Source organism: Ascaphus truei, chromosome 1 (genome assembly GCF_040206685.1).
Source record: "Ascaphus truei isolate aAscTru1 chromosome 1, aAscTru1.hap1, whole genome shotgun sequence".
In the NCBI taxonomy this organism is placed as follows: Eukaryota; Metazoa; Chordata; class Amphibia; order Anura; family Ascaphidae; genus Ascaphus; species Ascaphus truei.
Window position 1 is genome coordinate 539,179,425 of NC_134483.1, and position 288,358 is coordinate 539,467,782.

A 288,358-nucleotide genomic window follows, 5' to 3' on the forward strand; every position below is an offset into this window, starting at 1 on the left:
TTATTGCTTTATATCAATACATCAGACTTTATTTAATCAATGTAGAGTACTGGACCTCAAATGGATTATTTTATAAGCACAGTCTGTGTTAACCATTCTCATGCTTGGAATGCAATAACCTTACATTAACAAGTTCAAATATAAATTAAAAAAACTAACTGTTTCATATCAATCTATAAGCTATCAAGTTAAACAAGTAAAACAGCAACATGCTATAGCTACAGCAAATGTGCTGTAATTAATCACACGTCAATTCAACATGCACCGCTTTGAATGTTCAGAATTAGACAGGTCATAGAAAGAGAAAAAAATATATAGAAATTTAGTGAAATCATATACTTTGGAAAGTGGAGGAAAAATGATACATACTGTAGAAAAAGGCATACTGTAACCGTTCTATAAAAGAGAAAAGGGCCCTCTGTGTGCACCACTCATCTGGTGCAAGGGTATTTGTCACCCTTGGTGAACCTTCAGCCGTGCGCCCCTCCCACCCACCCCAAAAAGAAGAAAATCCCCCAAAATGTCGGAATCTGTTGTATGTTGGCCCAAATCTTCTCTCTATCCCACACCTCCCCATTCATTTCCCCCACTCCCCCCATTGTCATTCACCCACCCCATTTTCATCCCTTCCCCCCCATTCATCTCCTCTTCATCCTCTATTACCCTCCCACCCCCCAACCCTAACTCCCCCTCCAGTTAAAACTCCTTACTTGGCTGTGGAGGTTCTCCCTGGCACCGGAAGTTCTCAGGCATAAACCAAACACAGCATACCAGCACAAACACCTCATACTAACTGTCAGCATGGAGGTGGAGGGGTGATGATTTGGGCTTGTTTTGCAGCCACAGGACCTGGGAACCTTGCAGTCATTGAGTCGACCATGAACTCCTCTGTATACCAAAGTATTCTACAGTCAAATGTGAGGCCATCTGTCCGACAGCTAAAGCTTGGCTGAAATTGGGTCATGCAACAGGACAATGATCCCAAGCACACCAGCAAATCTACAACAGAATGGCTGAAAAAGAAAAGAATCAAGATGTTGCAATGGCCCAGTCAAAGTTCAGACCTCAACCCGATTGAAATGCTGTAGCGGGACCTTAAGAGAGCTGTGCATAAACAAATGCCCACAAACCTCAATGAACTGAAGCAACGTTGTAAAGAAGAGTGGGCCAAAATTCCTCCACAACGATGTGAGAGACTGATAGTCATACAGAAAACGATTACTTCAAGTTATTTCTGCTAAAGCTGGTTCTACAAGCTATTGAATCAAAAGGTATACTTAGTTTTTCACACATGGTTTCTCCATTTTTACTTTATTTTTGTTAAATAAATCATGACACTGTGTTATATGTCATGTGTTGTTGTTCTTCCGGAGGTTGTATTGACCTAATTTTAAGACCTGCTAAGGAACAGATGATTGTTATTATGTCATATGTAAAACCATAGAATTCAATGAGGGTGTACTTTCTTTTTCACACAACTGTATATGTTGGTTGTACCGTAGCCCTCTTCCATTGTTTTAAATACACCACTAGTAAAGGTTACGTTTAAAATTTTGAACGGAGGTTCCTTATTTCGTTTCACTACAAACATGTAGTGAGTGCAGTACACGGAGGGTTATTTTCTTATCCCTTCATTGGCACCATTCCTTATCCTATCCCTAGACTGCAGCAAGCGTTATCTCCCTCCTGTTTATAATAACCATTCTATGGCACACAAGTGAAATTAAAGAGAAAAAGATTATTTAAAGAGATGTTTGGAATTGAGGATCAGACGTGTTGAAAGCTTTTGACGTGTTTAGAATTCTGCACTATTTAGAAGAAAGGAGCTTTGATGCATTGATGGAACAAGAGGAATTTCACCAGTAAAGATAACATGACTTCTAACAGTGTAACATAAATATAACAGTGACATAAGCAGACATGTTACTTTTAATGTACTTTTGCATTATCAACCATTTTTTATTTTAAAGTTGGTTTTTATAAAGCCTTTTTTATCAGCAAAAAAGGACTATCTGTATCCATTTCTGGAAGTCTTATCTTCAGGGGTACAAGCAAAGTTGAGCCAGTCAAAGAAGAGACAACAGTGAGTGGCTAACACCGCGGGCCATATTTATTATGGGTGCAATGCTTCAGCAACAGAAGATACCGACATTACAGCATGGCCCTTATTAATGAATAATGGCCCATAAGACTGATGGAAAAACATAAGGGCTGAAACATGTACACTCTAGATTAAAATGTAGGGAGGTACAGTAGTTATGATTGATTCGAATTTCAAAGGCTTTGGGACTCGAATATAAGACATAACATTGTTAAATTATTCTGAGTAAAATTAATACTAAAATAGTTTAGGGGTGGTTGACACTAGTCAAATACCAGTCCAACCCCAATAGTCATCAGAACTAAAACACATGTGCACCCTCCATGTGCTTTATTAAATCTAAAACCAGAGACAGAACCTGAAACACAGACAGAGCTCAGTACTACATCCTATGACACAAATACACAGTACAGTGCCTAAATATATATATATATAAGCTTAAGCCTATAGGGAACCATGTTAAAAATGGTTTTTGAGGCAAAAAGTGACACTGTGTGCTCATTTGCATGTCATTTCCCAGAATCCCTTGCTGCAGTGGAAGTGCTGTATGCTGGGTGATAATGGGGAAAGGCGGGGTTGCAGACCTGCCTAAGACATGCAGATGAGCATACAGTTGTATTTGCATATATATATATATATAAAAGTATATTTTGAATAAAATGGTCTTTTAGTTTAACTCTTTGGCCAAAGTGTTGTAAGCCCCTGAGCCCCTCCAAGGCAGACCACGTCTCAAGGGTCCTAACACTAAAATAAATTCTTAATAACCTGTACATTACCAGGAAGAATGATTTATAATAAATCTGTCAAAATTAGTTGCATAGTTCTAAGTCTGATTGAAGCTCTTATTAACCTGTATAATACCAGGAAAAGCACTCTGTATTAGATTTGTCGCAATAAAACTGCCTGCAAGTTCCCATGAGTGTGGAAGGTGAAATGGAGTGAGCTTTTAACCATTTCAAACATATGAGCTTGTAGGGGTTCTGTGTGTTTTGCTTTATTAAATCTTCATAAAAATAGTCATTTGTTCACAAATTATTAAAATACATACAGATGTCCATATTTTGTACATGGTTCAACTCTATAAGACATCTTCCAGTGCGTGAAAGTCAACTTTTACTTAAATAGGTGGTAAGGTGCTCGGTGGAGTACCACTACTTACTTATCAATTGTGCGGATAACATTCTGTACAAAACCCACATACAGTAGGCATAGGCTGGAATAATCATACCATCTAACATGGGTAGTGAAAACATACTTACTCTAAATAGCCTAAACAGTGCAAATTTTCTGAGATAGCCTATGTAGCTGTATGTAATTAAACCCAGAGTAACATAATGGCTGCCACACAACCCATTCCAGAATTAATTGAATATATCCCAATAATTTGTATGTTTTATTTCACTACATTTTAGATCAAACTGACAATTTGATGAAGAAGCATTTATAATGAAAATAAAACCAAGAAATGCTTAATGTTACCATACCACTGAATGAAGAAGTAGAACTGTAGCAGACATTATTACTTCCGTTAACCAGATGCAATGCAAGCACCTCTGCCTCTACCCAGTCCCCCCACTCATAATCCAGGAGATCCCCGACTCTGGTCACTCGCGCAAGGATTAGTCAGCTGCGGATATAGTGCGACTCCAACATCTAAGCCCCCACTGCCGGATTAAACAGCAGGGACTAATCGAGGAAATAAACCCCCACCACCGCCTTTGCTTTCCTGGTCGCAGAGACCTGGCTCTAGGCCCTTAGCAGGTCCCTGTAATATGCTGGCTTCACCTAACCACTCAGGCTTGATTATAAATGGTTGCAGGTCAAACCCCATGTCACGCAGTTGGCAAAATAAACTGGTCGCCAGCTGCCACCACTGTGGAGATGGATCTGCAAAATAGAAATCTGTGGAGGAATTGGAGGTGGAAAGTGTTTATCTGGGAGCGGACAAACACCACCTCCCTGTGCGTCCTCTCACAGAGGGAAGCACGCAACACCCGCAGAGACCCAATGCTTCCCCATCCAGAGGAAGTGCAGCAATTTTCTCTGGGTCTTACTGAAAAATTCAGGGGTCGGACTCATGGCTATCAGCTGGTGCCACAGCTGACTAGCAACCAGCTGGTTGATCATCAGAGTTCTTCCCCTGCGTGAAAGCATTTTCGACAGATACGCTCATGACCCCGATGAGCGATGACTTATTCTTCAAGATCACAAAAGTGTTCTGTGGCCATGTTCTCCACAGTGGACAGGTACACTGCCGACACACTTAATTGCAGTGCGGCCAGATCCGCAAGCCGGGAGATTTCCCGGCTTGCTAGTGGCCGCCCCTCGGCATGCCGCGCGTCATAGACGCGCGGTCACGCGTCTTCGGGAGCCTGCGCCCCCTGCACGCGCGTCCAGGGCTCCCCGAGGGAGCCCTGGTGTCCCGCGATGTGGGGGACGGCGGCAGGGGGTTCCAGGGGACCCGGCGGACCCGGCAGTGGTAGGGAGAGCGCCCCGATCGGAGGGCGCTCTTCCGCTGCTTCGGCGCGCGCCCGTCACCCTCGGGCGCGCGCCAGGCTACTGCTGCGGCCAAGAACGGGCAAATGCTCGAATAAACTTGGCCGCAGCAGTAGATTCCCAAATACTTTAGAATATTGCTTACAGTATTCACAAGATATTACAAAATTTAGGGGGCAAGGAGTCTACCCGTAATGGACCTACCAAAACGACAGAACACTTGGACCAGTTGATCCGAGCTGCTGTACAGACTTCATGGCATACTTGTGCTCACTCCAGATAAACTAGGTCTTGGGTCATGATGAGTTCGTCATCAGATTAGGCTGACAAAACTACCCACATGATGGGCTCCTGCAGCACCAGCCCGGTGAGCCTCTTCCTCAGTAGGCAGATGAAGGGCTCGATGGACAGTATGTACAGTTACCCAAATTTGGAGCATCCTTGATGTACTCGCCAAATATCATAGGTTTTGTCAGTGACCAATTCATCTTCACCAGACACTCTGCAGAGGAGTACAGTGTCTGTAGAAGGCACACAAATTGTGGGCCAAAGCCAAACTCCGGCAGGGTCTGTATGAAGTGTCAGTGATCCGCCCTGTCAAATGTCTTCTCCTGATATAAGGACAGGAAGGCGAGTGACAGACCAGTTCTCGGTGCATAGTCCAGCAGGTCGCGGACCAGGAAGATTTCATGAATGGTCCTATCTGGGACAGTGTAGGACTGGTCTGGGTAAATCACCTCTGCCAGCATGGACTTGGGCATCAGAGAGCGCTTTGGCTACAATCTTATTGTCCGTGGCGAGTAGCGAGACTGGACGCCAGTTATAGATTTGGCAGCGATTCAGCCTTCTTCAGCAGCAGAGAAAGTACTGTACACAAAAGGGGCACCTTACTGGTCTTGAGGGCTTCTCACTACCCTACCTTAGTGATATCCGGTTCCAGCATCTCCGAGAAAAATTGAAAGAACTCCACAGTCAGCCCGTCTAGCCCTGGCACTTTTCTGTGGGACATAAGGTGGAGGGCTTCAGATAGCTCATCCAGAGACAATGCTGCTCCCGTCCTCTATCGTTGACCATGGAAAACCCGTCCCATAAGACCCTGCATGAGTTAGGCTGGATGGACTTTGAAGAGAAAAGATCTACGTGGAATCTCCGTCTCTATCCCAGATGCTCCCCCAGTCCATCAGAGGGGAACCAGACACTGACATTGAGCAGGTGTTATGCTTATGGTTTCCCCTCTTTGTCTTCAGTGCGTAGAAGAGGCCCAACCCCTGACTCATCTCCCAAAGGAACTGGATGCTGGAACCCACGTACGTCCCCCAAGCTTGCTGATCTTCCAAGTCTCGGAGAGTGCACTTCCTCTCTACGTACCTAGTCTCTAGGTATTGGGCCTCTGACATAGACAGCTGCTTCATGAGATCAAGCAATTCCCCTCTAAGGGCCTCAATCCCAGCATCGCACTGCTAGCACTTTTGACGTATTGCTGACACATGAGGTGCCGGTGAATCTTGCTCACATTCCACCACTGCTCTAATGTGGCAAACTCCCTACTGCAACCTCTCCAGGTCATCAAAAACTCAGAGACCAACATCGCAAACCCCTTGTACTCCAAAAACATATTGTTGAAGTGCCAATAGGTGGCCAAGGGTGCTGCTGGTAGTACTGCCACCGTTATGCACGTACAATTGTAGTGCGAGAACAGTGCCAGCCTAATAGCACTGGGTTGGGCTTGCGAAAGGCTATGGCTTGATAGATACAGCCTGTCAATTCTGGACCAGGACATCCATTCATCCCACACCCTAATGTAGATGAACTCAGTGGATTCCCTGGGATGTTGTTCTCGCCAGCCGTCTACCAAGGAGTTGTGGGTGATAATCTCCCACAGGGTAGGTACAGAGTATGGGCGGGACTCTGTACAGGCTGAAATCACCTCTGAGTACCCCGATCTCATCCATGTCCACAGTCTCTAGGTATTCAGACAGTTTGGCGAAGAATTGCATTCTCAAGAAACGGTGACAGGAGGATACACGTTCAAGAAATTGAAAGTACAGTCCTAGTGACAGACCCTGACATTCAATAGATGGCCTAGAACAACAGATTTGGCATGCAGCAGTGCTGGCTTAAAGGACTCAGAGAACAGGTTTACCACCCCACTAGATGATGCTGTGAGGTGTTTGAAGAAGACCCTGCCTAGCCACTCCAGATAACAGCTGGCTTCAGCCTATGGAGTGATATGTTTTTTTTGCAGGAATTTCACAGAATACCTTCCCTTCCCTAAAAAGGAGAGCACCTGGAACCTGCAAACCCTGTCCCTACAGCAGTTGACATTAAGCGTATCTATGCGCAAAGCCATTGATAGTCAGGAGTTTATCTTTTGCTTCCCACATGCGCTAAGTTTGCTGAACCCTAAGTAAACTTGTGGTAGAACCCTAAGTAAAAGCAACAAGTGGTAAAACGTCCAGGTGCATTTATGGAGTTTCTAGCCCTGTGGTTGGCCCACAAATATTCCATGAGAGAGTGTAGTATGAGTGAGGCATACTTCCACCTCTCATTGGCCAACTGCATCTTCATATTTCTTTGACCGTAGAGGGTACTTTCCAGGAACTCAGCTATTTCCTGGTTGTGGATAATAAAGGTTAAGAGGTCCACAAACTCTGCTGTGCGTGAGGACTCTCCCCCACTAAGCCCCCACTCCCCAGGCTCTTCTTGGTTGAGGATATCAAAACTCCCACCCTTCCCTGCGGGAGTTAATCTCCTCAGCTTTATGATGGGCCCCACCTTTGGTGTTTTTAGGGGGGACCCTTCATACACTCTATTTGTGACCCTGGGGAAGAATGTTCAGGAGTAGCTAGTGGCAGTTAGGTGGAGGCAGTGGCTGAGTGACTTTGGGGGTCACAGAGGCACAGCAGTGCCTTTACTGCTACTTCCACTGGCACCTGGGCAGATGGAATATTACAGGAATCTGCAGAAGTCTTTGGAGGATTCTCCTCAGTGAGCACCCCATGGGAAGGTTCCAGCCTGATAGGCACCACCTGCAGAGAGCCTAACTTGTACTCACCACAGAGAGGACCAATCTGAGATGCCTCCCTGATAAAAATGTGGGGTCATCGTCACAAAACCCTCCCTCATATCTGCTTCCCCCTCTCCATCCCCCATGCCCTCAACCACCCCCTTAATCCCATTCCCAGAGTCCTCCATGGGATAAGCCCAATCTCATCCTGCTTTTCCGGTGACACAAGTTGAGGTATCACCCCAGGTGTGCCACCTACAGGTGGCACCACCGGAGGGGGATCTTGACTCCGTGAGTCCACGAGGACAGCTGTGTCTGGTGTGGTAGATGCACCAAAACACAAGTCCCCAGGGACTATTTTCCAGTTGAGAGAGGTAATGGCAGCACCCCAAATCAATGTCCAGGGTCAGGGCCTCATGTTTTGTAGCACTCTGGCCCCTTACCCCTGACATCTGGGGAACCTACCTTTCGCCTCCCACTAGTTCCATTTTTTTCCCAAGAATTGCTCTTTCACGAGTAAGTCAAAAAGGCTCTTTAAAGTGACCACCACTCACCCAGATACCCACCACTTGGCGTTGTCAGCTAGCTGGGATAAAAATTCCATGAGAGTTCTGCAATCCCTTGTTAAAGGTTCGGAAAAGGATCCTGTAGATCGCAGGGCTATTCTCTCACCGGGTGGTGCTAAACAGTGAAAATAATGGCTGTTAACTATTTAGGTAACATCGCGTTATTTGCACCGATTTACCGGAGCTCCGTGGATGTGTCCCTCAGTTTTACATTGTAACCCTCTGTCATTACGAAGAGCAAAACACGATAAGCTTATACCAATCATATACAGTACACCACTATTTAAAGAAAGTATTTTACTGTAAATTGAGTTTGGACTTTAATAAGCTGTATTTAAGGGTATTTCCAAACAAAGAGCTAAAATATGCCAAAACCATGGATAATAGATACAGATAAAGTAACATTTTTATTTAAGGGAAAAATCTTAAACTATCCCCAAACCAGATGTTTGTTTGAAAATATTTATATATTCAATCTGTTTGATTCATCTAGTTCATCCAATCATTTATACATTATTATGACATATTTTATGACAGACCTGGCTACCTTATGCCCATACATGTTATAACAGAAAGAAGACACAACTTCACATCATGTACTGCGTGTCTAGCAACACTAGTAGAGAATGCCTTAAGATACAGTTAACAATACCTTAACATGAAAATAATGACATAGTGTTCCATGAACATTAAAATTAATCAACTTGTTCCGATTTAATTTTCAGGTACTAAGCATTTGATGAACACTAATCGCTAATGCAAATTAAGTGATGTGAACTAGGTTGTATTCCTGTAAAAAGTGCATATTCCAAACGACATCCAAATGAGCTCATTACATGATACTAATCCCAGATTCACTTAGGGTCGGTGCATTAAGGTTAACGGAATTAAACTGTTTAAAATTAAGTTTTAGCACAGAAAAGAAGGAACTAGCAAATAAGACTGTAAGGTCAACAGGGCAGGGACTCCTTCTCAATGTAGTAGTATCATCTCAAACAAATTAGGGAGGCATGACTGTGCCGAAAAAAGGAGCACACACGAGGTACTGACTGGGAGATATGCAAAGTGTATTTAAATAAGTTGCATCCTATACTTCCTAAAATGATTTCTATGCCAACTTTATATAGTTAATAAGCCTAAAACACCAATCTAACAAGTGGAATTGTGTACTGGTGTTTGAGCCAACAGGACTAGAATCCACAAGCACAGATTTTCTAAGCTGCAGCTCTACCAGTGTGTGCTAAACCAGCTGATGGCCAGCAATGCACCACTGTCTACTACTGACATACCTCCAAGCAATTTCTATTTCCTTGATTCTGACTTTGAAAGGAGTGCAATCACGGATAATATGTACTGAGGGCAATGAGTTAATGGGGCCAGGTGAGATTAAATAAAACACATGTTTTCTGATACACAAGTAAAAACAAGTTGAAGCACAGCAAATAAAACAGATGCAGAGAGAAAGAAATATAACAAAGTGACCTGGTGACTTAAGTAAGTACGTTTAATCTTATAGAGGATAAATACAGTGGGCCATATTTACTAAGCACTGTTCTTCCATAATGTATATATGTATGTATGTCTTTATTTATATAGCGCCATTAATATATATAGCGCTTCATAGTAGTAATACACGTAACAATCATATAAATAACAAATAATACAAATAACAGAACATGGGAATAAGTGCTTCAGACATAAAAATTTACATTTAGGAAGAGGAGTCTCTGCTCCGAATACCTTACAATCTAATTGGTATGTAGGAAGAACAGAAAGATACAGTAGGATGGCATTCTGGTAAGTGCGTCTGCAAGGGACCAAGCTTTATGTATCAAGTGTATAGTATTAGCCACGGTGCTACTCATATGCTACGTTAAGCAGGTGTGTCTTAAGGTGGGTCTTAAATGTGGGTAGAGAGGGTGCTAGTTGGGTATTGAGGGGAAGGGCATTCCAGAGGTGTGGTGCAATCAGTGAGAAAGGTTTAAGGCGGGAGAGGGTTTTAGATACCAAGGGGGTAGAGAGAAGACATCATTGAGCAGAACGCAAGAGTCAGGATGGGTCATAGCGAGATATAATAGGGCTGAGATGTGAGGAGGGGCAGAAGAGTGTAAAGCTTTAAAAGTGAGAAGGAGAATTGAGTGTGAGATGCGGGATTTGATAGGAAGCCAGGAGAGGGATTTCAGCAGGGGAGACACGGAGACAGATTCAGGAAATAGCAGAGTGATTCTGGCAGCAGTAGTTAGGGTAGATTGTAGGGGTGACAGGTGCGAGGCAGGAAGGCCGGACAGCAGGAGGTTACAGTAATCGAGACAGAAGAAAATGAGGGCCTGTGTCAGAGTTTTTGCATTCGAGCAGCAAAGGATAGGGTGTGGAAAGTGTCACAGGGAGTAGCACTGCTTTGTAAATATGGGACATTACTGTATGTGGCAAAGAATTAGGGCTCTGTTATCACTCTTTGTGGTGACATAAATATGTATTTACACTGGTTACCCCAAAGATTCAGGCGACGGAATTCACCCTCCTTATTCCGGGGTTTTGTGGAGCAGTCACCAGGTGGTGATATTGTCTGATACAGTAAGTAGACCTTGGGTACTTGGTTAATTACACGTTAATAAGAGAAATCTTGGAAACCTGGCTGTTGATAACGATTGAGGATTCATTTTAGAGCAGCGTGTGTCAGAGAAACACCCGGAGACGCTTTCAAAATAATCTGCCAGGAAATCAATTATTTCAACAATCATACCTTGTTTACTGACAAAGTCTAGAAAAGTACATCATTTTGCAATAATAGTCATTAAAATCTAACTCTCCGTCCCACAATTGTAAACAGCACATGTATATACGTGTACGTACACTGCATTTTTAACTCTTAACACCAGAGTCATCCTTTGACCTGTATGCATCCTACTAAAAAGATCATTTCCTATGCTGTTAACCTTGCACTGCAGATGAAGTAATCAGCTGACACTGGTAATATCCTTGTCATGTCCTAACTGGGTGTTCTGGCAGCTCTGTTTGTGAGCAACATTAACATTGCATACCACGGTATCCTCCGTTGCAGATAACAGAATGAGTCACTGTACAGAAGCTGAGGACCAAGTGATTTATGGGATGAAGCACTCGAGTTGTTTAACATTTCTTTGACTTGTTATTTGTGGTTATGTCTTAAGGCTTAAAGGAGACCAGGAGCTAAAAATAAAGCAGGACATATTACATCTAGTGGAAGGATTCTGGAAACAAAAGACCTCTGGCAATCAGACTGGGCCTGTGCCCGCTGACGTATCTGTGACATATCTCTGAGAAAGCCATCTATAGATGTAATAATTATTTTCTGCAGTAATAATCATGGCACTCTCTGAAAGAATGGGAGTTAGTCTTCTCCCTGTCCATGCATTATCTCATGAGCCTGATATCCGTATCGGCACAATAATGCAATATGTAAAAAATGTCACTTACATGACAACGACTTAATATGCCTCACGTGTGCCACATCCATAGAAGAAGACTGAGGAACAAGCCCCATTTCAACACCACACAACTTCATGATTCAAATAAGCATTTTGTTATTTAAGTCTTGCGTTGACTTAATATCTGTTCATCGCTGGGACTAGTTATTGAAGCACCAGGAGCAAGTAGCCAGCAAAGAAATGGATAATAGAAACGTTGAGAAGCCCAAACTTTTCTCAAGGATTGACCAAGTACTAATATCGTACTGTAAATGACAGGGACAGATGTGTATTTACACCACAAGATGTTTGGGACACAGGGATTTCTCTAGCTCCTCCCCTTCCCCCTTTTTCATTGCATTCGCATCCTTGATACAATATTAATAATACCATATTATTATTATTATTATTATGAATATTACACACAGGTTCGTGTTTGCAACTTTTTTCTCCCAGATGCAGAAACAATGAGGTTCCTTCATTAGCACATCATAGATCTCTCCAAAGAGTATAATGCTAATTTGTAAACAACATACCACCAACAAGTTAAGATTGCCCCCATCTTAACTTATTATGATGGTGTTGGGGGGGAGAGGGAGGGAGGTGCAACATATCTTGAGATAATAACCACTTTAGATTAAAAAAAAAATTATATTGCAGAAGGTATATTGAAGATCTTCGACTGTATTTATATAAATTAGATCACAAATGATGCTTTTGGATTTTAAGTAGTTAACAAGAAATACACAAGTTGTAGTTGAACCACTCGAAGACGCTAGGATAACGTGATGGTGTGAGTTACAAATATATTAATGTGATTAAGATGGGGGTGCAGTACTGGGATTAGATGCAAACAGAGAAAAAAGTGATGGACTACAGTTCTCCAGAAGACAACCACTTTAATGCACACCACAGTTGTGCTTTGGTAGTAGGTTACCTGCAGTGTCTTACTCATACATAAATCTCTCCAATTATTGGGAATACCCCTACCTCTCCTTTTAGTTTACTGTGATACATGTTTTATTCAGGTTTCTATTAAATGTTATATTTTATTAACTTTAGTTAGTAAACATCAATTATTTACATCTGTATTGTATTATCAGTTATCCTCATGAGAGAATAGAGTTTCCTTATCTTATTTTTTCCGCTAGTGATGGCAGAGTCCACACTGATATTTCCAGGACAACAGTGGTAACCCACATTTCGAGATTCAAGGTATCCCCATCGGACAGTTTCTGAGGTTCTTCTGAGTTTGTAACTAAAACCCCAACTTAAAAAAAATATTATTGATTGTTCAAGATGTGCAGGCTTTTATGCACCATAAAATAAATAATACAAGGAGGTACATACTGTAATGATGACATTTTGGGTTTTAGTGTATTTAGAATTGATCCTGTATTGTTTTACTTTAGGCTTTTTGGTAACTCTCCAACATCCCTCTGGTTTATTTGCATCTCATCCCAGCCTCTGTCTAAAAGCTGTGTTTAAAACAGCATGCATTGGCTTGAGGATTGGCTTGTGTAATACGAGCTTGAGACAAAAGGTGGCACTGAGTGCTCATTTGCATGTCATTTCCCAGAATCCCTTGCTGCAGTGGAAGCGCTGTAAGCTGGGTGACAATGGGGAAAGACAAGGTTGCAGACCTGTCTAAGACATGCAAATGAACATACAGTAATATTTACAGTTGCTATATATATATATATATATATACATGCAAATGAACATACAGTAATATTTACAGTTGCTATATATATATATATATATATATATATATATATATATATAGCAACTGTAAATATTACTGTATGTTCATTTGCATGTCTTAGACAGGTCTGCAACCCTGTCTTTCCCCATTGTCACCCAGCATACAGCGCTTCCACTGCAGCAAGGGATTCTGGGAAATGACATGCAAATGAGCACTCAGTGCCACCTTTTGTCTCAAGCTCGTATTACACAAGCCAATCCTCAAGCCACTGCATGCTGTTTTAAACACAGCTTTTAGACAGAGGCTGGGATGAGATGCAAAGCCATTAGACCTACTCACATACATGTTTCAACCTTGATGGGTATCATCAGTGTGAGGCTGGTCTTAATGGCTTGCAGGTTTGAGACTAGACTAGGTAATCACCACTGTCATTAAGGTTATGGTGGGTAAATATATATACATATACATATACATATACATATACATATACATACAGGCATACCCCTGTTTAAGGACACTCACTTTAAGTACACTCACGAGTAAGTACATATCGCTCAATAGGCAAATGGCAGCTCACGCATGCGCCTGCCAGCACGTCCTGAACAGTAATACCGGCTCCCTACCTGTACTGAAGCTGTGTGCAAGTGGGGAGACAATAGAGCCTGTTACAAATGCGTTATTTACATCAGTTATGCATGTATATGACGATTGCAGTACAGTACAGGCATCGATAAGTGGGGAAAAGGTAGTGCTTCACTTTAAGTACATTTTCACTTTACATACATGCTCCGGTCCCATTGCGTACGTAAATGCGGGGTATGCCTGTATATATATATATATAAAATCAAAAAATAAATAGACGATACCGTTCTGTGGCTAACGAAATGCTTTTATTTGTGCGAGCTTTCGAGATACACTGATCTCTTCTTCCGGCAATGTTACAATGAATGAAGCAAGCAAAGGGTATACTTAAAAACAGTGTCTCTTGGAATGTTATCTGTGCTTGTTTCTCCCCCCCCCCCCCCCTGTGTGGATGTGATTTATGGCTGGAGGGGTTAAATGGTTCCTGAAAGTTAGTGATGTAAGAGTGTGTGTGTGTAGCTGTGTGAATTTAAATGAATGGAGAGCCCACAGTGTATACAGTGCTTTACAAAAGGTGTGTGTGGAGTGGGAGTTAATATAAATGGTGTGGGTAGGTGTGGAAATGTGAGAGATTGTAGCAAAACTAAAATTGTGTGTAGATACTATGTGGTCCCTATTGGTGTATATGGATGGAAAAACAAGGAGTATATGTATGTGTAAGAGACAGGGGAGAGGGGGGGGGATCAGTCAGGAGAGAGGGGGAGATCAGTCAGGAGAGAGGGGGGGAGTCAGTCAGGAGAGAGGGGGGGGGAGTCCGTCTGGAGAGAGGGGGGGAGTCAGGAGAGAGGGTGGGGGAGACAGGAGAGAGGGTGTGGGAGTCAGGAGAGAGGGTGGGCGAGAGGGAGTCAGGAGAGAGGGGGGCGAGAGAGGGAGTCAGGAGAGAGGGGGAGAGAGGGAGTCGGGAGAGATCGGGGAGAGAGGGAGTCAGGAGAGGGGGGGGGAAGCCTGAACAGCTGTGAAGAGGGGGGGAAGGGAGTTGAGAGGGAGGATGGGGGAGCCAGAACATTACATCACGGGCAACGCCGGGTATATCAGCTAGTATATGTATATATGTATATATGTATATATGTATATATGTATATATCAGCTAATATGTGTGTGTGTATATGTGTGTGTATATGTGTGTGTATATGTGTGTGTATATGTGTGTGTATATGTGTGTGTATATGTGTGTGTATATGTGTGTGTATATGTGTGTGTATATGTGTGTGTATATGTGTGTGTATATGTGTGTGTATATGTGTGTGTATATGTGTGTGTATATGTGTGTGTATATGTGTGTGTATATGTGTGTGTATATGTGTGTGTATATGTGTGTGTATATGTGTATATAATACTGAGTTAAGTTATGGTGAGTAAAAAAAAGTGACAAAAACCCTCCACAGGAAAGCAAATATGCAAATACAGCTGTATGCTCATCTGCATGTCTTAGGCAGGTCTGCAACCCCGCCTTTCCCCATTATCACCCAGCATACAGCACTTCCACTGCAGCAAGGGATTCTGGGAAATGACATGCAAACGAGCACACAGTGTCACTTTTTGCCTCAAAAACCATTTTTAACATGGTTCCCTATAGGTTTAAGCTTGCTGCATGGTCACAGCCTCGAGCACAGCCAGGGTTAAGGTGCATACCCAGAAAACCACCCACAGACAGCTGTTTCGACCTTGATGGGTCTCATCAGTGTGGGGTTGATTTTAACTGGATATGCATAAGACCTGCCTAAGACATGCAGATGAGCATACAGCTGTATTTGCATATTTGCTTTCCTGTGGAGGGTTTTTGTCACTTTTTTTACTCACCATAACTTAACTCAGTATTATGGTATAGCCTATCCCATAGCCTCTTATGCATATCCAGTTAAAATCAACCCCACACTGATGAGACCCATCAAGGTCGAAACAGCTGTCTGTGGGTGGTTTTCTGTGTATGCACCTTAACCCTGGCTGTGCTCGAGGCTGTGACCATGCAGCAAGCTTAAGCCTATAAGGAACCATGTTAAAAATGGTTTTTGAGGCAAAAAGTGACACTGTGTGCTCGTTTGCATGTCATTTCCCAGAATCCCTTGCTGCAGTGGAAGTGCTGTATGCTGGGTGATAATGGGGAAAGGTGGGGTTGCAGACCTGCCTAAGACATGCAGATGAGCATACAGCTGTATTTGCATATATATATATATATATATATATATATATATATATATATATATATATATATATATATATATATATATTCCAAGTACTATATATGCTGGTTGAGCTTACTATAACACATGGAACTGGGTTTGTATTTATGAAAGAACTGTTACCACTTTCTTATGGTATAAGATCCCCCACCCAAGTACACCAAGGTGATCTAATAATAGCAAGGTATGAAATATATTTGCGTTTGTAAGTCAAAGATTCTTTCTCCAAGTATTCAAGTAAAGAGAGAAGCAGGAGGAGGTCAGCTCAAAGGACATGGTTAAGAATCCTTAAATTAGAAGTTAAGACTTGCCTGATTTGGTGTTACCTTGGCATGGTGGGCAAGCTTTTCATACTTTGACTAAACATGTCATTAAAACCCCAATGTAAATGACAATATTAGAAAGAGTTAAATATGTAGTATGGTATAAGTAATATGAATTGAATAGTAAAGATGAAATGTTGGGTAGTACTGTTACAATTGCTACATGTTATAATAGTCAGACCATTTATACATCTTTTCCTAGAGAGATATTGTACGGACGAAATGCATCTGGATCTGTTGGCTAAGTAGTGGGGTAAATACAGTAGGCTTACAAATAAGACATGTTCAATGTAAATATGCTTTTTGGAAGGGCCTTATGTTTGGATTAGAGTATAATTGCTAAAGACTCCCAGATGAGTCACCAAGACCCTTCTCACACATATAATGAACTTTATCTGTAAAAGGAAGATTGTCTAAGTGGGTTCAACTCCACACTCTGTACTAGATCTGTGCCCTGATCCAGAAAAGAGTGCTGAGATTTAGCACACCTTTAGTCCCCATTGTGGCGTCAAGACGTGCTAAAGTTTAGCCTGCTTTTTTGGATCTGGGCCTTAGATTTTCTCCATGGCGGAAGATGCAATACAAGCAGAAATTGAACCTTTCATCATTTCATTCTTAATTTAGAGATCACAGGTTTTCTTAATGCATTGAGCACATACTTCTGATTTTGGACAGACTATAAAAAGACATCAGAAACATTACATGCTATAGGTAGGAGTAACATACTTAAGCACCTAACTTGAATTAGTGTGACCTCATCTGAGGAGTTACGACCTCAACTGCTGCATAAAAGAAAGAAGGAAAAAAACCACTACTTGTGACTACTACAGTACTATTATTACTGTAACTACAGGTCACAGATCTGTAGTGAATCTTTAATGTCTTGAGTAGATATGTGCGAATACCTCCTAGTTTGGTCACATTTGTATGCACTTTTCGGTACTTTTCCATGCGCCGGATTTTACAGAAGAAAATATTTTCAGGGAAAAATATTTTGACCTTTTTTTGGCAAAAGTCAAAAGAAAAACATTTACGTCAAAATGTCCATTTTTAACCCCGATGCTATTCTCTGCAGTAAGCGAAATTCAAGCACATTTTAAGAGAGCAGCGATTCTTCTGCCAAAGCTCTAATGCAGGGTTTCCCAACCCCTGCCCTCAAGAACCCCTAACAGGTCAGATATTTAGGATATCCCTGTTTGCTCACAGGGGATTCAGTCTCATTACTGAGCCACTGATTGAGCCACCTGTGTTCTCATGCAGCCACCAGATGCATAAACCAGATGCCAATGCTAGGGTGAATACTATGTGCTAGGAAATAGAATGGCCATCAATAGCACTTAATGGACTATGTTGTATACGCCCGGGTCAAAGCATCCACAATGTGAAAAGTATGTAAGGAGGGAAAATGAGTCAAACACTCAGTAAAAGTAGTAAGAAGTAACAGATAAGGTAGGTAGAGAAAACAAAAACAAATATGCAGAAGCGGATGAAAACAGGAGGAACGAGAGAATGTGGGATGAACAGAAAATGGGAGAAGCAGAACAAAAAGAGAAACATTGGCTGTGACGGGGAGGAAGGGGTTAATACCTGATTTGCTATGTATTACTGTGGTTGCCCTGTCCCAGCCATTTTTATTCCCCATTTGCAGATTCCCTTCCTGCGAGGGTAAAAGACAAGATGCATTGCTTGCCATACCCTCTAACCGACACATGATAGCAGTATAGAAATCGGCATTTCAATGAGCTGTAGGTATTTTTATGACGAAGCTTCAAAGGGGTCTCAATGAGCTGTAGGTATTTTTATGACGGAGCCTCAAAAGGGGTCTCACAGATTTAGAGTCTCCCTGTCTAAAAGGGTGTAAGTTATGAAAAGACCCAGATACCCATAAGTTATACACGGCCGGCATTCTGAGCTATCAGAGATGCCAGTGTATTGACATTTTTTGGTCAAAAATCAGACGGAGCAGCACCAAGTTATGGGTGTAGCCCAGGTATGCTAAGTGGCATGGGCGTCAACCTTACCCATGCGCCTGCCCACCAGACAGCCCTTTTGGCCGGTCTTATGAACTGTGGGTAACTTGGCTATTCGTGGTTTGTTTTGTTCCCACGAGGGGGATTGGATCCACATGTTAAAGATAGCTTTGGCTAGTCTATAACTGTGGCTCCCCAGGTATCCCCAGGGTGATTCCTGAATTTGAATCCATGATGTAAAGATGCAAAACTTTGTTCCAGCCCAGCAGCAACCAGTCCAGGAGTGAAGGGGTTAATAACAACATAACCACAGGACTTTTAAAACCAAGGTTTAATTTCTGGCTCTTGCAAGCAAAGGACAATTTCTTTCGTTCCAAAGACAATTTCTTTCGTTCCCTTATCCAAGTAAGTGTTGTTTTAAGTGTATTCTGCATATGTCTATTAAGGAAATAAATCACAATTTATATTGCAACTTGTTCTGTTAAATCAAGTACCCAGAAATATAAATGTGTTGATAAAAGTTGGTGTCATCGTGACATTGGCTTCTTCAAGGTCGTCTATAGATTTATATGCAGCGATAGAAATCTCACAGTATGAGGTTATTGCACAGAGAACTCATTTTTTGGTCTTATGTGTATAGTACATTTTTATGGTACAAAAGTGTCCCCTGACAAATGAATTTTTCAATTGATATTTGTACATGAATTATTTCTACTGAATACAACCATAACTCTAAAAAAAACAAAATAGGATTGATCACTCCTTGGCCTCAAGGGTTCAAATCATTGGCTGGCTTATTCGATTGTATTCAGTAGTGCTCAGCGATTCTGCAGGATATGCCTATGATTGTGAATCAAATATTTATTTAGAAAGATACACTGAATGTCATTTATCAAAGCAAGAGTTAACAAGCGATTTAAACGTTTTTCTTCCTTTATGGGTAATAACAAGCTATGGCATTCATGTACAGTATATCTTTTTAAATAAAATCTTTAATATTCTGACTTTTAAAAAAACCTCATAATGTGAACAGGATGTGTGAGGAGTAAAGTGTGTCATTTTACAGTAAAGTTAAAATGTGTAGAATCAGCTGTTTTTTTTTTTCCTGTTTCGTTAAGAATTATAACATTTTTTCCCCCGACCCTAGATGAATGGTCTTTCAACAGCTCAGAATGCATACATTTGCATATGTGATGTTATTTGAACCTTTGAGGAAGGTAAGGGTGAAAAATATAATTCCTCACTGTGGGTTTGGAGAATATGATGTCTATCTGTTCAAGTTCAATGCACATTCAGCGAGAACAATTCCTGCTTTATGACTCGGTCGTACTGTATGGAGGGTAAAGATAACTTTGCAGAACTTGAAGTGTCTGCCTCACTGGCTCCTCTGTGTCTTTTGAAGTTTTGTATCAATATCATATGTACAGGGCTTATTGCAAACATGGTTTTATACTTATGTGATTGGATCATCAAAGACCACAATCCAAATTCTGACCTGCATAATATGTATAGACTATTCTCACCTTGTACAATACACATATGTATAAAAACGAAATATTTACAGTATATTGAAGGAGTCGCTCAGTGAGTAAAGACGCTGACTCTGAAACCCATGACGCTGTGACTTTGAAGCAGCGGAGCTTGGTTATGCAGTAACTGACATTTTTATCTCCTTGTGACCCTGGACAAGTCACATTACATCCCTGTGCCTCAGGGAACAAACACAGTTTGGGAGCTTGTCAGGGCATGAATTATGTCTGTAAAATGTTATGTACATTGCAGTGTACCGCATATTATATTTTAATTGTGAAAATAGGAAATTAAATAATAATAATAATTATTAGTATTATTATTAAAATTGTACCTTATTTAGAGTCCTGTAGGGTGATTCACGGGTGCTATACCCATTGCTGAATCCGTTTGCACATCTTATAGCCATTGCATAGATTCTCAACAGAAATTCCGTATCATATTCTTTTGTGCCTTTCCATCATATTTCTGCATAACATTAAAGAAAATTGAAGTCGACTGTTGTTGGGTTTATGGGCAAAACAAAAGGCTTGTTCTGGGGAACATCTAGAATCAAGACATTTTTTACATTCCTGCATGGAATAATCAAATATGGGTGCACAAAGAATAATGCCATTAAAGTGAAATTTATACCCCATCTGGTGTTTCTCAGAAATAGCAGCAAACAGCCATTCCAGTTACCAATGTCATGAAGAAGTCAGCTTCTCCACTGAGTGAATTGCCTGCAATACACACACACACATGTATACATGTACATGTATACACACACACAGACACACACACATATTTATACATGTACATGTATACACACACACAGACACACACACATATTTATACATGTACATGTATATACACACACACACACATATTTATACATGTATATTGAATATGAACTATACATTGAGGAACGGAACTTTACAGAGATGTTGATAACACTTTACTATTAATTGCTGAATGATATTGATTGACAATACTAGCTACATTATTTTTCTAAATGTAATATTGAATCCCTTCCATCAACTTTATATAGTATTTTTCTCAGTTGACTTTAAACCTGCATTGGTGCCATTCCTTGAGGGAAACTTCTGAACTCATCAAAGGACTTGATTCTGAAGTTACTGAAGATCAGTTCATACTGTTCCTCCTCAAACGGCATTGAGAACTGTTGTACAATACCTATCTACAAGGCAAAGTAAAGGATGTTAAACAAAGTCTACAAATGTACTTATCCTTTAATCAGTTATATTTGACAGTACACCTGCTTGTACCTCCGGAAGCAGGGGTCCCAAGACCTGAAATTAATGCAGTTCAGCTATGGAGACCCCCCCCCCCCACTTCAATCCTATGTAAGAACTGTGCAGGGAGACACAGAGAGAGGGACCGCTTCTCTCTGATCTCTCTGCTGTAAGAGCTGTGCGGGGAGACACAGAGACATGAACCGCTTCTCTCTTATCTCTCTGCTGTAAGAGCTGTGCGGGGAGACACAGAGAGAGGGACTGCTTCTCTCTGCTGTAAGAGCTGTGTGGGGAGACACAGAGAGAGGGACCGCCTCTCTCTGATATCTCTGCTGTAAGAGCTGTGCAGGGAGACACAGAGAGAGGGACCGCTTCTCCCTGATCTCTGCTGTAAGAGCTGTGCGGGGAGACACAGAGAGAGGGACCGCTTCTCTATGATCTCTGCTGTAAGAGCTGTGCGGGGAGACACAGAGAGAGGAACCGCTTCTCTCTGATCTCTCTGCTGTAAGAGCTGTGCGGGGAGACATAGAGAGAGGGACCGCTTCTCTCTGATCTCTCTGCTGTAAGAGCTGTGCGGGGAGACACAGAGAGAGGGACCGCTTCTCCCTGATCTCTCTGCTGTAAGAGCTGTGCGGGGATACACAGAGGGAGGGACCGCTTCTCTCTTATCTCTCTGCTGTAAGAGCTGTGCGGGGAGACAGAGAGAGGGACCGCTTCTCTCTGATCTCTCTGCTGTAAGAGCTGTGCGGGGAGCCACAGAGAGAGGGACCGCTTCTCTCTGATCTCTGCTGTAAGAGCTGTGCGGGGAGACACAGAGAGAGGGACCGCTTCTCTATGATCTCTGCTGTAAGAGCTGTGCGGGGAGACACAGAGAGAGGAACCGCTTCTCTCTGATCTCTCTGCTGTAAGAGCTGTGCGGGGAGACATAGAGAGAGGGACCGCTTCTCTCTGATCTCTCTGCTGTAAGAGCTGTGCGGGGAGACACAGAGAGAGGGACCGCTTCTCCCTGATCTCTCTGCTGTAAGAGCTGTGCGGGGATACACAGAGGGAGGGACCGCTTCTCTCTTATCTCTCTGCTGTAAGAGCTGTGCGGGGAGACAGAGAGAAGGACCGCTTCTCTCTGATCTCTCTGCTGTAAGAGCTGTGCGGGGAGCCACAGAGAGAGGGGCCGCTTCTCTCTGATCTCTCTGCTGTAAGAGCTGTGCGGGGAGCCACAGAGAGAGGGACTGCATCTCTCTGCTCTCTTTGCTGTAAGAGCTGGGCATACATCTCTATGCATTATTTGATCTGTTAGGCTTTTGTCCTGGAGAACGACGGCATGATACGGGCAGCTCCGACTGGAGGATCATCCACTGTAGTAATGATAGTTTGGAGATCATTGCCTTGGGCACTAGAAGCATATTGGCATGCTGAATAAAACGAGTCATATCATGGGATTGACACTGAAGACTCTCATTGTATACAGTACCCTTAAATGTGACTAAATCTGGCAACATATTGGTGTGGCCACTGGTGACACTGGCCACTGGTGACATAAAACTGGTCACTATAACCTATTTTTTTATTTTTAAACACTTCAAATGTATGCCGTTAAAGAGAGGAGTAATTGTATACGTATATTTTAGCAGAGATGTTTTGTTGGTGGAGTCATAATTAAGTACAGTATTATTGACAGCTAATGTATTTTTCATTCGGACTCAAGTGAGCACTTTTATGGACTTCAGTGTTATCTTCCAGGGTAATAGCTTTCAATCTAAAAAGTATCACGAACACAACAATTAAAGGTAAGGCGTTGGTGAAGAATAACCATTTGTTTCAGTGAAATCACCATGTACTGTATGATTTACAGTATATTCCTAATTTTTAGGACATCTGTGAGATTCTCCCACTACACTGTATTATACTATAGGCATCCCAAAAACATTCTCTCCTTATATATACTGTATATATAAATAGATGTATCTAAAGACACACGTTTTCTTAACAAATGGTGTTTATTGAAGCATACAGTAAAAGCAAAATCTTTCTATTTTTATTGCTTAAAAATAATGTTTTACCAGTATTTAAATAACCTTCCTAAAGAATGAAACTGAAATGGATGGTACAGTACGTGTGTGTGTGTGTGTGTGGTACAGTACGTGTGTGTGTGTGTGTGTGTGTGTGTGCGCGCACACACGCTGTATTTATTGTTAATCTATGGGAACTGGTGAAATACTGCAAACTCATAAAACCATCATTCCAATATGTTTCAAAGCCAACTAGCCATCCTTGGGGTGTTAACTGTAAACATGTAGGACCATGTGGTCTAAGCCTGTCTGCATTTTGGCTTGATGAGCTCCTGCTGTGTAAGAATGTCCTAAACTTGAAGAACATGCCTGGACGTCAAACACGTACCTTCAGTGAAAACTCACTTGGCACAAAAGATTTCCATGAGGATATTCCTCAACTTAAATATTCCCAATAAATAATTATGGCTAGAAAGAAGTAACTGAATGAAATATGCAAAGAAAACGATTTATGATCTGCGTTTACTGCACATATTTCATTATTTCTACTGAAAATTATTAAAAAGGGAATACAACGTGGATTAAATAATGTCAAGGAATTTTAATTAACCAATGGGCAAAGAAACAAGAATTTATGAAATTATCCAATTTTGGTTTCCATTTTTTTTCTTCATAGCAACTATATCAAGTTAAATTTGAATGTAACATGAAGGATATATCAGTACTCAGAAGTAGTACAACATACAATCTCAGTAGATCTTTGTGTACAAGTTTAGGCAAGCATTTTATTGCTAATCATGAAGATATTCGGTCATCAAAGGTCTTTCTTTTGTGGGTGCAGAGGGAGAAAGGGTTTACTAAGTTCACATATGTTATTTCTAGGTTACAAACTAATAATTGCTTATACTGTAGAGCAGGAGTGGGCCACTAAAGTCCTTAAGGGCCACCAACAGATCAAGTCATCCCTGCATCAGCACAGGATCAGATATCAGTCTAAGACTGAGCCACTGATTGAGCCACATGTGCTGAAGCAGGGATATCCCCAACACCTGGACTGTTGGTGGCCCTTGAGGACAGAGTTGCCCACCGTTGCTGTAGAGTAACGTAAATAAGTAAGTACAGACGCAGCGTGGCTCACTGTTCCTGGAGATGCGCCACAGCAAGTGAAAAGCAGTGCAATACAATTTTACTGCAGAGGATGTTCTTGGTGTAGACCCAGGACTTGAAGTCACACCGCTCCGGAGTGTAGCCATGACAAAAGCTAGATGAGTCAAGGAGGGAATAAATTAAGTTACATAACCTCAACGTGCACAATTTTTACTGGAGCATGTACACACCTCCCTAGATGTCAACTGTGTTTTATCCCTACGAAATGTGCTTGGCCTGGTAACAGGGATACCGTAACTCGACTATAAGGGAGGAGGAGCTGTTTGAACAGTTGGAAGAGACTCATTTTGTAGGCTTAGGTGGTAAAGTTAAATGAGTTCCCCGCTGAGTAATCATTTCCCTTAACACTGACATGGAGATTTGTCAGCCCCCTCATCCTTTTTAAGCAGTTATATTTTACCTAAAATTTATAGTTTTGTATAGAAGGATAATAATGATAATTAATAATAATAATAATAATAATAATAATAAATAATAATGGCAAAATGTAAGTGAAACAAAAATCTAATAACTTACAAAAACAAGCAAAAAAAAAAAGAACATATGAGTGTTAGTGAGCTCAACGGGGTAAAGATATTGATCCTGGAATGGTGAGCTGGTAATGTCCTGTTTTCTAGGAAGTTCAGATGCTGGCATAAGTCTTTGCTGGATTGATGAGGCTGTAAACACCATGCTACATAGTTGGGATGGTAGAATATATATATTGTATATAGTGCTGACAATGAACATAGAATTCTGCCGGTACAATGAGTTCCGGCCTCAAGAGCTTACATGGCATTTTTGGCGCCTAAAGGAGAGAAGGCCCATATTTACCAAGAGGTGACATAAGGCCCCTTCTTTCACCAGAAGATGCCTTATGGCCCATTTAAGTGTATTGATTGAAAGGTCTACACTAGCACCGCAAGGTGTCTTACGGAGAGCACCGTTTAGTGAATATTTTTATTCTTTTAATAAAATATTCAACCAGGAAAAAAAAATACATTGAGCCTCTAATTTTTACGTATGTCCCGGGCACGAAGTGAAGTTGACAACATTACATTGTACAATTGCAAACATGTTTAAAATGGGGAAACAGTCGAAACCTTGTAGGAACTTAGACCAGAAGTGAAGGTACATTGTTCCAGGAGATCGGTACGAGAAGGAAGAGCGACCGGATTCTTTATTGAACCTTGGGACTATAAGCAGGTTTCTGGAGCTCGATCTAAGGAGATAAGTACTGTGTACAGTGAGGGCAAGAAGGCTGCTCATATCATTGGGTATTTGAAGGTAAGATAGGAAAGATGAACGTTGTGTCTGATCTCAAGGGATAGCCAACCTAGTTCAGTTAACATGTCCAAATGGGACTATAAGCAGGTTTCTGGAGCTCGATCTAAGGAGATAAATGCTGTGTACAGTGAGGGCAAGAAGGCTGCTCATATCATTGGGTATTTGAAGGTAAGATAGGAAAGATGAACGTTGTGTCTGATCTCAAGGGATAGCCAACCTAGTTCAGTTAACATATCCCAATGGTGGCTGTTGATGTTACTGTACATAATAAGAAAAAACAGCAGATTGAGTTGTAAATAATGTCAAATTTTCACATTTACTTATGTATGTATGTATGTATGTATGTACAGTATATCTTTAAATGGACAATACACAAATAGTAGCGCTAAACCAGTGTACAACTAATATGTATTAGCACTGTGAACATGTAGTGTAAGTGATCTATCAAAAATTAGTGATCAGTGATAACAGTGTAACTCAATAAAATATGAACAAATATTAAAATTAAAAGTGCCTCAAACCAGTTCCAATAAAGTTCTGTGAACAAGAAATTCAAATCTAGATGAATATCCTTATGGAGACCACTGCAGCTTCTGAGTGATGTAGCCCAGGGGAACGCAAACGTTTGCCGCTGCGCCTCCCTGCTGTTCCTCCGCTGGAGCTCGCTCCCCCTCCCTTACCTTGATGCAGCACCAAATGATGCCGTAGGGTCATGTCACGTGACCCGCAGAGTCATTTGACGTTGTGTGACATCACATGGCCCATGGTGATTTGACGTCGCGTTGCCATGGACACGAGTGATGCCGGCAGAGTCAATGTAAATATAGTGTTGCAGAGGCCTCACGCGATCCCCCGGCATTTAATTTAAATACCTCGGGGAAGAGTGTGGGTCCTCTGCAACCGCCCACGCTTACCCAGAAAGATCTCCCTCCCCCCATGGGGGCGCACCCCCCACTTTGCACCCCTCTGATGTAGCTACACCACATAAATACCTAAAAAAAAAAAACAGAAGTGCAAGTTCCATAGAGTAAGTCTGTAACAATTTAATGGTTAGTAAAAGAGAAACCGTCTTAAGGACCAGCACTCATAAGGGAAGATACAAATCAGGCAATTTAGAGAGAAAATCTCTGCACGTGTGACATCACCAGAATGGAGCCAAGACGGTCAGCTGGATCCACGGTCAGTCATCCGGATCCCACGGAGACCCCCTCCCGTCTCATCCAGTCAGGAGGAAGCCAGGCCCGAAGGTAAACTGACATCCACACTGTTTTCTGTCATGTTGTTGGTAAGGGGCTTAGCCCTCCGACCCATAGATAGGGTGTAAGCTGGTGTGCACTCAGAGCTCTCTATTGGAGCTAAGCCTGATTTGTTTTTCTTAACCCTGTTCTGCCAATCACAAGGCGATGTTTAATGATGTCAAAGTTGCGACTAATAAACACCTCTATGATTCTCTCCTAAAAACATCTCTTGTTCTAAAACCTCTGCACGCATCTGCTGCAGGTACCCTCAAAATGTCGTCACAATAGGTCAAGGCGTTTGCCCTGTGGAGAGAGAACACACGAACAAAAACACAAACACACAACCAAAGAGGTCACACAGTCTAGTCGAAGTTTTCATTTTGTTCATTCATCCAATAATACTCAAATCATGCAAATAAATTATACAAACGTTAACATAAAGTTCACAGAACATGTGTCCGTGCATGCATGTTTTTCTTCTTTAAACACGTGCTTCAAAACAACAGAAGGAACATCAAGACCACATTCTCATAATGTGCAACGAAAACTGTATATTTTACCCAGTTGCACAATAAATGGTAACATTTGGTCCATCACATGGAATACAGATGTAGCAGGACTGACTGTCTCCAGAGCTGCGTCTAAAAAAAACTTAAAGTCGCGGCTAAAGAGACAGCGCTGCCATGGTCACGCGGCGTGGGGAGGAGGGTGGCATGCTTCCGTATCGCCCCACACCCCCAGAACAATAATCCTCTGGCAGTGGGGCAGTCAAGCTCTCCCCCCGGCGCCAAAAACAATGTCTTGCTACTGTACATCTGTATCTTCCCCTGACATAAAGCTGTCCATTTATCAAAGCAAAACTAGTGCAATTCCTGGGACCAAAAACTTGTACCAGATGCTCAAAGAAAAAAGGATATAGAAAGCAATTTAGTTCTGTTTGTATATACAGTATGTTTTATATACTGGATTGTATCAATTTACCAAGAATCTCACATGAATGTTGCTGTGTTACTGTTATAGTTGAATAAGACAAATGCTGTATGTATCTGGATTTGACAGCCTCGCTATTTAGGAATGTTCAGAAATACTATATCAAAATGAAATCTATATACACTGTAATTTGATCTAGAAGTGAGTTTAGTACTGCAGTATCCTGGACTGGAGTGCTCCTCTAAAGGTACAGAAAAGGAAGGAAAGGCCCCAGTGGGTGGTATTTGCTGCTGTGGATTTGCCGGTGCTGTTTGGGTTCGCAGAGCAGGAAAAGTGTTGTCTTTGCAGCGTTATAGCTTTAGCAACAATAAACCAACTGCTTACAAGCCTCATAGAGCTAAACCACTTAGATATTTGTTGGGGCAAATTATGGTCAATCTTTAGTGGAGAAGAATTATAAATTAGAAGTGGGACAGCACTATGAAAATGGAGAACACTTTTGGATACCTTAAAAAAAAAAAGAGAACATCTTATCTGCCATCTTAGAGATACAGCGACCATGGTCTGCTTCAAGATCGCGGCCACGCAGCCACGAGTTGCGCTTTTCAGTGACGCACAGCACACTCTAGGAATACAACCAACTAAGCTGAGAAGTCTGAAAGATGCACAATGAGCATGCTGGGGGAGTAGTAGAACATATGTAAGTGTACTTTTCAAGTTATTATTCACTGCCAAACAAGCTCTCAGCTTAAAAATCAAGGAAGATTTACGGAGTCAAGCAGTTGGCTGCAGCAAGTGTTTCATACAGATTTTATTAGCTGTCTCCTAAATTTTGGATCATCTCATACAATAAAGTAAAAATATCATGTAAGTTGTTATTAGTTGCTTATTGTGTAGAATTTGATATTTGTGGTAACAAAAAAGACGGTAGTGGTCTTGAAAGCTTTTGTCTAAGGGAATCAAGTGATATTGGTCATACAGAATCAATAAAAAGACTATTTAACATTGCAGAGATTGTACACTAAATGACTTACACTTCTTCAGATTGTCTGTAGTCTGGTTCCCCTCTGCTGTGGGGAAGATCGAGATCATTATTAACTCCTGATGCAATGAACTGAACTGATTTTGCAGAGACTGAAAGTTCCAAAGCAGGAATTAGCAATAGTGCCCAATGTCAGGCAGTTGCTGCAAAAGCAAATAAGATCTTATCCTGCATTAAACGGGGTGTGGATGGAAGAGAAGTAAACATAATGATGCCACTGTATAATGCATTAGTAAGACCAAACCATGGTTATGGAGTACAGTTTTGGTCACCACTCCATAAAAAAAAGACATAATGGAACTAGAAAAAGTGCAGAGAAGAGCCACCAAATTAATAAAGGGAATTTTGAACACACATGTTCTGTGAAGATTACTTAAATTAACCAAACGTTTGTCTCCAGGACTTGGATGACAACTAAGACATAATTGTGAGCATAATATACATGTATTCTTGCTTACACGGTTTGTTTGTTTGGCAGATTTCCGAGGAGAATGTGTAACACCCCTATATATACACAAAAGTATAATGAAGGACTTGCCCTCTAACCAATGACTATGAACGATGGAAAGGACAGATATGATAAGATAACCTAGAAGGATGACATAATGGAAGGAGGGGCTAATAGAGAGATAGCAAGAGAGGAGCACATGAGTGGAAGGACAGATGCAGAGAGAGAGAAAAGAAAGAAACTGTTCCGAGGAGCCTGTCGAGAGGTACAATGCGGTAGCATAGCTTTCCCAGACCACGTACCGGAGGCAGCGGATATGAGCGAGTGGAGGGTACATTGTCAAGTAAAGGGGACACATGTAAAATGGGGGTCTTGAAGTGTAAGTAGATCAAGTGGCAACACATCCAGGGATTGGCACTACAGCATTTTGGTATCCTTTTCATCATACATATCTACCACCATTCTGCACCAAATGAACACACCTATATTTCACATGAGCTCCAACGCTGTGCTGACACCAACAGTGGCCCATTATCTAGCATCTGGGGCACCGGGACTGAGTAAGAGACACTGAGGGACTATTGCGCAGCGGGTTACACTTGGATCTTCTCTATACACTTCTCTTAAGTATTGTATGTGGGCCTCTGATTCTGAGGGTCCTCCGATTCTGTGACCACTGCACTTCTCTCTATCTCTCTGCATTATATGACCCCAGCCTGGTCCCATGCTGGCTGAGTAGATTACCTTACACACAGGTGATGCGAACTCAGACCCCTGCCCTAGTATCCAAACCTTAATACTGTACATCTAGGGAAATAAGGAGGGGTTAAATATGTTATAAGAAACAATACAGTAAGTAAATACCTGAGATCAGAAAATTAGAATGTAAGCTCTTTGGGACAAGGATTAATTGTGCCTGTAAAATCTGGTGTATAGCCCTGAGTACATAAAACAATATTTCAAAAACATTTTACAATTTTTTTACTGTTTTCCTATTCATCTGAAAAAAAGTGGCTGAATACATTTTGATGAAGTGTCAGAGCTTTACATTTTGTCTGTGTAATGCATTGTGCCAGAAACAGCTTTCCAATGCTTTCAAACTTTTTAACCCCAAATAATCAGTGTATGTGCACGTGCAATGGAATTTCCCACAAAAGCTGCGAGTTGCCTTGAGTTGCCAGGGGATTGTGCAAATGCCGTTGTATAGTAGATTTAAAACTACATGTCACAAACTGTATGAATGTACAGTATTTAGCAGCACACAATACTATCTCAAACTCATAGAATTAAAATGAGGAATTAACGATATTACATCATTTCAGTGCAAAGTTCTGATACCATTTGAAATTTAATAATAAAATCATTGGGAAGCTGGATTATGAGTCACTTTTTAAGGAGACAAATAACATGCGTTTAAGGTTTTCATTTTTGCTGGCACCTACCATATAAAAATTTCCCATGCAGTAAATCGCCTTCATGGTGACGGAAGTACGGCGAAGCCACCGAAGTGACGTCACTGCTGGCAGAAGAGGCCATCAGCGACGTCAGTGTTGCCAGCTCGCAACAGCGCATGTGCAAACACCAGCAGTTACCGGAAAGTCTCTCCCCGCACCGAACACAGGCACATGGCTTAGCCGTCACCCACCTGCCTTCCTCACAGTATCTCCGTGACCGAGTCCCCTGTGGCATCCCCGGAGGAAGAACACAAACCCCGGTCCCGTGCTTCTGTGCCCCGGCTCCCTCCTCGGCTGGGAGATGTGATATTCTGTGTCCCCGCAGCTCCGCCGGGGGGGCTGCTCCGGGGCGGGGTGTGGGACTCGGACAGCTTGTCCTCTGTGTCCAGTAATGAGAAGGAGGAAGGCGGCGGGTCGGTGTCCGGTGGGTCGGCAGTGCTGGATCCCGTGGAGCACGCCTGTTTGCTGAGCTCATGACACGCCACTTGGAGAGCCAGTCCCACAGGGACTTCATCACTGGCATCTGTTGCACTGGGCTGCTGGGAGAGCCTGCAAGAGATGCTGAGCTCAGACCCCGGCCTCATCCCCCGCAGGGACTTCATCACCGGCTTCTGCCTGCACTTGGGCCTCTGGGAGAGCTTGCAAGAGATGCTGAGCTCTCACCACGGCCTCATCCCCCGCAGGGACTTCATCACCGGCTTCTGCCTGCACTTGGGCCGCTGGGAGAGCCTGCAAGAGATGCTGAGCTCAGACCCCAGCCTCATCCCCCACAGGGACTTCATCACCGGCTTCTGCCTGCACTTGGGCCTCTGGGAGAGCCTGCAAGAGATGCCTCAGACCCCAGCCTCATTCCCCGCAGGGACTTCATCACCGGCTTCTGCCTGCACTTGGGCCTCTGGGAGAGCCTGCAAGAGATGCTGAGCGCAGACCCCGGCCTGAGTGACACACGCACTGATTGAATGACACACACACACACTGACTGAATGACACACACACACACTGACTGAATGACACACACACACACTGACTGAATGACACACACACACCAATGATTAGCAAAGACTTGTAATCCTCACTACCACACAAAAAATATATTGCAGTTTTCCCAGTATGACTGTGGATCCTTCTGACACGGAGGATTATTATACAGATGGGGATTGAAAAGTTGGTCGCTGCAATTATGTTTGGAACGAAAGGTATCGGGTTAGAAATCTAACAGGGATAAAAAATGTCAAATAAAGTCAGTTAAAGCAGATTGTTTAAAATCACTGAAGTCTTTCTAGCAATGAAATGCTAAACGGACTTCCCTCATGTGTCACTTTATGCCGTTATGTATTTAACACAGAGACACACACACACACAAAAACAGAGATAGACACACACACACACAAAAACAGAGATAGACACACACACACACACACACACACACACACACACACACAAAAACAGAGATAGACACACACACACACACATACACACACACGCAAAGACACACACACATACAGAGACACACACACATACAGAGACACACACACAAACAGAGATACACACGCAAAAGAGAGACACACACAAGGAATTAACAGTTACTATAAATATAGAAGTGCAAATAGCTAAACCCCGTTCTAAGTCAAACTTCTTTGCGTTTTGGCGCTAAAATTGTGTTTTGATTTTTAATTAAAAACCTCACCATGACAAATACAATTTCTGTGACAAAACAGTGACAAAATACAATGAAGTTTCACTTAAAATGTGCGTGCTCGGCACACACACTTTTTGTTTAATTCTCACAATGATATCTAACACTGGGAGCAAATAGTTTTTAGATACTACTTAAATTCCCATTATTTTAAAGGCAAGTTCTAAAATATCCTGAACAGACAAATTACTGTCATAATAAACCATACATTTCCAAAGATATTTATGACAGCTGCTGTTGCCTACAAAGCTGTGGTTTCAAATATGCTCTATGATCTTAACTGTGAAATATGCTCAAGGTCAGAACAGGTTACAGGTTGTAACAAATGTGTTGGATAGAACAACCACAATTGTGCAATTGTCTAGAAAGGAAAATGTGCAGAACCTTAACTCATCTGGAATATAGCTGCTTTTAATTACCTCCAGCACACTTTTTCCTTAGGGATGGCGGTTTACCATGCTTGCTGGGAAGAAAGCAGAAACATGTACAAGGTACTAAAACCCAAAAGGTGTGATTTATATAAAAATGTAAAAATCAATATAGCCGTTTTCCCAATGCTAATAAAGTCAGTGGCTTTGTTAATTCAGCATTTGAGGTGAGAGTCTTTCTCAATGTAATTTAAAGGTGACACAAGAAATAGGAACTTCCAAGCACACATGTTAGGTCTAACATTCTTATATCTGTGATATCTCCACATTTCAGTAATCATCATCATCATCATCATCATCATCATCATCCTCCTCATCATCATCCTCATCATCATCATTCTCATCCTCATCCTCATTCCTCATCATCCTCATCATCATTCCTCATCATCATAATTCCTCATCATCCTCATCATCATCATCCTCATCCTCATCAACATCATCATCCTCATCATCATCCTCATCATCATCATTCCTCCCCATCCTCATCATCACCATTCCTCCTCCTCATCATCATCACTCCTCCTCATCATCATCATTCCTCCTCATCATGATCATCATCATTCCTCCTCCTCATTATCGTCATTCCTCCTCCTCATCATCATCATCATTCCTCCTCATCATCATCATTCCTCCTCCTTCTCATCATCATCATCCCTCCTCCTCATAATCATCATCATTCCTCCTCCTCATCATCATCATCATTCTTCCTCCTCCTCCTCATCATCATCATCATCATCATCATTCCTCCTCCTCCTCCTCCTTCTCCTCCTCCTCCTCGTCATCATCATCATCATCATCATCCTCATCATCATCATTCCTCCCCATCCTCATCATCACCATTCCTCCTCCTCATCATCATCATCATCACTCCTCCTCATCATCATCATTCCTCCTCATCATGATCATCATCATTCCTCCTCCTCATTATCGTCATTCCTCCTCCTCATCATCATCATCATTCCTCCTCATCATCATCATTCCTCCTCCTTCTCATCATCATCATCCGTCCTCCTCATAATCATCATCATTCCTCCTCCTCATCATCATCATCATTCTTCCTCCTCCTCCTCATCAACTTCATCATCATCATCATCATCATCATCATCATCATCATCATCATCATCATCATCATCATCATTCCTCCTCCTCCTCCTCCTCCTTCTCCTCCTCCTCATCATCATCATCATCATCATCATCATCATCATCATCATCATCATCATCATCATCATCATCATCACCATCATCATCATTCCTCCTCATCATCATCATCATCATTCCTCCTCCTCCTCCTCCACATCATCATCATCATCATTCCTCCTCCTCCTCCTCCGCATCATCATCATCATCATCATCATCATCATTCCTCCTCCTCCTCCTCCTCCTCCTCCTTCTCCTCCTCCTCCTCATCATCATCATCATCATCACCATCATCATCATCATCATCATCATCATCATCATCATCATCATCATCATCATCATCATCATCATCATCATCATCATCATCATCATCATCATCATCATCATCATCATCATTCCTCCTCCTCCTCATCATCATCATCATTCCTCCTCCTCATCATCATTCCTCCTCATCATCATCATCATTCCTCCTCCTCCTGCTCCTCCTCCTCCTCATCATCATCATCATCATCGTCATCGTCATCGTCATCGTCATCAATCATCATTCATCATCATTCATCATCATTCATCATCATTCATCATCATTCATCATCATTCATCATCATTCATCATTCTTCATCATCCACTAACTAGAGCTGTGTTAATCTGTCCCAGTTTGGTTTGTGAAAATTCCTTTCAATCTTTTATGAAATCTGAGATGAGCTAAAAGTATTTTTAACGCCATATGGTGATTTCCAAGGCAAAAAGTGCATACTGTAATTCCTAGTTGTGTACATCAATATTTACAATATTAACCATTGTCAATTTTTGCACAAAAAAAAACACTTTTTTTTTTACCAGCATTCAAGTTAAAGTTGTTCGTTTAATAAGATGTTAACGTTTTAGTTCATATTCAAAGAGCTCCGGTAACTCTCAAAATTTCTTATCAAAATCAGTAATGAATGTTATGCTCCCTGAGGTTAACGCAAAACCACAAATCTAATTATATGCAAAAACAATGTCCGCTAGTTATCCATTAGCATACTGTAGACTTAACGCAATATTTAGGTAACACTACTTTTCTTCCAATATTAGCATGCCAAACATTAAGCCTGTCTTAAGGAGGCTCCTCTCCAGACCATGAAATATATGTTTTGTTGGAGAGGAGAGAGACAGAAACCTATGAACCTATATTTCAGGGTCTGGATGGGAGTAGCGCCCCCTGTAGGTATGACCTAACTAACATCTCATTAAATCTCTGGGACAACGATATCACAGCTCTGTGGATAGGCTTTGTTAGAGGGAACACATCTTTTGGATATCATTAGTACTAATGTATTAATGATACGACTCGTTATGGCAGAAAATACAATTTAACACAGCGTTAGTGAGTTTTGAAGATACCGGTTAGCTCTAACGAGGTGTTAATTTAGGTTAATGCTTGGTGAAGTCAATAAAAGACCTCTGTAAATCCGGGCTTTTGTGTTTACACACATTTTTGACAGTCGATAATGCCCACAATTGGCTGTGTGTAATTTGCTACTCTCTTCTTCAATAACTAACGGATTTGAGACCAGAGACCTATGAACAGAAATAAGAGAGCCTGCCACAGAATGTGATTAAAAGCCCTTCGACCAGAGAGCTTCACACACTGATTAGGAAGCTGGACTCCACCTGAGCTTGGCTCCCAGGTAAACCCAACGCTCTGGAACCCCAGTCCTGGAGTATGTAATAGCCCCGTAATCCAGTGTAACCAGACTAGAGATGAGCAAACCAGGCAAACGTGGCCCTTTTTTTCAGTCGCCATGCATAAAATCAGTGTGCATCGCAATTTCATTTCATCTGCCACATTTACAGTATGACATTCTCAAACATTCGCTAGACACAGTATGCTGAGACAATACATAGGGCACACGCCACATGTTTCGCTCACTGGGGATTATTCTGCCATCTGCGAGATCGCGGTTTCTTCCATCTCGCACGGAAAGCCCCATTGACATTAATGGGGCTTTCCACGGAAGACCGCCAGAATCGCGATCTCGCAGTTTACAGAATAAGTTCCACGGAAATATTTTGCTGAAAGCGCACTAATTTGGCGCCATTTGTTGCAAATTTGGGGCTCAGGAATTTTTTTAGCAGGGAATGAAATTTTGGGGGGAAAAAAACACTATCTCTCGAATGCATATTGTACCATTTTGCACAAACAGGACATTCCCTGATAGAGACATCATGACATATTTTAAATGTAACAACAAGAAAATGAAGTTAAAAATTAATAATAATAACAGTGCACACATAATCATGGCATATTGTTTTTAATTCATTTTTTGCATCAGCAATGTCATTTACAGTCATGTGAAAAGTATAATAAACACTGCTCACTAATCTACCAGCAACATTGTTTCATTTAAACAATTTCCAGCATCATTCTGCTCTATTCAGTATAACAAATAAATGTCCCATTCCTTCTTCCCATTGCAAGGTCCTTTTGCTGCTATATTTAACAATCCTATCCTTATTAAATTCTGTACTTGAATTCTGGAGATATCAGTTGCTGAACCTGTGCCTGTTTTTGGGGGGCTGGGAATGTTCCTGCTTTAACAGCTTTGCTTACCACACATTTGTCAGCAATGGATATTGCAGACCTGTCAAAGGAGATTAGCACCTACTGTAACAAAAATACCCTCAATTATACTAATATTAAACCATTCTTCGAACTAACCAGTTAGACAGTGCTGACTGTTTCTAGCCACATTTACCATTCATTTATCACAAACGGATGAGTTCTCAAAGTATTCTTTAGCGCAGACTACGTAAATGCTAATTATCATTAGGAGGACCACGGTCCTTATACCTACCTCTGCTTTGAAGGGGACCGCTGGGGTGCGGACACTAGACAGAATACCTGGACCTCTCTCTGTGAACTGAGAAGAGCCATGCAAGGAAGTAATGCAAAGCAAAGTCCAAATTATAGAACCAAGGGGTTTATTGAAGAAACAACTTCAAACGTCTCCTGGTAAGCCCAGTCCTGGGTTGGGCAAACCAGGGGTACAGTTTTTAAAAGAGTTGGGGCCTACCAGGATGTGGCTTACACATGTGGCTGGGTCAGGGTTGTCCCTTACGATTAAAACCATATACAGTAGGGGCCTATCTTCCTCAGGCCCCCACTATTCACTGCCTGTAGATTCCCCACTCCCAGTTATTGCACAGTCCTTGGGACTGACCACTGGTTGCCCCTGCTGCTGTTTCACCCTCAGTTGTGCCTAACAACCCCACCGGGGGGGCTTCCTCTTCTAACCTCAGCACTGGACACTCCCCCTTGCTAGACTCCTACATTGGGTATAGGAGATTAACCCTTATGGTTCCACATGAATTCTATACCTGGATATACAGATGAACTTTCTGTGGTGAAAGAGAAGTTACAGATTACAGGAAATACTGTAGCTACTGTAACTAAAGTGGATTTGGATGGATTTTGAGGACTACACCTCAAGTCTTGGATGACCACCTTAAGGATGGTTCAAGGATCACCCTGTGGAAAACCTTGAAATAGGAGACATAGTTAACAATTTGAGTGACTCCATGCCATTCTGGGAATGATACAGTGACTAGCACCTACATGGTCCTTGTGCTGTACGCAGAACAATCCAGACATTTATGGCATGGCGGCAGTTTATCACGTCTGGAACTCTAAAAGAGCCCGGGCATGGTCAGAAAGGAAGATGAGGACTCTCCCCTCTGTTTCTGATATTGGGATTAAAGGCTGCCTATGTGATTGCTACACAAGATATTACATGGCCAGGGATTTAGAATATTCCTGCCATGGCAATTACTAGGTCCTCAGAAAGTAAAGCAGTTACCAATATATTGTGCATCCGTATTTCCAACACCGTGCTTCAAACAAATTATACTGCCAAGGCCTTTTCCAGCTACAACTCTGTTTTCCAGGTAGGTATCCTTTAGGTTGTTCCGAGGCACCCTAGGTTGTTCCGGGGCAAACCCAGGCTAAGAAACATTGACTTCGACAACTGAGCCACTGATTGAGCCACCTGTGCTGAAGCAGGGATATCCTAAAACCTTATTTGTTGGTGGACCTTGAAAACCAGAGATGGCCACCCCTGGCTTAGACCCTCCCAGATGCTGGGTTTGTATAAAACATGAATGAACAATGAATATACATTTTATCTAAAGATTGAAGCTACTGGGACATGTCTTCACTGCTAATTTTATACTTTAACATTACAATACATAATTCTGGAAGTATCCAAAGTAAGAGAAGAAGCATGTGTGTCCTCAATACTGTATGAATTGATTTCAACATTCCTAGAAAACGTCATTATTTATGACCAGTAAAGACATCTCCCATGACGATGCTTCATTTCCTCACCATGCAGGTCAACCTAAATGAAATAGCTAACTTCTCTCTCTCAAATCAGATTTTGCTGAACTTCAAAGAGCACTGAAAAAAGATCATACTGAGCTGTAGGTATATTGTAGGATTTAAATATCTAATTAAACCTCTGCCTTTGTATAGTTCTGTATACTCCTCACATCTGCCAGCTACAGTAGATGTGAATAGAAGCATTGACGTGTAAATGGCACTTAAAACCTACCAAAAACGGATGGTGTTTAGTACCTGAGTCTTTCATTTGGCAACTGAAAGCCCAGGGGCGCTAGCTGTTTCCTGCAGGAGGTTACTGTATTTCCCCATTTTTTACAGACAGGGTAAAGTGGTCGGTAATAAGTATTCACATCACTCTACAGCACATATAATCAAAATGTAATTAACTCCTGCAGAGACACCCCGAGCTCTCCAGGGTGACATATTATTGTACCCTTGTCTCATGATTTCTTCAGATCAATTACAACAGCATACTGTATGTCATCAAGAATATAAGGAGCTCCACCAAAACGTTAGGAAATGGTTCTCATCTGGGCCAACTTGTCAAATAAGCCATACATATGTTGAAACAACCTAAATCTGTTGGATACAGACATACCACAACATAGCTCTGAAACCCTTTGAACCTCAAAATGGGAAACACATTGATATTCAGTTGTATCAGTGAAATAGCACCAAAAAAAAAAAAGGCCATACTTTGCATAATATATTTATCTTGGAAATCGTCGTTTTATTCAAGCTCTCCAAAAATTCAAGTGCTGAAAGTAACACTAAATCAACAGCACTTTTAGTAATGAAATAAATTCTTTATAAGAGTCAAGCAGAAGGGGTTGACAAGGGTTTTGAATGGCTTGTTTTTATTAAAATTCTTTCATTCTGCAAAACCAGTATTGTCTGTGATTCTTGGATATGATTAGGATGTGGAATAGTGAGCAGTCTGTGTCGGTATTTATTTAGTCTGTCTGCCTGCAGCGAAGAAAAACAGAATGCTTAATAAAAGATTTCCTTTTGTGGGTGACCTAGCAAATTTTCAGATTGTAACATAATGAGACGGGGAGCTTTTTTAGAAGAAGGTGCATATTATCTTTGACTGAGTGGGGATGGTATATCTAGCGTAAACTATTAGGACCACGTCTTTAATATTTGGTTAACCATGGATTCGAAAAGCAGCCACTGGAATCTAAAGCAAAAATTATTTTAACAGGTCTGGCAGACATAAATAATATGTGAGCTCTCGTCATTTAAACTGGGACTTCAATTTTTTTAGCCACTGTCACAGGTAAAGCTAATCAAAGCTACCCCCGTGTTCATTCATTGACATCTTACCAATTGTTACTTAATGTACATTTTAACCAAAAAGAAAAGCAAATATTTATCTGTAACCAGCACCATTGTTTTTGAAGTGAAACTTCTTTAGTGGCACCTCATTCGTAATGGGACAAAATGCTTTGTAGAGACAGAAAATGAAACGGATGCGACGTCATGAAGTAAGTGCTGGCAGTTGAGGCCGGGCAGTGTTCTGGCTCAGCCCGACCCCAACACTGACATGCTCCACCCGTCCTGCTAACCTAAAAATCACACGCGGCGGCGATATCCACCGGCGCCGTTCCTAACGGCCGCCACTCCCCCCACATGCCCTCTGTCACATGCGGCGGCGATAGCCGCAGGCGGCGCTCGTCCGCGGCCGCATAACTGTCTGGCGCTGTTCGCATATGCCACGCATGCGCGCACAGGCACGTTATCATGCCCTGTCACCTCTCACGGCTCCTGCTCCGGTAACGCGGGATGCGGGGGGTTTGAGCGTGCCGCTTCCCACGCAGCACTGCCAGAGGGGGGGGAGGAGGAAGGAAGAGCGCTGAGTTACTGTGCCCTGTCGCCTCCTGCTCCGGTAACGGGAAGTGGGGGGGTTTGAGCGCACTGCGTCCCCCACAGCACCATCAGAGGGGGGGAGGAAGAGCGCAGAGCGCCCCACACGCGTTACCGTGCCCTTCTGTACCCCCTCGTGGCCCAGTACCTCCGCCGGGGAGCTGGCTGCAGCAGTTCACACAGTCGTGTCCGCAGCTCTGCCGGGGGTAGAGAATGGGGGCTGCTCCGGTCCTGTACCTCCCGGGGGAGGCTGCTCAGGAGACACAGACAGAGCCTCCCGGGTCCACAGCTCCGCCGGGGGTGGGGGGAGTCAGGAGAGAGGGGGCAGGACACAGACAGAGAGACATACACACCACACACACAGAGACACACATACACTGACAGACAGACACACACACACTGACTGACATACACACACACTGACTGACACACACACACACTAACTGACACACACAAACACACACACACACACACACACATTGACTGACACACATACACACACTGACTGACACACATACACAAACTGACTGACACACATACACACACACACACACACTGACTGACACACATACACACACACTGACTGACACACATACACACACACTGACTGACACATATAAACACACATGCACACACTGACACACGTGCAAACTTTGACACGCACACTCTGACACGCACTCTCTGACACACGCACACTCTGACGCACACACGCTCTGATGCACGCACACTCTGACACATGCACGCACACTCTGACACACGCACGCACACTCTGACACACACACACACACTGACACACACACTGACTGACACACACACCCCAGTCATGCGCCGAAAACCGCCCCCGACAGTCATGCGCCGAAAACCGCCCCAGAATGATGTGCCTATTCCCACCCCCCTCCCCCCCTGTGAGCTCCCTCACCCGCTCAACATCCATGATGCCGGTACTGCTGCCACTGCACTGCTGCCAATAAACATGACCCCGCCAATCAAATTTACTCATGCTCTAATCAGTAATAATTTTATTGTTACTTTATATGTTGCTGACAACACACAAAGAAGTTTCACTTACTATGCACAGCACACACAGCTTTTTTTGTATTTACAATGTAGTATTTACACGTTTATAAAGAAAGCCCCTGAGGAAGTGGAGTAACAGCCACGAAACCTGTAGGGCAGGTGACACAGTCACTTTGAGCTTGGTATTGGACTTTTTGGGACACTTGGTCACATTTGAGCCCCCTTGCAACCGTTAGTTCTTGGAATACAGGACACTTGTACTGTCCCTTTAAGTGCACGGGCACTCTCTGAGACAGCCTGCGTAACCGGAGGAGGAAGTGAGGAGAGCAGCCTCACGTGGAGTAGAGCTGTGAGCCCCACGAGCGGGCCTCCGACACTGCCACTGTTCCTGTTAACCCCTGGAGGGAGAGTCAGCACGAGAGTCGCAGTGCAGCAGGAATCACATCTTTGCAAAGACATCAGCAGCACCTGGAGGACTCTTTGTTGCATTGCCTGTATTTGCCTTGCTGCTTGTAAGTAGGGCTCTGATTTTTTCCATCTGGATGACCAGCGGTGTTCTCATTTGTCCATACCATTTTATGGCATAGTTCTTTTTATTTAATAAATAGTTTTTATAGTCACTAGGAGTCTCTATGTTATATGTGCAGTGTGTGTATTAGTGTAGACCTGTTTTAACCCTACAGTGTTGCACTGTGATCTGTGTCTGTTTGTGTTTTTTCCCCTACATGGCCTGTCAAGCAAGTGTGCTGATCCCCTGAGGAGTACAGGATTATCCAATGAACTTTTGGCGCCAGGTTTTTCCTTGTTTTCACTTTTTCTGTTAGTAATGACAGTATTACTAGGCAGCCTTTATATATATATATTTTGTACTTGTCACACTGGTGTTTTTGTCTTTAGCGCTTGTTCACATTTTTTCTTTTTCACATTTACACGTTTATACAATCATAATAAATAGCTTTACATAAATTAACGAAAGAACTACTAATAATCCCATATGCTCATTGCTATAGGGGATAATTTATCAAGATCCAGAAATCCTTTTTTTTTACATTAAATATGCATACGTGAAATGAATTGTGAACATACCTATTGATTAAACTGAAATAAGATCAGTGACAAATTGCCCAATAAAGGCAAAGGGGCCTATTCTATAAGGCTTTATAAAAAAATAGCTGCGTCGTTTACGGCGCCAATTTTTTTAGCGTTGCTATCACGGTATTTAGAAAGTCTCGATTCCCTGTGATAGCAAAATTCCCAAAACAGGTGAGTAGTCGGCAGCGTGATGATCGCCTCCCTCAAAAGGGCTCACCCGACGATTTGTTATTGCTGCAGAGAGAGCTGCACAGAGCTGCCTCTACCTGCATATATCTCGACAGCGATCGCAAGATTTTAATATACATTTTAATACTCTTGTACGTGAGCAGGGGGTCTCTGGAGCAGAACCGTATTGATTTCAGTTCCAGGGACCCCTTAATTCCTGAGATACAAGCCCTGTTATGGGGTGCCGGTATCTCCTACATATTTAAATGTCTCATGTCCCATGACCGTTGGAATAAAATGCATAGGCGATACCGGCACCCCATAACAGGGCCTGTATCTCGGGAAACAAGGGGTCCCCGGACCTCAAATCAATGCGGTTCTGCTCCAGAGACCCCCTGCTCATCTACACCTGTATTAAAATGTATACAGGCATACCCCGGTTTAAGGACACTCACTTTAAGTACACTCGCGAGTAAGTACATATCGCTCAATAGGCAAACGGCAGCTTACGCATGCGCCTGTCAGCACGTCCTGAACAGCAATACCAGCTCCCTACCTGTACCGAAGCTGTGTGCAAGCGGGGAGACTATAGAGCCTGTTACACATGCGTTATTTACATCAGTTATGCACGTATATGATGATTGCAGTACAGTACATGCATCGATAAGTGGGAAAAAGGGAGTGCTTCACTTTAAGTACATTTTCGCTTTACATACATGCTCCGGTCCCCATTGCGTACGTTAATGCGGGGTATGCCTGTATTGCTATGTACATGCTACGGGCGTCTATATCACTAATACATAAACCTGGCAAGGATCCGCTCAATTGTAAAAGCTATAGACCAATTTCTCTAATCAATACCGATATAAAAATATATGCCAAACTTCTGGCCAATAGATTGAGTCTAATCCTACCCAGACTAATACATCCAGATCAAGTTGGGTTTGTTAAGGGGAGGCAGGCAGTGGATAACACCCGACGATTCATTGATCTGTTAGAATTGGCAAACAAAAATAACACAAAAAGCATGTTATTAAGTCTGGATGCAGAAAAAGCTTTTGATAGGATAGACTGGCCATATCTACGAGAGACGCTCACGGCATTTGGCTTCGGGGGTGGGGTGAGTGGAGCAATTATGTCGCTGTACTCAGGCCCATCTGCCAGAGTCATACATCAGGGCTTCCCCTCAGACTCTTTCCCTATCCAAAGTGGCACGAGACAGGGGTGCCCATTATCTCCCCTCCTGTTTGCCCTATGTATCGAACCTCTGGCGGCACGTATTCGAGAAAACCCGGATATCTCAGGGTTAAACGCATACTCCCAAACACACAAAGCGGCCCTGTATGCAGATGATATCCTATTAATCATCTCAAAACCCCTCACATCATTACCTAATCTATTTGACCTTTTGGATAAATTCTCTAAGGTCTCTGGATTTAAGATAAACCAATCCAAATCTGAGGCTCTGAATATCAATCTCCCCGGACATATAGAGAAACTACTGAAATTGAATTTTAATTTTAATTGGCAAAAGAATTCACTAAAATATTTAGGGATTCATATCACCAAAGATGCAAAAAACATCTATAAAGCAAATTATCCCAAACTAATTCGGACTCTAAAACAAGACCTAATCAGATAGTCCTCCAAGAAGATTTCTTGGATAGGAAGGATACACAGCGTGAAGATGAATTTACTTCCACGTATCCTATACCTCTTCCAGACATTGCCTGTGCCACTCAAACTGAAGGATATACTCTCACTTCAGTCTGAAATATCTAACTTTATCTGGGGAGGTAAAAAACCGAGAGTAAATAAATTAAACATGAAGAGACCTACTTTAGCAGGGGGCTTAGCGGTACCCTGACTGTTGTCATATTTTAAAGCAGCTCAATTAAGCCAGATCATTCAATGGCATTCCGACCCTAAATTAAAAAGATGGGTAGAGCTAGAAACTGCTGCTTGCTCCCCATTAGAGCTTAATAATTTGATTTGGCTACCTAAATCGTTAAGAAAAAACACTTTGTTCCCACTCACCTCTACGACTAACTCTTTATCTGTCTGGGAAATATCAAAACTGAAAAACTCACTCACATCAGCAAACTCGCTGATGACACCTATTTGGAACAATCCTAAATTTGCGCCGGGGGTTATTGGTCATAATCACTCAATCTGGAGACACAAAGGATATGATAAACTCAAAGATCTGGAGGGCTTCGATCTAAAAATTAAATCATTTGACCAACTCAGATCAGAAAATGATATTCCTCATGCTGAATTCTACAAATTCCTTCAGATCAGAGCATTTTATAATAAATTCGCCCCATACCCCCCATTGACGAATTTCGAAAAGCTCTATCGAGCAGAAACCGACACAAAGGGACTCATATCTACAATATACGGAGAGGTAGTCGAGCCTGCAACTTCAAAACAACAAATACCCTCATTCCGTACCCAATGGGAGAGAGACCTTGGGGAGACCTTAGAGGACGAGGAATGGAATACTATATATATAGGAGCTGCAAAAAGCTCGATGTGCACCACACTGAAGGAGAACGCATATAAAGTCCTCATGAGATGGTACCTCACCCCACTCAAATTATCTAAGTTCATACCAGGGTCCTCTCCATTGTGCCCTAAGCAATGTGGAGGAACAGCTGACCTGTTACATATGCTGTGGTCCTGCCCGCGGATATCCCCGATATGGGAAAAGATCAGAAATTGGATCCAGAGAATATTTGATCTCACAATCCCCCCAGACCCGTGGTTGTTTCTCCTAAACAGACCTCTAAAGGGCCTATCAAAATCCAACAACAAACTAATTGCACACTTTGCAATCGCCATGCGGTGCGAGATCGCAGCATTATGGAAACGCCCCGAAATTCCAATTATCCCAAAGATTCGGAACCGTATTTGGTATATTTGCCAGATGGAAAAACTAACAAGCCTAGTTAATGATACTGGTGATAACTACTTAAAAGTTTGGGCCCCATGGCTAGCTCAGACAGACATCCCAGGGGTAGAGCGTGACACAATTTGGCTATAATAGTAATAGATGCGTTCTCCTTGGGTGTTGGCTATAATAGTAATAGATGCGTTCTCCTTGGGTGGAGTGGAAATTATGTTTACAGCTGGATCACCAGTCCCACTCATTATTGACTACTTATACGGTCACACGATCTTCTATGAGGTTCTATAGTATATGAGCCGTCTTAGTAAACTCCTGAAACCACTACATCCTCACCCTAAACGCTCCCTTTCCTCCTTCCACCCCCCTCTAACCTACCTCCTCCCCTTTTTTTTTATTTTATTTTTTTTATATTATTTATTTATTTTTCCTTGTTTATAACAAATATTATTTTACCATAGATACACATCACCTAAAATAAGATCTTTACCTATGCGGCAGAGTAGGGCTCGAAAAACCACGTGGGCTCATTAAATATGTAATATATGCTACCCTGTTTACCATGTATTGGATATGTTTTTCATGTATATCATGTATTTACACACCAATAAAATACAAGTTATAAAAATAAAATAAAAAAAATGTATATTAAAACAGCTTCATTGCCTTAGCGGCTAGCCGCAAAGGCAATGAAGGGGTTAAACCTCAAAAGCCTGTTTCTTGGGGCAGAGGGGGTGGATGAAGGAGGTAGTAGTCCCAGAGTGGGTGCTTAGGCCTGCCTGGAAGTTTGCAGGAGGGAAACGCTATGGTAATGTTACGGGTTAACCAGTCCCGCTACCCACCGGAAGGACTCAACACCCACCCTTGGGGCTACTACCCCCTTCACCCAATCCCTATACCCCCAAGAAGCAAAAATAAACACAACAACCCTACTACCCACCTCCTCTATCCCCAACAACCCCCCACAACACATACAGTACATTAATGGACAACATAACTATTATCCAGATATGGATAATAGCTCATTTGCCCATTCTAAAATCATACATTTGCCAGCCAGCATAAATAAAGTAAATAAAACTTTCTACTTACCCCTGCCATCATGAAGGGCATCCTCGTCAGCATACTCCAGGTCCATGTCCTCCATTGCCAGCAAGAGTACATGAAAATATACAACCTAATGGTCCCTAACCCCTTAATCACCTTAGCGATTAATAACCACTATAGTAATTAAAGGGTTAACACCCATCCCCCGCTACCCACCCGGGAGGCCTAACCACCCACCCGGACCCACTATACCCACCCTGTACCCATTGATTGGCACAGTGGTATATCATACCCATTTAATATGGGCATGATAAGCCACTATAGCACTGAATAGTCAACCTAATAAATATCATTAAGGCCAAAAAAACAATTGTCACGTACGACCCCCTGCTAGCACGTGACCTGCATACGGGACAAGGGTTAATACCGACGCTCGCAAGCGTACCCACTCTTCACCCACTCAGGGGTCCCTCAAATGGGTTGTATCTCTCCTCATGCCGTCCCAATATACCACCGCCACGAACAGCACACAAGTGAGCATGTGACTTTAGATATGCAACCAGGGTTAATACACAAAGGCTTCTCTAGCAACCTCCCTTTCTCCTCGGCAAGGAACCAGCGAGTTAGCATTAACCCCCTACTCAATTGCACATCATAACCATCCACTGCCACCACCTGAGGTTATGCAGATATGATAAAAGATCTTAGACTAAAATATCCGCCAGGGCCTCCGGTCCCTGTTTATTATAGAAAAAAACGATGCACTCTAACACACAATCAGTTGTAGTAACATGTGCCTGAATTTAGCAAGTTATTCTTTCCAGCGTGCACAAAGTTCATTCAGAGCCCAACGCATTACTTATTAAATGGTTTAATATATATAAAAATACAGTGCTTGAATTACAGAAAAGTTATTACAAAATAAACATACAATTACAATATAAGGCATACAATACTTTCTTATGATGCTGCCTTAAGCCCAACCCTTTCTACAGAATACTTTGAAACTGCTCTTCTTTGATTAAAACAATTGACACCTTGAGTGGGCTATCCAGGATGGACCCCCACCCCAAGTAAGTTCCTTTGAAATTCAGTGCAGACAAACAGTCCTGACCAGTTTCAAACCCAGCATTTGGTATTTTGTTACACAAGTGTAGCTCATTAACCCCTCAAGCACCAAAGGGATTAAAAATATCCAATATCTCATGACATTATCATGACAACAATAATAAAAGAAATACACAAGCAACTAAACACCCCACCAATAACATAATTAAAAAGCCTAATAGTACACATGAATAACATTAATCTATCACCAAAACAGCAAAAGAATAAAAATGATGTTATTCCAAAACATAAGAATAAAATTAAATAAACACCTATCAAACCAATTCAAGAAATAAAAGCACTAGCCAACAAATCAATTAAATAAATAAAAGCACCAGCCAACAAATCAATGAAACAAATAAAAGCACTAGCCTAAAGAACAATAAATTAATTTAAACTGCTAGCCAATCCACAAATGTACTAAAAATAAGCCATCCTATTTCAAAACAATTTTATCAAAATAATAAACAGAAATAGAAAAAAAAACAATCAATGCAAAACAAGCATTTGCCAAAAAATCATTGCCTGTCATTGTATTTATCTGTACCCTTAAGGGGCACAGATTAATACATTAGCAGTCAATGGGAAATCACAAACATAAAAATAAATAAATACAATCAAAAAGCTGAAAAAAGACATTTGCATACTGTGGTAAACGGCTCCCTTTATGTATCGCTGCCGCTTGCCCAGGCTCTTCGCGACACAGTCTTCTAGGGTTTAATTTGTAGAAAAGGGGGACAAGCACTCAGCGCTCAACCTTCAGCGGTTTATTTCTCCATTAGTGACACAAAACATTTTAAACACCGTCACTTTAAGAACAAAAGAAATCATAAAAGGAAACATCTACTCCTGTCAGGAGTCTAACTCGCATGCATATCCCTATCTGCAATATTGGCTGGCTAATACAGTTACCAACTTTAATTAACACACAGAGATAACATTGAGTCCTTAACTGTCAGATGGGGACAGCGTCCCAATAGATCCCCATTTGCTGCAGCATGTGGGGGGGGGTCCGTTTACACCGAACTGGATCCTGGGGAGTAGCGTCCTCCCAGCCTCCAGGCTCTAAGAGAGAGACTGGAGCAGCAAACCTCACTGCAATATATTCCTGTTCCTTAATTAGGTGAGCAGGTGATTGAAAGCAGAACCATTGTAAAGTCTAGTATAGATTTCCTATCCATCATCCTTAGTGACTGTGAATCTGTGGAGCGGATCACTTCCATGCTAAGTCTGCACTTTCTTCTATAAATCAGACAGAAAGCTGCCCACTATCCCGGGACTATGGACCTCATGCAGTAAGCGCCGCTAAGGCTTTTATTGGCATTTTCCCGCCAAAATTGCCTTTGCGATTCAGTAAGCGCCGATAAGTGGCCAAAATCGGCATTTTGTCTTCCCGAAAAATTTTTATCGGCAGGCGGCTGCCGATAACCCACTTTCCAGCACGTTTCGCCACTTTTTGAAATCGGCTGTATTCTTGTAGCCCCGATCAGCTTATCGGTGCTGATCGGCACTCTAAAATTGAGATTTCTACGGCAATTTGTCCCGCCAACTAAAGTTGGCAAGTTGGAGGGGAGAAGGATCGGCAAGGTTGCCGGGACGGCACTTAGAAAAAATAGCTCATCTCTAAATCAATGGAGCCAATGGAGCGGGGACTTATAACTTTATAGGAGTGTTTACGTTCTATTGCTCATAATAAAAATGTGCTTGGCATTACAGTGTCGATGTGATTCACTTCATCGTGTCACCGCTTACGTTTATTATTAGCAGAACATTGTACTTGTCTATGTTATGATGTTTTGCGTGTCACATTAGTCTTAATGTTATGATGTGTCAAGGGAAACTCCTTTAGTAAACTCTTAAAGGAAGAGGTCACATCATATGAAACATGTTACTTAAGTGTGCTTCAATTTATTATATGATGTAACAGATTTCACACATCTAACAGATTCAGCGTATAGTAATGTTGGTATACATTATAGAATGCTTTGAATGTGTAACACATGATCAAATGTAAATGTAGCTGTTTTTGTTCATGTTTACATGTAGTTTCTGACCTCCCTCTTTTTATGACGTCCGCAATTGGACACTCAATCACATTGCATGTTTACATTGTACAGGATGCATTATAATCAGTTCATGCTAAGTTATACACAAATCTATAATAGTTACTCATTTGTAGACGATTGAAACATAATCAATAACAAGTATCCTGAGGACCTTAAATTATGCATATGCACCCTATAATTAGTTCATGTGAACATGTGACAATAACATGCTAAATTATACATGTTGCAACGTAGTTTTTCAACGTCAATGTCATGGTTGTATCCTAATGAGATGACTGAGTGTTGCGTTCATAAGTGGTACATGCATTACACATTCCATAAATACTTGCGAATAAATTGTTGTACAAAGCTTAATGTAACATCATAGTCAAATATCATGATTGCCTGGTGAACACACATAAATAAACCGTATAATTCGTACTGTATACCCGTTTGGAGTTCACAACTTGGATATGTTTATTTAACACCTTGCACTTCATCAAGTCACGTGACATCATCACATAGGTATTTAAAGGAGGACAATTACCTACGCATTGACAGCTACAGACCTGAAGATGATACGATTGTTCATGAGACGGAGGAAGATTCTATTGGAGGAGAGGCTAGCTGAGGGACAGGATGTCACAGGGCAAGGAAGGGACAGGGACGGGGACATGGAGTGGAGAGGGCAAGGAGATGAGAGGAGAAGAGAGAGGAGAGAAGTTGTGCCTCGTCCACATTTGTACAGGGAGAGAAACATGTTAGATGGGATGAGTGAGGAGGGGATCATAAGTCGGTATCGTTTGAGTTCAGCAGCAATCTTATCTCTTTATGAAGAGATACTGGTAGATTTAGATTTTGTGACAGCCAGAGGTCGTGCAGTCCCTGGGCTTGTTAAAATGCTATGCTCATTACATTATCTTGCTTCCGCATCATTCCAGACAACTGTGGGCATAGTGGGCGGGGTCTCGCAATCTACATTCTCGCTGGCCTTTACCCAGTTTCTATGTGCACTGAATAGACGCGCTAGGAATTATATTCATTTTCCTACAGAGCACACAGAGTGGCTGGAAGTCAGGAATGGCTTTTATACCATAGACGGGATACCATGTGTGATGGGTGCAATAGATTGCACACATGTTGCCTTGATCCCGCCTAGTCAGAGTGAGCATGCTTACCGCAATCGTAAGCATTACCATTCCCTGAATGTACAAGTGGTATGTGATGACACGATGAAGATTATTCATGTGGTAGCCAAATTCCCTGGTTCCAGCCAGGATTCCTCTATCCTGAGAAACTCATCAGTCTTCCATGCAATTGAACAAGGCTATTTTGGACCTGGTTGGCTGGTGGGTGAGTACATATTATGATGTGTTCACAAACAACTCTTGTTTTTCTATGAAATGTTGTATGTAATAATGTTTATACAATTTTTTTCATATTTGTGCACGATGGATTATAGGTGACTCAGGATACAGAATTAGGCTGTAGCTTCTGACCCCGGTGCCAAACCCTCAATCTGAAGCAGAGGAGATGTAAAATGTTGCACATATATCTACAAGATCTGTCATCGAGAGGACATTTGGGCTGCTTAAAACAATATTCCGGTGTTTAGATCGAACTGGTTGGGCACTTCAATATAAGCCTGCTAAAGTGTCAGATATTGTAATTGCTTGTTGCATTTTGCACAATCTGGCACTCCGCCATAATTTAGAAACCGACATACGTCAGGGCTTGGAGGAGGAGCATCCCGCACATTTAGCAGCTGACACTGAGCAAACAGCCTGTGGTGTGGAGATTGGCTGTTTCTTGGTAGAATGGATATTTGTTTTGGATCAAGTCATAGATTTCCCCCACGGTAGCCTTATTCTGTGGCGTTAACTCGATTGCTTCATAAATCAAAAATTTGTATGATTTACGTGGATGGCTGTGCAATGTGGAAGCTCCTGCCATTTCTTCTCTCTTCAAGTGTACAGTGTCTAAGTTGAACGCATACGGATGTCTGATGAATGTGTGAATAGTTACATGTTACACTACCGACACACTTTATTAAAGTGTGGCCGGTACCGCAAGCCGGGATATTTCCCGGCTTGCTTGTGGCTGCCCCTCGGCGTGCCGCGCGTCATAGACGCGCGGTCACGCGTCTTCGGGAGCCTGCGCCCCCTGCACGCGCGGCGGGACGGCGGCAGGGGGTTCCGGGGGACCCGGCGGACCCGGTAGCGGTAGGGAGAGCGCCCCGATCGGAGGGCGCTCTTCCGCTGCTTCGGCGTGCGCCCGTCACACTCGGGCGCACGCCAGGCTACTGCTGCGGCCAAGAACGGGCAAATGCTCGAATAAACTTGGCCGCAGCAGTATCTTTGCGGTATTTTCCAACGTTAGAATAAACCGAACATTTATACGCCTAGTTTATCTCCCACAAGAAATTTGTTACAATAATTGACTGAGATTCTTTGTCTAAGATACCCTCTTTTCACAGGAATCGAAACTTTACTTTCTGCTTAGGCAATCAAAATGTGGAAAAAAGTTTACTCTTTTAATTACTATAACAATGTGTGTGAAATCATCAACTGTGCTATTATGAACAAATTTCTATATACATCTCTCTCTCTCTCCCTTTATCTCTCTCTTTCTCTCTCTCTCTCTCTTTCTTTCTCTCTTTCTCTATCTCTTTCTCTCTCTCTCTCTCTCTCTCTCTCTCTCTCTCTCTTTCTTTCTCTCTATCTCTCTCTCTCTCTCTCTCTCTCTTTATCGCTCTCTCTCTTGTATCTCTCTTTTTCTCTCTCTCTTTTTCTCTCTCTCTCTCTCTATATATATATATATATATATATTCAAATAACGGGGGAAAAAACTGGGGGGAGGGATGGGAAAAGAAAACCTCGCATCTACTTTTTACATGAATAATGCCACCATAGGCCAAAGAAGTATCCTGTTGTCGCACTGACACGCAGATATCTAAGTCTATCAGCAATCCAATCTAAGTACCTGCAGCTGCTGCCACCCTCATCCGCTTTTGGCGCGAAAAACCCCTATATAAACAGTATTTAGCCCTAGTTCCCTCACCACTCCTTGTTAAAGTCTCTGGACGAAACGCGTCGGAGTGGGGGTGCTAGGCAGGACCCCTGACCCACTGGCTCACGTAATTATGCTACCCAGCACTTATGCTATCTATCTATCTTTCTGGACTGTGACCTTCATCATTTTCTTTCATTAGGGGCACTGACTATCAACACAGGGTTATGTAATAGGCGTCCATCAGGTATTTTCCTATACATGCTATGTTACCAACTCTACCATTCCACACACCCAGGGACCATACTCTTTTTCACTACCTTTCCTATATAGGAATTATGCTGAAGGTACTGGTCAAATTTTTGTACACTCATGCAGATGTGTGATGCCTCTTGACTGTCATTTATATTTTGATCAGTCCACCTTTTTGCGTATAGTGTGAATCATTCTTAGCTCTGTATAGGTACCTTTTGAACCCAATAACCCACTGTGATTTATTTTGATTTACCCTAGTGTTTTTTGAGTCACTATTCTACTTATGCTTTAGGTCGACAATGAATGTCGTTCCCTAGTGTTGCTTATCAGTGTTTTAGGGTAGCAACCGTGACAGGGGTCCATGCCTCTTTTTTAAGTGTTTTTAATCATGTACTGTTTATTCATTTCCTTTTTTTGCATTGTGTCAAATAAATAAAGTAATTAATATTTTGCATACCTGAGTGCTCCCATACGGGTTACTTTTTTCTCCTTCTTTCAATATATATATATATATATATATATATATACATATATATATATATATATATATATATATACAGTGTCTGTAAGTGTGTGTGTGTGTATATATATGTATATATATATATATATATATATAATATATATATACATACACAGTGTCTGTAAGTGTGTATGTATATATATATATATATAAAAACAAACATCCCCTTGAGAAAGGCCTATTCCAGGACCGAAACGTCGGATTGGGTGACTTATCTTTTTTATTCAGATGCCCAATACAGTTTTTCATGATTACTGAACCGAGTGCAGTCTTTCTTTACCGGACGAGAGAATGGTAATGTTGTTTTTTTATTTATATATATATATATATATATATATATATGTAGCTAAATTCGAGGCCTTGATGTGTGCAAACAGGCCTTGTTGTAAATATATTCAAAGTTCATTAAAGTTTATAACATTACTGGGTCAGTATGCTTGAGGGCCTAATTCAGTCAGCTGTGTAGAAGTTGTATTTAACAGCAAACAAGGCCTCTTTGCAGCCATTAAGGCCTGTAATGTTGTTCTTATTATATATATATATATATATATATATATATATATATATATATATATATATATATATATATCATATTGAACTTTTAATATGATTACAACAAGGCCTGCTTACACCCATCAATGCCTTTAGTTTTGCACTCTATATATAATACATGTCCAGGTTCCACAGAGCATCCCTCTAGGAGATGGGTGGTCTTGTGTTGCCTGGGTTCCAGCTGGTAGAGTCTTGAGATGCGTGGGGATCAGCAAATGACAGGGAAAGTCTCCACAAGCCCATGCATGAACTGGGTCCTTCTCTGTCTGCTTCTCTCTTGCACACTTCTTTCACAGCTCCCGTTCCGTCGCGCATGCACATGCGCTCCAGGCGAGATGTTTGCCAAGCTGGAAAAACTTCACTTCCTCACTACGGTGGCCTGTGATGACCAAAAACCGTCATGTTAGCCATTGTTTGTAAAAAGATTACAACATACATTCACCTTTCAACTATAGGGGAAAGATGTTGAATGCTTTGTAAAGTAGAAGGTTGCAGTGTCTGTTATTTGGAAGATCATTACACAGAATCCCTTCATGCAGGTCAAGTGGTGTATGTTGACTCATAATGATGTATTCCACGATAGCTGGACCAATACAGGTTTACAAACACACATACATATTATATATATATATATATATATATATATATATATATATATATATATATATATATATATATACAGTGCTTGACAAATCACCCAAAAATCTACTCGCCGAACCAAAAAATCTACTCGCCACCTAGTCCCGCCCCAACCCCACCTCTAGTCCCGCCCCTAGTCCCGCCCCCAACCCCACCTCTAATCCCACCCCCAGCCCCGCATTTAAAAAAAACTATAAATGAAATAAATGTAATAAATTCCTAGTAAGAACATTCATTTTTGACATAAGTTTATTTATTGTATTACATTATACTACAATTAGTCCGTGTGTGTGTGTGTGTGTGTGTGTGTATAAATGTTGAATCTAGAAAAAAAAACCCAGATGTGAATGACTAGTTTCCTGCACCCCTTAACTAGTGCCTGGATGCCCCGCTTCACAATATTTAAAGCAGCAATCCCGCCTGGGATCTTACCTGATCCGCAGACCCTCAATGTCCAGATACCTCATTCCCGCAATGTTATGCATTGGAGGGGAGGTGTTCCCTACCTGTCTTCTGGGTTACAGGGGATTCCGATGTCTTCTGTGTGAAGCTTGAGTCAGATCTGGAAGAAAGCAGTATAAGTTATTTCGGTGTAGTATAGGGCAGTTAAGATATACAGGGTAAATAAAATATCCAGATCCAAAATTGTGAGACAGAGAGAGGGTGAGATAGAGAGAGGGTGAGACAGAGAGAGGGTGAGACAGAGAGAGGGTGAGACAGAGAGAGGGTGAGACAGAGAGAGGGTGAGACAGAGAGAGGGTGAGACAGAGAGAGGGTGAGACACAGAAAGGGTGAGATAGAGAGAGGGTGAGACAGAGAGAGGGTGAGACAGAGAGAGGGTGAGACAGAGAGAGGGTGAGACAGAGAGAGGGTGAGACAGAGAGAGGGTGAGACAGAGAGAGGTTGAGACAGAGAGAGGGTGGGACAGAGAGAGGGTGAGACAGAGAGAGGGTGAGACAGGGAGAGGGTGAGACAGGAAGATGGTGAGACAGGGAGAGGGTGAGACAGGGAAAGGGTGAGACAGGGAGAGGGTGAGACAGGGAGAGGGTGAGACAGGGAGAGTGTGAGACAGGGAGAGGGTGAGACAGGGAGAGGGTGAGACAGGGAGAGGGTGAGACAGGGAGAGAGTGAGAGGGAGAGGGTGAGACAGGGAGAGGGTGAGAAAGACAGAGAGGGAGGGTGAGAGAGACGGAGAGAGAGACGGAGAGAGAGGGTGAGAGAGACGGAAAGTGAGAGGGTGAGAGAGACGGAGAGAGAGAGGGTGAGAGAGACGGAGAGAGAGAGACAGGAGAGAGGGTGAGAGATGGAGAGAGAGAGGGTGAGAGAAACGGAGAGAGAGATGGGAGAGAGGGTGAGAGAGACGGAGAGAGGGTGAGAGAGATGGAGAGAGACAGAGAGATGGAGATAGACAGAGAGAGGGTGTGACAGGGAGAGGGTGAGACAGGGAGAGGGTGAGACAGGGAGAGAGAGACGGAGAGTCAGGGTGAGAGAGACGGAGAGAGAGGGTGAGAGACAGAGAGAGAGACGGAGAGAGAGACGAGAGAGAGACGGGAGAGAGGGTGAGAGAGACGGGAGAGAGGGTGAGAGACAGAGAGAGGGTGAGAGACGGAGAGAGGGTGAGAGATGGAGAGAGGGTGAGAATCGGAGAGAGAGTAACTGTGGGGGGATGGGTTGACTGGGTGGGGTGATTGGGGGTGTGGGGTGACTGACTGGGTGATTGGGTGGGGTGACGGGGTGTCTGACTGGGTGGGGATTACTGACTGTCTGACTGGGTGGGGTGACTGAGTGACTTGACGACGGGTGGGATGACTGACTTTTGACTGACTGGGTGGGGGGGAGGGTATGACTGACTTTATGACTGATTAGGTGGGGGGGTGACTGACTGACAGGGTGGGTGGGTGACTTGGGTAGGTGAGTGACTGGGAGGGTGACTGACTGACTGGGTGGGTGACTGACTGACTGACTGACTGGGTGGGTGACTGACTGATGACTGTCTGACCTTTGACTGAGAGGGTGGGTGGGTGACTGACTGACTGGGTGACTGACTGACTGGGTGGGTGACTGGGTGGGTGACTGACTGGGTGGGTGGGTGACTGACTGGGTGGGTGGGTGACTGGGTGGGTGACTGGGTTTGTGACTGGGTGGGTGACTGGGTGGGTGACTGGGTGGGTGACTGGGTGGGTGACTGGGTGGGTGACTGGGTGGGTGACTTTGACTGGGTGGATGACTGACTTGACTGACTGGGTGGGTGGGTGACTGACTGGGTGGGTGGGTGACTGACTGGGTGGGTGACTGACTGGGTGGGTGGGTGACTGACTGGGTGGGTGGGTGACTGACTGACTGACTGACTGGGTGGGTGACTGGGTGGGTGGGTGACTGACTGACTGGGTGGATGACTGACTGACTGGGTGGATGTGTGGGTGACTGACTGGGTGGGAAGGTGACTGGGTGGGTAGGTGACTGGGTGGGTAGGTGACTGACTGGGTAGGTGACTGACTGGGTGGGTAGGTGACTGGGTGTGTTGGTAGGTGGGTGACTGACTGGGTGGGGCACTGGGTGGGCGACTGACTGCCTGTGAGCATTTAGACCCCCCCCAGCCTGTCTCTCTCCTCTCCCCCCCAGTCTCTCTCTCAGTCCTCTCCCTACTCCAGCCTGTCTCTCTCTCTGCTCTCTCCCCAGTCCAGCCTGTCTCCCCCTTGCATCTTTGTCCCCCCACACACTCCCCCTCCATTCACAACCCCTCCCCCCTACCTCTGTTCACCGCCCCCCATTACCTCCGTTCACTCCCCCTGCACGTCGACAGCCCCACGCGGCCTAAGTGGGAGGCCGCAGCAAGAGTGGAGCGAGGCGCCTGCTGCAGGGGGGAATAGATCTGGGACCCGGCAGCCGACATGGTGCTTGCGGCGCCGGGTTCAGTCCACTGCAGCCTCCCGCTCCAGCTCTGCAGTGGGTAGTGTGAGTCCCCGTCCCACAACCCCCCGGTACTTGCTCGGGCCCGGCCCACTGCAGCCTCCTGCCCCAGCTCTGCAGTGGGTAGTGTGAGTCCCCATACACCCCGTTACCTGCTCGGGCCCGGCCCACTGCAGCCTCCCGCCCCAGCTCTGCAGTGGGTAGTGTGAGTCGTCTTGTTGTTGTCCCCCCGGTATCTGCTCGGGCCCGGCCCACTGCAGCCTCCCGGAATAGCGGCCCCAGCTCTGCAGGGTATGGTGTGAGTGTGCGTGAGCATCCCCCCTTCCCCCGGTACCTGATCAGCCTCCCGTGGAATTGCAGCCCCCGCTCACTAACACACACACACACACACACACACTACAAGGAACAGAACGAACACACACACACACACACTATAAGGAACGGAACGAACACACACACACACACACACTACAACGAACGGAACGAACACACACACACACACACACACTACAAGGAACGGAACGAACACACACACACACACACACACACACACTACAAGAAACGGAGCCGTGAGTCCCACTCACCAGAGGTATGTGGGTATCTGGGGCCTGCGGGCGACATCGAGGTCTGCGGGTGACATTGGGGGGCCTGCAGGGAACATCGGGGGGCCTGCGGGGGCATTGGGGGGGAAATTGAGTATGTGGGGGCATGCGGGGGACATCCTCCCTGATGGGAAACGTGGCCGGACGGGGACGCGCTGGATCCAACAGCTAACTTTGCTAGCGTGCGCGCCCCCACCCCACCGGCTGCATCCATGGGGACGGAAGTCAGAGCCCCTGCAGCAAGCGGGGATCGGGGGCAGGGGATGGGGGAGAGAGAGGCTGACCCAGAGCTGCCAGTCGGCCCACTTCCTCGCGTCAGACCAATCAGGGAGAGGATTTATTTATTAAAAAAATTTTTTTGAAAATTTTGGCGCGAGCAGGGGAATTAATAGAGCTGCAGCACGGCTCGCCAGCGGCCTAAATCCACTCACCACGGGCGAGTGGTTATTATTATTTGTCGAGCACTGTATATACATATAAATATATACATATATATATATACATATTATATATATATATAATTTTACTTTTTTTACTTTTTTGGACAACTATATATAAATATATATATATATATATATATATATATATATATATATATATATATATATATATCTATATATATACATACATAGATATATATATATATATATATATATATATATATATACAGAGAGAGAGAGACATATATACAGATATATATGTAGGTATGCTTATATTTGGAACAAACTATTACTTGCAGCGCAAATACAGATAAGAACTGTAACAAACGACACGCGTAGTACAGTAACATTTGTCACCTGGTGGAAATTCAGATGAATAAATTCCGATATCTCTGTCCCCCGGCAAACCCTCCACGATGACAGGAAGAATTTTTTCACGCATCTGCTCCTCCAATGGAGTTAAGATTAGAGCTTGTGCTGGCGGCCCACCTCCAGTGGCAGAAGCATGGATCCGTTGTGCTTGGATTTTTTTCTTTAAATTCGCCTTGATATCATCAAATCTCTTCCGACAATTCGTGCGGTCCCTGACATGATTCCCACACGCAGACACAGACAATCTTATTTGATCCCACATTTCTTTGTTGGAGGCTGAACTTGTCCGCCCTTGAAATACATACAAAATATATGCCGTTACTAATTAATAGAAAGACGAACATGTTACAAAACTGCTACCTGTTCCAAGAGATACCAAACATGCTGGTTTAGGTTGAATATGCGTAGCACATGAGCATTTACATGGAAACATACAAATATAAGGAAGCTTGCATGAATATTGTATGAACTTTGGCAAACTTTTTTGACTGATTGTTATGGTCGTTATAAAGCACGAAAGATTATGTGTGTAACAATTAACTTTAATTGATAGATATTAGAGATTAATAGTTTGATATTAACACATGTCACATGAGATAGGATAAAATGTCTTTGAACAATCAATGCAAAGATAGACTTACCTAGTAAATGCCCATACAGAGAGTCATAGTGCTCCAAAATCCCTGTGACAAGAACTCTGTTTTCCTCATCATTGAAACTAGGATTACGTGCCCACTCCACACGTTTCTTCCGACCACGTGCAGCCACAGAGCTTGGCTGCTGCTGACTGGACTCTCCTTCTTCAAATGGAAGAGACTCCAAAAGCGAGCCACCACCAACCACCCCACCATCAGACACCCCAGCAGCACCAGCAACAGACACCCCAGCAGCACCAGCAACAGACACCCCAGCAGCACCAGCAACAGACACCCCAGCAGCACCAGCAACAGACACCCCAGAAGCACCAGCAACAGACACCCCAGCAGCACCAGCAGCACCAGCAGCAGAGCCACCACCAGCACTCACACTCCCAGCAACACCAGTCACACCCGCAGCAACAGCACTCCCCTGAATCCTACGTTCACTCAGACGCGTACTCACACGACTACCAGTACCACTCACACCAGCATCACTCCTCCCACGCCTTTCGGCCATACCTATATCACTCACAAAGAACAGAAAAGAAATTTAAACACAATCGCACTGAACACTTACAAACAGAAAACAAGACAAAGATGTTAACAAAACAACACAGGACAAACCTATCACAATACATAGCTACTCTCTCTGTCAATATTAAATATGAAAATCGCCCAGCTCTGTGTGTCTCTCTCTCTCAGAGAATGAATAAAAATACACGCTGCCTTTAAATGGGCCGCTCAATCAAAAACATGCTTGCTTCGACAGATTCAGCAAGAAGTTTCATTGGCGAACCTAACACCACCTCGCCATGCACGCCGATTCACCTGTGTGTGATCAGAAAATCATCGCCAGAGTGGTAACAAATGTTTTCGGCTTGATTTGGAAGGGATTCGGCACTTATTGCATACGGCGAGGGAAAATCGGCAACATCATGCCGATAAGGAACACTTGGCGAGAGGACTTTTTCGGCGCTTACTGCATAGAGCCCTATGTCACATATCCTCCCCCCTAGCTTACACCCTTTGGGGTGAACGACCATGGATATATTTTACAAAAAGGCCACTGCCTAACTTTCTGTACCATAGTGTAACCTACCAATACTTTTAGAAGACACAAATCGTGTTATCTTATTAAGGGCCATCAACCCTGTATACCAATTTGGGATCCTACCTACATTTACAAAGAAGAGAAAATACAATATTGCAATATTAATGCACTGCATACTTTAGAGGAAATATATACAATATAATTGCACTAGCGAATTATGTTATAATGCTAACCTGTCCGTGACATAGTCCGCACGTGTAACCAAATGGTTAGTTCCCACACATTTTGTTCTTGATTTCCAGTCCATTACACCCTCAGACTTCATTTCAACCCCCGCTGCATCCTGCACATGATTGGACTGTTTCTTCAGCCTCTGACGAGACACCCTGACCGGATTCTCCTTGGCTACACACTGTGGTCCAGAGTGGGGAGATCTGAAACTATTCAAGCCCAGCTTTGCCCTTCGTCGCCTCTGTTTTCAAATCTTTGAACCTTCTAGGCTCCTCTTACTGAAATGTTTCTTCACAGCAGCCGCCCTCATAGCAAGGAATCTACTTTGGGTCCCATGGGCACTGCAGTCACGCATCACTTGCTCAGGCGGTTCAAACTTTGTAATCTCATTTTACAGTTGAGCAATGTCCCCAGCTCTCACTGTACCCTTATCTTCATGGGCATTCGTTTCTGTAGGATACAGACGCTTGGACTGGGCCAATACATTTTCTTGTAGTGGAGACCCCTATGCATTACTGTTCCGCATAGCTTCTTTTTGTCTTAAATCTACCGCTATCTTTTCTATGTACTGCTTCTGTGACCCAAATTACTGTTTTACGTGTGTAACCTTTTTCTCCAATTTCATCTGAGGAACCTCCTGCTGGGCAGCAGTAGAGTCCAACGTAGTGTCCCGCTCAGTCTTCAGAGCCTCAAGCAACTCGTCCAGGTCACGCCTTTGTTTCTCTGCCATTTTGTGGCTCAGACTCCATGTCCTACTTCAGGTCTTGAACCTATCCTTCTGTATTTCTTTTTCCGCTCAGTGCAGCTGCTAGTTCAGCTTCTTTGGAGTTGAGTCGTGATTCCACATCTGTCAGCTGATTCAGAGCAAGGTTTAACTCTATTTCCTTTTCTTAATTCTTGACCTGCAGCTGCCGGTACTACTCCCGGACCTTGTCCAGTTGCAGCTGCAGCCGAGCCCTCTCATTGGCCGTGTGATCCAGCAGCTTGCGGGTATCAGCCATCTCGGTTTAATAGCACGATGTCAGGCCGGCCACCTGATGGACAGACACCTCCTCCATCTCGGCGAGCTGTATCTTGCGCTCAGCAATCTGCAGCTCTTCAATTTTATCTTGCAAGTCCCCTCTCAGGGCCTTCACCTCTTCCCTGTGTTTGCTCTGGGTTTGCTTCAGAGCCTCCTTCATATTTTGGAGCTCGGCAGTTTTTGTCGCTAGGATTGCTGCTTCTTCTGTCTGCCGTGCCTCTTTCTCCTAAGTGTAATGACTTTTGGGGATGGAGCAGCCTATCTGCTTCTCCATCTCTTGCTCTAGTTTCTTGACCTTCTCATGCTCTTTCTCATACAGAGTCACCTGGCCTTTATGCAAAGTTCTGCAACCAGCAACTCATGAATAAACTTGTATGGCGTCGTCTTCGTCGCTGTTTCACACACCTGTAAATAAAAGAAAATTCATCCAGAAATCTGAAAAAATGATGTGTTAGGATGAAGAGTATACTTTCAATAATAAATTCCTTATGAAATTCCTGTAATGTTACATCATTTTCCAAGAAGCTTTTTGCTGCTTCTATGCTGTATGTACATATACCAAAATTGTATGTCTTCTGAAGCCCACCGGAAATCATCTGACCATTTAAAATCCTCAATACGAGTCAAAATGAATGTAGAATCTCTTACATATGATTCCAAATTAATAACATATTTTTTAAGGTGGAGATTGAAACAAATGAAATAATGGAGACAAGTTGATGTTAGAGCATTTATCCCTGAGATTATAGGCCTTCCAGGAGGGTTTTCTAGGGACTTATGCACCTTTGGTCAGTGGTAGAAAATTGGGACATGAGGAGAGTTGATATATTAAAAATCATACTCATTTTGGTTTAGAATTTTTTCATTCAAAGCTTTATCCAAAGGGCCTTAAAATCGCTTGAGAGACTCTTTAAAACTTTTTTCCCCCTTTTTTTTTTTATTAAGGTTCCGTTTAAAAATAAAATGACCTTTTTGGAGCATAAAGCTCCAACATCTTTTTTCAGAAACGCATCTATATTTTTATATATTCTATATATTTATATTTCACGTTATGAGACATCATTGGATAATGTGTCACTGGGGTTTTTTGTTTGCCTTCCTTTGGATACAAATACTGCAAATACAAATATAGGATAAAGAATCTGTCGTCTAAATTTTAGCGCAAGTTGGATGGACGAACGTCTTTTTTCAACCTTATCTGCTATGGCATTATGTAACTATGTAACTGTAACTATGTAACTACTTTATAACTATGTAGCTATGTAACTATTTAACTAATATAACTAATATTACTAATATATATTTTGCTTGATAGAATTGGATAGTACTGTAAGTAGACTTAAATTTTTAATCGGTTTAGCAATGGGTTGCATCAAGATTATAATCAATTGGATTATAAATAAGTAGAGAGGCATTTATTTTATGATCTAATCTGGCAAAATGTATTTTCAGTGTTAGAATTCTTGTGAATTTATTCAAATCGATATAAAAATGAGAAAACATTGCTGGCGCAGAAGGAAGGCCTTCACGAAGTATCCTCTTCTGGTTCAGAGGTGTCTCCTTGGAGCATAGATTGTAAAATGCTCTCCTCATTTATCTGTTCAGATGCACTCTTTTGTTGTTGAACCTTTCTTCTCTCTTTCCTCGCTTATAGGGGGAAGCCGTGTGTATATTTTCTCTCACACATCTCCACTCCGATAAAGCATTCCCCAAGCCCCAAACAATTCTGATTAGAATCTTAATTTCGTCTCACTGGATAATTAGGTGTACTTAACTTACAACTTATTTTTTAAATTATATCAATACAAAACAATTTACTTTTTGCATTTCCAGTACATTTAGAGGTAAAACTTAAAGGGACAATTATCACCAAAACATATTTCACGGAAGTTGGAGATAACAGCTACTTGGCGGATAATATTGGACATTATAACGACTGGAAGTTATAACGATTGGAAGAAGAGTATACCTTCTTGTCGGTTCCAAAGGTTGAGGATGAAAGCTAATTCTATTAATAATATAAACTCTCCTAGTAAGACAAAATTAGAGAATATGAAGGCATGACGGCTGAAGAAAAAGCCACAGCGTTTTGTTTTTTTAAGTCTGCCAATTGCTCCGTTTTCCACTTTGCAGATGTTTACATCATTGAATGCCGCCCATGTTGCCACCAGTATATTGGTCGGACCAAGAGGATGCTAAAACAGAAAATGGAGGAACATGTCTGTAATATAAAAAAGGGTCTCCTCTTTCCCCACATTCTTTCAAGGCATTGCAATGAAGCTCATGCATAGAATCCCTGTGGCATGATGTTCAAAGGGGTTGAACATATCATTATGAATGAAAGAGGAGGTGGCAGAGTGAGTAAGCTGTCAGAAAGGGAAGCACACTGGATCTTCACATCGGGCACACTCTCACCAGCTGGCCTTAATGAGGATCTTGATCTGGTTATCTTTATACAGCAATATATAGAGTGTACTTTCCAAATTTTGTCCCATCATTCTGATTTCCTCACCTTAGGTTTTAAGGGTTACATTTGGATATATTATTGAGAGATCTCACATTCATTCGTCTCATAATTTGTTTTGAGGTTTTGAAAGAAGCTTTGAAGTTTGTATGATTATTATTCACTGTGTTTAGGAAAAAAGGGACCTTTCATAATATTTGATCTATTTCTCGCTCAATCCCCATGAAAATGTGCTCAATTGTAGGTGTGTTAGGTAGATTAACACTATATAGGAAGCATAATGTAGACAACCAACTGGTGTTACTGTATTATGCCAACATGTACCAGATACACTGCGAGAGGTTCATGTTCATTAAACGAGAAATAGAGGAGTTTTTCCTTCATAGCTCATAAATGTGTTAAACTGTTGTAATCTAATCTGAGGCACAGAGATTACTATAAAGTTTTAGTTCAAAGTGTGTGTTTAAGATGTCCTCCTTCTGCTGAAATGCGCGCCTGAAGACAATAGCGCCACAGTCTGATTGCATCATCGATAACACGTTGATCCAGCTGCTCCCACTACCAATTCACTTTATCAATTCTCCTAGCAACCATCCTTTACCAGGAGTCATTTTACTGTATGTACGAGTTTTGGACCATAATTGTTTCTCTGTCTCAAGCACTTTATAACGTGCTTATCTTCTTCGCTGAACACCATGTTGTAATTATGCAGTTGATGAGTTCATCATAACGCTGAGGGGAGGTCCCATTCAGAAGCATGGACGCCAAGCAGCACAATCGTGGCAGACACGGTCTCAAGCGCTTTGGGCTTTTGTTTTAGTAAAAGTAGGGCAAAAAACCCCAACCCATGCAGAATACAGTATAACGGCGCATTTATCAAAGACAAATTCCCATTGAAAGCTATGGAGAGTTTTTTCTTTGATAGTACTCTTTTTTTATACACCAGTTTTGGAGTTGGGCGACTTTAGGCACATGTACCAAATGACCTAATAAGAGCACAGCTCCAAAAATGTTGCAGATTGCACCATTTAGATGTGCATCATATGTTTTTGTCAATGTATCAAAGGGGCTTTGGGCCGTTCTGTCTCCACTTGTATGAATAATTTGGGGATTAGCGTTGAAGCAGTTAGGGGAGAAGTTGCTCAATCCGCCATGTTTCAGATGGTGTTAACCTCTTTGTTCAGTGCAAAATAAGCCTCATACATGTTGAACAGGAGAAAGTGTGCTCAAATTAATACATTCAGTATAGAAGGAAGCACTGGGGCATTCACAGTCAAAGAAAAATACATATTTATTGGACAAAAATATAAAAACTAGTATAAAACAAAAAGGAAATGCAAGTGTTTTCTTTACGATGGCCACTCACCATGTACTTGTAACGATGCGCTCACCACAAATAAGGTGTGACCATGAGGTCGAGGCGAGGAACACCAACCCACAGCCGTGTGGGCGCGCCTGGAGTGTAGATTGGTTGAGGTAGCCGGGTCAGGGTAGGAGAAGTCAGAATGGTCAATGATACTTGCCAAAGTCTGGATTGGAGAAGTACGGATCGTTGCAGGTACTTAGCCAAGGTCGGGATTGGAGAGGTGCAGATCGTCATGGGTAAGCCGGGGTCAGGAGCGGAGAGGTACGGATCATCGTTGGTAAGCCGGGTCAGGAGTGGAGAGTTACGGAATCCAAAAGCAAGCAAGGTCAAGAACACTGGACAAGTCAAGACAGGCAAGGCACAGACAGCAGGCAGGACTGTAGTGAACATAGCGCACATACACAAGGTTATGCTCAGCCAATGTGCCAGAGGGCAAGCTGAGCATATATAGGAAGGAGGGTACAATGAGTGGAGACCTTACTCCCAAGTATACCAGACTATGGTTGGCTGCTGGAAACATAACAGGTGAATCCTATAGAGCAGCGGAGTGAATGAGTCTCAGCGCGCGTGCGTGGGTGCCGTGCATAGCGGGTGCACGCTGCGCTACAGTGACGTCACTGCACGGGCGAAGCCTGGAGGCGGAACCAGAGAGACTCCCTTCCTTAACTCGGCTGGGTGCCCAAGGTTCCTGGTGTAGCCTCAGGGGCCTGGCACCTTTCTCTTGCTGCATGCTGCTTTCTGCACTTAAAAGCCTGTCCTGTCCATCTCAGCAGCGCCTCCAAATGTAACACGGTTTCCCCCCCCCCTGCAAACCTCAATTAGGGACCCAGGCTGGGGAATAGGCGTATTACCATGTGTATGTGGTGTATGAGTTGTCTGCCAGATGGTAAGGAGATAGGAACAGGACTGGCTCGAACAGGTCTCTGGTTTCTTCTGTATAGGTGTCAGCGACTCCAGCTGTGATGGAACCCACGGGGTGTGGGTGTCAGCCCTCATCACTGCACGGTCATCCCCCTCCTGCCCAGGAACTGACACCAGAGGCAGAGGTATCTTTGTACGGATTTTATTGTAGGGCATGCTGCAGAAGTGCTTCCTTGCAGCACATCATCTTCTCCACTAGCCCCAGGAATTCTAGAAGGTGCATACCCGTCAGTAGGGCTCTGATCCGGGTGGTCTCTAGGCCAGCCGGCCTAGAGTGAGCATGCTTGCCCCGCAATGGGGAAGTCTGACAGCTTCGTCCTCACTCCTTGAGGAGCCACAGCCAAAGTCTGCAAACCTTTAGCTATTCCCCTAGAAAACTCTGGAAGGGGCGGGTTCATGGACTGTACCCACCTACAAGGGGTTGTACACAGGCCATGAGTCACCACATACCTTCCTTCACTTTCAAGGGATCAGAAGGGGGGGTCACTGGCCCATAGATTATCCTGCTAATGCCTGGAACTTAACAGGACTTACATAGAAGATACACTATGAGGAGAGAAACAGGTACTTATGGAACATACCCTGTTATATAGGTTTAGCTTCTTTAAAGATGCAGTAACAGAATCCGCACCGTGATTATTCGCCGTATCAGCATCTTTCGGACGTTCATCTTGAATGTTGATATAATGCCTTGATCCAGCGGCTCCATTTTTGGTGTGGTGTTTTTGGGCAAGTAGCTGACTCGTATTTTGCCATCTCTGCTTATCAGGTCATCGGCAGACAGATGGCAAGGGCAGTTATCTAGCAGCAATAGAGCTTTGGTATCCAACCTTTTTTGCCGTAAGTGTTTACATACCTCAGGTACGAACTGCTGATGAAACCAGTTTTCGAAAATGCTGGAAGTCCTTACTAAAGTCATACAGGTGCGCCGACGAGTATTCTAAAACTTGCCTTAAACTTGCCTTTGAAAATCTGGGGCTATCACCAACAAGATCCAGGTACATGCTGTGTACATGCTGCAAACATTTCAGTAACATTTCTGCAGAGACTAATGGCCTATCGGATTAACACAGCAGGGATCCCCGGCAGTCCCATTCAGTTTGAATGGTACTGCCAGGGACCCCTGCTGTTAATCCGATGGGCCATTATTCTGTCTACAGAAATGTTGCAGCATGTACCCAGCATGTACCCAGCATGTACCAGGGTCTTGTTGGTGATTGCCCCAGATTTGTTTTAGAATGCTCGTCGGCACTACAGTAGAAAACAGGCATAGAGGCCATACTCACATGGTGGAAGCACCGTGGTGATTTAAACTTGCCTATACAAAGCGGCTTCCGTTTGTGACTTCCTGTTTGGTTAACACAAAAAAGTATGGTCACTCTGTCTTACATTTGTTAAAAGCCTTGTTTTCGCTGATCATCATTCTTACAAGCCAGAGTGGTATTCGGTAACATTTTGTAACACAGTCAGGTCTCATCGCAGGCTTCCTGCCACTGGGCACATGACAAGCCCTGGTCAACAGGAGAGGATAGAAAACAGCATGGTAGGGGCATGGTAGGAGATCTGCTGCATATTATTGGGAGCCACGCTCACAACGCGCTATAAGCGGATTCGCGTTGTAACAGATCATGCTATAATGGGGTTGAGCTGTATATATATACACACACATAAAAAAGTCTTATTCGTCTCATTTACATAGACTAACACAGATTTTACCACTCAATAACTACTACTTGCTGCGCTACATTACCATCAAGGTTATGTAATCCCTGCACACATACAGTACTGTTATTATCAGAGATACGATCAACCCTTTCACCTCCTTATGCCTTGACAAAGCACCTGCTTGCCGCCTGTCGGTGTGTGGGATGGGCTGCGTGGTGTGGTGACGCCGTGGTGTAGTATCTGAGGAAGTGACATCGTAAAAGAAAACACTGTCACCTTTCCATTTTGCTTCATACCAGTTTTAATCTTTTTGTCGCCAGCCTTTCCCTCTATATTGAATACATTCTGTCTTATCCTCGGAACGGTGCACTGGACCGAAACTAAACTCCACGGACTCTATCGTGATGTTACATGCTTTTAATTTTTTGATCCTTTGAATACCAAGAAAACATTTCCACATGTGCAGTGTCCTACGTTTCCGTATTGGACTGAAATTAATACGTTTGTTCCGTCACGGTAGAAAAAATGGCTTCATATTTAAGTAGATGTTGCAGCTATTATTGCGTTGCAGTGGGATACACACAACACGCAAGCGGGAGCAGACACCCATTGAACGTAATTAGCCGCACGTGGAAAAGGGGGCAGGGCTAACGTGTTATTGTACCTACTGGTGGGTGCTATAATGCCTGCTACATCTCTAAATATCCACCTGTGACACGTAATTAGCGATGAGTGAATCTGCCGAAACCCGTTTCCCCGATTTTCTCAGATTTCCCCCCGCAAAATCCGTTTCGCGGTGTAAAATCTGCAAACTGATTTGGGCGGTTGCGATCTGCGCGGATTCATCAAAAACCGCCATTGGATTCTTAAGAAGCCGCCAGCAGATTGCTGAATCCGTGGATTGGATCCCACAAATCCGTCCACGGGAGTGTATTGGTAATAATAACAAATCATAAAAATGCAAATCGCCTTTTTTGACATTGATCCGCTGAAATCCGCGATCTAAATGAACTGGCCAATCTGCTGTGGATCCAAATACGCAAAAAAAAACGCCCATCTCTATACAAAACCCACCTAACGTTCTGAGGAGCTTCCTGAATAAGTCACCTTTTTTTTTTTTACTTTTATTATTATTACATTTTTAAATGTAACCATTGGATGGAATAAAGTTGTAATCCCTACCAAACTATTACTGCTGATGTGACAATTATGTTGTTCTGCCTCCCCAAAATATATAAAGATTACAGTCACCCCCCCCCCCCCTCTGAAGAGGAACATCAGAAAAAGATAAGAGATCCTTTACAAACCTTTAATGGCATATGACAACAAAAATCGTGTTTGTAAAATTGAAGATGAGGGATTGCGCTTTTAAGACAGAAAAAGTATAATTGTTGGGCCTTGCCAACATAACCTGAACTGTAAGGTCAAAAGTTCTGTAAGTCCCTTGTAATTGGCAGCTCGTGATCGCTGAGCATTGCTCTTGGAGGCTGTAAGAAGAATGTGTTGGATGGTATTTATTTTGAAGGAAAGGTATTGCCAGCTAACTGTAGCCAAATAAATAAAGTTCACTTGTTGCTTCTTCCCGGTTTCCAGTATTCTCTGCCATTTCTCCTTTCTCACCCCCGCCCCCCTCCCCCGCCGCCTGTAGTGCAGAATGACTGCCTCTTCATCATTCGACGCACATGTTCATTCATACGTTAACATGAGAAGTTCATGGGAAAAAAAAAAAACAAATGTAATTTCCTATTCGTTTTGTTAAATCCTTTAGCATTTTTTATTTGTAACACAGATTAATGCTACCGCCCATGTTTAATAAAGCGCAGAGCCGTCTTCTGTTTGCTCATGAAGATTTAAACCTAAAGTACTTTAAATAAAAAGGCACCTAGTTAACTAAACAGTGCTAAGCTACAATGCACATTGTGGCCCATAACACAGCAGAAGACCTATTATGACAGATTAAAGGACCATAACATGAACATTTTAGAGAATAGAATATTTTAAATCAATAAAGGGTTTCAACAAAGTACAGAAGTAACAAGACTTAGGGGCATATCCTAGTAGCTGCACGTTGTGCATATCCATGTGGGCAGAACCCTTTCCGACGGGAAAGCCCATTTCTCGCATGTCCATACTGGTCTTCTTTTTTAGAAGCGGTTTCATTCCTGCTGGGAAAAATCCAACCAAAGGGACCAAAATCGCATTTTTTGCAAACTCGCTCCTATTCTAATATTTTCGGTAGGTGCAAAATGCTAAACCGCTTCAAGCAACTCACATGTTTTTTATCTCGCCATGTCATGGTGGTGTTGCGAGTTCCGAAGTGTTCTGAGGTCTACTGCTGACACCTGTATCCCCTCCTCCCGTCTTCCTATAAAAGTAGACCACTTCCTAGTTGCCAGTTCAATGTCCTTGTGCACAAAAAGGAGCACAACTGAGATACATGAGAGATACCTTGGAGATATGTGACAGTGGAACTTCCCAGTATCTGGTTTAGTTCAATGCTAGAGTGGCTGCCCAGAATAGCAGAGGTTTGGGACTTTGATGCTTTTGGGACTGATACCAATACCCCCTTCATCATAAAGGGCCTTCGACTTGTCACTCTCCCTTAAATGGAAATATTTGTGTTGGGTGTGACTCATTTAAATATACTACAAATCTCATTAGAATATCTGCCATGTACCCTCCGGTGTGCTTCTTTTTGAACACATTTTTCTCCCTATGTTATTTGGAGGGAGGTTTGAGGGGATTGCTCACATACTGTAGTTGAGAAACTTTTTCCAGGGGAGGTTTGGTTCCTTTACATATCATGGAGTATAATAATCTATATATCTCAGATCTATTTCATCCTCATGATTGTCCACCAGGTTTAAGACTAAGAAGAAACCTACAACTCCCAGAGGCATTGCAACGCAGGACCCTTCCACTTCGTGGTTAAGCTCTAGTTAAAGGTTAGGAACTCCTACAGTATACTCCTAGTATTACAAATTTATTACTGAACAATTCACGTCTATTGTTTTACCTGTCAAGCTAAGTGCTTTGCCTGTGCTCTATTGTGTTTTGACCTCGGACTTCCTTTTGACTTTGCTCTGCCTAAACTTGCTGCCAGATTGTCTATGTCAAAACTGATTGTCAAAACTGTACTGGGCTTTGCTTTCCCTAACCCCTCAAGTACCTTGCTGCCAGATCATGTATGACCTGAAAACTGTACGGAAATGTGCTTGCCTGATCGTTTCCCTTTGATATTTCCTTCCTGAGTTCTGTTCTCCTCAGTGTTCTTAGAGTTTGCAACGCCAGTTTTTCCTCCCGAAGGAAAATGGATCTTCAAATTTGACAGATTATCTTCAGGCTGACGCAATGCAAGCATTGCAGATGAAGGTTGGTGCCCTGAATACTGAAAACACCAATACCCGTGTGGACCTGCAGGCTGCTCTGCAACCAGTTACCCCAGCTACAGTCGCTATCGTGGCATTGGATGAAAATACCATGTATTTACCCTTATGTGAACGATTCAATGGGAAACCTAAAAAGTTCCAATTTGTTTTTTACGCAGTGCCAAGCACAATTTCTCTTTAAGTCTAAGATTTATTCTACTGATAGGGGTAAAATTGCCTATATTATTGGAAACTATACAGGAGATGCCATGCTCTGGGCTTCACCACTATTGTTTACAAACAGTCACTTTATTGACAATTATAGAGACTTTGAAAAAGAATTAATGGTGACCTTTGAAGGACGGACCCAAGCTCAAAGCAGAGATAATGCTGTGTTAGGCATGAAACAAGGTCTGGGAATCTTATCACTTGTATCGCCAAGATCCGTAATCTTGCAGCCAATACGAATTGGATGGTAGTTTATCCACATTGTTTCGTCGGTGACTAGAAGTTGAATTAAAGGATGAAATGGCTTGGGTTGCACTTTCTTCCACGTTAAACAATCTCATGATATGTCTTTGTAAATAGACCAATGGCTATCCGAACCGTGAGCTAAACACAGATGGACTAGCAAAGACCCCTCAAGAACATTCTTAGGTGCAGACCCTGATTTTTCCCATGTAAATACCCCTCAATCCATGCAGATTCGTATTGACGTACCAATCCAACATGTGCTTTTATTGTTGGCTAGAAGGGTATTTTGTAAACATTTGCCCAACTCACCCATCACGGGATAACATTTATGCCCGATGATAAAAAGTGGGTTTTCATTAAGCAAAAGAAAGATGGGGGAACCCTCAATGAATCTTCAGGTGGGGCTACCCTGGATATTACACCATGGCCCGCAATCTGAGCTAAAGAAGTGTCTGTCCACAGCAATTGTTAAGTGTGAGCATGGTACCGTTGATGCTTCAGAGCTTATCAAGGTAAAGAGGAAGAAAAAGAAGAAGAAAGGAGGTTCTCAGTTTACTGTGGGAAGTGCAGAAAGAATTAAAGATGACCTTGCAATATCAGGAAAGTATGCGTTAGAAAACAGCCGACATATGCTGCAGACTAGAGCAACTAGTAGAATCATCCCTGTAGTGGTGGCAAAGGAGAAGGCTGAAGGTGATACAGACGATAAATTGAGTAACATTGTGCCTGCCTGTTCTATTTATTAGCACCAGGTGGTGAGTATTCTAACGTACCTCCTACAGTGAAAACTCATCTGACTATGACGACATAGAAACAGAGGGAGGAACTGACCATGACCTGGATTTCATGCTGGACAATGAGACTGGGACTCCACCAGGAGTGCCTTCCACTAGTTGATATTAAAGTACCACCCACATTTCCCTTGACCTGGTCCTCGGCCATTGGGAGCCATCCCAAGTAGGGGGAATACCTGTTCACTGGCACCTGGCAAGTCTCTAGTTCGGTCCTCATATTGCAGTTGTCCACCAGGTTTAAGACTAAGAAGAAAACTATAACTCCCAGAGGCAATGCAGGACCCTTCCACTTCCCGGTTAATCCCTATTCAAAATAGTCTGGATGGTTTATACCGAGAAATTATTGCTGGGATGTAAATAGGAGCAGAAGGGTGTATAGCCTTAAAAGTGATGAGGAGAATTTTTGTAAGTAATACGGGATTTGATAGGAAGCCAGGAGAGGGATTTCAGCAGGAGAGTTGCTGACAGATTAAGAAGACAGTAAATTGATTCTAGCTGCAGCGTTTAAGATAGATTGGAGGAGCGATAGCGAGAGGTAGGAAGGCCGGACAGCAGAAGAATACAAGAGTCGAGACAGGAGAGAATGAGAGCCTGAGTTAGAGTTTTAGCAGCTGAGCAACAGAGGAAAGGGCATATCTTTGCAGTGTAGCAGAGGGAAAAAAACGACAGATTTTAGCTACATTTTGAATGTGAGGGAGGAGTTTAATATGATCGCTAGGTAGTGTACTTGGGATACTGGGTGTATGATAGTGATAACAACAGTAATTTAGAAGGGGGCCGTAGGGCCAGGCTTAAGAGGAAATATGAGGAGCTTCGTTGTTGACATGCTACGTTTGAGTCGGTCGAGGGACATCCAGGATGATATAGCGTAGAAACATTCAGAGACTTTGTCTGTACAGTGGTTGTAAAGTTAGGTGTTGAAAAATAAATGTTTGTGTCATCAGCATAGAGGTGATATTTGCACCTAATAGAAGTGATACAGTCACTTAGGGAGAGTGTGTAAAGAGAAAAGAGCCCTGGGGTACCTCCACAGAGAGATCGATAGCAGAGGAAGTGGTGTTAGCACATGAGACACTGAAAGTATGATGGTAGAGGTAAGAGGAAATCAAGGATAGAGATTTGTTATAGATACCAAGCGTATGGAGAATGTGAAGAAGAAGAGGGTGGTCCACGTTATAAAAGGCTGCAGAGAGGTCGAGCAATACAGTATCAGCAGAGTGTAGTGACCTTATTCCTTGGCAGCATGGAGGTTATTAGTTATTTTGGTGAGGGCAGTTTCAGTGGAGTGAGCAGTGTTGAAGCCAGATTGAATATGATTTAGGAGAGAATAATAAATCAGAAAATGGAGCAAGCGAGAGAATACAAGGCGTTCAAGGAGTTTAGAGGTAAAAGGCAGGAGGGACACAGCACGATGGAGACACAGGTAAGGTCAAGCTTGCTGTATTTGAGTATGTATGTGTGTATGTACTGTATTACTTTATTTACTGTACAGATGCAGCGGCCGTTATTCGAACATTTTACGCGTTGTCTACCTCGGAACACCCATGTCATGGCGCGTCATTACCGGATGTTGACTCGTATTTTATCGAGTGCAGAATATGGCATTTTAGTGTTCTGGTTTTTAAACACCTGCAAATTGAAAAAGTACTTGTACTGTACACATTACAAATCATTCATTTCTGCCACGGAAACGCGAAGAATTGCAATCAAAGAAATCGGGACCCATGGAATTCAAACAAATCAACCGCGTGATTGGCCGCGTGGAGTACAGCAGCGCAAACGAAAATGGCTCCGTGATATGTTCGAATAATGGCTGCTGCATCTGTATATAGCGCCATTACTGTTCGTAGCGCTTCACAGCAGTAATACACGTGACATAATGATATAAATAACAAATAATACAAACAACACAAGGGAGAAAGAGAGCTAACTACAAGATGGATAAATACCCTATGAGATCTAAAACACAAAAAACACTGCAGTGGGGATCCACACTAATCTGCATAGCCCCTTAGATGACAAAAGAGAAATGCACCCGCTCAACCTAGTGTGACCACTTGGGTCACTAGTACAGACTGGTGCAAAAGGGCAGGGAAGATAATCACAAAACAGAGAACACTGTATGACGTAAGACACTGTACATACAGATAAGGCCCTATAGATGCACTCAAAATCTGAGGAGGGAGAGCACCCTGAAAAATAAGCAACACAACAGAAGAAATCTGGACCAAACCTGAGATTTGATGTATAAATATGCTTTATTATTGATAATAAAATGGTTGGTACCGAAACATATAGTGAATGAGGTGAACTGAATGCAAGAAATAATGATGATTATTGTGGGGCTGTGTATTGTTTTTATTGTGGGTACTGGGGGTGGGGGTAGGGGGTATTGGCCCCAAGGGTTTTTGGGTAGGCCTCCCAGCTGGGTATTGGGTGAGTGAGGGTGGTTAGGCCTCACGGGTTGGGGGGGGGCAGTGGGGGAGGGTATTTAGGCCTCCCGAGTGGTGAGGGTGGGTTAACCCCTTAATGACTGTAGCGGTTAATAACCGCTATGGTGATTAAGGGGTTAGGGGAAATTACATTGGCTGTTTTTATTCTTGTACATGTTTTGCAGCATCGGAGGGGGCATGGGCGAAGATGAGGATGGCCTTCATCATGGCAGCCGGACATGTTTGAGTGCTATATGTATTTATTGTATTTATTGTTCTTTATGTACAGGCATACCCCGCATTAACGTACACAATGGGACCGGAGCATGTATGTAAAGTGAAAATGTACTTAAAGTGAAGCACTACCCTTTTCCCACTTACCGATGCAAGTACTGTACTGCAATCGTCATATACGTGTATAACTGATGTAAATAACGCATTTGTAACAGCTCTATAGTCTCCCTGCTTGCGCACAGCTTCGGTACAGGTAGGGAGCCGGTATTGCTGTTCAGGACGTGCTGACAGGCGCATGCGCGAGCTGCCGTTTGCCTATTGAGCGAGATGTCCTTACTCACGAGTGTACTTAAAGTGAGTGTCCTTAAACCGGGGTATGCCTGTATTTTAAATGGGCAAATTCACTATTATCCATATGTGGATAATATTAATTTTGCACATTACTAAACTGTATGTGTTAAGGGTGGTGTATTTATGTGTTGTAATTTTTTTAGGGGTGCACTGAATTGGTACTGCAGGCCTGTGGGGAACACCCGAGGGCCACCACCAGCCTATAGGATCATTGCTGTGCATCCCAAAAATGTTATATATGTAATGGGGGTATAGGGCTTGTTGGGGGCCCAGGGGGTGTATGTTGTTTATTGCAATGTTTATTTGTGGCAATTGTCCCCAATAAACATGCTATTATGCCTTAACCCCTTCAATGGCTTAGCGGCTATCCGCTATGGTAATGAAGCAGCATTAATGTATTTTCATAATATTGTGCGGGAGCAGGAGGTCCCCTGAGCTGAACCGCATTGATTTGTGGCTCAGGGACCCCCTGCTTCCCGAGTTACAGGCCCCGGTTTGGGGCATCGGTGCCAGTGTCGCCGCCATCTTTATAGCGAGCACGTCGCGTATGGGACGCTATAAAGATGGCGACAACGACCGCTTTGGTTTTAGGTCCGGGGACACCCTGCTTCCCGAGATACAGGCCCCTTTCGGTATCCCTCTGCTTTGTTTACATTCCGCGGTCACGTGATCGGGGCAATTAAATGCAGAGGGATCCCGGCACCTCATAACGGGGCCTGTATCTCGGGAAGCAGGGGGTCCCCGCACCTGAAACCAATGCGGTTCAGCTCCGGAGACCCCATGCACATGTACACTATGAATAAAATTGTATTTAAACGATTTTTTAATGTGCCGATGTTTGCGCAGAGAGAGCGGCGGATCTCTCTCTGCTGCAGACACATCTCGGCAGGGGACAGCTTCTCGGCAGCTTCTCGCCAGGCAGACTGTCTCGCCACCGGTTACTCGCTATGTTTGGCAATGTTGCTCTCGCTGTGATTCGCCAGGGATTCGGCTCTTCCTGCATACAGCGAGGGCAACACGCCAAAAACATGGCGAATTCAAACCCCTGGCGAATGCAAATTTCCGTTGGTTAGTGCATGACCCCCTAAGTCACAAATTAAGTACTACTAATTAAAGCATAGCCATTCCTAACAGTATAGGTACTTCTACCTCTGTCAGAATTACCTAGCAGCCACCTCTAGTTTCTACTTATTCTATTACCCCAATTCCCAAATATCCCTTCTTTTGCACTTCTCTTTTGCATTGTTCTACAACTACAGGACTAAACAGTGTAGAGGGATTTTTTGATATACCACCATCAAGTGGATCAGATTATTTAACCTAATACTAAGAAATTCAGGGTAAGGAGGAGATCATTTAACATTTTCCAATGAGATCAGCAGCTAATTTCAGAATAGAGATTATTATTGGGTTATCTTTGAAGCAGCTTTATTTTTAATTTATGTTTAATTTGATGTGGGGCTATGTAAGATGGTTTATATTAAGGCAGTTATATGTGATTTGTTATTGATTATGCATGTTCTTTGCACATAATTACAGTATGAATAGAGCACTAAAAAAGTATATTCCTTTAATCCAATATTTTTATTTGACTATAATTTAGGAGTAAAATGCATGGATATCTTTATTTATATAGCACCATTACTGTACGTAGCGCTCCACAGCAGTAATACACGTGACATAATAATATAAATAACAAATAATACAAATAACACATAATGGGAATAAGCGCTTTAGACATAAAAGTAATATTTAGGAAAAGGAGTCCCTGCCCCGAAGAGCTTACAATTTAATTGGTTGGTAGGAAGAACGTACAGAGACAGTAGGAGGGTGTTCTAGTAAGTGCGTCTGCAAGGAGTCAAGGTCAATACAGTATATGAGGTGCATAGTATCAACCACGGAGCTACTGTACTTGTATGCTTCGTTACAGAGGTGGGTTTAAAGATGGGTCTTAAAGGTGGATAGAGAAAAAGTTACGTTTTATTTACTATATATAGTATATGCTATTTTGGAAGTGTGTGCTGCTGTGGTTATTTTCTGTTTGTGCTCACACAATTTAGTCAGTTTGGTGTGTATTTGGCCTTCTAATTCTAGGACACACCTTCAACAACACTACCCCTTTGGTGTGAGCAAGATTTCTTCCCACTTTGCGCTCTCATGTTAACTGTTTGGAATATCAGTGTTACAGTCGGTAAGGACTTACAAGCTGGTTTGTTTACGATCTTCAGTATTTCTCCATTCCATTTAGAATTTCCCATTGCCAGAACTGCACTTTACAAGAATTGGAAGAGGCTGCCTGTTAAGCACTAAATGTCTCATTCTAATGGGATGGAAAAAGAGAGGCATGTAATCGAGCTGAATTTTGTAGCACAAATATGGGTGATGCAATTTACATACCCTGTGCCTTCAATATAAAGAACTGGACGTTGTTGCTTTTTCTTGGTCTGGTGTTGAACCAAAAAGTAGGAAATGTCTTGCGTGAGAAGTAAGAAGAAGTTGGCTAGAAATATCAATGAAACCTGTTGCTATTGAATAAGATCCATAGTGATATTTTTATCATCATAAATACAATGTCAGGCTCCTTCCTAGCATGCAACTTTATTAAGAAGACTTGTCATCATTTGAGCTTGCATAGAAACCAGAACCAATAAACCCTGAAAAAAAAAATGAAAGATAAAACAAACTTTAAAAACACTAAAACTCCAAAGCTTTTGCAGATGTGAAATCACGTGCTGGGGATTAAAAAGAATGTTAGCCCTTCTCAAATCAAATAATACAAAAAAAAAAAATAGAAAAAAAAATATTGTTCCCCTCTTTTGTTTTAGTCAGACCTAGGGTAGCCAATGGAGAATAACAGTTTGTTTTAATTTAATTTGAGATCTTTATAAAAAGCTCAAGCATCAGACGGGTACAGTAGTAAATCTTGAGAAAGACTATAAATTCCAGCGAGTTTGGGTTTCTACAGTCTTCCAGGATGTAGCACAGACCACAATATTATAGTGAGATTATGGCTTTTAGACATGTATCCTTTGACCTGAAGAGCTAGGTTAAAGTAGAAATCAACCTGTCGGGGGCAACTCAATTTCATATTGCCATTACAGACACATAAAAGGTATTGGATATACAGTATCTATGATATAAGTGACTTTAGACAATGTGCTTCCATTGTCTTCAAAACAAGAAGGCTAACTTCTAGAATTGCATCTCAGTACATTCATTATTTCTTATGTGGAATAATTCCAAAAGTACGGGGAAACAGCCTGGGGCGAGGAGAAACCTGCTTGTGCAGCCAACACAACGCAGACAAACAATTTATTCGAAGTGCAGGTCTCCTCCAAGATAGAGATACAAAGTACAGCTCTGCTCACACATTCATAATGAACTTCTCCTTTAATTTGACAGCCAAGAACAGTGGAAAGACAATGTTTTAGGTCCCATGTGGACCTATCATCATGGACCTTTCACCTGATGAAAGGTCAATATCGGACCTGTAATGTTGACTTTCCACTCTTCTTGGCTATCACATTAAAGGAGAATTTCATTATGAACTTGTGAGTAGAGCTCTTTTTTGTATCTCTATCTTTGAGTAGGCCTGCATTCTGTTGAATAATGAACGGTAAACCAGTGAAAATAATGATTGACCTCCAGTAAAGCTTCAGTACTTCTCAATTCACCAAAGTATTCAATGTCCATCATGTCTCCCACACAAACAATGCTCCACATTCTCTTAAATACTGTTTTGTTAGTTAGGACACCCGACATATTACAGATCTGAGGATGGAATATGTATCCCCCTTAAATACAGTATTTTGTAAAATCAGCTACCCATTTATGAGGCTATTCTTTAATGTTTCCAATCTTAGATACAGTTCTAGTTCCTCCTGTCCTGCTTTCTGTTTACTTGAAGTGGCATGTACAGCATATTTGCAGGTGATATTGAATTAAATCTAAATAGTCATGTTAGTCATATTAGTCCAGTTGCGATAGTGCAGAGTAAATGAGGACTTCAGCATTAGGTGATACCTTTTATTATTTGGGCTAACAATAAATATAATAAGACAAGCATTCGAGCATTCTCTCTCTCCTTCAGGATGAGCAATACTGATTTACACAATATTCCATGCATTTAACACAGGTGTAAAAACCAAGATAGCAATCTAAGGCAAATGAGGCAGAGATGGACTGGCAGAGAGAATACTAAATAAACATACTGGGCAATAAATGGATAAACGGGGCAGTGAGAAATCACTGTGAAATGATCAAAGAACTAGATTGGTCATCACTTGAGTCTAGGTACAAAGTTTATCTTTCCTGACTTGCCTTCAAATACTTTCTGGGCAAGCTACCCATCTAACTGAACAAGCTCCTCACCCCTACCACATGCAGCACTTATCATCTGAGATCGGACTCCAAAAGACTGTTCATAGTCCCAAGATTCAACAAAGTATCCGCCCGCTCCTCCTTCTCTTACCGTCCACCCAACAACTGGAACAATCTACCGAAGACTCTCACTGCCACCACCTGTCTAAATTCTTTCAAAACTAAAGCTGTCTCACATTTTAATCTGGTCTGTAACTGTTACATATGCCTATAATATATATTATCTGTATCCATTCATGCAATGTCTTGTATATTATGTATAAACCTGTTCACTTAATGTAACTGTAACGGTGTTTGCCCCACCCAATAGCAGATAGGGGCCATTACAGAGTATATGGTGCTTATACCTGCTGGCAACCGGAGGGCTGAGTCATCCACTGATGGAAGTGGGGACACAGAAACAGGCTTCTGGGGTTCATACCCCACATATTTTCTTAGCAGTGCAGCGCTTCCATCTGCCGTGGACTCCAGGAACTGAAGGTGATCTTCCACGGTAGGACTTATTACCTCTCCCCCCCAGTAAGGTCACGCACCAGGCAGGAGGTATATTGCAAACAGGAACGGTTTATTACTACTCTCTGCAGTAACAGTTACTCAGCAGTCTTCTGCCGGATACAGTCTGTCAGTATTCACTGGATGATGGTCCCTGGACCATCACTACAGGCCAAGGGCACCCGCAGCCATCCTAGCTCTTCCCACCTCCCTAGTGGAGGCAGAAGTATGGTCCACACTCACTCTCCCCGGCAGGGAAGGTCACATGGGAAGGCCCCAATCTCAGGCTCCCAATTGTGTGACCTTCCTTCCTCAAGGGAAAGGAACAGCCTCCTAACTTTTGTGCGGTCCTGCCCTTAAGTACAGCCAGAAGGTGGGCACCCCATTGTCCCAGCTACAACAGGATGTACCACCCCCTGCTGCCACTCAAGTGCAGTACCAAAGGTGAGGGGGAAAACCCCATACCAACTACTGGCAACCTGATAGTACCAGGGTTTACTGCTAGCCCATAGGGTAGAATAGTAGCCAGGGGGCACCCTGCTACACTCTCCCTCTGGTGGATTCCCAACGGCCCCGCTTGGGTCCTAACAAAACAAAATAAAATTTCACATGAATATCACATTAGGATGCATGATATACATTGTCTATGAATACAATACATTACATTTTATTTGCAGGAGATTTAAATGACTTCCCTGTGGAACATAGGTTCCTCCCTACCTGGAGAACCCTGTTATAATAATGCTCCGGTTTTAATAGCTATCTAATGCTCTGTACTGTTACTGAAAATACCCTATTATGGTGGTCTGCGTACGGCATGATCTACTGGATTTAAAGCAAACGCTGAACAAGATTCCTGGTAACATAAGGGGCACACAACCCGGCAAGGTGTTAGGCATGGAATTTAAGTACGCAGAAATATCCCTCCTGGATAACTCCTGAGCGCTTATGTCAGAACTAGACATTTGAGAGGGTACACCCCTTCCCCCTGCTGATAGATGTACTGTATGGTCCTATTTCTCACTGTCCCTTTTGTTGATATAGAAAACTTGCTATACACACAAAATCCATCTTTGCTGTTTTTTTAGCATTCTAGTGTAACCCTTTAGTGAACTCTTCCAAAAGGTCAAATATTTGGAGAATGCATTAATGCAATAACATACAGTACTTTGTACTGAATTTGTTCAAATTTCATTAGCAAGAAACTCTGGGATGTGTTATTTTGAGCACATTAAAGAGTGTGTGAGATGTTGCTTTCCTCATGACTCAATTTATATGAGACTTGCCATCACGTTCCTCGATATTTTGTGGTGAGATTACATTTCCGACATTAATCATGAGCACCTAAATACTTGTGGAATTTGCATCCAACCTGATCAAAATGTCCTTACATTTAACGCTAGCATACATGAACAGACTCTAAAGCATGTGGCACATCGCTCTGGACAACAAACACCCTAATGAGTCCAGAGTCCAATATTTACTGTGTCTTCTGATCCTTTCCAATAAGGTCACATTTCCACCACTGCATCAGTTTTGATAAACCAACAACACTGTGTTTCCTGCATGTTAACTTGTACAGCTCTAGCAAGCGTTACTACTCCTGGTGACACAGAATAATGCAAGACATAACACAAACATTTAGGAGATGGCGCAAGCGTTACCATTGTTTCCAATGGTGCCATGTTAAATCTCGAATTATGTCATGCAGATGCGTTACAGGAGTGGTACCATCTGCTACATATGTGCATTTCACTTGGCCCCTCTATCTACTCCATGCATACACTCTCTTGTTAAATGTTCACATATTTTCCTATACTACATTGCTAATAACAACTTCTGTTACTTCCCAAATAATATTCCAAGGCTTCATGCCTTAATTATTCGTCTTTTTATACAGCTTTCTACAGTACCTGGCAGTGTACAGTATACGCAATGCTGATGCTATCATCTTACTCTCAGCTAAAGCAGCCTTTGTTTCTCTTCTCTCTTAATCCCTTTGCTGGCAATTCTTTTACAGTACTGTTTCTTAAAGGATAATCTTCACATTACCACCTGCACAGTTTAATAAACATGTCCCTGGGTGGATGTTTCTCTGGTGGTATGTGGTGTGCTTAGTGTGTTGAGGTTGCAGTGTACACTTGTAGTAGATTAATTTGTTTGGGAGAAATATGCCTCCTTATATTATTGCAAATGTACATGTGGAATTTATTTATTTGTTTTTATTTTTCATTTCAGTTCATCGCAAACAGCTTGTACATTAATTTAGACCTCCATAGTTTATCCTGCCTTTTAAATACCATTTTCTTGGGTGCTGTAACAAGCACTTATCACGGTTTGAGAGAAATTGACACTAAATCCAGCAGCGAGCTGGTTAAAGGCACACAGGCAATCAACCAGACTCCACCTGGCTGATTAGGACTCTGAGTAAAGCCTAATGTGAGTATAGCCTGGGTCACCCTGATCCCCCATATGTCCCTTACCTCCCGGCGCAGTCGTGCCTGACAGCGGAGGCAGGGACAGGTGCGAGCGGCACTGTGGGGGGGGTGGGTGGGGGGTGTAGCGGCGATCAGCTCGCCAGAGACTTCGGAGGATCCCTCTGCAGAGCGCCGCCATATTCAGTGCAGTCATGCATGCGCAGTGCAGGTAGCTAGGTTGTGGCAGCCATCTTGGTGAACCTTGTGCAGACTCAGATAGGTACACAGGTGTCCATTACACCCAAAAGCCCCGCAGGGAGACTATAACTATATGGGGGCTGCCAATTCACATGGCGCGGAACAGCCATTCAGGCTGCAGCAATCTTCTGTGGCCAGATAGATACTTTTGGGGCATCTGGGACCACGCCAGTCGGAGCTGGGACGACATTAGGGTAAGAGGTATGTGCAGGTATCTGTGGCACCTGCACTAGGCCAGGTCCTGCAAGGTCCCAGCTAGGCCCCGACTCCCCTGTGTAGCTTGTTGTTTGCTGCAGGGACAGGCCCATAGATAGGAACACTGCCTATGTAGAACCAAACATAGGGACCAAGTCAGGATGCAACTGCATCCTTCCCCACGGTGATCTGGGATCAGATCATCCATCTGTGACCACAGAGACTTTTAAAAAGTGGTACCATCCACGCGGGACCCACCCAACGTAGAGGCGGATGCTTCGCGGAGGACATCCTTGGATCCATGTATCCCATCATTGTGACATCAGCGCGCCCGGGTGTGGGATCACCCGGCAGGTGCCCAACTCTTCACGTGCACCAACAAACACTTTAGTTGGCAGCGCTGTACCACACATTGGGTGGGGTATTACTTTGTGGACACCGGGATGGTTGGTTGCTCAAGGGCCCCCCCAGTACTTTGGGGACAGTGACTCCAGGGAGGGAACGGAGTATTGGAGGGTACGGCCGTGCGTGGCCTGGTTGGTGGGACTGTATATGTATATTCTTTATGTTGCCTGTAGTAAAACTGTTAGCTGTTCACTAGTGTGTGTTTTATTGCATGTGGGTCCTGTAACGGGGTTATTCTACATAATGGAATCCCATGCAGGTGGAGGCACTACCGAGCATAGATCCAGGTACACCCCAGGTTCCTAGTAGCGGAGACTCAGGCCTCCTGTGAGCCACAGGTATTGCCCCCTACACACACAACCCGTAGCCACACATCTCCCAGGGGGTGGGGGAAAATGCGCTATATGAAAAACAAGAGAGAGATTCCTTAGCTCACATTTGGGCTGACATAAGCAGAAGGAGGACTGTAGAGATTTTCCTCAGCACACAAGGTGCTGGAATGAGGAGAGAGTCTTGAAGCACATGTAGCAGGCTTCCCCCTAGCCCCCTTACCAACACGGTAGCCATTACAGGATCGCGCGTGCGCAGTAAAGATAGTGCACGCGGTTCCAATGCTACAGAGGTCCTGAGTGGACTACAATTCCCAGCAGCCTCGGGGGACTGCCCTTTCACCCACATCACGTGCAGCCAGCCAGCAAATAGGGTTTTGCAGCTTCTCCTGTGGAGGAAGGATACAATGTTGCGGGGACCCCGTTGTCAGTTGGAGCTGGAAGCAGGAAGGGGGAGGCAGGGTGTAGGGAGCAAGTGGCTCCTACACCAATTAAGGTATCCCCAGGTCTCAGGCAGGCCCCAATCCCTGTTAGGGTAGTGGGTAGGTACTGAGGGATGGCCCCTAAGGTAGGAACCCTGCCCTTAGGTGTGAGTGTGTGTGCAGTTTTCTCAGTGTCACGGCTCTCAGTGCTGTGAGTGCTGACAAGAAGGCACAGTGTGTGTGCAGTGTAGCTGCAGGTACCAGGTTGTGTGCAGTGTAGCTGCAGGTACCAGGTTGGTTGCAGTGCGTTTGCTGCAGGTTCGGTGTGAGTGCTGTGGGTTGCTGCAGGTACAGTTAGTGGAGTGGGTTGCTGCAGGTATTAGTGAGAAGTTAGTGAGAGGGGATCCGGGAGGTGAAGGGAGAGGTAGAGTTGGTGCAGGGGGTCAGTGACCCACCTGCATAGGACAGGCTACCCCGTAGGCCCCAAGGAGTGTTCCCTGAAGTCACCAAAGGTTGCTGTGCTGCAGGGATGCCCATAGTGGTAGCGAGCATCACCCGTCACTGTGTAGACAGCTAGGGACCAAGGGACAAGCGTGCAGAGCAGGTTTTGCTGGCGAGTCGTCTGGGACCAGACAGCTGGACATTGAGACCCAGGAGGCAGACCGCTGATTCACCTGACCCTTTGCGAAGAGGTACCGGTCACCGCCGTGACCGGAAGGTACTAGAACAACAAGTGCACCAACACCGGTCAACAGGCGCTGATCCCGCCTTAGGCTAAACTCTTTAGGAACACTGAGCGGGTGGCTACAGAACTGAGCCTATACTAATAGTATCATACATGGACACGGTGTGTGGGGCACGCGATGAGGAGACGGAGACGTTACTCCTGATGAGAGTGGCCGAGCCACTAAAGTTATATGAGTGTGTAAGATATATGTTATGTTCAGTAAAGCCCTTTGCTATTTCACATCCAGTGTATGTGTTCATTTGTATGTGTCCTGCGAGGAACAACTCCCGCTCTGCTGGGAGCCATCGCAGGTGGAGGCGCTGCACCATATAGTAGTAGTAAGAGCAATTCACCCCAGGTTCCCCGTGGCGGAAGCTCAGCCCTCCTGGTTACCAAACAGGTACAGCACCACACTGATAAGTAGTCAGATACACCTACCCACCTCAATCTCACTTAGGGTGGGGGTAAGAGGGCTACACACACAAGACTGTGTGTTGACAGCAAGACATGAGGGGACAAGACCTCTACTGTATACCTGGACACCGACATTTCCATAGCACAAAAGGGTGCTGAGCTTGGAAAGCAGAGAGTCCTTGCCCTGCAGCTACAACAACAGAAACAGATAAGAGACTTTCTTGTTGGACAGTTGTGTGAGTATGTATATATATATACTGTATATATATATATATTTATTTATTTATTTTTGGGACTAGGAACTGGCTTAACCAGCCACAGATAGATAGGGCATATACAGTACTGTGTAGTTATTCTCCAAAGCAGGTTTTTCTTTAATGTTTTGTGTTTACAGTGTTTAAAAGGAACAGGTGCAATAAAGCCTGGATTTAATTTCACCCTAATCGGTCTCCATTAAATGTACCTCTGCACACATCAGGTGCCTACAGTGTACCTATGCTTAACAACATTACATACGGTACTGTACACTTTCTGCTTTAAAGTTTCATATTTACTTATTTCATATTTTCATATTTACTTCCCAGCCAAAGAACTTGGAGGTAATCAACGATCAAATATAACCAAATTGATTACACACTTTTCTGCTGGCTCAAACGCATTTACAAACATGGACAAACAATTTTAGTGTTTTTGGGTTACAATTATCATATTCTCTTTAAAATATTATCAAGTTACAAAGACCCAGGCATCTGTGAAAACCATCAACACCGTGACCACAGTGGCAACGCCAAAATCCCCTTTGCCATATAAATTAGATTTAAAAAAAAATAAAAAAATCTTTATTGCATGAGTAACTTTTACAAGCTGAAAACAGAAAATCATTTTCAGTTCCCCCCTTAGTAGGTACAGTGTTATGCTGCCAGCTACTTAAATGCTTAGGTTAAATGTTGTATCAATTCAGATTAATTATAGATTAGCACTAGTCTACATGTGTTCTTTTAGGCATATTGGCACTGGCCAACCTGACAACTCAAGACATCACAGACCAACCTTCCTCTTGGTCGTACAGTAATTGTTTAAGAAAAATCTCAACTGACCTCAATTTTGTGTCCCAAATCTGATAGGCCAGTTATTGCAAACATCCAAATATCTATCATGTTTTGTAGTAAAGGAAGTAAGTGGATGCGGATCCTGGCGGCAGTTCCCAGCTACACTGAAAGTCCCTTTATGCGTCTCTGATGCAGAGTGAGCATTGGAACAGACATCAGTTTGTCTTGGATGCTTCTCCTAACTCCTTCCCCTTCTCACTGTACAGTAGAAACCCCCCAAGTACCTTCTTTCATCCATCAGGCTGGGAAAGAACACTGTCACCCTTTCTATTTGTTTTTCTAGTTTCTCTTCCCTACTACCTCTTTCTACAGCCTTATTCTAGTAAAGTTGGCTCCCTGATGTATACTGTAACATCACATTGCGGTACTGGAAGTACTTTAAAGTTATTAAAGACTTCCATATGGCAACAAAAAAAAGAAAGTCCACTGGTGCTAAAAGCATTCTTTTTACTGACGTTCTCAAATGAGCGATATAAAGTTCCATTTCTTTTTATCCAGGGTTTTACTTTGAATCTTTCCCTCCAAACACAAACTGAAAACAAAGTGTAGCACCATCCGTTTGTCACTATATTTCGCCGATTAAGCAATAATTCACGGGCAGGTATTTTCGGAATAAACTTCATGAGTACGGGTAGCTTGAAAAGCGATTATTCAAAGTAGAGAAATCTGGTTTCAGCTATAAAACCACATCACTGAGGCTCACACAAACGTATATTTTAGTTGTCAATAAATTATGCGCACTAACCTTAAAACTAACAGCAAAGAGGTTACATCACAAGAGGAAATTGTAATATTTTACCATCTGTTAAAATTGTTTAGGAGCAGCATAAATGTAAGACTAAAACAGGGGCAGGATGGAGAATGACTGCAGTATAGCGTATGCAACTCGCCAGTTCAGATAATGTTCCACCAAAACTGTGGGTCAGCTCTAAAAATGGCACTAGACAAACCAGATTGGCATAATATTAGTGTATCTACTGTACTCTGTAATAACAAAGCTCAATCCAAACAATAAAGAATATATCTAATGTATATTGGAAAAATATTATAAGCACAGATCGAACACAAAATTTGACTGCCCATGATAAACATAAGCAAATAACATGTACTTTTTTTTATTTATTGCCTATATAGGTTATCATTCAGGATACAGAAAAATAGAGCATACGGTAGCAGAGGATGATAAAGATTGTAGGTCCAGAGTAAGGTTAAGGGTGGTAGCAGACAACGTAGAATTTAGATTTGCGCATTAACTATCACCGTATCCACTACAGAATATTACGTAGCACTAATCAAGTTTGAAGGTTGGTGTTAAATTGGATGCAAATGAGCCCCAGATGTAGCAAGGCCGTTGCTCCCACAGTCGCATTAGAGTAGGATACTGTATGTTATGATAGTTTATGTTATAACTGCCATTGAATCCTATGGAAACTCAGCATATTCAGTATTGAAATAAAGCTTGCTACATCTGTAATTTCGTGGTTCAATAAGCAGTGCTATTGTTAATGCAGGGGAAAATTGTAATGTATTTATGTCATGCATAAAATTAGGCCTCAGTGACCAATTTGTTGAAAGGAAGATGGTGGCTTTTTTGGTGGTGGAGAAGGCGTGACTGATATCTGGAGATAGAAAGTGAGGGGAGGTGGTATTGGCATTGGAGGTGTGGAGAGGCAGAGGTGAGTTGGAGGAGGACAATGCTAAGTTTAAGGGTGCTTAGGACCAGGTATGCACTCCTGGGCTCTAGGGAGAATTTAGTGGAGCTCAGTATACCTGTTGTTTCTACGAGGGCAGATCTGGAGCCTCTTAATTGGAGTAATGCATTTCATGGCCCTATTAAAATGCTGTACACATTGCATTATCTCTGTTTTTTCACACTTCAGTGGCTGTAGTTGGTGGAATTTTGCCACCAGAACCATGTTTCCCTGAAAAGATATACACGGGGGAAAACACAGTATACATTTTCTCTGACAGACAACATTATGTCAGTGATGGGTGTTATAGATTGCACATACTGTATGTTGTTCTAGTCCTACTTAAAGGAAAGAAACATGAATTTTACAAAACATCTTATTTCCCTCAATGTTGAGGGGTTTTCGAGGCATCTGTGAGATGTCTGAATGTGGCTTCCCTGGCTAGTGCCACAAAATTGATATCTTGGGTCCATATAATGAGTCACACATAGCCACATGTTTTAGAGCAAACATTTGTAGGGCTAAACTGGCACTACAGGTGTTTGGATAAGTACAATACAATCCAGACCAGGTTATTTATAGCATGGATACCCTATTGTCTTCTACACAACATGTCAATCAATAGTAATATTCCAGGAGACGTCCTGGAGGAGTTCGATAAAGACCCACCAGTAAGAAGTTATAGAAGCAGCAGAAAGTATTTTAGAATATTATTTAGAGATTCGTTAGGCCAACAACGTACTACTGTACGGTTCAATTTTTTTCTGCTATGTGAACATCTGAAAAACTTGCCAATATATGTATCTATATGTATCTTCTTTGTGTTTGAGCACCCACTGACTTATGAATTCTGACAAACTGAAAGGAATAGACTTACTGTACTAAGACGTCCGAGCTCCTGTATAACACTACTTACATTGTAAGCTCTTCGGGGCAGGGACTCCTTTTCCTACTGTTTTGTCTGAAGCGCTTATTCCCATTGTGTTATAACATTATGTCACATGTATTGTAAAGTACTATGGATGGCACTGTATAAATAATGAAATACATACATAATCACTTTAACATTTGTACAACATGAGTTATCCCTGTGTAAGAAGTACTTACATTACATTTCTAAAGAGACTAGTTTATTCCACATGTAATGTTTGCTCTCTCATGTACACAGCGGGAATATACAGTAGCTGCTGCAGCAGCAGCTCACATACTGTAGTGGTAATGATTTACCTTCTGCCTAACTAAGTAGTGAACAGAGGAACTTCATCCCAGTTGATTAGCCACTTTGACATTATAGTACCATACATATATAATATGTAGCACAGATGTAGCAAGACTTCCTGTCCTTGTCGTTCGTGGAAAAAAAAATCCAGAAAACTGCCGCCCAATTGTAGCCTCTGCACAGCCACAAGAACAGCAAGTTTTGTGCCACGAAAAGACTAACACTGCGGAGGTCCATGCTTTTGAATGGGACCCCCACAGCATTCATCATTTGCTTGAATGGGCCATCTGCAGGGAGCGCATACTCACCTTGTAGATGAGCTGCATAGCAGTCTATCCAACCTGGGTCTCTACATCATGAGGGGGAGGCTATATGACCATATTTTGTCATCTAGATCAAGAGGGCTGGACAGGACAGGTAACATTGGCCAGCCCCCTTGATGATGTAGATCAGGGGTGAGCAAACTTTTTATGCCGAGCCCCCCTTTTCATCCATGAAATTTCTCGGGACCCCCCTGCCTGATGTAATAAATCACATGAAAAAAAAAACCTTTATTAAACGATATAAATGTAAATACAAATACAGCTCAGCCCCGTTATAGCGCGGTCCTCGGGGGCCACCCGATCCGACCGCGCTATAACCGGGGTCGCGCGAATTTTTTTTTAAAAAGGGCCGCCGCGTGCCAGATCGAGAGAAGGGGGGGAAGAGGTGGAGTGAGGTGCCGACAGCCACCGTACTTCCCCCAGCATTCCCCTTGCACTTCCCCCAGCAGCCTCACTTCTACCAGCACCGATTCCCCTCCCCCGAACCCCAGTCCGGCACTGATCCCCCTTTCCCCCCCCCCCGCCAGCAGTCCCGCACCCCAGCCTGGCACCGATTTTACCCCAGCCAGCAGCCCCACACCAATCACCCCCCTCCCCGGCACCGATCCCCGCAGGCAGCCCCACGATGCCCCAGCAGCTGACACCGGAGGTAGGGGGCTGCGAGTGTGCTGTGTGCAGTGAGTGTGTGCTGTGTGCGGTGAGTGTGTGCTGTGAGTGTGCAAAGTGTGCTGTGATTGTTTGCAGTGTGCTGTGAGTGTGTGCAGTGTGCTGTGAGTGTGTGCAGTGTGCTGTGAGTGCGTGCAGTGTGCGGTGAGTGCGTGCAGTGTGCAGTGAGTGTGTGCTGTGAGTGTGTGCAGTGTGCAAAGTGTGCTGTTAGTGTGTGCAGTGTGCTATGTGTGTGTGCAGTGTGCTGTGAGCATGTGCAGTGTGCTGTGAGTGTGTGCAGTGTGTTGAGTGTGTGCGTAAAAAAACACATACATGCAATCACAACACACACTCAATCACAACCAACACAGGCACAACACACACACACTCAATCACAACCAAACACAGACACACATACACCCAATCACAACCAACACAGGCACAACACACACACACACGTCAGAGATTTCACCTGTAGCCTGCTCTTCCTATCCCCCATGCTGCTGAAACCTGGGATGGGTAACACAGGAGGAGGGGATATCTGTGTGCAGGGTAGGAAAGCCCCGCCCACTCTGACACAGACAGACACAGAGCAGAGAAGAGAAGCAACCTCAACACGGAGCTTCTGGCTGCCCGTGCACAGCTCTGCCCACCCCAAGGTTTCCCCGCACGCAGCTTGCGCCCCCCAGTTTGCGCACCGCTGATGTAGATGACCAAATATGGCCATATACAGGTAGTCTCCTTCTCATGATCTAAAGACCCATATAAGGGCATCTACTTCATCCAGGAGGAGGGAAGTATAGTGCAGCACTGCATCTCTTACCTGCAGTGGTGCAGGGACACCGCTGATGTGGGGATGGAGAGATGTCTGCAGACGGCTGCGCAGCTCACATAAAAGGGAATATGAGTATTCTATCTCCCTGCAGATGACCCAAAAAAGATTAACACTACTGGGTCCCATTCAGAAGCATGGAACCCCGCAGAGCTAATCCTCCCAGGCTGCTTACTGTCCTTGGGGATGTAAGAGCTGTAGCCGCAGTGCAGCCGCACCGGAGCAGTGGAAATATTGGTACAGAGGACAATAAGTTTTGCTACATCTGTACCATTGCTCAATAATACTGGGGTTGTTAGCCTCAATGCTATTGTCCAAAGATTTGAATTGCACAACCCTATTAATGGTGTTATAATATATACACTGTCTGGTACCTACTACTTGTGTACACCGTGCGAGCTAAGAGCAGCTAAGTTTATCTTTCAATAGTACAATCCTCAAGAAGTTTTAATTTGGTATTGTTTCCTTGGCTGAAATGTTGAATTCAGAGAACAAATTTAATGTGATTGAGTGCTCTACGTACATGTCTCTTTCTAATTCCAGTAGCCACTGTATGTCTCGTTCTAATTCTAGTAACCACTGTATGTCTCGTTCTAATTCCAGTGGCTATCGTATGTTTCTTTCTAGTTCCAGTATCCATTGTATGTCTCTTTCTAATTCCAGTAGCCACCGTATGTCTCGTTCTAATTCTAGTAACCACTGTATGTCTGTTTCTAATTCTAGTAGCTAACGTATGTCTTTTTCTAATTCCAGTAGCCACCATATGTCTCTTTCTAATTCCAGTAGCCACTGTATGTCTCTTTCTAATTCCAGTAGCCACGTATGTCTCTTTCTAATTCTAGTAGCTACCGTATGTCTCTTTCTAATTCCAGTAGCCATCGTATGCCTCTTTCTAATTCTAGTAACCACCGTATGTCTCTTTCTAATTCTAGTAGCCACTGTATGTCTCTTTCTAATTCTAGTAGCCATCGTATGTCTCGTTCTAATTTCAGTAGTCAATGTATGTCTTGTTCTAATTGTTCTGTCGGGATCCCTCTCAAGTGGAGGCGTTGCACCACGAGATTGCGAATATACATATATACCCCAGGCTCTCAGTGCGGAGCCTTAGGCTCCTGCAAGCCATACAGGTACATACAGCAGTAGTAGCTTCTGTGTTCACAGTGAAACAGTGCTACAGTACATAAGAATTGCAATACCTTCAACCTGAAACGATTGGCTTTGCTAAAGTCAGCTTGGAAAAAAGACAGAGAACATTTCGATTAAACTTGTATTGTCAAAAGTTCTAGCGAAATAGCCCAAATTGTTCAAAATTCTCTACTTTGTTTTCTTAAATTGGCAAAATAGCAACCCCGCGACGTGTAGAAAAAAAATGTGGGTGAATTGAAAAGCAAAAGTAATACAAATGAAATGAACATGCAATGCCCATTGACTTTTTAGCGTGAAACGAACTTGTTGCAAACTTTTGAATTAAAGCAAATTTTTCGCTAAACCAAGAAGGGGGAAATTCACAAAGTGCGCCGACGCCTGCAAAAAGTTAGCGCATCTCAATTAAGGGATCAGAGATGTGTTAGACTAGGCAATGATATTACATATTCAGGTTGTACAGCCGTTACACACTACATTCATTTTAAAGTAATGTCTTTCCTACGTTTAATGGACAGACTATTACACTGTTTTTCACTGACAGTAGATTCAATTTCACACTTTTCTTTGGAAACAGTTCTACTACACTTTCCTTATAAATGCATTTCCTCTCAGATCCAATACAGTGCATGCTCTTGAGTGCCTCTGGATCCTTGCCAGATGTCTCTAGTCTATCGGCTTACACAAGCCTCTTACAGATCATGTTGGTAGATGTCACTTTGCAATAACCAAAGTTATCAAATAGTTATTCAAACAGAAGAAAAAAAAAACATTTAATGAGAATCTAACGTAATATTTGACATTTCAGAGTATAAACATAGGCATGATGTAGGTGTTTCATATCAGTTATTAGAGGTCATGGTTAGCCCTACATGTTATCAGGCTGCAACTTAGAAGGCCCGGTGATAATGTAGCTATATACATTGTACAGTATGTAATATTATGAAAATGCATAGAGAATTGAACTGTTCATTAAAAAGACAAAGTTTATTCCCTGAATGCTCTCTCATGTTGATGAGATTTAATAACCAATAGGTCCTGCTGAACAAAAAGCAGACACCAGTTACCCCAAATGGGCCGTTCCATTGGGACATAAAAGGTACATCAAGTGCTCATGGATTGTTCAATAAAATTGCCCGGTGACTGATCTGATATAAAACCATACTGTATGAAAAATTATAAAATATAATTGAAAAAAAAAATTAAAATGTATCGTAAAAATACTTACAAAAATGCAATGCAAATGCAAAAAAGTTCCTGAGGAAGCATACAATGTAAAATTAAATATGCATGTGAATAAAAGGACTTTACCCCAAGAAAATATATTGTAACACAGCACTTAAAGTATGTTATATGAATATGCTTACTCAGCAAGATTAGCTGATCGCATTCTGTACATCCACCAGACATGCAATAATAGCTAAAGTCATTTCATCAATAAATTAATTCAGAAGGGCAAAGAATAGAGTCTAATCTCTCAGTATACAGTATACAGTCTACAGTATATACAGATGTTTAGATGTAGAAAAACAGCACGATGGCGACACTGTCACGGTAGACCAGGTCTTTTAACACATGTATATTTAAGGGATCAGTCAATAGGCAAAACAAAATAATGAAATAAAATGAGGTTTATTTGGATGAAGACCTCGGAAACACACAGAAATACAGAATACAAAAATATACAAACTTACTGGGGCCTGGGGATACAATCTATCCTTTCCTACAGTAGCGACAAAGTTTATTCAAGCAAATGCCGCTCGGCAGGATGCGTGGCGGCAGCGTGGAGAAGCGTTGGGAAGCGGCTCGTTCGCGTGACGTCGGTGACGTCACAGTCAAGCGAGCGCCCGGCTTCCCCGGCTTCCCCGGCTTCCCCGGCTTCCCCGACTCCCCTGAAGGTTTGAAGTGAGGTAAGCGGGGGAGCGGGGAAGCAGAGGGGCACAGCAGGCGCAGCTAGAGGGTCGGGAAGATGTTTAAATTGCGCGCGGATTGGAGGGGGGGGGGGAACTGAGGGGACGCGGCTGGATGCGGCTGATGTGCTGACTTTCCTCAGCACCAGCCGGAGTAAATCCCAGTGAACCGGCGGCATTTGCTGCAATAAACTTTGTCGGTGCTGTAGGTGCAGGGCTCCCACTTGCAAGGGCTTACCCTGATCGGAAATGAGTTCTGGATGTCTGGGACCAAAATCCAGCTGAAAATCCTGACCGGGAACTAGTCAATCCCCTGGAACCGATTTCGTCACGAAATCCTGACCGCTAGAATGATTTGTAAAACTTGACCGCAAAAGACGGTACTTAATCTGTGCGAGGCAGGCTTTTCTAGCTTCAAAACGAAGCCAGTTGCTCTGCTATTTCGAACAAAGCAACTTTGAAAAGCTCGCCCTAGCTTCATCGACTCATGTCACAGGATGGTCTGGTTCACTGACTGGGGCATCTTCTTACATCCCTTCCGCTGAGCTATCTTCAGCATGGAAGTAGGAAGAGAGACCAATCAGAGCGTGGGAAACTTTCCCAAACAGGCAACAGCCCAACAGGGGCTCATCTCTAGGCTGACGTCAGAGGAGGAGGCATGCCAAGTTGGCTCAAAATCCAGGTGAGCGGGAAATATGGATTAGCCAATGGGGAAAGCGGCAACCCTCGCCATCTTTCCCCAGGTAAAATAATGCAACCCACTGGGCAGGCTCCGCCAGGGTGCCCCCTGTTCTCCGGACCTGGACAATCGCCCTTCCTCGCCCACCAAACGTTTTTCTCACCTTTGGACATCCTCTCCTCTTTGAACTAAGGACTCTATACAGACATGCCGGCTTCTATGCTGATGCCTGGTCTGACTGTATAGAGCGGTATGACAATTGTATAACACATCATAACCCATACTTTAATAAAGTATACACTTGGGGAAACTTATACTTATAAGAGAAATGGCTTTGGGATATTTGGGATCGAAATCCAGGAGTCTGGGGGACACGGGGTTGCCCCAGTGTAATTCACCCCATGCACTGGCAAATCATGCCTGCTTGCCAGGGAGAATTAAACGTACGCTGACCATATTTCATTTAGACAAAAACTGGACATCTCCTTCCCCCCCCCCCGGACACCCCCTCCCGATGAAGAAACGCCCTACTTCAGCACATAGAATGCTCAGTGCAGTGGGAATGGAGGTACACTCCTTGTGATAATCAGTAATATGGGGTCACTTCACCCCAAAAATCAAACTGTGGAATGACCCACTTTTAATTTAATTTAAAATAAAAAAATGTATTACCCAGTAATAACTGATCTTCTCAGTGGATGGAATGATGCTGTCCCCTCAGTTTGTGGGGTGGAGTGGGTTTGGGGGGTACACCCCACGATCGCCGCTTTAAACAATCACAGAAATGGGATTACTTAAACAACTCCTAAAATCAAAAGGAGGCACAAACCCCTCTTGATCTGGGAGCATTATGTGATGCAGTGCTAGAGTCCTGAAAAATAAACTGCAAGAACTCGATTTTTTCCCCACATCTTAAAAATGGCAATTTTTTTTTTAATCCATGTTTTCAGTTTCTTAGAGTACAATAAAGTAAACACAATAAACAGAATATTTCTGGATTCTATATGCTCCCGCTCCCCACCAGCTTCTCCCCCACATGCTCCACTCCTCACCTGCTTCTTCCCCCTACCCCCCCAACACATTCCTCTTGACTTACCTCTAACCTACATGCTCCTCTCCCCACCAGCTTCTCCCCCACATGCTCCACTCCTCACCTGCTTCTTCCCCCCACACACTCCTCTCCACCTGCCTCTCACCTACATGCTCCTCTCCCCACCAGCTTCTCCCTATGTGCCTCTCTCCACATATTCCCCCATTCAACTGCTTACCCCACACATGTGCCTCTCTCGACCAGCTCCTCACCACATGATTCCCCCCCCCCCCTACCAGATTGTGGTGGTGGGAGCCAGGAGCGGGGCAGCAGCAGGATCGGGCTCAGAGGGGAGGGAGTGCGCGTCCCACATATCCTGGAGCGGGCTCGGAGGGGAGGGAGCGCGCGCGTCCCACATGTGCTGAAGCGGGCTTGGGTGGGGGGAAGGAGGGGAGCGCGTCACACCGCTGGAGTGCGCTCCTTCCCTACAAAGGAAGGGGAGGGGGCCGTCGCAGGCTGCACAAAGCGGGACAAAATTAAAATTTTTAGTAAAACGACGGGACGGTTGGGAAACAGGGAAAAACGGTATTGTCCCGTTTAAAACGGGACGTATGGTCAGCCTAATTAAATGACTACCGGTAACTTCGGCCCCCGAACTCCTGCAAACAAAATAATTGCCTTTACACCCAAATACCTGCCCTAAAACAGACACACAAGAAATGTCACAGTTCTAGGGCTAAGGAAACATGAAATAGGAAAAAACAGGGACATTTTATTTTCCAGCAATTATTATCCCTGGTCACTGGCATATGAAGTTAACGGGGACCCCATGGCTTCTGGGGTAACCAGAGGGTTTAACCTTTATTAGATAGCCTGTTTGCCCCCTCCCATCACAGACACCAAAAACAGAAAGAATTAATGCTGTGGGGATCCCTGCTTCTAAATGGGAGCCCCGCAGTGTTAATTCTTCAGAGACATCAACCATCAAGCCAGAAAGTGTGGAGGAGCTGTGCAGAGGTACACAACATGGTGCAGAAGCAGTCTCCATGAGAGTGCACTGTCTCAGACCAGCTTAGAAGGTAAGAAGCAGTCTCCATGATGGTGCCCAGTCCCAGAGTAGCTCAGAAGGTAAGAAGACGTCTCTGTGAAGTTGTCCGGTCCCTGAGAAGCTCAGAAGGTAAGAAGCAGTCTCTGTGAGGGTGTTCAGCCCCAGACCAGCTCAGAAAGTAAGAGGAAGTCTCTGTTAGGGTGTCCTGTCCCAGAGCAGCTCAGAGGGTAAGAAGCAGTTTCTGTGAGTGTGCCCAGTCCCAGGGCAGCTCAGAAGGTAAGAAGCAGTCCCTGTGAGGGTGCACAGTCCCAGAGCAGCTCAGAAGGTAAGAAGTAGTCTCTGTGAGGGTACCCGGTGCCAGAGCAGCTCAGATGGTAAGAAGCAGTCTCTGTGAGGTTGGCCGGTTCCAGAGCAGCTCAGAAGGTAAGAAGCAGTCTCTGTGAGGGTGCTCAGCCCCAGACCAGCTCAGAAAGTAAGAAGAAGGCTCTGTGAGGGTGTCCTGTCCCACAGCAGCTCAGAGGGTAAGAAGCAGTTTCTGTGAGTTTGCCCGGTCCCAAAGCAGCTCAGAAGGTAAGAAGAAGTCTCTGTGAGGGTGCCCGGTCCCAGAGCAGCTCAGAAGGTAAAAAGCAGTCTCTGTGAGGTTGCCTGGTCCCAGAGTAGCACAGAAGGTAAGAAGAAGTCTCTGTGAGGTTTTCCGGTCCCAGAGCAGCTCAGAAGGTAAGAAGCAGTCTCTGTGAGGGTACCCGGTCCCAGAGTAGCTCAGAAAGTAAGAAGAAGTCTCTGTGAGGGTGTCCTGTCCCAGAGCAGCTCAGAGGGTAAGAAGCAGTTTCTGTGAGGGTGCCCGGTCCCAGAGCAGCTCAGAATGTAAGAAACAGTCTCTGTGAGGGTGTCGGTCCCAGACCAGCTCAGAAGGTACTGTGAGAAGAAGTCTCCGTGAGGGTGCCCAGTCCCAGAGCAGCTCAGAAGGTAAGAAGAAGTCTCCGTGAGGGTGTCCTGTCTAGAGCATCTCAGAAGGTAAGAAGCAGTTTCCGTGAGGGTGTCCTCTCCAGAGAATCTCAGAAGGTAAAATGTCGTCTCAATGAGGGTGCTCAGTCCCAAAGCAGCTCAGACGGTTAGAAGCAGTATCCATGACGGTGCCCAGTCACAGAGCAGCTCAGAAGGTACAGTAAGAAGCAGTCTCTGTGAGGGTGTCCTGTCCAGAGCATCTCAGAAGGTAAGAAGCCATCTCCATGAGGGTGCTCGGGCCCAGAGCAGCTCAGAAGGTAAGAAGCAGTCTCCGTGTCAGTCCAACCCCTTGATAATGGGGACTGTTTCTGTACCACAGAGTGTGCCGTGTTCCTGTGTGCAGCTCCTCCACATTGTCTGACTTGAAAGGATTAATGCTGCAGAGGCAAATCCTCCCGGGTCGAAATCGATCCCAGCAGACACAGTAAGTCTTGCTACATCTGTATCAAGGGTTATGGCTCCCGCTGGTGCATGGTGGTGGCATACTATACGTATATTGTGATATTCTGTTTTATCACAGCCATTGAATCCTATGAAAACTGTGCTGCGTTATTATAACATGATACTGTATACTGTGTTATTATCAGTAGGTAAAATAAATCTTGCTACCTACCTATGTAAATCTGACACTGACTTTGCCATTCTACTTGGGGTGAAAACCGGGACAAAAACATATTACCATCAAACTGCGATTTACCAAAATTAAAGTAGTATTGCTGTAAAAATGCATTATTTTTAGCTGGCAAGTCTCCAACCTGTACCAGCTTAAAATAATGCATATTTTACAGCGTATAGTAAAATATTGGAACTTCACATCAAAATGGGTAAATAATACAATTTTACTCAATTTGATGCTAAGCATCAATTTTTGATATATGACAGCATAAATCCCTTAGTAGATCAAGTGGCCAGCTAGTAGTGTTTCTGAGGGGTAATATCTTCTTTACACTAGGCAACATACTCCCCTTGTCTAACCCTAACCCTTGAGTGCTACCGAGGCTACCTACTGTAGGTCCTTTTAAGGAGAACCTAGGTAGCCACATTGGCACAAAATGGGTAATGATGGTGTACTTGTATATTCTGTGGGATCTGGGACAGGAAAGAGGGATCCTCAAACTTGCTAGAAGCCCTGCTTCCTCAGTTGCTTGAAAACTCTTGTGCATGGTTGCTTAACAACGACCGCGCTGCTGATTAACCTGGCATTTTCACGCCATTTCTCAATAGCTTTTCACTAGTGGAGCATATAGGAATCTATGTCTCACAGTGCACTGTCTTGAAAAAGGCTCCTGTTGTGAACTGAAACATTTATGCTGCTACCTTAATGCAAGGTTTACAACAAATGACAAAGTCCCAATATGAAAGCACTGCGTTGTTAGTAGAGCGTTCTCTACATCAGATTTTAAAGGGACAGCAACACGAGGCGCAACTTCGCCTACACTAGGAGCTCTTAGTGTTGGGAGAGAGAATTACTGCCCAGACTAGCGGGGCCCACAGGTCACTCGCCAGGTAAAATCACACCTCATTCAGAAAATGACGATGGATGATGACGTTGAGGCATACCTATCAATTTTCGAGTACATCGCAGTACGTGAATGGTGGCCAGTGGAGCAGTGGGCTGGAATAATTGCTCCCTTCATGGTGGGTGATTCACAAAAGCCTGTTATGACTTGGAGTCAGAGCAAGCTAAAAACTATGACACCCTGAAGGCTGAGATTACGGCACGGCTAGGGGTCACCCTCGCGGTTTGGGCCCAATGGTTCCACTCTTGGCGTTATGATATAGAGAACACTCCCCGCTCTCAACTCTATGACCTTATACACACTGCAAGGAAGTGGCTCCAGCATGAGGTATGTACCACTGCCACAGTTTTCGGAAGAGTCATCATAGACCGGTTTCGGAGGGGTCTTCCCCGCACCATCCAGAAGTGGGTGAGCCACAGTGACCCCAAAGACGCAGAGCAATTGGTCGCCTTAGTTGAACGTCACTTGACTGCCGAGGAGATGTCCAGGTGTTCAAGTCAAGAGGAGTTTTCTGGTTCTCGCTTCCTGTGCGTCAGGAGGTCCAGTAAGACTGTTCCTCGGAATAACAGCCTCAAGGACTCATAGACTTGCATAAAGGAGTGGGAAGTCCCTAGGAGGGACTCTGGTCCCATTATTCCCAGTAGACTGGAGACAAATCCAAACCCAGTTTTGGAAAGCATACAGAGTGCTACAAATGCTATGAACTTGGACATGTGGCCGAAATTTTGCCCTCGGAACACTTACCAAATGGAATATAACCTTTCTGTGGGGTATTTTTCGCGCTGTGTTTCTACGGTTAAACACAACAATCCTTGCAGTTCAGAAGAGGAGGAGGAGGACTCCTATGTGGCCCTGCGAATAGGACAGCCTCCATGTGCAACAGAAGCTGCAGCAAAAGTTTAACCCATGGGGTCAGGAAAGACCAGAGATGAACAACAGCCCTGAGCGCATGGCACAATCGTTACAGGAATGATGACTAGCCTTGGGATGACAAAGGCTGCCAATACTGCCATAAGCAGAAAGCCAAGTGAGTCAGAAACAAAGAGTGTAGACTGGAAAAAGTTCTATGAGGTGTCCCAGAAAGACGTTCACCACCTAATGACCAAGCTAGAAATTTCTCAGCGAGAGGCTTGCACGCTCAAAACAGAGCTGGGTAAAGTAAAGCATCAAGTACTACAGGAGCAACTGAGTACCCAGTGGGTCCCCACCAAGCAGCATGAAGAGCTGAAGGCCACCCTGAGCCTTACCCGAGCATCACTGGAAGCAGAATACGAAAAAACAAGAAACTTCAGAACCTTGGAGTCTGAAAAGTTGAAGTTGGATAAAAGGGTTACAGAATTAAACCTGCAGAAAAGTCTAGAACTAAAGCAATTAGCGGAACACACGTCCCAGCAACTCACAAATCTGCAGGAGGAAAACCTCAAACTGGAGAAAGAGCAGGAGAAGCAGAGAGGGTGCTCCATCACCAAAAGTCAGTACACCCAGGAGAAAGAGGCATGGAAAACAGAAGCAGCAGCGATCCTAGCGGGAAAAACTGCAGAGATCCAAAAGCTGAAGGATGCGCTGACGAAAACACAGACCAAGCACTGGGAAGAGATGAAGGCCAATGAGAGGATCCAGCTGCAGTGGGGAGCTGGTCAAGATCCTGAAGGTGCACTGACAGCTGCAGGCCAGAAATGAAAAAAAGGAAGCAGGCTTAAGCCTTGCGCTGCATCAACTGAAGGATGTGGAATCATGACTCAACGCCAAAGAAGCTGAACTGGTAGCTGCATTGAGTGGAAAAATAAATACAGAAGGCCAGCTTTAAGACCTGAGGAAGGACCTGAAATCTGAGCGTGATGGCCGCAAGATGTCAGAGAAACAAAAGCATGACCTAGGCAGGGAGCCTGAGGCTCTGAAGACTGAGAGGGATGCTACATTGGATGCTATTGCTGCTCAATGGGAGGTTCCTAATACGAAGAAGACCCTTGCGGAGTCCGGAAAGAGGGCGGAAGAGTTAAAATGGAGTGAGGGCCTACGGAACAGGAATGCACAACTGTCTCCACTACAGCAAAAGGCATTGGCCGTTCCTATGTATCTGGATGCCACGGAAACTAATGTCCATAAAGACAACGGTATAAAGGAGACTGAGCACAAGAGGAAAAATATGGAGGTGCATTTTCACGATCTGCAGGCCCAGAAGGCCTAGTACTTGCCCCAAAAGAAGGACTCTTCAACTGGAAGGCAAGGAAAAAGAAAAGGTGGATGTCAGACCTGTCTGAGAAAGAGGCTGGTGCACTGTAATAGTGCACGGGCCACTCACAGGACAATGTTTCACTGGGGGAAGGGATATGTGATACCATCAGGTATCTCTAGGTGCTGGAGCAGCGCAGTAAGTGTACTATCCAACTCACACAGAGTTAATCCTCCCTGGAATGGCTGTTGCAGCTGCTGACTAATTAATTAGGATGGACTCCCTCAGTGAATAAGAAAGTGTTTAAGACAAACACAGAGTGATGCTACTCTGATGCGTGAGAGATTGCTGCCAGAGAGACACATGCTGAGAGACTGAGAGTCACAGAGAGTGAGAGAGACTGGCTGTTTTCCCTCAGAGATGGGGCAGAGTAGCGGTCTCCTCAGCTGTGGAAGTGACACAGTGGACCTACAGTACAGAGGAGTTTCTCTGAGCTTAACGTGGGGCTGAGTTCCCCTGAGTCACTACTTTGACTTCTTCAGGGACACCCTTTCTGTATGTGCACAATATTGTTATGAACCCTCGAGAAAATTATAGTATGTGATGAAGCTCTTTGGAAGAATCCACTAGGGACGCCATATGAGTAGATTTACAATTCAGGGCAGTTCAGTGACCTCCTGCATGTGACATGAGAGGGAGTGTGTTACTGTTCCGGTGTTTGGTGGAGATCACTGAGATGCGTGGTGGCTGTCATCCCAAAGCAATATTTATTTTCATACTGTACATCTTCAGTTCTACCTTTCCGGTTTCTGACTTCAGTCCCCTGAGCACCAGTGAGGGAAAATGTCTCTGTTTGCAGCAGAGATAGCCAAGGAATGTGGCATCTAAATACTGGCAGAAAAAACGTTTTCATTTACTTCCAGACTGGCTCCTACAGCAGCTGTGTCACCTTGAGCTACTGCGGTCGGGGATATATACAAAGGGGATACGAGGAATGTAGAGGGGGGTAAGACGGGTCATACGTACCAGTCCAGGACAGAGTTTTTCAGTCTTGGGGCAGACATTAGGAGGTGAGGCGTCTGGGAAAGAGAAGCTGTGGATCAGAAGGAAGGAGAATAACTGCTGATCAGGTAGAGTTAGGGATTGGGAGAAGGGAGTGAGTCTGCCAGGGAGGAGCTGGGAGTAAATGCAAGGGAGGTACTTCCTCTGAGCCTGAGGGGAAAAGGTTTCCAACTCAGGTTGGCGCACTAGCGACTGATCATTCTAAACTACGGCAGTTCAGGGGGGCTCCGATATTGCCCCCCTACATTTTCACATCGCTACAGTACACTGCATATGTATTGTATAGTGCTGCTACAGTAAATCATAGGTACTGTACATGTTTAATATAAGTCTAGCTTAAGTTTCTTCAATGTCCAGAAAGATTCATGTAGTGTCTTAGATCACATTGGCCCCATCCCTCTAAACTCCCCTGCAGCAGTGCAGATATCAGGTTTGTAACCTCAGTTCTTGTACAATCCTCAGGCCCAACTGTGGCTACATAGCTATGCTCAAACCTCCCTGCAGCCAGGCAATGCTCCAAGTGAAGAATGCATATCCCTGGTGAAGCATTCCTCACAGGAAGGGAATTCAACAGTCTCTGTGGCCTGGCGTTACCAAGAGGGGGCTGCTGGGGGAAAAAAAACATTGAAATCCACAGGCATATAATGTGACTTTTATCATGGGAGACCAATACGGACACAGAGTATCACATTACTGTAATTAAAAAGCTGCTGATTTAGAAAAGAAAGCAAAACACAATATGTAATAGCCCGCAGTTCTGCATGTAACATTTTTATTGTTGTGTTTTTGCAATCCTTGAATACTTTTATTCCTCGTTCCCTGCACGTGTCGCTCGGGGTTTGTGTTACAGCGAGCCAGCCCCAGCTCTCTGAATGGTCTCAGCTCAAAATTATAGGTTTCCTGGACTCCTACATGGATCCAGGAATGTGTGGCTCCGGCGATGGAATCAGATCCCCAAAATGTACATTTAGAAGCCAGCTCCGAGATTTGCAGGCCAGGGAAGATCTTTGATGTTAACTGTCGCTGACGGACTTTGCTATAAATAGCTCAAATCTGTTAGTTCAACAAGGAGTAATCCAATGTAACTGTTAAAAAAAAAAAAAGCTCTCCTCAACCTAGATAAAATGTGATATCACTGTAGATATCATACCAGTGTAACCCTGTTTCCCCCACCCAATCTCACTTAGGGCCTATCTCTGGGAAACTCACTCTGGTTACATGGTTGAGTGTGGTGCAAACCTGCTGGTAACAGGGGGCCGTGGGTCTCCCGCATGGTGTCATAGGGAAATGACAGGACAGGCTTCTGGGGTCTTGCCCGAATAGTACTCACAGGTGCAGCGCCTCCATCTCGTGCAGCCCCCAGGTGTATGGGGAGAAGTCTCTGCGGGAGAATCTTTTCACCCTCTTCCCAATAGACTTCACTCTCAGGCAGGAGGTCCTTTATTCTCAGTATATTCAGTACCACAGTTGATCTCAGCTTTCAGGGGTTTCCACCCTCAGGATGTCGCTGGACATTCACTCCCAGCCTACGTGAACTGAGAGCAGTCCCAGCTCTTCCCTTATCCCCTTGTGGAATAAGAGGAATAGTCTCCCACCGCTCCCCAAAGGGAGGGCACACAGTATGCAGTGCCCTGCACGCTGGTCACGCGTAGACTTGGCCTCTCTCAAGATAGAGGCAGACTGCTAAATACAGGAAGTGCAGTGACTTAAATACAGATTAAGTAGTCACCACCCCTGTGCCTCTAATTGGACACAAGCCTGATGACACTACCTTCTCTGACTCAATGCACTGCAAAGAGGGGGGAACACCCATGATTACTCCTGGCAACCTACCCTTGCTAGGCCTTATGCCAGGAGGAGGGCAGAATTATAGCCCCAAACCAATCATGGCTACACTAGAATATGATGGGGTGGGGGAGGGGTTATCAAAGAGGCAATGAATACTTGCCACATAGAAATGACAGCATATTTATGGAGAAAATGTAATCTGACCAGGTTCACACAGAGATGACAGAAAGGGGGTTATTCATTATAGTTCAATAGTGCTACTGGGATGCAATGGGGATCCACGGTTCACTGCCTGGATTGCCCTCCTATGATTTTGGCTTTTGGTGAGATAAGGGGAGGGGGAGAAGGATGTGGCTATAGAGCAGAGGTGCTCAACTTCAGTCCCCAAGCCCCCCAACAGGTCAGGTTTTTAGGATATCCCTGCTTCAGCGCAGGTGGCTCAATCAGAGGCTCAGTTGAAGAGTGAGTCTCTGATTGAGACACCTGTGCTGAAGCTGTGACTGATTGAGCCACCTGTGTGGAAGCTGTGACTGATTGAGCCACCTGTGCTGAAGCTGTGACTGATTGACCCACCTGTGCTGATACTGGGACTGAAAGAGCCACCTGTGCTGAAGCTGAGACTGATAGAGCCACCTCTGCTGAGGGTGGGACTGATTGAGCCATCTGTGCTGAAGCTGTGATATCCTGAAAACCTGACCTGTTGGGGGGAGGGGGGGGCTTGAGGACTGGAGTTGAGCGTCCTGCTATAGAGGAGAGTGGGGACTGCAGATTAATGTTACACTACATCCTACATACCATATGTAACGGAGTTTCCCTGGCCCAATCTCATATGAGCCCTACTGTATCTTCAGGAACCCAACCCATGTTACATGAGGTGTAGTGTGGTGCACCTGCTGGCTTACAGAATACCTGAGTCTCCCGCGATGTTATGGGGGATATCATCAGGACTGGCTCGTGAGGTATAGATGAGAATACATACTCACTCATGGTACAGCGCCTCCATCTCTTCCAGACCCCCAGCGTAGTAGGGAGGAGTCTCTGAAAGAGAACCTCTTTGCGCACCTTCTTCCCGAATTACTCCACAATCAGGACAGAAGCGATCTTTATCTTTGCCATCCTTTATTAACACCAGCAATGGCCGACTGCCCATCATAGCGGCCGGTCTCTAGCCGCACACTGTAGGTTGCCAACAAACCCAAAGGAAGTTCCTGGACACCAATCCTAGTCAGAGCCCTAGAATCTGTCCTTGCTCTTCCCTTACTCCCTGGTGAAGTAAGGGGAATAGCCTGTCACACCTCTCCCCTAAGGGAGGGCCACAAAACCTGCCAGAGCCCTAGCAGTTTGCTTGGTCAGGCTAGTCTCACTCAGGTGGGGTGAGACACTGTCTAAATTCAGGAAGTGCTGTATATTAAATAGATTCAATAATCCCTGTTAAGGGCAGGTTTGCCAGGAGTAATCATAGGGTTTGCCCTCACCTCTTGTGCTGTGTATTATTCAGTGAAGGAAGTGACATCAGGCTCTGTGTCCACTTACAGTGACACAGGGGTGGTGCCTACTGAATCTATATAATATGCAGCACTTCCTCAATTTAGTCAGTGTGCCTCACCATCTGAGTGAGGTGAGTCTGTCCAGCAACTTGTCAGGGCTCTGGCAGTGTTTGTGGCCCTCCCTCAAGGGAGTGGTGTGGAAGACTATCCCTCTTACTCCATTAGGGAGTAAGGGAAGAGCTAGACCTGCTTTCAGTGCCCTTGCCTGGGAGTGTACGGTCAGGGACTTCCTTTGGGTTGGCAACCTGAGATGAGCGGCTAGAAGACCGGCCACTCTGATGGGCGGCTGTCCATGTATGGTGACAATAAAGGATGCCAAAGAAAGATATCGCTTCTGCCTGTGTGTGGAGTCACTTGGGAAGAAGGTGCACATAGAGGATCTCTTTCAGATACTCCTCCCTACTACGCTGAGGGTCTGGAAGAGATGGAGGCGCTGTACCATGAGTGAGTATAACTCAGCATTACCTCATAAACCAGTCCTGATGCCATTCCCCATAATATCATCAAGTGGGAGAATCAGGAGTCCTGTAAGCCAGCAGGTGCACCACACTATTATGCCTTGCAAAACATGGGTCAGTGTCCACATAGGGGTGGCAATATGAGATTGGCCCAGGCAAACACCGTTACACAAGCAATGTCTAAATCCAACACCCACCACATACAGTATATACTGTATGTGTGTGTCAAAAGGAGTGATATTGGCTGTGACTAAATGTACTGTATACAGATGCAGTGCTGTTTAAAAGAGCAATCCAGGCCATATGCTACAGATGCAATCAGATTTATCTCCACCCTGCCCATGTGCTGGTGAACCGCGGACCACACATAGAGTGATCACAGGCTAATGGAGAGCAGGGGGGAATAACCCTTCAGGATTAACACAGTGGCGGTCCCTGCTTCTGAATGGGACTCCTGCTATGTTCATCCTACCGGGTTGCACAAGTGTGGAAGAGTTGCGCAGTGAGAGCAGACAGAAGTAGTTTCTTTTTCTGCACAGCTCTAAAAGGCGACCGCACTACTTTTTTAACATTTTAATTACATTATTGAAGCAGGGGGTCTCCGGAGATGAACCGCATTCATTCAAGTCCCGGAGAACCCCTGCTTCCCGAGTAACAGGCCCTGGTATGGGGTGCCGGTATCTACTGCATGTTTAAATGTCCTGGTCACGTGACGCGGGAGAATGAAACTTGAAGGAGATAGTGGCACCCCATACTGGGGCCTCTATCTCTGAAAACAGAGAGTCTCAGCTCCAGAGACTGCCTGCTTCCTGCTCCCACTACCCACCCGGGAGGCCTAACTACTTGCCTCGGGACAACTTCCCTCATCCCCTCTAACCCCATCACCACACACACAACTTGGCAATAGAACCAGTAGCCAAATGGCTAATAGCGCTTTTGCTCATTTGTGTAGCAAAAAAAGTTAAAAACACACAATTCAATTAAATTGACATTGAAATTCTGTACATTAAAATAAACAGTAGACATTAAACCCATTGCTTGCCACTGGGGTTACCTAGGCGCACAGGTGCACAGATAACCACATTGGCAATCAATGTAGACCCTACTACCCACCACCTCTACCTCCAACAACCCCCCATCTCACCCCACCACATACAGTAATGGTCAGAAACCCTATGATTCAGATCTGGATAAAAGCATACTTTCCCGTTAAAAATAAAACTTTAGGTCCTCGTCCTCGACCCGAAGATCTCCCTAGGGATGTAATAATGAGTTTTCATTATTTTAAAATAAATGAGGCATTTTACTCGGCAGCAAGAGGTACGTGAAACCTATGTTTTGATAATATCCCTCTACAAGTGGTCCAGGACCTCTCCCCCACTACCCTCTCCAGGCGACGGAATCTTCAACCTATAACGAAGCAGCTGAGGGAACACGGGATAAGGTACCGGTGGGCCTTTCCGCTCTGGCTCCTGGTCATAAAAGAAGGTGCGACCCATAAACTAAAAGATCTCATGGGGGCACTGGATTTCTTTGGGGGTTGGGATTCACTACGGAGGTCCACCCAAGCCGCGGGGGCCCAGGCCGGGCTGGGAGAAAGCTGGGTTGTCCCGCGATCGATGCAGATGAACAGAGGGTCCTTCAGGATTAGGAAAGGCCTGAGACTGGGGCCGCGGTGGACTCCGGATAAGGCTGCCCTCTCCCCGCTTCCTAGGACAGAGCCCCTCCTACACATCCTTAAGCCCCGTGAGCTACCAGCTTGTTACCCGATCATCGATTTCCCCCACTATCTCCCTCCGTGCCGGGGGGGGAAAGACAGACAAGGCCTGCCATTTCCATCTCCACAGTACTCTGGGGGCATACTCAGGACAAGAGTGGCTGGATGAGTACTGCCCCCGCTGGGTTTTTGCCCCTGGCCTGGAAATTGCCCTATTTCTGGATATTCTAGATCGGACCTATGATACTCTGGGGACTCATATATGATTTTGCCAACACTATATCTGTTTTGTACATACACTTTAGCTGGTTGAGGGAGCCTACATCTTAGTGATTCTTAACATGCCCATTTATGGCCCTCATGGGGATAAGGTACCTGTAAGTACCTAGGTTTAGCTGGGTCATTCGTCCTCATGGTTTGGGACCTCTCCAGATGACCTAACTGAAAGTGAGGCAGGTCTCTATTGTTAGCCCCAGAGCATCAGAAATGCTTAGATAATCTTTGGGGCTATGGCTTTATTCCCAAGTCATAATTGGCCACTTGTTTTACCCATGGTTGGCAGGCGAAATGGTAGCACTCCTACCATGATGTATACAAAGTAGGACCCCCAGGTAAAATACCAAAGGGTCAGGCTAAGGATCGATCAAAATGAAGTCACATGGTCACATTTTTTTTTTAAGAGTCATATCATACGTTGAGTGGCTACTAAGGTTTTCATGTCCGATTAATAGAATAGGTTTGACATTCTAATGGTTCTGAACTGTTTGTTACAATGGTTTTGAGTCCTTGTCGCGACTTGATGGGCCCTCTTCGCATCGGTGATCCGCTGTGCTCTCCCAAGAGGACGGCACATCGAGGCGTGCTGTCCCACTATTTCCCTTGGTTCTCTATCCTCCCATTTTAACCAAGGGTACCCAAGCTACGGGTCCCTAAATGCTCCTTTTTCTTCCACTACCCATCCCTGCCCCCTCCCAACAAGGTGCTACCCATCTACAGTCATGTTTTTTCCAACTTTACATTACTGCCTAAGGACACATACATGCCCCCACTTACACACACACACTCACACTCTTACACACACACACACACACACACACACACACACACACACACACACACACTGTGATGGTGAGAGGGTAACCAGGCTCACTAATAAAGGTTAAGCCTGTTTGGTTTCCTCTGATCCATGTTTTGGGATTCAAGAGTGTTAGCTCTTGTGCCTAACAGTTGTATTGTATAACCTGTAAAATATGCGACAGTATTTTATCTGGTAGTGTTAGGAACTGCGAGGTCTGCCTTGTCGTGGCTCGCAGGCTTACAATGCTTTGGCCAAAGGGTTAAACTAAATGACCCTTTTCAAGAGAATATATAAGTATTTTACTGTGTATTTTTGTCATATTGGATGTAGCATTGGGCTTCTCTGTCGCTTGTTGTATAGCTTTGCCACGCTCAATAGCTCTCCTTTTTGACACTTATTTGCATATATATTTTGTGGTTGCTGGGGTACTGTGTGTTGTTTGTTAATTTATTTTCAGCTGTTGGAGGTTAGTGGCTCCTCCTTCCCAGGGTTTTAAGCTCGCCCCTCCCCATTTCCCAAGTCAGCAGGTCTTTTTAATTCTACTGGATATAGATCCAATGTTGGTCTTTCTCCCTCCTAATAGAGGTAAATGAGAATTTTAATCCTAACAGAGGTATATTAGTATTTTATATGGTAGTGTTAGGACCTGTGAACTGGGTCTGCCTTGTCGTGGCTCACGGGCTTTAAATGCTTTGGCCAAAGGATTAAACTAAATTACCCCTTTTCAAGAGAATATATAAGTATTTGACTGTGTATTTTTGTCATATTGGATGTAGCATTTGGGCTTCTCTGTTGCTTGTTGTTAAAATATGCGACAATAAAGATTGTCTATGTTTTTGCCTTTCCAGGAGTGCCATCAAGCAGGGATTGCTACAGTAGGAGTTTCAAGGGGGGTTTTGCGGAAAAAGTGTTCTCAGAATGTGTCTATGTAGTCAGGGTCCAGAGTTGCTGGATACCCCAAAGATGTACACGGGAATCATGTCGGATTCCTGGATACATGTAGACACATTGTCCCGGCAATATCTCCCCTTGAAAACGCTTGCGCGACTAACCGCTAGGGTTCACTGCTTTAACACAGCCCAGAAAGGTAAATGGGGCAAAGGGATGTGAAGTGTCCCTGTAACTGTGACGGGTCCCTAGGTCAAGGGGGATACCTATGTAACCCTGGTCCCCAGCAGCCCCTGGAGACCCCCCTTCCCTGGCGCAGCTCGATCGCGGGTACTGAACAACCCGACGGCTGCTTCCAAGGGTGGGGGCTGGAGCAGGGAGCAGCGCGGCTTCTCCTGCCTGCGGCCGGTTGCCGGGGACGCGATCGGGCCGTTGCTAAGGCCGCGATCGCGTCTCTAAGGTCCCGGCGGTCGCAGAGCAGGGCGCCGCCATTGCGCTTCAAGTCGCGCATGCGCAGTGATCGCGCGAGGGCAGGAGAGCCCCAGATAGGTCGCGCATGCGCAGATAGGGGTAGGGAGCTAAGGCAGCTCTTAGGAGGTCGCGCGAGAGTAGGGAAGCATAGGGAGAGCTTGCGGCGGCCATTAGGAGTTAGTGTAGGCAGAGGGGAGGAGCGCACGCGGCCCCAATGTTATAGTAAGGGCCTCGGGACTACAATTCCCATGAGGCATAGCGAGGCAGGCACCAGGTGCTTGATAGGAGCCAATAGGGCTGTAGGACTGCCCTGGAGGAAAGAGATACATTTCCCGGGCTTTTGCATGAGTCACGTCAGTTGGAGCAGCGGAGCTGAAGGGGAAGGAAGGATGCAGGGAGTGAGTGCAGCTCCTGCATCCTGATAGGTACCCTCACCCTCCAGGTAGGCCCCAACTCCCCACCAGGTTAGTGGGTAACTGATAAGGGACGGCCCTAGATAGGGAGGTCGCCCTTAGTGTGTGTAAGGTGCAGGTTTGGCAGTGCCACAGCGGATAGTGCTGTGCGCACTGGCAAATAGGCACAGCGTGTGTGCAGTGGATGATTTGCTGCGGGATCCAGGTGGCTGTGTACGATTGCCAGCTGTGTGTGTGTCGCTGCATGTGCTGGGCGCAGTGTGTGCAGCGTGTGTGAATGTCTGCAGGCTGACAGTGTGAGCTGAGTGTTGGCTGCAGGTGCGTTAGGCTGTTAGGATTAGCAGTTACAGTTGAGACTGGGTAGCTAGGGGAAGGGGGGCAGGTTAATGTTCCACAGGCCCTAGGAGTTTTCCCCAAGCCATCCCAGGTTGCGGTTCCTCAGGGACAGGCCCTAGGTTAGGGTTGCTGTCACTCTAGAAGTAGTTAGGCAGAAAGCTGATAGCGGCGGTTGCTGTTCCCATGCGGTTGGTGTTGCCGTGATCGGTTGCAGTTCCCGTGGAGCGGTGGGACCCTCGTTGGGGTCCACCGGCAGAGTACCTGGAAAGGATCAGACGGACGTCTGACCCTTTGAGAAGAGTGTTGCAGGCCCGAGCATCGGAGTGCTCGGAAGGTATCAATATTATATGTGCACCAACAGGCCTAGAGGTTTTAGTGACTGCGCAGTCACCCAGTGACTATCTCTGTAGGAGTACGGGACATTGGGTGGGGTTCTTGGGACACTGGGTGGGATCACCTGGTGTCGGGGAATCGTCCTGCGAGACGTCACCACGGGTAGTGTCTCCTCGTGAGAGGGACACAGGTTATGATGTTATGTAATGGATGATGATATGTTCTATGTTCATAAGTAAATTCCTTAGTTATTATATAATCACTGACTGTGTGTGGTTTCTAATTGGGTTCCTATGTAGGGTCATTCTACACGTCCATAGAATCCTACATAGGTGGAGGCGCTGTAAAAGAAGATTCGTTCCAGAGGATTCACCCCAGGCTCTCATTAGCGGAGGCTCAGACCTCCTGTGAGCCTGCAGGTATACGCACCACACCGGTAACACTACATGTTCTACTCACCCACACTACATATGAGATTGGGTGGGGTGGAATACCCGTTACATTTGGAGGCGCTGCTGAGAGACACCTGGGGTGCCCTGTCCATTTTTTCTAAATTGTCCCGTCCCTATTTTTGTCACCATGTTTGTGAAGTCCAGAGACGAGGTCCTTGCCTGGGCTTTGCGGCAGTATATGGAACCTGGCCAGGTAGTGGCGGTAGGAGGCATTCCCGCTAGTATACCCGCAATGAAGGTCCGGGAGGGTATGTGTAAAATTCCTGGGTGGCCGTGGGCATGTGTCTTAGAGGAGGAACAAGATCCCACGTCCACATGGAAAACCATACTTTTTGTTGTAACTCACACTGAGGATATATGCCTGGCAGAGGCACCGTCCGCGCTGTTCATGCCCGGCGGCCCCTCAGAAGGGTACCCCCTAGTCTATGCCGACCCAGCAAAATGGCGTCTCCCGCCAAATCAGGAGAGCGCACGTGCTGCTGACTGCAAGCCTGCACAGAAAGATGTCGCAACATTCTGTCCGGGTTTGGCGCGAAAATCAGAGCCCCTCCCCTGTGCTGTGAGTGACTCAGTGCAGAGCGAAAACCAATCCCTTGTAAAAAGTGCCCTTCCTTTAGATTCCACCAGGGGGAGCAAGCACGGTTATCTTCAACCATACGTGGACGCTGTGATAGACACTCTGATCTCTAAGGATGAGGATGAGATAGACTCTCTGTTCTATGATGAGGATGAGATAGACTGTCAGGGGATACACCCTAATGTGTATGTGCCCTGGCGAGCGCCAGGAATAGATCTCCTTATGCTACTGTGCCCCTGCTTGCAAGAAGCCTATGAGGAGGGAGCCGTCATGTCCCAAGTGCCACTAGACTTCAGGATCACCGAGGTAGATGGGGAGCCGTGTACACAGTGCTTTAGCCCCACCTGTGACTGTTCTAGGGGAGCACTGGCGTGGGAACCTAAATGTGATTGTTGCGGTGCAATTTTCTTGATGCCTATTGTACCCCAGCCTACAGAGCCAGCTAAGGAGCTAAGTGAACCCTTGGCAGAGAAGAGTGCGGCTGCAGTGGAGGTACCGGAGCACGCCAGCTTTGTACCCACAACCACTGGCTGCATTTTAGGAGAATCTGGTGACTACCTTGCGGAGGATACTGTCATGATATCTTCCGGGGAAAAGGTGGAAGTCCCATCGGTGGCGATGCGCCTACCGGCGAACCACCCCAGCGGTAATGCAGAGGATACAGAGTCTGCTGTGGTTCCGTGTACCCTGGAAGAGGTGTCTTCCGATGTTGCGGACCCTGCTGTGGGCCCGTGTGCCCTACAATGGTCAGTCCGACCTACTACAGAGGTACCCTCGGTCCTAGAATGGGGACCAGTACCTAACGCCGACAAGGGTGAGTCGACTGCCCAAGGGGTGTCGGGGGTGAGCCTCCAGGTGACCGCGGAGCATGATGGCTCCTTAAGTCTGGTCGCCCGGGTGAAGGGTTCCCCTCTGCATCGCGTCCTGGCGGAGGTGTCCTCACTAGAAGGTAGCTGTCCAGAGGAGAGAGTGGACCAGTGTCTACCGCCGATCCTTCCGGAAGAAGGGAAGCCCATCGTCAGCCAGCCGAGTGGTAAGGAACCCCCTTGTTCCTCACAGACTCCGATGGAGGTGGCCGTGAAGAAGGCCAAAGCTATGGTTCCTGAGCGGAGTGTGAGCCCGTGTGCTCCGACACAAGTGGTCCCAGGACTGGGATCCAACGTTCCCGAGTTTTCAGCGCGTAAGTGGACTGCCCCAGAAGTGCCAGGGGCAGGTTCCGATACCACCAAGGTGGGAACTGACAGCGTCCCCGAGGACCTGTTAGCCACCGTGATTCACCGCAGGGGTAAGGTGTCTACTTTTCCCCCCCTGCCAGGTGAAACCGAGACATTTCCCAGTGCTCGCTTCTCAGTGGAAGCCTCACAAGTCCGTAGGGACAAGGACTGTGTAAAGGACGATCCAGGGAGACTGGCCTCCTTTACGCCCAAAAAGGAGCGTGCCATTCGCCAGGTGGTGGACCGCGGGAAAGGTCCTGGCCTCCTGGTCTACCGCATCCCTGCCGCGGATGACCGGGTAAAGGTCTGCTTCAGAGACACTGTGCTACTCCTTCCACCAGGGGGAGGAAGTAGCGAAGAGCCAGTAGCTGTCGCCTTAGAGTGTGCTCTCCAGGAAAATTTTCTGGGGGAGGCTCACGGACGCAAAAGTGAGGTACCCCCATCTGATCTGGTAGGGGCACCCCACACATGGTCTCAGCCAGTCTCGGGTATTATTGAGTGTGATGTACCATGTAATCTGAGATGTAAGTTCGACTTGTGTTGTATATTCTGTGTACTGCATTTTCGTTATATAATGTTTGTGCCTGATTATACTTGCTATCCAAGCGAGGACGTTGGAGTTCCACCAGGGGGAGAGTGTAACCCTGGTCCCCAGCAGCCCCTGGAGACCCCCCTTCCCTGGCGCAGCTCGATCGCGGGTACTGAACAACCCGACGGCTGCTTCCAAGGGTGGGGGCTGGAGCAGGGAGCAGCGCGGCTTCTCCTGCCTGCGGCCGGTTGCCGGGGACGCGATCGGGCCGTTGCTAAGGCCGCGATCGCGTCTCTAAGGTCCCGGCGGTCGCAGAGCAGGGCGCCGCCATTGCGCTTCAAGTCGCGCATGCGCAGTGATCGCGCGAGGGCAGGAGAGCCCCAGATAGGTCGCGCATGCGCAGATAGGGGTAGGGAGCTAAGGCAGCTCTTAGGAGGTCGCGCGAGAGTAGGGAAGCATAGGGAGAGCTTGCGGCGGCCATTAGGAGTTAGTGTAGGCAGAGGGGAGGAGCGCACGCGGCCCCAATGTTATAGTAAGGGCCTCGGGACTACAATTCCCATGAGGCATAGCGAGGCAGGCACCAGGTGCTTGATAGGAGCCAATAGGGCTGTAGGACTGCCCTGGAGGAAAGAGATACATTTCCCGGGCTTTTGCATGAGTCACGTCAGTTGGAGCAGCGGAGCTGAAGGGGAAGGAAGGATGCAGGGAGTGAGTGCAGCTCCTGCATCCTGATAGGTACCCTCACCCTCCAGGTAGGCCCCAACTCCCCACCAGGTTAGTGGGTAACTGATAAGGGACGGCCCTAGATAGGGAGGTCGCCCTTAGTGTGTGTAAGGTGCAGGTTTGGCAGTGCCACAGCGGATAGTGCTGTGCGCACTGGCAAATAGGCACAGCGTGTGTGCAGTGGATGATTTGCTGCGGGATCCAGGTGGCTGTGTACGATTGCCAGCTGTGTGTGTGTCGCTGCATGTGCTGGGCGCAGTGTGTGCAGCGTGTGTGAATGTCTGCAGGCTGACAGTGTGAGCTGAGTGTTGGCTGCAGGTGCGTTAGGCTGTTAGGATTAGCAGTTACAGTTGAGACTGGGTAGCTAGGGGAAGGGGGGCAGGTTAATGTTCCACAGGCCCTAGGAGTTTTCCCCAAGCCATCCCAGGTTGCGGTTCCTCAGGGACAGGCCCTAGGTTAGGGTTGCTGTCACTCTAGAAGTAGTTAGGCAGAAAGCTGATAGCGGCGGTTGCTGTTCCCATGCGGTTGGTGTTGCCGTGATCGGTTGCAGTTCCCGTGGAGCGGTGGGACCCTCGTTGGGGTCCACCGGCAGAGTACCTGGAAAGGATCAGACGGACGTCTGACCCTTTGAGAAGAGTGTTGCAGGCCCGAGCATCGGAGTGCTCGGAAGGTATCAATATTATATGTGCACCAACAGGCCTAGAGGTTTTAGTGACTGCGCAGTCACCCAGTGACTATCTCTGTAGGAGTACGGGACATTGGGTGGGGTTCTTGGGACACTGGGTGGGATCACCTGGTGTCGGGGAATCGTCCTGCGAGACGTCACCACGGGTAGTGTCTCCTCGTGAGAGGGACACAGGTTATGATGTTATGTAATGGATGATGATATGTTCTATGTTCATAAGTAAATTCCTTAGTTATTATATAATCACTGACTGTGTGTGGTTTCTAATTGGGTTCCTATGTAGGGTCATTCTACACGTCCATAGAATCCTACATAGGTGGAGGCGCTGTAAAAGAAGATTCGTTCCAGAGGATTCACCCCAGGCTCTCATTAGCGGAGGCTCAGACCTCCTGTGAGCCTGCAGGTATACGCACCACACCGGTAACACTACATGTTCTACTCACCCACACTACATATGAGATTGGGTGGGGTGGAATACCCGTTACACCTAGTTACTGCCCAGGTCACCCAGAACCTATATAGGGGTTCCAGGGGTCTCCAACCATAGATGTAGCAGCCGTTATTGGTCCCGTTGGCGGGTGGGGGCCACAACACGCCAGCAAATCCCACTGTGCAGGGATACTGCGCTACTGAATTCACAAGCACAGCTTCAATTACACATGCTACATCTGTGGCCTTTTATGTATTCCAATTAGACCAATGGTAACCACGGTATTTCCCAGAGCTCTTCACCCAACTAGGAAATGTGTTCCTTGAGAATATGCATTGACACGCTAAAATACAGGTGCTGTAGCCATGTATAAAGAATAATCTGTTTACTCGTTTTTCCATGTTATGTGGTGTGTGTTGCCAAGTAGAGTGATGACACAATACATTCTGATAGAGTTTACTTCTGGTAGAGTTTACTTCTATATCTTGTCCCACAGCCAAACAATGTGACCTCTGGACGAACCCAATAAAAGTGTCTTTTGGAGCCCAAATTGTGCTAGTTCCACATCTGTGAGGAGTTCCAGTCTAAATTCCCCTTATGTTTAAAAGAGGAAATGAGAGAGGAACAGGGAACCGAAATTGTAAAAACTGAAAGAAAATAGGAAAAGTAAGAACAGGGAAACTGAAAGCAGAGAGCTGGGCATAAAAGGAAATACTTTGCCATTTGTCAATTAATAAAGGTATGGTTTGGAAATAGATACTGTAGGCTGTACTTGTAGTATCACAACAGTTCTTTCTAAAAAACGTTATTTTGTTTGTTCAAGTCACATGCAAGTTTCAAAGATAATTTATTTATAAAATGTTTTACCAGGAAGTAATACATTGAGAGTTATCTCTCGTTTTCAAGTATGTCCTGGGCACAGAGTTATAATGACAAATACATGGTTACAAATACATAGTTACATTAAGTGAACAGGGTTATACATTATAGACAAGACATTGCATGCACAGTTATATATTATATACTATAGGAGTATGTAACAGTTACAGACCAGATAAAAATGAGAGGCAGCTTTACTTTTGAAAGAACATACAGTAGACTGGTGGCGGTAGTGAGAGTCTCCGGTAGACTGTTCCAGTTGTGGAGTGCATGGTAAAATATCCTGGGATGTACAGATATAATCCCATTAACGAGAGACCCAGAGGCTTTAGAAGAAGGGGCAGCATGATTGACGCCAAGGGGCATTGGAGACAATAGGATGGTTTGTGTGGGATCAGTATATGGGTGGTGGGAGGAATTAAAAGGGGTCAGAAGTCTATATAAGAGTTGATCTGGGGATGGATCTTCCTCTGGACTAGTGTAAAGCAGATGCAGCAGAAACTTAAGCATAGCGGATCCTTGTTGCATAGCCCAGCGGAGGAGCAGCAGAGTGAGGATCGGTTCAGCAGCAGGAGATATCGGAGACGAGGCCTTGCTGACCAGTCTGGAGGGCCAAGAAGGAAAGCAGAGAAAAGGCCTGGTTCCTGGAGAAGATATTGGGAATTGATTCGGTAGGTGCAGGGGCAGGTCGGACGGAGGCGCTGGAGAGGTCACAGGAGGAGTGGAGAGGCAGTGAGAGGACATTGTACACCAGGAAGTGGTGATGTGGCCTACATGATGCTTCAGGCAGTGGCTTGGAAGGTGAGAGGTGACCTTTGGGGGTTGGGGCACTGGAGCAGAGGTAGGGATGTAGGCGATCCTGCCCCCACAGAGAGTCTGAGCAAGGTTACTTTGAGGATGGTGATTGAAAGGGGGACTCTGGTGTTGGGGGTAGTGGGGCCTTAAAAAGGTATGCTGCCTGCAGAGGGAATACAGGGAGGGTGGCATCAACCAGAGGTTCCTTGAGATGTTTCCATTGCTGGTGCAGGTGGTGCCGTGTGGTGAGGATTTAGATAATTGGGAGGAGATTTTGAGATCTGACAACATTGGGGTGGTTGCAGAAATTAATGGGATTTCTGCATCTTCCCTACTGTGGTAATGTTGCTCCACACTGTGGTATTGCAGCATTTGAATTTTCCAATAAAACGGTCTAAGACTGACCGTCAGGGAAAAGGGAAATGGATTACACTGAGCTTGGTGGGAGCTCCATTTGCCTGGTAAGGATGGTGGGTGCTTATTTGGCGTTAAACCCAAGGCTGGAGACTTCTTGCTACTCCTTGAAAACAATTCTGTGCTGTCACATTTCCAATTTGAGAAGGTTCTGAGGATGTCCTTGTTTAAATTGGGTGTTGGGTGATTTAAAGGTGAGTTCTCATTCTTCTAGGATGGGAGCAGCGTCAGAAACAGTGTGGCTGGGTTTGAACAAGAAATCAACAACGTGGGTAGAAAGGTGGCTTCCGGCAAGGTTTATGGGTTACGTGAGGCCGTGTGTGCGCTAGTTTGTTTTATGTTATAGCTTGCTCCCAAATTCACGCCCGGATATGCAGAGACTCATACGTTCACTGGGCAGCAAAAAGAGTGGAAAGTTTTGGTTGTATTTGTTGGATATGAGGGGCAGGAAGGTGTCACAGCTTGTGCCTAAGTTATAGAGGAGAAAGCATGTGTAGGGGGAGAAAAAGATATTCCTAACAGTGTACTCAGAGATATACAGTGACACTCTCCATAAACATGTACACCTTGATCAGACTATTTTTGAATACTTAGCTGTATGTCTTATGAATTTGAATGTTGTCATTTTGTTTGGTTAACTTGCCATGTTTGCGTAGTCTTCCAATTTGCTATATGACTCGATTTGTCAATAAATGGTACTGTTATGAATATCTTTTTCTCCCCCTGTTCCTTCATTATTTCTTTAAATTCCATGTGCACCATCCACGATTAAACTTGAATAATTGCCATTATAGACTAGGAACCTTGAGCTGGTATCTGGATATCTTCTCTGTGTTTATCCAGTGTTGTTGTAATTACCATTGCAGACCAATTGTGGATTATCTCACAAACAAATAATAATGCAATAATAACAATTAATACTTCGCTCGACTACAGTATTTGACAATTTTTTTTAGAGAAATTGTCATACATTATTTGAGTTTATGTGAGTAAACAACATACAGTAATGAAACTAAATTGTTTTACTATTCTATGTAAGGCATCAGCCTAATGCTTTATGGTAATACATACATACTGGAAGATAGTGTAGATATTTGCATGTCCGTAATCTAAATATCTTCCAAACACAGGGCCATTGTATTAAGCATCCCAAGGAAACATTGCTCAAAAAAGGACTGACTCTGTGCTCGTCTCACCTCCTGTCCCTATACCTCCTTCTTCTCTTGGCTGCAGGAGACATTTCTCCCAACCGTGGGTCCTTGCCACATCTCGCTTGCTCTCGTTCTCGACTACCAACCCTCTGATCTGTAATGTTTAAAAACCCCAACCCCGTTCAACCTGATACCTATCCCCCTCTCAGCCCTTGCTTCTCTCCCTTTCTCATGTGCTCTCTGGAATGCTCGCTCTCTCGCTATCAAAATTTTAGCTGTACATGACCTGTTCTTCTCTAGCTCTCTTCACCTTTTTGCACTCACTGAAACCTGTCTCTCACACTCTGACCCAACCCTGGAGGAATCTCTATCCTATGGTGGTATTTCCTTCTCACACATACCTTGCCCCTTGGGACACAGGGGTAGAGTTCTCTCTTCTCACTAAGTTTTAGCCCTTACCCGCAGTACACCTGCTTCACTGACATTCCCCTTCCCCTCCCCTGTTTTATCAGTGAACAATTTGAAGAGCATAGAAGAAGTTAAAAGAGGAGAATCCATTCCTGGCATTAACCTCCTAAGAAGCCTGCATTAGATGTAGGGAGGATTTACAAGTTTCATATATCTAATGCCATCATAAATGTACAGTATGCAAGAACAATATACAGTATTACACAGTGTTACATTTTGCAATCTTTATACTTGGCTTCTTATTTAGGATGTCTTAAATACTGGAAAGGTTTGGAGAGCATGTGTGATACATGCAGATACCGTACAGAATACTTGTAATTGTTTCTCTCTTTGCTATATACATTAGTTAGAGGACAGTAAATTATATAGCTATGAGAAAATATTTCCCCTGTCAATGTCTTCAGCATTCACACAAGCTAATTCTCCAAGGCCAATGTGCTATTGTCTTGGTAAAATGACAGAACCAAAGATTCTGAGTAATTTCCTATTATATAAATATAACTGTAAGAGTTCTAAATAATAATAATAATAATAAAAAATAAAAAAAAAACCCAATAAGAAACGTAGACAACAATTGTTAGCCATGAAATCACTTTCCATGTCAGGCTTATTAATAGTGAGGAAATGTGAGTTTTACGAGCAATCTGACATAATCCTGGCCTGCGCTACTAATGATCTGGTGTAAAGACGTACCCCAAAACCCGCACAAGAACAACAACAGCTGTGTAGATAATTATAAAACAGTAAAAAAAAAAAAAACATAAGTTACCTACTGTCCATTGAAAATTCCTGCCAAATGTTTGCAGACCAGGCCTAATCCCCTTCAGATTTACACTTTCCAAGTTTTGCTTGATCTCTCATCTGTTGGGATGCAGATGAAAGTTGTCAGAAATAGATCTTCCCACTCTCAATTTCTTGTTCCCTCCTTAGAGACACTGTCTTACTAAACGTAATACCAGTTTATTGCTCCTAAGTTCCTATAAAGTCCTCCCTATCTGAAACGCAGCCTAGAGAAGAATTTGAGGCCTGCCCTGTTACTTATAAGATTTGTTTTATTCGATATTATTTGGTATACTTGTACCCGGCTGATGATATACTCCCTGCTTTGCAAAATGAATTACAACACTAGTTGAACAAGGGAATACAACATAAATGAAACAACTATTTCAACTGTAGAAGTAAACAACTAATGTTGCACGGCAGGTGGTTTTTGGTACAGTATATACAAATACTTAGGGGTCATGCACTAAGCTCCGTTAAGTCACTTTTAGAGCGCAAAGTGCTCTTATAACATGAGTTGCGCTGAACCCGATGCACTAAGCAACACAAACAGGCACTTTGCGCTCTAAAACTGACTATTTTCTGGAATTTTTTCTAAGTCCAACTTTGCTCGTTCGTAACCCTGTTTGCATTAAATTCTGCCCTTAAGCGGGATGCACTAAGCAACGCAACCTTAGCATACGCGAAAGTTGCGTTGATCAGAACACGTCAGCTTAAGGTAGACGCAAAAAAGCTGGACTTAGAAAAAATTATTGCTTTAAATTTTTGCATGTGCAAAACCCATACAACAGGCCGGTCCCCGAGGGAGCCCGGGGGTCGCGCGGGTGTCCCCGGCTGACCCCGCAGGGGTCCAGGGATCCCCGGCTCACCAAGCGGGGGTCCCCGCAGGAGTCTGGGGGTCCCCGCGGCCGTCCCGGGGTCCCTGCGGGAGTCCCAGGGTACCCGCGGGCCTGCGGTACCAATGTCGCGCCTCCAAAAATAATAAACAATATTTATAACTAAATACACCCCCCTAACACATACTATACAGTAATGGGCAAAATTACTATTATCCACATATGGATAATAATGCATTTGCCCATGTTAAAGACATATAACTTTCAATAAATACAGTAAAAACATATTACACTTACCTTTTACAGGCACCCACGATGAAGGCCGTCTTCATCCTCATCTTCATCCTGCCCATGTCCCTCCAATGCTGCAAAACATACACAAGAATAAAAACAGCCAATGTAATGTCCCCTAACCCCTTAATCACCAGAGCGGTTATTAACCGCTACAGTCATTAAGGGGTTAACCCACCCTCACCCACCACTCGGGAGGCCTACATACACTCCCCCACTAACCCTCCACCCCATGAGGCCTAACCACCCTCATCCACTACCCAGCCGGGAGGCCTACCCACATACCCTTGGGTCCAATACCCCCTTTCCCCACCCCCAGTACCCACAATAAAAACAATACACTGCCCCACAATAAACATCATTCTATTTATTAAATACATAACCCACCCCCTGCGCCCCCCCATAAATACATGATTTATTCTTTTACATACAGGGTTCATACCCCAGGCCCATGGGAGTCCCCGGTGGGCCTAACGGGTAACCTCACAGACCTACAGAGTTCCAGCATCATGTTTCACACAGGGTCTGGAGGCCTGTTGGTGGGTCCCGCCAGGTCTCTGTAATGGTATAAAAAACAAAACAACCCGCTTCGTGGCCGCGACTCAGAGCGCCTCGTCTCACTCTGATGACGTCACTGCTCGAGCGCCCCTTCTCCTCCCCACATATCCCCCCCACATATCCCCCACATATCCGTCGTATCACAAGTGCAGTAACTCCACCCTACGCGCGTTTCGTGACTACTGACAACACTTCTTCAGGGGTAATGGAGTGTTGATGGTAATAGGTGCTATTTAAACACATTAGGAAATGCCCGCAGAGATCCCATTGGATAATTACCCTACTAGAAACTCCTGTTCATTGCCTAACACATGAAATCAATCGGACTTAATAGAGGGGATTCAAGCCAAGTCTTACCTCCATCTGCAGCACCCCGGCACCCTCGCACGCAAGCGGACGGCACGTTGTATCCTGTGCATAGGGACTAACGGCATGTGAGTGTACTGTTGTTAAGCCCTGTAGTTTTTTTATATTAAATGTTACGGTATCATACCATTAGTTCCTTTGTTCTTTTCCTCCACTCTGGGTTGTGTTGGTGAGAGGCCTCTATCTGAGAAGAGGAGGCATCCCGCTTGACACCTAATCCAGAATCAGGCAACTGGGGAGAAGTTAAAGATACTTTTTGATGCCTTTTTATATCTATTTTTAAGTAAGTAGCTGGCAACGGTGGGGGAGTCAACGATTGACCAGAAGTACTGCGCAATGGTTGTTTTGTTTTTTATACCATTACAGATCTGATTCAACCACCACCAAGGACTCTGAATGCGATTGGATTTTGGTTTTATTATCCTTATCACTGATCATTTTGGACTTCATTTCCCTGTCAGGTTATATACCAGAGATTGCGCCAAGGACTTTTCTGTCTGTTTGTTTTTGTTTTCTGTTTGTACACCTCCGACACATACAGTATTATTCTTAGCTCCTTAATTTGAAAATACAGCTCAACCCCCTTATAACGCTTTGCTTGGGGTCCAAAGAATCACACCGCGTTATAAGCGGATCGCGTTAGAAATAATGTACAATTGTATGCATTGTACAATAAAGTATTTAAGATACCAATAATCGTGTTGTAAAATATTCATAAGTACGAAAATTGGGAGCCACGCTTGCATCGCGTTATAAGCGGATTCACGTTGTAACAGATCGCGTTATAACGGAGTTGAGCTGTACTAATCCTCTCTACACTCCACCTGAATACTCCCTACAGTATACAGTAGCTCCACCCAGTCTCATCAATTTAGGATATATGTTTCTCTGTAACTGTATTGCCACATTACACTTGGAGAAGAAACCTTACAACAGCTCAGTACACAGTAATTTCATCTTCTGTTGGTCTGCTAATCGGCATAAGAAACTTTATTGATTCTGCGCTATATTGAGAAACAGCAGGAGACATACACTGAGAGTCTGAGACACACAGGTCCGGATACATCAAACTCCATTAAAATGGAGTTAATATTGCAGCCAGTTTTGATATTTAACCCAAAGACGTGATGTGGGAATTAACGTGATCGTTGTGATTGTTAAAGAATTTTTATATAAAAGGATTCGTTAATATCTATTATAACAATATAAAACTCTGACTGAGGTCCTCACTCTCTCCCGTCTTGATTACTGTAACCTCCTGCTGTCCGGCCTTCCTGCCTCTCACCTGTCTCCCCTACAATCTATCCTGAACTCTGCTGCCAGAATCACTCTACTCTTTCCTAAATCTGTCTCAGTGTCTCCCCTCCTGAAATCCCTCTCCTGGCTTCCTATCAAATCCCATATCATACACTCAATTTTCCTCCTCACTTATAAAGGTTTACACTCTTCTGCCCCTCCTTACATCTCAGCCCTAATTTCTCACTATCCATCATCCCGACTCTTGCGTTCTGCTCAAGGATGTCTTCTCTCTACCCCCTTTTGTATCTAAAGCCCTCTCCCGCCTTAAACCTTTCTCACTGACTGGCCCACACCTCTGGAATGCCCTTCCCCTCAATACCCGACTAGCCCCCTCTCTATCCACCTTTAAGACTCACCTTAAAACACACTTGCTCTGATACTATATACCTCATACATAAAGCTTGGCCCCTTGCATACGCACTTACCAGAACGCCATCCTACTGTCTATGTACGTTCTACCTACCTACCAATTGGATTGTAAGCTCTTCGGAGCAGGGATTCCTTTTCCAAAATGTTACTTTTATGTCTGAAGCACTTATTCCCATGACCTGTTATTTGTATTATTTGCTATTTATATGATTGTCACGTGTATTACAGCTTTGAAGCGCCATGTACACTAATGGTGCTATATAAATAAAGACATACATACATATATACAATAATATTATTATTATTATTATTGAAAGACCAGTAACCAAACACACTCTGATGAAACCCAAAAGGTTAACAATGGCTGTCTGTGAGTAGGGTTACTGGCTCTGCACTTCTTTAACCCAGGCTGCTGAGTGCTGAACAAATTGTGTAATACGGCAGGTGTAAATTTACAGGGATCCATACTAACATGGACAAGAAGCAAAAAAGTGGCACTCTGTGAGTGCTCATTTGTATGTTATTACCCAGAATCCATGGCTGCAGTGGAAGCGCTGTATGCTAAGAGATAATGGGGAGAGGCAGGGTTGCAGACCTGTCTGAGACGTGACTGTGCTCACAACGTGGGGTTTGTATTTGCTGTAGAAAGTATACACATATTTATGGCAGTCAGGGGAGAAGGTGACAGCTGGACATGCCGTAATGATTCCAGTCTCTTTGAGCGTTGCTCAAAGTTTGTCTCTGCTTTACTGCTCTCCTCAAAGGAACCAATGTATGCGAAGTCAATCACTAGAACGACCGCTATACCGTGTGTCCCTGCCAAGCTCCTATTTGATCCTCTTCCCAGACAAAAAGATAGCAGACAATTATGAACCAAAGCAATGTTTGCCAGATCCCATAATTGTTTGATTTCGGGATTCAGTGCCAGAGACCTCCTGCTTTTCTGTATTGCGGTGAATGAATCTTACCAAAATCTTTAACGTTGCCTTGCATTATGCTACAAAGTTCCAGTCTCTGATGTGGTCAGCCCTCAAATGTGATTGAGTATGCTTTATACTATGCTGTTGATTCAGAACTTTGCAGAGAACTAAACCTAGGGTGCTCAACTCCAGTCCTCAAACCCCCTCCCCTCCCCCCAACAGGTCAGGTTTTCAGGATATCCCAGCTTCAGCACAGATGGCTCAATCGGAGGCTTAGTAGATGACTGAGCCTCTGATTGAGCCACCTGTGCTGAAGCAGGGATATCCTGAAAACATGACCTGTTGGAGGGGCTTGAGGACTGGAGTTGAGCACCCCTGCCCTAAACTATACACCGCACTACCAACAAGTGGAACTGCTCTCAAAATTCATACTGTGGTCCTCACTGAGGCCCATATTTAACATGCAGTGAACAGTCTGCTCCATGTCATAGAGGGGGAGGCCCCCATTCTGCTTGAAGTACCATTTCAATGGGGCTTTACAGGAAGAAGACTGCTACACCGTTGTTTAAACAGGGGTCTAACTGGTGGCCCTATGGCAATTCTGTGCAGTAACCAGGAATATATCAGATATACTCACAACTCTGAGTCACCCTTTTATTTCGTTATCGACTTGTTATGACACTAGGAGAGTGATGGAGGGCTACAAATTAGGTTTACCTTGGGGCAGTGTATCAGAAGAGTCTGTTCACCTTGCCAAAAAATGTAAGGGGGAGGCTCACATAGATACAATTAAATTTGTTTTATTGGATCACATAAGACCCTCGATACAAGAATAACACACCTACGCGTTTCGGGCTAGCACGCCCTTTATCAAGGTATCCACGTAGTATATGTGGAGTCCAGCTGCGGATTGTTCATTAAGGTTTATGGATACAATTAACTCTTGAAGCACCATTTTTTTCACCTTTCACCATGAACCGCTTAGTATTCAAAGCACGTGGGCGAATGAAGGTCACAATTTTGGTAACGACCGCCATTGCATCATGTAACGCTGGCAAGATGTCCTTTGCTGATAATGTTTCTCAACACAACAGACACAGTATACAAAGTAAAAGGGAGCACCGTCAGGGGTTATGCATAACAATCAGGATAAAAACATTCATTCCTGAATATTCATCCATTATCCTGACCTGCTGATGTAACTGATAATGTCGTCAGACTTAACAGCTCGGCGTTTCTCTTTTTGATTAATACAGGCATACCCCGCATTAACGTACGCAATGGGACCAGAGCATGTATGTAAAGCAAAAATGTACTTAAAGTGAAGCACTACCTTTTCCCACTTATCGATGCATGTACTGTACTGCAATCGTCATATACGTGCATAACTGCTGTAAATAACGCATTTGTAACAGGCTCTATAGTTTCCCCGCTTGCGCACAGCTTCGGTACAGGTAGGGAGCCGGTATTGCTGTTCAGGACGTGATGACAGGCGCATGCGTGAGCTGCCGTTTGCCTATTGGGCGATATGTACTTACTCGCGAGTGTACTTAAAGTGAGTGTCCTTAAACCGGGGTATGCCTGTATTGCACTGTGGGGGATTTTGATTCAACTATGATAGTGCCGTTCAGGGCACTATTGCACAGAAACTCCTACTGAAGTCCCAATGATTAATCCCCCGGTGAGAGCCATTCTGGCTTGTGATGTCACTCTCATGTGTGCTTTCATCATCATCACTGAGTGTATTCTTTAAGTTCTCACAAAGCTGTTAATGGACATCGACATTACTTTGCAGTACTTGGCACCGTACTTTTGATTGCTGCCTGGCCATTCCCTGATCTATTTAGTAATGTTGTCCCTTTTTCCTTAGATTCTCCACATACTTGATCGTGGCCTTGTTAATAAATGCCCCACCTGAGAAGGGTTTCCCGTTATTTCTTCCAGAATTCCTGATTAAAACCTAGCACCCATTAACGTGCTTGATGCCTTGGCAAATCTCCTTCCCGGTTCCAAAACCTTCCACCCATTTCCCATTTTGATGTGACAATAAACCTTCATGATTTATTTCAACATGTCTTTTGGCACCATGCACTTCACGCTACACAGCATGAACACAGCACACATTGTCCTACTGCCTCACTCAACCCTACTGTACTGTATGTGGGGGTCCATGTTTCCTGAAAACTGTTGTCCACAGTCCAGTCTCTTCAACATTTTGAGGTTTAAAAATTAGTTTTTCAAAGTATTAAATCATTTGTAGAGAAGTTTTCTAGCTGACAGTTGGGTTGCTCCCAGCAGACTTGCCGTACAAGAAACAGGTCGGTACACTAGGGTGGTACAGGTGCGCCAAGCACGAGCCGAAACCAGAATGGAGGAAACTGAGATGACCGCCGGGCCTGGGAAGAAGAGACGGGAATGATTGTTCATAATTGAACACAATATTTTGGGGGGAAATGTAAAACAATGAGCACCAAATTAAAAGAAAATCAGCGTAGGTTTAAAAATGTGCCAAGTACGAGTTGTTTGTATGTTGTCAGTCGGTGTGAGACAGGTGCAGAACAGAGCATGTTAGAACTTTTCAAAGGTTTTGGGTAAAAAATGGCTCACTGCAATTGCACTTTTTCATAAAGAAAGCATTGAGCAATAAGGGAAGTGGAGCGTGACTCTTGGCCCGAGTGATTGTGGGGAGAGTGGGCTGTCTCCTCTCGCCCTCTCTCTCTCACCTCCTGTCACCTCTCCAAAAGCTTCCCGTTCAAATGTTAGTTTGTTAAACAGCAAGCGAAATGCGTCGTTTTTGTTGTTTCTTTGTTTTTGACACTCGATGCAATATTTATACTCTAAATAGAAAGAGAGAAGAGACTGTGAGACTGTGTCAAATTAATCCTGGCTTCGTTAAAATAAATGGTTAAATGTGGCTAAAAACGTGGGTATTTGTAAATATAAAAGTAGTAGTGCTCTGCATTGTATGACATTTGCGCTGCTTTCTGCTGTCACGTGTCGTTGATGCACCTTGTCATTAATCTGCTGTATGAGGTGTGTTTTACCAAAGCAGCACAACAAAGCTCTGAAATATGCTACACCAGGAGAGAGGCCAACTCCAGTCCTCAAGGGCCACCAACAGGGCAGGGTTTAAGGATATATCCCTGTTTCAGCACAGGTTGCTCCATCAGTGGCTCAGTCAAAGACACCTGTGCTGAAGCAGGGATATCCCTAATACGTTGCCTGTTGATGACCCTTGAGGACTGGAGTTGGCCACCCCCTGTGCTACACTTTCTAAGTAACTTACTTAACCTGCAGTTTCAATGGGAATATACTGTTCAAAAATGATTTAGCTCCAAATATACTGCAGCCACTGTGGGCTGTGTTACTAAACCTTTAATTAATGTGGTTTAAACATATCCAGTTTGGGGAAATAAAATGGCTTTGAACTACGTTTACTATATGCTTCTAAACATCATATTTCACCTTGGCACAATATTTACCACAGGATCCCCAATCTGCAGCCAATTCCTTTAAATACTGTACTATCATGATGTAATGTAATGTTACCACAGCCCAAACAACAAAGGGGTCAAAAGCCAGCTACACCCGTTATAAAATATAAGCTCAATATGTTCAAATAAAAAATAATGTTCTTCTACTGCATTGTATAACACTGGAGCTCACGGATACATCCTTCTCAGGAGATAACGGGCTTCAATCCCAGATATATGTTGCTTTTATGTCCGTCTACTACATTTATTTGTTCACATCTTGATTTTATATCTAGGATTTAATATCTAGGATATGAATGCCACTGTGTCTATCTTTACCTATGTGTGTAAGGTTCCTCTTGACATTTGTTCTAATGATTTGTACGTATGTAAAAGTGCCGTCAGTGAGATACCCAAGCAATAAACAAATGTATGTATGCAAAACATTTGGACATGATGTTGCAGCAGGCAGTGGTAACCCCTCCTCACCTCTGACTAATACTTACTGCTGAGGGGGTGGGGAGGGTCCTGAGTTCTACTCCCCGTTATGGCCAGTGCGTTTTCACTCGCTGAGCACGTGGCCACATAGCAGACACTAGTACACGACGCCAGGGTATGGATAACTAAATCAAGGATTTATATGTAACCCCAATAACACAGTTATATTAACATAATTGTGATTATCTGTGTGAGGATCATATATATACATCCACAATACTGTTAATGCTCTGCGCAGTTGTGGCCCAATGTCTCTCAGAGTCCCCATGACCCTGTGATATAAGGGGCCTGTCTGTAGGTGCTAGCAGAAGCGTTGGAGCTCTTATAATCAGTGTTATAATGTTGCAGGCCTGTCTCTTCACAAAGATTTTGGTAACCTTGTATCAACTGAAGATCCCCTCTTTGTTTACTCACAACTCCCTTGGTTCGTTAAGCTGCTGTCCTGCTTTCCGTTCCACACGGGAAGCCTGTTGGGTTACCTTATCAGTCAGATCCCCTGGATTGTACTCCTCAGAGCCCGGCTATCAGTCTGCAGAAGCTCTTGGATACAGGGGCTGTTCTCTGCATGGTCTCTCTCTAGCTCATTCCTCCTTACTAACTCCGAATGTCATGGCTGCCTCCCCTTAGCAACTCATTTCTCTCTCTTAGTCCCTCCTCCTTGCCCAGCCTTATCACTAGATGGCTATAGTAACTTGTCCTGTAAAGAGGAACCTGCTAGGGGGCAGCAAGCTGTGTTCCTTGTACAGTAGGCACAGGGTGTTAAACAGTATTGACGTTTTATGAACCAGAAAGGTCTATTAAAACTCCAGAAGATGCATTACAATCTGGACTAGGAGCATTATTTCACCAGAAGCACAATGATTGTTGGCAATCCATTGCTTATGTCTCCAGATTATTAACTAATACGGAAATCAGGTGTGCATAGATAAAGAAGGAACTTTTACGAATATTGTTTGCCTGTGAACAATTTAATCAATGTATTCATTGTCAGACAGTGGAAATAGAAACGATCACAAGCCACTGATTGCCTTACTTGGCAAACCACTAAATAGCTGCACTTTAAGGATTCAAAGAATAATGATAATTTCGCAGAAGAATGACTTAGTTGCAACTTAAATTCCTGGAAACTGCATGTTTACGTAGATGCACTGTCTAGAACAATGGCTCTATCAATGCATGATGGTAAGATTTTAGAAACAGAGATGCAAGCTTATGTTGATTAAATTGTCAATCCCCGTAGCTAACCACCAACTGCAAAGAATCAAATGAGAAACACTAAGAAATCTTACAGATGCCATGATGAAAGAATGGGCTTATAAAAAAAGGAAATTGTTCTACAAATGTAAGAGACTATTGGAAGTTCAGACATGAACTTTCAGTGAAAGACAGAATCGTTTAAGAGTGTTATGGCTGTAACACCGGAATTCCAGCGGTCCATAAGGGGACAATTACTAGTACAGAAGTGAAAACAACAGCATAAAAAGTGATGTATTGACTGCAAAATAATCAAGTCAATGCTCATGTGGTAGAAAACTGTTTCCCATTAAATACAGTACAAACCATGCCAATGGGTAAAGACACTCTCTCGGTTCCTCATAGAGCTTAGGAGAAGCTACAGTAGACGTGAGTTTATTCTTTATTCCTGGACCACAAAGGGCTATTTAATGGACGCATATTTGTTTTCTAGATGAAGTGATAATGGGCCAGTGCTGAATTTAGGCAATATGCAAAGAATTACGATTTTTGTCACACAACATCTACCGTAGTCCAACTTAGCCTCAATCAAACAGATTGGTGGGAAGTTTAGGGAAGATAGCATAGAACATTATGGGGTGGTTTGAATACAGTTCTTCTATGCTACCAAATTAGCATAGTTTTAGTTTACCGAAGCACAACACCAAACAATGGTTTTCTTCAGCCCAAGTGTTTAATGGGATGGATTAGGTCAAATGTATATTACAGATCATTAACAGCTTGCTGAAACCCCAAAATAATGAACAAATAAGAGAAAGGAAAGACAACTAAAATATTACTTTACAGAACAGCCATCAATCTTTCAAATCTTAACCTAGGAGATTGAGTGTGTCTGCACAATCAGATCTCTAATACTTGAAGCCAGCAAGGTGCCATCATGGAGGAAGTGCAACCAAGGACCTACAGTAGAATGACTTCTCAGAAATGTGTCCACCTGGTCTGTACAGACTAAGGATAATACAGTACAAGCAAGTCCAGACTCACAGACAACCAAAATGAACCCTTCCATTCTAACACTGGAAACAGATAACGAGGAAAGGCGCATGCAACAAGATGATGACCAATCAGATTCAGCTGAACGGCAAATATTGAGAAGATCCACTAGGGACATCACACGCCCTGAAAGTCTAATTGAGACTTGTTAATGTAACAGCAGACAGGGTAGTTTCAAACTGAAAAATGAAACAGTGGGCATGACATTTATATATACAGTATGTTCTGCAGAATACAGCTGTTTGTTTGTTACATGTGTAGATATTTGTGTTGGGTTGAGAAAGAGAGACTTACTGTATCTTACTAGAGTCTCAAGTGACTAATATGCCTCCCCAAACACATCATACAACACATGGCAAGATTCTTGTGCATAAAAAAGAAACACCTGACATACCTGGGAAATATGCAAATTGTGCAAAGTACAGTGTATTCAAATGCTGAAAATTAACATGTTTAACCCAGGTATCTCCTTTGTGCTTAGTCTCAGGTATTTCTCCTCTTAAACCAAAATATGGTTGGGAGTAAAGTCACTTTAAGGTATGATCTACATAACATCAAGTGAAATCCCTGCATTAACCTGAATGGACTTTAATGCAGGGGGTCTCAACTCTGGTCCTCAACCACCTCCCCCCCAACAGGTCAGGTTTTCAGGATATTCCAGCTTCAGCACAGGTGGCTCAATCAGAGGCTCAGTAAAAGTGTGAGGGGCCTATTCTATAAGCCTCGATAACCCACTTAACGAGGCCTTTTCGGCCAAAATGCCTACTGCTATTCAGTAAGCCTCGATAAGTGGGTGATGGAGGCATAAATCGCCAAATTTTTCTGCCGTCCAAAAAACATCGCCGGGCGAGCGGCAATAAGCCCCTTTTCATCAGGTTTTGAAACTTGTGCACTTCTAGTAGCCTCGATTAGTTTATCGAGGCTAATCGCGGCTCTAGAATGATGAGTTTTTCCCAAATCCTCACGCCATGAAAAGTTGGCGTGAGGCTGGGGAGAACCTGCTGAAAAGGCGGCAAGAGAGGACAGGGAGAATTTTTTTTTTTTTTTCCTGCATTGGATTGATGCCGGGAGCCTCCGGAGCGGATACAAATTACTATCAGCACCGGAGACCCCCCGGCATGAATACCATGCAATAAAAATGCATTTACAGGCAACTTCAATACATTAGAGGCTAACCACTAAGGCAATGAAGGGATTAACTACCAGTGCCATGTTTATTGTGGGTAGAGCAGATGAGTGAAAGTGGTATTTGGCCATTGGTGAGTGTTTAGGCCTTTCAGGGGGTTGCAGGTCGAGTTAACCCCTTCATTACCTTAGCGGTTAATACGGCTAAGGTATAAAGGGGTTAACCCCTCCCGCTACCACCCGGTAGGCCTAAACATCCGTCCTTGGGGCTACTACCCCCTTCACCCAATCCCTCTACCCCCAATAAACAAAAATACACAAAACAACCCTACTACCCACCTCCTCTACCCCCAACATCCCTCCCCCCAACACATACAGTACAGTGGAGAAATGGACACAAAAAACAGCGCAAAACGCAAATAGTGAAGTAAATTAAAATATTATTGCATAATAAAATAGGGATAAATATTCTGCGTACATCAAAAAGCTAGGACATAAACATTGAGTGTGCACAGCACACGAGTTACCAATCAGCAGGTAAGAGATCAGGAGTCAGGAACTGGTTTCTCTGGCAGGCATCTCAGGTTACAGCTGTGGGATTCCTCCTTCACATGAATACCCGGAAACGAAATTGTAGCCTCTGTAGAAACCCTCCCTCTGGTCAGATGGTACACGGAGTATCCAAAAGTTCTTTAACCGATATTCACACGGCGGTAGTCCCCAGATTGAACAGTGAGGGGGACTCCAACCATCCAGAGTGTGCTCAGACACCGGCACAGCCACAGCCGGGAGCAATCACTCTTACAGCAATAGCTTCGGTTAGAGATGCCGTCGTTCCGTCGTGGTGCGCTGAATAGTGACGTCACAGTCGCGGCTCAAAACAACCAAGGCACAGGGATGGAAAACAGTCTCGAAAATGCCCAATAGCTAGGATATAGCAGCAAAAACCTACTACACATAGGTAAAGATTAGATCCTACGCGTTTCGTAGTATAACACTACTTCATCCGTTCTGCCGAGCTGTGACGACACGATCCGGAAGTGACGTCGCGGTGTCCAGACGCACGCGAGAGCTGTGAGCATTGTGTACCGGGTGGTGAGAGTTTGCGACACACTAAAGACCCAGCTGTATACTGCCTTTACTTTTAAGACCTATGTAAGCCTCCATTCATTTATAAATTTTGTTATTCTATCTGCACCATGGCTGTTTTCTCTTTTTCATGAGATTGCTGATCGTTTATACCTTACCTGACTGGGATGATTCACAGTTCCAGACAGATTCAATGCTCTTAAATCTACTTCGTTTGTGAGTAGTAATTTGGCAACCTCTTATATTTTATTGACACATTGTTACTGTATTACACTATCCACATTTTTTCTTTTTTGGGTATCCGCGACGCTCCCCTGGATTTCGATCAACAATTCATACCTTCAACAAGAATATCAACACGATGATAGTAATCAACAACCGAAGTCTTTCCCTTTATTCCAAAAAGACTCAAAAGAATCAGAAGAGGGAAGAGGGGGAGGCGGTTACGGGTCTGCCCTGAAAAGGAAAAAATTCTAAATGATTTCTCTAATTCTAACATCATTAACATTTCAGGGACTACTCTTTCTTCAGTCGAAATGTCACTTTTGGATAAGGGACTCAAATTCTCTCCAACCACCAATTTTGACTTATTTGGTACCACAATTGATGTTTATAAATTTGTTCACAAGTTATCCTTAAAAATTATTTTTTTGATAAAGCTGATAATGTTGAAGATGTTGTGGACAGTGGGGTAGGCTTTTGTGAGGGGGTACCACCCGTTACCGAGGGTGGTGCACCCCCATCTGACACCGCCCCACTTGGATCCTCTGTTTTACATTGTATTGTATTGTATATCTTTATTTATATAGCGCCATTAATGTACATAGCGCTTCACAGCAGTAATACACGTGGTAATCAAATAAATAACAGATAATATAAATAACAGATCATGGGAATAAGTGCTTCAGACATTAAGGAAGAGGAGTCCCTGCCCCAAGGAGCTTACAGTCTAATTGGTAGGTAGGGAGAACGTACAGAGACAGTAGGAGGGAGTTCTGGTAAGTGCGTCTGCAGGGGGCCAAGCTTTATGTATCATGTGTTCAGAATATCCACAGTGCTATTCATATGCTTCTTTTAGCAAGTGCGTCTTAAGTTGAATCTTAAAGGTGGATAGAGAGGGTGCTAGTCGGGTACTGAGGGGAAGGGCATTCCAGAGGTGTGGGACAGTCAGGGGAAAAGGTTTAAGGAGGGAGAGGGCTTTAGATACAAAGGGGGTAGAAAGAAGACATCCTTGAGAAGAACACAAGAGTCTGGATGGTGCTTAACGAGAAATTAGGGCTGAGATGTAAGGAGGGGCAGAAGAGTGTAAAGCTTTAAAAGTGAGGAGGAGAATGGAGTGTGAGATGCGGGATTTGATCGGAAGCCAGGAGTGGGATTTCATGAGGGGAGATGCTGAGACAGACATTTACATACATTTGATGATTTTTGTACTCTTCAGGATAAGGAGGACATCCTAGCTGAACCTATGCCTGTTGAAACAGTTATCCCAACGTTCTCTGAATGGAATTCAGGTTTAAAAAAGAGCTCAATTTTTTATCCTACCCATGTAAAAGGTCAATTCCTTACGATGTTTGAGAATTTAGTTATAAGAGACTTTCGTCTACTGGCTCAAGGTTTTTCTTATTCTCGATTCGATTATGACAACCTAAATCAGGATGAACGTTTAGCTTTGAAAAATCTACAGACCAATTCCTCTTTGGTTATAAAGAGTGCGGACAAGGGAGGAGCTGTAGTTGTGCAGAGCAGAGACAATTACATTAAGGAGGCTTTACGCCAACTTGGTGATGTTTTGTCCTACTCTGTATTGCCGGCCGATCCTACACCGCATTATTTAGAAGCCTTAGTTGAGCTAGTTGATTCAGGTGTTATAATGCAGGTCCTCTCCAGTAACGAGGTTCAGTTTATTATCCCATCCCATTCTTATCTTCCACCATCTCCTAAAGATCCATAAGACATTGGTCGACCCTCCTGGTCGGCCAATAGTCTCTAGTATTGGATCTTTGGGAGATGGTCTTTCTAGATATGTTAACAATTTCCTTCAACCTTTTGTTAAGAAATTACCCTCGTTTATTTTGGATTCAGGTGACCTTTTGAGTCAACTTAAGTATGTCACTTGGGATGATCATTGCTTGTGGGTTACACTTGATGTAGTCTCTCTCTACTCAATTATTCAACACGATCAGGGGATGGCGGCTGTCCGCCACTATATTGAGATTCCAGAAATTTCAATATTTCAATCTGCATTTCTTTTGGACGCTATTTTGTTTCTACTCACACACAATTTCTTCACATTTGATCACAATTTTTTTTACAATTAATTGGCACTGCAATGGGTTCTAGTTTTGCTCCATCATACGCAAATCTTTTTATGGGGTGGTGGGAATCACAGTACTGTATATTTTTTCTTGCACCAACACTTTTCGTAATCACATTATTTTCTATAAGAGGTTTGTCGATGATTTAATTATTATTTGGAAAGGGAATATTATCACGTTGCACTCTTTTGTTGATTACCTTAATAACAACAATTATTATCTTCAATTCACTCTTAATTTTCACACGCACCATATTGAATTTCTGGATCTTCAATAATTTGTGGACATCACCAAAATTATACAAACGGATACTTATAGGAAACCCAATTTGAGGAACACCTTTTTGAGGGCAGACAGTTGCCATCCTCCTCATGTTATTAGGGCCATACACAGGGGACAGTTCCTAAGGCTGAGAAGGAACTGTTCTACTTTAGATTGTTTTCTTTCTCAGTCTGAGAAACTTGTCCAACTTTTCATGGATAGGGGCTATCTTTTAAGAAATATTACTGAGGCTTTTGAAGTTGCTTTTAATACGGAGAGATCATCTTTGTTGCCCACTCGTGATGATTTAAATTTTCAGTTAGTTACTGATGCTAGATTGGATTCCATGGTTGTTAGAAATAAGAGACCAAATAAAAGACACAACAAATTTGAGAATGATTATCCACTTTTTATTTCTCAGTTCAACAGACAAAGTAGGGAGATAAAATCTATTACTGCTGCGGCCAGCTTACTTCTACCGTTTACCCGGTCCGTACTGGGGCTTTTTTTGGCTGGCACCGAACTTGGCCGCGCGCCAGCCGCATCTTCCCTTCCTCCGCGTGACCCCCTGGCTGGCTTCTCCCGATCCCAGTCGCAGGGATAGTACGTACCCAACGCGTCAACGCATCGGGCCGTACCCCGCCTTCAACCCTCCATCACCTCCCCTCCATCACCTCCGATGCTGGCGGCTTCGGGATGCCGGCGGAACCCCTGGCACATGTGACTGGCGCGTGACCGGCTCACCAGTGCCGCGCGGGAAAAAAAACAAAACAAATGCGCCTGCACGCGGTTTTAAAATTTCCGCGGTGGTGGCCGCATTAGACTAAAGCGGGCCGCCACTGTATCTCCAAACACTGGAATGTTCTATCCATGGATCCAATCTTGCATAAGTATATTACATCTGGCCCCAAATTTGTTTATCATCGAGCGAGAACTGTTGGTTCTTATATTTCCCCTAGTGACATCACAGTTTCCAATACCAGCAACATTACTTTTACCACCAAAGTTTCTTTTAAATGTGGTACCTGTAGTGTGTGCAAACACATGACACCATCAACGACCTTTTTTGATACTTTTCCACATCCACATGTACGGGCGGACAATTTTGTTAAGAAATATTACATTAATGGTTTCATAAATTGCAATACCAAGTTTGTTGTTTACCTGATTACATGTGGATGTGGAAAAAGATTCGTGGGTAGGACCATCAGGGCTCTCAAAATTAGAATTTTAGCGCATTTAATATTAATCAGATTGAATGATATGAATCATCCAGTATCCAAGCACTTTTCGGAGTGTAGACAAGGAGGTGTGGGTAACTTCTCATTTTTGGGCATTGAATTGGGTCGTAATAAAATGAGGGGTGGTGACCATGTCACCATGTCAATTTATTAAACCGAAGGAAGGCTTATTGGATTTTTATTCTTAGAACACGTTCTCCCTTCGGTTTGAACATTGAATGGCATTTGAGTCATTTTCTTTGATTATTGTTCCTTATTTTAAATGTCATTATTTGCTCTGACTTTATATATATGTACATATGTTTCTTCTTATTATTATATATATATATATATAATCTCATGTTTTTCATGTTCATGTTTTTCTCATTTTTCCTTGTGATCATTATATTATTCTTATATGTTATGAGTCATTTAATAATATGCCACTATATTTATTAGATATTTAGTTCTGTAGTATCCCGATTTTCTTATCAAGTTATCAATATTGTTTTTATTTATTTTTTCAATATTTTTTCATGTATTGTGCTTTTTTCTTTTTTTTCTGTGTATTGTGCTTTCTTATTTCCATTTTGCTTTAATCATTTTATTGTTTTATTTTTCTCCGCTTTCTCTTATTCCTTCATCTATCTTTTCTTTCTTTCCAGTTTCCTTTTCTTCTATTCTTAGGGCTAATCATTATGGATACATTAGTTCATTTCTTTATTGCTGGTTTTATTTTTCCCTTTTGGGCCACCGTCATTTTAACATTGTTTATTATTGTGCCCTTAGTTCATTCCCTGCCGCTCTTGCCTCAGCCTTCACTTCTGCCCTTCTGACTGCCCGTTCGGGCGGTTCACGCATGCGCAGTAGCATGCGCGGCCGTCATGACGTCATTGGGTGCTCTGTTTTGGCGCGAACGGATCGCAGGTAAGAGGGATATAAAATGGGGTGTTTTAACAGTGTATGTTATCCTTGATAAAGAACGCACCAGCATTCAAAACGCGTTGGATTTTAGATTATGATAGAATAAAGTTTATATTTTTTTGCATTGTGTCCTCTCTTTGCTCTTGTTGGATCGTGCACTCCTTTCTATTTCCTGTATCTGCTACCACTGGAAGCTGTACATCCTACCAGCCCCTACCAAGGACTTGTGAGTACTTCATTGCTACAGGGTTGTTTTCCAATGAGACTGATCGTGGGGGGTTACACCCACCCATTACCTGTCTTCTGGAGGCTTTTTACCCAATATTGCTAGCTCTTATTCTCACCTATGTTATTGATTCTGGATCATCCTTGGGCTTTGGCTCTGGCTATTAATGGTTATTATACCTAGCATTTCAGCACTTCTTCATCTCTATCTATCCACAGTGACCAAAGAAATAACCTGGGTTTTGGAACTTGCACGTTTTAGAAACTTAGAAACTATACTCGGTAACTTCTTGATGTGCAGGTTGTCGTGGTCGTTGTGGCTTGATGAAGTTGGTTGATGTGTTCCAGGTAACGTGACCGTTGGTTAGATTTTAGGTGGGTTGCTGGAGTGGGCCACTTCTCGATTAGTACCTTATGTCCAGACTACGTTATGGCTTGCCTGCCATCTTAAATCGGTGTTAAGTAAGTATCCAGCTCTAGTTTTTCAAGTGGGTTGGGTCTTTGCTCGCCTAGAGGTTGGAGTTTTCACCCATGCCTGGCGTTGTGCCTTAGGTGAATGACAAGGTCTTTGAGAGGCCTCCGGATCCTCTGGTTCGAGTAGACCCAATGATCGTAGTTTTTCCTCACCTTCTTTTGGTGAGAGTAGAATGTACATCGTTTCTTGATAAGTGAACAATAGTTTGCACGGGAAACCCCAGCGATAATGGATTTTATTGTTCCGCAATGAGTCGGTGATCTGCACGAACATTCTCCGTTTATTCAGCGTGATTTGAGCCAAGTACGTAAAGATGAGGAGTGGAACGTTATCTTGCTCTATCTTTGGGGTGGTTATAGCGGCTCTCAATATTTCCTCTTTAATACGGAAATAGTGTAGGCGTGTGATCACGTCCCAAGGCTTTGCTGGGTCTAGGAAGCCTATGTGCTCAGTCCATCTGAAGTTTTTCATCCGATGTTTCGGGTAATAGGGACATGAAAAGCCGAGTGAGATATTTGTCAAATTGGGCGTTGTCCACTTCTTCCGGGACGCCTCTGATCCGCAGGTTATTGCGCCGTGACCGGTTCTCCGTGTCTTCCAGTTTTTCGAAAATTGTTTTGACTTGAGTTTTTAATTCCACGATTTCTTGCGCTTTGGTCTCTTGTGTCAGGGTGGTGTTATCCACCTTCTCCTCCAAGTCCACGATGTGGTCTCCTATGGAAGCAATCTCCGCTCTGATGCTGTGGCGGAAGCTCTGCATCTCGGAGTGGAATGAACTTTTTATTTCTTGTACAAACACCATCATTTCTTTGCGGGTAAGCAGAGCGTCCGTCTCTTCTCCAGAGTCTGAATCTGAATCCGCGTCTCCGCCTGTGGTGGACGCTTCTTGGTTTTTTGAACTTTGTTTTTGGAAGAAGAGGGAAGCCTCGCGTTGGACCACTGTTTTTTTTGGTTGTTTAGTGGGTGGCATATTTGTTGTTAGTCAGTCAATTTTTTGCTGGAAGTAGAGCTGGGTGTGTTTAAATGATGTAAACAGAAAGATTTTAAATTAAGGTGAGCCTCCTCATTCTTAGGATGTCTCGATCACACACACATTATTTACATTTCTTTATTTGATTTTGGTTGAGCCTTTATACCTTGGTAGTTTGGACCCCTCTGTCTCATCTGGGCTGACCATGCACTGGGCCCAGTGGTCGGTTTAAAGGGGATAGTGGGGCTCAAGTTAGGGTTTACTTGGAGGGTAGGGAGAAGGGGAGTTCTTTATTTGTGTTTTTGCAGGTTTTTATTTTTTTTAATTTAAATTGCAGCCTGTGTCTGTTTCTTTTCAGATCTGCAGTTGTGAGCATATAGGGTCAACCAAGATGGCCGCCCGCCTCCTTGCAGAAGGGCCGCACTTACTGGCCACCTCCTTCCCACGGGGTGAGTTTCCCTCTCCCCTCCGGAGCTCACAGGTCCCCGTGCCACGAGGGGAGTCCCCTGAGTTAGCTCCGCTGTGGCAGTAAGGTTGTGAGTCTTTCAGCCCCTCACACACCGGCCGGCGCCATCTTGGGACTCCGGCTCGGTGCGGGTGCATTGTGATCGTCGGGAGAGGGGTGGGCAGACACCGCTCCGACTCTAGATACAGTATTTGTAGCTGAGCTGCGCCTCAACGTGGGGATCTCCCTTACCTCTACTTGTCCTAAGGATTCGGGGATCGGGAGTTACCTCCGCTGCGCGGTCTCGGCGGCCATCTTAGGTATTTAGGAGGTGAAGGAGGGGAGCCCACAGACGGCCACAGATTGCTCGTTTTCCTGGTCCACCACGGTTAAAGTCGCTCAATTCCCTCTCCCTCCGTGTCTTGGTTCTGTTGGTGGCTTTGGTTTATATTTTTCTCCAGGTTTACGGTGTTTTTCCCCCCGTTTTAACAGGGGGTTGTTTGGGGAGCTAATTCGTCTGCTGCTGGCTCGCCCAACTTCCTGGCCACGCCCCAATCTTTTTTTTTTTTTTTTTTCTTTCACCTTCTTCTATCTTCATCTGTCATTATTTTCTTCTTTTTTTAATCTTCTTTCTTTCAATTCAAAATCCCATGTTAAATCCACAACCGATGTTGCCCCTTGTCTTCTTGAGCTAAAATGAGACAGAACAGGCCTTATATATGGCCTGTGATGTCACATTTTACTGTCAGATGGTACAGCTCCAATCCGATTGGACACTGTATCATGTGCCTGCCTCTTTTCTTTATTTTTTATTAAGGATGTGATGTCATCTCCAAGGGAGGTACGTCACATCCTTAAAACCACGTCTCATATCACATGTATTATAGCCAATGGGATTGAAGACAATCCCATTTTTTTCCTGTACCATGTGATATGTCACATTAGTTAAAAAGGATGTGACATCACTTTAAGGGATGATATCCTTTAAACTAGTGTAACATATCTTCGATTTTTTTTAATGAAACCTTATAGAATAGGCCCCTGAGCCACTGATTGAGCCACCTGTTCTTAAACAGGGACTGATTTAGCCATCTGTGCTTAAGCAGTATGTAGTATCGTCATTTGATTCTGTATTTTATTCGGTTATTTTTAACTTCCCATCAATAATTTTCTTTTGGTGTTACTGTATTAAAAAAAAAATGTATGTTCCTATCCCAAGTGCCTGATTTTTTTAATGGGTTTTCACCTCTTCGATTTCTCCTCTTTATTTGTACTTTAGAGAAGGATGGTCCCAGGGGGGGGCCTTGGCGGAGCACTACCAAAGAAAAGGTAGTGCTTTGGTAGTGCTCCGCCAAGGCCCCCCCTGGGACCATCCTTCTCTCTGCTATGCTGGACGTGATGCACCCATTCAACAAGGACAGAGCTGTGCTGTAAGTGGGAGATTTCAGTTTCCTGGACTCACATGGTATGTACTTTTTGGTTTTGCTGGGGCTTGTTTGGGACCTTTATGGATATGGAGATCTGAGCCAGCCACACAGCGTCACCAGTACATAAATACCACTGCATTCATTGCTTATTTGAGTCTCCCTAGCACTTATCATTGCTCTCATATACCTTGCTAAAGACTTATACCTCATTTATATACCTATCCCTGGGACAGCTGAGACCCGACTTTGGGAGAACATCCCACACCCACCATTATTTTACTTTATGGGGCCTATGCACTAAAGGTTCATAAAAAAAATCACCGGGCCATTTAAATTACCGTTTTTATGAGCGTTGCTATCACGGTAGTCAGAAAGCCTTCATTACCTGTCATAGCAAAATTCACAAAACGGGCGATTAGCCGGTGATCTGATGAACGACCCTCTGAAAAGGCCTAATCCGGCGAGTTGTATCTGCTGAAGAGAGAGCTGCTCTGAGAGAGCCGTCTCTCCCTGTGCAAATATCGCCCGAAATTTATGAGTATACATTTTCATTTTGTTAATAGTTTAGATGAGCAGGGGGTCTCTTGAGCATTGGTTTCAGCCTCAGGGACAACGTACTTCCGGAGATACAGGCCCCGTTATGGGGTGCCGGTATCTGCTATGCATTTTATTCCCATGGTTACGTGACGAGGACATTTAAATGCATAGGAGATACCGGCACCCCATAACGGGGCCTGTATCTCGGGAAGTAGGGGGTCCCTGAGGCTATCCGCTATGGTAATGAAGTTTACTGTAAATGCATTTTTATTGCATAGGGTTCATGCCAGGGGTCTCTGGTGCTAATATTAATGGATATCAGCTCCAGAGACTCCCGGCATCAATCCTATGCAGGAAAAATGCTTTTTTTCTAAGTCCCATCTCGCCGCTTCTCTCCACCTTTACCCCAACTTTTCCTGGCGTGAGGATTTTGTGATAAAATCACCATTCTAGAGCCGCAATAGGCGTTGATAACCTAATCAATGCTACTAGAATTGCACAAGTTTATGAACATGCACAAAAGCGGCGATGTGACTTATCACCGCTGCCTCAGTGATTTTTTTTTATGAGCAATTATTTTCGAGCGATTCAGTCTTTTATCACCCACTTATCACCGCTTACTGAATAGCAGTAGGCATTTTGGGTGATAAGTGCTTGATAAGTGACTTATGAACGCTCACTGCATAGGCCCCTATGTCTCAATTGTTCAAGAATATTTCCTGAGCAGTTATTGTTTGACATGGGTTGCAGTGTTTTCCATTCCCCATTTATGCTACAGTAGCTACAAGAAAAATATTCTTCCACTCTGAAGAGATAGATATCCCTTTCCCTGCTTACATCATTCACAACAAATATTGTTTCACCAGTTGTTTCAAACCCCAATGTAAATGTCGCAATCCTACTGTATAAAGTTACCAAAAAAATCTACCATAGATGAATTATCAGATATTTAGGCCCTTTTTTGGGGGGTAAAGCAGAAAAATATAGATTTTTGCAGATGTCTACATTTTTTCTTGCAGTATCAGCTAAAATGAAAATTCTTCAGACCTTAAAATTATACAGTACGTCCGTGTGATTTCAGCTGAAAAGTAGACAGGTCTCAGAAGGAATGTTTTATCTACAACTGCAATTTTTTTTTTTGCCAGCCCATGTAAACGTATAATATGAAATATCAAATACATTAGCTCGGAGAGATATCTTCCATCCGCATGCAAATTGATAGACGTTTCAGGATTTTTTTTTTTTAGCGGGGCGGGGGGTGAGGAAAGAAAATCTAGAGTTCATACTTGCTTTTAAGAACTAGTGCGTATTTTATGCCTGGTTCTTAAATACTGTACTGGAATCTGATGAGGTCACACGTCGGTTCATACTATAAGTCTCTCTGGGAGTTAAAATCGAGGATCAATAGGGCAGATCTCGCTCTACACTTAGAAAAGCATTTGTACACTTAAAAACAGCCACTTCATAGAAACCAGAGATGGTGTTTCCTATCACAGTTTCTCTAAGCATTTCTGTGTCTGTTGGCTTCCTTTCAACTGTATTTTGATCTGATAACTTATTTTTCCTGCCCGAGGAAAACACTTGATATTCCCTTATTGTACTTCAGCCAAAATCATCACTCTAACAAATCCTTTCAATATCATGCACAGCAACCATAGTGCAGGTCTCGGCCAATGGTAGATATTGATTTGAAACAGACTTAAGGAGTTGTGTTACCCCCCTACAACTGACAGAGATAAAAGCACACTTCCGGAATACTATAACCAGAATTGTTTAATGTGTGATATAACATAGCGACTGGTCCAACTTAACCTAATCTGCCAATTGCTACTCTGAATTGTAAACAGAATATACTCTAGTTATTAGAACATGAGCATATTAGTGGTGCTTTACTGCTTGCCGTCTTTGTTAAGGCTGCAAAACAACTAAACATATGTAGCCAGGCTGGCTTCCTAGGCTACTAAGTCTGCCCTCCATGGCAGTAAGTCCTGGTAAAAGCAGGCCTGCCAGGAGTTATCATGGGTTTTCCCCACTCTCAGTAGCTTCTTGAGTGACAAGGGTGGCGGTGGGACTAGGCCTGTGTGTCCAATCACTGGATTCAGACCTGGTACCTACTTACCTTGTACTTAAGGAGCTGCACTGCTAAATGTAGTCAGTGCCTCTACCTCCTTGAGAGAGGCTCGTCTACCCTAACAACTGTGCAGGGCTCTGTCAATCTGTATTCACTCCCCTAGGGGAGTGGATGGGAGACTATACCCCTTACTCCACCAGCGAGTAAGGGAAGAACAAGGACTGCTTCAGGGCCCCTTGGCCTGGAGTGGAGGTCCAGGGTACATCCTTAGAGCGAAGCCCCACGAAGTGAAGTATGCTGTGTATGCTGTTCCATCTGTCAGTGTACTGAATAGAGTGATCCTGTTCAAAGATATCTTCCTACCTGAGACTACAATCTTTCAGGGGAGGGAAAGTAAGTTCTCCTGCAGGGATTTTCCCCACATCCATGGGGCCTGCAAGAAATTGAGGCACTGTCACAATGAGGAAGCATCAGTTACTAGCCCAGAAGCCTGTCCTGTTCTCCTCCACAACACCGCAGGATATTCAGGTCTACTGTAAGCCAGCAGGTATGCACCACACCACACCGTGTAATGGTGAAATTTCCCAGAGAGGGGGGGGGGGAACACTGTTACATTAGGAGGCTCTGCAGAGATCATCAGGACAGGCTTTCAGCAAAGCAGAACTGGAAGTAATAAGGAATGTTTCCAGAGCAAGTGCTGAAGGAAGGAGGGAGGCTAGGTGTAGTGTCCGGGCAACTCCTTTCCCCAATCACGGAACTATGCCTTAGACTGTACCGGGATCCCGAGATGTCTCCACCTGATGATGTCACTTCCGCTGCGACCGTCGGAGCAGATCGGGACTGTGCTGGGACCGCTCTGGTGAGTACTGCCCTCTCCCGGCAAGAAATGGAGCGCTATATTCACAAGGTTGTGGGCCGAGGAAAATGCCGGTCTGAGGACACAATCACTAAGACGACACCACAAGTGGCAGGCCGTGGCCTAGTAAAATGTAAGGACTCTGTCCCGGACATTGCTGAGCCCAAGGCCTTACCCCCGTCACTATTGCCCAATACACCTCTGATGTACCCTTGCAGCCCTACGTGCATAAAGATGCTGCGCGATGGGCTCGCAATCGCCTGAAAGCTGCACTGTATTTTCAGCAACCCCGGGTTGGGTCGATCGAGTTTGAGTATGGCCCTGATGTGGGTGAGGGGCAGTATAGTTCCGATGAGGAGGGAGAATTAGGGGGATATGCTACTAGGAGTGATGCACCACAGAAGTGGGAGTCTGAGGATTCGGGTGAGAATTGTGATAGTGATCTTGGAGAGAATGATATTCCAGGGGTATCCTCAGATGGGTCATCAGGATATGATTCCCTTGGACGGGTGGAGTATGCTTTACAAAAAAACACCCTAAGAGGGTATATTTTATCCAGGTGTCTGACCCTGAGGGTAGGATTGTAAAGAAACCAATGGATTCTCTTGTTGGGAGTAATCCCTGTTATTTCTTTAGCCCCATTCAAAGGTGGATGGGTAATGACCTGCTGTGCGATCATGACGGTATTATTAATTGCATACACATGCTATTGGTTGTTAATGTCATTTTATATTGTTCCAGGTTACTCATCTGCAGAAAAATAACATTTTGTAAGTGCGCAACCATAAATAGTGCTAATTATTGTGTCAGTGCACTTGAAATAAAAATTAAAGTGACAACAAATAAGTAATATACGTGAAATTATGTAGGAGGGAGCGTCTGCAGCTATATAGGGGGGGGTGGCTCGACACCACCAGGAACTAAAACAGATAAAACAGAAGAAAACAGCGCACAACGCTCATAGTGAAGTATATCAAAAGTATATATTATATTATTAAACCAAAGATAGGTAATCTGCGTACATCAAAGAAAATGTAAAACAGCATGTCATGGGACAAATTACCCATACGCCTCACCACACGGGGATCTAGATAGTTAGTCACGGATCAGCAACCATCTGGTTCCACCGGTTAGGACAGTCTGCAGGTCACAGTATTAACAGAAAGGCTTGTCCACAGGTAGGTGCGGTGAGGGCAATGATATTGCATAAGTCCCGAAATCAGAGTCCCCAGATGCAACGTGTCTCCTCTGAAGGCACTGTCTCCGCATGTGTTACCAGGAGTTCCGTCGGCGCTCGGATGACGTCACTGAAGGCGCCGCACCAAAATGACGGAACAACGGAGGGGATGAGACGAACGCACCAGGGGCTCAAATGACTGGATAAAACTCAGTAGAACTCACAGAAATTGCATTCCAACGCGTTTCAAGGCTCCAACATGCCTCTTCATCAGGGATTAATTTCTTAATCCGATATACGCAGATTACCTATCCTTGGTTTAATAATATAATATATACTTGTGATATACTTCACTATGAGCGTTGTGCGCTGTTTTCTTCTGTTTTTATCTGTTTTACTCATCTGCAGGATGGACCCGTAAATGTGGCTCCAAGTGAGGACCATTGGATTTCACCAGAGGGAGAGTGTAGCCAGGCTGGTTTCCTTGGCTACTAAGTCTGACCTCTGAGAAATATGCTACATTTAATATTTGTACTGTATACACATCAACATATGCATATTTCTCTATCTCATGTGTTCCTTTTTACACTCTGCGGTCTCTCCATGTGTTGTATAAAGGTGCGTTTGATGAGATATAAAAGTAAATTAAGTCGTCGTCCCCCCCTTCTCCACAGTGATGTTTCTAGCATATTCTAGGTTAGGGTCATTATCATTAGGCACTAAAATAAAATATATGATCCCCAAATGGGAAGACATATACAAAACATATGGACAAAGACACTTCCCATAAGATGCTGCACATGTGTGTACACGTGTCTCCCCCCTGTGTCCAACCGAATACAAGTGTGACAGGAGGGGGTAACCAGGTTTTATAATATAGGTCAAGCCCATTTTGGTTACCCCTGCTCCATGTATAAGGATCAGTAACATTGTATTACTGCATTATACTGTTTGTAATAAAACCATTTTTTGTGTTTTTCCCTGTACTGGCATGCAATCAGTCAGGGATTGCTAGGGTATGAGTTTCAATGGGGGTTTTGCAGAGGAACCGTTGACAGAATGTGCCTAGGAGGTTGGGGTCCAAAGTTGCCAGTTCCCCCATAAATGTACCCGTGAATCATACCTGATCCTCGGATACATGTAGGCACATTGTCCCAGCAATATCTCCCCTTGAAAACGCAAGCGCGACTCACTACTAGGTTACCCTGCTTCAGCACAGCCCAAAATGGAGAATGAGTCACAGGGATAAACATGTATTCCTGTAGCTGAGGGAATCCCTAGTAAGTCCCTGAGGGACCAAGCTCTCAGAAGAGAACGTAGTTTTGGCGTATGGATTCCGGGCTATGTCCCGGTCAGGGTAAAACTCTCTCATAGAGTTCCCTGCCCCTAGGAAAGTCTAGTTTTCGACCCCAGTCCCAAAGAAAGTGTGTCTTTTTGTCTGTATTATGTGTTCCATTGTGTGTAAGCGAATCTATGCCAAATAAATTACGATTAATTTCATTACCTTGTTTTGCTCAATAAGTGATCCCGGTAAAAAGGTGTAAATAACCTGGTCTCCCGTGACAATAAGGGCCTGTGTAAAGGATCCGGCACACCGTTGGAGCTCTTAGTCTGTGTATTAATGTAGCAGGCCAGTGCTTCACAAATGTTTTGGTACCCTTTTACTTGTCTGGTGATGAGGATCTCATCTGTCACCACGTGTGCCTTTTCGTATATGGCAAATGGCTGTTCTGCTTTGATGTCACTCCTGGAGTTGACCTGTGATCTCCTCGCCCAGCGTCTGTCAAAACGGGCGGCTCACTGGCTGGCTCCAAATCACTCTTGATGAGCCCTGAGATTCCGCAGGGTGCAGCAGCTCTCCCCCTGTCTCTTCAGAGTCCAATGCCATTGGCTGAGGCCCTGTCCGTCACACGTCACATCCGGAGCACACACAAGAGAGGGGGCAGGCAGGGGGCAGTGTATGTGTGTCAGCTGGATGCACTTACAAGGAAGTTTCATACATTATAGAATAAAAAAACAGGGTAGAGTATGGTGCTCAAGACTGATCTGATATTGCTCGTATTTGGAGAAACTGCTCAAAGGAAGATGTTTTTAAAACTCAGGCTGAAGAACTGAAAGAAAGATTCCTAAATAGACACTGTGATCATAAAATAGTGGAATAAGCACTAGTTAGACCTTCCAGAATAAACAGAGGATTTACTATTAATTAAAAATGAAACACCATTAGAATTAGGCAACAATACATCTAATAAAGAGATGAAAGACGCTAATAGAACTAGTGTTAGATTACAAGATCCAACAGAGATGCAAATTTCTGGTATCCTCAAAAGACACTGGAATATCTTAAAATGTGATCCTATTTTTGGCGATATTTTACTAGGGCATCCAACAGTGATCTTTAAAAAGGATGGAATCTTTAAAACAATCCTCGATCGAACCGTTTTTAAAAAAGCTGGGAAGGTGGATTTAAATACTTGGCTCCCTACCAAGATCCCAAGATGTTTTAAGTGAAGTGCCAGTAGGTGGATTACCTGCGACCATTTGGACATCCAAGATAAGAAATCCTTTAGATCCACAACTACAAAATAAATGATTTTATTAATTGCAACACCAAATTTCTAGTATATACTGTATGATCACATGCCCCTGTAACAAACAATACATAGGAAGGACAAAACGACAGCTGAAAATTAGTTTCCTGGAGCATGAAAGGAATATTCAGCATTGCTTCATGAAACACGGTTTATCCAAACACTTTAGTGAAGTGCACAACAAAGATATAAGCGGGCTTTGCATAAAGGGAATAGAAATAATAAATAGAGATACAGTACAAGACGAGGAGATCAAGTTTTGGCACTTTGATGTCGAGAAAGCTTTGGAATTCACCAATTAAATACCATGCAACCGCATGGTCTTAATTTAAACATAGAGTTGGCAACATTTCTATAAAACAAGCACTTTATTCTGAGTATTGGTTTAATGTGTATTTTTTTTTTCATTTTGCGTTTCCGTTTTTGAATCAAATGCTCTCCCGTTTTTTTTTCATGCATACAAGTATATATGTGGATATTATTTTATACATATATGCACATCTTTTTGTTGGGCATCTAGTCCATCCTCTTCTCTTTAGAATGTTAATTTTACCTTATATATTTAATAATATATTTATTTATTAATATATATGTATATATAAAGTATATATAAAGTATATATGAAGTATATATATATATATATATATATATATATATATATATATATATATATATATATATAAAATAATAAATAAATATATACACTGGTGTTAAAAAGAAAGTACACCCTCTTTGAATTCCATGCTTTTACATATCAGGACATAATAACAATCACCTGGTCCTTAACAGGTCTAAAAATTAGGTAAATACAACCTCAGGTGAACAACAACACATGACATATTACACCGTGTCATGATTTATTTAACAAAAATAAAGCCAAAATGGAGAAACTATGTGTGAAAACCTAAGTACACCCTTACTGCTTCCATAGGAATTAAGGTGCTAAGTAGCAGACAGGTTCTGCTAATCAAATGCCCTTGATTAATGGATCATCAGCAAGTGTGACCACCTCTATAAAAGCCGAAGATTTAGCGGTTTATAGCAGGTCATCTTTGACTCTGATCTCTCCTTCATTCCTCACATTCAGTCCATCACGAAGTCCTGCCATCTCAACCTCTGAAATATCCCCAAGATACGCCCTTTTCTCACTCATGGTCCAACTAAAATCCCAATTCGCTCACTATTCATGTCCTGTCTCGATTACTGCAACCTTCTCTTAGTTGGCATTCGCCTTGTCTACCTCTCCGAACTCCAATCCACCCAAAGTGCTGCTGCTAGACTAATCTACCTCACTCACCGCTCCACGTCTACTGCTTCACTATGTGTACCCTTACACTGAGTTCCCACAAGCCTATAAAATTCAATTTAAAGCCATAGTAATGACTTACAGAGGTCTCAACTTCACTTCCCCCATTACATCTCAGCCCCCGTCCACAAATACATACCTAAACACCACCTTTGTTCTGCCCACGACATCCGCCTTTCCTCCCACCTTATTGCCTCCTCTCAGTTTCGCCTGCAAAACTTCTCCCGTGATGCCCCCTCTCTCAGGAATTCCCTACCACGTACCATAAAACTTTCCTCCCAGCTTTCAGATGTTTAAAAACTCCCAGAAACTCACCTTCTCGAGGAAACCTACTCGCCATACCTCTAACATCCAACTCCCCTCCCAACCCCATTGGGGCCAGCTGTGTGGCTGGACCAATCTCCACCCTATGTAACATCCCCTCCACCCCCCCCCACCCCCCAAAAAAGCCTTAATTGCTTCAGCTGTCAGACTGGGCCATATTCTAACCTGAGCCACACCTTATCCTATAATAAGCAGCCACCTTACCTTCTTGTTTCAACATTGTCCCTCATTCCCTCTAGACTAAGCTCTCACGAGCGAAGCCCGCATTACCTCTCTGTTAGTTCATGTTTGTCCTCACTTGTATGTAACTGTTTATGTAATAAACATAACTCTGTACTCCATTGTACCACACAGCGCCAAATAAACGATAATAATAGTTTAGTTTATTTCACTTTATACTGTATATAATGCTGATTGAGTTATCTTGCATTGAGTAGTATGCAACTCCTGCCTATGCATTTATGAAATGCTGGTTCATGTTTTGGCATATACAGTAAATTTATCAATGTAGAGATTTTGTAAGGTGATTTCTCACTGTGTGGGTACTTGGCATCCACTGTGGGTACTTGGCATCCACTGATGAAGCAGTTTGGATGTCTTCTGCGCTTTGCAGCGACCTGTACTCGGCTGGAACTTAGTGACATCATCACTGTCTACTTAATGCACATGCACTTGACGACAGGAGATACACTGCTGAAAAGCACATTTACAGATAAGCCTTTTATCAATGTACCTGTGTGAGTGCATTTTTATAAATCTTTTTGTCTGAATAAACTTGTTGTATAGTCTGCACCATGTGGGTTTGCCCTGTTTGCTCTTCCCCTACAGATTATATATATATATATATATATATATATATATATATATATATACACGTTTTAAGTTATGGTGGGTGAAAAAGATAACAAGAAACCTCAACCGTTAGCATATAGCAAATAAAAATATTACTTGTGAGCACATGTCTTAGGCAGGTCTGCAACCCTGCCTTTCACCATTATCCTCAGCATACAGTGATTCCACTGCAGCAAGGGATTCTGGGAAATGACATGCAAATGAGCATGTCTGAAAAACCTTAACACAGCTTTAAAAGCACAGCATGGGAATCAGATGCAAAGCCAGAGAAACCATTCACAGACATGTTTCAGCCTTAATGTGTATCATCAGTGTGAGGTTTGTAGTACTGCTGGCTTTGCAATTTCAAGACTGTAGGGTTTACCATCACATTTTAAGTTATAGTGGGTGAAAAAGGCAACAAGAAACCTCTACCCCTAAAGTCTTGAAAATGCAAAGCTGTAGCCATAACGCTAAATACACAGTCCCCTTATTTCAGGGGCTCAAGTTTAATTGGAAAAATTAATACAATCATAAATAAAATGTTCATTTTTAATTCTTTGTCGAGAATCCTTTGCAGGCAATGACTGCTTGAAGTCTGGAACGCATGGATAACACCAAACGCTGGGTTTCCTCCTTTGTGATGCTTTGCCAGGCCTTTACTGCAGCTGTCTTCAGTTGTTATTTGTTCGTGGGTCTTTCTGCCTTAAGTTTTGTCTTCAGCAAGTGAAATGCATACTCGATCTGGTTGAGATCAGGTGATTGACTCGGCCATTGCAGAATATTCCACTTCTCTGCCTTTAAAAACTCCTGGGTTGCTTTCACAGTATGTTTTGGGTGATTGTCCATCTGTAAAGTGAAGCGCTGTCCAATTAACTTTGCTGAATTTGTCTGAATCTGAGCAGACAATATATCCCTATACACTTCAGAATTTATCGGGCTGCTTCAGTCTTCTGACACATCATCAATATACACTAGTGACCCAGTGCCATTGTAAGCCATGCATGCCCATGCCATCACACTGCCTCCACCGTGTTTTACGGATGATGTGGTATGCTTCGGATCATGCTATCTCTCTGAGGGATTCCCTTTTTTTTGCAGCCTAAGGATGCCCTGTTTCACTTGCATTGAGAGTTCCTTTGACCGCATGTTGTGGGTTCACAGCAACAGCTTCCAAATGTGAATGCCACATCTGGAATCAACTCCAGAACTTTTACCTGCTTAATTGATGCTGAAATAACGAAGGAATAGCCCACACCTGTCCATGAAACAGCTTTTGAGTCAATTGTCCAATTACTTTTGGTCCCTTGAAAAAGAGTGGGCTACATATTAAAGAGATGTAATTCCTAAACTATTCCCCCAATTTGGATGTGAATACCCTCAAATTAAAGCTGATAGACTGCATAAGCCCATATTCATTATTTAACTGTACTGTAACTTGAATTCATTTTGGTACACAGCCGAAATAACAAAACTTATATATACACACCGTGTTTATATGTTGTGATTTTGTGATTAGTACAGATGCAATGGCCGTTATTCGATCAAATCACGGAGCCGTTTTTGTGTGCTCTGCTGTATTCCATGCGGCATTCATGCGGCCAATCACCCCAGGCACCCGTGTTTATCGCGGTTGCTTTGTTTGAATTTCATGGTTTCTGTTTCTTTGGGTGCAATGAAATGAATGAATTGTAATATGTACAGTACTGTGCTACTGTGCTACTGTGTTAATTACAGGTGATTAAAAGCCAGAACACTAAAATACCATTTTTTGCACTCACCTGCACTCGCATCTTAAGGTGGTACGGTTGGAAGAAATCACGCGCCATGACATGGGTATTCCGAGGTATACAACGCGTGAAGTGTTTCGAATAATGGCCGCTGCATCTGTACAGTATGTCTCTGACTTTTTCTTCTAGTCCAAACTGGCTCGATAACATTCAGCTTAACGGTAATGATTATGCAGATTATATGTTGGCTGTTCACTTTCTAATAATAGCATTGCTGTTAAATATATACAGCCAGATCGCCCTTTCAGGGGAACACGGGTTTGCGTGCGTCCGTGATGTACTTTAAATAAGTTCCTGTTTGGTAAAGGAAACATAAAACCACTCTTTCGTTATTTCTACTTAATATGAATATTACAACCAGGCTCAGAGATTCGGAACAGCTGGCTGTGAAACAGTAGCGCATATAGTTATCTATCAACAATTCATAAGGAGTACTGCAAGTGTACATTTTCATCTACTGTAGAACCGTGTTAATGACAGAACACTAACTGGTCTTTGAAACAGAAGCGCCCCCATTCACAAATAGCGAAATCTTAATGTAAATGTATTTTTTTCCAACACGTTCCGTAGTAAACCCAAGTCATGAAAGTGGGTGCGTGCACAATGGCAGAAACCACTTTCCTGTTCAATCGTTCTTTTCTTCCTGACTCAGGTCCCAATTCACAGAGCTCTTTTTACAACCTGAAAAATAGATGTAATAAATAGATGTGGCCCTAGCCAAAGTCCCCTAGCTTATACAGCAACCGATGCAAGAGTGTTTTTTGGGCCCAACTCACAACTCTGGTTCCAGTTCTTCAGTAATATTTATTATGAATTTATGGTTCTCTATAGGATTATTTATATTTAGCTTGCCTACAATGGAAAACCACATTTTTATAGATGTTGGACAAGTTAACTTGTTCTGCGGCTTTCTGAACTTCATTTTGCCTGAGCTCAGTCTCTTTGTTACTCAGAGATGGGAAACCATGGATCGTATGAGGCCCTGAATTTAAGACAAGTTTAGGAAGGGTAGTTCTCGAGGAGGATCTGGAATTCTTTAAAGAAACTCGTTGCAGAGCAGGCATCAGTAGCAGAGCCGCGGGTTACTACAGTCTGCACAGTAATTCCTTGAAGTGTAAGTGATATGTTTCACAAATACATTTTTATGGAGTCTGAAACGCAAGACTTAGGAACGCCTGTGAAAACACTCCTACGCTGATGTTACAATCAATTACCATTCATGTCAGGGCTTCTATATTCCAAATGTAACCATTGGTGTCTCTGGAATGTCTGCAGGTTCTGTTGTTATGATGGGATTAGGTGTACAGCAAAGGCTTGTTGCACAGGCTCCTATACTGTACATAAACTGGGAAAATACAGTATACAGTAACTTGGAATGTTAGCGTGAGCAGGACAGATAATAGTAGAGAATATGCATTTTATGGGGGTTTTTTTGTTGTATATAAAGTTAGATACAGTCCGTATTTTTTTTGTTATGCAAACCTCTTGCGAGTACCATATCTGCTGTTCATAGGAAAAGATGTGTTTCTTATAATATTCTCTGAGCCCCCAGAAAGTTACAATTAGGCATATACAACTGAAACTATTTGACCAATGTGATTCCCTGATGTCCACGCAGATTATAACCACCCAAATCCATTTGCACACACCAACCCAGACCTAGAATCTGACATAAAGGGCCCCCTGCTTACAGGCACCTCTTTGGACTTTGAGGTCATAGGTTGGAAAGAGGTTTATCCTCCCAGCCCTGCTGAGAGGGACTGGGAATGTGCGTTAGCCCTTACACAAGGATAGGATATTTATTTATTTTTGTGCTTCCTTAAAATATATTGGTTAAAGCTACGGGCTGAATAAAAGCCATGGTTTAATTTCCCCAAATATGTCTCCCTTTTTGTACCTCTGCACGTCTGTTACAATGACAATTTGCCCATCTCTAGGTATGATACCTTATATTGGATCAACACGTAGTTGATACCGTATGTTACAAGCTTTCCAACCTCCCAGTTTGGATATCCTTATTTGCCATGCAATCTAAGACTTGCACATGTGAGAGAGATGTAACCCTAACACTGCCTGCACCTTACCAGGACTTACATGCTAGGATCAGGGAACACATAGCCAGGGGCTCTAGGAGACATGCTTCCCCTGGTAAAATCCCTCATGACTCAGGAGGCACAAAATTTATGAACCACCAATAAATGTGTGAAAATGTAACATTAACAATAACAGTAACAATAAAGTGCATATCAGCATTGACATAATGGTATAACCGGGTACTCCAGACAGGAGAACCCATAACCCTTCCAGCACATATCCTGCTCTGTAATAATATTAATACTCATACCCACTGTATTATTATTTAAATGTAGCTTCATGGGCATTCTAGAATACAGCTGCCCCTACTCCTGGAAAAGGCTTTAGCCCCATCTCCAGATCTTTACTACTGTAGTGCCGACGAGTATTCTAAAACAAATCTGGGGCAATCACCAAAAAGACCCGGGTACATCCTGGGTACATCCTGGGTACATGCTGCAACATTTCTGCAGACAGACTAATGGCCCATCAAATTAAGAGCGGGGGTCCCTGGCAGTCGTATTCAAACTGTGTTAATCCGATGGGCCATTAGTCTCTGCAGAAATGTCACTGAAATGTTTGCAGCATGTACCCACCACGTACCTGGATCTTGTTGGTGATAGCCCCAGATTTTCCAAGGCAAGTTTTAGAATACTCGTCGGTGCACCTGTATGGTTGCGCATGATCTCCGCTGCTTGCTCTGGAGTATTTTCTCCCACCAGTGATCTACCTTGTTACCCTGCACCAGGACGAAGCAAGTCCAGTTCAGATATTGTACATAACCTTGAAACATAGGATCCCACCACTTTAATACAACATTCCCAGCAGATGATTTAAGCATATCAGTATATTCGGAAATAGCTGACATCCCTGGGGACAGTGGTCTATACTTCCCACTTAACTCTAGGAACTCTTGTCGGGGTACCAAGGGACATAGCACAGGGTTGGGCAGGCACAGCAGGGTCCTTGATGTCAGCAGGAGCAGCTATCTCTGTCACCGTAGCAACTGAAGTGTCCTGGCTCTCCACCCTTCAGGCAATAGCAAAATAATGTCCCGGTCTTACAGTCCTCTTATTGCGGTCTCGAACCAGGGCCCCAAGCAGCAGTACAACGTCCTCCTTACTTGGCAGTGTGTGTCCGGGATCTAGAGTCTCTGCGTCTGCTCGGGCCTCGGGCCTTTTTGAGTACCTGGCACCACAGCAGGGATGGGTTGTATCTCACCACCAAGGACGAGTCGGTCTCATGAGCAGGAACGATGGAGAGGTCATTAGAAGCAAGAACGGTGGAGGTTCCGGCCGGTACCTCTGGGACCGATGCACCGCGTCAAGCTGCTGGGCTGATGCACCCGCATTGATTGTCTGGGATGATGCACCCATGTGGATCTCCCGGCCAGGAGGGGGCACCTTTGTCTCCTCGCGAAGATCCTCCGAAGCTGCAGACGGTCTCCGCTAGGGCGGGATCACTAGGGAGGACGCCGATGAGTCTCGCAGAGGTATCTCTACATCAGTCGCTGCGGGAACAGGTAGGTCCAATTCTACTTTGCAGGGCGGAATGGTACTCATGCTGGCTGAGGAAAGGGGACATCAGACACGGGCATCCCATTTAGACGAGGCCGCTCCTGAACCGGGGCTCACTTCGTAATATTCCCCACACAGGTCGTTCACCGGAGCTTTCCGGTTTGGGTGGAAAATATCATAAATCATGTCCCTTTAGACTTTCTCCACGTCCGCAGGAGCATTTTCCATCAGCATCTGTAACTGATGGATAAATGGGTGGGAATCCCACACTTCACCCGGGTGTATGGCAAATATAGGCTTCTGCACCGGCTGAAGTTAGGGCACATCACATCGCCCACAGTGGGACGTGACATCCAGCTTTTCTTCAGGTTGAAGACACAGCGGGCACAGGAGCAGTAGGACATCATTGCCATGAAGTGGGGTAAGCAAGAGCCCTCCGGGAAGCTCAAGTTGTTGTGCCAGTAGCTCAGCCAAAGAAATAATTGAGGTAGCAAAGAACAAATCAGACACAGCTCTTGCCTGGTTGAGTACCATGTGCATCTGCTGGGTGATAGCTGCATACAGCTACACCCCATATGGTGGCAGTTAGCTCTTCGTCTCCTCAAACTGGTGGATCCAGGAGTCCCAAGCAGGGAAATATGGGTGCGGCTATGGCTTTCACGCCGAGCCACACATACTTTGCAAAAATAAAGCTTGCATCTTGCAAACTCTGCACGCGGTTCTCCCGATTTTGGCGGAACTGCTCTCCGACCTCAGGATCCTTCTCAGAGATCCTGAATCCACACCAGTGCATACTTGGAGATCCATCTTGGGGGTGCTATTTTACAAGCTGCCACACCGTTGATATACTCTGCATGCACTGTTAATACTCCCGACTGCAGACGGGTAGTCCCATCTTTACGGGGTGCTATCTTTCAAGCAGTACCCACCGTTGGCATACTAGTACGTGAACTCGGCTGATACCATGGGTTTCATCCACATCTCAGCCCTGGAACATGTAACAAAAAGGAGTACACCAAGACTAATTCCACCTTGGGGGTGTAATCTTTTAAGCGATCCACACCGTAGGAATATTACCCGCATGCACTCGGTTGATACCATGGGGTTCAAGCTCATCTCAGTTATGATAAAGTGGTTTTCAGGTACATCACAGATAATGCAATTGTCCCAGACAAGGTAACAAACAGCCCTGATACAGTGAATGCACCCCATTCACCTCAGTTTTTTGCAGTCGTGAGCTGGCTGCTACCCCTGACATTCTCCTCGGGAGCACCTGAGCTTGCAAGCAGTGGGGAATAGGTTGCTTGGATACAGTGACTGGTCCTAAACATCTCCCTCAGCATACATCCCCTTCTTTACTCTTTTGCTGTCCCTACTGCTCATCTCAGCAGCACCTTCAAATGTAACACCCTTCCCCCCCAACCACCTCCAAAGGGAGATTGGTTGGAACATGGTGGGGTTGTGGGGCTAGATAGCTCACCTGCGGTCTTCCAGGAGGCCCGAGGAACTCCGCAGTTGGTAAAGGGAGCAGCAAAGGACAGGATTTTGGTTTGTTGGTGCAGTGCCTCCATCTGCAGGGTTCTTCCGGAGGCAGGGAGTATTCCCTGCAGGAACCCTTTCCAAAAATGCACACTCAGGCAAGGAACTGTTCACCATTTATTGGCAGGCCAGACATGCTCCTTCGTTCTCATACAAGAGATGTACTACAGTACCACCCAGCATACTTGGAACATTTCCCTCGCATCTTGCGTGAACTCCATTCCCTGACTAGACCCCTGATGCTAGTCTTAACATCCTTACCCCCTGATGGGGTAAGGTAGAATATCACCCACTCCCTAAGGAGCAGGCTAGACAGGAGCAACCTTCTAAATTTGGGTAGGGAGTCATCTTTTATACCTGGGGAGGAGTTAGTAACCCTTCCCCACAACTGGGCAGGTTTAGATGATGAACAGGCATTACATCACACTACATGTGACCTAGTTAACACCTCCCTCAGGCATAATACTCCCAACTACCATTAGGCCTGCACCTGATTAGCCAGCGGCCTAAGGGACTCACATGCAGGCCCATAAGAGAGATTTAACCCTAACACTGCCTGCACCTTACCAGGACTTACATGCTAGGGCCAGGGAACACATAGACAGCAGCACTAGGCCACACCTGCATATCCCCATAACCTCCAAGCAGCAATGAATTGATTTTATTTTTTTTTGCCGTTTTGACGGAAGTTTACAATGCAAAACACTTACTTCCTTTTTTTGCAAACATTTTTAATCGGAACACACTCTTTCCTGTTTGTAGACTGGACACCTAGTTTGATACAGGCACACCAGCCTTGTAGTATACAGTATGGTTAAAAACAGGAAGGCTGCTTTTTGCCATACACAGATCACTACTTCATAGCACATTCCGTGTAGCACCGAGATCCCAATAAACACATGAATTGGAAGTGAATCATTTTCTAGCCGCTGTGCCCACGGTGTTAATGACTGTCGGTCTGCGTTTTCACACACTGAGCCCATTTTCCTAAAGTCAGATTAACACAGCAAACGTACCCGGCCTGATTCATGCTGTGGTTACTCTGTGAATTCTGAAGACTTTTCATAATACATTTTCCCTTTGTTAGCGGAGTTTTTCGCTCCGAATCCCCCGTGCACAATTTGTTTTCTTAGATAATATTAATTTTGGACGCAGAAGCAGAGAATAAGGATTTTGTTTTCAATTTAGGTCAAGAAATTTCCCTCGCCTTTCACCTCTTTAAATGTTGCTCCGTACATTGTATGTTGAGTTTAGGGAAGATCTTATCCGCGCTACAGCCCTCATATTTTTGGCTGGAATATCTGCCCCTCGAGGGGAGGCTACACCCTTCTTAACAGTTAGATTCAAAATCTTTTTTTCTTATTAAAGTATATTTGAGCTGAGCTACATCAGTACACTGTACTTACAAAGAAATGTACATGAACATGGTTGAGATATTAAGAGCCAGCTACTGTTTTTGTGATCTGTTGTCATCTGCGGGAGGGTTTTAAAGTATTCACGAAACCCTCCTCACTACAAAACCAGCATGTCCTTTTGTGCCAAGTTCTGCAGTAGTTTGATTTTAGGGGACATTGAAACATACAGCAATTAACCCTTTGGATGATCAGGTTGGCTGACATGCAAATATCTGTAGGTTTGTTAGGTTTCCTCCCCCCACCCCCCCAGTAAAAAATGCAAACTCGCCACATCCTCTTAGTATTTACATTTCAGCGTAGGGTGACCAGATTTTGAAAATGAAAAACCGGGACACAATTTTTTTTTTTTTTACATTAACAGTTTATTTATTGTATTACACTTATACTTTAGTACCATTAGTCCTAATTACGTGTGTGTGTGTGTGTGTGTGTGTGTGTGTGTGTGTGTGTGTGTGTGTGTGTGTGTGTGTGTGTGTGTGTGTGTGTGTGTGTGTGTGTGTGTGTGTGTGTGTGTGTGTGTGTGTGTCGGATGGCCTCACTAATCGAACAAAAAAAAAAGCCAGATGTGAATGACTTCTGTACCCCCATTCTCTCCCTCTCCCCCCATTCTCTCTCTGACCTGCACATAGCCACTGATCTACAGACCAATACACACACTTACCACACACACACACAGCCACACACACACAGCCACACACACACTCAGACACACACACTGACACAGACACACACACACTGACACAGACACCCACACACTGACACAGACACACACACACACACACACAGATACACACACACCCACTCAGACACAGACACACACACTCTCAGACACAGCTACACACACTTACACCCACTCAGACACAGACACACCCACACTCAGACACACAGATACACACACTCAGATACAGATACACACATACTGACACAGATACACACACACACACTCAGACACAGACACACAGACACACCCAAACTCAGACACACAGATACACACACACAGACACACACAGACACACACACTCAGACACAGATACACACATTACACTGATATATACATACACACACACACACAAAGTGGAGCAAGAGATGCAGCGCCGGATGTAAGTGACTGGGGTCAGGAGGGGAGGGAGAAAGGCTGGCGATCCGACCAGCCAGCAGTGCATCACCACTACCCGCCCCCGCGCTCATCTCCCACACCAAGGGGACGGGGGAAGGGAGCACCAGGACAGGAGGCAACCCCCTCCCCCCTGGCGGCCGCACCGCCACACCTACCTATCACCCCGGGCAGGCAGGCGGGCAGCCACGGGGACCCAGGGCAGAAGGGAGGACACTGCGTAGCCACCAGTAGAGGAGCAGGAAGATTCTGTGTCACGCGCTCACTAGCAGCAGGCACAGGAAGTGCCGCGAGCGGCTGTGAGTGGGCTCAGGGGGAGGAAGGGGAAAGCAGGGAAGAGCCAAAGCCCCGCCCCATGCATCCTCCACCAATCCCCAGCGGTCCGACATATTCAAGTAAGAAACCCAACCCCCTGGCATCTGAAAGTACTCACCAGCCGGGCTGCCGCATCCTCGGGTCCTCGGGTTCTCCTCCTCACTGCCTCCGCTGCCGGGGCGGGGCTTAATGCCAGGATGCAGGGGATTGGCCAAGGTAGGAAAATGCCGGGGGGAGGGACTTTGTACAATGCCGGGCCACATCCTCCAATCAGCAAGACCCAGTTTCTACACAAGCCCAACCCCTGGCATTAAAAAAAATACTTACCAGCCAGGCTGCTGCAGTCTCCTCCTCCGCGCCACCGCAGTCCCACGCACCGGAGCTTACTCGCGCACCGCAGGCGGCAATAAAAAAAAACGGGAACACATTGAGGAAAAACCAGGACATTTCCGGGACACACAGGAAACCGGGACAGCTCTCGAAAAACCGGGACTGTCCCGGCAAAAGGGGGACGGGTGGTCACCCTAGCCATACGGGCCTATTCACTACACTTCGATAAGTGCCGTAATTCTGATTAAGTGCCCTTTCCAAGCGATTTTGCATGTGTAGCTAATCACAAAGCTTCGATAACAGGGCAATATCGCATTAAAACGGCTGTTTGATGAGCTTTAGCTGGTTATTACAAGCCGTGCGGTTGCTGAAAAAAAGGCCAAACTCGCATTTTTTTGCCAGTAACTGCTATTCACAAAGCTCCGAGATGCAGATCGCTCGTTATACACTCACAGCTAAAGGGTGGCGCATCTGATGGAGTTTATTTTATTTTGACTGCATAGGATTGAAGCCGGGGTCTCGGGAGCTGACCCGCATTCATTTCAGCTCCAGAGACCCCCTTGCTTCAATCCTAGGTAATAAAAATAATATTACAGTACAGCCCTGCTTCATTACTTTAGTGGCTAACCAATAAGGTAACCAAGGGATTAACCCCTCCCGCAAGGCATTAACATACACCCGGGGCAAGTACCCCCTTCACCCACCTGCTCTACCCCCAACAAACCAGGTACTGTGGCTTAACCCCTTCATTGCCTTAGTGGCAATCCACTAAGGTCATGAAACTGTTTTAATGTTCATTTTAATAACATACAGTAGTATTGAAGCAGGGGATCTCTGGAGCTAAATCGCATACATTTCATCCACAAGGACCCCCTGCTTCCCGAGTTACAGGCCCCCGGTATGGGGTGCCGGTATCTCCCTGCATTGTTTAAATGTCCCAGCAGATTTAAACATGCCAGAGATACCGGCACCCCATATAACTCAGGAAGTAGGGGGTCCCCGAGACTGAATTGAATGCGGTTCAGCTCCGGAGAACCCCTGCTTCAATACTATGTTATTAAAATTTTAATTAAAACTGCGTGATCACCTGTAAGAGCTGTGCGGGGAGAGGCAGCTCTCTCTGTACAGCTCTTCCAGACTGCTGGAGCGACATTTTGCTCATCAAGCAAACACAAATGAGCACGATTTGGCATTTGTTTTAGAGCACGTTAAAAAACTTGCAATTTTTCTTAGTGAATACCGTTTTTACCTACATTTCGGAGCGTGCGGTAAGAACATGCAAACCCGCTCAGTAATGCGCTGAAATTATCAGAGTTTAGTGAATTAGGCCCCATAGCATGTTAGCAACTAATCTGATTGATGGTAACAAGGTCTCACATCGCTCACCATGCAATGGCATTGCCCCTCTACAAAGGGCTGCATGATTTTGCATAGTATCCTACTGTAGTTCAGTGGTGCTCAACTCAAGTCCTCAAGCTCCCCAACAGGTCTGGTGTCCAAGATATCCCAGCTTCAACACAGATGGCTCACTCGTGTCTGCATCAAAAGTATTAGTTAATTTAAAGAACCTTAAAATGTGGCACACTTGTACTATGCATGCTTGAAATTCAGGACAATACAAGCTTACTGTGCCAACTTTATTAAGACTAAACCTAAATACAGATGTAGCCAGGTCACCCCTCGTTGCTCCGCGACCCCCATTACCTCCGTGGCCGGGATCGTTGGTGGGTGCTGCCGGAGCCAAGCGGCAGACCCGACGGCCAATCTGGAGGGTGGGGGCTGAGCAGGGAGCGCTCCAGCGGTCCCCGGCGGCTCCCATGCAGGGCGCCGCCATGTTGCGCAAGTTCGCGCATGTGCAGTGAGTCCCCGGCGGCCCTGAATAGTGGCACATGCGCAGTTGCAGCGCGCGAACGCTAGCCTACCAGGGAAGGCTCTTGGAAGGGACTACAAGTCCCATGAGCCTCAGCAGCTCCCCATGTGACGCCAGGGAGCCAATAGGGCTTAGTATTGCCCTGCAGCAGGGCTTTTGATACATTTTCAAGCACTGAGCCCACGCTAGTCAGTCAAGACCGGGAAGAGCTAGGGGAAGGAGGTGAGTGCAGGGGTCAGTGACCCACTGCATTAGGCCAGTAACCCCCTAGGCCCCAGATAGGTCTTGAACTCCCCAGCTTGTGGTGCTACAGGGACAGGCCCTAGGTTTGGGACCCTGTCACAGTAGTACTAGTGTTAGATAGGGACACAGCGGACGCTGCGTTCTCCGAGAAGAGACTTGGGCTCAAGTCTGTGCCCCAAAGAGACAGAGACTATCTCCAGGGTGGGATCGCCCCTGGCGGGCCCCGTGCGAGGCAACATCGGATCAGATGGGATCACCAAGCGGCAGATACTTTTCGAAGTTGCTTGCAGGCCCGAGTGCAGGAGCGCTCGGCAGGTACCTTCCTAAGTGCACCAACGTATCCTATACATCTTATAATTACACATAGTGGCAGCGCTGACCACGGGACAAAGGGGTTAGGCTGTGGACACGGTGTGGGGGTACACGGTGTGGGGGTACACGGTGGTGGGTAGGTACACTCCTAGTGGAGTGAAAGACACTTGGGACTGAGCATAATGTGGAGTTACCCTCTAGGGGAAGTATTAGTATTATAAGTGTGTGATTATTCTGCGTTACAGTAAAGTGGTTATATACATTCCTGTGTATGTGGTTATTGTATATGCGGGTCCTGTGTAGGCAACCTTCTACATCCCTAGAACCCTACACAGGTGGAGGCGCTGAAACCTAGAACGTTCCAGAGGATTACCCCAGGCTCTCACTGGCGGAGGCTCAGACCTCCTGTGAGCCTGACAGGTATACTGCACCACACCTGGTAACACATAGGTTTCCACCCACACACACGGTATCTGTGATTGGGATAGAGGGAATACCCGTTACACAGATGTAGCAAGACTTACTGTCCTCGGTGCTGCGGACGAACCAGGAGATGTTGTCGGCGCCCGGGACAGTGTCTGCTGCGATGGAGCGGCAGGGGTTCCATACTTCTTAATGGGATCTCGCCCAGCATCGATCCTTTGGTGCCGCAACCACCGCAGTCATGTGACCACGTCTGGTAACGGCACTGAAGACGGTATAGGACCAAATGTGAATAGTACATAACGGGAAAGAGAAAAGTTCAGATTACTGCGCGAGAAATGAGGCTCGAATTTGTTCCCCAAGAAAGTCGTGACTTCAAACCACTAAAGAAATGTTTGATGTAAGGCTATGTCCATAGTGCAGGATACAGCGCAAGCTGTGTAGCTGGAGCCGAAACAAACACTAGGATGCCAATGCATATGCGCATAGTGAGCACACGCTGCAGGGAGAGCGTCGCGTCGCAATACAAACAAGTTTCTATTTGAAGCGCGACCCTGGGAGGAGGAGGAAGCACGGAAGCTAGCACGTTCCACAATGGACGCGGCCTAATTGGAGGACTGTAAGTATGTTATTACTGAATGTTGCCATTCTCTAACACATTGATAGTTCTTTTGTTAACAAAACAATTGCAACTGCTTTACTTTTACTGATTATTCAGAGTCAAGTGTCTCAAAGCTAATGTTTGGTAAATGTTCAACTGGTGCTGTGTATCAAGAAATGCACATGATCATTTTGCATGTCTTACCATCAATGTAATATATGAAGCTAATATGTGCCTAGTTTGTCTCACTGTTCTTTCAATTGTGAAAGTTAAGAAATCATTGAATAGAATATAGCAAATTCTATATGCACCATATCTAAGAAGCCTGATTAAGTCATTTCTTACACACAGGGAGTTGTTATGTTTGCTTTACCTTTGATCACAGATGTGTGAAATTTGGTTTAAAAGAAAAAAGAAATGCTTTTTTTTTTAAAAGTTTAACAATTTGAAAAAAAAAACTAAAATTACATCTCTCTCTCACAAAAACAAGTGGAAATTTTCCCTTTTTTGCGCACTTATGGTTTACAGAACCGGGGTCACAAATGGTCACACTACCGCAGACGCACTGTCCCAGAGGATAAACGCTGGACACCCAGCAGCATGGCCGCACCAGACACTTTCTCCGGTCCCGTATATATAATATATATATATATATATATATATATATATATATATACACACACATGTAATGGTGTTTCCCCCACCCAATCGCAGATAGGAGCCGTTACAGGGTGTATGGTGCATATACCTGCTGGCAACACGAGGGCTGAGTTGTCCGCCAATGGTAGTGGGGACACAGGAACAGGCTTCTGGGGTTTATACCCCACATATCTCTTTAGCAGTGCAGCGCCTCCATCTGCCGTAGGCTCCAGGAGCTGAAGGTGATCTCCCACGGTAGAACGTATTACCTCTCCCCCCAGTAAGGTCACGCACCAGGCAGGAGGTATATTGCAAAACAGAAATGGGTTTATTACTACACTCTGCAGTAACAGTTACTCAGCAGTCTTCTGCCAGATACAGTCTCTTAGTTTTCACTGGATGATGGTCCCTGGACCGCCACTACAGGCCAAAGGCACCCACAGCCGTCCTAGCTCTTCCCACCTCCCTAGCGGAGGCAGAGGTATTGTCCACACTCTCAGGCTCTCAGGTTCCCAGTTGTGTGACCTGCCTTCCTCAGAGGGAAGGTACAACCAATAACGTTAGGGCATTCCTGCCCTTAAGTACAGCCAGAAGGCAGGCACCCCGTTGTCCCAGCTACAACAGGATGTACCACCCCCCTGCTGTCACTCAAGTGCAGTATCAAAGGGGGAACCCCCCTCCCCTCAGCTACTCAGCTTCTTACAATGGTGGCATGTGACCCTACACGTTTCATCAGACTGCACTGATTTCATCAGGGAATGGTTACTGACCATGACCAGGGTCATGTGTCATCATTGTAAGTAGCTGAGTGCCACTAACAAGCTGTTAAAGTGAAGCTGCAGTCTGTCTCTGAGTATTATGGCAATTCCAAGCAAAGGAACCTAAGTTACGGGGTGGGGGTTGCCGGAGGACACTTCTAGGTGTAACACCAAACCAAGGAGGAGGAGTGACGACATCCCAGATCGGTATCAGCCCAGCAGCAGCAGACCAGTGCAGTTTTGGAGCATGAGTTGCACTCGTACAATTCCTGCAACACTTGGATTTGTCCGAGTTTTGAATTGTCTTGTCCAAATTGTATTACATTTTTTATACTTTATCACACAAGGATCGGGCGCTGTTTCTTCTCTTTTTCTGTTAGGTGATGTTAAGGGAGGTTGTTGGGCCCAAGAAGAAAGCTGCCGAATCCAGATACACAGTTTTTTTGACCATTACAGGTCACATTATTGGATTTCATTTATACCATTTGGACGTTTTCTTTTCATTATATTATAAGTTTCATGTTATGTTTTTATATATTTTTGTGGCATTTTTGATGTATTTTTTCACATGAGCACTTATTTGAGCTCTTACAATTGTGTCATTTTACAATACTAGTAAAACAGGTTTATATTTATAATACTATCATAGCCAGTTTAATCTTGCTTTGCACAGCAAGGCGCAATCTTTCATTTTTTATTTGTTTATATATATATTACAGTATATCTCGTCATGTGACACAAGACAAAACAGTGAAGCCTGTATGTTATGACTTGTAAAGCATTGTCACAATATAATTTCACATGCAAACAAACATCCATTATATTATAATGTCACTGTAAGGATTGCATTAATTAACATTCCTTGACTTAAACTAAATAAATGCCTTATTTTTCTTCTTTAATTTGCATGGTTCCCTTCACAGGATGTGCATAATTAGGCAGCGCATCCTGAGCCTCCACTTGTTAGGGTTACTGTATCGGAAACTATGCCATATGCATCAAAGTATCAATAGCAGATGATAAATGGAAACAGTTAATAAAATGGCAAACATAATCAGCTGCAAACACAGAGCATTAAATCACGTGATTCTACAGAGATTTTAGACAGTGGTAAATATATTCTCTGAGCCAGTTGGACATACAATAAAGAACTGAAGGTCCAGAATAGGTCTTAATTTACAAAGTCACACTCACATCTTGGTACAGCAAAGTTAGTTCCCAGGATCACGGAAAACATCGCTGGCATTCCCCCAATCGTCTGTACGTCATCCAAAACGAGGTGGCCGCATTCTCACCATCCATTAATAACAAGTAAAACGTGTCTTCTTCTTCCTGATGTTTCCTCACTCTGACCAGGCCAGCCCTGCCCAAAGCAAATCTTGTGAAGACTTCCTGAGTTCCAATAGCAATGGAGACAAACGCTGCAATAATGGTAAACATAAGATATTTTTCTGGCTTCCAGTCCCCTCGTGACCCATAACTATACAACATTGCATACCATGTTAAGGCTAGCACAAAGGAAAAGCCTTCTCATCTGTCAAAGCCACATGTTTAGGGACAGGTGACCTACTCACAATAATAATAATAATAAAATAAAATTCTATGACCGTCAAACACATGTTCGGACACAGATCCCTTGTTCTCACGCATTTATTTTAATTTGGAGTCCCACCCAAGTTGAATGAGTCAATGGATTTTCTGTGCCTTCTCTTTCCGGCGTTGCTGACCCTATCGAGTCCTCAGCCAGCCATCTGGGGCAGTGTTACAGGCGGTGAACGGCGCTGGTCTCCCTCTTCTCAGATATACACCCTGGAAACTTGACTCATTCATTGTCCCCACGTATTCCATTTGGCAGCAGTATATGCTCCAGCCACTTCATCAAGGGTCAGACTAAAACACTGGATTTTAAAAAAGAGCCACTTTGGAACAATTTGCCTTTGATTCAGACTATGGCGGAAATCCACCCTTTTTGGCAAGAGTTCAGTGGGACAGATTTTACTAGGTAACAGTTAGTTATGTACAGGACCATTTTCCAAAATGGTATATTAACCTCAGAAAGGGGTTAATTGTTGGGTAAGCATTTAGGGATTTTGTTCCTCAAGTGCATATCATTTGATCGAGCATTTTTATACTAGTCATTTGCTCTGACACCAAATTAGTTGATTTAAACTCATCTAATAATATTCTTGTCCCAGTTCATCTCCTCTGGAATAAGGTGTGCAGCTGACCTCTTCACTGTGTATATTTATATATACATGTCTATCAAACGCTGTACAGTAGTTCTTTGCATTAACACAGCGGCAACCTGTAAAAGCATTTAGCAGGTTATGGTACCAGTGGGACAATAAACAAAAGGGTTTTGTCAGGGCTACATTGTTGTGCATTTTGTATGTACAGGAAATACATGATATGTATATGGCCGTTCATGTGTGCAAGTGTGTGTATGCAAAGGGAAAAAAAAGATTAAAGCGATTTAATTAATTGTAGATATTTATATCTGGATAAAGAGTCCCTGGTGTCTCTGTACAATGCTGTTCAGGTTATAGGAAAACACCAGAATTGAAAAAGCAGTCTACAGTACTTAGCAATGCGATTTCATTTTATGGGGATTACAGTGTCTTATTACAGTGCCCTTACTGTTTTAGGTTTATTTCCATAAACGTATGAAAACAAATTGAAGTTATTTTGGGTCCACTTATCAAAGTTTGCCAGTAGCAAAACCAGTGCAAAAAAACTGCACAAGATTTATCAAAAAATATGAACCCGTTTAGCAACCAGAGACATTAATATATAACCTCAGTGGTTTTACATTTGTGCATATTTTTGTTGGCTATACATTCGCAAAAAATAAAAGTCATCTATCGATTGAAAAAAATATGATAATCTACTGTACACTTTCCTCAATTAATCTGTTCCATTATGGAATCTCTATGCGTCAAAATATCAAGTTATTTTTCACCCCTTTGCCCCTCTTGGATGTAATCTAATTTGGGGAGGTGATCACACAGTATTTTACCATATTACATGGAGATATACTGTATAGAATTCTCAGTCGCCTTTTCCCACTGTGCGTACAAAAATTTCTGTTCTGCCACATTTAGCAATCTGCATCAAATACAAGACACTTGCTTAATAAGATGTTGGAATTTGTTACAAATGTGATCTCAGCTGTGTGCACATACGTTGCGCAAACTTTGGGTACATTCTAATAGTCTCTAAAAACAATGAGTAACTTAATAATAATAACTTTGTTTATATAGTGATTTTCCCCCAATGAGACTTAAAGAGTTTCCCGATTACAAAAAAAAAGAAAGAAGAAAAAATTGGAGGCTATAAAAAAAAAACTCATATACAAAATGTAGGATGAACAGAATACAGAATGGAAACATACTGTAAGCAACAGTTTCCACACAGGTTGTGGTTCATTAATCAAATGCCTGGGTAAACTAGTACTGTATGTCTTTAGCCTGTTTTAAAAATTTCCAGAGTGGGCCATACAAGGCAGAGAGTTCCATAGAGTAGAAGCAGCATGGTTAAAAGTTTAGGCCCCTAAGGAAGTCAGGGAGATTCTGAGAACTGTTAGCAGTCCTTCTGTTAATCTATGGATATTTGGGATCCTGATTATGTAGGCCCTTGAATATTAAAAGGCAGCTAGTGCAGAGAACACAAACAACATGTCATATGACAGGAACAGGTCTGGTTGGATAACAACCTGGTAGCAGCATTCTGTGCCAGCTACAGGTGGTGTGGCTCTGATTCTGGATGTCCCAAGCAATGTGCATTACAATAGTACACGCGTGAAGACACAACAAGCATGAGCTAGGGTAGGTGCCTAATCTTGGTTATGTTATAATGAGGATTGGATCACAGCTGACAGATGATGTTTGTGTCAAGCCATAATCAATGCAACACCAAGATTACGCACATGGTTTAGCAACTGTGAACCCCCTAGCTTAAGGCCAATTGTTTGGGATGGGGGTCAGTGACTGGGGGTTGGGATGGGAGTCTCAGTGACTGGAGGTTGGGGTGGGAGTCTCAGTGAAAGGGGGTTGGGGTGGGAGTCTTAGTGACTGATGGTTGGGGTGGGCGTCTCAGTGACTGGGGGTTGGGGTGAGAGTCTCCATGACTATGGGTTGGGCTGGGAGTCTCCATGATTGGGTGTTGGGGTGGGAGTCTCAGTGACTGGGGGTTGGGGTGTGTAAGGATCCGGGAGTCACGCTGCCTTCGGCACACTCCCGTTTTACCCCGGATCACATCCAGTGCATAGCTCCTTGCAACACAACCCCTGGTACCTCTGCTGTTACCCACAGTACTGCGCGCACGTGCGCATCCCGTCCGCAACTAAGTGTGGAGTCTGCTGCGTCCACCTCCGGCTTGCGCATCGGCTTGCAGCCCGTGCACGTGACTAGCTCCGCATCTCGCCGCATCAGCGATCCTACCTACACCTGCCTCCTGCAGTGGAATGGCAAATTGCTCTGTCTCTTATATGCTCATCTGTGCCACTGGCACTTTGGCTGAGCATAAACCTATGTTGCGTAGTGTTTACTGCTTCTTTGCCTCCGAAGTACGACGATCCGCACCTCTCCAACCCTGACCTCTGGAACGAACCATGACCACTCTTCTCTCTCGAACCCGGACCATGCTAATAGTACCTGCAATGATCCGTTACTCTCCAAACCTGACCTCGGCAAGTATTACGACTACCCTGACCTCTCCAATCCAAACCCGGCTACCTCGACCAATCTAGACTCCAGACGTGCTCACGTGGCTGTGGGTGGCGTTTATATCAATCCCCACCTCGACCTTGTGGTCGCGCCTTGTTTGTGGTGAGCACTCCGTTACAGGGTGGGAGTCTCCATGACTGGGCATTGGGGTGTGAGTCTCAGTGATTGGGGGTTGGGGTGCGTGTCTCAGTGACTGGGGGTTGGAGTGGGAGTCTCTATCACTGGGGGATGGGGTGGGACTCACAGTGACTGTGGGTTGGAGTTGGAGTCTCCATGCCTGGGGGTTGGGGTGGGAGTCTCAGTGACTTGGGGTTAGGGTAGGAGTCACCGTGACTGGGGGTTGAGGGTTGGAGTCTCAATGACTGGGGGTTTGGGTGGGAGTCTCAGTGACTGGGCATTAGGATGGGAGTCTCAGTGACTGGGGGATGGGGTAGGAGTATCAGTGACTGAGGGTTGGGGTTTGAGGCTCCATGACTGGAGTTGGAGTCTCCATGCCTGGGGGTTGGGGTGGGAGTCTCAGTGACTTGGGTTTAGGGTAGGAGTCACCGTGACTGGTGGTTGAGGGTTGGAGTCTCAATGACTGGGGGTTTGGGTGGGAGTCTCAGTGATTTGGCATTAGGATGGGAGTCTCAGTGACTGGGGGATGGGGTAGGAGTTTCAGTGACTCGGGGTTGGGGTTTGAGGCTCCATGACTGGAGTTGGAGTCTCCATGACTGGGGTTTGGGGTGGGAGTCTCAGTGACTAGGGGTTGGGGGGAGTCTCAGTGACTGGTCATTGGGTTGGGAGTCTCAGTGACTGGGGGTTGGGGTGGGATAATAAGTGACTGGGGGTTGGGGTGGGAGTCTCCATGACTGGGGGTTGGGGTGGAAGTCTCAGTGACTGGGGTTTGGGAGTTGGGAGTCACAGTGATGGGGGATTGGGGTGGGAGTCTCAGTGACTGAGGGTTGGGGTGAGAGTCTCCATGACCGGAGGTTGTGGTGGAAGTTTCAGTGACTGGGGGTTGGGGTTTGAGTCTCAGTGACTTGGGGTTGGGGTAGGAGTCACCGTGACTGGGGGTTGAGGGTTGGAGTCTCAATGACTGGGGGTTTGGGTGGGAGTCTCAGTGACTGGGCGTTGGGATGGGAGTCTCAGTGACTGGGGGATGGGGTAGGAGTCTCAGTGACTGGGGGTTGGGGTTTGAGGCTGCATGACTGGAGTTGGAGTCTCCATGACTGGGGGTTGGGGTAGGAGTCTCAGTGACTAGGGGTTGGGCAGAGTCTCAGTGACTAGGGGTTGGGGTGGGAGTCTCAGTGACTGGTCATTGGGTTGGGAGTCTCAGTGACTGGGGGTTGGGGTGGGATAATAAGTGATTGGGGGTTGGGGTGGAAGTCTCCATGACTGGGGGTTGGGGTGGAAGTCTCAGTGACTGGGGTTTGGGAGTTGGGAGTCACAGTGATGGGGGATTGGGGTGGGAGTCTCAGTGACTGAGGGTTGGGGTGAGAGTCTCCATGACCGGAGGTTGTGGTGGAAGTTTCAGTGACTGGGGTTTGGGGTTTGAGTCTCAGTGACTTGGGGTTGGGGTAGGAGTCACAGTGACTGGGGGTTGAGGGTTGGAGTCTCAATGACTGGGGGTTTGGGTGGGAGTCTCAGTGACTGGGCGTTGGGATGGGAGTCTCAGTGACTGGGGGATGGGGTAGGAGTCTCAGTGACTGGGGGTTGGGGTTTGAGGCTGCATGACTGGAGTTGGAGTCTACATGACTGGGGGTTGGGGTAGGAGTCTCAGTGACTAGGGGTTGGGCAGAGTCTCAGTGACTAGGGGTTGGGGTGGGAGTCTCAGTGACTGGTCGTTGGGTTGGGAGTCTCAGTGACTGGGGGTTGGGGTGGTATAATAAGTGACTGGGGGTTGGGGTGGAAGTCTCCATGACTGGGGGTTGGGGTGGAAGTCTCAGTGACTGGGGTTTGGGAGTTTGGAGTCACAGTGATGGGGGATTGGGGTAGGAGTCTCAGTGACTGGGGGTTGGGGTTTGAGGCTGCATGACTGGAGTTGGAGTCTCCATGACTGGGGGTTGGGGTAGGAGTCTCAGTGACTAGGGGTTGGGCAGAGTCTCAGTGACTAGGGGTTGGGGTGGGAGTCTCAGTGACTGGTCGTTGGGTTGGGAGTCTCAGTGACTGGGGGTTGGGGTGGTATAATAAGTGACTGGGGGTTGGGGTGGAAGTCTCCATGACCAGTGGTTGTGGTGGAAGTGTCAGTGACTGGGGATTGGGAGTTGGGAGTCTCAGTGACAGGGGAGGGGGGGGAGTTAGGGGTGCAGCCACACTCGGTGGAAGGTGGAATTATTGATTGGGTTAAAGAGGGCACCATTATTGATTTATTGACAGTTTCAAGTATGCAATGGAAAAAATGACTCGAGAGTACTGCAACCCGAGCACTTTAGCTAGTTTATGAATACAATAGTTTTGTTTTTTTAATTGTAGGTGTGCTGTAGGTTATGAAATATTTTAAGGAAACAACATGAGTTCTTTACAGGTGTTGCAAAACACAATCTTGTTAGTACAGATACTTACTGTACATGTCAATATAATATAATCCCTCCCAATGGTCCCTATTCACATTGATGGGAAGAGGAGTGTGCACAATTAACATTCTTTGAAGTTTAAAAGTGATTGCATCATTAACAGTGCATTGAAGGCATCATTAACAGCGCATAAACCTTAGTAAATTGATATAGATAGTCGTACCTGTGTCAAAAATGACAAATGAATGCCCCCCAGAGATAATCATTTTTTCAAGTATTTTATTTTCATATCACCTTTTTTTATATTGAATATTGAATGTGTGTAGCATTTCTTAATCACCCCATTATATTGAAAATATGATAGGGAAGTCATTACTTTGTACAATGAATATATTACATCCCACGACCTCTTAGTTACCCCTATCCTGCGCTAATTTTATATACTCCCCAAAGTTCACAGCTGCCTCAAATTGTCTCTCGAATAATAGAGAATAAAGATGCTTTTGTTGTGTTATTTGTATAGTTGTCCTGTTGTTCTGCCAAACTTCTGCTGCTTTTGAGTGTACTTCAGACCATCACCTCAGCATCCAGCTCACAATGGGAGATCAGTCAAATAATTTCTCTCTGTTCTTGTAATCGTTTTAATATAACATGACATAGAGATGGGATTTGGTCATCTGAGGTTCCTGCCTGCAACATCTGTGTGATCGCATGTGGGTTCAAGTCACAAAAAGTTCAAGTTAGACATTCTAATTAATGAGGAAGAAAAAAAGTTATGATAATTGAAGGTAATTATAGCTGAAGTACAGTTGCTAATAAACTGAAATTGTGTTTGAGAGTACTTTAAGGGCTAAGGATGAGTCATGTCAATTAAAGCAATATTTATGGAGTTTGCATACAATATTGGGGGTGACGGATTAACATACAGTACTGTAGTGGTAAATAAACCAAGAGCTAATACACGGTCTCAAACTGCCTCTGAAACTTGGTATCCTTGTTTGAAACCGTGTATCTTTGTGACTATAGAGTTGCATTTGCCTGATGCCCTATTATTAGATTGTGAGCTCTCGGGTAAATGACGCACAAACCAATATTGTTTCACAACCGTCTCTTTTGTAAAGCTCCATTAGTGCTAATCTAATTATAGGATAATCTTTAATCGATGTATATTATCTAATCACCATGCATACAAAAGCTGTATTAAACTTGTGTAGAGCTAGCGCAGGGGTCGCAACCAGCAGCTCCCGAGCCGCATGCGGCTCTTTACACTCCTACTTGCGGCTCTCTGCAGGTTGCCGACCCCCGGCTGCTGCCACTCTCTGTCACAGTCCTGCCGGTTGCTGCGAGAGGGTGGGGGGGGGGCAGCCAGCGGGACCTCTTGTTTCCGCTGGATCCCACATCTCCCCAGCTGCTGTCCTGCCTCTCTCCTGTAATATCCCACACCGGCTCTCATGCCAATGCGCGTCAGAAGTGTGTGTTGCAACTTCCGGTGTGAGCCAGCGTCACAGAGCCCGTGTGGGTCAGTACAGGAGAGACAGCAAGCATGTAAAGGAGCACAGCAGCGTTTCCAAGCAGCATACCAGCTAGTAAATCGCCAAAAAATGAGGGTAACTCCAAACAGGGATAGGTATTAAAAAAGGGATTTAATGGTCAGTTACAAAGAACAAACAATGGTAGGAACGCACCTACGCGTTTCGTCCGTAAAGGACTTTCTCAAGGAGAAAGTACAGGAGAGAGGCAGGACAACAACTGGAGAGGTGCCAGGTCCGGCTGCAACAAGAGGCCCAACCAGCGCCGGCCAGCCCCCCACCCCGCAGCCACTGGCAGGACTGTGAGGGAGAGGGGCAGCAGCTGGTGGTCGGAAACCTGCAAAGAGCTGATCCCCCCCACACCCCCTCGCCCCCTCCCCCCCCCCCCCACAGGCACTGGCAGGACAGTGAGAGAGAGAGGCCCAATGTTAGTGTGTGTGTATGTATATATCTAGCAAAGTTTCCTCCCCATCTCTGGAAGATGTACTACTGGTTACTGTTGTTTGTGGGCGTGCAAACGTATGAGGGTACCAGAGGGCTGAGAGGTTCGCGATGGTGTGCAGAACAGGATAGGCTTTTGGTGATCTTCAGTCTTCACTCATGGGTGTCAGTGCCTCCAGTTCCAGTGGGCTCCAGGATTTCCAGAGACAGTCCCCACCAGAACAGACTTCTTCACACCCCTGCCCAATAGACTGTAGACTCAGGCAGGGGTATATAAAACAAAGGGCTTTATTTGAGCAATCACTGCAGATGGTATACAGCGGATGCAGATGGATGTCAGAGGGTCCAAGGCCTCTGGATGGGGCTGAGCTCTCTGGTAGTCTTGAGGCCTCTGATCTCTCTTTTACCAGACAGCCCAGGAGGGATTGACTGGCATGTCTCATTCCTAGCCAGGAGGAGCAGCACACACCTCCTCTCCCTAGGAGGGGTGGAAGAGGAATGACTATAATCTAGTACTTCTCTCTGATGCACCAGAAGGGGAGGGAACAAGGTCTGTACCATGATTGGTTGTACATAGACCCTTGTGGCACCACCTCTTCTCAGAGAGTCAGCATGAGGGGGGTCAATGCCACTAGGATAGCCTGCCACAGCCTTTAGAAATCAGGGCTTACATAACAGAAGGCAGAGAGGCAGTCTGGACCAGCCACACACACACACACACACACACACACACACACACACACACACACACACACACACACACACACACACACACACACACACACACACACACACACACACACACACTCTGTGTATATATATATATATATATATATATATATTTATTGTGATATATATATATATATATATATATCACAATAAATATATAAATATATATATATATAAATATATACAGTGTTCGACAAACCTATACATTTGCACGCCCCGGGCGAGCTGATTTAACATCGTGGTGAGCTCCTATTGGCCCAAGCAGCACACGTTTGGTACTAGGTGGCGAGTAGATTTTTTTTGTGTGACGAGTAGATTTTTTGGTGATTTGTCGACCACTGAATATATATATTGTGATATCATCACTGTCCTCTAGGGGCTGGAATAGGGCAGCTATATGACTTTTTCAACACACAGAGTTAATCTTCCCTAGAGAAAAGCAGCAGCTGAAAATTAATTAATCAGGCTCGACTCCTGAGTAAATGGGGGTGTTTTAATAGACACAGGAAGCTGCCGGACAGAGAAGAGAGTGACACAGAGGAGAGTTTCTCTGAGCTCACGTGGGGCTGAGTTTCCCTAGGAAGGGAGGACAAGAGACCGTGCTGAAGCGGGGATGTCTGCTCCAAATGACTAACAGATAAGCAAAATGCTTTATTATTGTGTGCAGAGACTGTATACATTGTTGCCTATGCCAGGGCATGTTTTGGGGGTGGGAACCAGCTTAGCTGGCCATCCATCTAAAGGGAATATATGTTCTTTTTATGTTTTGGTTGGACTTAAAGGGTCAGTGGGCCTGTTGGTGTATGACTTAATCCATGTAAATAAACCCCATATAGAGAAATACAGTGTTACCAGCCTTAAATTGGGATAAAAGAGACTGAAACATGGTGTGGGCATCACAATTGGTGGAGAATGCGGGCAGTCCAAAAAGCACTGGGCAGCGAAAACTGTGGATTTGAAAATAAATGCAGGGATTTAAAATGGCCGTCCTACTGAAGTGAAAAAACAAAATTCTGCAAGCAAAGTCTGTCCCACTGTGTATGACCAGTTGTGCTTACAGGGAAAGATATGAAGAATTGAGGAAATAGCGCTTCCAATAGGTCAAGGTGAAGAATACACCTGACGGTAGAAAATGGAGGATACAATGTGTTTTATGTATAATGTGCCTGGCCACACAAAACAATGCCCTTTCAGAAATGGGTATCTCGGCGTTATCTTGCAAAATGAAACGCACCAGAAATGTTTATGGTGTGAAAAGCTGGACCACACCAAAGACTGTCCCTTCAGGCTGGATGAAGATGATGATGACAATGATGATGATGATGATGATGACTCCTATGGGGCCCCACGTAAAGGAACGTCTCAATTTTCAGCAGAAGCTTCAGTAAAATGTTACCCATGTGTTCAGGAAGATGTGGGTCAGACAAAACAGAGATGAACCACAGCCAAGAGTGTTTGGTGCAATAGTCATGGAAATGACGACTAGCCTTGGGATGACAAAGGCTACCACTACCGCCATATACAGAAAACCGTGTGCAAAAATTCCTCACAGAGTTAAAAGTTTCTCAGCAAGAGGCTTGCACACTCAAATCAGAGCCTGTAAGGTAAAGAGAGAATTTACACACGAAGCACTGGAGGGTGTAGAAAGAAGGCTGTATAAAGAGCGTGGCTCTCTGGAGCAGTGCACCCAAGCAGAACACAAACTACGGAGCCAGCTGCAAGAGCTGCGTGTGAGTCTACAAGAGGCCAAGGTGAAACAGGGCAGATACTGAGGAGATGTGGCGAATGCTACAGAAAGAAAGGGCCCAGGCTGCTTACAAAGTACAAGTGCTACAGGAATAGCTGAATACCCAGTATGTCCCCACAGAGCAGCATGAGGAGCTGAAGGCCATGCTGAGCATCACCAGAACATTGCTGGAGCCCGAGCTTAGATGCCAGTTGACTCTGTATAAGGGGGAGTGGGAAAAGGTCCAGAAACTGGAGCAAGAGCTGGAGAGACAGAGAGGCTGCTCCATCCCCATGTCAGTACGCCAAGGAGAAAGAGGCCTGGAAAACAGAAGCCGCGGTGACCCTAGCAACAAAAACTGCAGAGCTCCGGAGTATGATGGAGGATACATGGAGGCAATCTCAGAGCCAGCGAAGAGATTTTGGCCCTAAGAGGAGTATTGCAAGATATATTCAAGAGACAGAAGTTTCTTGCTGAAGCACTAAACTTGCTGCAGGCCAGAAATGGAGAAAAGGAAACAGCGTTAAGCCACGCCTTGAATCAGCTGACAGATGTGGAATCGCGACTCAACTTCAGAGAAGCTGAACTAGCAGCCACACTGAGTGGAAAAAGAAATGCTGAAGGATAGCTTCAAGACCTGAGGAAGGACCTGGCATCTGAGTGTGCTGGCTGCAAGCTGGCAGAGAAACAAAAGCATGACCTGGGCAAGGAGCTCGAGGCTCTGAAGACTGAGCGGGACACTACGTTGGACTCTACTGCTACCCTGCAGGAGGTTTCTCAGCTGAAGTTGGAGAAAAAAGTATTGGCCCAGCCCAAGCATCTGTATCCCACAGAAACTAATGCTCGTGAAGACAAGGGTACAGTGACAGCTGGAGACACCTCTCAATTGCAAAACAAGATTACAACTTTTAAACTGCCTGAGCAAGTGAGGCCCTCCAGGAAGCGTGACTGCAATACCTTTGCAGTACTACAGTCTACTTTCAACAAGGCATGGGATTGGAAGACCAAGTTGCGATCGATTAGCACAGTAAGAATCCAGTCATACTACAGTGTCCATAGAACCCAACGTGGACTCCTTGCCAGGAGGGCAGCTGCTATGAAGAGACAGTCGGGAATGGGACGGAAGTGTGTCCATGATCGTAAGATGAGAAAGACCTCACAGATTGTGTAGCGACACTCCCAATGGAGTAAGTTAAGGAGTCAAGAAAGAAAGGCCCAAGCCTACAAGTCTGCTGACTGTAAAAGAGAGGCGCCATGGGGTGCACTTGGGGTTAATGAGAATCCCACCCAAGTTGAAATACTCCAGATAAATGGTGTGGAACCAAACATAGTGGTGTGGAACCAAACATTCATGGTGAATGACCGGTCTCTGGTCTCAAACACTGAAGGTATGCTGATGGAGAAAGGTCCAAAAGCAATCACTGCTAAAGCGGAATTGCTGTCTTCACAAGGGAAGGCCAAACAGCCACTGGCAAGTGAACGCAATGAGCCAAACAACAAGGTCAATGCTCTTCTACAGAGTAAGGGAGACTCTGAGCACAAGAGGAAGAACATAGAGATGCATCTTCAGGTTGGCAGATCAAGGTCACAGAGCGGTATAGAGTCCTGGCAGATAAAGCTAACAGACAGCAGGATGCTCAGGAACCTTTGCAAGAAGGGACACAAAAGCAGAGCTTCAACCCTAAACTCAAACCGGCAAAAGATAAGGAGATAGCGAAGTACCAGTCTGCAGGCACAGAAAGCCTATTACTTACCCCGAAGGAAAGACTCCATCTGGAAGGCAAGAAAAAAGAAGAGGTGGATCTCAGATATCCCTGACAAAGAGGCAGTTGCACGGGAATAGTGCACGCTCCGCTCCTAGGATAATGTTTCGCTAGGGGAAGGGAAATGTGATACCATCACTGTCCTCTAGGGGCTGGAATATGGCAGCTATAGGACTTTTTCAACATACAGAGGTAATCTTCCCTAGAGAAAAGCAGCAGTTGAAAACTAATTAATCAGGCTAGACTCCTGAGTGAATTGGGAAGTGTTTTAAAAGACACAGGAAGCTGCCGGACAGAGAAGAGAGTGACACAGAGTAGAGTTTCTCTGAGCTCACGTGGGGCCGAGTTCCCCTAGGAAGAAAGGACGAGAGACCGTGCTGAAGCGGGGATGTCCGTTCCTTGACATTTATAGAGGACAGTTTCTCTGAGCTCACGTGGGGCCAAGTTCCCTTAGGAAGGGAGGACGAGAGACCGTGCTGAAGCGGGGATGTCTGCTCCAAGGACTAACAGATAAGCAACACGCTTTATTACTGTGTGCAGAGACTGTATACATTGTTGCATATGCCAGGGCATGTTTTGGGGGTGGGAACGTGGTGTGGGCATCACTATATATATATATACTATATACAGCTAAACCCCGTTATAACGCGCCTCGTTATACCGCGATTCGGTTATAACGCGGTTTTCCCGTGGCTTTTTTTTTTTTGCACACTGCACACACTGCACACACTGCACACACTCACTGCACACACACACTGCTCATTGCTCACACTGCCACATTGCACACACACTGCACACTGCACACTGCACACACACTGCTCATTGCTCACACTGCACACACTGACACACTGCACACACACTGCACACACACTGCACACTGCACACACAGTGCTCATTGCTCACACTGCACACACTGACACACTGCACACACACTGCACACTGCACACACACTGCTCATTGCTCACACTGCACACACTGCACACACTCACTGCACACACACTGCTCATTGCTCACACTGCATACACACTGCACACACACTGCTCACACTGACACACACTGCTCACACTGACACACACGTGTGAAAACAATATTTTAATTCTGGGATTTTTTTTGGAGATCAATTAAAGGTCAAAGTCTCTCTTTGGACACAGCCACAACTCCCTTCTACGCCCCATCCCCCCCACTTCACATCGCTACCATTGACTATTTCCTGCTATCAAATGTGAAACAAAAGAATATATATGGGCAGAGTGTTTGGTATAGAAGTAAACTTGATTTTAAGGGGCGGAAATGGACAAGTATGGGATGCCAGATGTATTTTTTTTATATGAGATAGTTGCAAAGGAAGAATTGCATACGACGATGCAAAGTAGCCCTGATTTGCTTATCCCCTCCCTTTGACTGAGAGAGAAAAGGTATCACACCAATCCATGGCCCTTTCCCTCCTCTGTGGTTTATTGTTGCTCCATACGGTGTCAGAAAGACCCAGCTTGTGTTTCCCAAGCTCCCAATCTCTGAGGCAATAACTCCTCTGTATTTACATGTACTTATCACTGTATCATGCATCATCTGAACCTGATGGCACAAACACCAGCCACTTTCTGCGCAGACAAAGAAGCGGACAGGGCTTCCAGGAAGTTGACACACACACACACACACACACACACACACACACACACACACTGTGTATATAAGCCTCTCCGGAAGAAAAAAAACACTCCGGAAGAAAAAAAAAAACACATGGCTGCCGGGGGCTGAGAGAGAGGAGCCTATGAGAGGGAGGGGAGAGGGAGGGGGCTGTGAGAGTGAGGGGGCTGTGAGAGGGAGGGGGCTGTGAGAGGGAGGGGGCTGTGAGAAGGAGGGGGCTGGGAGGGAGGAGGGATGAATCGTGCCGTTTTTTTTAAACATTTTATTTATTTAATTAACTGGCGCCCGTCATTGCGGGCCCCACAGAGAGGCCAGACGGGCCCGCATGTTGTGCAGGCCTCTTCCTTCCTTCCCTCCTCACTCCCTCCCTCCCGATCAGGCGCGTGGCGGCCATTTTTTTTTAAAATTAGCGCGACCCCGTTATTAACGCGGTGGTCTCGGGGTGGACCCCGAGGACCGCGTTATAACGGGGTTTAGCTGTATACTGCTCACCTGTGGGACATCACTTCTCACAACCAGATGATTCCATAAATGATTTAAAAATCAAAATCCTCAATGGAATGTTTAAACGCACCCAAGAACGGAAAACATTTGAACTCAGAATGATAAGACTCTTTGACACCAAAACCAAAGGACTTAATGCGGACATGGGTTTTTTCTCACACCCTATCAAAATTGTTTGTAATTATCCTGCTGCCTCCATTCTTATTCACACTTTCTCTCCCCCCCAGCATCCCTCCCCCTCCCCACCTTTCCTTGTCACCGTCCCCTGACTTCAAACACTTTTAACACCCTACCTTATCTACAGTCCATATCTGTTGTTTTTTTTTTCCCTACACTGTTTTAGCCATTGAATCCTTTGTATATCAGTATTGCTTGACCTGAAGAAGAGAGGATAACTCTCGAAAGCTTGTCCTATGACATAAATTGTTAGTCCAATAAAAAAGGTATCACCTAATACTGAAGAACTCTTTTATTCTGCACTTTCGCAACTGGACTAACACGGCTATTTTCTGATATGTATATATATATATATATATATATATATATATATATATATATATATATATATATATATGTATATATATATATATATATATATATATATATATATATATATATATATATATATATATACCACATAAAAAAGAACAATAGGCACTCCGTCGGGTAAGTCAAGGTGATGGGTGCAAATCCTGTAGAAAATAAATAGGCAATACGATACCGTGTATGAGACGAATATCAAGAGGCAGCACTCCAATGGATGGTCAAAAAAAGCTTTGTATTGTTAAGACATCATAACTAACGTTTCGGTCCTACAAGCGGGACCTTTCTCAGACTAGTGAGTCGGAAGAAACGCGTAGGGTCACGTGATCAATGAACTACGGTTGTGGAGCAGTTCAGGCGCCCGAAGCCAGACACCGGCAAGGAAGTTCCCTGATCAATTTCTAAGATGAGCCATGCTGAACAGGAACTACAGGCTGCTCATTCGGGTTGCCGGAGAGACGCTGAGACGGTGACACCAGCAGCAGTGAAGCCTTACAGTTCATACAGCGAGACGGAACGGAACGAACTTACCACAGTCTGATACATCTTGGTGCATGGGCTTGTCCCATACAACGCTCTTATTTTATTGGCAAAGTGTGAGTGTGCATTTGTCTTTGTTCGTGTCATTGAAACCTTTATTATTGGATTTTACACATGGATCGGGCGCTTTTCCTCTTTCTTTTTTCTAATAGGTATCTGCTGGGAGGTTGTTGACCCCAAGGAAGAAGCAGCCCGGACCACAATATTCCTATAAGGTTATTTTATATTGTAGACACAAGAATTTTTATTTCCATTTGTTTATCTGGACAATTTTTTTGAACAGAATATTTTTCTACAACTTAAGACAATTTTGTTATCAATTTTTATGCTATTTTTTCTATATATAGTTTTTTATTCATTGCACATTCTTACTATTTTGTGTTATTTCATATATGTTCTAATTTTGTATCCACCGCCATAGTTTATACCATTTAATATTTACACATTGTTTGTTCACAGGCATCTGTGCTGGGTGTGGAATTTTGGTCAATCAGTTTCAGGGTCACAGCAATTTAGGTGTATGCTATCACGGGCGCTGTCCATAATTTTCTGTTCCCATTATATATATATGTAGCCCCCTGTAAACAGTACGGGCTATATCTATCTTCCTCCTACTGTGGTAAGTCCTGTTAAGGGCAGGCACCAGTAGTTATCATGGGTTTTCCCCCTTCCTAGCCCTGCCCTGAGTGGTAGACTCTGCTGCAGGCACTGACATCATTAGAGGTGGGGCTGACTCTATATTTAGCAGCCGCTCCTGTAAGTGACAGTTCTGTTAGTCCTGGGCGAGTTAGAGTCCTGTGCTGTCCGAGGAGTTGGAGGAGACAGTGCGGTCTCACATGTACAGCCGTGCAGGAGCAGAGAGAGGAGTGGAGAGACTCAGCCCCTTTTAGTAGAGCTGTACCATAGATCCGGTGGACCAATGCCCCTCACCCCACTGCTGGGGGTGATGGGGAGAATCCAGTCTTCACCCAGAGGCTAACCTCTGAGGTGGGCTGCGGGGTATTGACGCCCCAGCCCAGACCATCTTGTCGGAGGAGAGACTTGGAGGAAAGGAGAGGGGGAGAGTGAATACCGGGGCTTTGCTGTTGTTGTTGTGGCTGCAGGACGCCACTACATTTGGAGTCACTGACCTGATCAATAAAGAGACTATACTTTTATACAAAGACTGTGTTGTGAGTTTGGAGCATGCAACCCCTGGACCAGGGAGGTTCTTCTGTCCTATCCCATATTCCTGGGAGTATAGAAGATGGAGGCGCTGCACCACTAACAAAGTATGGAGGCTACCACCCCAATAGCCTGGTCCTGTCTCCCCAATAACAACGTGGGAAGCTCAGGCCCTCCTGTTCCACGCAGGTATGCACCACCCCTACGCATGTAATCTGCCCTCACGCACCCTAGACACCACAGATGAGTCTGGGGGGGGAATAAGGGTTACATTTGGAGGCGCTGCTGAGAGATATGCCAGAACAGGTCAGGCTTACAGCGAGGTGGAACGGGAAGAGTGAGATGCACTCTCCGTGCAAGTGCTGGAAAAGGAAGGGCGCAATTGCATATACCGAGGGTATTCAGGGGAGCGTAGACTCTCGCACAGTACACCTTGGGCGCCCTTAGGAGGTGGTGAAGGAGGGGTGATTAGCTATAGCTGCCCGAGTCCCTTGAGGCAGATAGCGTGAGGCAACTGGGGGGGTCAGCCTGTTAACTAGTCCAGGGACCATGGCCCAGGGCTGCGCTATGAGTGGCCAAAAGTAGGAGACGCCCGTACCTAAGAAAGAGAGGTACACTAGCAGTCACCCACACAAACGCACCACAGAACACTTGCATGGTAGACATCGAGTACAGTGCATGGAGGAGAGGAGTTCCGCTGAGCCTGGGGTAAAGCCACCTCATATTAGTAGGAAAATAGAATGCAGAGCATACATTTGGAGTTTAGTCAGTGTTTAGGTATGAGATGCCCAGTAGACACTGAGAATAGGGCACATGGACATTTGGAATACGCATCCAAAATGGCGGCTGTCCCTACATGTGCTCCGCAGGGCAAGAGAGACGATCTAAAATGGTGGTTCCCGCCAATCCTGGAGAAAGCATGTGAATTGTGCAAAGAGACAGTGAGAAAAATGTGGCGGGAAATGTGCAAGAGTCTGGCGCCAAACCCAGATTCCTTGCAGGAGGAGCGGAGCGGCGAGAAAGCCGAAAGCCCACCCCCATGTGCTGTGACTGGTCAGAAAGCCAAGCCACATCACCCTAAAGGAGAAAAGGCCCGCCTCTGGATTCCACCAGAGGGAGGAGGCCCAAGGAGAGCCAATCAGGAGAGTCCTCCCCAGCGAAGGGTGGGACCGGAAGCCATAGCGAGGAGCTTCACTTCTGTCTGGCATTCAAGGAGCAAGGAGCTGAGACACTGAGCTGTTCCAATCCTGAGCGAACCATGTCCGAGATGAACACTTCAATTTACCAACTACCAGGAGGCTTACTGGTAGTGGAGGAAGCTGAGCACGAGTACCTCCGGTGTTTGTGCGTCCACTGCGGGATACCGGGCGCGGTACCAAGCACCAAGGCCCGATGCCCTCAATGTGGCACGTTCTATCTTTGGCCGAACGAGCCGTGGCCGTTGATCAAGACCCTACGGGGTGCCTCTCCGGGAACATTAACGGAGTTGGTGGAAGGCAAAGACAAGACTGCCCTGGTTCCCCGTCATGCCCAAGCGGGAGTAACCAAGGCCCAGCCCGCTATTGAACTGAGCGAGCTGTCGACAGAGAAGAGCGTGACCGCAGTGGAGGTACCAGAGCGAGATTACTTTTTTCCTATATCTACTGGTTGTATCGCAGAAGAATCGGGTGACTCCCTAGCGGAAGAACCGATCTTGATATCCTCGGAGGAAGAGGTTAGCGTGACATCGGTGGCGATGCGCCTACCGGCGAACCACCCCAGAGGCCTCAAGAGGGAGCAGACGAGTCCGGAGACCTTCCGACGGCGAGCGCTGGTGCGGCCGGAGGCCCGTAAGAGTCCCACGGCCGTGGTCACTCCCAGTGCGGCGGGAACGGAGACGAAGACCGAGACGATCCTAGAGGAGCCCGATATCATCAAACAGCAGCGGAACGGTAAGGAGACTCCACCACCCCCATACCCCCACTAGGCGACAGCAGCGACCGCGGAGGATGAGAAGGAGAGGCTTGAGGCCTACTCGTCCGGCCGTGCACCGGAGGCTCCGCCACTGCCCATGCCGGTCCTCGATGCACTTCCGGTGCATGACCACGGAGCGGATGGAGATTCTGGGGGCACCCCTGATGACGATGTTTCCGGTTCCACCGGAAAGAGAAGGCCGGGAGGAGTGTTCTCCTTACAAAGCATAGATTCCGCCATTGCCCCTGGCTACCCTACAGAGTCGAGGCCCTTCCAGGGAAGCCCGACGCATGGCGGCGAGCGCGTCTAAGAAAGCGTCCACTGGTCACGGTATCACCCGCTTGCTGGACAATGACATGAACGTTGCCCCTGCCCCAGCCCATAGCTCCATCGGCCCGGCCACTGCCCCTGCCTCGTCATGAGTAGTGCCACCGGGACCTACAAGGGATAAGCTATGTAAATACCCCAAATACTCCAAGGACTTGTGGGATTGGGAATTGAGCGACGAGGGTTCTGATGGTGAGATACCGTATTCAAGTGTTATACCTGTGCCTAACCCTGTGCCGTTTTCTCCTGCAGCTAGGGGGAGGGCCCGTGGGTCCCACACTCCAGTAGAGGCTGGGCCTACCAGCAAAGTGGTTCATAAAATGAATCCTACTAGATATATCAACGCCAAAGGGAGGAGAGATTGCTCACGATCTACTGATGCGGGTACGTCAGGTGTATCATCTCAGGTAGAGTCCGAGTCGTTCCACAGAGTATGAACACCGTGATAAGTGGTGGGCGCCCCTGTTCACTGGATACCACGAGGGGATGGACTGTACGCGGTTCCTATTAATTAAGAATGATGTTGTTGACCATTGGTGGGCGGCTGGTTCTTTCACTCTTCAGGAGGTGGAGGATGAGTTAGATCACCGGTTTCGGGAGATAGAACAGAAAGTTATTATACCCCGAGGCCCCAGTATTTTGTATGATGAAGTAGCTCCGGAGGAGCCTGTGTTTTGGGTACTGCCAAGCAGGGTGGGGCACCGCAAGCTCACCAAACTAAGTCAAGCTGACCGGGCCATAGTTGCTGGATACCGGCAGTCCCACGGAAATGAGTATCCTTACGTGACTGAGCCCATCATGAGAGAAATAGAAGAGAATAGGGATAGTTGGCTCAGGGAGGCTGTGCAAGAGTATCTTCAGACCAAGTTCGGTCAGGGAGGGTATCATAATGAGGAAAAAATAAGCGAATTGGTCCGCATATGGAGCATAGGTAGATGTATCTACATGCATGGTGTAACTTATCGTCCTGAGCATGGGCCAGTCCAATCGTTCGCTGTGACCATCACGGATCATAATGGGCGGCGGGTAAGAAAGCCTGATCCAAAGCATTATCTGTAGGGTTCTCCATGTTGGGAGAACCGGTTGTGTTGTCAATTAAGTACCTCATTACGCAATGTATATGACAATGTCTCATACTGTGTGCTGTTTCCCAGGTTGTTCGCCGCACGATGGGCCTGCTAAAACTAGGTCCAAGTGGGGACCATTGGATTCCACCATAGGAAGAGTGTAGCCCCCTGTAAACAGCACGGGCTATATCTATATTCCTCCTACTGTGGTAAGTCCTGTTAAGGGCAGGCACCAGTAGTTATCATGGGTTTTCCCCCTTCCTAGCCCTGCCCTGCCATTAAATCTCACTTTATTGCACCTTCAACACCAATGGGAACTTGCATGCAGTATGATTGCGACAAATCTAATACAGAGTGCTTTTCCTGGTATTATACAGGTTAATAAGAGTTTCGATCAGACTTAGAACTAAGCAACTAATTTTGACAGATTTATTATAAATCATCTTCCTGGTAATGTACAGGTTATTAAGAATCTATTTTAGTGTTAGGACCCTTGAGACGTGGTCTGCCTTGGAGGGCCTCAAGGGCTTACAACACTTTGGCCAAAGAGTTAAACTAAAAGAGCATTTTATTAAAAAGATATCTATATATATATATTTAGGCACTGTACCATGTATTAGTGTATTTGGATGTAGCACTGAGCTCTGTCTGTGTTTCATGTTCTGTCTCTGGTTTTAAATATATTTGGATTTACCCTGGAATTTCTTCATTTTTTCATCTCTGGATCCTGGCTGTGCCACCATACATCTCATTTTTTTTTTTTTTTTAAATGTCTTGGAGTATAAATAGGGGTGCATCGTTAGATCTAAGCCATCGTGTTCTGGGTTTGGAAGTTGGAGGTTTTTAGCGCATGCGTCCACGGATTCAAATTTTGTCAAATCCGCAATCAAATGTAATATCAAATCTGGTCGCAGACTTGACAAGTTTCGCATGGATGGAAACCGATGGCAGATTCAGGAGCATTTGCCCGATTTTGTTTCTGCCCAATCTGCCGTCGGATATCCACATACAGGTAGAATGTTGGTAAACAATCGGTGGAAAATCTGCAGCTCGAATTTTAACAAATTCACCCATCTCTACTGGAGACCCACTGTTGCAGAATAATTTGCCTTTAAAAACTCCCTTACACGAATACTGTACTTGTTTGCGGGAGAATATTATAGCTACCTGGGTCAGGAGATAAATGTACAGATGCAACTGCCGGTTCTGGCCCAGCATGTGAGCAAAATCCACAAGCATCTTGCAAACACTCTGCCGCATAGTCCATAGATGCTGTAATGGCCAATCGGATTAACACAGTGAGGTCCTTGCGTTTGAATGGGACTCGCAGACCGGTAAGATTCACACAGTGCTAGTCCCATTTAAATGCAGGGATCTCACTGTGTTAATCTGATTGGCCATTACGGTGTCTATGGACTATGCTGAGGATTTTCCCAGACATGTTCATCGAATTCGTCAGAATCTGGAGCAAAACCAACAGTTTCATCTGTACGTCCCTCTATTTGGTGACCCTGCAGTTAGATTGAGTATTTAATTATTTGCTAGAGACCATAAAAAGATAGATTAATTGGCTACCAGTGGTTCCCCTGCAGCAGCCCATCCCATACTGATTTAATTGAAGTCAAAACTAAATATAGACCACTTGAAGGAGAATTTCAACATTTTGCAAAATAACATTTCTCATTTTTCCATATTCTTGTTAAATCCCAAAACAATTGTGTTTTAGCAAAAACAAAACAATAAAGATCAAAGCACCAGTGAAGGTTCCTCCCCTTAGACAGATGTATGCATATGTAGATCTTAAACAGAATTTATGCATCATTAGACCCTCTCCTGCATCACCGGAAGGATAGAAGGAAGGGGTAGATTTGAAAGAAAGTAGTTGGCTATAGTGGTAAAAGAGAGAGGCAGAGAAAGATGGGGCAGAGTGCCTGCCCTTTGCGCTGAGCGTATTGAGATTCATTGAAAGGTGTAAAGCTTCTAAAATATTGATTTATCTATACTGTATACAGGTGTAGTAAGACTTACTGTCTCCAAAGCCGCGGCCGAAAAAGTCACCAGCACAGGAGACAGTGTGAGATACGGTAACCCTGCAGGGGGTCCATTATTCCTGATTGGACCCCCACCATGTTAATCCTCCGGTGTCATGACCAAAGCTTACCCCAATGCCGTAAACAATGATTAAACATTAAACAGTGAGTGTTACTACATCTGAGGTGTACATATATGCACAGTGTGTGTGTGTGTGTGTGTGTGTGTGTGTGTGTGTGTGTGTGTGTGTGTGTGTGTGTGTGTGTGTGTGTGTGTGTGTGTGTGTGTGTGTGTGTGTGTGTGTGTGTGTGTGTGTGTCACACATTTTATATATATGATTTGTCTTTTGAATGTGGAATATTTGTGGGCATCAGGGTTACAAAATGACGAGTCTGTATATGTGGGGTCTAGAGGGTGCAGTTCATGCACAGTATTCATAAATAGTTGGGGTCCATAATCAAACTCAAAGTATGAGTCCAAAAGAATGGAACAGCTGTTATTAAATGGGTCCAATTATCCACTGATTCTGTATTTTCCTTGTCCAAGGCTTAGCCATATAAATTGATTAAATGCAGCAAGCAAATATCTCTAGGTAATCCCTTTAGTAAAGTGGGTAGGAAGCTAAAAATGCTAAATTGTATGTAACTACCCAGAATCAATTGGGCGTATTCAGTAATATGTGATAGCACCACCCCTATCTCTATAACATGGAAGCCCCATGGAAGTCTGGAACTTAAACACGGCTTGACATGGCTGGAGTGAATGAAGCATGTTTGGGGACCTGTAAAAGTCATGGAAGCACATTCATTAGTATGTCATGTTTGTTGACCCATTAGAGGAAGATAAAACAAGAGGAAGATCAGCGTACTGGTCACCTAAGCATTTTTAAGAATGCGATCCACAGATTTGTAGCGTAAAATGTATCACTCATCCCAATGCATGTCAAAGGAAGTTTTACAAACATCCTACATTGTGTCTCCCTGAAAGAAGCTATATACTGTATGTGTCCAATATCAAGACCAGTTGGGAATGGGTAATTATAATGTAGAGCTGTATATCTGTAAGATATTTATTGGGGGAAAAATGCAATACTACATATGAATCATTATTTACATGGAAAAAGGCTGTCCACTTTCCTCATGTCCACCTTCCCCCTAGAGCACCACATCCAGGACTAATAGAAATAGAATTGAAAGGCACATGTGCTTTTTCCTTGCTTAGAAGCAACAGCTTTGCACACTTCACAAACATTTAAAGAGCCTGCCAAGTTCTGTGTGTTGCGAAAACAAACCAAATGCTGCCCCTATCTTCCCAAGAAAGTACAAGAAAACACTGGCATTTTCCCAGTGGTGATTCAGAAGGCTGGTAACAGATTTTTTTTTTGGTTTCTTTGGCACTGGCCCAGGATATCCTGTTGAGTCACAAATGATGTCTGGGCTCTAATATTAACATGTGTGCACTGACTTGTTAGAACTTGTATCCTCTGCTACCAAAATATCCTACCGCTTGACCTGACCAATCATTACTCAACACAGAAGTCAGATTGAGCAAGTCCAATCCTGTGTGTGAGCTGGAGGGGGGTTTGTTTCCTGGTTTGTAAGTTGCAAAGCCCTATTTCCATATTTCGATGATTTGTAAACAAAGGAGTAAATACACATTTCCGTGAAATACTTGTAAATGAATACTGACCATAAATGCTTGATTGGAAGTTAAAAAAAAAACAGAACTTAAAATTTAATCATCCCACCACTGGGTGTTACTATAAACTTGCAAACAACCGAAGAAAACAAAGTAAAAATAAATGCACACCGTATCAATTGCAAGCCTCTGCATTGGTAATTGTAGTCTTTTAGCCACTAGGGAGCCCTGGATCAGTAGGGGGAAGGGTGAGATGACATACGTTTTTATTTATTTATAAAAATGTTTTACCCGGAAGTAATACATTGAGAGTTAGCTCTCTTTTTCAAGTATGTGCTGGGCCCAGAGTTATAACAATAAGTGGTTACAGAGGAACAGAGGACAGAGGATATACAGTCAATTCACAGACATTTCATAGACAGATAGAATTGAAAAATTGGGTACAGGGGATAAAAGGGCAGGTGAGTTTAAGATTGAGATAGAGCCGCATTAACATCACCGAATATCAGCAAATGGCTCACACCCCTTGGCTGCCCTCGGCTGCGCCAAAGGCTGTCCGCCTTTGGGGCAACGCAGATGTAAACTGAAGGGGCTCAGATTGAATGCAGCTGCAAATACAAAAGTTCTTTGTCCTTTTGGCTCATTAACATTCCAGTGGGTGGGGTTGACGTTCCACAAAGTACAAGCAGATGTTAACCCTTAGCACGCTGGTCCAGTGCAGAGGGGAGCAGCTCTTGGGGAGCCCCATCATGCATCCGCCTTTGGGGTGATGCAGATGTGCATAAGTGCCAAGAAGCCCATACCTTAAAGAGCTGTGACATCCAGATTGGGGGGAAAGGGGGAGAGGTGGATGGTTATAAGGGTACTTTAGGGGGGGCACTTGTGACATCAGAGTGGATGCACGCGAGGGAGGGGAGCTCTGTGCACTCCGCCAAAGATTATTGATATAAACCTCAAATGCGGCCGCAATTAGCCCCGTGAGACCCCGCGCCGGCCGGGGGAACCCCCAGAGATGACGACAAAGAAGACCCTGAAGCCGGGGACGCCCGATATCTCCCGCTATTGCCTCGGAAATCCGGCAGCAGCGGAGAGAAGAAGGGCTAAAGATGGTGCCACCGAGGCGAGTGCACAGAAGCGTGCGGCCAAATCAACACACAAGGAAGGTGAGAGACAAACTGCAGGGTCTGAAGGGGACTTTTTTGACAGAAAGGCCACCCTGAGAAATTCAGCTTTGAGGGCCACAGCAGGGGAAAAGGCAGGGGGGAGAGCTGCTAGTGCCAGAGAACAGAGTATAGCAGAAGGAGACACAGTAATTACCAAACTGGACCTCCAGAACATGTTGAAAGAAATGCAAGTGGGGTTTCAGTCAGCGCTGGACAGAACAGTAAAGGAATTTAAAACAGAAGTTTCTTTATTAGTGAAAAGAACTACGGAGCTTGAAAATAAAATGGAAATCAGGTAAATACTGACAACGAGGTCCTGCGTCTCAATGAAAAGGTAAGAGCTATGAGGGATGGTACTGCTGCGGCCAGCTTCAATCTAACAAATGCCCGTAATTTTCCGGGGCGTTTTTTGGCTGGCGCCGAACTTGGCCGCGCTCAGCCGCATCTTCCCCTCCCCTCGCGACCCCCTGGCTGCTTGGCTGCTCCGCCTCTGCTTCGGCAGCTTCGCGCGTCTTCCCCTCCCCTCGCGACCCCCTGGCTGCTTGGCTGCTCCGCCTCTGCTTCGGCAGCTTCGCGCGTCTTCCCCTCCCCTCGCGACCCCCTGGCTGCCTCTGCTCCGCCTCTTCCCGCATCTTCCCTCCATTCCCCTGTCCCCTGTACCCTTACCCGGGGATGCCGGAGGAACGTGTGATCGGCGCCACAGTGATGCGCGTCATGCATCACCAGCCGCGTGTCACCAGCCGCATCTGCCCGGAGTCTGCCCGCACATTGCGGTGGCGGCTGCAGAAGACTCAGATCGGCCACCACTGTATAGATGACCTAGAGAACAGAGAGCGAATGCAGAATTAATAATCTACCATATCCCTGAGTCATTCTCCGTAGAAGCCCTCCAGCCGTAGCTCAAGAAACTGTTCATGTCAATTTACCCCCAGTTACAAGACGGTGACCTCCTGATGGACAGATCTCACAGAGCCCTAGGACCGAGATTCAAAGACCCCAAAAGAAGTAGACCATAAGACTCCACCAATATGCAACCAAAGAAAGGATTACAAAAGACTGCAGAAATAACTGCTCAATTGAATTTGAAAAAAGTTCCATCCAGATTTTCCAAGATTTTTCCAGAATGACAATTGAGAGGAGGAGAAGGAGGAGGAGGAGAAGGGCGGTGCTACAGGAAATAGGTATTCACTACCGTTGGGGCTTTCCGTTCCGCCTGGTGGTAAACCATAGAGAGAGACAGGTCTCCCTCCGATATCCCGATGAATCAACACTGGATCTAACCCACAGAGAAAGTTCGGGTCAGCGCCAAAGACCCCTGAGAAGATAACATGGATGAAGATCGATCAGCTGAGGGCGCGGTTGCCCGCAGATAAAAGATTCAAGACTGACTGTGTTATTGAGGGTCTCTCTACGAGCTTGTGACCATCTTCTTGAACGGCGGCTCGGCAACCAACGGCTCTGGGAAAGAAACCCTGGGAAAGAACCCCGGATGTGCAGCTGTATTTCTTTCCTCTTTTCTTTTCTCTCTGCTCTTCTTCCAATCTCCCTCTATACTCTTTCAAATTTATTACAGGGACTTTTTATTACATGACTTGGAGTCGGTTGCCTGCTTTTCGGGTGCCGGCTTGTTAAAGCTAATCGACGGACGAAACCGGTGAAAACACGGAGTGAGAATCATGGCGATGGGTGAGGGGGGTCTAGGCCCAAAGATTTAGAAGAACTGTTTTTTTCTTTTGCTTGGTTATAGATTCAACGGACATTAAGCCACTGCGAGAAACCAAGAGCAATTTATTACCCGAAGAATTTTAATGCTAAAAGATATTGAACTTTTAAAGATAAAATGTGAATCCGGCTTTTTTTATATTTTTATATCTCCATATAAGTATATATCAACACAAAAAGTCTTATATGTTTATTTGTTTCACGGGTGTTAGGAATTTATGTGTTTTTCTTAGACGTTTTATTAAAATTCTAATTAAGTTGTGGTGCGGTCATGGACGGTAGAGCGGTTAGAGGCAGAGTGTGCAGGACTGGTGGAAGCTCTGCATGCCCAAAGTCAGGTCGCCCCCAGTAGGGCCATATGCCTGCCAGGCCATTCCACATAGGGAAACGACAGAAGAACAAGGCGCACAACGCACATAGTGAAGCACAATTAAAAAGTGAATTTTACTAAAGGATAATACTGTAAGTTCTGCGTACATCAGAATAAATAAAATCAAGCAATGGATTAGTGGGGTTACCACACAGCGGGACAGCTGGAAACGTCACTCATCGCCCAATGCAGGGGAGGAATCAGGAGACCAGCGGTCATCTATCCAGACAGGAGAGTCCTCCGAATCCGTGGGATACACTCACTCCGTCTCAAGGTGATAGGGTGGTAATTTCACAGTGTTAAGTCCCGCACACAGGTCCCGTAACAAGGTACAGCAGCCTCCGTCAGTATCACCACTGCCAGACGCCGACAGCACGCCGCTTCGCCTCGCGGGGCGCTAGCCGATGACGTCACGGACTTCTCCTCCAATGCTGTATCCAGAGAAGCGTCCACAGCGGCGCACAGCACACAGGGCGGCACAAAGTTCACAAAACGGGAGGAGCTGTCACAGGGGACATGGAGGGATAAACCAAGGGTGATCTTGGCCACAATTGGGTATAAAAAATGAGCAGAAACACATTCCAACGCTTTTCGTAAAAGAAAGTTACTTCTTCAGGGATACCCTGTGACAGCTTCTCCCGTTTTGTGAACTTTGTGCCGCCCTGTGTGCTGTGCGCCGCTGTGGACGCTTCTCTGGATACAGCATTGGGGGATAAGTTTGTGGCGTCATCGTCAAGCGCCCCTCGAGGCGAAGCAGCGTGCTGTCGGCGTCTGGCAGTGGTGGTACTGACGGAGGCTGCTGTACCTTGTTACGGGACCTGTGTGCGGGACTTAACACTGTGAAATTACCACCCTATCACCTTGAGACGGAGTGAGTGTATCCCACGGATTCGGAGGGCTCTCCTGTCTGGATAGATGACCGCTGGTCTCCTGATTCCTCCCCTGCATTGGGCGATGAGTGATGTTTCCAGCTGTCCCTCTGTGTGGTAACCCCACTAATCCATTGCTTGATTTAATTTATTCTGATGTACGCAGAACTTATTATTCTTTAGTAAAATTCACTTTTTAATTGTGCTTCACTATGTGCGTTGTGCGCCTTGTTCTTCTGTCGTTTCTCTAGTTCTAGGGGTGTCGAACCACCCCTCAAGAAAGGCTGCAGACGCATCATTAGTGTTTCTACACCTACAAGGTCCACAATATTGTTTTATTTCACATTGTATTCACTTTGTATGTCTGACCATGTATTAGCTGCGCACTTTCACCTCCTTTTTTGTACATTCCACATAGGGTCGGGCCGCAGACTTGGTATTTCCATTAGGTTTTTTCCATATTGATGGTAAAGTCCATAGATGCTTTTCTGCACATTCATTCACATACTGTTGCGGCCGCCTTTATTCTCCTACTTACCCGGATAAATGCGGGGATTTTCTCCGTTTCTCTCGGAGTTTGACGCGCGGCGGCCGCATCATCAGATAAGCGCTAATGGCGCTTATCATTGAAAGCGCCCGCGGCGCGGGAAAACTGAAGAAAAAAAGCCACGCGCCCCACCGCGTTTTTAAAAATCCCGCGGTGGCTGCCTCGTGAGGATAAAGGCGGCCGCCACTGTACATTTTCCTTAACTTTTGTATAAGAAAAAACGGGCTCGAAAGTTCAGGAAAATAATATAAAAACATTTTCTCTTCAATGTTGATTCTTTTTTTTTTTTTAGACACAATTATATTCTGCATTCACAGTTCATTTATTCGAATAGGCTGTCATGTATTCCAGCATCGAAAGTGCCTTGTGGCAGAACACTGCTTAGAAAATAGGGACCATTTTCGTTATCGTTTCTAAGATATAAAGTACTAACTTAAGTCACCAGCTCATTTGTAATATTAGTTTCTCTCTGCATCTGCTTTATTTGCTGTGCTTCACCGTGTTTTTTCTTGTGTGTGTCAGAGAACATGTTCCATTTCATCTCACCTTGCCTCAGTAACTCATAGAACATATTATTACTTTGTGCTTGAAGTCCTGTCAAGGTTACAATCAACAAAATAGTCATTAGATTGGTGCCTTAAGCTTATCAACTGTATATACTGTACTGTAGTTGGCATAGAAATCCTTTTAGGAAATTGGGGATGAGCCTCGTTTAAATATACTTTGCATACCATTAGCATATCTGCCAGTCGGGTACCTCATATGTGCTCCTTTTTCAGCACAAGCATGTCTCCCTAATTTATTTGTAGGGTCGTTTGAGGGGATAAATATAGTGTGTGAGCGTGTGAAGGGTTCACACATATCTACTTTAATAAACGCAGTTTATGGAGTGCATGGATATCATCTTGTTTACTGGGCAGGAGTTTTCTCTGGCTCACTGGATTCATGAGTCCCTGTGGCAGATCAGCAATACTGCGAGTGCTCCTTTTCTAGTCAAATGTACACTTGTTGCATCTGTTCATAGGGGAGACCGTGAAGATTTTGGTAGCAGTTTATTGAATTAGACATTGTTAGCATTTTCCTACCTATCATAAATACAGATGTATGTACAGTATAGGTATTTGCAGGTGCTCAAGTGCTTGGTCCCATAACAATTTTTCTTCCTATCAATATGAAGAGGTCACAACAAATGGGGATTGTAGTGAATCATTACTGGTACAGTTCTCAATCTTCACATAAATTAGGCTCAATAATTCCCTGAAGGTGGGGAGCAGAATTATAACATCTTCCCTTCCTCATTGGGATGGCCCATAATGAATAAAAGTACTCACTGTATTCCCCTGTGGTTTCCTCAGGCGTGCAGCCACGTCCAGAGTCCTAAGATATCCAAAAATAGTTTGTGTGGCGCACAGCAACAAAGAACAGGTCTTGTGGCAATAAAAAATGTATTTATTGAAGCTGCATTAAAAACGCGTTTCGTTTATCCTTGATAAAGTGCTCTGCAGCATGAAACGCGTAGGAGTGTTGCACCCTCCACCGTTTTTTTAATGTAGCTTCAATAAATACATTTTTGATTGCCACAAGACCTGTTCTTTGTTGGTGTGCGCCACACAAAATATTTTTGGATAAATACTGATGTAGCCTGATCCCCCTCTGGCCCCCTTAACTTACGTGTAGGGTGCGGGAAAGGAGGAAGGCTCAGCTGCTCCGCCAAGGTGCGCGGTTGCCGGGACTGCGGGTGCATGCGGGGAGATGCAGGTGGGGTTGCGGCGGTTCATTGGGGGAAGTGACCCGGTTGCCGGAGCTCCAAGGCGGGACTCCGGTAGGGCATCGCCATCTTGAATGTTGGACATGTGCATTGGGTACCTTGTGACTATATGTCCCAGCAGCCCCAGGGACTGCTAGACACATGAGCGCAGAGGGCATTAGGATTCTCAAGATCTCCTGCCAGGGGATTGATACATTTAGCGCACTCAGCCCACCAGGCCAGTCGGAGCAGGGACAGAGAAGGGTGAGGATGTGTTCAGGGTGCCAGTGACCCCTGAACTAGGCCAGAGACGACCCCCCCCCATAAGTCCCAGCTAGGCCCCGACTCCCATCAGGTTGTGGCTGCATTAGGGAAGGCCCATAGCTAAGGACATTTCCCCCAGTAGCTGTGTATAGTGTGAGAACAGCACACTGGTGACAGATGCCACACGGTGGCAAGGCCTGTTGTCTGGGACCAGACCACCAACGATCGAATGCACTCTTAAAAGTGAGACACTCCAGCGGGAATTCACCCCACGCAGAGGCGGATGCCTTCGGTGAAACAGACTGATCGTTTGTTTATTCAGCGACACCTGGGTACTGGAGTGCCCGGGCAGGTATACCATCTAAGTTCACCAATGATCTACAGGGTATCTCACTCGGGGTGGGGATTGACATTGTGGGACTGACACTGGGGCACTGGTGCCACCGCATCCCAAGTACTGTGGGTGGGATACTCCTCGGGTGTATGTATAATATATATATAGACAGAAAAAGAGAGAGAGCGCACGCCCCATAGCATAATACTGCATAAAATTTATTAAAACAAGGAAAGGGGATGGGGGGTGGGGGGGGGTTAGGAATCGCACTCACAGGATGCAAATAGTTAAAAGACAATTTGTGATAATATCACCACCATCCGGTTCTGGATACTGGAACACGTCTCCATGGACTCCTTCAGGGCTGCCAGACACGATAACCAGGGACCAGATGATGAAGGCTCCGTTCGCTCTCTGTACAGAGTCCAAAGCTCCAGCTCACACTTTCAATGGCCGCCGATCGTATTCCCGCGCTTGGTGTAGGCTGCTGCGCGTGCGCGGCATCGTCGTGATGACGTGATCGCGCTCTCAGTACCCTAACGCGTTTCGTCACCTGACCGGTAACTTTCTCAAAGGGCTGATGTCGAAAGGAATCAAGTCCAGCCCTCTTATAGCCAGTCCGTTGCCAGGCAACCTGTGATCGGGTGATTAATAAAACCTGAGTGGTATTGAATAAAGCTAATATATACCATAGATGCTAATCATATTGGGGACTGGTTTTCTAAGGGCTGATAGGGACTAATGCACTTAAGGAATGAACATACAATAATTACAAATGTGCGATTAAAACACAATAATAAACAATAATGAACAATAGTATGGGAACAGAAAGGATATCATGACATTATTTTTAACACTAACAATAAAATTCAAACATTTTGACACCATATAAATTCATCAATCATTGTACTGCAATGTATATTTCCAAACATTATTCTCAAACTGTATTTGATGGTTTCCCATTAGGAAAATCCACAAGATAAATATTTTACAAGATATATGCAAAATTAGTTTTCACACTCTACATAAGTGTGGATAACTATACCATACATTGCACAACATGATCAACATGTAAAAGCAAGATTGCATTAATTAAAACAATGAATTCAGATCTGACAGATCTTAATCATAGACAGAACAACATTACCCATAAATTCCAATTCCATATCCATATATAGATGGAGAAGGATTAAAGACCCATATACTATATAAGGCATGAATGTATATAGAGAAAAAAAGGAAAAAAGAAAAATGATGTATATTAAAAAGTCAATACATTCCCTTTTGGGTTAATAGATTGTATCTATATATCCTTTTAATATCTCTGTATACTAAAAATACAAACAGATTATATATACTCCATAGTATTCATTTTATTACACTTTGTGCCTCAAATACTATAGGATATGGAAACTGGATAAACTTATTTCCACAGAGACAGGAAAAGAATGACCTTTAAAAGTCACAATCAAACCCCTGTACTAATACAATGGGTTAATAGAGAGATGAATAGAGGAAGGACAAGGTTTGGATTATAATTATAGACTAAATATATGTATAATGCATAGGAACTCCTACAATAAAGGAATTATCTAAATAAAGATAATTAAAATTTATATTTAATTGGGACAACTAAATTAAAAATAAAAATAAATATGAAAAATGAAATGAAGAATAGGGGAAAATGATAATAAACACCTCTTCAAATATTATAGGTGGTGGATGGATGGGGATGAAAGGATGGGTATTGTGAAAGATTGGAAAATATTGAAATGAATGGGAAGGAGGGCTGAGGGAAGGGGAATGTGGGATGGGAAGGGAGGGAGGGAAATTGAACTATTGAGGAGTGTGGAAAAAAGAGGACCGCAGGTAGGAACCATCCATAGGTTCCTTTGAGGAGAGCGAGGAGAGTCCAAGAGGTCAGGAGATCAGACCAGTGTACTAGCATCCAGACACTCATTGAGTCCACCAGGGGTAAGAGTCCCTAACTGGTGGATCCAATAAGTCTCCTGTCTGCACAAGATCTTGTATCGATCGCCCCCCAGAGCACAGGGAGAGATGAATTCCAGGCCCATGATTGACATGCATTTTGGGTCCTGGTTGTGTATAATTTTATAGTGTCGGGAAATACTGTTTGTGTTTAGTCCCTTAATGACACTCCTTCTGTGCTCTAGGAAACGAGTGCAGAGGGATCTGGTGGTGCGCCCCACATAACGTAGACCGCAACCACACTGGATGCAGTACACTACGAATGAACTAAGACAATTTATGTGATTCCTGACCTGATAGATAGTATCTCTGTTGGAGGAACTGAATTCGGACCGGGCCTTCAAGTGTCTACATGTGATACACCTGCCTCGTTCACATTTATGATTTCCTAAGGGGCCTTTTGAAGTTGTTTTATCTGAGTTATTTGCTGTTTTTAATTTGGATGGAGCTATAATACTCTTCATGCTTCTGGCCTTCCTGTAGACAATTGATGCACGATCCGAAAGAATGCCTTTCAAATGTGGATCACATCTGAGAACTCCCCAGTGATTGCTCATAATTTTTTGAATTGCTTTATGAGACTGATTGTAGGTGGTAATAAACCTTACACTAGATGTAGCAGTTTCGTCTCTAATCACTGGTGAGTTATAACTCAGACGTGAAGTGACCTGTCTATTTATAGATGTTTTTAACATAGTTAATCTATCCATGGAGCTGACTTTCTTAAAGGACTCATTAATTAGTTGGTTATCATAACCCTTCTGTTTAAATTTTAAACTAAGTTCTCCTGACTGCTGAACAAAATCAATATCTCTTGAACAGTTTCTCCTGATTCGGTGAAACTGTCCAAGAGGAATATTGTGTAGCCACTGTTTGTGATGGTTGCTGGACGCATGTACATAGTTGTTAACTGAGACTTCTTTAAAATGTGTAGCTGTAATAATATCTAAATTATCATCAGATGTGAGTAATAGATCCAAAAAGACTATAGAAGTGGCATCTATATTAAATGTGAATTTTAATCCTAAAGGGTTTTCATCAAATGATTTAAGAATATCCTGTAGTTCTGCCTCCTCTCCGTCCCATATAAAAATCATATCATCTATGAAACGGCCATAGTACACGAGGCCCGCTCCAAGTTTTAAATTTTGCCACACAAATCTCTCCTCCCAAAAACCCATGAAGAGATTTGCGTAGCTAGGAGCGAACCTCGTGCCCATAGCCGTTCCACAGATTTGTAGATGAAAAATCTCTTCAAACAAAAAATAATTGTGATTTAAAATAAATTTAACACACTCCAAAATAAATAACTTGTGTTTTATAGGCATGCACAAATCCTTGTCAAGCCAATAAGTCAATGCTTCAATACCCCTGGCATGGTCAATACAGGTATATAAAGAGGCCACATCGCATGTGGCCCATAAGTAGGTGGACTTCCATTTAATGCCAGAGGTGGCCTCGATGACATGGAGTGTGTCCCTAATATGTGACCTCAGTTTTATAACAAAAGGTTGAAGATGGTAATCCACATACTGGGACAGACTCGACGTCATCGACTCCACCCCGGACACAATGGGCCTGCCAGGGGGGTTTGTCAAGGACTTGTGCACTTTAGGTAAATGATAAAAAATGGGTGTACGTGGATGTGGATTAAATAAAAACTTGAACTTTGTTTTAGAAATAATGTCCATAAATAATGTCCATAGTGAGTGCTGAAAAAAGAAGCTCTTTGAGACTATCCTGGTACCCTATATATATATATCATACCATGGTGTGTACTTACTGGTTGTATTGTCTTGGTAGGGGCTATCCCACTGTGTATGAATCCTTCCCAGGTGGAGGTGCTGTGTATTAGAGAACAAGGTCACCCCAGGCTCCCTTTAGCAGAGGATCAGGCCTCCTTTTAGCCAGGTGGTGCGGGGTCGGAGAGGTGATTGTAAGACGAAGAGACGGAGTGAGCAGGTTGTATATTATCCTCTCCACAGGACTGCTCCCCTTTGATCGATACCAACTCAAAGGGTATACTGAGACCGGGTCACTTACAGCAAGTGCAGGGTGACGCAACAAGCGGCTTAGAGCCGCAGGAGTTGATATCCAACCGCTCTATGAGGGTCTCAGCACACATGCATTGATACAGCACATACTTACCAGTAGACTACAGTGTCATATGGCAACAGTGAGTGCATGAATTGGAATTAGTAAGCGTGCACCAATTTGACATTCCCCAACTAACAATGAATGTCACTGTGCAGTGAGTACATAGAGATAAGATACAAATACACACCTGCTCCCCAGCTCCATGTGAGCAATAGGGAAGGACTCACATCCAAGTGAGGGAACAGCTGTAGCATTTACTACACGCGAACCCACTATCAGTGCCACAGGACTACCTGTAGTATATTAGTATTTTACATATACAAGAGGCACTTAAAACCCCAACCTCCGTCCCCATTTACCCCCTCAATATTTTTAACCCATTAATTGGTAATTGTCTTTGCATAAGTGTTCAATAAAATGTTTTAAAGCAGATATATCTTTAAATGGTGCATGGGCTCCTCCCAGGGATTAAATTTTTCCTAACCATTTATTTGAAATAGTGAGTGCAAATAGGTTCTTTTGGGCTACCCTCTCTGTACCCTCCCCCTCTCCTCCTTTTAGCCACCCAGGTAATATCAACGCCGGTAGTTTCCCTAGGCACGGGGGAAAGGAGGCTATGCTATCTATGGGAAAAGGATACGCAGAATGAAGGACAAGCTTCTGTTTTCCAGATAGTAAAGAAGGTTGGGAAGTGCATGTATATTATATATCAGTGAAAAATTCATATTCATATTTAAAATGAATGAATTACCCTGTTGGATCAGGCAGACAGTACTAGAACTAGATTCACTATTTCACCATGTGACAGATACAGACTATTGTCTTCCAAAAAGATAAGCATTTCAAGCATTTTTCTTCCAATGTCAATATATCAAGTGGAATTCCCTTAATTCCATTAATAAGCCCCTTTTGCATAAAATGTTACATTCACAGAAAATCATCCGAATTCAATTAGCCAAAGCAAAAAAAGGTTGATTGAGCATCTCCACTAATTTTCCTAAAGCTTAATGCATGGAAATTCAATTATCTAGTATCTTCAGTATTCACACATGTTCACTAATCAACGCCCCACGAAAGGATCTCGAAGGCTGAAAGTATTTTACCATTCTAAAAGGTCACTTCAGCCCTTAAGCGCACAGCCTGCATGACATAATTTTAGGCGAAGTTGATGTGCCATGGATTAGTCAGCTATGGAAGTTACAGGAATCTTCCATGAACATTGCTTTGAATTCTCTAGGGCCACATAATACTCATGATTAACAAATGACAACACCGTCAGATGAATGTCCCATCGACTGAGAACCAAAGTAAACAAGACCTCTTCAACCTTTGAATGTTTTCTGTTTTTGTATTTATTTCTTAACATCTATATATTTATTTTCCTGTTGTTAGTGTCAAGTGACTGCCAATGCAGGAAAGGCAAATCCTCCCCCCTTTGCCAACAGATAACAAATATTTTGTCAGTAAGGCATAAAACAAATGAAACCCTTCCAATGTGGGTTACGGAAGAACAGGTGGGAGCTCAGTGTATCCAAAAACATATACGCGGTCACATTAAAGATAAAGTCATTAACTCTCCGCTTCAATGCCTTTGGCATTTAAATTAGGAGTTGGAATCCTACACACACTTGAACTGTAAATATTATATTGGATTTTCACTATCTTAGACAAGTATTTATAAGTTAACACCTGGCTATTATTTAACATCCTAAATAATGTAAATGTAAAAAAAAAAAAATAATGTGTTCGTCAGCAAGAAAAATCATCAAATCATCTTTTTTTTTTTTTTTTTTACAACTTCCTCAGATATCAATGGAAACTCAGAGGAGGTTATTCATTATGCGGTGATAGGGCAAGATCAGGGCACTATTGCAGAGATGCTACCATTGGCATCAATGTTGCCGTTTGATAGTGCACCGATCTGCAGTTTAAAGAGGCAATAAAAGGCGGCAGATTTTTTGGCAATTTTTTTACATATAGGTGTAACTAAGAGATAGGGTGTACACAATAAACAATGTCCCTGGTTTTATTGACAGTGTTTAGACCTGCTCATTCGAGTGGTAGCCCAGTGGGTTTACCTTTCTCTTCGCTCAGGATCTTTCTATTCTGTGGGTTCAGGCCTTGGCTTTAATTGGAGTGAAGTGCAGGAAAAATAGAAAAGGGCGACAGGGACTTTGCAACAGAACTCTTTATTGGATACACATATTTTTCTAGCATATATCAGGCATCAAGACAGGTCACTGACCTGGCAGCTCTCACCCTCCCTGGGTCGAACTGGACTGGGATGAGGATCTTTTCCTCCCCCCATTGGGGAAGACTGTCCTCACCCTTCCCCCTAAGGGGCAAGGTAGAACACCTAGCCATGGCGAAGACTGGAACTCCTTTAATTTGGAGGAACCCACATTATACAGTAGGAGGAGTAATGGCTATTCTGTCCCAGTAACTGGGCAGAAACAACTGTAGCAAGGCCCTCATCCTGTCATGTGGTCTCAGCACCTTCCAGCCAGACATGTGCCTGGAGGTTGCAACATGATTGAAACATGAGAGGATGTGATCTCACCAGCTTGTGATTATTAACACTAACACTGCCTGCTATTAACAGGACTTATGTGCTAGGCCACAGAAATATAGCAGGGTGCTACATAGCATTGAAGGAGGGGGTCTCTGGAGCTGAACCCTGATCCAGAGATACTTACTTGCGAATTTGGTGCTGGTAACTGCTCTCCTCAGCAAGCAGGGTTCACAATATGTCTGCTGTTCAGAGATCTCAGGCCCTGCGGACCAATAGGAAGTGACATCATCGGTGTGACTTCCTATTGGTCCATGTGATGCGGAAGCTTCAAACCTGAAATCCCTGATTGCTGAGCCAGATCAGCTATAGGCACCCACTTCATAAGTATGTATCTCCAGGAGTAGGGGTCCCAAGAGCAGAAATTAACCGAAATAAGCTCCGGAGACCCCCTGTTTAAATTTATATGAAAAAAAAAAAAAAAAAACTTTGAAAAAGATTTCTCCTTTAATAAGTCTGTATTTGCTGTAAATAGCTCTTTCCCCACTTTGCCAATTTCAATATAATTGTGCACAGTTTTTCCATCTCTATTCTTACCACATGATTAGAGAACTGCAAGTTTCATGATAACATGCTGTATTACTGTACAAAGGTGTAACGCATTGAGGTAATATAATAAATGGAAAGCAATGAGCCATATTTCCTTCTTTGACAATACTGCGTACCACAGTAGAGAATGATTGTCTTCCATGCAAGGGTGCAGCTATAGCCTGGGCATAGCCCTGCACCTTCACTCTTGGGGGCCCAATCTCCCCATCTCCCCACCTGTAAGTTGCCCATTTCTCTCTTCCAGATAGAGGCCATCTTCCCCAGATAGAGGCAGGTGGGGGAGTTGATGTTATGCGGTGGCAGCGGCAGCAGTCTTCCAGCATTCAGCAGAGGAGCAGCCGACAGAGGAGTTAAGAATTGCATGGAGGCAGAGCAAGAAAGACGGGTAAGAGCACACCCCAGCGGTGCGACCCGGAAGTCTTTTTACTTCCAGTGTCTATGCTGCTATAGCGCGCTCCTCCCTGGCCTTCATCCTCTGCCTCTGTGCAACTCCTAACTCCTCTGCCGGCTGCTCTTCTGCTTAACGCTGGCGGCCCACCGCCGCTTACCATCATTACTTTATTAACACCATTTCACCCCCGCGTCCCTCTATTACCACCCTGTCCTTCAGATAGGCATGGAGAAGAAGGAGGGGGGAAGTCGGAAAGCTGGAGGAGGGGGAAAGAGCTATACTAAAGGGGGAGAGCTGAGGGGGAGAGAGATGATAATGAGGCCCTGAAAAAATGTTTACCCAGGGGCCCGCACATGTCTAGCTACGCCACTGCTTCCATAATTATCTTATATGTGGGTTTGTTTTTCCTGAGCAGAATGGATGATTCCAGTTTGCTGATTCTGTATCAATGTATTATTATTGTGCACTTTTGTACTTCCTTTTGCCTGCGTAAGTTTTTTAAATGCTAATATCCTTGCAGCAGACTATCCCTGCATCTGTGGCGCTCCTGAGTAACGGTTTCCCACAAGTTGATGTTGCACATTTTTATGTGGGCTTTGAGGACATACTTGAAGAGCTATCTCTGCCCTCCTCCTGAGCGTACACCATCTGGGAGAATAAAACTTGCCTTGGTAATCAGTAGTCAGACATCCACATAGCGTGGTGGCCCAGTGACATTGATGTTGGACAATTATTGCCTGTATGCTTGTGAGAGGACTCTAAGATGTGTCAGTCTGTTCTGACTGTAGTTGAAGGCTCTTCCATAGTCAGCATTATGAAACTTTTCCAGGATTTGAAGTAGTCTCCTGCTCATTGTCCAAGTCTCAGCCCAGTACAGTAAGGTGGTTATCACAACTGCTTATTAAACCATAAGTTTGGTTTTGGACCTGATGTTGCGATCTAAAAAACACATTTTCTTCAGGGGACTTAAGCCTGCACTTGCACATGTGTTGCAATGTTGTCAACGTCAGCCTTCGGGGAGAGATTACTTCTGAGCTATGGAAACTGCCTAGCATCCTCCAGAGTCTTACCGTGAATCTTTTGCTGTAGCTGATAACTGTTCATTGGGAGCTCGTTGATGAGTTTTATGCTTCAGTCACATTTTCTCAAATGCTTTGCTGAAGATGTCAAAATTGTCTGAAAATCTGCTTACGAGTGAGCACTACCCACTACAGCAATTTTGGTGTAATTGAGCTCAATGATTGAAGTCAGGTGGGTCTTCCTTCTGTATAGAAGTTGGCTGAGATTAAACAGTTTACCATCCAGTTGGTAGTTTACTGTAGCTACACTCTGACTCTGCAGGTAAAGGATATTCCACAGCTCCTCTCAGTTGACAGAGTCAAAGACTTTCAGGAATTCATGGAGAGTGGTTTATATTGTTCCCAACATATTTCTTGCCTGATCAGCTTCTAGATGGCCCGAGATTCAGGAAGCAGCTATTCAGAAAGTGGAAGGAGACAGTTCAGGAGGGTTCTTGCAATGATCTTTCCTGCGGTAGACAGCAGGACAATCCATCTGTTGTTTCTTCAGTTGGACTTGTCTCCCAGGTAAAATTAGCATAATCATGGCAACCCTAAAGTCACATGAGATTGCCTTGTAATTCCAGATATTCAAGATAATCTCGTAGAGCTGTAATGTGGGCTCCTCTTCCTCTGAATTAAGATTTCTGGAGAGATTCAACCAACTCCAGATGCCTTGTGGCATTGAGGTAAGGAATGTTTTAATAATATGTTTCTTGACCTTGCTTGGAGCAAGTTTAAGCTCATCTCTGACTGGGTATTGCGGGATGGAGTTGAGAACACTTATGTCAGCAACAAAGTATTAATTGAGTAGGTCATTGAAATGCTCCTTAAAGCGAGCATTGATGACTTCCCTCTCTTTGATCAGGTTTTCCCTATACTTAAATCTCAGGGAAGTTGGTCCCTTGGTGCTCAAATTATTGATGGCTTTGGTGGCACTGGTAAATCCATGTATATTGTGGATGTTGGTGAGATGTTGAATCTATGCTCTTCATGTCACAGGTTCTCTTTTGGACCACTGCCTTGACTTGGGTTGATTCAACTGTTTTTGCTTGTTGTTGTTCTGCCAAGCAAAATATGATGTCCACTTACTGTCGATCAACTCTTGGGTTTTATCAAATCAGTATTGATATGTCCTAGTACAGAATGTAGGTGTCTCTTCATCTGTGCTGATGATGGTGAACTTAAGGACACACCAAATGCTGCCGACATTCTCCCACTGTTGTTGATTGGAATTTTCAAGCTTTTTTTATTGAGGCACTAGTGGAAGAGGTTTTGCCTGATTGGGCAATGGAGCCCTTCAATATTAGTCTTCTGACTGCATTGATTCAGCTGCAGCCATCCTTTCAGAGTCAGTTTTATGGACATGAATGAACTAATGAGTCAGTGACCAGTCCAGCAATCTTTGAGCTCGCATGGCTCAAGAGGTGTAGACCTCTTCGCTAATGGTTAGATCACGTATTGCCAGGATGTCTTGTGCTTGTTTTTCTGGTCCAACGGGGTATTGGTGAATTATGTTTTGTGCATTTTGGTCAAGAGGAGGATGCTGATGGGATTGACGTTTCCACTCCTTCCTTGCCAATGGTTATGTTGAAGAGGTTCAAGTCTTTTCCGACTTTGGTGTTGAAGTCACAGAGACGAATAAGTCTGCCTCCCTCCTGAACACCAAAAAGAGTTTGGTCATGGTTGACGTAAAGTTCTCATTGTTTCAATGTCGGTGTCAAGAGTCAGGGTGTTAACACTAACGGTGGATTGTGAAGTAATTAGAAATATTTTAATGTCAAATCAATGAATGTAAAAAATAGGGTGTTAAAAAAGACAACAATAGTTGTGTGACTGGTGATCGTAGGATGAGCGCTGTATTAGTGCTCATGATCAACAAGGATAATACGATGAGCTAAATATCCGTCATCACTTAAATTCCAACGATGGTTGAAGAGGCCCTTGTAGGGGTAAAGGTGGGGTAATATAGCCCCTTACCATGTTATGAAAAATGTGATAAACTGTACTGGATTGCACATTGGTATGACAGTGGTTTATGCGGATCACTGTTCAGTGTGCAGTCTATATACAGTAAGCCCGTGACATATGAAATGGCAGACATGGATCTGAAGGATTGCAGTAACACCGATCCTCAGTACATAGTGTCTATGCCACATCCTCGTACCACTAGTTGTAAAGTATTGAATGCATCTAGTTGAACTAACCACAGCAGTCTGCTGTCACCCAATATTATCAATGTTGGCTGCCACTGTATTGATATTGACCTCTAGGGAGAAGGTTTGGTGAATTGATGAGATTGTGGTATTATTGACAGTGGGGTAGAGTTTGGGTGTAGGGGTAATAGTGGAAGGGGAAAAATGTTTAATTCTTTTTTGGGTTATGTTAAGCTTCGGATGATGCTGAAAGCCAAGACAAGTGGTATAAACTGAGAAAAGCAGAGGACTAAGGACAGAGCCTGGTGGAACCCCAACAGAAAGAGGAAGTGAGGAGGAGTTGCCAGAGAAGGATACACTAAAAGTGGTTGGATTGGTAGGAATTGAGCCAGGAGAGGGCTGCCACATAGAGGCAAATGAAGTATAGGGTGTGCGTTGAAGGGGGTGATCGACAGTGTTGAAGGTAGCAGAGAGATCAAGGAGAAGTGGCCCTTGGACTTAGCAGTGAGTAGGTCATTAGCCACTTTTTTAGTGCTGTTCCGCTTGAGTTCAGAGGTGGAAATCAGATTGCAAAGAGCCAAGCAGGGAGTTGGAGGAGAGAATGTGAGTTAAGCGGTTGTATACACAGATGGTAGTTAGTTAGAGAGGTTGGATCAACAGAGGGTTTCTTTAGAATGCGCGTGATGAGTGGATATTTGAAGGAAGATGAGAATGTGCCAGAGATGAGAGAGGTTAAAAAGGCGAGTTAGAGTGGGGCTTACTGTGCCAGGCAAGTGATTGAAGGATATGTGAGGGAATAGGATCAAGGTGGCAGGTTGTATGGTGGAAGTGTGAGAGGAGCACAGAGAACTCCTCTTCATTTACTGGGGGAAATTAGCGGAGGGTGCATTTAGGTGTGCAAAGGGTGGTAGGTGTTGCATGTGGAGCATGACCTGAAGAGATGTCATGTTTGATGGTGTCACGGGCAGCGGCTGCAGGGCTGGAGTCCAGTTGCTGGGAACAGGTTAGCAGGAGTTGACAGACAGGCAGAAGGCAAGTATAGGTGGTCAGAGGACCAGCTGGGTCGAGGATAGGAGAGAAGCAAACATAGTAAGGCACCAAATAGGGTCTTGTTCATGGATAGACAGCAAACAAGACATGGCTGCAAGCTAGAAAACAAGGGAACATCAATAATCAGGAAACCAAGAACAGGAAGTGAAGGTTTATAAAGGCCTGACTGCTGACTGTGAAAAGGTGCCATTCATGAGGCAAGCCAAAGCTTTTGAAAGATCTTTTTAAAAATAGCAAACCCTATGCAACAGTCCTGGTGGCAGACATGGGACCAGGGTTTGAGACCCACCAGGCATATCCCTGACAAACTCAATCTTATCCGAGAAGTAGGTGGCATGGTTTTGGGCCATGAGAGTGGAAAGGGGTAAAGATGCAGTTGGGCAGAGAAGGGAGTTAACGGTGGCAAATAGACTTTGAGGTTGAGAGGATGGAGTTAGTATGAGAGAAAAAAGTTTGCTTGGCAATGGAAAGTGCAGTGTTATACTGTACGAGGAGTGTAAGAATTTGTAGTGGAGGAAATCTGCTGTAGAGTGTGGTTTCCTCCAGTGACGTTTTGAAGTGTGTGACAACTTTGGAGGCAGTGGGTGAAGTTTGCTTGCCATGGCAATGATTAATATTGTTGTCTGAAACGTCTGGTGGAGACAGCTGTTTTGGCTAGGCTGAAGAGAGTGTTCTGTGGTATGGAGGGACTGCCAGTTCTTAGCAGAAAGGATTACAGATGGGAGAGAGGAGAATTTGTAAAGATGTTGAAAATTGGTGTGTGCGTATCGAGGCTGAAGGTTTGAAGGTAAGAATCAGAGAGGGAATGGAGTGTTAGAGGAGGTAGAGACATGGCAGAGTGAGAGAAAACCAGGTGAAGGGAGTGTCCATTGCAGTGAGTAGGAGATGTGGTAAACTTGGAGAGACCATAGGTGGAGGTTAAAGAGATGAGAGGGGCAGCTCCTCTCGACCTTGTAAAGGGCCTGGTGGAAGATCGTGAGATCCTGGAAAGGTGTTCCTGACGAATAGTTTCAGCAAGGAAATGTGGAACACTGGGTGGATCTTCAGTGAATCAGAAAGTTGGAGATGGAAAGCTACCAGATTCAGCTTCCTTTCAGTAATGAAGGGGCCACTAAAGTGTTGCCCCGGTTTGGTGGACATGTGATTTATTTTAAGATACTGGGTGGGGATAAGGCCAACTCTTCTCCCCATCCTGGTATACTGGACCTACCCATCATTGTCGATTGGCATACTCCTTGTTAGTCTCCTAGGTTTTAGACGATATCTCCCCCAGTTTAACATGAAGTTGTTGCAGTCTTTTATTCAATATTGTATAACAGACAGGCAGGTTTGGTAATAAAATCAATAGTTTGCAAAGGACTGGCTTATTTGGATAGTTATATGTACTGTACGTCATTATTGAAGACAGGTTCTGCACCTCTCACTTGGACTCACGGCAGGTTCTGCACCTCTCACCTGATTCAAACTAACTCAGGAGCCTATGTTCACTATCCACATTATCAGACTTTATATAGCAATGCCCATCATCAAAATGATCAACCAAATAATCACATAACCACTCGTTTTTAATATGTCTGTTTTCTCTTTCTGAGAGAGAGGACGGATCCACATTGCAGTAAGGACCAAAATGAAAGAAAACCTGATTAAAAACGTTGTAAACTCTGTGGGGCTTATGCAGAGAGCAACGCGAGTTACAGGGAAAACGGCAATAAAATAGCCACTGAATTGCCGTAAATTATGGCCGTATGCAGGAACCTGCGTTACCTCCTTTCATAGAAGTTTTGTAACGGCGGCGAAAATCAGCAACTTGCCAGCTTTTGGTGGAGACCTGAAACTCGCCATAGTATGCCACATAATGGCGCGTTCAAGCGCTTCGGTCCTACTGGAATTCCACGCTACAGTGGCGGCAGCTTTTTTTTGAAGTAATGCCGGCGGCATGCCGGGATCTACTCCGGCTGCCGCCAGTCAAAACCGCGCGCCACGCGTTTCCCCCACGCACCCACCCCTTCACTTCGCGCGCAATTTACCCCCCCTTCCCGACCCCGAACCCGGCTCCTGCTCTGCCCCTCTGCTACCCCGCACCCCCGCTTACCTTACTTTAATCTCCAGGGGTGTCGGGGAAGCCGGGGAAGCCGGGGAAGCTGGGCGCGCACGTGACTGTGACGTCACAGTGCGCCGCAACGTGCCGCGTCTCCACGCTGCGCACATGCACCCGGCCGGCGGCATTGCTTCAAATAAAAGCTGCCGCTACTGTATATCAACATGGCGAGTTACAGGTTCTCGCCACGTGTTTGGCGAATTTTAAACTTCCGAAAACTGTTCTGGCGGATTTTATAAATGGCGCCATGTTCTCGGGAGGAAAAGGTTTTGTGCCGAGTTTTTTGGCTAGAAGATGGCGCGATTTCCATTTCTATCCTCTCTGCATAAGCTCCTGTATGTGAGTTCATGGAGTGAGACTTTTTTTTCACATTTTGCCACTTTATCACTTATATTAATTATATATAAATATATATATATTTATACACACCGATAATTAATATAAGTGATAAAGTGGCAAAATGTGAAAAAAAAAGTCTCACTCCATGAACTCACATACAGAGTTTACAACGTTTTAAATCAGGTTTTCTTTCATTTTGGTCCTTACTGCAATGTGGATCCGTCCTCTCTCTCAGAAAGAGAAAACAGACATATTAAAAACGAGTGATTATGTGATTATTTGGTTGATCATTTTGATGATGGGCATTGCTATATAAAGTCTGATAATGTGGATAGTGAACATAGGCTCCTGAGTTAGTAGATGTAGCCAGGTCCCCCCTCGCGCACTCACCCCCTCCTTCCCCGTTGCCGCGCGTGGTGTAGTTGCGGCTGGTTGCTAGGGAAGCGGTCGGGCCGGTTGCCGGAGACGCGAGCGGGTGGTTGCCGGGGACGCGAGCGGGACGTTTGACGGGGACGCGAGCGGGCCGTTTGACGGGGACGCGAGTGGGCCAGTTGCCGGGGACGCGAGCGGGCCGGTTGCCGAGGCCGCGATCGCGTTGTTAGGGTCCCGGCGGCTAGCGGAGCAGGGCGCCGCCATTGACAGTCAGATCGCGCATGCGCAGGAGGCCAGCTAGCGCGAGAGGCTCCAACAGCTCGCGCACACGCAAGGCGGGAAGGACAGCCCTCAGGGTGCACAGGGGCAGGGACATGTGACGCTAGGGAGCCAATCGGAAGGCCAGGTTCCCCTGCTCCCAGTTAGATAAATTTCACGGGGTTTTGAGTCACGCAGTCAGTCAGGATCCGGACCAGCTAGGGGTAAGAGGTGGATGCAGGGGTCAGTGACCCTCTGCATAGGCCAGCAGCCCCCAAGGTCCCAGTTAGGTCCTGAGCCACCTAATAGCTTGTGGAGCTTAGGGACAGGCCCTAGATAGGGACGCTGCCCCATTATTTGGTCAAGTAGTCAGGGACACAGTGCTGACGCCGTGCGGCCCTGCGAGGTGGGTTCTGGGCTCAGAACACCACCAAAGACCCTAAGACTAGGAGAGACATTGTTCGCGCTGGACTTTCAACCCACGCGGTGTGGAGGACAACGTCGGATCGTGCGGATTGCTATCGCGGTACCCGTGGCTGGAGCCCGGGCAGGTAACCTGCAACTCACGTGCACCAACCAGGCCTATCACCAGACATAGTGGCTGCACAGTCACACATACACATGCACAGTGGTATTTGACTCTGGGGGTGCGAGACATTTGGGTGGGGGTTACTGGACACAGGGTGGGAGCACTCTATGGGAGGTTAGCGTCCGCCGTGATGCCAGAGGTGGTAGCGTCCGCCGTGACGCCCAGAGTGGTTAGCGTCCGCCATGGCGTATGACGGTTGTGTTGATGTATGTAGATATAGTTGGTTATGCAGTAAAGCCAGTCCTGTTTTACATTCGTTCGCTTTGTGTGGTTGTTTCCTGTGAGGGCCTCCTCCCACTCCATTGGGATCCCTCCCAGGTGGAGGCGTTGCACCTAGAGATGTATAAGATGTATGTAACCCAGGTTCCCCGTGGCTGAAGCTCAGCCCTCCTGTGAGCCAACAGGTAATGCACCACACTTGCGTAACCTTGCATGTTCCTACACCTCCACAGTATTATCTGCGAGTGGGTGGGGGAAAACCCGTTACATTTGGAGGCGCTGCTGAGATCCAGTCCTGGGGTGCCCTGTTCCGTTTTTTTTCTAAATTGCCCGATTCATTTTCATCATGTCCGTGCCGTCACCGCAGGATGTCCATGCCTGGGCCTTAGCGCACCAAGTATCCCCAAGATGCGCGGTTGCAGTGACCGGGGTAGCAATTGATACAGACTTATCTACAGTGCGCACGCAAGTAAGAAGTTGCCCGGGGTTGGCCACCGCCAGGGTGATAGACTATAAACTGGATGTTGCTGGCCGAGGGATCACCTGTCTCCTGTACACCATGAGTGACATATGCTTAGAAACGGCCCCCCCTGTATTAAACCTACCCGAGCCCTCCGCAGAGGACTGCCGCATGATCTACTCTGACTCCCCACCTCCTGTAGAAGCGTCCACTAGTACTGGATTACACCCGAGCCAACGAGTGACCAGTACGCCTCACCGGGTAGACCCCCCTAGGGTCTCTTTCACCCCAAGCGGATTAGGAGGTATCGCCAGCTGGGCAGGGAGCCCGCTCATCCCACCCAACCCTGATCAACGGCCTGGCAGGACCCCAACCATGCCTAGCGTAGGAACTGGGAGCAGTAGTCAGGCCCTTAGTGGGAATCTTGACGTGAACACGATAGCCTCCCAACTAGTAGAAGCTGTAACCATTTCGACGCAAGCACAGAACTACCGGAAACTCAAGGCCTTCTCTGGGATTCTGCCGACGCCCACGGGAGAAGAGGGGATCGAGGCATGGAGGGACCATACGCTTCAAATCATAGAGGAGTGGTCGTGTTCCGAAGCCAGCAAGAGACAAAGACTGGTCGAGTGCCTTCGCGGCCCCGCCGCTCGGTTAGTGCGGGCGCACCGGAGCGTAGAAGGAGAAGTTACTGCCCAGGAACTAGTGGAAATGCTAATTAAATCCTTTGCCAGAAAAGACGACGAAGATGAGCTACTGGCTCAATTCAAAGCCCTCCGACAACGTGAAGGACAAGATTTATCTGCCTTCGTTTGTGACCTACAGCTGTCCCTGGGCACCCTACTGGACAAGCATATCATTTCCGCGGCCGAAGCGGACCGATACCGGTTCAAACAGCTACTCAAGGGGTCGTTGCCTGACCACAACATAGCTATAATGATGCGGGCCGCCCCGGTCGCGGCAGTATCCCCTAAATACGGGGAACTAATGGATTACATAAGAGACCATGAAGTGCAGCGCCATTTCCATGAATCAAAGAAACCCAAAACTACCCCCAAGAATGACCCTGTGGTCCTCTCGGCCCCAAAGAGTAAGAAACCTGCCACACCAGAGGGGGAAGCGACCCCCAAGTCGTCTGTTCGGGAAAGTCATAGTTCTGAGCGGTCCTCATCCACGTATAAGGGTCGTCCGGACTGCCGTGAGGTATCTTGCTACAACTGCGGGAAGAAGGGCCACATCTCGTACTATTGTCCGGAGAAGGAGGACCCACCGGAAGAAAAACCTCCCGACAGAAGAAGCACAGCCCGATCGATGGTGTGCCGCGCCCAGACCGTCGAGCCTAATGTGAACACCCCTCAGGGAACCACGGATTCCCCTGCTGACGCTGGCCCCAGTGAGGACGCCTCACCCGGTGAAGCTTGCAGTCAAGTGGGCCCCGCGGCCATCGTACCCGTGGTAATAGATGGGATATACGCCTCGGCTCTATTGGACACCGGGTCACAAGTGACCATAATATATCGCAAGTTCTATGACCAGCACCTTCAACACTGCCCTCTGAGGCCGGCCGAACATATGAAGGTTAGGGGATTGAGTAATGAAGACTACCCCATCGATGGGATTGCACGGGTCCAGCTGGACATACTCCAACTGAACACCGGCAAGAAGCACCCTATGCAGGTAGCGGCCATGGTATGCCCGGAGCCCCACGACCATTGCAAATACCCCATCATCTTGGGAACCAATGCGGACATAGTGCAAGCTATAATCCGAGCTTACTTGAAAGAGACCAACGAGTTGCCGCTGGCCGATTCGCTCCTAGACCCCGTCTTACGAGAGGAGTGCCATCGGGTATATGCCTTGGAGCGTCATGGGGACCTCTACAATCGACAACGAGGACTGACAACCATATTACCAGGGGGAGTGCAAAAGATGGCCGTCTGGTGTTGTTATCCTGACCGAGACCAGAACGACCAACTGTTCTTGCTGGAGAGTGAGCCTGAAGAAGAAGAGGTTCAGCGAGGGTATAGAGTACTACCCGAAGTGAGGGAATGGACGGCTAAAGATCCCTATTCGAACCCACGTGTATGTGCAGAATCTCTCCCCCTTTCCGATGGAGTTTGATGTTGACCAGAAGTTGGGATGCATATATCCGGTCAGCCCGGTGGGAGCCCACGCCTCAGGTGAAGGCGGCGGCCGCACACGAGCGGATAGTCGATCTGGACTTCAATTTCGGCGAGTCGACGCTGTCCACAGGGTGGAAAGAGCGGTTGACCACCCAGTTGCTGCAACGACGACATGTGTTCTCCACGAGCGAGATGGATGTGGGGTGCAGCCGCAGTGCCCAACATACCATTCGGATGAGTGATGCCACTCCGTTCCGGGAACGTTCTCGTCGCCTTGCCCCTCGGGATGTGGACGATGTGAGGAACGCCATACAAGATATAGAAGCCGCTGGGATTGTGACGGGATCACGAGGACCTTACGCGTCGCCCATAGTGGTGGTGCGGAAAAAGAACGGGTCCGTACGACTGTGTATCGACTACCGAACACTGAACAATCGCACGATACCGGATCAATACAACCTTCCGCGCATTGAAGAGATCCTGAATGCGCTGAATGGGAGTCACTGGTTTAGCGTGCTTGACCTCCGATCAGGGTACTATCAGGTGCCCATGACGCCGGAAGACCAGGAGAAAACGGCTTTCGTCTGCCCCCTGGGATTCTATCAATTCACCCGTATGCCCCAAGGTATATGTGGGGCGCCTGCTACGTTCCAAAGGTTGATGGAAAAGACTATCGGAGACATGATTCCCCGGGAGTGTCTGGTTTACCTGGACGACATCATTGTCTTCGGGAAGACCTTAGAGGAACACGAGGAGAGGCTGTTGAAGGTGATAGATCGTTTTGGCCATGAAGGGTTGAAGCTATCACTCGACAAGTGTAGGTTTTGTCACACCTCGGTGACCTACGTGGGACACATCGTGTCTGCCCAGGGGATTGCTACTGATCCAGCCAAGGTAGAAGCTGTGGTGAACTGGCCGCGTCCCGATAATGTCACGGAACTGCGGTCCTTCCTCGGTTTCTGTGGGTATTACCGTCGGTTCGTGGAAGGGTACTCTAGTCGAGCTAAACTCCTGAACAATTTGCTGAAAATATACCCTGAAGATACTGGGAGAAAGGCCATGTCGGCCCGTCAACCGTTTGGCGATAAGTGGACGCCGGAGTGTGAACGGGCCTTCCTGAACTTGAAGAAAAGTCTGACTGAAGCACCAGTGCTTGCATATGCTGACCCAGAACAACCGTATGTCCTGCATGTGGATGCCAGTCTTAGTGGACTGGGTGCTGTCCTGCATCAGAAGCACCCCGAAGGTCTTCGGCCTGTAGCCTACGTCAGCCGCAGTCTGACACCCAGTGAGCAGAGATACCCCGTCCACAAGTTGGAGTTTCTGGCTCTCAAGTGGGCGATCACCGAGAAGCTCCACGATTACTTGTACGGTGTCACCTTCGAGGTAAGGACGGATAACAATCCCCTCACGTACATCAATACGTCGGCCAAATTAGATGCAGCCAGCCACAGATGGCAGGCCGCCCTCAGTAACTACCGCTTCTCCTTGAAGTATAAGCCGGGGCCATTGAATATTGGGGCGGGCGCCCTCTCCCGAAGGCCAGGACTACTCGCTACCCCCGATGACGAGGAATGGGAAGAACTTCCCGGTCCCGGAGTGCGGGCTATGTGTAAAACTGCAGCCATAGTTAATGACCAAGTGGCCTTCTCCGAGTTACGAGTGGCCGACTCCTTGGGATGCCAGTCGCAGGCTGTCCCCGCCGCCTACTGCGACCCAAAAGGGATGCACCTCACGCATGACAAGGTGTTCCGGTGGAAAGATCTGGTAGACTACCAAATTCGAGATCCGGTCGCTAGTATCATCCGGCACGCCGTTGAAAAGAGGAACCCAGCCCTTCTGAAACGTGCGCCCAATGACTTGGTGGCCTTGCTCATGCGAGAATGGGACAAATTTGAAATAGACAATGGCTTACTCTATCGGGTGGTGCAATACCACAACCACCCGGATAGGAGACAACTAGTCCTACCTAAGAACTTACAATACCTGGTGTTGAAGTCCCTACATGATGAACACGGGCATCTCGGTGTAGAGAAGACTTTTGGGCTAGTCCGAGAGCGGTTCTTCTGGCCCAAGATGCGGGAAGCGGTGGAACAACACTGCCGCCGTTGTGCCCGGTGCGTTCAACGCAAGACGTTGCCTACCAGAGCAGCTCCCATGGCCCATCTGAAGAGTTCTGGTCCAATGGACTTGGTGTGTATGGACTTTTTATGTATCGAACCGGATAGCCGAGGTATCGGTAACGTGTTGGTCATCACGGACCATTACACCCGATATGCCCAGGCCTTCCCCACAAAAGACCAGAAGGCTATCACGGTCGCGAAAGTTCTATGGGAAAAGTTCTTCGTTCATTACAGTCTTCCAAACCGACTCCACTCCGACCAAGGGAGAGATTTTGAGAGTACTCTGATCCGAGAATTACTTAAAATGCTGAACGTCGCCAAATCCCGGACGACTCCGTACCACCCCGAAGGAGATGCTTTGCCTGAACGATTCAACCGGACCCTGTTGGACATGCTTGGAACTCTGAAGGGAACGCAGAAAACAGAATGGAGTCGTCACGTAGAAACGTTGGTACACGCGTACAACTGTACTCGCCATGAGTCCACTGGGTTCTCCCCGTACTTCCTCATGTTTGGGCGGGAGGCAAGACTCCCCGTAGATGTGCGTCTTCGAGTCTCAACGGATGGGATACACAATGCTACCTATTTCAAGTATGTGCAACGGCTAAAGGACAGTTTGCAGCGAGCTTACCAACAGGCTGAGAAGTCTACAGCTAAACTGAATGCTGGCAATAAGAGACGATACGACAACAAAGTCAAGTATCGAGAGTTACGTCCTGGGGACGCTGTGTTACTTCGTAATTTGGGAGTCCCCGGAAAACATAAACAGGCAGACCGGTGGAGAGATGGCGTATATGAGGTAGAGTCACAGATGCCCGGCCTCCCGGTCTATCGCATCAAAGACACAGACGGCCGGGTAAAGGTTTGGCATCGTAATCACCTTCTCCCTATCCCCCAAGTGGGAGACGAAGAAGAAGAAATACAGGCCACACCGCTCAACGGTGAGTCCGATCTATCAGAGGTGGGTCAAGAGACTGTAAATACCGAGACCCACTCTGAAACTCCGGAAGACCCTATGGAAGGACCCTCTCAAAGGGGCCATCCCGCAGGAGGGGCATCTCCCGAAGGAGCTACGGGTAAGGGGCCCCGTAGGCCAATGCCTACTAAGGTGGCACCAACAGGCCAGCCTTTGGATCCACAGAGCCCGTGCTTTGTGCCTAACAGAGACAGTTCAGAGACATTTCTCCCCTCAAGGGAAGAGGCTGAGCCTCAGGACTGTACTTATTACTCCCCAGAGGGAGTTGCTGAAGAACAACTCCGTAGGAGCCAAAGGGTCAGGTACCCTCCAACTCGGGTAACCTATGATCAGATGGGGGCACCCCATTATGAGGCTCAGCAGTGTTCTCGGAGTAAGATACAGTCTGTGATTGTGATGCTCAACGAATTATGCAATCTCGTTTAGAGTTACCTGTGCTAAGTTATATAGTTACTGCATTTTCATTATATAATTTCTGTACGGTTTGAGTTATTTATCCCAAGCGAGGTCGTTGGGGTTTTCACCAGGGGAGGATGTAGCCATGTCCCCCCTCGCGCACTCACCCCCTCCTTCCCCGTTGCCGCGCGTGGTGTAGTTGCGGCTGGTTGCTAGGGAAGCGGTCGGGCCGGTTGCCGGAGACGCGAGCGGGCGGTTGCCGGGGACGCGAGCGGGCCGTTTGACGGGGACGCGAGCGGGCCGGTTGCCGGGGACGCGAGCGGGCCGGTTGCCGAGGCCGCGATCGCGTTGTTAGGGTCCCGGCGGCTAGCGGAGCAGGGCGCCGCCATTGACAGTCAGCTCGCGCATGCGCAGGAGGCCAGCTAGCGCGAGAGGCTCCAACAGCTCGCGCACACGCAAGGCGGGAAGGACAGTCCCCAGGGTGCACAGGGGCAGGGACATGTGACGCTAGGGAGCCAATCGGAAGGCCAGGTTCCCCTGCTCCCAGTTAGATAAATTTCACGGGGTTTTGAGTCACGCAGTCAGTCAGGATCCGGACCAGCTAGGGGTAAGAGGTGGATGCAGGGGTCAGTGACCCTCTGCATAGGCCAGCAGTCCCCAAGGTCCCAGTTAGGTCCTGAGCCACCTAATAGCTTGTGGAGCTTAGGGACAGGCCCTAGATAGGGACGCTGCCCCATTATTTGGTCAAGTAGTCAGGGACACAGTGCTGACGCCGTGCGGCCCTGCGAGGTGGGTTCTGGGCTCAGAACACCACCAAAGACCCTAAGACTAGGAGAGACATTGTTCGCGCTGGACATTCAACCCACGCGGTGTGGAGGACAACGTCGGATCGTGCGGATTGCTATCGCGGTACCCGTGGCTGGAGCCCGGGCAGGTAACCTGCAACTCACGTGCACCAACCAGGCCTATCACCAGACATAGTGGCTGCGCAGTCACACATACACATGCACAGTGGTATTTGACTCTGGGGGTGCGAGACATTTGGGTGGGGGTTACTGGACACAGGGTGGGAGCACTCTATGGGAGGTTAGCGTCCGCCGTGACGCCTGAGGTGGTAGCGTCCGCCGTGACGCCTAGTGTGATTAGCGTCCGCCGTGACGCCAGAGGTGGTAGCGTCCGCCGTGACGCCCAGAGTGGTTAGCGTCCGCCGTGGCGCATGATGGTTGTGTTGATGTATGTAGATATAGTTGGTTATGCAGTAAAGCCAGTCCTGTTTTACATTCGTTCGCTTTGTGTGGTTGTTTCCTGTGAGGGCCTCCTCCCACTCCGTTGGGATCCCTCCCAGGTGGAGGCGTTGCACCTAGAGATGTATAAGATGTATGTACCCCAGGTTCCCCGTGGCGGAAGCTCAGCCCTCCTGTGAGCCAACAGGTAATGCACCACACTTGCGTAACCTTGCATGTTCCTACACCTCCACAGTATTATCTGCGAGTGGGTGGGGGAAAACCCGTTACATATATATACAGGCATATATATATATTGTATTATAGATTGATTTGTCACTGTCTGCACTCCAACAAACACCATATTTCCCCCCTGTTTTAATAGCATGCAGTGGCCTCGACCTACAGTATCTGCTTTGACATAAAGTAATTCATAAACAAAGCAACCCAGCTTGAATCAACAGATTACCCATCTACTGCATGTGAATATTCACCGAGTGCTAATCTAAAATGCATTCAGACGTAACAAAAACAATCAACGTGAACCTATTGTTAATCCATGATCATCCCATGCCACAGTTGGCAGAGAAAACGCATTGGAAGGAAGCCATTTTGTAAACATTTACAAGTTACTATACAAACGCTCGTGACTACGTGACAGACAAAAGACGAGCGGAAACGGGTGATTGAGCGGCTTTGAAAGTGTCATAAAAAAATAAATTAGTGCACAGCAGAGATTTATTCTATTGTCAAAGAACAGGATTTGTATCTACGAACCGCAAATAAACAAAACACATGAATGGCACATAACAAAGTTCCTGTGGCTTAATATAAAATTGACTTAAAAGTTTTTAAACTCCTGCCAGTCATTAATTGTTACTACTGTACGTGTGCGCTGAACGAACTGCGCCAACAATGACACATCGAGCTGTTCTGCTGCAGCTTTGTATGCACATGCTTGTAAAAGTGTGAGGTAAGGGAGAAGAATGTGGTTGCTGTTGATTTTTGCTGCATACCAGGTGGCTGGCTGAGTCTTCGACAGAGCCACTCATTGAACCACCTATACTGAAGCAGGGATATCCTGAAAACCTGACCTGTTTATGGCCCTTGAGAACTGGTGTTACCCTGCTAAAGCCCTTACCACAATTATCTCACAATGTCACGGTGGTGCAAAAGGCACATGAGGATATAAGGCCATATTTACTGTATTAAACTGTAAGGTATTAAAATAAATTCAAATTAACATTTTAACAAAAGATCAATCTTTGAGGGCTCCAAATCCCTCAGCGATAATTATAACTAGGTTTACTAGTTATTGTATTTGTCATTAGAGACAAGACCCCTGAACATTGCCAATCGGAGAATATTTAATTCTGCGGCTCGAGCCAGAGTGCTGTGCCCGGATAGACAATGAGGAAAAACCTTGTTTTCATTTCCTGCTCAGATCGCATCTCACAAGATTTTCCATCCCGTTCCCTTCCACCATTTGGTGTTGGTGGTGGAAGGGAAAAGTAGGGTAGGATTAGAGCAGGGAAGACGCTTGCAGAGAGAGTGAAAGAGGCATACTAGAGAGGCAGAGAGACAGAGGCATACTAGAGAGGCAGAGAGAGGGACAGAGGCATACTAGAGAGGCACAGAGACAGAGAGAGGGACAGAGGTATACTAGATAGACAGAGAGAGAGACAGAGGCATACTAGAGAGGCAGAGAGACAGAGGCATACTAGAGAGGTAGAAAGAGAGACAGGGGTATACTAGAGAGGCAGAGAGACAGAGAGAGTGACAGAGGCATACTAGACAGGCAGAGAGAGGGACAGAGGCATACTAGAGAGGCAGAGAGAGGGACAGAGGCATACTAGAGAATCAGAGAAACAGAGGCATACTAGAGAGGCAGAGAGAGGGACAGAGGCATACTAGAGAAGCAGAGAGAGGGACAGAGGCATACTCGAGTGGCAGAAAGAGAGGGACAGAGGCATACTAGAGAGGCAGAGAGAGGGACAGAGGCATACTAGAGAGGCAGAGAGACAGATAGAGGGACAGAGGCATACTAGAGAGGCAGAGAGACAGATAGAGGGACAGAGGCATACTAGAGAGGCAGAGAGGGACAGAGGCATACTAGAGAGGCAGAGAGAGGGACAGAGGCATACTAGAGAGGCAGAGAGACAGAGGCATACTAGTCAGGCAGAGAGACAGATAGAGGGACAGAGGCATACTAGAGAGGCAGAGAGAGGGACAGAGGCATACTAGAGAGGCAGAGAGAGGGACAGAGGCATACTAGAGAGACAGAGAGAGGGACAGAGGCATACTAGAGAGGCAGAGAGAGGGACAGAGGCATACTAGTGAGGCAGAGAGAGGGACAGAGGCATACTAGAGAGGCAGCGAGAGGGACAGAGGCATACTAGAGAGGCAGAGAGAGGGACAGAGGCAACCTAGAGAGGCAGAGAGAGGGACAGAGGCATACTAGAGAGACAGAGAGAGGGACAGAGGCATACTAGAGAGGCAGAGAGAGGGACAGAGGCATACTAGTGAGGCAGAGAGAGGGACAGAGGCATACTAGAGAGGCAGAGAGAGGGACAGAGGCATACTAGAGAGGCAGAGAGAGGGACAGAGGCATACTAGAGAGGCAGAGAGAGGGACAGAGGCATACTAGAGAGGCAGAGAGAGGGACAGAGGCATACTAGAGAGGCAGAGAGAGGGACAGAGGCATACTAGAGAGGCAGAGAGACAGATAGAGGGACAGAGGCATACTAGAGAGGCAGAGAGACAGATAGAGGGACAGAGGCATACTAGAGAGGCAGAGAGGGACAGAGGCATACTAGAGAGGCAGAGAGAGGGACAGAGGCATACTAGAGAGGCAGAGAGACAGAGGCATACTAGTCAGGCAGAGAGACAGATAGAGGGACAGAGGCATACTAGAGAGGCAGAGAGAGGGACAGAGGCATACTAGAGAGGCAGAGAGAGGGACAGAGGCATACTAGAGAGGCAGAGAGACAGAGGCATACTAGTGAGGCAGAGAGAGAGACAGGGGCATACTAGAGAGGCAGAGAGAGAGAGAGAGAGAGAGAGAGAGAGAGAGACAGGGACAGAGGCATACTAGAGAGGCAGAGAGAGGGACAGAGGCATACTAGAGAGGCAGAGAGAGGGACAGAGGCATACTAGAGAGGCAGAGAGACAGAGGCATACTAAAGAGCAGAGAGAGGGACAGAGGCATACTAGAGAGGCAGAGAGACAGAGGCATATTAGAGAGGCAGAGAGAGGGACAGAGGCATACTAGAGAGGCAGAGAGAGGGACAGAGGCATACTAGAGAGGCAGAGAGAGGACAGAGGCATACTAGAGAGGCAGAGAGAGGGACAGAGGCATACTAGAGAGGCAGAGAGAGGGACAGAGGCATACTAGAGAGGCAGAGAGAGGGACAGAGGCATACTAGAGAAGCAGAGAGACAGAGGTATACTAGAGAGATAGAGAGAGGGACAGAGGTATACTAGAGAGGCAGAGAGACAGATAGAGGGACAGAGGCATACTAGTGAGGCAGAGAGAGGGACAGAGGCATACTAGAGAGGCAGAGAGACAGAGGTATACTAGAGAGATAGAGAGGGACAGAGGTATACTAGAGAGGTAGAGAGACAGAGGTATACTAGAGAGGCAGAAAGACAGAGAGGCAGAGAGAGGGACAGAGGCATACTAGAGAGGCAGAGAGAGATATAGAGGGACAGAGGCATACATGAGAGGCAGAGAGAGAGAGAGGGTCAGACGCATACTAGAGAGGCAGAGAGAGAGAGAGACAGAGGCATACTAGTTAGGCAGAGAGAGTGACAGAGGCATACTAGAGATGCTGAGAGAGAGACAGAGGCATACTAGAGAGACAGAGAGAGGCAGAGAGTGACAGAGGCATACTAGAGAGACAGAGAAACAGAGAGAGGGACAGAGGTATACTAGAGAGGCAGAGAGAGGGACAGAGGTATACTAGAGAGGCAGAGAGAGATATAGAGGCATACTAGAGAGGCAGAGAGACAGAGGCATACTAGAGAGGCAGAGAGAGAGAAAGAGGCATACTAGAGAGGCACAGAGAGAGACAGAGGCATACTAGAGAGGCAGAGAGAGAGACAGAGGCATACTAGAGAGGCACAGAGAGAGACAGAGGCATACTAGAGAGGCAGAGAGAGAGACAGAGGCATACTAGAGAGGCAGAGAGAGAGACAGAGGCATACTAGAGAGGCAGAGAGAGAGGCATACTAGAGAGACAGAGAAACAGAGAGAGGGACAGAGGTATACTAGAGAGGCAGAGAGAGGGACAGAGGTATACTAGAGAGGCAGAGAGAGATATAGAGGCATACTAGAGAGGCAGAGAGACAGAGGCATACTAGAGAGGCAGAGAGAGAGACAGAGGCATACTAGAGAGGCACAGAGAGAGACAGAGGCATACTAGACAGGCAGAGAGAGAGAGACAGAGGCATACTAGAGAGGCAGAGAGAGAGACAGAGGCATACTAGAGAGGCAGAGAGAGAGACAGAGGCATACTAGAGAGGCAGAGAGAGAGACAGAGGCATACTAGAGAGGCAGAGAGAGAGACAGAGGCATACTAGAGAGGCAGAGAGAGAGACAGAGGCATACTAGAGAGGCAGAGAAAGAGACAGAGGCATACTAGAGAGACATTAAATTGAATTAAACACCATGGCCCCAAGGGGCCTTAACGAAGATTTCAAACTCGGTTGCTTTCTGTAAGCCCCTCTCTGAGCCCCTCTCTGTCCCTCCATTTGGGTCTTGAGCTATTTATAGCCCTGCTTTCTGATAATGAATTATGGATATAGTATCCCCTGTTTTATCCCCTTTGAAATGTACATTTGTATCACAATATACAGTATATAGAATGTTTTTCATATAGTGTAGTGTATTTATGCCTCTATACCACCTTGCTGATAATTGTGTGGTTGGTTTCACTGTGTTCAGTGACATCTGCTACCCGCAACTCTGGTATTCTTATTTTTATTTCCCCAGACCCTCATTCACGTGTGTTCTCCCACTGTGTTTATTATAGGTTGACACTGTATCTATGCTGGTGGAACAGTGTTTCCCCCACCCAATCGCAGATAGGAGCCATTACAGGGTGTATGGTGCACATACCTGCTGGCAACAGGAGGGCTGAGTCATCCGCCGATGGTAGTGGGGACACAGGAACAGGCTTCTGGGGTTCATACCCCACATATCTCCTTAGCAGTGCAGCGCCTCCATCTGCCGTAGGCTCCAGGAACTGAAGGTGATCTCCCACGATAGAACTTATTACCTCTCCCCCAGTAAGGTCACGCACCAGGCAGGAGGTATATTGTCAATAGAGAAACGGGGTTATTACTACACTCTGCAGTAACAGTTACATTGCAGTCTTCTGCCGCATTCAGTCTGTCAGGTCAGCTATCACTGAAGATGGCCCCTGGACCGTCACTACAGTTAAAGGGAACTCGCAGCCGTCCTAGCTCTTCTCCACCTCCCGAGCGGAGGCAGAGGTATGGTCCACGCTCACTCTCCCCCAAGGGGAAGAGGAATAGAGTAGGCCCAATATGCAGCCTCTCCAATGTGTGACCTGCCTTCCTCAAGTGAGAAAGGCACAACACTAAATTTAGGGCGGTCCTGCCGTTAAGTACAGCCAGGAGGCGGGAACCCCATTGTCCCAGCTACAACAAGATGTACCAAAGGTGAGGGGGAAAACCCCATACCAACTGCTGGCAACCTGATAGTACCAGGGTTTACTGCCAGCCCATTGGGCAGAATAGTAGTCAGGGGAATCACTGACGGCGCTGAGCCTGCTGTGTTTGATCGGCCGTGATGTGACTTGCGAATGCGCAGTCCACTGTGTATTCAGTTGCTGTGGTGATATTATGCCTAGGCGCGCTACCTAGTAAAAGGAGGACACCATTACCCTCTACTTTTAGACTGACGTCCTCCCTTCACATGCATGCGCTGCAGCTATTTGTTTTGGATTGTGCTCAGTTGATCAAGATGGTCGCCGCGTGTGAGTGATTATGTCTTGTGATACTATGTGCTGTTTTTACTTACCAATTGGCCTCCTCTTATTGGTTTCATTGGGTGGTCTTCTGGGTATAAATAGGTTTCTGTGCCATTGTTCTCCAGTACTTCCCTGAGGAAGGTCCTTTCTGGACCGAAACATTGGAACTAAGTGCGCTATGTTTTCTTAAATACAGGTTTTTGTTTGCATTACAATTGAGTGCTGTTTCTTGTTTTCCCCTTGTGGGATACATCCATCTCTATCACTATCCACGCAAGCTCCATAGCGTGACTCAGTGACAATGTATTAATTAATAAAAAGTGAGACAGTCTGTAGGACCTGCACTCACAAGGGCAGAATAAAATCAGGCAATTTGGAGATAATATTTCTGCACGTGTGACATCAATAGATTGGAGTCCAAAGCGGTACAGCTGGATACACAGAAGGCCAGTAATCCGGTCCCAATGGAGCTCCCCTCCGGGGGAATCTACCTTCAGAATGTCTTCGGTAGCAGCTGCCTGCTGGTTGTATCCAGAATAGTGTTGGGTGCAATCAGCTGTTGCTGTATGGGAACAGGTCCGCTTCCGACCACTAGTACCGCCTCTCCGTGATGACGTCAGTACATCTGTAACATCAGCTAACTACTGTACACATTTGTAGCACACTGGTTCAGCGCTACTTTTTGTGTTTTGTCTGATATATATATATATATATATATATTAGAAATAAAGAAAGAAAAAGGTAGCGCTAATCTAAGATTGTTTAACCCGCAGCCTGTGATATAACTCTGACCCCCTGGGTCAGATGGGATACTGGAAACAAATGTTATATCTATGGCGCTGGGTACATAACACAGAAAAAGATGTAAATGTCATACAACCAGTATGGTGATGAACTCCTCTGGTGCTCTTCCAATGAATGCAGCAGTTCATGCAAAAAAGATAAAGACAAACATAGCGTAATACAATCACTAACAATACATACTAGACAGACTACAGCATTAAAAAACAAACATGTGCTGAGACACAAGACAGATGAGAAATGTCACATTTAATAAAACAGCATTTAAAAATGAAGGTCACGTCTGCACAGCAGCCTCAGGTGAAATGCCCGCTTACCAGACATATACTGATCACAATCAGTGGATAAATCTGAGAGTATCCCCTCTCATGTGAACCACACCGCGTGTGCTGGCATCTGGCTGGAGCTCAGGGAGGATCCCTTGCCGTCTGTGACGTCACGAACCTCCGCTCCCCACGTGTACCGGCTGGTGGGTATTTTGAATGCCGCCAAGATTTCCTCAGGATGCACGTCAGGACCCACTGCCGGTTGCTCTGATGTGTTGGGGGATCAGTGCACCAACCGCCGCAACCGGAGACCGCAGGCAAGGCTTCAGATCAGGCTCAATGGCGCAGCAGGTATGGAGGCAACAACTGCACCGACGAAGACCACCCTACGCGTTTCGGAAGACTGCGCTTCCTTCCTCAGGGGTAAAAAAGTAGTTCCTATGCCTTGCAGAGTCCGCATCTAAATAGTCCCGGTTTAAAGGTACATGGACCCAATACATAGATTGCACATGCGCAGTAGCTCAAGGCTAGGATGCTTGGTCTCAGCAACACTGACAACAACATAAACTGACATATAACACATATATTATCACTAAACAATGATTAGAATAATATGTAAATGCTAACACTAATGAACATCCTTCTACAGTTCCTAAAAATAAAACAAAAAAACAAAAATCAAAAGTTATATATGGTTATGCATGACATGGACACATGGCAATGATGCACAATAACACTTAACCCCTTGTGGGATAAGGGACCCATTTGTTCTCTAAGAACTGTATAATAGAGAATTGAATGGTCCACTAAGAGTCATATTAAACTCTATATCTATATCAATATTAGAAATAGCTACTTTATTACGGCATAGAGAAATTGGGATACAGTAGCACCATTTGGCCTGCCTCTACAATACCAGCATACATCTACATTCCTCTTAGTTTACTTGGTGGGTATATAAGTAACTGTATTGGTGATCAGAGATAACCTGCTGCAACATCTAACTTGTCTCCTACTCTCTATAAATACTTCACTGTACCGGTTAAAATAATTTCCAGTTGCGTTATCTGTTGTCTTACTGTATGTAGTAATTGTAAAAGGTAGAGAGCAAGTCCTCCAAGGATGGTGCAAGCCAAAGGAAATATAATTGGCGCCTGATATTAAGGTCCCTGTACAGTATAGCCAAGACTATGCATATGTAGTATACACAGTATTATGCTATGTTTTGTCTTTTTCGCTCATTTCATGTATTGGGAGCTCATCTAAATCTAAATCCGTTTGGAATAACAAGGACATTGGTCTTCAACTAACATCCAACGGTTGTATACTACATATGTATAGTCTTGGCTATACTGTACCGGGACTTTAATATCAAATGCCAATTATATTTTCTTTGTTTTGCACAGTCACCCTCTGATATAGGTAGTCAGGTATATATATTTTTCAGGCAGCCGCCCATCACTTATTTATTTGTGAATATTTGGGTTTTACACATTTAAAAATATTATCTTTTATCTCACTCACTTGTTAGAGCTACACTATTCCTCTTTTTTGCTCCAAGGATGGTGCTACTAAAACCCTAGACTGAGTAAAGTGTGGAGAGACAATAAATAACCCTTTATGACAAAAAGGTGAAGAAACTCCATGAAAGGACCAGAAGCTGCTACAGGGGGTAAGTGAATAATCCAAATGATATAGACCAGGAGGTAAGGGGAACAAACGGATGAAAGGGAAATGCCGATGGCCCCACAAAGTAGCACAACCTGTAAAGCCCGATCTCCGAATGAAACCCTAACTGGGGATTGTGGGACTCTTGGGGACTCTGTGTGAGTTACCCAGTATTGGGAAACAGTGCTACATTTGGAGGCACTGCTGAGATTCAGACCTGGGGTGCCTGAATCAGTATAAATTGTGTCATTCTCTTTATCACTACCTTCATGCCAGGAGGTTTACGAATGGGCATTGGAGATGCAAGCCCCACCTCTCCACACGCTGGCTGTGGGACATGTCTCCACTGACACTTCCTCCGATGATATACGTTTTCTATTGGATCAGTACCCAGGCCTAAGGGATCCCAAAGTCCTAGACCGTCGCATTGACACCTACGGAGTGTGGTGCTCAGTGTTAATGAGGGGCAACCAAGATTTAATTAAAGAAGGAGGCCCATCCAAATTATGGCTCCGTGGAACATTCAATCAAGGGTGGTGTCCCGTTATCTACCCTGAATTGCCAGTAAAACCCGAGCCCCACCCCCGTGAGGTGAGTGGCTCCGCGCAGAGTCAGAACCACTCCATGAAAGAGGGTGCTCCTCCTCTGGAGTCCACCAGGGGGAGGGAGCACAGTGAGTCTCAATCAGCAGTTTCCATTCCCATAAGAAAGGTACAGGATGCCGCAAAACACACCCTCAGTTGTATGGAGTCTGGCGAAAAAAGGGAGGGAACGTACCTCATCTGTTGTGCCCGTGCGTACAAAAAGACTTGAATATGTTCGCCATACGGAGGCTCGTGCATGCGCAGAGGTATCTGTCGACCATGTTGAGGTTGGCGCGGGAGTTCGCGCCTGCACAGGACCCTGCGCAGATGTTGGTAAGGGTAGCAGCATCCATTTTAAGGGAGCAGGAGCAGAAAGAGCTAGCGGCGTCCATTACAAGGTTGCGCATGCACAGGACAGATAGCACAAGCGGCCTCAATAGTAAAGCGCTCTACCAGGGACTACATTACCCAGAAGCCTCTGGGGACTGCCCTTTCACCCCTATCACCTGCTGCATTACAGCCAATTGGGCTTACAGATTCACCTGCTGCAAAGGGGATACATTGTTGCGCGCTGGAGTCAGGAAGCTGACAGTGGAGCACGAGTGTCAGTAGAAGCTGGGAGATAGACAGGGGAGGGTGTGTAGGTGCTGGGAGCAAGTGGCCCCTGCACTAGGCCAGAGATCCCCTAGGCGCAAGATAGGCCCCATGTCATTGTATAGTTTGTGGCTGCTACAGGGACATGCCCTAGATAGGGAATGGATCCCCTTAGCTTTCCAGTATAGTCAGTGGTGCAGCTGTGTGCACGTGGCCTGGCAAGTGAGGTCTGGGACCAGACCTGTCTCACTACAGATAAAGGGACTAGCTGTTGGTGAGATAATTCTGTTGGAAGGAGGATGCCATCGCGGAGACTTCAGTGCTATATAAAGATGGGTCCTCTTCTGTAGTTCTGCTGTACCCAGGTGCAGGAACCCAGGGAAGGTACAGTACAGTCATCAAGTGCACCAACTTTAACACCAGTCACACCCTTGAGGTATTGTGGGACTCTTGGGGACTCTGTGTGAGTTACAAATGTAGCCAGGTCCCCCCTTCCGTTGCGGACCCCCTCCTCCTTGTGCTCACAGCCGCCGCTCGCGAGGAGGTGAGGGGGCATGTGCGCGAGCAGCGTGCTATCTAAGGGATGCGGCCGGTTGCCGGGGACGCGCGCAGGCCGTTGCTAGGGCCGCGGTCGCGTTGCGAGGGTCCCGGCAGCTCGCGGTGAAGGACACCACCATTGCGGGTTGCGTTGCGCATGCGCAGGAGCCAGAAGTACCGGGAGGCCCACAGACAGGTCGCGCATGCGCAGTGATAAGCGCGCGAACTCTAGCCTACCAGGGAAGGCTCTTGGAAGGGACTACAAGTCCCATGAGCCTCGGCAGCGCCCCACGTGACGCCAGGGAGCCAATAGAGCTAGAGTATCTCAGTGTAGAGAGGATAAGATACATTTCGCATGCTGAGCAACGGCAGTTGGAGCTGGGAGCAAGAAAGGGAAGGAAGGGTGTAGGGAGCAAGTGGCTCCTGCACCAGGTAAGGTTCTCCAGGTCCCAGACAGCCCCCAACTCCCCACTAGGTTAGTGGGTAATTAATAAGGGAAGGCCCTAGGTTAGGGACCCTGCCCTTAGGAGCGTGTGGTGTGCAGTCTTGTCAGTGCCACTGCTGTTAGTGCTGTGAGGGCTGACAAGAAGGCATCGTGTGTGTGTGCAGCACGTTCGCTGCAGGTACCAAGTAGGTTGCAGTGCGTTGTCGCAGGTGTTGTGAGTATTAGGTAGGAGTTAGTCAGAGGGGACCCGGGTGGTGAGGGGAGAGGTAGTGTGGGTGCAGGGGGTCAGTGACCCACCTGCATAGGACAGGCTACCCCGTAGGCCCCTATGAGTTTCCCCTGAAGACATTTAAGGTTGCTGTGCTGTAGGGACGGCATATAGTAGCAGCGAGCATCACCTTACTATTAGAGTCAGTTAGGACTCAGCAGATGCTGCGTGTCCGTCCAGAGGGTTAGGCACAGATCATCGTTGTTGCTGCAGAGGCCATCCGAGTGGGATCGCCCCGGACGGTAGTTCCTGTGTTCATCCATCATCGGATCCTTTGCGAAGCTCCGTTGCAGGCCCGAGCACTGGAGTGCTCGGCAGGTAACCCTTATCAACAAGTGCACCAACGATCCTACATATTATTATTACGGGACTAGTGGCTGGGCAGTCACACATATCTTCTCCCTTAAAGGGTGGGAGACATATTGTGTAAGTGGTTACTGGACGCGGGGTGGGATCACCTGGTGAAGGGGGTAGCGTCCTGCGAGACGCATTAGTTAGTGTCTCCTCTAGAGAGGGTCACCTGTTGATCTGTTGATGTTATATGCAAGTACGTTTCCTATGCTCACAAGTAAAGGTATTGGTGGTTATACATACTGTGTGCTGAGTGATATATATTGTCCTGCGAGGAACCACTCCCCCTCTGGCGGGAGCCATAGCAGGTGGAGGCGCTGCACCGAGTACAGGGTTACTCATAATTAACTTGCCTCAGGTTCCCTGTGGCGGAAGCTCAGCCCTCCTTTGAGCCTAACAGATAAAGCACCACTCCTGGTAACAATAGGTTCTCCGCACTCACACTATATCTGTGATTGGGTGGAGGAATACCCGTTACACATAGTATTGAGAAACAGGGCTACACTGAGTTTGAATCAGGGGAACCTGCTTCAATTCCCAATGTTGGCTACTTGTGACCTTGGGCAAGCCACTTTATCTCCATGTGCCTCAGACACCAAAAACATATAGTGTAAGCTCTGCGGAGAGGGACTTTGTCTGTAACTATCCTATGGTCTGCGTAGTGCGCTAATCTGTCATTGTGACGCGCTTTGAGTCCCATTTGGAGAAAAGCGCTATATGAAATGTAGTTATTTTCATTATTATTATTATTATTCAATCACTATACAGTAAATAACCATCAGCACATAGTAATACAATCACTGCATGTCGCATGACAGCTCACGAGAAGCAGCTTTCTCAGATGAACTGCTTCGTTTTCAGAATTGCTGCAAGCACTGGTCTGTCCACTGTTCATCACAGCATTAGATGTTTTATGAGCAAGAAAGACCAGTCACAATCACCGCTCATTCTGATAAAATGTCATTACCAATCCTTTTGATTAATAAAATCTCATGTTGCAACTGTATATTGAGCAGAGGGACTTTCTCAAACATTTAAAAAAAAAAAAAAACATAAGCAAGGAATTTGCTTCCATAGCGCTATGGTTATTTTTGTTATTATACAATCAATGTTGGACATCTTCCTAGAATCTGTGTTTATCACACTGTTAAGGACAAAGGCAATGCCATTGCAATCAAGGTGATTTTCCAAAATGTGGAAGACTTATGCAGAAACAAACATCCCATTATAATTATTTCCATTTGTCAACATTGGATTTTTGTTACACTACTTTTTGTGCCTGTGCCATGTTTACCCTTATGTGGTCTAAATGTAACATTTGGGCCCATATTTACTAAGGGCTGTTATTCCACCAGACAACATCTAACGCCAGTAGACCCTTTACAGACTATTCATATATATATGGATAGAATGACCTACTGTATATATTTATTGCCTGCCATGTGCCAAAATGCACGAAGCTCTTCCTCATGTCATGTTACTTAAATCAGTAACTGCTATCATTTCCGCTGAGGTTAGCGCATATCTACAAAGCTAAATATGTACAAAACAATCAGCAGTAGTATACTGTATGTCCTTATCATAGGCTTAATATCCCATTAGAGAGATAGCCCACCTCAGATACCTGGGAAATATACTAATTTACATCACTTAAATAACTTAAACATAGTTTTAAGATTTTATTTACAATATGGGTGCTTCCTCCTCTCTCCTCTCTCTCGTGAATAGCGATTGCTGGCAAAAAATGCAAGTTTGGGTAATTTTTCTTCTCTTTCAAAAGACGTTTTAGTACGATATTGTCATGTTATCAAAGCTTTGTGAATAGCTACAGTACACATGCAATATCGTTCTAATAGATACATTTAGATAAATTTAGTGATTAAGTCCTTATATTTGGTATTAAGATGCACGTACATTAACAAGTTATGGTGGGATCCATGTCAAAAATGGATTTGAAGCAAAAGCTGACACTGTGTGCTCATTTGCATGTCATTTCCCAGAATACCTTGCTAAAAGATAATGGGGAGAGGCAGGGTTGCAGACCTGTCTGCGACATGTGAATGTGCTCACAACGTGATACTTTAATTTGCTGTGTTAAGATGTAAAACCTCCGCAGTTAATCCTTTTGGTTATTTCCTTCTCTGGGACATAGGTGCTTGGCTATTAGCCACCTTTTCTGATCCATGGAGATACAAGTTCTCATTGGGAAGAAATGTGTTGAATTATATTTTTAGCAGAACCCCCTGTGAGGAATTGATGGCACCATCACAAAATTCCTTCTATGATGTCTTCATGTCTGTGCTTCTAACTGTCCTGGGAAGTAAGGGGAAAGAGAGGCATACTCTGGATGCCATTGTGGAGACAGCACATTTTCCATACCTATCCCTATGGGTACTATTTAAAGGACTGCCTTCATGATGTTCTCTTTAAAGCGGCTCTGTGGAACTACGCAATCAACGATGACCTCACCGTTCACTGTAAAAGGAAAGCTATCTGCTGAGTGCTGTACAATTTCGACACTGGTCCAATTAGTTTTTAATTGGAGCTACTTATTCAGAACATAGTTTAGGAATCCCTTTAATCCTCAGATTTAAACAAAATGATTCCATCAGCCCTACGGTTCATACGCTGAGGACAGGCGGGAGCATGTCAGAGTGCTCGAATGCATTACACAGCTCCTTTATTTAGCCTTACGAAGTGTGAGACTGTTTATGAGATGGCGCATATCTGAAGGATAAGGAGCATGGGGTCAATGTGTTTTGTGTCTGCTACGGCTTCTGAAAAGATTGATGAATGGTTCTTGACAGCACACTTTCAAATTGTTTATCCAATTGATTGGTCAAAGGCACATTCCCTGCTTTTGCGAACATTACTGTAAGCTTATTGTTAAATATAATGGAGGCCTTATTTGGTACTTTAATGACAGTGTTATTGTATATTTCATTCTAATACACTTTTTATACGGTATGCATAATGTACCTTTCTGCCTTTCTTGTCCTCATTGGCTCTCAGATAATGGTTAGGCTACAAAATAGTACAGAGAAAAAGGAACTTCGGCGGTCACAGCAAACGAAGGAGCTCAGCCATGGATAAATAAAATCACTATTTAATCAAACTTGGTGCTGGACATTACAGGGATTCACCTTCTCTGACGCGTTTCGTTCCGCAAGGAACTTTATCAAAGACCGCCGAAGTTCCTTTTTCTCTCTACATTTACATTCAACGGCTGGAGCACGCTACAGATCCCCTGCACGGAGCAGACGTCACGAAATCCCCTCCCCTTGCTATCGCGGGGACAGCTGGTGATCGTGGTGCGTCTTGCTTGGTTCTCCCAGACCTACAAGGTGGGCGCCGGCGATGACGTCATACGGAGGCGCCATACACGCGGCATAGAGCCGGTCTCATCACGGAGCCAGCAGTGAAGACACCAGGCGGGCTGAGGGCAGCAGGCACCGGTTGGCGTACGTGAGTACAGGAGAGGAGTTCTTATCCAGCTTCTCATCCTGACTCCTTGCGAATCCCTGCACAACGGGCCCCCCCCCCTAGGTTCATAAGGCTGCATGTTGTTGCTCCATACATCCACTGATTGTTTCATATATTGATTGCAGTGGGATCTTGTTTTTTGCCTTTTTACCAACCAAAGTTCACAAAGTACTTCCAACTACCAAGACCCCTATTATACATATGCACTTGTAGAGCACCGAACACTATGGGGTTCAATCCCCTTATTCTATACAAAATAGTACAGGCATACCCCGCTTTAAGTACACTCACTTTAAGTACACTCGCGAGTAAGTACATATCGCCTAATAGGCAAACGGCAGCTCACGCATGCGCCTGTCATCACGTCCTGAAAAGCAATACCGGCTCCCTACCTGTACCGAAGCTGTGCGCAAGCAGGGAGACTATAGAGCCTGTTACAAATGCGTTATTTACATCAGTTATGCATGTATATAACGACTGCAGTACAGTACATGCATCGATAAGTGGGAAAAAGGTAGTGCTTCACTTTAAGTACATTTTCACTTTACATACATGCTCCGGTCCCATTGCGTACGTTAATGCAGGGTATGCCTGTATAGCCCTGGTAAGAAATTGGGCTATAGGTCTGTCCTCCTTCTGGTATAAGCCCTGGTAAGGGCAGGCTGCCAGAAGTTATCATGGGTTTCCCCTGTCAAGAGAGAGGGGATTTGGCCCGGGATTAAAGGGGTTACACCCCATTTGGCCACCTTCTACTCTCACCTGGGAAGCAAGGGGTTAACTGGACTGGGGTCCAGTAATGTGTTTTTGCCTTGCTTCAGCCATCCAACTGTTTATTCCCCTGTATAAATGTATTGTTTCTGTGCCAGTGTCTGCACCACACACACACTGGGGCTTAAGGGGTTAATGAGCTGCAGTTTAGGAAAATACAAATATGTGGTGTCTTTTCAGAAATATCTGGGCTTCAACAGGCTTGATTGAAGTTGGGTGTGAAAAGTACAGAGGGGGTTTGGTGTATGTTAACACATCTTGCTGGTAGAGACAGCTAGGCCCATGTCTGGGGCATTGGGTGTGAAATCTAGCACCTGTGACAAATGTTCTCTACACAGGAGTCCCTGCTTCAAAGGATTTATTGACCAGGCATTATGGGGGCCAGGAGTGCGGTTACCCAAGGAGATATCAGAATGAGTGACCTTATTAAATATAAGAATACCATGAGATGTCCTCGGCTGAACGTGCTAAAAACTACATATGTGTAACTGGGGGACCGAGCCGCAAATAACGATTACAGACACATGATGTCTAGCAGGTCCTAAGACACAGATATTAATATCTCTCTTAATTTTAGTATTACACGGTAAAATTTAGTCTTATTGGGAGCGTCATGCGTGCTGGAATGTATTAATATATCTCGCGTGCCAGTAAGTACCACTGAACTGAAGTTATAAAGTTAGTTAGATAGGAAAAGCAGTTTTTTAAACGTCCTTGGGTGGGAGGAGTTTTACTCTGTGGAAAACTGTCAACCTCACCACTGATTTATGAGAGGGGCTGGGTTTAGGTTGTGTTCAATGGGAAATAATTGTATAAGAACCAGGCTCAGCCTATGGCTATTGTTTTTCGTGTCTTTTGTGATTTTCAAGATTGCTATATGAACTGCTAGTCACGATTTCTGACTATTTCATCATTCCCAACTTTAAGTAAGTGCATATTTTTTCTGTTATTTGTATATCTCGTGTGTTCACCTTTTCCAAGGAATAAATTATAGTTTATCATATCTAAGCCTCGTTCAGTTCAACCCAGTTATATTTGGTGTGTATTATTAATAGCCTGTTACAAAGTTACCGTCACATCCCCCACTTCAAGCCCTGCCCTGAGTGGTGGAGGTAGGTCACCTGACCCTGTGTCTAAGGCAAGATACACAGGGGAGGGGCCTGCTGAAATCATAAAAGAGCAGAGCACTGCCTATTTACTGTTTGAACAGAGTTCAGAGTCAGTTAGTCCTGAGTCAGTGTTAGTCTGCAGTGACACACAAGAGTGTGAGTTAGAGGTGCTGGACAGTTGGAGAAGGAGAAACCAGCGGCCTATGAGTAGAGCTGATGGAAGTATAGTCAGGGAGGTGGACCAATTCCTCTCACCCTGTTTAGCGGGTGAGGGAAGAGCTAGCCCCACCCTGGGTGCCCTTGGCCTGGGGTGGTGGCAGGGAAAGAGACCATCCTGAGGGAGAGCAGTCTGGAGGAGCTGACAACCTGTACTTGCCTGAATGTACTGCTGCTGTTATTGCTGCTGCTGCTGGGTGAATAAAGACCTGCTGTTTTTAAGAAAGACCAACCGTGTGAGACTGGAATCTCTCTTCCTTGTCTGGGAATTCTCTGGAAGGATTCCACCCCGCATTCCTGGGGCTTACCAGAGATGGAGGCGCTGCACCACTAGATGAAGCGAAGGCATACACCCCAGAAACCTTATACTGTCATCCCCCATACCATCGCGGGAGACTCAGGCCCTCCTGTTGCCAGCAGGTATGCACCAAACTCAGACATGTAGCCAGGCCCTAGTACAGAGGAGGGGGGCTGATCTGCGATTGGTCCCGGGAAGGGGGGTTACAATAGTTAGACAACAGTCAATCTGATCTAGCTCTATTAGGTATTAGGTAATAGAGCATACCGAAGGTGGACATTAAAATAATGAAAAGCATAAGCATGCTTGTGTAACCTCCCTGCCCGGCTCCTAGGGAGTTTACATTGGTGTGGGATATTTGGCTACTCAACACGGATTATCTTGACTCGGGGTGCTGGATTCAGGCGACTGGGCGATGAGGTAGCAAGGATGTATTAAAAATGGGCGCCAGGAACATTTGTAGTACAATTGTCATTTATTCGTGTCCCCAAGCACAGGGACCTCTCATACAATTATTGACAATGTTGCACTGTATTTTATATCAGACAGACATGAATATGGTTCTTCCATCAGTGCCCACTCTTGACACTTGAATGGAGGTATGTTGACTTAGTTGCTCTACGTATGTGTGAGACACAGTTCCCCTTGTGGCTTTGGGATCATCATCGTCGGTATTCATCTGATTACTCTAGGCCCCTTCAGAAATCCTGGTAACCCAATACCTTTGGCTTGTTTGGGAACTGCCACTTCCATACAAACTGATGAAGAATATTAGTTCAGATCCACGATTAGAGATGATCTGTCAACACTCGGGAGCTCACTTTTCTGAGGCCCTCTGTGGTGGGCCATATTCCTTTTCCTTAAGTATTCAGGACTCCAATCTTCCTTTTGAGGATACAAACTTAAAGGGTACTGTCCCTACTGTATCTACAACATAATAAACAAGGATGGGGGGGGGGTGGTCTGTGCTATTACTTTATAAATATTACTTATCTACTCTCCCCGAGGCTCCACTCCTCTTAGCCTCCAGGAACCTAACCTGCTTGAACCTTCCCTTTCTCTCATATACTCTCCGTGATGTCATGATCCCATGACAACACAGTGTGGGGCCCGATACACTCCAACATTCTAGTAACCCTGTAGGAGGTGGGTTACACTTGTAATAACACACACACACACAAAAACCTCAACTATGCTATTTGCCATTCTAAATAAATAGCTAAAATACACTGCAGCATGGAAAAACAATTACAAGGATTATTAAAACAATTCAAAATGATGCAGTTAATTAATCATAATACACTGAACCATGTTTACCAAGTAGTGTTAAGCTGTACAATGCGTTCATTGGAATGTTCTGTAAGGTGCCCTATGGCTCATCACTGCTTAGAAAATATAGCCTATTATCTCTAATCCTAAATAAATGCTATGTTGTCAATTATGCTTCATCGTCATTGACTTCAGTGTAGATCCAGGAATGCTCATAAATTATTCTTACATCTCTGCAATCCATAATATTTACTATATATATATGGCATGGTCAATTTATGCGCCTGTTTAAAACCATTTACATACGTTAAAGGTCTAAGCCTCATTTGCTGAGATTAAAATTGGATTCTTAGAGCATTTTATGCTTCCACTGTACTGCTGTGTGTGTGTATATATATATATATATATATGTATATATATATATATATATATATATATATATATATATATATAGACAAAACAGACAAAACAGAAAAGTAGCGCCAAAAGTGATAGAATGTGATTAATCTATTTCAAATAATTAAAAATAGGATATAATTAATACTGTAATACCAAACAAAAAAGATATATTAATCCCACTTGTTCAAACACAATTGTAAAGAACGTAGAAAAATAAAAAAAAATCTAAGCAGGATAATAAAAAATCCACTCTATAAATGTGGAAAATGTAAATGAACAACTAACAAGACAAACAAAACATAAAATATAACTAAACCAGTCCCAATGAAGGAAGTCCAATTCCAAAAATTAGTAGAATAATGAGATGGAGCAAATAAGACCTAGGAAAAGAGAAGAACGGAGAGCGCACGCCCCATAGTGTATAAAAGTATTTAATGAAGGAAAAGGGGGAGAGAGAGAGGGAGAGGGGAAGGCACACTTACAACAGGAAAGTGTTAAAATAGCATTTGAGAATCAATTATATCACCGCCAGCATGTCCACTTCCAGAGATCAGTCCTTGGAGAGATACCCACAGCGTGTCCGCTTCCAGAGATCAGTCCTCAGAGAGATACCCACAGCGTGTCCACTTCCAGAGATCAGTGCTCGGAGAGATACCCACAGCGTGTCCGCTTCCAGAGATCAGTCCTCAGAGATACCCACAGCGTGTCCGCTTCCAGAGATCAGTCCTTAGAGATACCCACAACGTGTCCGCTTCAAGAGATCAATCCTCAGAGATACCCACAGCATGTCCGCTTCCAGAGATCAGTCCTCAGAGATATCCACAGCGTGTCCGCTTCCAGAGATCAGTCCTCAGAGATACCCAGAGCGTGTCCGCTTCCAAAGATCAGTCCTCAGAGATATCCACAGCGTGTCCGCTTCCAGAGATCAGTCCTCAGAGAGAAACCAACAGTGTGTCCGCTTCCCGAGATTAGTCCTCAGAGATACCCACAGCGTGTCCACTTCAAGAGATCAGTCCTCAGAGAGAAACCCACAGTGTGTCCGCTTCCCGAGATCAGTCCTCAGAGATACCCACAGCGTGTCCACTTCCAGAGATCAGTCCTCAGAGAGATACCCACAGCATGTCCGCTTCCAAAGATCAGTCCTCAGAGATATCCACAGCATGCCCGCTTCCAGAGATCAGTCCTCAGAGAGATACCCACAGCGTGTCCGCTTCCAGAGATCAGTCCTCAGAGAGATACCCACAGCATGTCCGCTTCCAGAGATCAGTCCTCAGAGAGATACCCACAGCGTGTCCGCTTCCAGAGATCAATCCTCAGAGATACCCACAGCGTGTCCACTTCCCGAGATCAGTCCTCAGAGAGATACCCACAGCGTGTCCACTTCCCGAGATCAGTCCTCAGAGATATCCACAGCGTGTCCGCTTCCAGAGATCAATCCTGAGAGATACCCACAGCGTGTCCACTTCCCGAGATCAGTCCTCAGAGAGATACCCACATCGTGTCCAATTCCCGAGATCAGTCCTCAGAGAGATACCAACAGCGTGTCCGCTTCCAGAGATCAGTCCTCAGAGATACCCACAGCGTGTCCGCTTCCAGAGATCAGTCCTCAGAGATACCCACAGCGTGTCCGCTTCCCGAGATCAGTCCTCAGAGAGATACCCACAGCGTGTCCGCGTCCTGAGATCAGTACTCAGACAGATATCCCCAGCGTGTCCGCTTCCCGAGATCAGTCCTCAGAGAGAAACCCACAGCGTGTCCGCTTCCAGAGATCAGTCCTCAGAGATACCCACAGTGTGTCTGCTTCCAAGGATCAGTCCTCAGAGAGATACCCACAGTGTGTCCACTTCCTGAGATCAGTCCTCAGACAGATACCCACAGTGTGGGTGAAGTGAGCTGGGCAATTTATCCAAAATGAAAGTGTAGCAGCCCGAGTCCTGCTGCGGAGAAGTAATGCGGAAGTCCACGCGGTCTCAGAAGGTTCTCTGAGTCTGGTCCGACCCCACCAGACTCTGCGTGATGACGTAATCGTCAGGACCTTGCGCATTTCATCACCTGTGACTTTTTCAAAACATTTTTGGGAAGTTGAGTCCTAGTGGGATTTAAATACCCCAATGTTGCTAGGCAACGTATAAACGGGAAGTGATACACCAATCCACAAAATGGTTGACTGCATAAAATGAATCTGCTTAATTCATATACTGTAAGCTGGAAAACCTTACAGTGAAGAAATAAATTGCAAACAAATATAACAATAAAGGTACAGAAAAAAAAACAATCTAAGAAACAAATAAATTAATAAAATACATAGAAAATAAAAAATAAAAATTGGACAGCAAGTTCAATAAAACAATACAAAATGCACACATAACATGACATAACATAACAAATGTAATAACAAACTATACATCCATTACCATATTTCACTTATTATAACTAAATATAATTGACTAAAAATTCTAAAAATCGTAACTATGGAGCTATACAATCATGAATCCAGGAAGATAACCAGCTGAAATGTACTAAAGATCTTTTCTACATAGATAATTAAATTAGATAGTGGTCGTTACCACACATGAGTTTGACATTAAATTCGTTGAAAAATCAAATAACGAAGGGAGACAGGGAAAACAAGAGGGGATCTACATAGACAGACACGTCAAAAAAGTTGATATATCTATATATAATTTGTATTTATTCTATATAGATGATTCCATAAAACAACCCCAATGGGGGAGACCGAGTAGTATATGACAAATTCACCAATATCCCGAGGAGAGGAGCGTACAGGAGAAGGAGAAAAGTACGACACAGAATCAAACCATAGAGCCGGTGTCAAGACATTTATTGAATTCACAGGTGTCAATGACCCCAATTGGTAAATACAATGTGTTTCCCACCTACATAGAGCCTTAATCTATCACCTCCCAAAACTAATGGTGAGATGAGTTCCAGACCAATGATGGTAAGGGCTCCAGGATCCTTATTCTGTTTCTGTTGGAAATGTCTAGACACTATGCGCATTATTACCATTGATGATATTCCATCCATGCTCTAAAAACTGGATACTGAGAGGCCTGGTGGTGCGGCCCACATATTGCGGGCCGTAACTACAGGACAGCATATAAACAGTATAAGTGCTAAGGCAATTGATAGCACCACTGACCTTATACAGATTCCCTTTGTTAAAGATGAAAACTGAGAAGAAATTACAATATGTTTAAATGTGATACAGTGACCCCGGCCGCACCTATAGTTCCCATGAAGTCTAGAGGTGGGGTGAGGGGTGACTGTATCACAATTCTTAATTTTACTAGGCACAAGGAGTCTTTTAAGGCTCTTAGCTTTCCTATAGAGTACTGGTGCTTTCTCCTGGTAATGTAGACCCTAAATGAGGGTCGCACCTGAGTACATTCCAATGTTTGTAGAGAATGGCCTGAATTGACCTGAAACATTGATTGAAGGTGGTAATGGATTTGGGAAAACTGGAAGTCGAAATGTCACTAACTCTCAAAGAACTTTGACCCACAACTCTAGACCTCAAACCTTTTAGTCTAGATTTGTTCAGTAATTCTGTTCTGTCTAAAGCCTGAACTTTGCTAAAATAATCTGCTATTAATTTGTTTTCATACCCTTTTTCAATGAACTTCCAACTGAGCTCTTCTGATTGCAGAAGGAAATCCCTCTCCCGTGTTCAGTTTATTTTAATCCAGTGAACCTGCCCCACGGGAATATTTTTCAGCCATTTTTCTTTGTGGTTACTTGAGGCATGTACATAGTGGTTCACTAAAACTGGTTTAAAATGAATCCTAGTCAATATATTCAACTCATCGTCCGTGAACAACAATAAATCCAGGAAGACAACAGAAATTAAGCTTATCTCAAAAGTGAACTTCAAGCCCAATTCATTATCATCCAAGACCCGAAAAACATTACAAAAAACAGCCTCCTCTCCTTCCCAAATGATAATGATGTCATCTATGAAAGGGCCATAGAACACGATGCCCGCCCCAAGCCCTGCATTTTGCCAGATAGATTGTTCCTCCCCAAATCCCATGAAGAGATTGGCATAGCTTGGGATGTACCTTGTGCCCATGGCCATTCCACAGATCTGAATAAAAAATGAATCATCAAACAAAAAATAATTGTGTCTTAAATTTAAATTAATGATTTCCAATAAAAAATATTTTTGTAACTTAGGAAGTGAATTATCAATATCTAACCAATATTTTATGGCTTTGATCCCCCTGGAATGATCGATACAGGTGTATAATGAAGATACATCGCATGTAGCCCATAAATAGGATGTTTTCCATTTAAGCTTTGAGATGGAGTCAATGACATGCAGCTTGTCCCTAATATGGGACCTCAACCTCACAACCAATGGCTGTAAATAGAAGTCATTATGAGAATAAAGGTAAATGCTGAACACGGCAATAAAAAATCCAAAAGGTGATACAATTACCAGTGCTCCTACGAATGGATGATAGCCTGCAGCATACTCCGGAACATTAGAAGGAAGAAATCGCAGAGCACAGATGGATTTTCTAAACTCTAATTTATTGAAGCCAAAAACACAGAATGTTTCGAACAAGTGGTCTTTCTCAAGTGATATAAAGTGATATAAATTAGAGTTTAGCAAATCCGTCAGTGCTCTGCAATTTCTTCCTTCTTCTGTAAATAGAAGTCCACATATTGGGACAGGTCGGATGTCATCAACTCCACCCCAGAGATTATACTGTAGGCCTTCCAGGGGGATCTGACAGTGATTTATGTACTTTGGGTAAATGATAATATATAGAGGTCCTTGAATGTTCAGAATATAAGAACTTGAATTCAGATCTCGATATAACTCTTTCCAATTGGGCCTTGAGGAGGAATTCCTTCAAGATCAATTGAAAACTGTAGGGGGGGTCATTGGGCAGGATGGCGTAGGCGCAGGATGGCGTACATCCCCCAGTAGTCTATGAGCCCCAGCAAGGTAGGCAGGTTTGTCCTGAAGGACTATGGCTCCCCCCTTGTCCACCTGCCTGATGATTATACTATAATTGTTTTAAGGGCTTCTAGGCCTCCAATTCAAGGTTATTGAGGTTAGGACTAAATCTAACTGTTTATAACAAAGTGCCTCAAACTCCTTTAAGACCAGATGGTAGAATGAGTCAATAAATCCCCCTTTATATTGGTAAGGGAAGAATAATGACTTTGGTCTAAAAGGAGACTAAACAATATTAAGCTCTCCAGTCAAATCATCATCTGTGGAAGGTGTGAGATGTAAAGTGTAATCAAGATCATCTATTGAATTAACTAATGATTGTGAGGGGGGTCCAAACTCAGCCAGCATGGCCGTCAATGCATCAATATGAAGATTGACCTGTGTGTTTAATAAAGCTAGTGGTGTAGCCTTCATATCTTGAATATTAAAGTGTCTTCTCAGAGTGATTTTCCTTATAAAACTATTCAAGTCTACAAATAAGTTGAAAGCATTCAGACCAGTGTTGGTTGAGCATGAAAGACCCCTCTCAAGTAAGGATTGTTGATAAATGTGTAACCCTGCTTCCCCCCCCCCCCAGACTCTACGGTGGTGTCTAGGGTACATGGGGGGCTGATTACATGCGGTGTGGTGCGTACCTGTTAGGAACAGGAGGGCCTGAGCTTCCCGCAGTGTTGTGAGGGAGCCAGGACCGGGCTTCTGGGGTGATAGCCTCCATGATCTCTTAGTGGTACAGCGCCCCCATCTTCTATACTCCCAGGGTAATGGGACAGGACCGGTATAGAAGAACCCGTCAGGTCCCAGGGTTATACTTTCCAAATCACACACAGTCTTTACGGGTGAAGAATAGTCTCTTTATTTGACAGAGCAACAATGTCCCAACGATAAGGCTTCCAGCAGCCGCAACACAATCACCAGGACGGGGTATACACAGCTCACCTCCGCCCAAATGCTTCCTCCTCTCCTTCCCTCCAAGTCACTCCTCCGACAGGATGGTCTGAGCTAGGGCTTCAATACCCAGTGGCCCAACCCCGAGGTTAGCCTCGAGGTGGGTCTTAAATTCTCCCCCCATCACCCCTGGCAGCGGGGTGAGGGCATTGGTCCACCAGTCTATAATTCTATCAGCTCTACTTATAGACGCTGATCGTTCCCGTTCCTCTCTCGCTCTCATCCGGCACGCTGCGCCGGGGAGCCCGCAGCCTCCTGATACTCCTCGGACCGTTCTGCAGGATTCGTGGCTCACGGCATAATAACCAGCAACTCTAGACTCTCGATGTCACTGTTCACTCGAACTCTTCCTAAGCTACTCTCTCTTCCGAAGAACCATCAAAAGAGAAGAACACGACAAAAAGCCCCGCCACTCACCAGAGTTGGCTGCTAAATATAGAGCTAGCCCCTCCCCTCATGGTGTCAGCAGAACCTCCATTCTTGCTCACGCCTGCAGCAGAGTCCAGGCCTGCGTCTACCACTCAGGTTAGGGCTATGAAGGGGGAAAACCCATGATGATTACTGGCGCCTGATCTTAACAGGGCTTATCACAGTAGAAGGAAGATAGGTATAGCCTGTACTGTTTACAGGGGGCTACACTCTCCCTATGGTGGAATCCATTGGTCCCCACTTGGACCTATCTTTAGCAGTACCATCCTGCGGCGAACCACCTTGGAAACAGCACACATAACAATCATAATACATGCATAATGAGGTAGTAATTGTAAGCACACCCGGGTACTCCCAACATGGAGAACCCTACAGATAGTGCCTTGGATCAGGCTTCCTTACCCGTCGTCCATTATGGTCAGTGACAGTCACCGCGAACGACTGAACCGGCCCATGCTCAGGCCTGTATGTAACACCGTGCATGTAAATACACCTGCCGATGCTCCATATACGCACTAGCTCACTAATCTTATCTTCATTGTGATACCCTGCCCGACCGTACTTGGTCCGCAGGTACTCTTGAACTGCATCCCTAAGCCAACTGTCTCGGTTATCTTCAACCTCTCTCATGATGGGCTCCGGCACGTAGGGATATTCATAACCGTGCGACTGCCGGTATCTAGTGACTATGGCCCGGTCAGCTCGACTTAGCTTGGTAAGCGCGCGGTGCCCTGCCCTGCGTGGCAGTATCCAAAACAAGGGCTCTTCTATCTCCCTCAACCGGTGATCTAACTCATCCCCCATCTCCTGCGGAGTGAAAGAACCACCAGCCCACCAATGGTCTACTACATCGTTCTTAATCAACAAGAACCACGTACGGTCCATCCCCTCGTGGTATCCAGTGAACAAAGGCGCCCACCATTTATCGCGGTGCTCGTACTCTGTGGCCTGACTAGTGCGTTCTACATCAGACTCTACCTGTGAGGACACACCGGACGTACCCGCATCAGTAGATCGCGAGCAATCTCTCTTTCCCTTGGCATTGTAATACCTAGTGGGGTTCATTTTGGACACCACAGTACTAGTAGACTCAGTCTCTACTGGAGTGTGAGACTCTCGGTCCCTCCCTCTAGCTGCAGGAGAAAACGACACAGGGTTAGGTACAGGTATAACACTTGAATACGGTATCTCCCCTTCAGACCCTTCCTCACTCAACTCCCAATCCCGCAAGTCCTTGGAGTATTTGGGGTTTTTACATAATTTATCCCTGGTAGGTTCCGGTGGCACCACTCGTGACGGGGCAGGGGCAGTGGCCGGGGCAGGGGGGCTAAGGGCCGGGGTTGGAGAAACGTCCAGAACATTGTCCAGCAAACGGGTAACACCCCGCCCAATGAACGTCTTCTTAGCGGCACTCCCCCTAATGCTTTGGGCTTCTCGGGAGGGCCCTCGACTCTGTAGCTTAGCCCTGGCCATGACAGAGGCTATGTGTTGAGGGGAGAATATCCCCCCAAGACTGGTCTTCCTCCCAGTGGAACCGGAACTGATGTTATCCGAATCGCCGGCAGAGTCCCCATCCGCCCCGGGGTCACGCACCGGCCGTGCGTCGAGGACCCCCGGGGGCGGTGGTGGAACATCCGGTACACGATCGAACAAGTAGGCCTCAAGCCTCTCTTTCTCGTTCACAGTGACTGCGGTCTGTGCCTGACGGGAGTAAGGGGGTGGTGGGGTCTCCTTACCACTCCGGCTGCTTTTTGATGACATCGGGCTCCACTAGGATCGTCTCGGTCTCCGTTGCACTGGGAGTCACCACGGCGGTGGGACTCGTACAGGCCTCCGGCCGCACCAGCGTTCGCTGTCGGATGGTCCCCGGACTTGTCTGTTCTCTTTTGATGCCTTTGGGGTGGTTCGCCGGTAGGCACATCGCCACCGATGTTACACCCATCTCCTCCTCCGAAGAAGAAATCACGATCAGTTCCTCCGCTGGGGAGTCACCTGGTTCTTCAACGATACAACATGTGGATATAGGTACAAAATGTCCTCGTTTGTGTACCTCCACTGCGGACGCGCTTGTCTGGGTGGCCAGCTTGCTTAGTTCAATAGCTAGCTGAGCCTTGGTTCCTCCCGATATGGTATAATGGGTGACCCAGGGCAGTCTTTTTTTGGTCGTCTGCCACCTCCATCAAAGTTCCTGGAGAGGCACCCCGCGGTGTGCCGAACAAATCCCGCAGCTCGGTTGGCCGCAAGTAAAACGTACCGCATTTAGCACATCGGGCCTTGGTACTTTGTACCGCGCCGGGTAGTCCGCAGTGCAAACACAAGCACCGAACGTATTCGTGCTCCGCTACTGCCACGACCAGTAGGCCTCCAGGTACTTGGTGAATGGAGGTACTTATCTCTGACATGGTTCGTTCAGAGTGAAGACAACTCAGTTTTCCAGCTCCTTGCTCCTCGAATGCCAGACAAAAGTGACGCTCCTTGCTCAGGTCTCCGGTCCCTCCCTTCGCGGGGGAGGACCTTCCTGATTGGCTCTTTGTGGGCCCCCTCCCTCGTGGCCTTTTGGCTTTCGCGCCGCTCCGTTCCTCCTGCAAGGTATCTGGGTTTGGCGCCAGACTCTTGCACATTTCCCGCCACAACTGTCTCACAGTCCTTTTGCAAATCTCACGTGCTTGCTCCAGGCTTGGCAGGAACCGCCATTTTAGCTTGCCTCTCCGCGGAGCACATGTAAGGATGGCCGCCATCTTGGATACTCCCTTCAAATGTGCCTGTGCCCTACTATCCATGTCTAATGGGTATCTCGTACCTAGACCATGTTTTCCCTCCAAAGGTGGACTCTGCATCTTCATACTGTATGTGACCCACTAAATTGAGGTGGCTGGTACCCCAGGCTCAACGGAACTCCTCTCCTCCTATTCACTGTACTCCCGATGTCTACGTGCAAGTGCTCTGTGGTGCGGGTGATAGCTAAGATACCTCTTGTCTAGGTACGGGCGTCTCCTGCTTTTGGCCACTCATAGCAGGCCCTGGGCCATGGTCCCTGGGCTGGTTAACAGGCTGACACCCCCAGTTGCCTCACGCTACCCGCCTCAAGGGACTTGATCAGCTCTAACTATCCACCCCTCCGTAACGCGGGCCCTGGGCCATGGTCCCCGGATTGGTTACCGCTATGACCCCCCCAGTTGCCTCACGCTACCTTCTTAAAACACCTGCCGGGAGAGTGCATCTTAGTCTGCCTGTTCCGCCTCGCTATAAGCCGGTCCTGTTCTGATAGATATCCTCTCAGCAGTGCCTCCAAATGTAACCCTGCTTACCCTCCCCCCCCCCCCCAGACTCTACGGTGGTGTCTAGGGTACATGGGGGGCTGATTACATGCGGTGTGGTGCGTACCTGTTAGGAAAATAGGGCCTGAGCTTCCCGCGGTGTTGTGGGGGAGCCAGGACCGGGCTTCTGGGGTGATAGCCTCCATGATCTCTTAGTGGTGCAGCACCTCCATCTTCTATACTCCCAGGGTAATGGGACTGGACCGGTATAGAAGAACCCCTCAGGTCCCAGGGTTATACTCTCCAAATCACACACAGTCTTTACGGGTGAAGAATAGTCTCTTTATTTGACAGAGCAACAATGTCCCAACGATAAGGCTTCCAGCAGCCGCAACACAATCACCAGGACGGGGTATACACAGCTCAGCTCCGCCCAAATGCTTCCTCCTCTCCTTCCCTCCAAGTCACTCCTCCGACAGGATGTCTGAGCTAGGGCTTCAATACCCCGTGGCCCACCCCCGAGGTTAGCCTCGAGGTGGGTCTTAAATTCTCCCCCCATCACTCCTGGCAGTGGGGTGAGGGCATTGGTCCACCAGTCTATAATTCTATCAGCTCTACTTATAGACGCTGATCGTTCCCGTTCCTCTCTCGCTCTCATCCAGCACCCGGCGCCGGGGAGCCCGCAGCCTCCTGATACTCCTCGGACCGTTCCGCAGGATTCGTGGCTCACGGCATAATAATCAGCAACTCTAGACTCTCGATGTCACTGTTCACTCGAACTCTTCCTAAGCTACTCTCTCTTCCGAAGAACCATCAAAAGAGAAGAACACGACAAAAAGCCCCGCCACTCACTTGAGTTGGCTGCTAAATATAGAGCTAGCCCCTCCCCTCATGGTGTCAGCAGAACCTCCCCTCTTGCTCACGCCTGCAGCAGAGTCCAGGCCTGCGTCTACCACTCAGGTTAGGGCTATGAAGGGGGAAAACCCATGATGATTACTGGTGCCTGATCTTAACAGGGCTTATCAAAGTAGAAGGAAGATAGGTATAGCCTGTACTGTTTACAGGGGGATACATATGGATAACTGAAAAGTGGATAAATTAAAAATACCAGTGGTCTCGAGTAAAGCAACTAATCGTCTTTTGTTCTCCTTCTTCTTCTGTACAGCTCTTCCTGCTATAACTCCTCTGCTCCTCTTTTTCCCCGAAGAGTGATTTTGTTGGGAGCCTCTCGATCCCACAAAGGGTATTGTTTCTCTTTCGATTTTCACTTCTCCTGTCCTGGAGACATATCTAAAAAATGAGGATGTGACACCCCATGAGTGGAAACAACATCTTTAGATCTAGTCCCCCCAATAGGGTCTTTGGACGTCCCATCCCCATTAACACTATCCAAAGGGACATCAGATCGGGTATCGGCAGAGGTAAAGCGTAGCATAGAGGGAGAGGTAGAAGAGATCCTCGCCCTAGGGGTAATTGTGCAGTCTCAGAATCCTTGGTCTTCACCCGTTAGTCCTGGTACCTAAGAAGGACGGGCCCACTTGGTTCTGTGTGGAATACCGGCAGCTCAATGCTCAGACTGTGTCAGATGCTTATCCCATGCCCCACATGGACAAGCTTTTAGATAGCTTGCGGGTACAAGGTATCTTACTACCATGGATCTATCCCGGGGGTACTGGCAGATTCCTTTGACCCAGGAGGCACCGGAGCAGTCAGCTTTCACCACCCCGAGTGGCTTATATGAATTCCTGGTTATGCCATTAGCGATGAAGAATGCCCCGGCTACCTTCCAACGCCTGGTCAATAGGTTGCTGGAAGGGATGCAGAGTTTTGAAAGGGCATACCTGGATGTTGCCTCACCCAACTGAAGGTAGGAGATGTCATCGGATCTTGTCTTTTCCTCAGCGGTCGGGTCTTGGCAGCGCCGACGTCTTCCTTGAGCGTGGGGCTCCTCCCATAGCCGAGACAATAGTCCTGGATTGGTGCAGACTTGTGTCTTCTCCCCTAGGTGGAACACAAAGCAGGGGTAGGATGGACCAAGAAGTGACTTGGCTCCGGCTGAGCCAGTCACAGAGATGGGCGGTGTCAGGTTTTGCCGCCTAACCGGATGCAACTACTTTTGACAAACTTGCAACTACTTTTTCAAAACTGGTAACTGGCTTGTGTAACCCACACGGTCCCGTGATTTCGTCGGGAACACCATTTTGCCTGCGTAATACTTGCCATGTACTCCGTTTTAAGCACACAGCAATAGACCATGAAATAAAGGATTCTAGCAATGACCTGTTATAATGTACTGCATTATATTATAAAGATGGTGCATAATGCGTGCTCTCAAATAATAATGCTCTAGATATTGAGAAATGTAGCACATCCATTATATACTGCTGTTTATACTGTAGAACATGTGTTTGCAAAAGACAACTGGTTATTCCGGAAATAGAAATACGAGTATGGCTCGAATTGTGCTCGGATTCATTCCGAATGAACTTTTAAGTTTGCCAAGCTGCCCATCCTTATATAGAGGATCACTACATTTCATACTGATACTTTATATCAGGGGTGCTCAACTCCAGCTCCACCCCCCCCCCCTAATCAGCAGAATGTGTGTGGAATAATAGGGTAACCACCTCACCTGATGTCCTTGTGGAGGCAATAGACAGTGGGAAAAGACAAGATGGTCCGGCCACCCGAGAGTTGAGCCCCGCAGCAATGGAGCACCCCTCATCGGGTGCCAGTGTCCCTTCCCGATGAACTGCTGCTGGTGAGTGGACTACCGTGACCGCACTGGCGAAGGAGGAAGAAAAGCTGCTGCAGGGATGTACTCACGATGCAGGTAGGTAGCTGCTGTATGTAACGTGCCTTGGATCCGTTAGACGTGCTTCAATACCGATAAGATAAGCAAAAATAGAGAGGTAGGAGGTAGAGCACAGCAAGAAAATGTCAACGGCTGGAGGCAAAATAAAATTGACTATTTATTAGGCATAACAGCCACAAAAATCGGACACACAGAATACTCTGACTCATTTCTCAGATTTATAGACCAGAACTCACCATATTACAGACATATTGCACTATTGTATTTTTTTCTATTTTTCTATATTTCTATATTGACCTGCGCTCCCCATGGTATGACAGAATATTGACCAGTGTCACATAGGAAAATTGTGGTGGACATGCTGTACAGATGTCCCCAGACTTACTATCCTTGTGAAAATAGAGAGGTATGAACACAATAGGTAGCGCTAATAAAAAATTATATATATATATACAGTGTTCGACAAACCTATACATTTGCTCACCCCGGGCGAGTGGATTTAACCCCCGGGCGAGTAAATATTGGCCCAAGCAACACACGTTTGGTACCAGGTGGCGAGTAGATTTTTTTGTGTGGCGAGTAGATTTTTTGGTGATTTGTCAACCACTGTATATATATATATATATATATATATTATAAAAATACAAAAGAAGAAAAATATATTTAATTATATAGATGAAAAGCAGCCTAGATACACCTCTGACCCCTGGTCAGATGATAGCAATAGAACTGTAATGGTATCAATGGCGCTAACAAATATTATAAAAAAAGTGAAGATACAACCAGATGGCGTATGGCAGATTCAATGATGATCTCAGCAGACGATGATCAAACATGAAATATAAAAAAGGAAAACATAGTATAATACTGTAAACACTCAAGACAAACGAACAATGACTAACAATGTTGCTGAACCACACAGATGACTAAATAAAAAACATTTAATATGTCATAAAAAACATATAAGACAAATTTGACAATGTTAAAGGTCCCAACGATATTCTGTGACTGGCTGAAATGCCCGCTTACCGGAGCCTAGATGGTACTGCACCGACACACTTTATTCGAGCAAATACCCAGTATGTACCTGGCAGATACCTGGAATGCGCCGCTCCTCACCTCTGACAAGCCCCGTTGAGTTTGCCTTCCCAGCCTGGGTTCATGCCTGGCTGACGGGCGGCTGATCTGTTAAATGATAATGATTAGGATTTAATAGGCTGCAATGCTTCGCGTGTCTACCAGATGGCATAAATTCATGAATTGTAATGCAGTATATATATATATATATATATATATATATATATATATATATATATATATATATATATATATATATATATACTGTGCAGTATTGCAGCCAGCGGGAATAAAATGCTTCAATCCCTGCCTGGAAAATACCTCAATGCACTCGGGCAGAAAACAGTCACAAACCTCAATACACCCGGGTATACCCGAATTCGTGGGACTAGCCGAGCTCTAATAAAGTGTGTCGCCAGTGTATTATGGCAGTGGATAATCTGAGAGTATCCCCTCTCATAGAGCACTGATGTAGCTCCTGCGCGTCTCTGATGTCTGCCACGTGTAGTCAAGAGAGTCGAGCCGCAGGATCACCAGCTTCTCGCAGTGGCGTGGGGAGCTAATGGCGGCAAATTCAAAGATGCTTCAATGAAGAAGCAGCACCGCACGGCTTGCGGGGGTCAGGACTGCTGATAGAACGCACAGAAATATCAGGGACCACCCAACGCGTTTCGGAAGCCTCTGCCTCCTTCCTCAGGGGTAAAATTGAATGAATAAAGTCCATGTGTGTCCGTGTATTTATGGGAAAAGATTTAAAGGTACATGGTACCATTATAAAGTCCCGGACATGCGCAGTGAAGCATTTCTTAAACTGCGTCATGTATCAGCAACATGAACATAGCAACAAAACAAAACAAAACATAATAATTAGCATAAGATAAATTACACCTCTGAAACAATCAACAAACGTGATAACTAGCTGAAAGATATCAGCTTGTAATGGGAAAAAAACACAAGTCATAGATATAACAATCTGATTCATTAATGTCAGGGATAGACAGCATGCAATCTAAAATGATAGAGTGGCTAGTCACAGTGGCCTAACTCGTACCTAATATAAATAATAACTTGTGATAAGTGAAAATTAACATTAGTATAATCTATGTATATAATCAATTGACAAGTGTCAAACTACATATGTTACAGTGCATTATAGTGAATAATATAACAATGTGCATCTATATGATACCTAATAATATAGTATGTGAAATAAATATAAATATATACATATTACAAACATATATATACATATATTGGAACTTTTTCAGCATTACAGTTATATGAATGATAATCCATTTAATTTGAAATTTACTTTTACTTCAAGTAACACGTCGATTGAGTTTTTAGATTTGGTTATTTATGTTATGGATGGTATATTACACACGAAAACTTTTTTCAAAAAAGTTCAGGCAAATAATTATCTGCATGCCAACAGCCATCACAACCCGACATGGATCAATAACATACCGAAAGGGCAGTTTACAAGATTAAAACATAATAATTCAACTACAGAGATATTTCATTTGCAAGCTTGTGACTTGAAGAACAAATTCATCGATAGAAATTTGTCACGGGAGACTCCTGTGGCGGGTAGGATCTCGGTGGCCAGAACAGCAGGATGCGTAGTAGGGGTCACAATCAGAGGGTCCGAGGCAGGCGGCAGACAGCGCAGTCAGGAAAACAAGCAGAGGTCCGAGGCAGGCGCCAGGTAGCGACGTCAGGTAACAAGCAGGGGTCCGAGGCAGGCGGCAGGTAGCGAAGTCAGGTAACAAGCAGAGGTCAGCAACGAGGAGACTGGAACAGGACAGGGGAGCAAGGACAGGTCTGGGGGCAGGGACTGAGAACAGGAACAAACAGGGACAAGCCAGATTACCAGCAAGGGCATTTACTGTGAACAGACTTCTATGGTACAGGTACAGAAAACAGATCAAGATATCAGAAGCATGTGCATTAGGAATCTGACTTCAAGCAAAGGCAAAAACAACAGACAGGAATCAAGCTATAAAGGACAGAAACAGGAGCAACAAGAAGACAGACAGACAGAGGAACCCAGAGCCAACAGAAGGCAGCAGCACACCCAGTGGACAAGGAAGCTATGGCTAGGCAGGAGGTCTAGGCGATCCTGACATTACTCCCCCCTCTCAAGAGCGTTCTCCGGACGATCCTCCAGGCTCTTCCCGGAGGCCTTGATGAAAAGTGGACTCAAGGTGACCCACCTCTGGTGGTTTGTCAGCGGGCAGAGAATTCTCCACAGGTATAGACTGAAAAAGTCCATAAGAAAGCCGACAGAGGAATTCAATTCTCTCTCGGAACAGTTGAATGTCAGGATGCATCAACCCAAACACCAGAGAATCTGTGAGCAGTAAGCTTGACTTTGCAGAGTAGGTCACAGGCTCAGCAGAGGACGCATCAGATATTCGTAGATAAACGGAAGAACGTGCGCTTGTCTTCACAGCAGGAGCAGAGGAGCCAGTAGATCCTCCTGACAACCCTCCTGGTTTAGCAAGGTGTCCCTGATGGAAGGCCGACTCACGATGGCCTTCGGACAACACTCCATGTTTTGCAGGAACATAGGGATCAACAACAACTCCGGACAACCCTCCAGGCTCTTCAGGGAAATCTTGAAGGAAGGCCAACTTAATGTGTACGTCAAGTGCTGATGGGAAATCTGTGAGAGGTGCATTTATCCTCATCGCAAGAGCATTGGCATCAGCATCAAGAATATTAGGCATAGCAAGGAACTTCACCATGGATCCGTGTAACGTCATAGCAGGGGCATCGGGAACAGATACATGAGGCTCTTCACATGCGGCAGAGGGGACATATTCACTTTCCGTGGTCTCATATTGCGACTGCCGTTTCGTGGCATCACCCAATGAAGAACCAGCTATTCGAGTTTTCAGCTCTTCCTCCAGCGAGGCTCTGGTTATGCTCAGTGTGGCCTTCAGCTCCTCATGCTGTTCTTTGGGGACACACTGGGTACTCAAATAATCTTGCAGCATCTTTATTTTGTAGGCAGTCTGGAAACTTTCTTCCTGCAGAACTCGCTGCTTTTCTTCAGCATTCACCCATTTCTCCTTGGTGTCCTGCAGATGTGTACGCAGTTCTCGCAGCTGACTCTGCAGCATATTTTCTGCTTGTGTGCGCCGCTCCAGGGAGACACGCTCTTCTTGCAGCACTCTCTCTGCATTCTTCAGTGCTGTTTGCACATCTAACTTTTCCTGGGCCAACTGTTTCTTCTCCTCTCCTAATTTATGGAGTTTCTTATCTCCTTTACTGACTTGGACATAGAGATTCTTGCACTCTTGTGTTACAGTTTCAAAACTAATATTTAACCCTTCGAAGATTTCTCTCAATGAACCCAGTTCTGTGTTGAAGTGGCAACTCTTCTCCTTAGAGGCTTCCAGCTCTGTAGTAAGCCTGTGAACCTCTTTCTGAGATGCTTCCAGTGCTGCGTCAACTTGAGCCATGAAAGTCTGGTACTGGGCAGAATCAGCGTAGGCCTTCTCCAGCTTACTTGACAAGATCAACCTGTCATTCTCCAACTGATATTTTTCTTTTTCCCAGTCACCCTCTGCTTTTTCCAGCGCTAATTGCATCCTTGACTTTTCTTCTATTAATAGTCTCTTCTCCTCTTCTGATTCATGAAGTCTTTTATCTCCTTCACTGGCTTGGACAGAGAAGTTCTTACTCATTTGGTTTATAATTTCAAACCTACTATTTAACTCTTCGGAGGCGTCTCTCATAGAACGTATCTCTGTTTTCAAGTAGCATCTCTCCTCCCGAATGACTTCCATCTCTTTTTTGAAGTAGCAAACCTCCTCCTGGGAGACTTTAAGCTCTGTATTAAGCCTGTCAATTTCCTTCATAGAGATTTCCAGGAATTCGTTACTTTTAGAAGCGAGGCGCCGATTCTCAGCAGCATCAGTATATGCCTTCTCCAGCTCAGCTGAAATGCCATCCAGGTCACTCTCCAACTGCTCTTTTTCTTTCTCCTGTAGAACACACTTAGCAATTGCTGAGGATAGACAGTTTTGTAGTGCACAATTAGCTTCTTGCTCCTTATCTAAACGTCCATACAGACAATCAATCGTTTCTGTGCAGCTTGAAGCGTCTGAGTAGGAGCATCTTTCTTCTCTTCCACTATTCTTGGGATACGTCTGTGAGTTGCCTTAAGCTGCAGCATATCTCTTTCATCAAATGCAGACTCTGAGGTTAAATTTTCATTCTTAATTCCTTCTGCAACTTCCACAGTAATGCCTCCCTTCTTTTTCTTCTTCTTCCTTGCTTTGAGAAGTTCTGAAGAATCAGTGGTACTGTGTTCACATTTACTGCTCAAGACTGTTTGAGTGGGAGCCATAATTAAACCACACTTCCCAAGAAACCAGTAAAGAGGAAATGTGTTTTTAAAACAGAAGCATTAGAATGAACAACAGGAATATTAGACACAGAGAGACACAAGATAGGAGAGCTGACCCTTTGAGACTTAAACATCAGTCACAGAGATTATAAATGCAAGGAAAAAACATAGACAGAGAAACCTGTAGTTATATCTGAAACTTTAGAAATCAGGCGTAGGGATATCATACAGACAGAGAGAACCTGCAGTTACATCTGAATCTTTAGGCATCAGGCGTAGGGATATCATATAGACAAAGAAAACCTGCAGTTGAATCTGAAACTTTAGATATCAGGCATAGAAATATCATAGACAGCAGGAAACTAATACAGAGAAAACTTGTAGTTAGATCTGAAACTTTTGACATCGGACATAGGAATATCAGACTGAGAACCCTGCAGTCAAATCTGAAACCTTTGATATCAGGCATAGGGATATCATATGTTGCAGAGAAACAAACTTTAGGGGAACTTGCAGGTAAACCTGAAACCTTAGAACCAATCATATGAAAAACTATAGATGCAAGAAAATCAAAGCATGCAGCAACAAAATAATGGGAGCACTTTTGTCTTTTGAAATGAGGACACTGTGAACAGCAGTGGTCCAACCAGGGAAAGCAGTAAATCAAGGTAACCGTCTTAAATAGAAATGTGAGTCTGAAAATCTGCAGTGGCCCACCCACAATGCAGAGACAATTCTTGTCCAGGTAATGAAAGTCTGAAAATGGCACAAACAGGTACTGCAGGGAGGGTTTTTTTTTGTAAAAGGGAATTCTTCTCAGGGAGAAAGTGGCACAAAAAACCCTGCAGAAACCTTTGCAGCAACAAAACCTTCAGGATCCCAACTGGGATTTCAAAAAACAAAACAAAAAAGTACTTATCTTCCTCCAAGCGGATGGGGTCTGCTGAAGCAGGAAGGCAGAGAATCTGTTCCAGCGAGATCCAGAAGTGGCCTTTGCTTTCTGTCACGGTAGACTCCTGTGGGGGGTAGGATCTCGGTGGCCGAAACAGCAGGATGCGTAGTAGGGGTCACAATCAGAGGGTCCGAGGCAGGCGGCAGACAGCGCAGTCAGGAAAACAAGCAGAGGTCCGAGGCAGGCGGCATGTAGAGACGTCAGGTAACAAGCAGAGGTCAGCAATGAGGAGACTGGAACAGTACAGGGGAGCAAGGACAGGTCTGGGGGCAGGGACTGAGAACAGGAACAAACAGGGACAAGCCAGATTACCAGCAAGGGCTTTTACTGTGAACAGACTTCTATGGTACAGGTACAGAAAACAGATCAGGATATCAGAAGCATGTGCATTAGGAATCTGACTTCAAGCAAAGGCAAAAACAACAGACAGGAAGCAAGCTATAAAGGACAGAGACAGGAGCAACAAGAAGACAGACAGACAGACAGAGGAACCCAGAGCCAACAGAAGGCAGCAGCACACCCAGTGGACAAGGAAGCTATGTCTAGGCAGGAGGTCTATTATTCATCTATAGAATTAGGTCGAGTCATTTCTGAAGTTGATCAAATTGATAGAAGTACCCTTCTTCAATATAAACAAAAAAACAATACTCACATGAATATACCATTCATTATCCAGTACAATCAGATGGCTCCGGCCATTAAACAAACTTTACGCAAATATTGGCCTATTCTGAGAAAGGACAAAGATTTAATGGATCTATTACCTTTAAATCCTAAGATCATTTTCCCCAAAGCTCAGAATATAGGTCAAAAATTAGCTCCCAGTTGTCCTTTGACGCGTAAAAAACTTCATATTAATAAAACCTTGTTTTGCTGTGTTTAAAATGTTTTTGGCTATGCTGCTACGCATAAATGTGTGTGTAATGTATTTTAAAATTAGATAGATGTAATTTTTGGTCTTGTATGGTGTACTTTAGGTCAGGGTGAGGCTTGCTTTTGTATATTGTATTCTTTTTGGTACTTATATTTTGTATGATGGTAACTTGTTCTGTTTAACAATTGAAATAGTTAATTGTTTAATTGTTATGGATGGAATTTAAATTGTTTAGTGATTTAATTAATGAATGCAAATTGATTTATGGTTACTTGATTGGTTTAAATAGTATACTTGTTTGGATGTATTGGTATTTTGTTTGGAATATTTTATTGTTAACATTCATTGGCAGAGTGTGCAAGGTGCATAGATTATATGCATCATGTATACAATGTAAATGCAATGTTTTGATTGGCATTTGAGGCTTTTGATTGTAGGCCTCCCAAGTGGTGGGTGAGGGTGGGTTAACACCTTAATGACTGTAGCGGTTAATAACCGCTATGGTGATTAAGGGGTTAGGGGACATTACATTGGATGTTTTTATTCTTGTTTCTGTTTTGCGGCAGTGGAGGGGTCATGGACGGTGATGAAGATGAGGATGGCCTTCATCGTGGCAGCCGGACATGGGTGAGTGCAATATGTATTTAATGTATTTATTGTTCTTTATGTTTTTTAAATGGACTATTATCAATTTGTGGATAATAGTAATTTTGCCCATTACTGTATTGTAGGTTTTAGGGGGGTGTATTTATTGTAAAGTATTTGTGTTGTTGTATTTTTTTGGGGGGGCACAGAATTGGTACTGCAGGCCTGCGGGGAACACCCAAGGGCCACCGCTGGCCTCTAGTATCATTGCTGTGCATCCAAAAAATGTAATATATGTAATGTGGGTATAGGGGTTGTTGGGGGCACAGGGTGTGTATGATGTGCATTGCAATGTTTATTGGGGGCAATTGTCCCCAATAAACATGCTATTATGCCTTAACCCCTTCATTAACTTAGCGGCTATCCGCTATGGTAATGAAGCAGCATTAATGTATTTCAATAATATTGTGCAGGACCAGGGGGTCTCCTGAGCTGAACCGCATTGATTTTTGGCTCAGGGACCCCCTGCTTCCCGAGGTACAGGCCCCGGTATGGGGCATCGGAGGCCAATGTCGCCGCCATCTTTATAGCGTCCAAGACGCGACGTGGGCTCTATAAAGTGGCGGCGACACTGGCATCCGATGCCCCTTACCGGGGCCTGTAACTCGGGAAGCAGGGGGTCCCTGAGCCAAAAATCAATGCAGTTCAGCTCAGGGGACCCACTGCTCCCGCACAATATTATTAAAAATACATTAAGGCTGCTTAACTACAATAGCGGTAAGCCGCTAAGGTTTGGAATGATTGTTTATTTATATGTGTGTTTTACTCATAGTGTAAATGTGCAGAGGGTCTCCGGAGCTGAACCGCTTTGGTTTTAGGTCCGGGGACCCCCTGCTTCCCGAGATAGAGGCCCCTTTATGGGGTGCCAATATCCCTCTGGTTTGTTTACATTCCGCAGTCACGTGATCGGGACATTTAAATGCAGAGGGATACCAGCACCTCATAAAGGGGCCTGTATCTCGGGAAGCAGGGGGTCCCCGGACCTGAAACCAATGCGGTTCGGCTCCGGAGACCCCCTGCACATGTACACTATGAGTAAACGTTGTTTAGAAAGATTTTTAATGTGCCGATGTTTGCGCAGAGAGAGTGACGGGTCTCTCTCTGCTGCAAACACATATCGGCAGAAACGGCCTATCGGCAGGTTATCGGGAGCCAGGCTTTTTTATCACCGGCTCATCGGCGTTTTGCTTTCGCAGTGATTCGCCAGAGATTCGGCAGGGATTTGGCCCTTACTGAATACTGCGAGGGCAAATCGCCAAAATCATGCCGATAGGGAACACTTGGCGATTGCACTTTTTCGGCGCTTAGTGCATAGAGCCCTAAGTGTCCAACATTCAAAGCATTAAATATCAAATAAGCAACTAAACTGAAACATAACAAAATAAAAAAAATTGCATTAGATCATATACATAGTTGCAGAACCACATTAAAACCTAAAAAAAAATGTAAAAATGTGTTATAGTTATAAATTAACCCATCATAGAAAAATTTGAAATATTGGATAATGATATGAAGGTAGGTATCATAAATAAAAAATATATACATAAGCAGTATGTTGGTTACTTAACACTAACGATTATCATTTTATATTCACTGCTGTCAAGGCAGTGTGACACTGCTCTCTCTGCAGCGTGGCACTCTGCACTCACGGCAGCGTGGCACTCTGCTCTCTCTGCAGCGTGGCACTCTGCTCTCACTGCAGCGTGGCCCTCTGCTCTCTCTGCAGCGTGGCCCTCTGCACTCACTGCAGCGTGGCACTCTGCTCTCTCTGCAGCGTGGCACTCTGCTCTCTCTGCAGCGTGGCACTCTGCTCTCTCTGCAGCGTGGCACTCTGCTCTCTCTGCAGCGTGGCCCTCTGCACTCACTGCAGCGTGGCACTCTGCACTCACTGCAGCGTGGCACTCTGCTCTCTCTGCAGCGTGGCCCTCTGCACTCACTGCAGCGTGGCACTCTGCTCTCTCTGCAGCGTGGCCCTCTGCTCTCACTTCAGCGTGGCCCTCTGCTCTCTCTGCAGCGTGGCCCTCTGCTCTCTCTGCAGCGTGGCACTCTGCTCTCTCTGCAGCGTGGCACTCTGCTCTCTCTGCAGCGTGGCCCTCTGCTCTCACTTCAGCGTGGCACTCTGCTCTCACTTCAGCGTGGCACTCTGCTCTCACGGCAGCGTGGTACTCTGCTCTCACATCAGCGTGGCACTCTGCTCTCACGGCAGCGTGGCACTCTGATCTCACGGCAGCGTGGTACTCTGCTCTCGCGGCAGCGTGGCACTCTGCTCTCACGGCAGCGTGGTACTCTGCTCTCGCGGCAGCGTGGCACTCTGCTCTCACAGCAGCGTGGTACTCTGCTCTCGCGGCAGCGTGGTACTCTGCTCTCACATCAGCGTGGCACTCTGCTCTCACAGCAGCGTGGCCCTCTGCTCTCACTTCACCGTGGCACTCTGCTCTCACGGCAGCGTGGCACTCTGCTCTCACGGCAGCGTGGCACTCTGCTCTCACGGCAGCGTGGCACTCTGCTCTCACGGCAGCGTGGCACTCTGCTCTCGCGGCAGCGTGGCACTCTGCTCTCACGGCAGCGTGGCACTCTGCTCTCACGGCAGCGTGGCGCTCTGCTCTCGCGGCAGCGTGGCACTCTGCTCTCACGGCAGCGTGGCACTCTGCTCTCACGGCAGCGTGGTACTCTGCTCTCGCGGCAGCGTGGTACTCTGCTCTCGCGGCAGCGTGGCACTCTGCTCTCACGGCAGCGTGGTACTCTGCTCTCACAGCAGCGTGGCACTCTGATCTCACGGCAGCGTGGCACTCTGCTCTCACTTCAGCGTGGCCCTCTGCTCTCACTTCAGCGTGGCACTCTGCTCTCACGGCAGCGTGGTACTCTGCTCTCGTGGCAGCGTGGCACTCTGCTCTCACGGCAGCGTGGCGCTCTGCTCTCACGGCAGCGTGGCACTCTGCTCTCACGGCAGCGTGGCGCTCTGCTCTCACGGCAGCGTGGCACTCTGCTCTCACGGCAGCGTGGCACTCTGCTCTCACGGCAGCGTGGCACTCTGCTCTCAGTAGTATATGACTCTCTTTACACTGCCCTAAATATAACATAGCAGGCTAGACAAAAGCTGTTCTAATGAATTACAGATTTATCCAACTGCTCTATTTTTCTTGATAACGTACACACATTAGAAATATAAATAAGTAGTTTGAATCATGCTATCGTGACAAAAAATATATATACATACACACAGTCTGCTCACGTTTACTGTACATGCGCATACAATTACATGCATGATGAAGAACAGACACAGCTATCCTTACTGTCTTAGGTGCCGCTGCCACCCGCGGTCAAGTGACCATGGTGGTTTGTGGCACTGGAGGATTAATGCCGCAGGAGATCCCATTAGCAAGCATGGAACTCCCGCTGCGCGATCGCGGCAGACACGTCTCCGGGTGCCGGTGACTTTCCCTTTTGCGGCCATCAGAGACAGTAAATCCAGCTACATCTGTGCGTTCCTGGCTGTCTGACCTCTCTAGATATAGACATCACTTTAAAACACTTTAAACAGAACTCAAGCCTTGTTGGTTGGGACGAGTCTAACATTTCCTTTTTGTGGTGTTTTTCGGTCCATGTGAAAGTCATTAGGACACTTTTATCATCAAAAGATCTTTTGAGACCTTATACATACTGTGGAGTAAAAAGGAAACATTATTTTAAAACTCGGGAGCTGGGCTCTGTGTGCCAAAAATATAAACGCAACAAAAATTCAAAGGAAAGAAGGTGCTAATCCTTTTAAAACAAGAATTGGCCAGGGTCATCCACGTCTGCCTTTGTGCTTAAAATTACAACGACAGCTTCTATTAAGGGAAATGTAGCTCTGTTTGCGTTTTATGTATTATTTATTCCACAAAAGGTGTATGTGATGAATGGAAGGGTTACTCCAATTTTACGTTTCCATTGAGCATCGTTATGAAAGAACAATTTTCTGCGTAGTCTTAAAAAGACCATATTGCTGTTTGTTGAAACATGAATTAGAAATGAGTGGCATGATTCAGCTACCAATTTTAATAAAAACCTGTTGGTAACATTGGAATATGTGTTTTAACTTCCCTTTCAAGTCTATTTCCCTTTAGCTGAGTTTGAACCACAATATTAAGATGCCGTGTAAAGGCTCCTTAAAATATACTTTAGGTATAACAGTGTGGCCCATATTTATTAGAAGGTGCAATGGTATAAGCCATTGGAGAGTAAGGGATCTTCCAGTACCAGGAGGTGTCTTAGGCCGTGATTATACCCACAAACGCGCACAGCGTCGCGTGTAGCGGTGCCGCGCAGCGCCAAAACAAGTTTCCTAACTCCAATGAAACTGCTCATACTGCTGGCGACGGTCGCAGCGCTCCGTACTGCAAAGCGGACGGCTGAGTAAGAGACTTGGAATTTGTTTTTTTCTTGCACGTGAGCGGTTCAGCCAATGAGGGCGCACCACTCATGGCCACGCCTCCAAGCCTCCTCTTCTCTCCCTCCCCGGTATAATCATTTGCTGCTCGGGCGGCAGCGCTGCGTGATGTCACAGAATAGCGCTGACGCCTTGCAGCACTTGGTATAAACAAGGCCTTATGGTAGAACAATGCTTAGTAAACATGGGCCTATGTGACATTGAGACATTGGGGATTGAAAAAGTTATTAAAGAGATAGATGATATAGTTTGATATAGTGTTAAAGCTGCAGTTCAGTCAATATCCTGCATGTGTGTTTTTTTTAATAAATCAGTTCTGTAGTAAGAAAAAAGTACTTTTAGCATTTTCTGTTTTTAAAAAAAAACAACTTTGAAAGACCAATTTTCTTGTATTCTACTTTAACAAGCATTTGCTAAGGCACTGCCCCTTCATGTCCTGTCACAAGCCCTGGCACACCCCTTTGTCAGCCCTGCCCTCCCTCTTGCACATGTCAGTGCAGGAGTGCTCATGAATATTCATGAGCTTCCACTGACGGACTGAAGCAGAATATAAACAGATCCCTTCACTAATTATGTCACCAAATTTCGCCGATCAATACATGGAGAACGAATTGACCGGCAGCTATACAGTTCTTTAGGTAATTAGAGATTGCACACATGAAACTATTGAAGTAAAAAAATAAATAAAAATAAAAAATAAAAAAAAGACTGAACTGCAGCTTTAAACAAATCTTTTTGATGGAATGGAACCCAGTATTTTTGAGCCCCTATCCCAAGGAGAATATCAAAGAAGGATAAGGAGACGGAGATGGTTTGAAATGTTCAGGCTAGTCAAGGTAGAAGGAGATGAGAACTATTAGTAGGCAATGTGGAAGGTGTTCTTCAAATCCCCCCAATCTTATACTTAAGCGTATACATTTCGTTTTTCATGGTACTTCACTTGCTACCCCAAGTTAAACAAAACTGAATCAGAGTTACAGATATAAACAGGGTTATTTTAACCTCCGTCATGTTATGATGGGTTTTGATGTAATATTATTATGTTATCAATGCTGTTGAATCGAAGGCAACCCAGCATTATAATGCAATCTGTGTTATGAGTAAGTAAGATAATGCTGCTATGCTGCTGGCTACTGTAGATCCAAATATGTTAATTACATTAAACATTGGTTAGAAACTTTAAACAGCAAATGAGTAGAAAGTCAATTAAACAATTAGAATGAAAGACAATAATAGCCTTCTATGTGTTTCTTCAGTCTTGGAACGCAAATAAAAAAACAAGACGACAAAAGTATCACACAAAAATCTGCACAAAAAGAAATTACTTTTACATATTGAAATTAGAGAGAACTTAAAAAAAGGGAGTACTTAAGCCAACGGGTAATAATTCAATATAATTCAATAATTCAAAAGTCTCCATAGGAAGAATGAGCTAAAATCTCACTGCTAGGGTTTCCATCTGGCCCAATATAACCTCAGGACATCCATACAGTCTAGGTTTTTTAATTGGTACGCAGAATATAAAACCAAACTGAATTGGCCTACTGTATTCCAGCCAATGCTGGTTTTTACATTTGAGTGAGAGATTAAAAAACGTGAGGCCCAATTTTGAAATATAAAAACAATCTCAGTATATCCTAGCCCTCTGTCCGCTATCCTTCTTCTGAGCCCTAACAGTATAATTCCTGTTAGATACAGGTTCTGTGAGGAATAAGCTCTTTTATAAGGCCCAACTTGTTTTTCCAGCCTGGATGCATTGTTACTGTATCCAGGGGCGGGCCTAGCAACAACCTGAGAGTGTCATCCCTGAGAGGATACTGGCTGGGACACATGCAACAGATGTGATGCCTGTCAGGATCAGACCTGCCCTGTTATGGGGCAGGGTTACGAGCCATACCAAGGGAATAGATACTGACAATCTCTCAGAAGTAAAGAGTCTGTCTCCCCTCCCTCTGTGGAGTGGCAGCATGTTTTATCCTGAATGCCATCAGTGATAGCGGAGCTGGATGGGGCCTACAGGGCCTTATGCAAAGGGAGTGTTGCTCCATGGTGATGGATGCTGTGAACCTGACTATGCCATTAGTAAAACCCAGTTGGACTATATCTTGTGGCTGTATGAGTTGCCAGTATGGACCATCCTGGTTACACCAGGATTCTCACTGGATTGAGGCGCTGCCGCATTGAAGAACAGTACTGAGAACCAGTCTTGATGTCTCCCCATACCACCGCGGAGTATCTCAAGGCCTCCTGTTTACCCCATCACAGGTACGCACCCCACCAGAACACACGGTAGCTGTATGATCTCACATAGGTTGGAGGAAAAGGTGCCACATCAGTTTATGCCAGTATTTTACCTTCTAATCTTTCTCATCCCCATATGTACAAATTAGCACTTGCTGAAGCTGTCCCTGTAGGGTATGATTCTACTGAAGCCAAAAGTGGAAGGTACCATTCACCCTGCCAAGTACCAGGAACAAGAACGTCAGGCTCAAATGGCTGTATTAGTGCCCGCAGGGATATGCAGAAACTGTGGGGCTTTTCTTATGAACCCTGATCCTGTGAGTAGAACTCTAAAATTGATTATTATTTTTTTTATCTCAAAATGTTTGTATTTTTTACTTATGGGGATGCCGAAAAAAACAGGAAAGAGGTAAAGACATAGGAGCCTATTCACAAAGCAGTGATAAGTTGTTTAAAGGGTAATAAATTTCTTGAGTATGCGATACTGCCAACTCTGTTATTCACAAAACAGTGACACACAGTGCAGTATCACGCAATAATGTCTTTTTATCACCCCAAAACAGTCAGAAAAAAAACTTGGACGATAGGCCAAAAAATGGCAAACCTTCCGATTTTTGCCAGTGACAGCTATTCACAAAGCAGTGATAACTTGATCGTACTATAAAAGCTCGACATCTTTTTCACCAGCTAAACGCAGGCGCAAAAGAAATTGAGACATGCATAAAAGCATAAACAAAACATTTTCAGCACACTATTGATACCAAAGGCTGGCGGGGGCCTCCGGGTAGTCCCCACAGGTGTCTGAGGGCCCCATGGTTGTCCCCACGGGTGTCTGAGGGCCCCATGGTTGGTCCTTCTTCCTGATAGATTTCAGTCTCAGGCAAGAAGTATATTAAACAGTATCTCTTTATTCTCTATGCACACAGCACAGCAGTCAACCAGCAGAAGTTAGGGCCTACACCCTCAGGATGTCCCTGGACCTACAATCCCAGCCAGCGGGCACCAGGACCAGTCCTAGCTCTTCCCTTACTCTGTGGTAAAGTAAGGGGAACAGTCTCCCACCGCTCCCCTAAGGGAGGGCATACAGTATGCAGAGCCCTGCACACAGCTCAAGGGAAGACTTTGCCTCATTCACGGTAGAGGCAGACTGATTAAATTCAGGAAGTGCAACTCCTTAAGTATAGATCCAGCAGGAACCAACCCTTGTCCCTGATTGAACACCAGGCCTGATTACACTACCTTCTCTGACACACTGATTACTCTTGGCAACTTGCCCTTACCAGGGATTACTGCCAGGAGGAGTGCAGACTGATAGCCTAAACAAGCCAGGGCTACATAATAAACACCAATAGACCACCCACCCCCCGTGTTCCCCATAATGTAAAACCATGATTTCTTTTTTAACATACAGGATTCGTACCCCAGAATGACTGGGTCCCCGGCGGGCCTGACAGGTGTCCGCAAGCCCCACAGTGCACAAGAGGGGAGTGCACACAGGTGTCTGAGGGTCTCTGGGTGGTCCCCACTAGGTGCCGTGGGCCTCCAGGTGGTCCCCGCAGCCCCTAACCCCTTAATCACCGTAGCAGTTAATAACCACTATAGTAATTAAGGGGTTAACCCACCCTGGCTCGATACCCACCCGGAAGGCCTAAGCACCCACCCCGGACCCACTATACTGTACACATTGAGTAGTATAGTGGTACATCATACACATATAATATTATGGGCATGATAAGCCACTATAGCACTCAATGGGCACCCTAATCAAAATAAATTAATGCACAAAAGATACAATAATAAAACATTACAAAACTCCAAAAAAACACAATTCACTAAATAAAAACACTAGCCAGCTAATTCAATTAATACAAGCAATAACCAGATCAAAAATGAATTAATTAAATCATTAACCAATCAAAGCAATTAATAAAACAACAAGGAATTATTTCAAACAGTAACCAATCAAACCAATTAATTATTAAAACAACTCAGAGTTAATTTTAACAGTAACCAATCAAAACAATTATTTAATACAATAGCAATAAATTAATTGAAACATTAACCTATAAAAACATTAATGATTAAAAAATATCTGAAACACAATCATTAAATGCAATAGCCAACACAAGACATCATTAATTAAATCGAAAATCAATCGCCAACATTTTATTTAAATAAAGCAGCAAAATACCAAACAATGCCATCCACATGATAAGCTGGCATCGCAAAAATCAACATGAATACAAAGCAAGAAATGCCAAAACATTATTGTCCTAATGTGCAAAAAATACAAAATAAAAATACACATCCAATGTTAAAACCTGTAAAAAAATACATTTACAAACATGTAATACTGTATATTACTTATCATTAGAAGCGCTGGCCCTCCGACTCCCGGGGAAACAGGAAGCTCATGAACCAGGAAGGCCACAAACGGCACCCGATGCCATCCGCCATGAAGATCCGGATCAGGTACCCAATTCTTCTTTCTTCTTTCTTTAATCAGCTTCTTCTGTCTTCATCTGTCATTATTTCTTGATCTTCTTAATCTTCTATCTTCTTATTGTAATCCAAAAGCCCCATGGTAGATCCCAACCGATATTGTCTCGTCGTCTTCTTGGGCTCAAATGAGGTGTCACGGCCTTAAATAGGGCTTGTGACATCACATTTGGACTGGAACTGGTTTAACAGCCATCTGATTGGCTGTTAAAACCATGTGCCGACTTTAATTTTTTTTAATGATGTCATTATAAGGGAATGATGCCAGCCAATCAGAACTGCTGTGCTTCATTTCCCTTTAAGATGATGTCTCTAAATCCAAGATGGCCAGCGTCCCATGGTATTTCAGCCAATCAGATCGTGGGAACCAATTCCCCAATCTAATTGCTTGTAGTACACCATGTGACATAGTCATTTTAGGTCAAGTATGTGACGTCATCCAATGGGAGTAAAGAACCCTTTCCTTTGTTGCTGGTGAAATCTCCTTTCCTGCAATCTTTGGGATAAAAGTTATTTTCAAAGATCCTTGTATTATCCCTGAATATATTTGTGTATAGTTATCATATCCCCTCTTAGACGCCTCTTTTCTAATGTAAATAAATCTCCTCATAAGTTAGAATGTCCATCCCCTTTATTAATTTGGTGGCTCTTCTCTGCACTCTCTCTAGTTCCATAATGTCTTTTCTTAGGATTGGTGCCCACAATGTACTCCATATTCAAGGTGTGGTCTTACTAATGCTTTGTAAAGGGGCATAATTATGTTTTCTTCCCTTCCATCCATTGCCCGTTTAATGCAAGATAAGATCTTGTTTGCCTTTGCAGCTACTGCATGACATTGGGCACTATTGCCAAGCCTGCTGCCTACAAGCACTCCTAAATCCTTCTCCATCATGGATTCCCCTAATTTATCCCCATTTAATTTGTTAATTTCCTGTTTATTCTTTTTACTCAAATGCATAACCTTACATTTATCTGTATTAAACCTCATCTGCCATTTACCTGCCCACGTTTCCAGTCTATCCAAGTCCTTCTGGAGAGAAATTGCATCCTGCTCTGATCCTACAACCTTACACAATATAGTATCAGCAAGATGGAGATTTTGCTCTCGATGCCAACCTCAAGGTCATTAATAAACAAGTTAAAAAGCAGGAGTCCCAGTACAGATCCCTGAGATAATCCACTCACATCTTTAGCTCAACCTGAACAGGTTTCTTTTATTACAACTCTCTGTTGTTTATCCTTCAACTTGTTTCCAATCCAGTTGCAAATATTTTTACTGAGTTCAATTTGCTTTATTTTGTACACTAACATTCTAGCTCTTGTCTTTGGCTGTATAAAACAATGTCACTGTGGTGAAAAGGTAAGGGCTAAGCGTGGACCTCTGATACTGTATAAACCAACTGTGCTGTCAAACCATTCTGAGTTACCACAGGCTCTTTGAACATAGAATAATTGAAACAGAGGAGAGATCCCGGCGGTCACTGCAAAGGCTCCATGAAGCTCAACCAAGCGTTATAATAGAAAAAACTTTATTGGTACAAAATGGTGAACATAGAAAAAACCTCTAACGCGTTTCGTCCCGCGAAGGGACTTTATCAAAGAGTACATAGAGTACATAAAGTAGGCTGAGATGCCCTCAAACTGTACAACACAAAGATACTTCTCCGTGATTCCCTTCTGCAAACTCTTACTGTACATAGTACTTCCCATGGTACTCAATGCTAGACCTTTTCGCTGTCGATAAAGGCCATTGTCATCAATGCTTTCGGCACGCAATGTCTTGTATATAATGTATACCTTGTTCATTTATGTAACTGTACTTGTGACCATGTATTATTTGTTTTACTCTGTGCCCAGGACATACTTGAAAACGAGAGGTAACTCTCAATGTATTACTTCCTGGTAAAATATTTTATAAATAAGATAAATAAATAAATTCGCCCATACTGATTGGTGACGACTGTTCTCTCGACCCATATTCTTCTCAATGACGCGTTGAAGAATGGTCATTGTGTGACTCATGAACTTTTCCCTTTAGAATTCGAGCATTGCTGCATGTCACCATTCTGCATGAAGATAACCACATTCTGTTATAGTAGTCAAATCATTATCTAACGTTACCATATGTCAATAAATTCTCAAATTACACTACAATACGTTCTCAAATTACAGTAAACATTTAAAGCGTCCTTGTTATATAAGTTGTTACAAAAAGTAACTATATAATTCGTGGCACAATATCCCATAGAGCAGGAGAGGCCAACTCCAGTCCTCAAGTGCCACCAACAGGTCAGGGTTTAACCCTTTGCAGTCCAATTAATTTTAAGTGTGCCAACAGGTTTAATTTAAATTTTAAAAAAAAAAACACATGTAGCTCAACCCCGTTATAGCATGATCCGCACACACAGCACACACTGCGCACACTCACAGCACAAACTGCACAAACTCACAGCACACTCAGCACATTTCACACACTCACAGCACACTGCACACACTCACAGCACACTGCACACACCCACAGCACACACACCACACTCACAGCTCCCCTTCCTCCGGTGTCAACTGCTGGGGCATCGTGGGGCTGCCTGCAGCGATCGGTGCGGGCCTGGGGGGGGGGGGATTTGGTGCGGGCTAGGGGGGATCGGTGCTGGGCTGGGGGGATCGGTGCTGGGCTGGGGGGATTGGTGCCAGGCTGGGGAGCGGGGCTGCTGACGGGGATCAGTGCAGGGCTTGGGAGGGGGGGAAATCGGTACAGGGCTTAGGGGGGAGGGGAAATCGGTGCAGGACTGGGGGGGAGGGGGAAATCGGTGCCGGGCTGGGGGGAATCGGTGCCGGGCTGGGGGGAATCGGTGCCGGCTGGGGTGAATCGGTGCTGCCTGGGGTGCAGGGCTGCTAGCGGGGATCGGTGCAGGGCTGGGGGGGGGAATCGGTGCAGGGCTGGGGGGGTATTAGTTCGGCTGCTGGGAGAAGGGAATGCTGGGGATGTACGGTGGCAGCGGGGGACGTGTGAGGCTGCCGGCGCCTCACTCCACCTGTTCCCCCCTCCTCCCGATCCGACATTTGACCGCAAGCTGTAAAATATTTTGTCGGATATATTCCGACATTGGACCGCAAAGGGTTAAGGATATCCCTGCTTCTGCACAGGTTTCTCAATCAGTGGCTCTGTCAAAGAATCTGTCTGTGACTGAGCCACTGATTGAGCCACCAGTACCGAAGCAAAGATATCCTTAAAATCTGACCTGTTGGTGGCCCCTGAGGACAGCATTTGGCCACTCCTGTCACAGAGCAAGATTATTTTTTTCCAGGACTTTTCTCTCCAGCAAATAAACTAGTTAATCACTATATACCATAAACATCTGTGAATCACCCAGCAGCTTTGTATTGTGTGAACCATTGAGAGTATTCATTCAAAGACATTATTTATTGTTTTATTAGAGACGAATAAATGGCATGTGCTTGGGCATCCTCTCCCATAGAAAACAACTCACGTATACTGTAGCAGTTGTCTTAAAAACCCCGACCTGTATGAGCCTGTCATGGGGCTTAGAATATCTCCCTTATTATTGTGGACATATAATTACCCACTTTAGCCATATTTTGTGAGGATGTCATAGAACTCAGTGCAAGGATGAAAAGTGTTTTGTGTCTAATGACTAAAATATGCTAACACCTGCCTTCTTTTTTTTTTTTAAATGATACAAAGAAAAGCATGAAGATGCGGACTATATACTGTAACTATGCCCAGTCCTTACACATTGAGGCTTAAAAAGAGGAAAATAGTCAAAACTTTTACTATTGTGGTATTGTGGTTGATTGGATCATGAGGAATAGCACAATACCAATAGGAAGCCAAATAAATCCTGCAGATATGTAAGTTTCTTTGCTAGCAGATTGGATTCTTAAAGGTTATTGTTCCCTTTGAAAAAGGGTGTTAAATTCTGCTACTGAGTGGTAATTAATGTGAGTGCATGTGTGCGGAATGTGTATAGATATGTGCAGTTTATGTGAATGAATACGGGCAATAGATTATTGAAAAAACCATGCCTACTTACAAGAAGGTCAGAGTATATGAGCAGAGAGATAATACTCAGATGGATGAATTAGGATAAATTGTAGATGACTTGTCACAGGGATGTAGTATGGAAGGTGAATCTTAGGGAAACATAAAGGAAAAGACTGATTGTGCAGACCAACACAATTTAATCTAAAATCAATAAAACAATAATATATGTACTCACATTGTGTACATATAAAATGAACACATAAAAGGTGATGAACGCCCGGGAACGTCTCGCGCCTTGGAGGTATCGGTATACGCTGCTTCCTGGTCTCAAAAGTCTCTCCTCGTGTAAACTTGTGTGTCACCGGTTCCGCATCATGCGTCACTTCCGGTCGGACCTATGTCACGTCCTGGCTCACGGATCAGGGAGAGGGAGACAATGTAGGATAGCGAGTCCTCCTAGCAAAGCTTCTCAGTGTCTACACCCACGGCTCTACGCGTTTCGCTGAGCTTGTCAGCTTCTTCCGGAGCAGATTTTTTTATACGAGCCAAGTCTAGAATTCTACCAAGATTGTTATACAGAAGTACACTATATTTGTCCTTTTCTCAACTTTTGGGGCTACCTGGATTAAGACGCTCCCTCTGAACCATGGATTATATTGCATTCTATAGGGAATCAAAACCATTCCCATCTGAGGTTGAGATTGTATCCATTACCTTACACTATTATTATTATTATTATTATTATTATTATCACATTTACGTATTGTGAGCACCATTAATTATTTATACACTTATTCACTATTTATATCACTTGGATTGACAAACACTATTTTGTGTTTTAGATGATTTATTTGTGTATTTAAACGCCGTTCAAATCACTTGGGTGTGTTCAATCATTTGATTTTATAGGCTGATAAGCTTATCGCTGCTTTTTTTTGGCCTATCGGACGACTTTTTTGCCTCTGACTATTAATGGGCATTAAAAAGCCATTGTAGCGTGATACTGCGCTGCTATCACTGCTTTGTGAATAGCAGGTCAGGCAGTATTCCGCTATAACAGCATGTATCGCCCGGCACATATTTGAGTCCAGATTTCGACCCCAGACCAGTAAGCGTGTATTTCGACTGTATTTTGTGTATTAATTGTGTGTCTGCGGGTTTCACCTGAATAAACCTCATTTTATTCCACTACCTTGTTTTGCCTAGTGAATGACCCCAGAAGGTAAAAAGTGTTAAAACTCCTGGTCTCCCGTAACAGTGGTTTTTTTTTCTAAACCTTTCTCACTGACTGCCCCACACCTGGAATGCCCTTCCTCTCAATATCCGACTAGCACCCTCTCTATCCACCTTTTAAGACCCAACTCAAAACACAGCTGCTTAAGGAAGCATATGAGTAGCTCTAGATAAAGGTGTTAAATGTACTGGTCTCCCGTGACATCCAGATCAACAAAAGGATGTTAAACTTTACCACATCTTTACTGCCATTCATATGAGAGGTAGTAAATGCGTGCTCAAGCTTAACTGTCTTCTGTGAATCTGGGCACAAATGCCACCTATATGACAGCGGTTTTAGGTATTTAAATAAGCGGATCTCACATTATAAGCGTCTGGTGTCCTCTCTAAGAATGCACAAATGTCTCCCCCTCATGCCTCCCCCCCCACCCACCAATTTTTATTAACTATTTTTATTATTATTTTAATAATACTAGAAATTTGAACCATATACATTTAGAAGATAATGTAACCAAAATGAATAGAGATCAAATTCTCTAATAGCATTCACTTAGTTTGTCCTACTTCTGTTTCACCAGGACCACTGCATCTTCACGCCTTGGCTTATCACTTTGTGTCCCACCAATCCTGTTTAGTGGCTCAGACACTGCTGAGCTGACGGAGCAGAGAGATGAGTCTCCTGAGGTGGCACAACAGGGCATGTCGCCAAGACCAAAGCCAGCAATTCTCCATGCCCGACCACCATAGCCTTTGGTTATAGAAGTGGAGGAGCAACCTATGGTAGATGAAGAGGAACGTTTTTTCCCCCAAAGCATAAAAAATACCACTGGGAGCATATTAACCATTGAAAAGGTGTTGCAGAGTTTCGAAAGCGGTGAAAAGTCACCTGAAGCACAACTTTTCAGCTCTGCTAATACCGAAACATATCTCTCCCTCCAAGCAGCCATGTTCCCAAATACCATGTGAAAGCTATTAATAGTGTATCTAATATGATAATAATGTGAATGTAGGACTTCATACATTTATTTATTTCTTTATTTATTTGAGTGGCACAAGACCGGAATGTTATCTGAAATTAGCTTCAATGAAGAGGGAATATATCATCTCTATGCAATATCTTACGTTGATCTTCACAAAAGATGTGGCTGGAATACTGAAACTGTCAATAACGGTTGTAACAGCGTCAGTACGTTCTCCTCTTCATCTCTCCAGTGGGTAGATCCTCAGAAGTCTGTTAAATACTTAACAATATGTTAACTAAAGTTATAGTAAATCATAGTAAAAGGTGGCGTTATTCACATGCAGACCCTGAAATTGGTCTTTTATAGGTCTGGATGAGTGTAAGAACACAGTAAGGTATGATTTAACTATCGTATTATTATTTACAACGTTATTTTCTTCTCTGGTATTATCTTTTTACATTTTATTTAAACTATTAATTATTATTATTATTATTGACTCAGGAACCTAATAGAAATAATGCCAAATTTGGGTAAGACAGGCTTAATGCTATGCAAATGGGGATACATTCGGAGAATACTCGATGGAGAAGGATTTAGGAGTGCTTGTAGACACGTTAATAGGCAAGATTTAACAGAGAATCTAAGAATCTAACCCTATATCAGCTAAAATCAGAGGGGAGGTGATCCCACAGGGTTAACTTCATGGTTCTAGCAAGATTTAGAGAAATGTGTAACATAGCCTCCCGGCAGTTACTTCTGTTTCTGGGCCTTTCCTCTGTCAGACCTGTTAGTGCAGGCAGTGGAAAGGTTAAATCCATTATTAGGCCTGTGTGTGTGTATTCCAGCCTTGAATAATGTATCAGTATTCAAGGGTAGGCCTAGCAACTCTGGGGATGTCAATCTGAGTGGTGGATATTGGTTAGAACGCCCCCTGATGTGTGTTGGCCAATCTGTATCCGGCTCTGGCTTGCTATGAGTCAGAGTCAGAGACACTCCCCTAGGATGTTCAAATTAGAGACATCTTCCTAAATTGTCAGTTGAGTTTGGAGAAGAAGAAGAGGAAGAAGAAGTTAGACAGGGCAGAGAAAGTCTCTCCCTTCTCCTCCCATGCTATGATGGGGAAGGGAATTATACTATTTAGACAGGGATCTGATCTAAAGAGACATCTATGCAGTTAGAGATCATGGAAGACTGCATTCTCTGTACTGGAGCTGTCTGATGAATAAATACAGAAAAGACATTGCTGTGTGAGTTCCTGTCTCTGGATGAAGGAGTGTCAGTGGGGGTCCATCCCCTGAAGATCTACAGGGGATCCTCGCTGGCTGGAGGCACTGTGCACCATCAACAGACATCAAGGTAATCTGTCCCCCCTGTTCCCTGTCCTGGCTCTCCCCACACCACCGCGGAGCCCTCAGCCCTCCTGTTGCCAGCAGGTCACAGCACCAAGACCACATGAAAGTAGCCGAGAAGGAGTGTACCCCCAATCTCACTTAGGGGGGGGGGGGGTATGATAAAAGGGATACAAATGCAAAGGGGGATCCAGCAGCAGGGCATTAAAGCTATTGTCGAACACCAAATGTATCTTTAAATTGTCAAAAATAGAACATTTGCAAATTGCTATAGACCAAATCTCTGATACATCTCAAATTCCTTCATTTTTCCAAAGCACAAATTGGTCTTTTTTTGTTTCATCACAAAAGGTGACATCTAGTAAGAAGTAACCTTAGTATAGTCTCAAATATTAATATCCCTGATCTCAAAAGGTAAGAAATAAGGAGCATGAGTTTAAGTACAAAATATAAGGAGGCGATAAAGGTTTAGTGAATTCTGATTCCACGGAAAGGTTACCAAAGGCGTTAGTGTTGAATACCTAATACTTAGAACATTTGACACATCTGATACAAAATACAGACCCCCTCTGTCTTGTGGCTGATGGATTCATGTAAGTGAGATCCTGTGCTTCTTATTCGTGCATGCAAATTTGAGAAGCGACTGTTTATTAATGAAATGTAATTTGTTCTTAGTACAGGCGGCCCGAAGATTTAGGATAGGAACCCATTTTGCATTGTGATTCTTTAACAAACATTCATTTGTTTTCTCACACTTTGCTTGACATAGCAGACTTTTTTTTTTTTTACGTAGACAACTCCAGTTCTCAAGACCCCCCAACAGGTCAGGTTTTAAAAGATAATCCTGCTTCAGCACAGGTGGCTCAATGAGAGGTTGTGTCGGAGAAGCAGGGACTGATTGAGCCCCCTGTGCTGAAGCAGGGACTGGTTGAGCCACCTGTGCTGAAGCAGGGACTGATTGGGCCACCTGTGCTGAAGCATGCATGGATATCCTGAAAACCTGACCTGTTGGTTGGGTCTTGAGGACTGGAGTTGAGCAGCCTTAATGTAGACTAATCCTCATTGTCATATACTATTTGGTCTTTAAGCATCCTGTAATTTTTTCCTGCGATCTTGCTGCATTTATGGTGTGCTGCTTCCTTCTCCTACTGAATACAACCGACGGAAGGTTGCTAGAAAGTTAGAACATTTACAAACACATTTGTAATTAATTGTAGTCTGCACCACATCCCTTTCACGTGGATGTTACGTTTCCAGAAGAACAGGTCAGATAGTCATTGGCCGGTCATCACAGAGAAGGAAGGAGATTGCAGTCCCTTCAGGGTCTTAAACTTTAAGTACTTAAGGTTCTTCACAACCGCAGCCCCTAACATTACAAAGCTAACACATTTCTACAAAGCCCCCGTGGTCTCATTTAACTGGTATCCACTGGCTTGGATTTCAGTCTTAGGAGTAGCCTGCAGGGAATCCTCTTTTCCCCCCATCTATGTCTGCTTTAGATCTGTGAGTTTGATTATTGTTTGCTGGAGATGGAACAAACAGGAACAGATGTCCTCTTCTGATCTGTGCCCTGGAGAAGATGAAACGCAGTGGTCCATAACACTAAATATAACATACAGTACACAAGATAAACTGCAATGCATAATCAAACTGTGCTCTGATATCTGTGAACAAGTGGTAGGCTGGCACATATAGTTAAAATAGCAAACACAATTAACTAAGGCAAGCAAATTCCTTCTTTCTAAAGGGGCTATCTTAAATACAGTGGAACTGGGAATATTTACTTACCGTACAATATTAATCCCCAGTTTGTGCACCACTTACTGTGATTGCTATTTAAAATGAATGACTGGTGATCATGTTCAAAGAAAAGGTCGTCTCTTCCCCTACTAATCAGAGCTCCCTTCCTATCCTTTTCCAAATGAGCATCCTTTGCATTATTCGATTTTCTTCAGTAGTTTTTTTTTTACTTCCCCTTTGTGATTGTGACTATCTGTAGGAGATATGTGCAGAGGTATAACCAGAGAGACGTAGTTTAAGGGAAAATAAATGTTGGCTTGTATTTAGCCCGAGGCTTTAAACAGAACAGCTTCATGTCAGCGTGTAAAACACATGAAACAGGCCTAGCCCTTTGTAAGGGCTAACTCACACATCCCAGTCTCTATCTGCAGGGCTGGGAGGTTAGGCCTCTTACCAACCTCTGACCCCAAAATCCAAAGCGGTACCTGTAAGCAGGGGGCTCTTTATATCAGTCCGGGTCTGGGTTGGTGTCTGTGGGGTGCACCCTTTGGTGGGTTCCAGGGTCTGCTATATCCCGAAATACAGAGTATGGTACCATTGGATCTCTCTCTGGCAGCACACACTTCTTCAGTGCTAGATTGATCTGTTTCCTGGGGCTCTCTGGCAGCACAGTCCCTCTGTGCTAGAGAACTATACACAGTGTGGGCAGCACAGTCCCTCTGTGCTAGAGAACTATATACAGTGTGGGCAGCACAGTCCCTCTGTGCTAGAGAACTATATACAGTGTGGGCAGCACAGTCCCTCTGTGCTAGAGAACTATATACAGTGTGGGCAGCACAGTCCCTCTGTGCTAGAGAACTATATACAGTGTGGGCAGCACAGTCCCTCTGTGCTAGAGAACTATATACAGTGTGGGCAGCACAGTCCCTCTGTGCTAGAGAACTATATACAGTACAGTGTGGGCAGCACAGTCCCTCTGTGCTAGAGAACTATACACAGTGTGGGCAGCACAGTCCCTCTGTGCTAGAGAACTATATGCAGTGTGGGCAGCACAGTCCCTCTGTGCTAGAGAACTATATACAGTGTGGGCAGCACAGTCCCTCTGTGCTAGAGAACTATATACAGTGTGGGCAGCACAGTCCCTCTGTGCTAGAGAACTATATACAGTGTGGGCAGCACACTTTTACACCTGCTTGATGAGTCAGGTGGAGACTGGCTATTTGACTTTAGCTGAAGTTAACCAGCTACCTGCTGGAAACATCAGCTACAGACCGGCTCTATGTGATTGTTTAGACTGGGGAAAGGCCCTGTCACACTATCACTCCTAGTAAATCAGCCCAAAGAAATGAAGAATGTGCTAACTGTTCTCCTATCTATTGTACAGGACATGGGCGGACAACTCCAGTCTTCAAGGGCCACCACCAGGTCAGCTTTAAAGGATATCCCTGCTTCAGCATTTTATACACTAATTTTTAGATTTGTAGATTAGATTTAGACTTTTGTTTACCATACTGTACACAGCTGGAATGCGCCTTAAACAGTAGCATTGTTTAGTCAGTATAGCCCTTACCATTCATCTGGTGGAGAGGAGGCAGTGTAACATACAATATGGCTGCTTAAACACGTTTTTTTCCCACTAATTATTCATTATCTCCCTCTATCGAAGACAATATAGGACACTTATAAGCACTGGCATCAACTACCCCTTCTGTAAGATCAAGATTAACAAAGGTTAAACCAGCTGGTCTACACAAATATATTTGCTGAGTAATAGTAAGTTGAAGGTTCTTTAAAGAGTCAGTCTTCTACTAAGACCTGAGCACTTACTTTATTCTCTATGGGACAACCTTTATACAGTACCACTTTCACCAGCTTGCACATTTAGCACAACATGTGGTAGAATGGTGGTCTAATAGTACACTGTCTACCAGCATGTGTTATCATGGATGATGTGTGAGGTCACTCCCCCTCTAGACCACGTGTTCCAAATTCTAGTCCTCAAGAACCCCCAACAGGTCAGGTGTTAAGGATATCCCTGCTTCAGCACAGATGGCTCAGTCAGCGGCTCATTGATTTTGACTGAACCACCTGCGCTCAAACAAGGATACCCTTAAAACTTGAACTGTTGGGGGTTCGTGGGCGCCAGGGTTGGCTACCCATGCTCTAGACTATAAACAATGTGACTGTCATCTCTTACCATACTCCAAGCAAGGGACAGCTACTATAGGAGCAGATAGTTTAGGCCGATATGGTAAGGCGGTATGGCTATACATACAAGTGCCATCTTATACCTGACTTGTGTCAAACATCGTGATACAGTTACTGAATTTAAAAGAGTAGAATTCTGACAAACATGGAAGCAAACTTATTTTTAATACATTTTCTAAAGTTATTTACTTGAAGGTTTGGTAAAAAGAAAAATGAGTGGTACTATACCAATTAATACAGTAACACTTGAACCACTGTTTATTTAGAGTAAATAAAGGAGCAGCAAGTTGTTCAGGAAATACTCTGTTCTGTAATAAAGTCTCATAAAGCAAAACGTGCTGCACAAAAAACACCATATTTACCAAATTAAAAGAGAACAGTGAAAGCAACGATGTTTTGTGTCTATGATACAAATGGTGCTCTTTTCCTAGCTTACATTTCCAGCCGGAGACTTTGATGTTTAAGCTGGCACCCACTAAATAGAATTGTATTATTTGTGCCTTAGGCGAGAGGAAGGGATAATTGGGAGTCAAAGTCCATGCATTAAAGACATGATGTAAGACTCAAAATACAGTATTTCTGAAATGCTCCGATTTCATTCAACCATCACAAGTTATATTTCCCTCCATCAACAAAACCAGAACTAGTATTACAACTGCTAGGTTCCCTGGGATCTTGAACAAAACAAATGATTATTTATGCATTTCCATTATGCATGAAGGATCCACTTCTCCAAAAAGTTTGAAACTGTCATAAGAGGTGGACCCTCCACCAACTTTAACATTAAACAACATTCTTCGGAGTAAATGTTTTCGATGAGAGATTCACATTCACGTTCATCCAGAGTGTTGTTTACAATAATAATTCTAAATGAAATTACCTCCAAATGGGCTTTCATAAGCAGGATGTATTTGTATATCAGTGCTGATATTGACAAAGGCAACCTATCAATGATTCAAAAGGGAAAATAATCAGACTGTTTTGATAAAGAGTATTTTGTTGTAAACAAGAGTGGATTTTTTTTCCAGTGCATTTTGTTTTAAGTTGAGTTAAAACATTTAAATTAAAAATGCATTTCAAAACAAATTAGATTGAAAGGCTGTACATAGAAAACCAAATTTAAATATAAGGGTTACTTCTCTTCCATGTCCTGATGTGATTTGCGCACCTGTTTCTTCTTCGCTTGCTGATTGGATTTGGTCTGAATCCTGTGTCGGGAGCTGCACTCACTAAGGACAGTATATTATTTTATGTTACAGTGGCGGCAGCTTTAATTTGATGTAATGCCGGCGGCATGCCGGGATCTACTCCGGCTGCCGCCAGTCAAGACCGCGCGCCGCCGCGTTTCCCCCACGCACCCCCCCTCCCCTTCGCGCGCATTTTACCCCCCCCTTCCCGACCCCGAACCCGGCTCCTGCTCTGCCCCTCTGCTTCCCCGCACCCCCGCTTACCTTACTTTAATCTCCAGGGGTGTCGGGGAAGCCCGGGGAAGCCGGGGAAGCCGGGGAAGCCGGGCGCGCACGTGACTGTGACGTAACAGTGCGCCGCAAAGCGCCGCTTCTCCACGCTTTCCACCCGGCCGGCGGCATTACATCGAATAAAAGCTGCCGCTACTGTATGTGTTTTGAGTGATGTTATTTGCGCTTGATTTTTCTCTTCACTATTGGAACGAAGATTGACTTCAGCATCCAGCATGTAACGTTTCCTCTGCATGTTTAGGCCAGATCCACAAAGGTCCGTTAACTCAGTGCTAATAAAGTAGCGTTATCAAAATCAATATTGGCCGTTATTTTCCAAGAGATTAATGCTTAATGGTGCCTCCCATTAACATAGGCTTACAGCCATGTTAAGTTAGCATGGTCTTGGGTCAACTTTTTTTTATTTGTGGATACGATCCCTTAATAAACATTTAAATGGCTTCCACACTATCGATCCCAGGCTTGTTGGTCGCTAATTCCCTGGTTGTGATTAGACATGGTCGAATTATTTGCACAAGTTCAAATCGGCCAATCTGAAACCGAGCAATACAATTGTGGAGACACAACGAATAGAGTGTTTGTGTTGAGGGATGGAAGTTGCTAAGCAGGTGTTTAACTCAACATCAGTCCTCTGAGTATGAATGTAAAATAAATTAGTGAGGAGAGTGTCGGTTAAGCTTCCTTAGGTAGAGTGTTTTAGGGAACTTTTAAATGTACGTACTGTATGTTGGTGTGCACTTCTTTACCATAGATACCCCACTGTTCTGCAATTGCAACACCATGATGCTGCTCGGTGCGTGCACCTCTATGTCATAGATACACCTATGATAGGGGAGAGTCTGATTGTGTGGGGTAGAGAATTCAAGAGTTGGGATGCAGCACAGGAAGAAGTAATAAGGGAGGTGGAGACATGTAGATCATGAGCCAAGCATACATTGAGTGTGGGAGATTACTTGGAAATTAGGGCAGAGATGTATAGAGAAGTGGTCTTGTAGTTGAGCATGTGTCTAGACTTTGACCCCATAGGGTATGTGTATCCAATGTAGTGACTTGCATAGTGCAACAGCAGAAGAAGAGTGGTGGGTGAGGTGAATGAGCCAGACAGCAGCATTTAGAATGGACTGGAAATGGAACAGGTGGCAGATGGGAAACAATACAGAAGAAGGTCGCAATAGTCAAGTCAAGGTCTAATGAGTGAATAAGAATTTTTGTTGATTGCCAAAATATGCCCCTTCCCCACTGAACAATGTTGCAGAGGTGGAAATTGAAGGATTTGAGGAGGTACTGAATGTGTGGGATGAAGGAGAGTGAGGAGCCAAAAATAACACCTCTATCTAACTTGAGTTATTGGGATCATAGTGGAATCTTTTATTACAAAGGAGAAACCGAGTACAGGGGTGAAGTTAATAGGAGGGATATTTTTAACATTTTTGACATGTTACATTGAGATAGTCATGGATCTACTGTATGGTATCAAAAGCAGCAGAAAGGTCCAATAGAATGAGTAAGAAGAACTGTCTCTTTAATGTACTGTAGCCTTGAGGACATCATTGTTGCGTTTTGTTGGCACATTCTCAGTGTACTGATTAGAAGGGAATCCAGTCTGCAGTGTATCAAGTAGAGAGTTTGAGGAGAGAAAGTCCAGTGTGCATTTATAAATGAGTGTTGGTGCAAAGGTCAGTAGGACTGCAGCTAGAAGGAGAAGCAGGATTGAGAGGTTTCTTCAACATTGACATGACAGGAGCATTCTTGAAGGATGATGGAAATGGACCTGGTGTAAGAGAGAGGTTAATGTCAGAATTATTATATTATAGAGTAAGAGTAGAAGATGGAAGGGGGATAGAATTGAGAGTGCGGGTTTTACAGAGGGATGAGGAAAGAAGATGGTTGAAAGCAAATAAGGGTTTCATTGGGAGCAAAGTGGGAGCTGTTTGGTATAGCTGGAATTTGACAAAGAGCAATGTCATGTCAAATAGGAGTGATTTTATCTATAAAGTGGCTATCAAAGTCTTGAGCCCTAAGGGCAGAAGTGGGAACTGGTGTGGGCGAAAGAGAGAGTTGAATGTCAAAAACAGTCATTTTTGATTGGAGTACAGAGTTGATATGAGGGCATAAAAGTCGTTTTGTTTAGAAAGGGATATGGCACCATTATGGCAAAGAGAATGCATTTGTAATCCATCAAATCTGCAAAAGTGATTTCCTGCATTGTCACTCACCCCTGCGGGAGCATCTCTGCAGGTGGCATGTGTTGTGGTTAAAGTTTGATAAGATAGTAGAATTGAGTTGTGGCAGGACCAATTTGGTAAGGAGTAGATAAGAGATCATTGTTGTACAAGAGGTATGACTAAAGGAGAGGTCACAATAGCACAGTGCAGCACGTGAGGCAGTATCATAGGAGGTGAGCCCTGTCTCATTGACGGCTAATAGATTGAAAGAATTAGAGAGAATATGGGTGTCAACTGCAGTATGTTTAGTGCAGACAGTGTGTATTCCATAGTGAGTAGGAAAATGCAAGTGAAGGGAGGCAGGGGATGTGAAAAAAGGTTGGCGCGGTTGGCAGTGTGCTGGAGCTAAGTTGGCAGTGTGCTAAGGAGTAGCTAAGTACTAATGTGTAAAGGTACCGAACACTGCAAACCTTAACAGTAAAAAAAAATCCCCCCCCCACATGCATACTGTATACTACAGAGAGTCAGAGGCTAGTAACACCAAGGGATCAAGAAGGTAACCTCCCCTCTTTTCTCCTTGAGACCTAAACCCTCCACCTCAGGAAACCAACATTAAGAGAGCCCCAATCTAACTAAGTGCAGGGGCGGAATGCCTATATACCCAGGGTCCCCTCTGAAAGATGTGTTGCAGTTAATGGTGGTGGGGTGAATTTAGACAGGATATGAGGTGATGCGTTGTCTGAAAGGGGGTGGTTTTGTATGCTTACATATTGTATCAGTTACGGCTTCTCTTTTCAGACAAACCTGGTGGAGGAAGCCCAACCCCCTCCCTTAAATATTTCGGTTTTTGGAGTGGGTTAATTGTCCAGTGATAGGTACCTGTTGTGCCTCTTGGGTGATAATGTGTCAATTATATTGCAGCATTAGGGGTTAATTATGTTATTATCGTTGCAACATGGCGGGGTGGTGTAATGATGGTTGTGGGGACCTTGCCGGTTTGGCTCGTGGATGGTGCCCGTTGTCCCTACTGTGGTGGTATTGAGGGGTTGCCATACAAGCCTAATGCGTGGGTGTGGGAGTTTCCTCCCAGTAATGTAATTCGATCACTGTCATTAGGATTTTAGCGGCGGTGGCCATTTGGGGTTCAAGTCACAGGGACCCTGGGAGCATTATAAGTTTATGGTGATTCAGGGCAAACTGGTAGATCCCTGGGGAAGTTAAATGTGTTGTGTTATATATTGGTTATTATGTTGTATTTAATAAATAATATGACCATTTATATCCACTAACTATTGTGTCAGTATATTTCTTCAAAGTTGGGAAGATAGGACAACCTCTGATGCCAGGTAAGGCATGCACTTCACAAATCCTCATGCCCTCTCCCATTATCACTAACCTCTACTCCATATCCTCTTCCATGTCATAGAAGTTTATCCCCTCTTTTTCTTACCCCCGCAGACTGAGACCTGTTGCTGAGGTAGGGGCCTGAGTCTTCTATTTCAGGCTGGTATGTCAGGCGTGGCGTTAGGTCAAACAACGGGAAGCAACTACATTAATGCTGCAATCTAACCATTTTTATATACATAGCAAGTATGGATAAACGTCAGGTACCCTGTGACTCTTAACAAGGGATCACTACATTCATATCATACCATATAAATATTGCAAAACACAAAAACGCTGAGTCTGTGGTCCCGGTTCCTGGGTATTCAGGCCTGTGTGTTAGTGGCGATACAATGTTGGAGCTCTTATTAACTGTGGGTATAATGGTGGCAGACCTGTTCTTCGCAAAGCCTTCAGTACCCTTGACTGTAATGAAGATCCCCTCCTGTGTTACTCACAAGCCTTGGAACCTGGTTGGTTACTGAGTATTCAGACCTCCAATCAACGGCCTCAGCTCTTTTTCAACTCTCAGAGACTGCTACCACTTGAGTCTCTGTAGTCCTCTCTGCTTGCAAACGCTCTGCTGGGTCTCCTTGCAGGATGGACTGACCCTGAGTTCCATCCAGTCCTTCCTGAGATCACTCAGGCTCTCCCCAGGACTAACTCTTTAGTTCCGCTTGTTCCCCAGCCTTTACAATAGGCTGTTCTCCAAGAGTCACATCATCCTGTACTGTAAATGGCTCCCTACCGCAGCACAACAGGCTGGGAGTTGTAGTTTCCTATTGCAGCTAGGGAGAGTGTACGAGTTTAAGGTGCCTGCACTTACGAGGGGGTTACAGAAGTGTATCAACCAGTTCTGCACCTGCAGTTAGTGTGAGAGCATTGCTGAGTCTTGGTAAGTGCTCTCTGTGACCTTTTGCAAACCTCT